Source organism: Molossus molossus, unplaced genomic scaffold (assembly GCF_014108415.1).
Source record: "Molossus molossus isolate mMolMol1 unplaced genomic scaffold, mMolMol1.p scaffold_m16_p_13, whole genome shotgun sequence".
Classification (NCBI taxonomy): domain Eukaryota; kingdom Metazoa; phylum Chordata; class Mammalia; order Chiroptera; family Molossidae; genus Molossus; species Molossus molossus.
This window is the reverse complement of record NW_023425348.1, coordinates 26,981,336-27,269,693: the sequence shown is the minus strand read 5'-3', so window position 1 is coordinate 27,269,693 and position 288,358 is coordinate 26,981,336. Positions and strand designations below refer to the sequence as shown.

General features: G+C 41.8%; 6 protein-coding genes and 3 pseudogenes across 16 annotated transcripts; 6 read left to right on the top strand and 3 right to left on the bottom strand.

The window, feature by feature from the left end:
- The first annotated feature begins 32,282 nt into the window (after positions 1 to 32,282).
- IZUMO1R (IZUMO1 receptor, JUNO) lies at positions 32,283 to 34,419 on the top strand. The gene is made up of 4 exons (XM_036258302.1): positions 32,283 to 32,417; positions 33,178 to 33,366; positions 33,781 to 33,916; positions 34,070 to 34,419. The coding sequence occupies exons 1-4, from the start codon at positions 32,283 to 32,285 to the stop codon at positions 34,417 to 34,419; spliced, it is 810 nt and encodes a 269-aa protein (XP_036114195.1).
- Positions 34,420 to 51,275: 16,856 nt separating this feature from the next.
- Positions 51,276 to 51,687, bottom strand: LOC118627493 (annotated as a pseudogene).
- A 19,876-nt stretch (positions 51,688 to 71,563) lies between these two features.
- On the bottom strand, positions 71,564 to 82,721 carry GPR83 (G protein-coupled receptor 83). Its single transcript, XM_036259748.1, has 4 exons — positions 82,259 to 82,721; positions 79,353 to 79,478; positions 76,501 to 76,634; positions 71,564 to 72,188 (listed from the first exon to the last, which is right to left on the bottom strand). Exons 1-4 carry the CDS (start codon positions 82,637 to 82,639, stop codon positions 71,564 to 71,566), a joined length of 1,266 nt encoding a protein of 421 aa, XP_036115641.1. The 5' UTR covers positions 82,640 to 82,721.
- Positions 82,722 to 86,580: 3,859 nt separating this feature from the next.
- LOC118628514 lies at positions 86,581 to 90,852 on the top strand (annotated as a pseudogene).
- Positions 90,853 to 93,582: 2,730 nt separating this feature from the next.
- Positions 93,583 to 94,045, top strand: LOC118628912 (annotated as a pseudogene).
- An 11,125-nt stretch (positions 94,046 to 105,170) lies between these two features.
- On the bottom strand, positions 105,171 to 169,339 carry MRE11 (MRE11 homolog, double strand break repair nuclease). Of its 2 annotated transcripts, XM_036259434.1 has the most exons (20): positions 169,236 to 169,339; positions 168,381 to 168,491; positions 166,595 to 166,727; positions 162,630 to 162,790; positions 159,316 to 159,403; positions 158,356 to 158,497; positions 154,735 to 154,849; positions 152,218 to 152,403; positions 151,170 to 151,341; positions 149,735 to 149,815; positions 147,502 to 147,628; positions 144,738 to 144,838; positions 142,939 to 143,112; positions 136,360 to 136,422; positions 129,880 to 130,099; positions 128,284 to 128,367; positions 122,525 to 122,583; positions 119,671 to 119,738; positions 108,591 to 108,675; positions 105,171 to 105,509 (listed from the first exon to the last, which is right to left on the bottom strand). In XM_036259434.1, the coding sequence occupies exons 2-20, from the start codon at positions 168,398 to 168,400 to the stop codon at positions 105,453 to 105,455; spliced, it is 2,136 nt and encodes a 711-aa protein (XP_036115327.1). In that variant the 5' UTR covers positions 168,401 to 168,491; positions 169,236 to 169,339; the 3' UTR covers positions 105,171 to 105,452. The 2 variants fall into 2 exon arrangements, with proteins under 2 accessions (XP_036115327.1, XP_036115329.1); XM_036259436.1 differs by lacking the exon at positions 128,284 to 128,367 and having other exon boundaries at positions 105,172 to 105,509.
- A 152-nt stretch (positions 169,340 to 169,491) lies between these two features.
- Positions 169,492 to 212,408, top strand: ANKRD49 (ankyrin repeat domain 49). Of its 5 annotated transcripts, XM_036258872.1 has the most exons (6): positions 169,492 to 169,537; positions 172,920 to 173,271; positions 174,963 to 175,149; positions 196,578 to 196,682; positions 202,218 to 202,266; positions 212,387 to 212,408. In XM_036258872.1, exons 2-5 carry the CDS (start codon positions 173,017 to 173,019, stop codon positions 202,223 to 202,225), a joined length of 555 nt encoding a protein of 184 aa, XP_036114765.1. In that variant the 5' UTR covers positions 169,492 to 169,537; positions 172,920 to 173,016; the 3' UTR covers positions 202,226 to 202,266; positions 212,387 to 212,408. The 5 variants fall into 5 exon arrangements, 4 of the variants coding, with proteins under 4 accessions (XP_036114765.1, XP_036114763.1, XP_036114762.1 ...); XR_004959254.1 differs by lacking the exons at positions 196,578 to 196,682; positions 202,218 to 202,266; positions 212,387 to 212,408 and adding exons at positions 177,688 to 177,841; positions 182,249 to 183,056 and having other exon boundaries at positions 174,963 to 175,362; XM_036258870.1 differs by lacking the exons at positions 196,578 to 196,682; positions 202,218 to 202,266; positions 212,387 to 212,408 and adding an exon at positions 177,688 to 178,675 and having other exon boundaries at positions 174,963 to 175,311.
- On the top strand, positions 211,704 to 223,304 carry FUT4 (fucosyltransferase 4). The gene is given in 3 exon segments (XM_036258301.1): positions 211,704 to 211,852; positions 220,977 to 221,085; positions 221,087 to 223,304. Coding segments are annotated over 3 exon segments (1,716 nt in total). The 3' UTR covers positions 222,545 to 223,304.
- On the top strand, positions 220,665 to 280,460 carry PIWIL4 (piwi like RNA-mediated gene silencing 4). Of its 6 annotated transcripts, none has more exons than XM_036258885.1 (20): positions 220,665 to 220,947; positions 233,482 to 233,560; positions 236,384 to 236,434; positions 240,514 to 240,528; positions 245,418 to 245,539; positions 247,084 to 247,164; positions 248,817 to 249,014; positions 252,297 to 252,408; positions 258,679 to 258,799; positions 260,120 to 260,237; positions 262,961 to 263,072; positions 266,000 to 266,184; positions 268,493 to 268,565; positions 272,634 to 272,834; positions 273,797 to 273,900; positions 275,608 to 275,678; positions 277,032 to 277,185; positions 278,892 to 279,017; positions 279,128 to 279,275; positions 279,930 to 280,460. In XM_036258885.1, the coding sequence occupies exons 5-20, from the start codon at positions 245,463 to 245,465 to the stop codon at positions 280,044 to 280,046; spliced, it is 1,998 nt and encodes a 665-aa protein (XP_036114778.1). In that variant the 5' UTR covers positions 220,665 to 220,947; positions 233,482 to 233,560; positions 236,384 to 236,434; positions 240,514 to 240,528; positions 245,418 to 245,462; the 3' UTR covers positions 280,047 to 280,460. The 6 variants fall into 6 exon arrangements, 5 of the variants coding, with proteins under 5 accessions (XP_036114778.1, XP_036114776.1, XP_036114777.1 ...); XM_036258883.1 differs by having other exon boundaries at positions 236,384 to 236,515; positions 240,314 to 240,528; XM_036258884.1 differs by lacking the exon at positions 275,608 to 275,678 and having other exon boundaries at positions 236,384 to 236,515; positions 240,314 to 240,528; positions 277,003 to 277,185.
- Positions 280,461 to 288,358: the final 7,898 nt, after the last annotated feature.

Genomic DNA, 288,358 nt, shown 5'->3' with positions numbered 1-288,358 from the left:
CTTGTTTGGGACTCTTTGTGCTTCCGGGACTTGTATGTCTGTTTCTTTCACCAAGTTAGGGAAGTGCTCTGTCATTATTGTTTCAAATAGGTTTTCGATTTCTTGTTCTCTCTCTTCTTCTGGCACCCCCAAGATGCGAATGTTGGCACACTTGAAGTTGTCCCAGAGGCTCCTTACACTATCCTCATTTTTTTGGATTCTTTTTTCTTTTTGCTGTTCTGATTGGGCATTTTTTGCTTCCTTATATTTCAAATCAATGGTTTGCTTCTTGGCTTTACCTACTCTACTATTGAATCTGTGTAAATTATTCTTTATTTCAGTTAGTGTCTCCTTCATTTCAGTTAGTGCCCCCTTCATTTCTGACTGGTCCTTTTTTATGCTCTTGAGGCCCTCACTAAGTTCGCTGAGGTTCTCACTAAGTTCATTGAGCATCCTTATGAGAGATATTGTGAACTCAGCCTCTGTTAGGTTGCTTATCTCCATTTTGCTTAGTTCTTTTCCTGGAGTTTTGTTCTGTTCTTTCATTTGGGACCTGTTTCTTTGTCTCCTCATTTTAGCTGCCCCTGTGTTTGTTTCTATGTATTACTTAACGAGAGGTATAGGGCTAGCTGAGATCAGATGCTGCTTGTTTGAAAGAATTTAGGAAAACCTGAAGCAGGATCCAAGACTGGCCAATCCTATGGTTATGCAACTGGCAACAGCTTGGGTGGGCCTGAAAGTTGGGTGGGCCTGAAAGTTGGGTGGGCGGGGGGCCTCAGGGAGTCACCAGGGCAGGGCAACCAGTGTAAGCTAGGTTGCTGGAGTCCCAGATATGGCGACTGTCTGCTGCCCCAGCAAGATTGCTGTGGCTATTCAGGGTCTCTTCATTCCATATGAAATTTTGAAGTATTTGTTCTAGTTCTGTGAAGTATGTCATTGGTATTTTGATGGGGATTGCATTGAATCTATAGATTGCTTTGGGTAATATGGACATTATAATGATGTTAATTCTTCCAATCCATGAACAAGGTATGTGCTTCCACTTTTATATATCTTCCTCTATTTCTTTTTTCAATGTCCTGTAGTTTTCTGCAAATAGGTCCTTTACTTCTTTGGTTAAGTTTATTCCTAGGTATCTTAATTTTTTTTTGCTGTGATGGTAAATGGGTTTTTTCGGTTTCTCTTTCTGTGAGTTCATCATTGGTGTATAAGAATGTTGTCGATTTCTTGACATTAATTTTGTATCCTGCTACATTGCCAACTTCATTTATTAAGTCTAGGAAATTTTTGATGGAATCTTTAGGGTTTTCTATGTATAATATCATGTCATCTGCAAATAATGACAATTTCACTTCCTCCTTTCTAATTTGGATACCTTTATTTTTTCCTCATGTCTGATTGCTGTGGCTAAGACTTCCAGTACAATGTTAAATAAGAGTGGCAAAAGCGGGCATCCCTGCCTTTTTCCTGTTCTTAAGGGAAATACTTTTAGTTTCTGCCCATTGAGTATGATATTGGCTGTAGGTCTTTCATATATGGCCTTTATTATGTCGAGATATGATCCCTCTATTACCACATTGCTGAGCGTTTTTATCAGAAATGGATGCTGGATTTTGTCGAATGCTCTTTCAGCATCTATTGAGATGATCATGTGGTTTTTATTCTTTATGTTGTTTATGTGGTGTATCACATTTATTGATTTGCACATATTGTACCAGCCTTGCATCCCTGGGATGAATCCCACTTGGTCATGGTGAATAATTTTTCTTATTCACCATTTGCTGGATCTGAATTGCTATTATTTTGTTCAGGATTTTGGCATCTATGTTCATCATGGATACTGGCCTGTAGTTTTCTTTCTTGGTAGTGTCTTTTTCTGGTTTTGGAATGAGAATTAAGCTGGCCTCATAAAACAAGTTTGGAAGTCTTCCTTCTTCTTGAATTTTTTTAAATAGTTTGAGGAGAATGGGTGTTAGTTCTTTTTTGAATGTTTGGTAAAACTCCCTGTGAAGCCATCTGGGCCTGGGCTTTTGTTTGCTGGGAGAGTCTTGATTACCTACTCAATTTCCTTAGTTGTTATTGGTCTGTTCAAGTTTTCTCTCTCTTCCGGGTCCAGTTTTGGAAGACTGTGTGTTTCTAGAAATTTGTCCATTTCACTTAGATTGTCGAATTTGTTGCCATATAATTGTTCATAGTAGCTGTTAATGATCTTTTGTATTTCTGTGGTGTCAGTTGTTACTTCTCCTTTATTTCTGATTTTGTACATTTGGGTTCTCTGTTTCTTGGTGAGTCTAGCGAAGGGTCCATCAATCTTTTTTATCTTTTCGAAAAATCAGCTCTTTGTTTCATTGATCCTTTGAACTGTTTGTTTTTTTTTTTGTTTTTTGTTTTTGGTCTCTATGTCATTTATTTCTGCTCTGATCTTTACTATTTCCTTCCTTCTACTTGCTCTGGGGTTTTCTTTTTGTTTGCTTTCTAATTCTTTAAGTTGTGACGTTAGTCAATTAGAAATTTTTCTTGTTTCTTGAGGTAGCTTGTAGTGCTATGAACTTCCCTCTTAGAACTTCTTTCACTGTATCCCATAGATTTTGTGTTGTTGTTGTGTTAATTTTCATTGGTTTCCAGGATGTTTTAAATTTCTTCCTTGGTCTTCTCAGTAACCCATTCATTGCTTAATAACATGCTATTTAGCCTTCATGTGTTCAAATGTCTTTGCATGTTCTTGTTACAATTGATTTCTAGTTTCATTCCATTGTGATCTGAAAAGATGCTTGATATGAATTCAATTTTCTTGAATTTGCAGAGACTTAGTTTGTGCCCTAACATGTGGTCTATCTTTGAGAATGCCCCATGTGCACTTGAAAAGAATGTGAATTCTGTAGTTTGGGAATGTAATTATCTGTAGATATCTATTAAATCTATTTGGTCTAGTGCTTCCTTTAGAGTCTGTTTCCTTGAAAATTTTTGTTCTAGGTGATCTATCCAGTGATATCAGTGGGGTGTTGCAGTCCCCTGCTATGATTGTATTGCTGTTGATTTCTCCTTTGAAGTCTTCCAGAAGATTTTTAATATATTTTGGTGCTCCTATATTGGGTGCATATATATGTACCAAGGTTATATCTTCCTGTTGGATAGATTCTTTCAATATTATGTAGTGGCCTTCTTTGTCTCTAGTTATTGTCTTCATTTTGAAATCTATTTTATCAGATATGAGTATTGCTACGCCAGCTTTTTTTTTTTCTTTCCATTAGCTTGGAAGATTTTTTTCCCATCCCTTCACTTTCAACCTATGTGAGTCTTTTGTTGTGAGGTGCATCTCTTGTAAACAACATATAGGTGAGTCATGCTTTCTTATCCAATCAGCTACTCTGTGTCTTTTTATCAGATCATTCCATTTACATTTAAGGTGATTATTGATATGTACTTATTTATTTCCATTTTTGTTTAGTGTGGTTATATTTTTCTTCCTATTTCTTCTACTACTTACAGCAGTCCTTTTAACATTTCTTGCAGTGCTGGTTTGGTGCTAATGTATTCCCTTAGCCTTTTTATTTTTATTTTTTATTTTGTCTGGGAAGCTCTTTATTTGACCTTCTATTTTGAATGATAGCCTTGCTGGGTAAAGTAGTCTTGGATTCGGATCCTTGTTCTTCATGACCTTGATTACTTCACACCATTCCCTTCTGGTCTGCATTGTTTCTTATGAGAAGTCAGCTGAGGGCCTTATGGGGGTTCCTTTGTAGATAACCTGATGCTTATCTCTTGCTGCTTTTAGGATTTTCTCTGTCTTTAATTTTTGGCACTTTGATTACTATGTGTCTTGGTGTGGGCCTGTTTGGGTTCTTCTTACTTGGGGCTCTCTGTGCTTCTTGAACTTGAATGCCTTTTTCCTTCACCAAATTAGGGAAGTTTTCTGTCACTATTTCTTTGAAATGTTTGAAATATATATTCTCTAACCCTTGCTCATTTTCTTCTTCTTTGGGTACTCCTACGATGCAAATATTATTACGTTTCCAGTTGTCCCACAGTTCTCTTAAGCTGTCTTTCTGTTTTTTTTAATTGTTTTTTTTCCTTTTGGTTTTCTGATTGGTTGATTTTTCTACCCTGTCTCCTAATTCACTGATCCGGTCCTCAGCTTCCTTTACTCTGCTGTTTAGACCTTCTAATGTGTTCTTTATTTCTGATATGTCATTCTTCATTTCTTCTTGGTGGTTTTTAATTTTTAATTGGTTGATTTTTAACATTTCTGTGTCTTTACTCATGGTGTTGATATCCTTACACATGCTGTTGAGCTTCCTCAAGATCATGGCTCTGAATTCTAGTTCTGTTAACTTGCTTAACTGCTCCACATTTATCTCATCTTCGGTAGAGGTCTCTTGTTCTTTCATTGGCTTTTGTTTCTTTGTTTCACCATTTTGGCTATCACAGTGGGTTTTGAAACCTGCCAAATTTTTCCTGTGGGTGTTGGTGTTCTGCTGTTTGTGGTTCCCTCTCCTGGGTTTGGATGAGTGAGGGAAGACCCACATTAAACACCACTGTCAAGTCTTACTTTCCTGGTTAGAGTTGCTAGCCCAGGAATGGTTCAGTTGTCCTCTAGCTTTTTGCCTGGAGGCTATTAGCAGCGGTTAGTGGAAGAGCCTTGGGTTCTCAGTTGAATGAAAAACTCCCTCAGGTGCTCAGCATAAGGGGATTTCCTGAGGATGGGGCAGATGCTGGTTGTTAATGAGCCTCAATTTGCATTTCCATTTCTTGGGTATGGTTGAATCTTCGAGGTAGGGTTCTGGCGCCTCTCCCCAGAGCCCTGGGTAGGAGTGAGATGGCCACTGTCCTTCGTGGCTGCAAATCAGCAAAAGCTCTGAGCACCCTCCAAATCCCAAGTGTCCCCACACAGTTACAGTCCAATCCACCCTCCCTCTAACAGAGCCCAAGGTGAGTGGCTGTGGCTATTTTAGCGTCTTTCCTGGCTCTGGGCTGTGGAGCTTCTTGGGAGTTTAACCCAAGGGTGCTGCTCACAGCTAAGGCCACTGCTGTCTGTGGACTCCCAGCCCTCCTCTTGCACCTCCACAATCCTACCAGGATCAAGTCAGTGTCCCTGGTTGTTATGATCCCTGCAAACTGCTTTTCTGTTGCTTTTTCCCATTGATTTGTCTTTATTTTAGTTGTAATTTTAGTTTGGTCCTGGAAGACTTTCTGTGTAGCTTCCATTTACCTTGCCACCATTTTGGAATCTTCTCATGACTCTTTTTAATTTTAGTCTACTGTACAGTACTAACTCAACTCTAAGTTAATTTAATTCGCATCTCTGATTAGTGCTATTAAGCATATTTTCATGTATTTTTATTGGACATTCATGTACTTTTTTGGTGCAGTATTTATTTAGATATGTTGCCAATATCTTACTAAGTTGTTTATCTTATCATTGAGTTGTAAGAATTATTTATATAGTCAGGATTCAAGTCCATTGTCAGATATATGTATTATGAATACTTATCATTTTCTTAATAGTATATTTCAAAAAGCAGACGTTTTTATTTTTACAAAGTTCAATGTGTCATTTTTTTCTTTTATGATCTGCCTATCAAGACATTTTTGCTTACCACAAGGTTGTACATATTTTCTCCTCTATTTTCTTCTGGAAGTTTTATAACATGAGATTTTACATTTAGGACTGGGATTCATTTCAGGTAATTTTGTGTATGTAGTGAAACAAGGTTCTGAACTCATTTTTTCCACAGGGACATTCAGCACCATTTGTAGAAAACACTATCCTTCCACCATAAGTTATTTTCACAACTTTGTAAAAAATAATTGACCATATGGGTGAGGTCCATTTTGGACTCCCTTCTGTTCCATTGATCTATATTTGTGACATTGTACCACAGCTACACTGTCTTGGTTACTGTAGCTTTAAACAAGGCTTGAAGCTAGTGTAAGTTCTCTCTTTCAACTTTTTTATCAATTTTTTTACTTTTATAGGTCCTTTGCATTTACAAAGAAATTTTTTAAATATGTTTTTATTATTGATTTGAGAGAGAGAAGGGAGAGGGAGAGAGAAACATGGATGTGAGAGGGTAACATCAAGCGGCTGTCTCCTGCACGCCCCCTACTTGGTATCAAGCCCCTAGCCCAGGCACGTGTCCTAACTGAGCATGGGACTGGCCATCTTTCAGTGCATGGGACAATGCTAAACGAACTGAGCCACACTGGCCAGGGCTACAGAGAAATTTCTGAATCAGCTTATCAAATTCTATGAAAGGTTCTGGAGGGTTTCTCTTGCATTACGTTGATCTATAGACCTATAGATCAATTTGAGGACAATCTATGAACATACTATATCTCTCCATTTGTTTCAGTCTTCTTCAGTTTCTCTCAGCAATCTTCAGAATGAAATGTGTCCTCCAAAACTGAGCAGAATGAGTGAAAACAGATATACCTACAGATATATCAGTGAAAATTTTCACTAAGGATAAGTACTCCGAAGAGCTGCCATAAACATCTAGCACAAATAATGTAGGTCAACTACAAGGGAACAAATATGAGATCAACAGCAGATACTGCATCATCGATATTGGAAACTAGAGACTACAGTCAAGTAATACCCCCAAGGTTCTGGGAAAATGTAACCTGTGACACTATAACCAGTGGCATGGCTGTCCCAAAGGATGGTTGGAGAGAGGCAGCAGACACAAGCAGAGCATTTGAGTCCCTCCATGTAGACAGAAGGTACAACTATGGCCACACAGAGCACAGGCCAGCAGCACAGCCAGTCGGAGTGCAAACTCTGCCTTCGCACCACCTGGCTCAGGTGATCATTCCATCTGAGCAGCTCTATTTGCTGTGGTTTTGTATTGAAACGTCTTCCCCACTCTGGCTTCTTTCTTGCCAGCCTACCAAGGAACAAGTAAGTGACTAGGACTCCAGCATGATCCGGAATGTTTACTGTGAGACAGGGTGACTCCAAGTTCAGTCTTCTAAAGTCAGTCTCCCAGGAGGACCTGCCCTCCAGCAGATCCACATCTGAGGCCTCTTTGAATCCAGTTCCTGCTCTAGTCAGTGACCTGGGGGACTGAATTCACTTCCGCACTGCAGGGAGTTGAAGAGTTCCTCTCTGACGGTCTTTCAGGAGGGGTGGGGGGACTTGGGAAATGACTTGGAAATTGGAAAATGAAGCTAAAAAAGAATTTAAGAAAAAATTTCATAGGGCAGTCTATAAAAAATAGAATTATTCTAAAGCCACAATTAGACGACATGAAATTTATAAAATAATTGTCCCAAATTAGAATTTGAAGTCAAAGAACTCCAAGATGATTATTTCAAAGAATGGATTTCAATCAACAAATAGTATTTACAACCTGGAAATGTCTAGTAATTTAATAAGGAAATCATTTGATTCCCTCAACAAGAAAAAAACAGAATGAAAAATTTGAGGAAAAGCAAACAAACAAAATGTGAGACAATCCCAGGGCAAAGATGGAGCAAACTAAAAGGACCCAACTTTGAGCAATGGGGGCACACATGAGGAAACTGTATTTGGTCCGTGAGCTTGGACATCTCCCTTGAACTACACAAGTTTTGTGACATATGATGTCACGAGGATTTGGTTCAGCAGTAAGTAAAAAATACAAAACTGTAAGATTGGTGGTGACTTTTTTCTTTGGACTTCATCTGTAGCCAAAACATGAGCGACATAAGTATAGGTACAGAACAGAATACAAATGGTGTGTAACCTTGTAAAAATGATACACTGGACCACGCGGCATTGGCTCTGATGTGCCCACTTACCCAGTGATGATGGAGTCAAGTTTACTGAACCACATGTACAGATTTGAGTACACTGTTCAGTTCATTCTACTCTCCACATGCCAGGTGTAGCTCTGGGTCTTGACACATTCTGAGCAGGTCCACAGAGGTCAGTGGTGACCAGCAACTTTCCTGCCCTCGTGGGGGTCGTGGGGTGTAACTGGAGTATAGTGCAAATGAACAAAATTCACTATTATTGACAACAGCGGCAAATAGTGGATGACTCATCGACAATTATGGTAATAACCAAAACAAGAAGTAAAATGAGAAATGGCTAAAAGTGCTTGCTTTTAGGCAGTTAGACTGGTCAGTGAGGCAACAGAGTTTAAGAGATTAGTTTTTCATTTACCTCAATTTGTATTACTTCGAACTTCTCCAAGTAAAAGGGCTATTTTAATAATTTAAAAGAAAAGCCCAATGTTGCTGTTTTTAACCAGCAGGATCTAGGTACTTTGTACTAAGCCTAAATGCTGCATGGAAGACCTGACATCAGGCTTTATGACCCCACATTAAGTGTGAAGTGTGTGCTGGAACCGATTGCCTCAGTATACATATGTTCTCCCTAACTGCACATCCGGATATTGTACTAGTGGTAGGATCTGAAACAAGCTTCCATAAATACATTGTGCTGCACTTTCTGCCTCATTCATTACTACAGTTTAGCTGACTTTTTAAAAACAGTATATGTATATATTTTTAAAAAGCACTATGAAAAACTGTTTAAGAAAGTCCATACTTGTCTATATATGAAAAACAAAATTGTTAAGTAATTGTATCTTTCTTTAGCCCAAACCTGACGGTACGTTGAAATCTACCAAGGGTGTGCAACAAGGATCCTTGCAGAGCTGCAGCCAGAGCTCCGTTTTGCCTGGTTCCTTCCGCCTTGCATCTCTCTCTCCCCAACAGCCTACAGCCAGGCCCTCCACACTTCCAGAACGGTGGGAGCAGGAGCATCACGGAGAGGGGTGGAGGGGTGGAGGGGACAGTTTCAGGATTGGTGGTGCTGAGGGAGAGCTAGGGGCACTGAGATGGCCAGCTCTGGGTGGGGAGGGGACTCTGAGGGCAGCACAGGACAGCCTTGAGGTGAGCCAGGTGGGCGGGGGGTCTGCTCCAAAGGCAGGGAGAAGGCTGGGCTGTGGGTGAGCTGGCGTGGAGTTCAGGGCAGGGAACAAAGTGCCTCCAAAAGGAAGGGCAAGAGGGACAGGAAGGCAGGGGTCTGGTTAAGAAAAAGGGACACAGCCAAAGCCATGTGGTGTGAGTTCAGCTGCTGTCACAGCACAGGCATTGCTCAGCAAAGGGTGGGCGTCAAGGAGCCTGCTGGGGGAGCACAGCCATCTACCTTGGGGTGGCTTCAGCCAGCCACCCAGGAACCAAGCCCACCCAGGGACTAAGTGACATGGAATGGAGATTCTGTTTAGAACTCAGAGCTGCGAAGAATCTGATCACCGAAATGAAACAGACCACTAGAGGACCACACCTGGCCTCAGCCGTGCTCCCCTGTTCATCGTCTGCTGCCTGCTTCCTGGCAACCAGCATCCTGAGAGCTGATGCACTCAGTCGGTCCCTCCTGCCTCCACCCCAGTCCGCCCCTAGACACAGGCTGGATCATAGCTCCTGGGCACTGAAAAACTGGAGGGAAAATGTGTTGTGCCTGAACATCTGAATCAGAACCACAGTGATTCCAGAAAAAGAAGCCACTCGCTCCTACTGACCCACATTTTCAGAGCTTCCCTTCCTAGTGGTGAAGGCTGCCAAGCACTACTAATTCTAGGATTGCGATCACTCTTCTCCCCGGCTTAGCTCAGCAGGAGGAACCACGGACCATTAACTACCTTCTCTCTGCAACGCCAGAAGAGATGCCTGCTCCCTTCTACCCTCAGCTTGGGCGGTGTCGGTAGAAAGGCCATGAGCTTCGGAAACAGACTGACTTAGGCTGAAATTTCAGCCTCACCTTTTTCTAGCTGTGCAGTCTGGAAAAGTTTCTGAATCTCTCTGAGCCTCAACTTTAAAAATTGACAATTTGAGAATGTTAACTACCTCCTTGAGCTGTAGTGAGAATTCAGCGAAACAATGTGCATAATCTGCCTAATTCAGAGTCGGGCTCCTTTGCAGACACTTTGTTATCTTCGTTGTCTAGCACCGAGGCACAGCTAGAGTTGAATGAAAAGATCCTTGCCCTCTGAAAGGGAACAGAATATGGTACCCCGCAATATGCCACTTTGGCATATTATTCTGAATTAAAGTAACCTGAGAAACAGCTAGTGCAAGGAAGACTCTGACCCTCCCTCGTCCCCCTGAAAGCAGGAAACAGATCTGCCAGTGAAAGGTACCCTCCCTGGACCAGGAGGAAGAGAGACATCCTCATCGCCAGAGACAGGAAGCCGAGGGCTGAGAAGGCTGTATGAACAAACCTTGTTGCTTCCTTCCTAATTTACTGCCCCTAGCCCCAACTTCTTTGTTTTGTGAATTCTCCACAAAATGTACTGTTTCTTTGTCTAAAGCTATAAAAGCTGCCTGCTCTGGTCACTTCTTTGACTCTCATATTTTTAAAGGGGTTCCTGTACATACAAAATTAAATTAGTTTTTCTCTTGTTAATCTGTTTTATGTCAATTTGATCATGAAGCCAGCCAGAGAGACTAAAAAGGAAGAAGAGAACATTTCCTCCGCCACCCCCATCTCCCAGGGGAAAACGCTGGGCCTGCAGGATCTCATACCTCCATGGCCCCCAGGCAGCCCCCGGCCTCCCCCCCCCCTCCCCGGGCTGGGGTATGGTTTCCAGGCAGATTCCTCTTCTTTCTGTTTACATGATAAGCATGCTGTGAGCAAGGGGCTGTCTCTGGCTCCAGTCGCACCTGCCTTGAGTTGCCATGCTCCCTGATTCTGTGCAGGGGATGCTGGTTGGCCAATGCCCACTAAGTGAGCTCTGAAGCTGGGTCTCAGTTCAGCCCCTGGACTAGCTCCCTCACCAACCCAGCAGAGCTTCTACATCAATCCTCAACCTCAGCTTCTCCCTCTCTGACGTCACCCCATGTAGGTACCACCTGTCTCTCTCTCTCTTTTTTAAATCTTTACTGTTAAAAGTATTACATATGTCCCCCCTTTTTCTCCCATTGAACCCCTCCTCCCTACTCCCACCCCCATCCTGCTTTCCCCAAACTATTGTCTGTGTCCATTGGTTATGCATATGTGCATATAAATTCTTTGGTTTATCTCCCCAACCCCTCTCCTCTGAGGTTTTTCTGTCTGTACCCTGCTTCTATGTCTCTGGAGCTATTTTGTTATCAGCTTATTTTGTTCATTATATTCCACAAATAAATGAGATCATATGGTATTTGTCTTTCTCTGATGGGCTTATTTTGCTCAGCATACTCTCCAGGGTAAGTCATCTCAAAGGATAAGAGATCTCTCTTTCTTTTTTATTTATTTATTTATTTTTTAGTCCTCACCCGAGGACATTTTTTGATATTTTGTTCAGATAGAGTGGGAGAGGGAGAGAGAGAGAGAGAGAGAGAGATAGAAACATCGACGTGAAAGGGACACATCGAGTGGCTGCCACCCACACGACCCAACCAGGGCCGGGAACAAACTGCAACTGAGGTACATGCCCTTAGCGGGAACTGAACCTGGGTCTCTACGGACCGCAGGCCAACGCTCTAACCACTGAGCCAAACTGGCCAGGGCGAGATCTGTCATACAGCTGCATAGAGTTCCACTGTGTAAATGTACCACAGCTTTTTTTTATCCACTCATCTACTGATGGACACTTGGGCTGTTTCCAGATCTTAGTTATTGTAAATAGTGCTGCTATGAACATAGGGGTACATATATTCTTCCTGATTGGTATTTCAGGATTCTTAGGGTATATTCCTAGAAGTAAAATCACCAGGTCAAATTGCAATTCCAGTTTTAATTTTTTGAGGAAACACCATATTGTTTTTTTTAGTGGCTGCACCAGTCTGCATTCCCACCAGCAGTGTACTAGCGTCCCTTTCCTTCACACCTTCAGCAGCGCTTATTGTTTGAAGATTTGTCAATAGCAGCCATTGTATAGAGTACTCATGCAACTCAACAAAAGGAAGACAAACAATCCAATTAAAAAATGAGCAGAGGACCTGAACAGACACCCCTCCAAACAGGTCATACACATGGCCAGGAGACATATGAAAAATGCTCAGCATCACTAACCATCAGAGAGATGCAAATTAAAATGACTGTGGGATATCACTCCACCTCTCTCTCAGCTACTAGAGAAAATCCCAGATGTGACAGCAAATAAGTCTGCAGACCACTGCAGCCTCCTCCTGGAGCTCAGGCTCCGGATGCAGAAAGGCCTGGGCCCCGGGCACAGCAAAGGCCCTGGGAGGCCTGCCTTTTCTCTTGTCTTCTCTGCTCTTGTGTTATTCTTTCAAGTTCTTGGAGCTGAAAACATACTTTATATTAACAACGCTGACCATTTAACATAGTGTTGTGGTTGAGAAGACAGGTGTTAAATGTGAATAGAACTAGATTTGAATTTAATACTACAATTTACCAGCTGTGTGACCTTGAGCTAGTTACTTTATCTTCTCACCCCAAAAATGAAAATGATAGTTTTCTATAGCACATGGTTTGCATCATTTGTGTGCAAGTAAAGAAACCTGACTCAAGAGGCCTAAACAAAACATATCTACTTTCCCGACTTAATAAGAGTTCGAGAAGTGGCAACTAATTTCTTTGGTTCAGTACCTCAATAATAGCTCCCCGATTCTTCGGGCCCTCCCTCATCTTATAGTCTCATGCTTCCAGAATGACTGCTGCAGCCCCAGACATCACATTTATGCTCAAGGCAGCCACACCTTTTCTTTTTAACAGGAAGCTAGAAGGCTTCCCAGTAGTCTGCACTGGGCTTCCCTTTAGATCTCGTTGGTTGAACAGGAATCTGCGGCCACTCCTACAGCAAGGGAGCTGGGAATCAGGGAAACGCGATGGTTCTTACTTGCTTAGACAAACCAGCATGCACGTCCTGGGCAGGGCGCGTCGCAGCTCGGAAGTAACGTCGGGATTTAGTTATCAGCTGTGATACTGTGATTTATTATAAGAAGTACATGTTTGGTCTTCATCCTGTTCCTGGCACAGAGCTCCCAAAACCTTAGGAGTTTCCTGAAAGTGGATAAAGGTTCTTTTGTTATGTTAATGAGGAAACTTTGGTAAAGCATCTAAACTGGGGTGTGTGTGTGTGTGTGTGTGTGTGTGTGGCTTTTGCCAATGGAGTCAACCTGGTGATTAGAGGATTAGAACTTTTAGTAACCCCCTTCACAGCACCCAACCTCAGGGGAGGGGAGAGGGCGTGGAGGTTCGGTCAGTTGCCAAAGGCCAGTGATTTAATCAGTCGCATCTATGTAATGAAAGCTCTATAAAACCCCAGGAGGACAGGGTTCGGGGAGCTTCCAGGCTGGGGAATGCGGGGAGGTGCTGGGAGACGCTCCTGGAGGGGCACGGATGCTCCTCACCCAGACCCCAGACCTTGCCCTGTGCATCCTCCATCTGGCTATTTCTGAGTCACATTCTTTTACAGTCACCCTGCGGATGGGCTGTGCGCAAGCTGAGTTCCCTGTGAGAACCCCAAGAACTCTTCACACTCACAGGGCCTCTTTCAGAGCACACCCTCATTTTCAGCAGCAGCGAGGTCTTCAGTTGATTAACGGCGGTGTTAGGACCCACAGCAGAAGCTGGTCACAGTACCAGGCCCCATGCTACGTAATTTATACACATTCTCTCATTCAGTCTTCATGAACTGCGAGGTAGGTCATGTTATTTCTAGTTTACAGATGAGAAATCTGAGGCCCAGAAAGGCGAATTGACCTAACCACACAGACTGTTGATGGCAAAGCCACAGCTGGAACCCGAGCCCCCACTTCCAGTCCCAAATACTGTCCCCTGGGCCCCGCAGCCCCTCACAATGTGTACTTTGGGATAAGGTAACTGTGACGAACCTTTTTATGCAGTCTGAGTAAGAGATTTTTAGAGAAAGATACTATCCCTGACGCTATGATTGCGGATTTCAGTTGGCTCTATTTCCTGTCGTTACATTTACAGAAATTACAAAATTGCCTACATGCCTTACTTAGTGCTACAATTATATTTTCTACCCATTCCGTTCCCCCTGCCAAGTGGCGCCTCATCACCATCATCACCACTGTGTGCTTTCTGCCACAGAAAGGAAGCCATTGGATGTGGCATTGAAACAAGCTTGTCAATGGGGGGAAAAAGCGGGGTCATCTGCAATACATTCGACAATAAAGATGAGTTAAAAAAGAAACCAGCCCTGGCCAGTTTGGCCCTCAGACCAATGAATCTCGGTTCAGTTCTGGTCAAGGGCACATAACCTCTGTTGCAGTTCGTCCCGGGCCGTGGTCAGGGTCATGCAGGAGGTAACCAGTCAATGTGTCCCTCTCACATTGATGTTTTTCTCTCCCTTTCTCTCCCTTCCACTCTATCTGAAGATAAAGAGAAAAATATCCTCGGGTGAGGATTACAAAAGAGAAAAAGAAGAAACCAAATATACAACAGATCCAACCATTTGTTCTTTGAAAAGATTAATAAAATTAATTAATCTCAACCAAGACTAAATGAAAAAAAAAAAACAAGCTTGACAAGAGAACTTCACTGAAGTGGTGTGAGCATCGCATCACACACACACACACACACACACACACACACACAGGTGACTGGAAAGCAGTCACCTGGCACCATCTTTGCTCCTTGCCGGGACCTGCTGATAACATCCGCTCTCTCTAGGACACACTGTGGCTTCCTGCTGTTTCTTCCTGGAAAAGGGAAGTGAAGGGGCCAACCTATGGATCACAAAGGACTTTGGGCAGAATCACAAAGGCCAGAAAGCACAGCCACAAGTGAGAATCCTCTTTTTGGGGGGTGTGTGTGGGAGGGAGATGGAGGTGGTGTACAGTGACCAACAATACTCCTCATTTGAAAAAGACTAGAGCACAGTAGACCTCTGTGTTTGGGTGAAGTATAGTAAATTGAGTGTTTACCAAAAAGCTGTGGAAATGAATGTTCATTCCATTACCAATGATGTATTTATTTGTTTATTCACTGATCATGCATTCATTTATTCACTTATTTCTCCATTGATCATTTATTCACTCATTCTACAATCATTTTTTTTTTAACCCTCACCTGAGGACATTTTTGCATTTATCCTCAGATAGAGCCGGAGGGAGAGAGGGGGGAAGAGAGAGAGAGAAACATCGATGTGAAAGAGACACATCAACTGGTTGCCACCCACACGACCCCAACTGGGGCTGGGGACAAACTGCAACCGAGGTACGTGCCCTTAGTGGGAACCAAACCCAGGCCTCTCTGGGCCGTGGGCCGATGCTCTAACCGCTGAGCAAACTGGCCAGGGCTCTACAATCATGACTGTGTACCTACCATATCTACACAGAGAGCAGGGAACGACCCACAGATAAAATGCAATCCCCTCGCTTCACGGTAAGAGCTAAAGCAATCCGTAACGGGTTTATCTTCTACATGTTTCTTCTGCCTTTTTCTCTCTTCCATGCATACCCTGGCAAAGGTTTGACTTCTTATATTGACAAATAAAAATTGTACATATTTAAGATATACAACATGATGTTTTGATATGCATACATGGTGAAATGATTATCACAAACTAACTTATATATCCATCACCTCCCAGAGTCATTGTGTGTGTGTGTGTGTGTGTGTGGTAAGAACAGTTGAGATTTACTCTCTCAGCAAATTTCAAGTATGGAATACATTATTATTAATTACAGTAAGCTCTCATATAATGCTGACAATAGGCTCTTGGAAACTGTGACTTTAAGCAAAATGACATATAATGAACCCAGGTTACCCCAGGCTAATTAATATAAATAAAGGTTAAGCACATTTCAGGTCACGAAAACATCACCAAACTTCTGAACAAAGACCCAAACACTTCTATTATTAAACATTGAAATAAATGTGAACTAGACATACATTTAAGAAAAATAAATGAGCCCTGGGCAGTTTGGCTCAGCAGTTAGAGCGTCGGCCTGTGGTCCAGAGAGACCCGGGTTCGGTTCCCGCTAAGGGCATGTACCTCAGTTGCAGTTTGTCCCTGGCCCTGGTTGGGTCTTGCGGGTGGCAGCCGCTCAATATGTCTCTTTCACGTCGATGTTTCTCTCTCTCTCTCTTCCTCTCTCTCCCTCCCGCTCTATCTGAACAAAAAATGGAAAAATGTCCTCGGGTGAGAGTAAGAAAAATAAATGAAAACAAGTAAGATCCATCTTTTTTAACCTACTTATTCCAGGTTCATGGTGGCCGGAGCCTATCCTAGCAGCTCCGGGTGTTGGACAGGATGCCCTTCCCTCGCAGGGCACACGCACACCAACACTCATGCAGACAGGTGAACCAGCATGTCTAAATTTTCTCCAAACATGCACCTATCAGGGATGTGGGGGGAACCCACATAGACATGGGGAGAACATGCAAACTCCACACAGACAGTAGCCCTGGCCAAGAATTGATTTTTCCCATCAATGTTACAACGAAATGTTGAATGAAGCAATGTTATTCAAGGGCCTGATAATAGAGTCACCATGCTGTACATTAGGTCTCCAGAATTTATTCATGTTACAACTAAAAGTTTGCACCCTTTGATCAATATGTCCCCTCGCCCCCACCCCCAGCCTCTGGTAGCCACCATTCTACTCTCTCCGTAACTATAAGTTTGACTTTTTTTAGACTCTTCATATAGGTGAGACCATATGATATTTGTCTTTCTGTTAATGGCTTATTTCACTCAGCATGATGTCCATCAGGATTCACAGTGGCTTCTAAACACATAGTAAGAAATATCTATTAGTTAAAGTAACATTATCTGCTGAAACAGGAACCCCCCCCCCCCCAAATCCTAGTAGCGTAACATATCAGAAGCTTATTTCTCATTCTCCTAGAGACCCACTGGTAACTGGGGGTGGGGATCCACAGGGACATTTAGGGATTCATACCGACAAGGCCTGCCATCTGCCCCACAGAGCTTCCATGGCCCTCCCGGGCTCGGTGTTCACACTCGAGATGGTGCACAGGGGAAGAGAGGAGGAGGAGAGAGTGGTGGGTGTTTGTGAACCAGCCTAGGACTTCCATCACAGCCACGCCACGCCACTGCAGGTGGGCCCTGAGCACCTGTTGTTTGCTCCCTACCTCTGCAGAGCAGCAAATTCTTCAGACCAGAGAGAGAAAAACCCACATGGTTTATACAGTCATCCCTCGTTGACCACGGTTAATCGGTTCCAGACTCTAGTGGTTGCACCTGGCGTTGAAGGATTCCTGGAGTGCTGAAGTACATAGGCCTACAGTCCAGACGTACAGTAATTCTAATTCTAATACAGGGGTATATAATTGACTCAGACAACTGAGCACACGCTGTATCATTTTCACTGTCTCTATAAACTTTTTAATGAATATATTTGAAAAAACCGCTACAGAGCGAAGCCGGGAAGTCGAAGCCAAAGTGATGAGGGCCGACTGTGTTCCGGAAAGTCCTACCTGGGCAGGGGAACAGGCCCCAAGGTCTGCGGCTATGACGCGTTACTCTTTTCAAACCATTTTGCCTGGCTCGGTGTGATGAAAGAGTTTTAAGAAGTGCTGCCGTCTGGGTTTACCCGTAGGGCAGGAAGGCCTGTTCTCGACAGACCTGGATTCAAACGGAGGCCGGGTCAGGGTCAGCTCACAGGGCCTGGATGCAGACCGAGCATCAGTGACTGAGTCCCACCCCTCTCCCACGCCGCCACCCACCCCGGCGGTTCTCTTTGGCTGCTTGGCTCCTGGGACATTTTTATTCAGATCAGAATGATGGATAATAAGAATAACCAGAAAAGCTGAATGGGCCTAACGCCTTTACCTCTGAACTCAGAGAGATATAGGGAAGAGAGAACATTACAGGGTGGGAAAGAAGTAAGCAAAGCATGAGTTTATGAGTTTGGGAGACCCCAGGATGATGGGAGAGAGAGAGTGAGAGGAACTGCCCCACAGGAAGGAGACCAAGAGGGAAGAAGGACGGGAAAGACAGAGAAGTTTAATTTTTCCCCCTGAACATTTTGTTTCATCAAGACACTGAATCAAGCTTAAGCTATTTTAATTAATTTTGGGTTTAGAGGCTCCAAGCCAAGGGGAGGCAGTTGAGCTACAAAATTACTAAATCCTGAGAGGGAGGATGGTAATTCAGTCCAGGATGGAGGATGTGGTACAGTTGTTAATAAGTAATTGCTAAATGAAATCTTTCTTTAGCAAGAAACATGTTGCGTGCCCATGACATCCATCTCTTTCTCTTCAGCTCAGCCTTCCTGATCCCTTAGCTCGAGAGATAAAAGACTGCCGACAGCCGTCTCACCTCTAAGTGACCCTCAAGCTGGGCCACTTATGCTACCACTTAAATCGATTTCCGTTCTTCTCTCACTAGTGGTAGCTTGTACTCCAAGTCTCATGAAAGTAGGCAATCACACTACCCGCATGGAAGGAAAGAGAAAATGTGTGTGCCAGGAACCCTCTTCGTGCAAATGGCAGGACTCTAACTTGAATGAGAGAGTTAGGAAAGGCATGGTGTGCTGCAGGGTCTGGATGATACCACTGGCATTCGCTAGTTATTAATAACAGGAAAGGAACAAAAGGGGAGGCCAGACATTACAGGATGGTCATCTGGGCAACTCACCAGGAAGCTCCAATTTCACTCTCCCCAGGGAGCCACCAGCCCATTCCCTGTGACCCCTGGGGGAGGGATCCAACAAAGGGGAGGTAGACGCACGCACAGTGAACTTGGGGTCACTAGGGAAGGTGCCTGTCAGTCACATCTGGGTACAGAGATCATTGGCCAGAATGGGCGTGGCCATTGCCAGCCTGTGAAAATTTGGGGATAGATAATCCCCTAAAAAACGGAATTCTCTTTTTGGGCTCTTGGCTTGTGAGGCTCTCTGGTTCCTGCTTTCTTGCATTGGCCCGTGTTCCCTCCGGAGCGGTGTGGCCATGTGGACCCCACATGCAGTGAGCTGATGGGCTGCAGGGGGAAAACAAGCTACGCTGGCCTGATGCTGGGCTGGACTCTGCTCCAACATGGGATGGGAACTCTAGACATGGCTTTGATTTGAGCCCAATTAAAGCCACAGCTACACTTCTTCCTTGGTGTGACAAGGGGAAATGGGACCTTGGAAACTCAGGGATGTAATTCCATATCTGAGACTCCCATGCGAGTCTCAGAAAGTTCTTTTTCTCAGGATATTGCAAGAATTCCACTCTCACAAGCAGCAGGTGGGGACAAACACCTCTCACCACCGGTAACATTGGGAGCAACTGAAACCAGGAACAAAATGCTGTCAGGACCTTTTGTTCCCACCTCATACTTAAGCTGTGCTCTGTACACCCGCTCATTGAAAATAAATTTTTCTACCTGACTGATGGGAACTTTTTAAAGTTAGTTTATTTATTTTATTAGTTTTAGCTATGGCAGAGAGATTAACCTGATAGATTTGACCTCATGTCTAAAAACTTAGGGAAGGGTCTCATTTGCCCAACTTAGGTCAGGTCCCATCCCTGTGAACCAAGCAGCTCCAGCAAGGAGGGGGTCCTGAAAGAACAGAGCAGCTCCTCCACAGTAAGGGGGAGCAGGGAGGAGCAGTCTCCCGAGGAAGGGGATGACCACACTCAATCCACAAGCAGCGTGTATGTAAGTAGGTGGAGCAACAGGTGTTGATCGCGGGGTAAGGACAGAAAGGGTCAAGGTCAGGAAAAGAGGGTCTAGTGTTAGTCTACTCCCTTGCTTCACAAACTGGAAAACCAAGGCCCATGGAGGTTGATTAGAAAGAGGAAACATCTGGCTTTTCAGCAAGGAAGTATGTGTATTAATAAACAATATCAGCCCTGGCTGGTGGTGCTCAGTGGTTAGAGCATCAGCCCATGCACCAGAGAGCTGCTTGGTTTACAGGGATGGGACCGGACCTAAGTTGGGTTTGATTCCCAATCAAGGGCACGTACCTGGGTTGCAAGTTCAATCACCAGCCCTGATCACAGCAACCAATTGATGCATCTCTCTCATAATGTTGTGTGTTTCTCTCTCTCCTTCCTCCCTCCCTCCCACTCTCTCTAAAAAAATCAATGGAAAAAATATCCGCAGGTAAAGATTAACAATCAAAACACACCAATATCAGAATATTAAAGAATTTCATTCAAACACTCACCAATAATAACAGCATTCATTGGGAGAGAGAAGATAAAGGACCACGAGAGTAAGGAGAATGTCATCCCTAACTCATGTCTGTTATCGGATGGTTCCCTAAACCTCCATGAGCCTCAGAATCACCTGGTGGAGCTTGTTTTTTTTTTTAAAAAGAAGCCTCCTGGACCCTTCCCCAGGCCTGCTGACCCAGACAGAGGAACAGAGTCCAGGAACCTGCATTTAGCAGCTGTCCAGAAGAATTCTGACGCAGGGCTTCCTCACACAAACTCGAGAATCACTGCTCCCGAAAGAGTTCTCCCCTCCTGAGGTTGGCTGGCTTTTTCATTTAGTGGCAGAATTTGATAAACAGATACCTTTATCTGTTTATGACCAAGAGGCATTAAAATGTGCCTGGCTGGTGTGGCTCAGTGGTTGAGCATCAGCCCACGCACCGAGAGGTCACCGGTTTGATTCCCTGTCAGGGCACACGCCCAGGTGTGGGCCTGATCCTCAGTAGGGGGTGTGCAGGAGGCGGCCAATCGATGTTCTCTCTCATCAATGTTTCTCTCTCTCTCTCCCTTTCCCTTCTTCTCTCTCTAAAAAAAATATATCAATAAAGGGAAAAAAATTTTTTTAATGTAATAAAATTTCTGAGAATGGACAAATAGATTGATGATAAATAGATAGATAATATGTAAATAGGTCAAAGAAACCTATAGAAGAGCAATTTAAAAAATAAGCAAAAGACATGAACAATTTACAAATTAACAACAAAAATAACGAGAGATAATATAATGTTTATGAGGTCCAGGTGCTAGTCTGAGTACTTCTCCTATATTAACTCTTTTAATCTCAAAACAACATTATGAGGTAGGTACTAGAAAGAACTACTAATTCAAAAAAATTTAAGCTCACTACATTTTCAAAATTGTATCAGCATAGGTTTAAAAATGTTAACACTGTTAGGAAGGGTTTGATAATCATTCAAACAGTGATGATAGGAATATAAATTGTTTTAAAATGTGTCAAAAACTTTTAAAAAGTTTACCTGACAATTTCACTTCTAGGATATCTCGAAAATCTAGACAAAAACTTGCATTAAGAACTGCTTATGATGCTTTTATTTATAGTAGAAAAACGAAAAGAACGAAATGGTCAACACTTGGGAAATTATTGACTAAATTATGGTATATTTATATTTTAGAATACAATGTAGCATTAAAAATGACATGGATAAATACTACCAAAAAAGGATAAAAAATATATACATGGTCTAAAATCATGGTCCTCCAAATCTCCCTGTGAACCCCAAGGTTTTAGTGATTCATGAAGTCAAAGAATCTAAGTTCAAAAAGAATTTGGAGGACCAGTGTCAACAAAAACAGTGACGTAAGGAGCTCCACCTATCCACCCTTCCACTGAAGAAAACATTATTAAACTGTCAAAAACTGTCAGAATTGAGAATGTAATTTTTAAAAACTTAAAACAACCAGGGGAATACTTAATAAAGAAGAGGCTGCTAAGTTTTGATGAGAGTGTCTGGTGTTTTGCTGGCCCAGTGGCCACGGCCACTCGTGTTTCTGGCTCTGGCGGTGCAGCTTGCTGGTGCCAGAGGGAGCAATTCAGACACTGTTAGCAAAGAACTGTGGTTGTGCTTTGTAGCTGTCTGGTGGCTTCCTGAGGGATTGGCTCAGAGGCTTGCCTTTGTTTTGCCCCCTTTTCTCAGGACTGGAATGGCCTTCGGGGCAGCATTTGTCAAAAGTGTTTACAGGCATTCTATTACTAACTGCCACCTGCGGCAGGGGATGGCGGATAGGACAAGCAGCAGACAGAGCAAAAATCCTGGGAAGGAGGAGTCTGAGGAGGAAGAAACATAAATAAAGGCTTTGAAGAGTTTCCAGGTATCCCAGGGAAGCCGGAGGGCTACGCACATGCCCAAGTCTGAGAGCACACTCAGAAGAGGCCTCAGGTGATCCTATGCTTGACCCGCTGTCTGACCTTTAGGCTCCTCGGAACAGGAAGGGGGGAGGAAGACAGAGTTGTAGGTAGTCTGGCAAGCACCGAAGTGTTCCAGCTCAGGAACAATCTGCAGACTGATAATACTGCAAATTAGTTTCCATTTTGTTTTCTTTTTGGCTCCAGGCATTTAAGAAACTATTTCTCAAGTCACTGGCTGACTGCTGAGATGATGGAAAAGAGACATGCATGACCACACATGACAAGAAATATAGTCTCTGCAAAGTCATTTAGAGAAGTCACTAAACAAATGGGTAACTGCAGCCCTTAGGTAATAGAAAGTCATGGGGGTGGGGAGGAGAATTTCCAGATTCTTTGAGTTGTCACATTACAGTATTCAAAATGGTAAGTTTTAGCAGAAAAAATATAAACATGTAAAGAAAGTATGGCCCATTCAAGAAAAAAGAAAATAAATAGATGGAAAATGTCTCTGAGGAAGCCCAGACATTGGCCTTCCCAGACAAAAACTTTATTTAAAGCATTTTTTTTCTTTATTGATTTGAGAGAGGAAATGAGAGGGAGAGAGAGATAGAAACATCAATGAGAGAGAACATCAACTCCTGCATACCCACCACTGGCAATTAGGCCTACAACCTGGGCATGTGCCCTGACAGGGAATTGAACTGGCAACTTCTTGGCACATGGGTCAACACAACCACTTAACCACACCGGCCGGGCTCAGACAAAATCTTTAAATCAACTGTCTTATATATAGTTAAAGAACTAAAGTACACTATGGATAAACAACATAAAAAAATCAGGAGAATAATTTCTTAACAAACAGAGAATATTAATAAACAGAAAGTATAAAAAGAAATCAAATAGAACTTCTGAAGCTCAAAAATACAATAGCTAAAATAAAGAAATCACTAGAGGGGTTCAGTCGCAGATTTTACAGGCAGAAGAAAGATAGGGTCATTAAAAAGTATTCAGTCTGGCCATGGCCAATTTTGCTCAGTGGTTAGAGCATCAGCCCATGGACCAAAGAGTCATGGGTTTGATTTCGGTCAAGGACATGTACCTCCATTGTGGTTCATCCCCAGCCCTGGTCGGGGTCGTACAGGAGGCAACCAGTCGATGTGTCTCTTTCACATCCATGTTTCTCTCTCTCTCCCTCTCTATCTGAAGATAAAAATGGAAGAATGTCCTCATGTGAGGATTTAAAAAAAATATATTTAGTCTGAGGAGCAGAATGAAGAAAGAAAAAGGAACAGAGCTGAAGGGACCTGCAAGACACCATTAAGTGTACCAATATACACATTATGAGAATCCCAGAAGGAGAGAAGAGAAACACAGAGGTAGAAAAAATAATGTTTCAGAAGTCCCCCATTTAATGAAGTATATGAATCTATACATCCAAGAAGTTCCATGAACTCTAAGATAAATTTAAAGACATCCACACTGAGAAACACTATAATTAAACTGTCGAACCCTTGCCAGGTGGCTCAGTTGGTTGTAGTGTCATCCCACACACCAAAAGATTGCAGGTTCAATTCCTGGTCAAGGCACATACCTAGGTTGTGGGTTCAATCTGGTCAGGATGCATATGGGAAACAACTGATCAATGTTTCTCCCTCACGTCTCTCTCCATCTCTCTCTCCATCTCTCTCTCCATCTCTCTCTCTCTCTCTCCCTCCCTCTCCCTCTCCCTTCCACTCTCTCTGAAAAATAAAAAAAATCAATAAAAACATATCCTTGGGTGAGGATTAAATAAGAAAACTGTTGAACAACAATCTTGAAAACAGCAACTGAAAAGCAACTAGTCATGTACAATGGATTCTCAATAAAATTAACACCTGATTTCTCATCAGAAACCATGAAGACCAAAAGGCAACAGGGTGACAGATTTTAAATGTTTAAAGAGAAAAAAAAAACACCTATTAACCAAGAATTACGTATCTGGCAAAAATATCCTTCAAAAATGAAAGAGAAATAAAGACATTTTCAGATAAACACAACTGAAGGAGTTTATTGCTAGTAGACCTGCCCTACAAGAAATAATAAAGGGAGTCTTTCAGGATGAAATAAAAGGACACTAAATAGTAACTCAAAACCATATGAATCAGTAAAGAACACCAGTAAAGGTAACTATATAGTAAATATGAAAAACAGTATTATTATATTTTTGGTTTGCAATTCCCCTTTCTTTTTTAATATGATTTAAAATGCAAATACAGGCCTGGCTGGTTTGCACAGTGGTTAGAGCATTGGCCCATGGACCAACAAGTCACAGGTTTGATTCCAGTCAAGGGCATGTAACTTGGTTGCAGTTTATCTCTGGCCCTAGTTGGGTCATGCGGGAGGCAACTAGTTGATGTGTCTCTCTCACATCGATGTTTCTCTCTCTCTCTCTCCCCCCTTCCCTCTCCCTCCCTCCCATTCACTCTGATGATAAAGAGAAAAATATTCTCGGGTGAGGATTAAAATAAAAAGACCAAAAAAATGCAAATACATAAAAAAAATCATCATAAATGTGTGTTAATAGGCATACTATGTATAAAGATGTAATCTGTGGCGATAACAACGTAAAGGGGGCTTGGTGCTGTACAGGAGCAGAGTTTCTGTATGTTATTAAAGTTACATCTGTATCAATTCAAAGTAGATTGTTAGAAATTTAGAATGTTAATTGTAATCCCCAGAATAACCACTAATAACTAAAAAATATACAAAAAATAAATGAGAAGGGAATCAAAATGATATACCAGGGGGAAAAAATGGAAAAAGAATTTAGAGTTTCACTGGCTCATTCTGCCAAAAGATGCAAGAATCGCCTTTCATTGGAACCTGACATGTAGCCTATCGGTAACATGAGCCACCTCTGAACAGAAATTCAGCCCAAATAAGACCTTTAGCAAAAATGTAATATAAATAAATGTGCAGCATTATCTAAATAACATGCATGAACGAGGAGTTTGATGTGTTCTGAGCACCTTTCCCACTGTTGCTGTGTGAAACCGATGCCTAGCGCCAGGCGGCAGGCCAGCAAGTTCCTAAGCGTGATCGGCAACACTCATGCCATGACGCTAACGGGCGTAACACACACAAGGGCTGCTGCGGTCAGACATGTTTGGAAATGCTGGGTCAAGTGGAGTTGAAGCAATGTCTTTACTGCAGGGCTCCTCAGAGTCTGTAACGCCCTGTGCATGTATACTGAGTCCTCAGGCGGTGGTAATAGCATGAATATTCCCCAAACTTCTTGGTCATGGGAAGAATCTGTCATTTTGAAGACAGGAACTTTAGAAGAAACCCTTTAGGGAATGGCATGGAAAAGAGTCAGGCAGAATGTGGAAGTTTTCTATCCCCCCTTTGCCATGACCATCATTGAGGTGATAGCGTTGAAGGTTGCCATGTGATTACTTGAGTGACATACTTGGCTCAGTGAGGGGCAGGCACCCAGTACATTCCAGATTTTATTATAAGATATAAGTGCCAAGGAATAATTCAATAGACCCTTTTTACCTGTTCAACAGGGGAACATAGACTTTGAAGCTAGATGGACCTAGATTTAAATCCTTGTTCATTTCTCACAGCTGATTATGGACTTGAATATGCTCTAAAAAATAAGTTCATAGCAACATCCAGATTAGTGTTTGATATAATAATGGGAGACAGTACCTAGAAAAGATGACATATAAAACTGACCATCACAGTCTACTCTTGTCAACTTGGTACCCATACACACCTTAAACCATACTTAATCTTCAAGAAAACAAAGTCATACCTCCACATGATAATCTATCCTGTATACAACCAAAAATATGCTAATCCGTTCCCCAGAAGAGGATATCCTACAACTTAAATACAGTGATATGAAGTTAACTATTACTAATATATCTTATGTTAGGTGATAAGGAGATAGGACTTGAGCAACTTATTTAACCTCCCTGGGGTCATCTGTAAAATGGGTTTATAATATCTATGCAGGGTTATTTGCTCATTCATTCAGCAATTACTTGTATCAATCAATATAAACTATGTGGTGTACAGTATTGAACTGGACACAACCTTTGCCGTTGACTAGTAGACAAGACAGTGACACGAGGTCTATCAAGAGTTTGGTACTGGGTTTGTAAAAGAGTAATGCCTGAGAAAGCTTAGTTGATTTCCCCTTCCCCTTCTTCCTAGAATGAGAGAAAGGTATAGCTCTAAGAAAAACTGTTGTCATAGCCAGTGTCTCTTTACTCCACCTAACGGCACCATTCATCCTGCAGTAGAAACAGCCCCAGGAAACTGCTTCCAGATCCAAAGAAACCACCATGCCAGGGAATTGGGAGTAGATACTGTCTACATTTCTGCAGATGGCGCAGTGCTTTGTCTTTAAAGACTCAGCAGCTCTTCTAAAGCCCCTGTACCCATGGTAACCAGACATTCCACAGGCTTGGATCAAAAAAACAATCATCAACTCACATGTGAGGAGATATTCACCGAGTTAAACTCTAGTTTTGTAAGCTGGAGGCACTGAATATTCACAACCATTAACCTTTTCTAGAGAATTAAATCTTAAGTAAACACAAAACATTCAAGAGCTTTGCATAATGTTCTATCATATTGGTTTATAACAGAGGTCACTGAAGAATCACTAGATTCACTTTTCTAGGAATGGTTACTGCTTAATCATTGCATTAACAGATGACAATTTATCCACAAACTCTTGGAAAATAGATTCCCCCCCTCTCTATCTTTTCATTTGCAAGGCACAAGGGTATAAGGAGTCAAATATTTGCCACCTTAAGGCTATTTACTTTCCACCATTTTCTTTTTTTAAAAAATATTTTTTCTTTATTGATTTTAGAGAGAGAGGAAGGGAGAAGGAGAGAGAGATAGAAACATCGATTAGAGAGATTGTCGATTGGCTGCCTCCTGCATGCCCCACACTGGGATCGGGCCCACAATCTGGGCATGTGCTCTGACCGGGAATCGAACCTGCGACCTCTTGGTGCATGGGTTGATGCTCAACCACTGAGCCACACCTGCTGGGCTCCACCACTTTCTATAAACTGCAAAAGGTTATGAGCCTTCCAACCCTTCTGTGCCTTTTCTCAGACATTTTCAATGTAAGACAAAGACAGAAAGACTACAACAAATCTAGGAAGATGTATAATTATTTTCTTGAGTGTATAAAATATGAACTGATCCAATTCCACTCTTTAGACCTGAAATGGTGTATGTGCCTAAGAAACAATTCACCACCCACACTTGCCGGCTCCTGGTTAACAGAGCTGTGCCGAGTCAATAAGATGAGCAAAATAAGCCCCTCGGGGCACAGGTCCTCATCTAGCAATACATGCGGCAAACAAAGGACAGAAAAACAATTTTTTTCAAAGGTGGAAATCCACAAGACTGTACATCACATAATATAACACTTGCAAGTGTGACCACACAAAACTCTGAGGTTTCCCAGAATTTTTCCTGGTGTGCTTCTTAGTAAAAATGAATCACAGGAGAGAATCTTTCTTACATTTAAAAAAAAAAAAAAAAAAAAAAATCACTTGCTCACTTCAGTACCCACCAGGAGTCTGCCATGTACCAGGAGCTGCAGGGACAGCTGTGAATCAGACAGCAGGTCCCCGCTGGTCTGGGAGCTCTCGGTAGGCAGGCCATTCCAGAACAATGTGGTGTCATGACAGAGGCAACCCAAGGGCTGGGAGAGCACCAGGAGGGACACTTAATCTAGACTTGAGCTTCTTGGCATGTGGACTGCTCCTAAATAAGACCTAAAAAAACAAGGGGCGCCCAGCCGGTGTGGCTCAGTGGTTGAGCGTCGACCCATGCACCAAGAGGTTGCCCGTTTGATTCCCGGTCAGGGCACATGCCCAGGCTGAGGGCCCGATCCCCAGTGGGGGGCATGCAGGAGGCGGCCAATCAATATTCTCTCTCATTGATGTTTCTATCTCTCTCTCCCTCAACCTTTCTCTCTCTCTAAAAAAAAAAAAAAAAAATCAATAAAGAAAAAAAAATACAAAGCATCAGCTAAGGGAAGGTACTAAGAGTGCTAGAAGCAACGGGAAGGTCCCAGTTGAAAGGGAAAAGCATGTGCAAAGGCCTGGAGCAAGCGTGATCACAGAATGTTGAAAGTATCAAAGAAGGTTCAGGTTAGCCGGAGTTCAGAACCCTGTCTCTCTCTCACCAAGAAGGACAGCATTATGGTTACAATGCTGAGGCGGGCATGAGCCTGTAGGTGTGCATTCACACAACAGGTGGTAAGTGCCAGCACAGCAGCACATAAGACCCCAAGAGACCATCTCACCAATCCTTGGGGGACAAGGAAACGTCCCTGAGAAGCCATTCATTCTTTGAGCTGAGAGACAAGTAGGAGTTCCCCGCCATGCAGGGGGAGAGAACAGCCCCGAGGAGGAGCCTGCCATGGGAATGAGAGAAAGGACAAGAGATTGGGTTGGAAAGGTACATGGGGACCAGATGAAACAGGGTCTATGTGCCATGTTAAGGATTTGGGAGTTATCATAAGCCTAGAAGGGTCTTAAACCTGGGAGTATCATAACCATCTTTACCTTTTAAAAAGATCATTCTGAAAGAGAAAATTCCACAAATGCTGAACTCTGGTTAATGAAATGCATGCTTGGATGATTTAGGAGAAGTTATGCTGATGTCTGCAATCTCCTTTGAAATGTGTGAAAAAGATGATGATTGACGGATGACTAGAGGGCTGGAGGGTTGGCTGGAGGGGGCACAGAAGACAAAGTGAAATGGAAATGGTCAAATCTCAGTGAAAGACATGTGCAGGTCCTTTGTAAAGTTCTCTCAACTCTCCTTGTGTTTGACATTTTGCATAATAAAATACTGTTCCCAGTATTAAATCATGCTGGCTGCTGTTCGGATAAAGCTTTACAAAGGGGCAAGGCAACCAGTTAGGAGGTTGTTCCACTAACTGAGGCAAGAGATGATTATGGCCCAGGCAGTAGGGGGAGAGACAGGAATAAAAGAATTCGAATTCAAGAGGTATTTAGACAGTTAAATCAACCACTTTGGTGATGGGATGGATATGGAGTGAAGGAACAGGTGGGGATAAGCAATACTCCTGTTTTACCTGCTCTCAATCCAAACCAATTATGAGTTGAGACACAGGTGGTTAATAGAATTGGGAATGAGGATGCATATGACTCACTAAGAACCCTGAATCACCGTGTCCCCTCCAGCTGAGCTCTGACTTTGGCTTCTTACCAGGAGATTCCTGGGACTCATTCTTTGCTTTTCAAGTCTGTCTTCAAATCCAGGGGCTTCAGCATTGTGGGCCACCTCCTGTGGAGGGGGCCAGGGGGCGAGTCATGGGCTGTGGTCCCAAACCAGGGAGGCTGCGCTGCCTCTGCGGCCGCTCTGCCTGCCTCCCCTCCCCCAGAGCCCTCTGGATGCGGCTGTAGCTCTGCTCTTGGCAACTGAAGTGTTCTGTTTTGTTTCATTTTTTTTTTTTTAGAACAAAATTGTTTGGGATCAGCAGGTTTATCCACAGCCAGCCTTGATCTATCAGCTTTCAGTCAGAAAACTGATTTCTCTTCAAGACTCAATCACAGTAAGGTACAGATGAGTTTTCTTCAAGGGCTGCACTCGGCCTCTCTAAGGACATGTCACCCTGATGACACCAGAGAGGCAGCCTCCATAGTCCCTCCCTCCCCGTCAAGTGTACTGGCTGCAATTTTGTTCATTTTCTGTAGCCTTGGCCGAGGTTGTCAGCAAATCCCTCCTCGTCCTTCTCCCCTCCATGTGAAGGACGTTAACCAGAGGACAAGTTTTCCATTTCAGTAATTACTTCCACGCTGCTTTCTGGATTCTCCTCCCTGCCACGTCCACAGCCACCTGAACCTCAACGTTAACCCAAACTTCTTCCTCGCCAAGCCTTGGCAAGTTCTGAGAACAGCTGGCCCTGTGACAGCATAGGGTGGACTGCCCAGGTCCCCGTGTACCCGGCTTTTATTCTCTAAATACAGTCAGCCCTTCCTATCCTGGGCTTGGCATCCACAGATTCAACCAACCACGGATCACAAACGGTATTTTCATATCTCCAACTGCAGATTCCCAAACACCCGTGGAAAAAACGGTTTCCCATGCATGATTGGTTACATCTGAGGCTGCGAAGGGCTGACTGTAGTTAAATTTGAGGGGAGTCTAAGTTATATGTAGATTTTCGACTGGGGGTGTGTGGGGACAGCTCCCGTAGCCACCCCATAAGCGTGAGGACCTGAACAGGGCGTGCACACCTGCTCTTGCCCTGCGGCGGGAACGCTCGTGGGAAGACAGCTGCTACCTTCGCCTAGTGCAAGGGCACCGGAGCCGGGCCTGGTACCGTCACTGTCCCCAAATGAAGCCAACACATGCTTCCCAACACACAATCTGGTTATGGCATTTGACTTTTTAAATTATTTTAACAGACTTCACCTGAGACGGCATCGTCCTCTCTGATCTAGAGCTCTGCCCTAGGACACGGCTGAGCGTCAGCCATGGAGCCGTGTCCCTGCGCGGCTCCGCTCTGCTGCTCCTCAGCTGAGACTCAGCCCCCACCGTTAAAATAGGGGGCACACACTTTAGGGGTGGTCGAAAGGAGTAAGCCAGGCCATATATAATAACTGCATCCATAGGTCCTTGGAAACTGCAACTTCAGCAAAACGACATATAAAGAAACCAATTAACCACAGGCTAATGAATATGAACCAGATGACACAGCATCTCATCAATGTTATAACAAAACAACGTCGAATGAAACATGACTCGACAGCCTGCTGTTCTTCACAGGGCAATGGTTCCTGCTCACCGAGGGGGACCATTTGCAAGGGTTGTGGAGGGACTTTTTGGTTTTGTTTGTTTTGGCTTTGGTCATACATTTAAATTCTTGGCTTCCCCAAAGCCCCACGTCATCTCTGCATCTCCGTGCTGCCGGGTCTGCTCTCCAACAGGAACCTTAGCTCCTGGCGACCGAGAGAGGTGACTGTCCCTGTTACAACCCAGGTGGTCCATCCCAGGTAACTGTGCAGGTAGAGCTGTGGGACCGGGCCAAGAACAAGACAAGAGGACAAGAGGTAGGGATGAAGGTCATTAAGACTTACTCTGTGCCGAGCGTGATGCCAAGTCATTTTCCTGCACTCTCTCTTTCATTTCTTCTTCCCAGCAGTCCTGTTATAACTGCCCCCTTTACGGACATGGAAACTAACACTTAGACAGTTAAGTCATTTTCTCAAAGGCGTCCAGCTAGCAAGTAGCAAAGCTGCAAGCAGAAGTCAGTCTCTGACTAAAGAGCCCAGGATCTCACCCTGTGGGGTCTCAGTTTCTCTGAGAAAACAAAACCCTTTCTCCAACCTCAGGAGGCTCCGACACGTGGGGAAGGCAGATGCCGTTGAACTGGAGCCACCTGGGGCGCGCCTGCACCTGGGCCCAGTGGGAACTGGGTGGGTAATAAATGGGCGGGTCCTCGACGTCTCCTCAGCCTCACTGTCTCTGCAGGTGGGAGGGGGCAGTTCCTGCTTTGAAAGTAAGTATGAAAGAAAAATACCAGAAGGGGCAGTCTCTTTCCTCTTTTAACACAACATAACTGGTTCTTTAAAAATACTCTGCACTTAAGACAAGTACCATATGATTTGCTCATAATTTAATGAACACACTGAACTACCAAGCAAAAGAGAGACAGACTGGCAGATAGAAAGCAGGCAGACAACTGGAGGGAGAGTGATTTGGTGAAGAGGGGGTTAGGGTTGAGCAAAAAAGAAAAAAGAGAGTGAGACACCAGCGTGGTGATTGCAGAGGTGAAGGGGGATGGGTGGAGGTGGAAGAGGACATAGAGGGGAAAATGGTGATGGAAAAAATAAAATAAAAATTACTTTTAAAGTAGAGAAAAATAAAAATGAAAATACTCAGCGATTGAAACTGGTGCTGAGGAGAGACACCAGCCTTAGATGTGGGCCCGGGAGGTGGGGTGGGGTCTCCACCACCCATGTTTGAGGTTCTAAACTCGGGCCAGGCCAGAGACTTTCCGTTTCCCTGTGATGGGTCCACAGCCAGTTCCTGCACTCTGAGGCTGGTCTCTTCCCCTCGCTGGGCTTCAGCTTCCTCATCTGTACAGTCACTGGGGGGTGGGTGTCAGACCTCCAAGGTTTATTCCCCCTGCCCTGACGTTTTATGACGCTGCCTGAGATAGAGGTCCTAGGCACGGCCAGAGCATCATGGTCTCTTGAGAGAGCCTTGAAGCTCATCAGCACTCCTGGGACAGTGGAGAGAATGCAGCAGGTGTCCTCTCCATCACCTGAGCAGGTGGGTCTCCTCTCTGCAGTCGCCATGGAGGGGTGGCAGCTCTTGTTAGCGCTGTGGACCGTCCCACCCATCTGGGCTGGGGACAAGCTGCTCAATGTCTGCATGAAGGCCAAGCACCACAAGCAAGAGCCCGGCCCGGAAGACCAGCTCTACGAGGAGGTGCAGAGGCCAGACCTGGTCCGGGGGTGGAAGGCGGGCTCCTTTGGCAAATCAGGGAAGGGACACAAGGTGGTTTCTGAACCCTCATCAATCCTGATTCATTTGGTTTCTTAGCTTGGGATTTGGACAAAGCCCACTGGAGGGACACGATGACCTTTTGAGATCATAATTGCTGAGCGATTCAAGGTCCCCATCCCTGAGCTACCCGTTCACTAGGGGAGCAGGGACAGAGGGTGATCCCAGAGGCCTGTCACTGGTTCAGCATAGATTCAAACAGAGTCCTCTTTCTCTAGCCTTCCTACCAATAGACCCTGTGGAAACATGACTTACGTGACCCCTCCCCAAGCTCCTAGAGGCAACTGGCAGGGGTGTGGGAGGAGGAGCAGAGCTGGCACCTACCTGGCTTACTGAGCCCTTCTCAGCCATAGTGCCCTCCCACTCAGTGCAGCCCCGCCTTCCCCGGGGTCTCATGGGGCTCCTCTGCTGCCCCTCAGGAGCTGAGACCCTGGGACCCTAAAAGTCATGTTTCTAGGGAACTGTGACAGCTTGTGGCAGGGAGCTCAGTGTGCAGGTGCCCTTGGATAGCAGTACTGACAGATGATCAGCATCCCTTCTATACAGGAGGTGCTGGCCTAGAGGCATCGCACTGGCCCAGGTCCTTCTGGCCCAGGACATTTTTCTTTCTACCCTAGAAACCCATCAACTCCCTGCCCCTTAGTCCTTACCACCCCCGATACCAGTTTCCTTCCTCCGCCTTCAGTGCGTGCCCTGGAAGGACAATGCCTGCTGCACGGCCAACACGAGCTGGGCGGCCCACCTGGATGTGGCCCTGCTCTACAACTTCAGCCTGGCTCACTGCGGCTTGATGATGCCGGCCTGCCAGAGGCACTTCATCCAGGCCGTCTGCTTCCGCGAGTGCTCCCCAAACCTGGGGCCTTGGATCCAGCAGGTGGGAAGACTGGCTGGGGCGGCGCAGGCACAGCTGTGCAATGCCCTGGTACTAGAGCCCGGTTCCAGGGTGCCAGCAGGGTCAGGAAACGCTGTCCCCCGAGGGCAAGAGCAGAGTCAGAGGCCGCTGTTGGGGAAGGGATGGAGAGGAAGCTGCCTCTGGAGAAAGGCCCTGGAGGGAGAAGGGTCAGAGGAGAACAGTAGGATGGGGGACTATCTGGATCCCATCTTCCGTTTATAGGAACAGAAGCTGTATAGCCGGGGACAAACGAATCTCTCGGCCTCATTGTTCTCATTGATAAAATAATCCTTAGAGACTTCATCACAGCACATGTTCACATGGTACCTGGCCCAATAGTACTGATGGTCTTCAAATTTCACTTTTGTTTCTTGTCTCTGGCTGTGCGCGCACCAGGTGGCCCCCGGTGGGCCGGGAGAGCGCATTTCGGACGCACCCCTCTGCCGGGAGGACTGCGAGCAGTGGTGGGCAGACTGCCAGACATCCTACACTTGCAAGTCCAACTGGCATGGCGGCTGGGACTGGAGTCGAGGTGAAGGGTGCTTGACACAGCCGGGGGGAGGGGGGCAGGGCCTGGGAGACCCCAACCTGGGGGGCAGGTGCCAGCCTCCTCTGCTCCTCCAAAGCAACGGATGGGGCTGCGAGGACGGGAGGGTGGGAGGTAAGTGGCCTTAATCCCCCACAGGGAAGAGCCGCTGTCCTGCAAGGGCCGCCTGCCATCCTTTCCCGCATTACTTCCCCACGCCAGCCGACCTGTGTGAGAAGGTTTGGAGCAACTCCTTCAAGGCGAGCCCTGAGCATAGGAACAGTGGGCAGTGTCTGCAGAAGTGGTTCGAGCCGTCGCAGGGCAACCCCAATGTGCCGGTGGTCCGCCTCTTTGCCAGCCCCGCCGCACCCTGGGCCCTCCCCTATACTCTGGCGGCCTTCTCTCTGCTCCTGTTGCTTCTTTCCCGAGATCTCCCAGCCACGCTCCTGCGCTGCCCCGGCTGTGGGCCAGGCCGAGCCCCGCAGCCTCCTTCCTGGGGCCCTTCCTGAGGCGAGCAGCACAGGCCAGGAGTTTGGGGGGCTCTGAGGCTGCAGGCGCTGCTGCCTGCGCCTCGCTCACTAGTTCCAGATCCCTCCGCACCTCTGCTCTGCCTTTCTGGGCAGCCAGGGGTGGGGAGTGACCAGGTCACTCATCCCATCCTGCTTTAAGGCTGGGGCTGGGCCTCTGATGTGCCTTCTCATGCAGCGAACACGCAGTCTTTCCCGGCAGAGCTGGTGGCGGCAGCCCTGGGCTCCCCTCCCCGATGGTGCCTCCACTGAAACACCAACTGGGCTTTCCGCTGGGACACCCGCTCTGTGACCCGCCTGGCCGAGCCCTGTGGTCAGGGAGCCGAGCTGCACAAAGCCCGGGCGAGTTGGTTGCTACTTACTTACCTAATCACGATTAACTTCCTTACGCACACCAGGCCTCTCATTGCACCCTCACGCTACTCTGGTGGGAGTCCTGCCAGCGCCCCCTTTTGTTCGGTAAGTGTCCAGGGGGAGGGTGCCCGCCCTGGCCGGTGGCTCCGTTCTGGACCCCAAGAGCGAAGCAGCTGCCCCCACGCTCTCAGCTTCCCCAGCGCAGCCGGAATCCTGCCCGCCTGAGTTCCAACCCAGCGGCACCCGCTTTCTGTGACTTGGACGAGTCCCCTGATCTTCACTGGGGACTGTCTGGCCCTCCTCTCTGCTGAGAAGACTCAGGTCGTGGGACCAGATGATCTTAACTAAAAAAAGGAAATGGAAAAGCCGGTGCCTGAACCCCGGAGCTTCCCAGCATGGATGGCGCCTCCCCTCAGCCTTCTCCTTGACAAAGAGGCTGCTAATGTTTCTGCACCTGCGTTCCTTGGCTGTTCTAACAATTACTCCTCTTGCCAGACACCAGCAAGCCCTGCTCATCAGGTCAACTCCACCCCAGCCCCTCCCACGCTCACCTTGATCATGCTCCTTCCTGGAGCAAATCCTGTTGCAGAGAAAGGCAGGAAAACCAACCAGAGAGTGACCTTTCCAAGTGAGGTGCACAGTGTGGAGTAGGGGACACAGGAGCAGTGGCGACAAAGCAATTCCCAGAAGTCTGCAAGAATGAGGGTGGGTGTCCTGGGAAGGCCTCACCAAGAGGGCGAGGCTTAAGCCCCGCTGAAGAGGAGTCACTTCCTGAGAACAGAAAGAAAATCTTAGACCCAGCTGCATGCCCAAGGAATGGACTGTATGAAGCACGACCTTTCGTTGTTCTTAATCAATAAATTGTGGCTTCAAAAACACATACAGGTAAACTTTCTTAAGAATTGAGGACTGTATGAAGTGTCTGAGCATGTGTGCTTGGTAATAAAGCTGAGACTTTAATCACTTTTTTTGGTATTCTTAGGTATAAATATAAAAAATAGTCAAAGGATGGTTAAAATCAAGACAAACAAAACAAGACTAGTTCTGGGAGCCCTAATAACTGTTACTGTTTATTGATCACTTTCTCTATGCCTGGGGCTCTGCTGAGCTCCTAACATGCATTAGCTCATTTGAGCCTCACCAATGCCTTGAAGTACACATGTATCCCCATTTTCCAAATTAGGACAGAAGCATGTGTCAGTTTGAAATCGAGTAAGTCTGACACCGCCGTCCCAGCTCATGAGGCTTACACCAAACACCCTGGTTGTCACTGAGTTGGGCTGGCGCAAACGTGGGTCATAGAGGGAGAGGAGGCTGGTCATGGTCCACAAAGAGAGAATGAGCTCACTTATGTGGTTGGGAGGAGTGATGGATTTTAAGTAAACTGTCAGATTTGCAGTTACGTTATTTTTTAAATCAGTGATCCATGCACATGACTGAAATGCTTATGTTAAAGGATTTCTAACAGCAAGAGAGCCCCGGCCATCCAGCCCCTCAGTCCCAGGGCCCCTACCCAGGGGCACCCACTTTTAACCCACTCTGGGCTTAGCTATGCAAGAGCTGCAAAAGATGGGTAATCTTTTCTGCCACCCATTCAGACCCCCCCTCACCCCCCGTTCTATTAGCTTCACAACTTAATCTTCCAATCTTTTTAATTTTGGCAATCCACTTTTAATTTCCAGGAGACTTTGTATTTTTTATCCCCTTATTGTTCTTCACAACCTGTTGTTTTCAGTTTTATGGATGCAGTATCTTCTCAAAACTCACTGAAGATCTAATTAGATATTTTTATAAAAGCTTGTTTCTAGTGTCTGAATGACCTGTTTCCTCCGAGGTCAATCTGTTCTGTTTATCTTGATCTTCTGTGTGCTGCTGGTTTTCTCTGTGTCTGGTGACCTTGGCCATGGGTCCATATTTATGAGTGAGGTTTGGGTTGGTTTTCTGTTTAGCTGCTGTGGGGGTCCTCTCCCCTGAGTAGCAAAGCTGATGAGCTGTGTGTGTGTGTGTGTGGAGGGCTTGTTCACTAGAAGACTGCCTTAGAGTGCAGAAATAAATGAAGAGCAACCAAATGAGGACAAGCAAAGGCTGTTTATTCAGAGCTTCCCTAACAAGGGAGTCAGCCACCATTACGTGTATTTTGGCAGAGACTCAAAGACAGGCAGAGTTGGGGGAAGCTTTTTTCGTGAGGCTGTTTGCACTGAGAAGCTGTGGGTGAGCTAACCAGAAGCGGGGCATCCTATGTGTTTGGTTAGAGGTGCATTTTTTTTATTTTTTATTTTTCTGGTTGGTCCTCAGCTGGAAGCAAGGATTAAAAATTAGGGAAGCTTAATCAAGTCTTGGCTGTTCGGGGCTAATTGTTAGAGGGATTATTGTTTGGCTTCTGGGCTGGTTGCTAGAGATAGCGGCCTACCTTCCTGTTAGTGTGACTTTTAGATAGCAGGCTAGCTTGGGGCTGATTGCTGGAGATTATGGGTTAGAATGCTATTTTTGTATCTCTCTGACCATTGTCCACTTGTACTCTAGTCTCTCCAGACTGAGTTGGCAGGAGCTGTATTGGAGTGCAGAGCCCTCAATGCTGGACTTAGTATGATTCTTTCTGGGGTGTCAACACTGTGCATTTCACACCATGTGAAACCTCAGCACTCTCCAGAATTTAGAGAAGACCTCTTCCAAGTTCCCCCTTCCCAGGGGTTCAAGTTGGGCTGCCTGAGCTGTAGATGTGGGCAGAGGACGTGGGGCAAGCACGGGTGGACGTTCTCTCTGTCCTGCCTGCTGACTCTGAGTCTTCCACGGCAGCGCCCCCCACCTCTGGCCACCTCTGTTCCTTTGGCTGTGCTATTATATGATTCCATTTTCTAAATACTTGTTGAAATCTCTAGCTCACTGGTGTTTTCCTTAACAATCTTTTAGCAAAGGATCACTTAGAAATAAACATTGTAATGAGATCCCAGGTATTCATTCCACCTTCTATAAGGAGCAGCTGCAGATATTTGAAAAGATGTCATTGTTTTGCAAAGAGCAGATTGAAAGAGAGCCAAACTGAAGACACAGAGGCTGAGGACAATGTGTAGCATTAATTTGCAGAAGGAGAATGAAATAGAAATGCAGGTGATACCAATCAAATTGTGAGACACTCTCTAGGAGGGACAAAGGCAGGCTACAAGGGAGACAGTAGACCCAAAGGGGCAGATTTGGGAACTACTAGGAAGATAGAGCCCATAGGCCTGGCCTGTTTGGCTCAGTGGTGGGAGCGTCGGCCTGCAGACTGAAGGGTCGTGGATTCGATTCCAGTCAAGGGTGTGTACCTGGGTTGCAGGTGCCTGCCTTCCCTGGCCCTGGTCTGGGTCATTTGTGGGGGAAACCAATTAATGTGTCTCTCTCACATCAATGTCTCTCTCTCCCTCCCTCCCTCTCTTCCACTCTCTCTAAAAAATTTTCAGTAAGGATACCTCCCCCCAAAAAAAAGATAGGGCTCATAGAAATTTGGACCGTAGCTTTGTATACAGTGCCATAAAATACAGTAAGTCCTTGCTTAACGTCGTCGATGGGTTCTTGGAAACTGTGACTTTATAGCAAAAGGAATTTTCCCTAGGCTAATGGATATAAACAAGAGTTAAGTTCCTACGGCATACTTCTGGTCACAAAAACACCACCAAAATTCTCAATAAAGACCTAAAACATTTCTAATATTAAACATTGAAGTAAATGTAAGCTATGCATACGTTTAAGCTAAGAAAGATTTATAAAAACAAGATCATTATTTTCTGAACCTGCTTATTCCCCTTCGGGCTCGAGGGGGACCGGAGCTATATGGCGTTCGGGGTGCCAGGTGGGAATCCACCCTGAACGGGACGCCCTTCCATCACAGGGCACACCCACACCCACGGACACTCACTCAGACTGGGCTGATTTAAACATGCTGAGTCACCTAGTGGGCACATGTTTGGGACGTGGAAGGAAATCAGAGTTCTCAGAGAAACCCATGCAGGCAGTGGCCTTGATGTGAATCTTTTTTTTTTTTTTAATCATCAACATTATAACAAAATGTTGAACAAAGCAACATTATCTGAAGACCTGCTGTAAACATAAGATAAAATGTGGAGGAGAGAACTATCACAAAGGAAACAATGACCTTGGATATCTCAACTCAGAAGCTCTCATTGGGAAGAGGACTTTCTCCAGCCTACACTGTACAGGTCTAGGCTGGGAGGGGGGATGGCAAAGGGCATTCCATCTCCTGGATGCAACCCAGTCACTTTTCCACTATGGAAACAGCAAACCCTGTTCAAGTCCTTCCTCAGAGACTGCTGGGAAGTTCTGGGTAGCAGGTGAAAAAGAAAAACAAAATGACCCTCTTTTGCATGCATCCCTTGCTTTATGACCCCTTTCTAGGTCACGTTCCTAAGTAAGACCCCTTACCTGAGGGCAGAAGCTTCTACCGCCTGACAGCGGTGCACAGGGTTCTTGTTCCCAGACCACCTCTGCTGCCTGAAAAAGGAGTGCTGAGCACCCCTCCCACCCTCCTTCACCATGTCCCACCCCTCCTTTCCCTACTGCCCCCCGCAATTCCCTCCCTCCACAAAAATAACTGCTTCCTTTGGTACTTCCCTCTGTCCCATTGCTTTTGCTGTGTGTGTGTGTGGGGGGGGGGCAGTTTGGAGATTATTTTGGTGTCCAGGGCTGGTGCCTTTTACACTGAATCATATTCTCCGACTTCAGCCCTTGGCAAGCTTGACTGTCCAGTCTCTTCTTGCATCCCAAGGGGGCAGTATTCCTGCCAACACAACTAAACAAAACATCCATTTTTAATTTTCAGTCCTTCCCTCTGTTCCGCTCATATTGATCCTCAGATTTACCCTCTGACAGAATCATAAATCACTTTTAGTAGTGCTTTTGCCACAAATTGAACAGAAGAATCTGGAGGAAGAGGGAGGACCTCTGTTATAACCCAGTAATTCTCCATCTGCTAGAAGAAGGAACCTCTCCTGGGTTCCTTGAATCCGAGTTGTTTTTGCAAAAATTCTTGAAGAGGAAGGTATGCATCAGCCATGACCACAAGGGTATTGACCATGAGCTTAACTAATCAGAAGATACCAGATGGGGCAATGAGACATTCAAGGCTAGGGTCTAGTAAATGTTAAGAAATATAAAATAAACAACTTGTACAGCTACTAACTGCTGATATCTGCTTCTGTACACGTAGCTTGCTTGCTTGCTCTGCTAAACTCTTGAGTAACCCCTGTCCTATATAAGCAACCCTCCCCCTGAGCTCGGGGCTGCAGTTCTCCTCTGTGTAGGTTGGCTGCAGTCCCCGCGCAGGTAATAAAGCTCCTAATATTCAAAATTACTTGATGTCTGAGTGAGGATGACTCTCCTGGGTTACAACATTTGGAGGCCCCAGCAAGATCAACCGCGAGGTCCCCCTTTTCTGTGGGGTCGACCTCCTCAGACTACGCGGAGGGCTGCCTCCTCGCCCTCCGCACCTACATTCGTTCTGGCTTTCGATTCGGCTAATTCGGACTAAGACTTCAGCCTCGAGGATCTGGGTAAGGGATTTCCCCTTCCATCTGTTTTCTGTTTCGGTAGCTCTGGAGCGTTCTGGGATTGTTGCAGGAGGGACGCGGCTCAACCGCACTTCCCCCTCAGGGTCGGGACGCAGACTCCTGACCTGGGAAACCAGTGGGTTTCAATCTGGCACTTTCGGGTGCGTCTGTTCTGAAATTGGTATTTTGTGTCTTGACCGCGATTGTCTATTTGTGTTCCGTGTTCTCTGCTGCTTTGTTTTGCTTTTGGTAGGATGGGACAAGGACCGTCAACACCCCGTACCTCCCTTGAATGCATTCTTGCTAATTTTTCTGACTTTTCTAAGAGATCCCGAGGCTATGGAACACCAGCCGATCCTGGGGTGCTCCAGACACTCTGAATCGGAGTGGCCAACATGCCGAGTTGATTAGCCATCCGAAGGGTCTTCTGACTTGAGTCTTTTGTTTGCTCTCTGGTCTGTTGTGTACGGGGTTCCCCACCCTGATCAAAGTGTATACATTGATATTTAGATTGACATAACTACTGACAAACCCAATTATAGTAAGAAATGTCAGTATCCAGAGGTTCAAATGAAAGAAAAAACAGTTTTGTTAACAATGACTCACCCTGCCCTGAAGGAGAGTTAACTCCTCCCAGCCCCCAAGGAAATTCTATCTTGTCCTTCAGGACCCCTCTTGAGGATGTTAACCTGAGTTTACATGTTACTAAAATGTCAATTAACCTGAGTTTGCCTATTTTGGGTTCTTATTACAGAAAAGCTAGAAGATAAATTTGAATCTGTTAATGATCTAACCCAATGTCTAAATAGATATAGATGTATTCGGATGTACTGGCTTCTTTGTAGTGAGGTCTCAATGCCTCTCTACAAGGCTTATTAACATTCTCACAGGCAAAATGTTTAACCATTGAAGTGCCAGCCCGGTCCAGCTGCAGAAAGGGGCATATTCTTTCCATACCAGCCTGGGCTGCTCCTCCACAGCAGGTTCGGTAGCAACTAGTTTCCAACAGGCTTCTCTGAACTTTAGGGAGTTAAATATAGGGATCCCAGGCACGGGTACAAAGTGCTCTTAGAGAGTTAGAAAACACTCTGCCCCTCCCACATAAACATATGTGTTAGGATGTTGCTCCCCTTTCCTGCATCCTTTTGTAAACCTGGGGTCAGAGGAAATGTTCCCATTCCTCTGCCCACAGTAGGACCCAAATACTGTCGGGAGAAGGGCTTCCTTAGACACTTTTCACCATGTTCTCCTGTTAGGCCTATTGGCCCAATTGGCTGAATTAGCAAAGGTAGTAGTAGCAGACTTAAGGAAAACAGGGCACACGGAATAAGGTCACCCTAGGAAGGGAAACATAAGGAAGAGTCAGGACAACAGGCCTAGGTCCCGATTAGGAATAGAAAAGACAAGGGCAAAGTCAGGTGTAGAGGAACAAAATGAAAAGCAGTCCTTAATTTAGGAAAATGACAGAGCTAGGGCTCCTTCAGCTGAGCCCTCTGGAGCCCAGAATAATACTAGACAATAGGGGACAAACTAGTTAGTTTCCTGGTAGATACTGGTGCAGCAGACTCAGTCCTGACCGAGCCAATGGGACCCTAACCTACCCCTAGACTTCAAAGAGGACTATAGACCTTGGGAAAAATACTGTGACTCATTTGTTTCTGTTCCTGCCAGAATGCCCATATCCCCTACTCGGACATGATCTCCTCCAGAGATCATTCAATTGCTGGCCACTGCCACTCCAGGCCAGCCCTCGCATCAAGTTCCCCAGGATATTGCCATCAATCCTGCCAGCCTGCCTCCAGATGATGACCTGGAGAAACCTCTGCAGGATGGCCTGGGGGAAATCGGCACTGCAGACGGCCGCCCAGACCTCAAGGATGACCCACTGCCATCATCAGATGAGGTATTGTTCACGGACGGGAACAGCTATGTCCAGGAAGAAATCAGGTATGCTGCGACAGCAGTAGTAACTCTGGACCGTATCATTTGGTCTCAGTCATTAAGCAGAGGAACTTCAGCCCAAGGGGCTGAACTCATAGCCCTAATCCAGGCTCTCTGATGAGACAAGGGGAAACCGTGGTGCAAATAAGGAAGCTTGACAGATGGCCCTAAAACCAGTGGAGACCTATCCAGATATCAGTCACCTTGCCAAACACAAGTTTGCCTCTGACTCCTACTTACACTAGGTCAGAAAATGACTTAGCCAAGCAGAAAACAAGCCATGAAGAAAAGCAACGGATAGTAGACACTGCCTGATGGGAGGTTATTAATCCCAGAGGCTCTAGTCGGACTTTGGTCAACCAGCTGCACCAGACTACCCACTTAGGTTACACCAAGCCTACTGAACTCCTGAGAGGCGGGCGATGTCCAATAAGGTCACAGGGAAAAGGAGAAGGCAGAAGGAAGCAGGGATGTGTAGGGCTAAGTAGGGAAAGGAGAAGAAAAGCTAGGGGATGTGCAGACAGTAGATAGATTAAGCAAGCTCTCAGGTTCACATCAGAGGGACTAAGAAAGTCGCGGAGGGTCTGTGTAAGTTGAAAAAGAATTGTATAAGTCGCAGAGGGTCTGTATAAGTTATAGACAGGAAAGAAATAAAAAGAGAAGGATTATTCAGAGAAAATAAAAAGATAAAAAAGAATAAGAGAAAGGGACATACATATTACAGGAAGACAGGACAGTGGAAGAATACTCAAGAAGAAAAAAAGATAAGACACTGAGAGGGGAGAGCTTGCCCCTAGTAATAGAATAACAGTCTAGGATATAATAAAAAGAGTAACTGGTTTAGGCTACTTCTGACTCTTAGATCAGACAACGGCTCCGTCTTAATAGCACATAAACAGGACCTTAAAGGAAACCTTAACCAAATTTACCTTAGAAACCGGTGAAAACTGGACCACTCTGCTCCCCCTCACCCTCTTACAATTCTTTCAGGCTCTGCAGTCTTCCCAGAAGGCCATCCATAAACACATCTGCGATGCCCTGCCTGTGCCTACCTTGAACCCTGTGCACCCTTTCCAGCCTGGGGACTGAATATAGGTAAAGAAATTCACCACCCAGAGACTAACTCTGGCCTGGAAGGGACCATACACTCTCATCCTGCCTGCACCAACGGCTGTCAAGGTCAATGGCATCCTGGTCTGGCTGCACCATTCCTGGCTGAAGGCGGAAAAAGCGGAATGGACAGTGCAGGCCTCTCCAGACCCTTAAAAATGAGACTCTTGCATTTATCAGGACTCTAATTTTTCTGATTATAACTGTACAGGGGAATCTTTATAGATCTGTACTCCAGTAGAAATGGGAACTTCTAAATAGGATATTGGAAAAAATCTTAAAAGATGTCACCACAAAGGGGATATAATAACTCCATTCTGACCCTCAGTCACTACACGTACACACCCTAGCAGACTTTCTTTGTAAACATAAGGGCCTTGAGAAACCCAAAGAAATATAGAAAGATAAGGGGTTAATAATGGCCTTGGGGAACTCAGAGGAGCCATGAGAAAAAAAAAAAAAAAAAGATTAATAGCTGCCCTGACAAAACAAGCTCCTCTCTCCCCCTTCTCTGTATCACCCCCCTTAATGGTGCCAAAAGTGATGCCAAGAAAATGTAGTGTTTTATTTTTTTTTTCCAGTAGTTTGTGCCTTTAAAAACAGACAACAAAAAAGACAGGTTGCTGAGGATTTGGGGAATGCCCCCCCACCAGCCCGCCCAAATAACAAAATGCACCATTACAATTCAGCTGTACATGTCTAGTTATCTCACTGACACCTTACAGCATTTAGAGCACTAAGGGAAGCTTGCTGTTTTTATGCCAATAGATAGGAGTCATCAGAGGGAATATTCAGGTTCTTAGGAAGCACCTCGCAGAACAGGCCAGAAGCGAAGGGGCCTCTAGTAGCTAGTTCAAAGGCCTTTATAACTGGTCCCCCTGGCTCCCTACTCTTCTCTCTGCTCTAACAAGCCCCCTCATACTCCTGTTTCTAGGACTATTTCTGTGGACTTATAATAATAAACAAATTATAACTTTCATAAGAGAGAGGGTCCAATCTGTCAAATTATTAGTCCTGGCCTCTCATTACCAAAGGTTGCGATTAGATCAAAGATTTGATCTGTCCATAAAACCAGTGGGGAATGTTATAACCCAGTAATTCTCCATCTGCTAGAAGAAGGAACCTCTCCTGGGTTCCTTGAATCCGAGTTGTTTTCGCAAAAATTCTTGAAGAGGAAGGTATGCATCAGCCATGACCACAAGGGTATTGACCATGAGCTTAACTAATCAGGAGATACCAGACGGGGCAATGAGGCATTCAAGGCTAGGGTCTAGTAAATGTTAAGAAATATAAAATAAACAACTTGTACAGCTACTCACTGCTGATATCTGCTTCTGTACACGTAGCTTGCTTGCTCTGCTAAACTCTTGAGTAACCCATGTCCTATATAAGCAACCTTCCCCCTGAGCTCAGGGCTGCAGTTCTCCTCTGTGTAGGTTGGCTGCAGTCCCTGCGCAGGTAATAAAGCTCCTAATATTCAAAATTACTTGATGTCTAAGTGAGGATGACTCTCCTGGGTTACAACACCTCCTGGGAGGGGGTGCTGATGATGGGCTTTGAGATGCTGCTGGATGTCAGCGTGGGACTGTCCATCAAACAAAAGACTCGGGGTATGTGAGAGGGGTCACGGCTAAGATAACAACTTTGAAATCACTTTCCTGGAAGTGTTAGTTGGAGCTGTGGAAGTAGAAAATTTTTCTAAGAAAAATGTAGAGAAGAAAATGGAAAACTTGTGGAGATTCTCTACCTTACCTATGGAAGAATATATACTTTTCAAATAGACACAGAATATTTACCATATAGACCATATTCTGGGCACAAGTCATCTCAATACATTTCGAAGGATTCATATCATACCCAGTGTATTCTTAGACCACAAAAGAATTAAATTGGTAATCAATAACAAAAAGCTCTCTGGAATATTCCCAAATATTTGGCAACTAAATAATGTACTTTTAAATAATAGATCAAAGAAGAAATCAAAAAGGAAATTAGACATTGTTTTAAATTGCATGAAAATAAAACACAGTATATCAAAAGTTCATTAGATGCTGCTAAATCACTACCTAGGGGGATATTTGTAACATCATATGTCTATATTAGAAAAGAAGAAGTCTCCAATCAGTGACTTCAGCCTCCACTTGAAGAAATCTTTTTTAGGCCTTACAGACCCACCTCCCTGGAGCTGCCCATGCCCAGCCTGGTGAACCCCACTGTATCCTTCGAGCTGTTTGCAGACATTTCCAAAGATAGCAGAAAACTCAAACTCTGAGCACTGGAGAGAAAGAATTTGGTTATAAAGGTTCCTGCTTTCACAGAGTTACTCCGGGATTCATGTGCCAGGGTGGTGACTTCACACCCCATAATGGCACAGGTGGCAAGTCGATCCGTGGGGAGAAACTTGATGATGAGAATTTCATCCTGAAGCACACGGGTCCTGGCATCTTGTCCATGGCAAATGCTGGACCCAACACACACGGTTCCCAGTTTTCCATCTGCACTGCCAGCCCGAGTGGTTGGATGGCGAGCGCGTGGCCTTCGGCCAGGGGAAGGGCGGCAGGGGTGTGGTGTAGCCATGGACCGCTATGGGCCCAGGAGTGGCAAGACCAGCGAGAAGGGAAGGTCGCCATTGCTGACTGTGGACGACTCTCATACAGTTGACTTGTGTTTTATTTTAAAATATCAATAAATAAAAAGAAAGGAAACTTTTTAAAAAGAAATCAAATTGAACCCAGAGTAAGCAGAAGAAAGGAAATAATAAAGATCAACGCAGAGAGCAACAACATAGAAAACATAAACAATGAAGAAAATCAGTGGAATTAAAAGCAGGCTCTTTCAGATGATCAATAAAGTTGATAACTCTCTAGTCAGACTGATCAGGAAAAAACAATTAAGAAGATACAAATTAACAATATCAGACATGAAAGATATAACATCACTCTAGATTCTATAAATATTAAAAGTATATTAAGGAAATCTTATAAACACCCTTATGCCAATAAATTCAATAACTTAGATGAAAGAGACAAATTCCTTGAAAGACACAAACTACCAAAATTCAAGGAGACATAAATTATCTGAATAGCCCTGTATGTATTAAAGAAATAAATGTGTAGTTAAAAAAACATTGCCACAAAGAAAACTTGAGGTCCAAATGGTTTCATTGATGAGTTCTACCAAACATTTAAAGAAGAAATAACATCAACTCTATACAAACACTTTCAGCAACTTGAAAACGCAGGGACATCTAGAACACCTTGGCCTCACAGACGTCCAGAAGGAGGCAGCGAAACACATGCCAAGGGGAGTAAGAGAGAGCTATGAAAATAAATGAAGACCAACCAAATAAGAAAAACAGACCATTTAGAGCTTGCTGTAACAAAGGAATCAGCCACTATCACTTACCATTTGGCAGAGACTCAAAGGCAAGCAGGGAGTAGACAAGCTCTGTAATTTCTTAAAAATGAAAGAAAGAAAAAGTGTAGGGATAGCCTCAGGCATGCTCTGATTGTAGTTTGTTGGCCGAGGAAGCTGGAAGCCAGTTAATTGAAACAGAACATCTTAGGTAATTGATTTGGTTTGGCTAGTTATTCTTGGTTCTGAGTTGAAAGTAGGCGCAAACAATAAAGAAGCTGGCAGTCATAGTCCAAGTCCTGACCATTCTGGGACAATTGCCGCAGAGATTGCATTTAGCTTGCTGGACAGGTCACTGCAGAGTTCTACGGTAATATACGGTCTGGCCATTGTGTGTGTAGTCAGTCCCTCTGTGCTTGACCAGCTCGCTTGGTCTGTCCTTCCTGCGCTACTCCCCCACAGGAGCCAGAATTTGTGTCCCCAAGTCCTAGACCTTCAGGGAGGACTCCCATCATCAACTCTATTAGTTATCTATTGCTGTGTAATAAATTACCCTCAAAATTTAGTGACTTAAGACCACACTTATGTCAGTTTCTGTGGGTCGGGTCAAATTCAACACTGTCACTTCCGCCCCGTCCCTCCCTCCTTCCAGCTTGGGGTGCTTCCACGGGGCCAGCTGCCTTTGCCGGACCCTGTGCTCCAGTTCCTCACTCATTTCGGATCGCCTCAGGCAGGACGAGGAGGAACAGGGGAAAGGAAAGGAAAGACAAGAAGAGAAAACACTTTTTTTTTTTTAATCCTCACTGGAGGATATGTTTTTGCATTTATCTTCAAATAGAGCGGGAGGGAGAAGAGGGAGGAAGAGAGAGAGAGAAACATCGACACGAGAGAGACACATTTATTGGTTGCCACCTGCACAACCCCAGCCGGGGCCAGGACTCCCCGGTCCGCGGGCCAACGCTGTAACCGCTGAGACAACCCGACCAGGCGAGAAAACACTTACTGAGCACTTTATATGTCCAGAGTGTCCTAAATGTTTTATCCATGTTAGTTCTTAAAGTTTCTCTTTAGCCTGCGGCTGCTTCCACAACATTCCACCTCCATTCCACCCTGGCACACACACCAGGCCAGTAAACTCACGTTGCCCCCACCTACTCGGGAGCCGCATAGGGGGTCCTTTGGAGTCTTATGGGGCCTGCACAGTGCACATTTTTGCTAGTGCGTTACCATTCCATAGCAAACCCAAGGGGACAGCAGGGAGACTTCTGATAGCTTGGCTGCTTGATAGTTTTTTGTCTCCTTCCCACAGCATTCAGATAAATGCTTTGCTTCTACAACTATCCCAACTTCCTGGCATCTACCATAGTGTTTTAAATTCAACCTATCCAACACTGGAAACAATTTCCTATCAGGAAGGTCATAAAACACTGCAAATGAGAGGAATTAGAGAATGTAACAAAGGAAGGTAATTACATAAACAACTTGAAGAGCTGTTTGGCCTTGGGGAAAATGTGACTCACCCAATCAACAAAATCACTTGTTATAATACAGAACACAAGCAGAGAGTATAATTATTTTAAATCTTTTTTTTTTTTTTTTTAGGACCATATAAACCTGCTGTGTTGGGAAATAAGTTTTTGTAAAGATTAATTTGGATTGACGTCAGAGGAATGGCAGCGTGAGAAATCCCCTTGGTCTCTCCCCTTGAAGTTTCAACAATTTGAGCAGCTGTAATTCAACAAAGGAGTCCAGGCATTGAAACATCTAAAGGTGGGCAAGTGAGAGCAAACCAGGGAGGCAAGAAGGGAGAAGAGCTCAAAGGAGCCACAGATGCAGCCCTACATCCTAGAGAGGGTTGGAATCAGGTGGTGAATGTCACTCCCTTCAGCCAAAATGAGCCAAGATATTTAGTAAGCATTCCTGCAGGAATGGGCAATACAAGCAGCTGAGCCCAGTGACCTGGACCGGGACAGAGCACAGAGGTGCGCCACGGTTGTCTGGCAACTGGAATTCCAGACAGAGAAACAAAGCCCCCGGAGCCTCGGCACCTTCCCTTAACCTCCCAGAGCTCGCCTCCCCTCACCCTTCATGTAGGGTTGCATAGCATATTATAATCTGCACACCCAAGAACTGGTACAGAAACTCTTCTTCCCTAAGTGAAGGGCGCACTCTGTGACTAATTCCAGGGTTGGGTGGAGGCACAGGGAGAACTCCATGGAAGTCCACTGGTACCATTGCTTGGAGGGTAAAGCAACAGAGGAGATGGCTGGACATCCCCACACATCGAGGCTGCACTGCCAGTAGCATCTGGCTGTAGGGGACAGCACTGAGATTTCACAGATTTGGAGCCCCATCACCCACTACATTTCCCTGTGGGGTTGATCCCCTGGACCAGAATGACTGGATTGCAGGGGAGGCGCCCACCTTCCCAGAGAACACAGGCCAATTTCCACCACCCCGCAGAGATCTGAAAAGCCAGAGAAGTGCAAGAGAGCTAAAAACCTTATAATTCAGTGCTACCTACTGGAAAACAATCTAAAGACTTCTTAACAATCTGTTAGTACCATTCATGCATAGATGCCTAGACAGACAAAAAATCCATCAAAAACCATGAATAATCAAGATAAGGAGGCAGCTCAGAAAAAAAAAATCTTAAAGACATGGAAATATGTGATTTAAATGACAGAGAATTGAAGATTACAGTCCCCAAAAAACTCAAGTTTCAAGAAACTTGAACTCGTTTAATGAACTCAAAACCAAATCAGTGAATAAAATGAGTACGTTACTAAAGATTGAAACTTTTAAAAAGAAGCAAACTGAAATTCTGGAGATGAAGAACTCAATAAAAGGGATCAAGAATAAACTAATGAGCACAGGAAATAGAGCTGACCAGATGGAGGAAGGAATTTGTGATATTGAAGATAGAAATCTGAAATGATACAGAGGGAAGAAGAGAGAGACTTGAGCATAAAAAAAAAATTAAAGAACTCGACAAGAACTATCTGACTCCATCAAAAAGAGAAATATAAGAGTAATAGGCATACTAGAAGGAGATAGGAAAAAAGGAATGGAGAGCCTAGTCTAACAAATAATTGACAAGAACTTCCCAAATTGATAGAAGAGCTAGATCCTCAAATCCAAGAAGCAAATGGAACACCTAATTACCTCAGTCCAAAATGGCCTTCTCCAAGGCACATAGTATTAAAACAGTCAAAGATTAATGACAAAGAAAGAATTATCAAGGCAGCCAGGGAAAAGAAAGTAGCTTATAAAAGAAAATCCACTAGGTTATCATCAAACTTCTCAGCAGAAACTCTACAAGCTAGAAGAGAATTGAACTAGATATTCAAACTACTAAAAGAGAGAAATTACCATCTAAGAATAATATATCCAGCAAAGTTATCCTTTAGATATGAAGGAGAAATAAAGACTTTTCCAGACATACAGAAGCTGAGGCAATTTATCACCAGAAGACCTCCATTACAGGAAATACTGAAGGGGGTTATTTTACCTGAAATAAAGGAAAAAAGGTTGCAAAACTACAAGTTAGGTCACCAACAAACTCACAGCATAAACAGGCATAATTTGTGACAACAAAACCATAAAAGCAGATGGGGTAAAGGTCTGAATTTGCAAACAAGGGTGGAGATCAGATGCATTCAAAAGAAAAAGGACTACGATATATATGAAACTTTTTTTTACATAAACCTAATAATAACCACACACAACACTAATTTCTGGTATCTTTCTTCTCCCCTAGTTCTCCCAAGGAAAACTTAAATTGAATCTTCAGCAGAATAATCCTTAAATATACTTCTTAAGCCCTGGCCGGTTTGGCTCAGCGGTTGAAGCTACGGCCTGCGGACCAGAGTCCCAGGTTCTGTTCTCACTAGGGGCATGTACAAAAAAAAAATATATATATATATATACACTTCTTAAGCAAAATGAGAGCTTTTGTTAACATAGTTTTGGATTTTGCTGTTCCTAATTTTATTCTGAAACTCAATTTTACCCTAAACCATAATTACCATATTAACTTTGTAATGCACAGTTGTATGCAATTCAGCAAAGCAGTAATATACCATCAGGCTCTATTCACCCAGAGCTTAGGAAAAACAGAATTGGTCACACCCATTTAAAAACAAATCTCGCCCTGGCCGGTTTGGCTCAGCGGTTAGAGTGTCGGCCTGCGGTCCCGAGAGACCCGGGTTCGGTTCCCACTAAGGGCGTGTACCTCGGTTGCAGTTTGTTCCCGGCCCTGGTCAGTTGTGCAGGTGGCAGCCACTCGATGTGTTCCTTTCACATCGATGTTTCTCTCTCTCTCTCTGTTCCTCTCTCTCCCTCCCACTCTACCTGAACAAAAAATGGAAAAATGTCCTCGGGTGAGGATAAAAAAAATTAAAAAATAAAAAAATAAAAACAAATCTCATGCTATTTGCCAATGCATGGTTTCAGTCTGAGTTCTGACAGTGAAATATATGGATATATATATCTGTAAGTCTCATTTGATTCTCAAAGGTAGGCACAGGAAGTTCTTCACAGTTTATCTTTGCTTGGCTGGAGTTGAAGGTTTTGTAACTTCATAGCCAGACCCATGTTGCCAGTGATTTTCAGTTTGCCTTGAAATAACGCTGACTGAGGATTCATTTTACCAGTCATTGAAGCCATCAAGTCCGAGTCAGCCATTATAATTGATTGTGCAGTCAACCTTCTTATCTGAGTTAGGAAGCACTGATCCTTTGCCATTCTTCACAATCACCACCCAGGTGGCTTCTTGACCCCCGGTGCCATCCTTCACCTTGAAGGCAAAAATACCACCAATTTTCTTCACAAAATCTTCGCCTTCCTTTTCAAGCTTCTTCTGAATCTCCTAAAAGTCAAGATTTGCCTTAAATCCTTCAACTGCAGCCTCAATTTGATGAGTTCTGGCAGTCTCGGGAAGACCCATCTTGTAGATTGTCCAATTATATTTTTTTAAAGAAATAGAACCCCCCCAAAATGATTGATTTGTATGGACCCACAAAAGATCCTATATTGCCAAAGCAATCCTCAGAAAAAAAGAACGAAGCTGGAGATATCACACTACCTACTTCAAATTATACTGCAGAGCAAAGATCATCAAAACAGCATGGTACTGCCAAAAAAAAAAAACAGACACATTAACCAATGGAACAGAATTGAGAGCCCAGAAATAAAGCCACATATATATGAGCAAATAATTTTTTACAACAAAGCCAAAAACATACAATGGAGGAAAAAAGGCTTTTTAATAAATAGTGCTGAGAAAATTGAAAAGCCATATGCAAAAGAATGAAATTAGACTGCAATGTGTCCCCATGTACAAAAATTAATTCAAAATTGATCAGAGACCTTAATATAAAATTTGAAACAATAAATTACACAAGAGAAAACATAGATACTAAACTTATACACCTTGGTCTTAGAGAAGATTTTATGAATTTGACCCCAAAGGCATTGAAATTAAAGGGAAAAGTAAGTGAATGAGACTATATCAAACTAAAAAGTGCCTGCACAGCAGAAGAAACCAACAACAAAACAAAAAGGCAACCAACTAAATGAGAGATGATATTTGCAAACAACAGCTCCAACAAGGGGTTAATATCCAAAATATATATGTATATTAAAAAAACTCATACACCCAACACCAAACAAACAATTCCACTAAAAAAAGGGCAGAGGACCTAAATAGACACTTCTCCCAAGAAGATATACAAATGGCCAATGGATATATGAAAAGATGCTCAACTTCACTAGCTAGTAAGGAAATGCAAATCGAAACCACAATGAGATACCACCTCACACCTGTTGGAATGGCTATTATCAATAAGACAAGTAATAACAAGTGTTGAAGAGGTTGTGGAAAAAAGGGAACCCCCATTCACTGATAGTGAGAATATAAATTGGTACAGCCACTATAGAAAACAGTATGGAGGTTCCTCAAAAGGTTAAGAATAGAGTTACTGTACGGCCAGTGTGGCTCAGTGGTTGAGCATCGACCCATACACTCAGAGGTCGCCAGTTCGATTCCCGGTCAGGGCACATGCCCAGGTTGTGGACCCGATCCCCAGTTGGGGGCATGCAGGAGGTGGCCAGGCAATGTTCCCTCTCATCGATGTTTCTCTCTCTCTCTCCCTTCCTCTCTTTCTAAAAAAGCAATAAAGAAAAAAATAATAATAATGATAATAATAATTAAAAAGAATAGAGCTAGCTACAAAATGACCCAGCAATCCCTCTTCTGGGTATTTACCCCTCAAATTTGAAAACACTCATTTGCAAAGATATATGCACCCCTATGTTTATTGCATTATTATTCCTGGCGACCAAGATGTGGAAACAACTAAAGTATCTTTTGATAGATGATCAGATAAAGATGTGGTACATACATAAAATGGAATACTACTCAGCCATAAGAAAAGATGAAATATTACCATTTGCAACAACATGGATGGACCTTGAAAGTTATGCTAAGAGAAATAAGTCAGTCAGAAAAATCAAAGAACCATATGATTTAACTCATACGTGGAATATAAAACCGAGACTCATAGACACAGACAACAGTATGGTGGTTACCAGAAGGAAGGGGGGGGTAGTAAAAGGTAAAGGGGGCCAAATCTATGATGACAGAGATGATTTAACTTTGAGTGGTGGGCACACAATGCAATATACATATCGTGTATCATAAAAATGTATACTAGAAACCTGTATAATCTTATTATCCAATGTCACCCTAATACATTTAATATAAAAAATAAAACAAAAAGATTAGGTCTCACCTTCCACACATCAGTCCACAATTAGAAATGCATTATTCTCCCCGTTTTGTTAATGAGATTACAAAGTTTAGGAGCTCACTCAAGGCTACAGGGGCGTAAGTGGCAGAGCCTGGATTCAAACCACTGACTTCAAAGAGCATACAACGTGCCCACTCACTTCTCCTCCCAGTGCCGTGCATTCCTGGAAGACCGACTATATTTAACAGTTATTTGTGCACCTCACACTGGGCTTTATATATTACCAGTCTTCAATAAGTATTTAGAATTTTAGACCTGTAGAAACCTCATATCAGTTAGGAATGATTCCTAATGCCTCTAACAGAAGATTCAACTAACAAGCGTTCAGAGAACGGGGGCTTGTTTTGTTCACATGCCAGTGTAGGTGGAGGAGTGAGTGGAAATGATTCAGAAGCCAGGGTTGGCAGTGGTCCCTCTGTCATACAGAAAATTGGTGACTCACTTGAAATGTCTATCTACTGAACTTCTAGTCAATCTTCCAGCCCCAGCTGTGCTATAATAAAGTCTGCGTCTCTTCTTTGTCCAGGGTATGGAGCTCCCAAAGGCCTTGGAATTGCCTGCGTGGTGTCTGTTACGCTAAGGAGGTGATTCCCAGTGGGCCCCTCCGATAGGGCTGATCAACAGAAAGTCCAACTACATGATTAGAGGGGTGAAATGTTGGGCCAATCCTACCTGGGTGGGGGCTTGGGGGGCTGGAGATTGAGTCTGGTCACACGACCAATGATATACTTAATCATGTCTATATAATGAAACCTAAATAAAAACCCTGGACACCAAAGCTCAGCGGAGCTCCATGGTTGGTGAACACATCAATGTGCTGGAAGAGTGGTCTGCCCTGACTTCATGGGGAAAGCACGGAAGCCCTGCACCCCTCCCATCCCTCATCCCATGTGTACCCTTGATAATAAAACTGTAAGCATAAGTATAATGCCTTCTTGAGTTCTGGGAGTTTTCTAGTGGATTATCCCACCTGAGGGAGTTGTGGGAAGTTCTGAATGTATAGCCAGACAGAATGCAGATGGCCTGGGGGCCCCAGGAACTTGTGGCTGACATCTGAATTGAGGGCAGTTTTGTGGAGGAGTGTGCCCTGAACCCATGGGGGGCTGTGGTAACTTTGGGTAGCTACTGTCGGAATGAACTGCAGTATACCAGTCGGTGTTGGGCAAGCTGTAGTAGAAATGGAGCAACAGCTCAGATTCACCCTCTTGGATGCCTGTCTCTCCACAGACAGAACAACCCCTCCCTCTTCTGTGCTACGTTAAAATATACTGTATACATTACACTGCAGAGTGATATATTTATATACTTTTTAACCTCCTCTAACTAGATTATTAGCTCCTAGAAGAAAAAGATTTCTACCTTATCGATTTTACACATGTTCCTACAGTGCTTGGCAAGTATAGGTGCTCAGCCCATATGTAACGAGCTAAGGGATAAACGGGTGAGTGTGTGACTCCTTTATTCCGTGCTCCCATCCCCCTGCCCTTGCTTCCTACCTCACGCCTTCCTTGTGCTTGGCCCTTTCTTGTGCAGACCAGGGTGACTGCTCCACACAAGTGCTGCTCTGCCATAGCTACTCTCTGCTTTCTGCTCAAAAACGCAGGCTGCCTGCTGAACAGGAGTCTAATTTGTCTGTGTCTCTGAGCCTCGTACTCTCACGAGACATGACTGGTGGGACGTGACTAGCTGAAGAGCAGGAGTTCCCAGGTTCTGAGCATCTCTCAGGCATTGTTCCAAGCGCAATTCTTCCTGATGCTCCCCCACCCCCCATAAATTGGAATGACACTGTTTATAATAAAATCAGGTACCATAAAAAGTAAATGCCACCACCAAGACATCTGGGGCACAAGAAGAAATAATTACTTCCTAATGATGCAGAGATCCTGCACTCCATCGTTGCTGCCCTTCGGCTGACTTGCCGTGTTTGATCTGGTACCTGCCTTTCCATGAAGCTCAGGGTCTCCTCCATCCATGCCAACAGAAAGCACAGCTGCAGCCTGGGTATTCCTAAGTACCCTCCCAACCCTGTCTGGATATGTCTACCTTCAGCCCCTTCAAGGTTTGGGGAGAGAAGCGTGGGTTTCCCTCCCTCCCTCCCTCTATCTTCCCAGCACCATAGGGGTTTTCTTCTTCCCTTTTCTGGGTGGAAGAAGCTCCTTTTATGTCGTATTTTCCTTCTTCATTCCTCTGTGGGCTTCGTCTAGGTGGTGTTTACAATCCCTTTCTCTGAGGCAGTGAATCTCATGGCCTAACTGTAATGTCTTAAGAGCTGTTGGGGATGGGGGAGGGGGGGAGGCAGGGAAGATTCTAGGTGGAAACACAGCACTGTTTGTAAAATTCTATCTTGTTACATAGACATTTCACCAACACCTATTCCCAATTACCCATGCCAGGCACTCAAGAGAAGTATGCATAACAAAAAGGTAAGGCATGAGTTCTTCCTTCAGGCAGCAAACAGGTCAATGGGAGAGACAGACAAGCAAAGAAATAATTTCACTCCAGAGAGCTGGAGGAAGATCAAGTTTCTGTGCTTTCACAGAAGAGAGGCTCCTGTCCCAGGCTTGGGGTTCAGGATTGCAAGATGTGATTCTGAGCTGATATTCGACAGACAGGAGTTAAAGAAGAAACCCTTGGCAAATAAGGGGTAGAAGGACCCGCGGGCAGGAGGATCTGTCCATGCAAAGGTCAGAACACTCAAGTGACTTTAAGTCGGTAAGTAAGCTTAGAGGGAGCCGAGGCAGAAATGGAGGGACAGGTGAGGCTACGTGGGCAGGTAGGTTTTAATTAGTCCTGCTGGTGTGGCTCAGTGGATTGAGCATCCTCCCACGGACTGAGAGGTCCTGGCTCCATTCTCAGTCAAGGCACATGCCTGGGTTTCAGGCTCAATCCCCAGTAGGGGGTGTGCAGGAGGCAGCCAGTCAATGCTTCTCTCTCATATCGATGTTTCTATCTCTCTCAAAAAAAAATCAATAAAACATATTTTTTTTAAAAAAGGTTTTAATCAGTAGATGACAGGCTTGGCTTTGGGTCACTTTAACTGATGGCAAGAAGAATTCGCTGGAGGAAGCAAGACTAGCAGTTGGAAGCCACTTTGGAGAGCGCTGAGTTACGAAGGGTAAGAAAGGGGACACAGAGGGAGTGAAGTTTAAGAAGGCTCACTCTCGGGGTTGAGAATGCCTCCTTACACTCTAGGGGCTCGGCACCTCACTGGCTTCACCCTGGTCCGAGCTCTGGTTGAGGTTCTGAGCCCTCACGTTGATAACCAGTTACACATTCGCCGGGGCATTTGCTTTTGTAAAAAGAACCCTTAAGCTGGAGGTATAACTACTAAAACTGAGACTCTGTGAAGTTCTAGTGTACCCAGCACATAACAGCACACACAGACACGCCTGTGAGTGTGACGAGAACTCCATCCCTTTCTCCTGTGGCCAACCAGGTGGATTTGACTGCTCAGGATGAGGCTGTCATTCATGGGAGGGTAATAACAACAGAGAAGAGAAGATGGTTTTTCTTCTGATGTGGGAGCAAGTTTATCAAACAAGGGGTGGTAGTTCCTCAGGGTGGGGGTAGCTTAGTTTTAGAGCCAAGACAATGCTGAGGAGGGCAGTGTCCATTTAAGTCCAAGGCAGCCTCAAACGGAGTCGAAGCCCCTGTGACCCACAGTGTGCTCCAAGGCAATGACCTTCCAATGCGTTTACTCGGAGGCCCCCCTTAAACCAAAACAAAAGCCTCACGAATGGGAACAAATGGGGGTAAAGAACGCAAAGAACCAAGGCTGGCAGGGTAGTTGTAATAACTGAGTGAATGAAAAGACGAGGTAGCAGCCCCAGCCACGATCTTTGGTCCATTGACGTTAATTCGTTTCCTCCTTCCTTCTGAGCTGTGGGGAATCTCACAGGAAACAGCAAGCGCTGCCGTTTACTGAACAATTACCAGAGTGTGAGCACATTACATGCACTATTTAATCATTACAATCAGCTCATTTGACAGGTAATGAAATTGAGGCTCAGGGTTCATCCGGTTGCCCAAGAGCACGCATGACTGAAATGGATCTATGCCCCGTCTGTCTAGTCCTAATAGAGCCATGACATTAACCACTATACCCTCCTGCCCCATCTGGCTTCAAAGTCACAGGATGAGAGAACCCAGCAAAGGACTCCTCACTGAGCCCTCCTCCCCAGAGGAGCACCTCCTGGAAGAGAAATGTCTCAGCCTCCCTGAGGAAACAATTCCTTTTTTTTTTTTAATAATAAATTCTTATTTATTGAAAGACATCCAATTGATAAATATAAGGCACATGATTATGATTATGTTCCATTAATTCATACTTCTAAATTAACTTTCTGCTAATCCCAGAGCATTGTATTCATGCAGCAGTGGTAGGAGGCATTATTATTATTGTCATTATTATTTTTTTATGCCCATCCTCTTGATAAAGCAAGTAACATTGGAACTTTTAGTACACTGTCATTTTCTATCACTTGAGTATGTGATACTCTAATGTTATGAAATCAGGTCTAAGTCAAGGATATTTAGACTGATTATTTGTGACATACAAAATTTAGTTATATAAATCCAGTAGTCCCTGGCTTTCGCCTGTCTGTGTTGAAGTTTTCCATCATTCATGGCGTTGTCCCAAGCACAGAACCCTGAGCGATCCGTTCCCTCTGTAAAGCCTCACGCAGGGACTGCTCTGGGAGCCTCTCTCTCCTGTCAAAATCTAATTGCTTCTTGTTGTCATTTCAACAAGTTGCTTCTGATTTAGTTTATTCAGAAAGATGTAGAATAATTTGAAATTGAAGTGTTATTTCAAAATACTTATGTCACCACCTTTCATCTAAAACAGCTCCACGTTTCTTTGGACTCATCAGCTGCAGTGACTCATTTCTTTCTTCCAAGATCACGCCCTGGCTGGTAACAATAAAATGGGAAGGGGGCGAGCAAGACAGAGACTATTCATTGCCAAGGGACTGAGTCTCAAAACTCATTTTTCCTTAAATAGAATAGAGAAAGGAAAAAGATCTAGCGTGCTTTCTAAGATGCTGCTGGTTCACCCTTTGTATTTTTTTTTAACTGCTGTACTTTTTTTCTCATGCTGAAATTTGAGGGCAACCTTAAATCCTACAATCCTCAGACCTGTCGGTTTCTGGCACCGTTTGGTTCCAATGACAGATATCATCAACAATATATACTAAACTTTCATTATTTTACCTTCACAAGAAGATAAGAACAAGCTATTCAGGTCCCACTGACACAGGACAGCGGATCCGTGACATTCTCAAGGGCATTCCCAAGACATGGACAATCTCTCAGAAGGGCATATGGGAAGATATTTATACTGGCACCTAACTGCTTCCCAAATTACATTTAGTCAAAACTCACGTGTTTCCTATATATAATCTCACAATATAAGTCAATTAAGTTTCCATTTTTCACTCAAGTTTTATCTGCTGCTTAATAAACAAATTAGAACTGACGAGATACTCACTGAAAGTGCTTAAAATCCCCTTTAATCTGTTTTCTGTATGAATTGGTCCTGTTCACGTTAAAAACTTGAGTCCTTCCTAATATGCCCCTCTTTAACATAACCTGAACTTCTAATCTCTGGGCAATCACAATGACTGCCTCTTAGAACTAAGTGTAGAAAGCTACTTCGGTCATTTTTCATAGTGAGCAATACAATTAAGTGGTATAAATATAATAGAACAAGGAAAGGAATTTTCAGCAAATTATGTATAATACTTGTTATGGATTGAATTGTCCTCCCAAATTCATATGCTGAAGCCCCAACACCCAATGGCGCTGAATTTGGAGATAGGTCCTTAGAGAGGCAAATTAAGTCAAATGAGGTCATAAGAGTTGGGCCCTAATCCAATAAGACTGACATCCTCAAGGAAGAAATTAAAAACTTCCTGGAAACCAATGAAAATGAACACACAACAACACAAAATCTATGGGATGCAGCGAAAGCAGTTCTGAGAGGGAAGTTCATAGCACTACAGGCCTACCTCAAAAAACAAGAAAAATTTCTAATTGACTGTCTAACCTCACAACTTAAAGAATTAGAAAGCAAACAAAAAGAAAACCCCAGAGCAAGTAGAAGGAAGGAAATAGTAAAGATCAGAGCAGAAATAAATGACATAGAGACCAAAAAAACAATTCAAAGGATCAATGAAACAAAGAGCTGGTTTTTCTAAAAGATAAACAAGATTGATGGACCCTTAGCTAGACTCACCAAGAAACAAAGAGAGAGAACCCAAATATACAAAATCAGAAATGAAAGAGGAGAAGTAACAACCAACACCACGGAAATACAAAAGATCATTAACAACTACTATGAACAACTATATGGCAACAAATTCGACAATCTAAGCGAAATGGACAAATTTCTAGAAACACACAGTCTCCCAAAACTATTCTCGGAAGAGATGGAAAACTTGAACAGACCAATAACAACTAAGGAAATTGAAGAGGTAATCAAGACTCTCCCGGCAAACAAAAGCCCAGGCCCAGATGGCTTCACGGGGGAGTTTTACCGAACATTCAAAAAAGAACTAACACCCATTCTCCTCAAACTATTTCAAAAAATTCAAGAAGAAGGAAGACTTCCAAACACGTTCTATGAGGCCAGCATAATTCTAATTCCAAAACCAGAAAAAGACACTATGAAGAAAGAAAACTACAGGCCAATATCCCTGATGAACATAGACGCCAAACTCCTGAACAAAATATTAGCAAATCAGATCCAGAAATACATCAAAAAAATGATTCACCATGACCAAGTGGGATTCATTCCAGGGATGCAAGGCTGGTACAATATTCGCAAATCAATAAACGTGATACACCACATAAACAAAATGAAGAATAAAAACCACATGATCATATCAATAGATGCTGAAAAAGCATTCGACAAAATCCAGCATCCATTTCTGATAAAAACGCTCATCAATGTAGGAATAGAGGGATCATATCTCGCCATTATAAAGGTCATATATGAAAGACCTACAGCCAACATCATACTCAATGGACAGAAACTAAAAACATTTCCATTACAAACAGGAACAAGACAGGGATGTCCACTTTCGCCACTCTTATTTAACATTGTACTGGAAGTCTTAGCCACAGCAATCAGACATGAAGAAAAAATAAAAGGGATCCAAATTGGAAAGGAGGAAGTGAAACTGTCATTATTTGCAGATGACATGATATTATACATAGAAAACCCTAAAGACTCCATCAAAAATGTACTAGACTTAATAAATGAATTTGGCAAAGTAGCAGGATACAAAATTAACGTCAAGAAATCGACGGCATTCTTGTACACCAATGATGAACTCACAGAAAGAGAAACTGAAAAAACAATCCCATTTACCATCGCGCCAAAAAAATTAACATACCTAGGAATAAACTTAACCAAAGAAGTAAAGGACCTATTTGCAGAAAACTACAGGTCATTGAAAAAAGAAATAGAGGAAGATATAAAAAAGTGGAAGCACATACCTTGTTCATGGATTGGAAGAATTAACATCATTAAAATGTCCATACTACCCAAAGCAATCTATAGATTCAATGCAATCCCCATCAAAATACCAACAACATATTTCATAGAACTAGAACTAATACTTCAAAAGTTCACATGGAACCAAAAAAGACCCCGAATAGCCACAGCAATCTTGAAAAAAAAGAACAAAGTAGGTGGGATCACAATACCAGATATCAGGTTATTCTACAAAGCGACTGTAACCAAAACAGCCTGGTACTGGCACAAGAACAGGCATATAGACCAGTGGAACAGAACTGAAAACCCAGAAATGGACCCAAGGCAATACGCTCAATTAATATTTGACAAAGGTGGCAAGAGCATACAGTGGAGTAAAGACAGCCTCTTTAATAAATGGTGTTGGGGAAATTGGACAGCTACATGCAAAAAAATGAAACTAGACCATCAACTTACACCATACACAAAAATAAACTCAAAATGGATAAAAGACTTAAATGTGACCCGTGAATCCATAAAAATTCTAGAAGAAAATGTAGGCAACAAAATGTCGGACATCATATGGAGCAGAATTTTCAGTGATACATCACCTAAGGCAACAGAAATAAAGGAGAAAATGAACACATGGGACTACATCAAACTAAAAAGCTTCTGCACAGCAAAAGAAACAATCATCAAAATGGAAAGGCAACCCACTGTATGGGAGAACATCATTGCCAATGATGTATCAGATAAGGGGTTAATTTCCAATATATATAGAGTGCTCCTACAACTCAACAAAAGGAAGACAAAGAACCCAATTAAAAAATGGGCAGAGGAGCTGAATAGACACCTCTCCAAACAGGACATACAAATGGCCAAGAGACATATGAAGAAATGCTCAACATCACTAATCATCAGAGAGATGCAAATTAAAACAACAATGAGGTATCACCTCACACCTGTCAGAATGGCCGCCATCAACAAATCATCAAACAACAAGTGTTGGCGAGGGTGTGGAGAAAAGGGGACTCTAATACACTGCTGGTGGGAATGCAGACTGCTGCAGCCGCTATGGAAAACAATATGGTGTTACCTCAAAAAATTAAAAATTGAACTTCCATTTGACCCAGTGATCCCACTGCTGGGAATATACCCTAAGAAGCCTGAAACACCAATCAGGAAGAATATATGTACCCCCATGTTCATAGCAGCACTATTTACAATAGCTAAGATCTGGAAACAACCCAAGTGTCCACCAGTAGATGAATGGATAAAAAAGCTGTGGTACATATACACAATGGAGTACTATGCAGCGGTAAGAAAGAAAGATCTCTTATCCTTTGAGACGACATGGAGGGACCTGGAAAGTATTATCCTAAGTGAAAGAAGCCAAGCAAAAAAAGACAAATACCACATGATCTCACTTATATACGGAATATAATGAACATAACAGTCTGAGGAATACAGTAGACCCAGAAACATGGAAGTAGGGCACAGACTGACATCCCTCAGAAGAGGGGGTGGGGGTGGGGTGGGAAGAGATAAACCACAGAACTTATATGCATGTATGCATGACCAATGGACATGGACAACTAAGCCGGGGACAGGGCGGAGGTGGGGTGGGGTGGGGGGTGCCAATGGGGTAAAAAGGTAAAATATCTGTAACAAAAAAATAAATAAAAAATTCATAAAAAAAAAAAAGAAAACACTATCATATATATATATATATATATATATATATATATATATATATAAAGACTGATATCCTTATAAGAAGAGGAAGAGACATCAGAGAACTCTCCCTCTCTCCCTCCCTCCCTCCCTCCACCCCTACCTCATACACATAGAATGGCCATGTGCCAGAAACAGAGGCCTCACCAGAACCAAACCTGATGGCACCTTGATCTTGGACTTGTAGCCTCCAGAACTTTCAGAAAATAAATATCTGTGTGTAATCCACCCGGTCTGTATTTCGCTGTGGAAGCCCTCGCACACTAATACTATCCCACCACAGATGGATTTTAAATGATTAGGTAACCAACAAAAGTAGAGGCACCGAGAGTCTGGGACAGAGTCCAGGAGAAGAAAGGAAGTAGGGGATTGTGAGTTAATTACTCCTGCTTTAAGGCAGGGACTCAATAGATATTGGGGAGAATTGATCATTCCAGAAAGGGAATTTTATTTTTTAAAATAATTTTATATTTTTAAATTAAGAAAGGGCAATTTTAAATATAATATGTAAAATTAGAGAGGTGAACCATTTAGGAATGCTTCAGCTTCAATTAATGAAAAATCTGACTATTATGGGTTGCAGAAATGACCCCTCCCACCGGCCCCCAAAACAAGCAGTGCAGGCTAAGCAGCTGCTGACACTGGTTCTAAAATACCCACTGCTGGAGCCAACATCACCGCAGTTCTCTTGGCCTTTTCTTCATGATCATAGGTTGGATGCTGCAGCTCTTGCCATTCGATCCTCATTCACACAGGAATAAGAAGGAAGGGAGAAGGGATAGATAGCTCCAGCAGCCTAGCTTGTGGTCACCCTTCGCTGCAAGGGAGAGGAGATTAGGAATAGGTATTACATTAACCCTACCTATTGTCCGCCACTCAAATGGTTAAAAGTAGCTGCCTTTCAAATATGGGACAATGGATAAAGGCAGTCAGTCCAGAGACTTTTGTTTTAGTTTTGATATTTTCTATGATCAATAATCTTTAAAAATGTTAAAATATTATTGAAAAACTGAAAAGATGAAAAAAATGTATGCCCCAGAGATTTCTAAATTACTGCATGTCATGGACCTCTGGGGTCCTTAGTGAATTGTTGAAGCCACAAATCACATCAGTGATGTAGGGTTTCCTGGTGTAGCCCAGGGAGGCTCCAAATTCAGTTAGTATCCCCAAGAGTATCATAGCTGGGTATTTAAACCATTCTTAAGTTCGCCTCCTTCTCGAGCTATCTACTTGAGGCCTTAAAGATGGCTGCTAGATCATTCTTGGCAAGACCCAGAGCTGCATAGAATAGTGGTCAAAACTTGACCACTGGGACTAGAAAGACTTGTGTCTGACATTAGCACAGACTTCTTACCAATTGTGTGAACTTGGAAAAGTCACGTCAGCCTCACTTTTCTGAGACTGTTTCCTCAGTTACAAAAGAGATAGTAACACTTCACAGTACAGTGTTTGCAGTGAGAATTCACTACTATATTTAAAATGCCTGGATCACTTAAAATGCTTGGATCAATACATATTTATTGAATATTCTCTGAATGTTTTCATTTGTCTATAAAATGCCAATTTTCTTTGGAGTATGCATAATGTCTGAAATGTACACAGCATTTTTGGTGTCTGGTGACTCTTAAGTAAACTGTTAATTTTAAATGGACTAAATTGCATACCAAAGCTCAAGTGGTTAATGCATAATAGAAGCTAGGTTTTAAATTTTTAAGGAATCCTTATTTAAAGTGAATTATTGGACTTTGCTTCAAAATGCATGACCGGGGTGATGCAGGATGCTCTGTGACTACAAACACAGAGAAATGTTCAATATTGAGAAATGGAAAAGGGAAATTCCACAAACAGGGAGTAAATGAGCAGTTAAACGAGTGGGTAGGAGTCAGTATCAGAACAGCCCATGAGGATATCAGGATTGAATATACAGTTCTGAAGCTGAGGTCACACTGCCTCTGTGAACGTGAAGCCCACATTCATGGGAGGGGCTGGAGGAGGAGGCAGGCTGGAACTGCCTGCCCAGCTCTGGAAGCTGCTAGTGGCTGTGCTATCAGGTGGAGTGGTGGGAATGGAACACTGACCGACCAGGAAAGTGATACGGAAGCCTCCCACTCATCCTGGACCATGGGTGGACCCCCCGGAAATCTTAGCCAGCTCTATACTTGGATGTGGGGTCAAATTCACACTTCTAATGGGGTCTGGAAAGTCTAAGCTAAGAAACTACCTTAAAAACTCATTCAGGCCCTGGCCGGTTTGGCTCAGCGGTTAGAGCGTCTGCCTGCGGTCCGGAGAGGCCTGGGTTCGGTTCCTGCTAAGGGCATGTACCTCGGTTGCAGTTTGTCCCCGGCTCTGGTTGGTCGTGCGGGTGGCAGCCACTCGATGTGTCCCTTTCACATCGATGTTTCCCTCTCTCTCTCTTCCTCTCTCTCCCTCCCACTCTGTACAAAAAAATGGAAAAATGTCCTCAGATGAGGATTAAAAAAATAATAATAAAACTAACCTTTAAAAAAAAAAAAAAAAAAACTCATTCAGAGTGGTCAGATGAATTTTTACTAATAGCGTGGTCAGATAAATTTTTACTAATAATTAAAAATCTGGGAAAAGATCTTACAGCAACTATATGAAGGCACTAGAAAGGGACAAAAAGTACGTGGAAACTAGATAAGAGTCCACGCTGAAAATGCAGCACTACAATTTGTGTGATTTGAGAGCTTGAGGCTTTTTGTCTGCAGATACTCCCCAATATGCACGAAGCTCAAGGTGACCAAAAGCCAAGGCTCGCGAAGCGCTTGGAAAGTCAGGAGAGAAACTGTGGAGAAGATAAAGCTGCAGAAGGGGTGAGCCACAGAGTCTTAATTTAAACCGAGCCCACATCCTTACCAGCCCACTGAACTGTACAAGTATTCTGAAAGCCCCAGAGGGCCCCGCTGACAAAGAGCAAGTGGAATTTGAGGACATTGAAAGAGATTTCAGCTGCCCACCACCACAGGCGATATCAAGGTTAACTGTCTCCTAGACCAAAACAAACAAACAAACAAACAAACAAACCCTTCATCAGAGAAACATAAAATCCAGAGTCTCTTCAATATACCATCATAATATCCAGTATACAGTCAATGAAAAAATCACTAGACAGGCAAAGAAACAGAAAAATGTGACCCATACCCCTGAGAAAAACCAAGCAATAGAAACCAATTCTAAAATGACCTAGATGTTGCAGTAGGCACACAAGGGACTTTAAAGCAGCCACTAATATAATTATTCAAATATTTTACAGGAAAATATTCATATAGTGAATGAATGGATTGATAATCTCAGTCAAGAAACAGAAACTATAAAAAAATAATAATCAAAAAGGGAAGGATAGGATGTCCAAGGTAGCAAAGAAAGTTCAGGTAATCGCTCTTAAAGATAAAAATAAGACAGAATCACTTAAAACAACTTTGACTCTCTGAAAGATAATGTCCAGAGAATGAAAAGGCAAACCACAAACTGAAAGATAATGTTTGTAAAAGACACATCTTAATAAAGGACTTAGAATGGACTCCTAAAGCTCAACACTAAGAAAACAAACAACCTGATTTAAAAATGGGCCAAAGACTTGAACAGACACCTCACCAAAGAAGATACACAGATGGCAAATAAGCACATGAATAGATGCTCCATATAACTTGTCATCACAAAAATGCAAATTCAAATGAGTTACCACTACAAACCTATTCGAATGGCCAAAATATGGAACCCATTGAAAATCTTCAAACTAAAAATTACAACCTCTGAAATCCATGCTCACCACTGCTCTTTACTGCTGTACATGAACATGCAGCTAGTACAATAGGCAAGGAAAAGATATGTATGTTATATACATGAGGAAGAAGAAAAACTGTGTTTATTTGCAGATGACATGATCCTGTGCATAGAAAATCCTAAGGAATCTACCAAAAGAAAATCTACTAGAACAAATTACTGGTTTAGTATGAGTGCAGAATAAGATATATGTGTGTATATATATATACACACACACACACACGCACACACACATACATATATGATGTATCTTGGATCTACAAGAAGACGTAAGTCCCAGAGTGATGGCCTAACAAACACCCTTAGGATCTGATACCTCTGTAAGGAACTTGAATGAAACAGAAATTTAGGGAGAAAAGCACGTGAGCACAACTTCACATAATAAGGACGAGTAGAGAGATCCCAGCCTTCCCCAGAGGCAAATAAACCCTCTGCCGGACAAACTTCTTCCTGAAGCACAGACTAGACAGCTCTTCCTTTGAAGTGACTGTGGGTTGACGGCGTGTACTCTGTCAAGGACAGAGCCTCTGACCCCCAGAGTCTAGGAATGTTACATAAGAGGTTAAAGTTGGACTTTTGGTTTCAGCTTCACTGAGGGACCAAGTCTTTGGCTAGCAGATAGACACCACAGTATGACACCGACCCCAAAGCATACCTTCTTTTCTTGAACCCCCCAGCTAATCAAGGCTATAGAAAGGGCTTGGATTTGGAGAAGGGGAGAAACATATGAAGAGAGCTGTTGCCTATTGGCACCTCCCCCACCCCCCTTAGATGGGAGGTGTAAGGGTCTATATTCTTCATCTCAAACCTAACAAAAGAGCTTCCTTGAGATCTTGACATGTGTGCCCTGGAGCCTGGGGACACTGTGGACAGGTCTGATTAGGTGTAGAGGAGCCTAAGAAGGCACAATGACCAAATGTGCTGTGGTATCCTGGGTGGGATTCTGTTACTATCAAGCACTTTGCTGCCATGTAACAGCAGATAGCTTGTTCTCAGCAAGAGAGGCTGCAAAACCTCAGGAAGGGCTTTGTCACATTACACACAACTGTGGTTTGATTTTGTTTTTCAAAGTGCATCCGGCATTGCATGCACCTTATTTGTTCCTTCCCTAGCTCCTCCTTGAAATGAGAGAGAATAGTAGGCCAGGGGTGGGGAGACGGATCCATGGAGATGCCAAAGCAAGATGTTGACAACCTGGTCACACAGCAGTGGGAGCATCTTCTACCATCTTAAAGTGATGCAAGACAGGCACGCTTCCCCAGTGGATGCTCAAGCCCTGGTCTTCCCAGACTCCCCCGAGGCCCACACCCTCTGGCCGGCTCCCACCAGCCTAGAGCCCGAGTGTGCACAGCGCTCAGAGGCCCTGGAGGCACATTGCAACCAGCCTGGAGCACTGAGGATGTGCTAGTCTGAGGACCCTGAGGCCTGGGCTGGCTGAGATGGCTGTTCGGTTTGCAACTTGCCACGGGCCATCAAGCAGGGCACCAGCAATCCGGGAGTCACTTAGGGCTCGTTGGAAGTTGCTTCTCACCAGAACTGAGCTCACAAGGCAGCAAGAGGTCCTGCCTGTACCAGGACCACGGAGCTGCAAGGGCACTTGGGACCCATCTAGTCAAACATTCCCCAGAGCGTGTAACTCAAGCACTGGTTCTTAGGACAGTTAACAGGTTTTGCCCAAAATGTGTCTCAAAATCAAGGAAATTTGTAAAATACTGGATTCAAAAGACATTAAGGTTCCTTTCTACATGTCTTCTTAGAACCTAATCTCCAAGAAGGTAGCATCTCCCCATTCTGCTGTGTGATTGTTAGCTAAACCTGTTTCCCCATCTGCAATGCAGAAATAATAACGCCCACCTTGGAGAATTATTACAAAGGTGAACGAGGTCATGAGCTCACACATGTTCAGTCTTATTATATCTCACACAGTAGGTGTTCACAAATCTTAGTTCCCTTCTCCTTTTCCTTTCAAATTTTCTCTTAGGCTCCGTAAATAACCCCTATGGACAACCTCCTGTGAAACGACTTGAAACTGATGTCCTGGGCTCTGGGTGGCACCAGGGTAATTATGTATGCACTGCAGCTCACCTGTGAGACAGGAGACCCAGACCCAATGGGGCCAATATCCTGGTAAACACAGGAATGCGGTACCCACCCACACTACAGGTGGGAGATCTGCTCTCCGGGCTTGAGGGGCAGCCTCACCTCCTCCTGAATCACCAAGGACAGATGGAACCCCAAGTTAAAATACACCGAGAGAGGAGCTGTGGCCGCCGGCTCAGTGGAAGAAGCACCGGACTAAGAGTCAGAGGTTTTCAACGGGCTATTACCAGCTCAGTGTCTGCCCTTCCTCAGCTGTAAGATGCAGGGGTGTAGCAGGGGATCTCCACGCCCTCATTATCTAACCCATGTGGATCCCCATTTTAAAGGTTACCCACTGTGGCCTGGCCAGTGTGGCTCAGTGGTTAAGCATCAAACTATGCACCGGGAGGTCGCTGGTTTGATTCCTGGTCAGGGCACATGCCCTGGTTGTGGGCCCGATCCCCAGTGGGGGCATGCAGGAGGCAGCCAATTCATGTTCTCTCTCATTGATGTTTCTATTTCTCTCCCTCTCCCTTTCTTTATCTCTTAAAAACAATCAATAAAGAAAAGAACATTTTAGCCCTGGACAGTTAGAGCATCAGTCTGCAGACCAAAGAGTTGTGGGTTCGATTCTAACCAAGGGCACATACCTCAATTGTGGTTCAAAGTTGAGGTTGTACAGGAGGCAACCAGTCGATGTGTTCCTCTCATGTCAATGTTTCTCTCTCTCTCCCTCTCTCTCCCCACCTCTCCCTCCCTTTAACTCTAAGCATAAATGGAAAAAAAATCCTTGGGTGAGGATTTAAAAAGAAAAGAAAAGTTTAAAGGTCACCCACTGTGGCTTAATCACAAGTCTGAGAAGCACAGTCCACGCACCCAAAATTATTTTATTGAGACTGGAGCAATTTACATAAAGTACCCATCACAGCACATTGGAAAGACTCAAGTTTTACAAATTTTGCATTCACAAATACAAATCACGTTTTGCTCTGAGGCATGTAGGGAACACAAGGAGGGGGCGAGACGAGGTACAGGCAGGAGACACAGACCTAATGGGCCAACAGTGAGTCCTTCCCCAGAAAAGGGCTTCCCTGTGGCTCGGCTGTATTTCTAGATGGTCTGAGGGGGAGAGAGGCAAAGTTCAGTGATACTGTGGCCCCATTGCCCGTTCTCTTTCTGGTTCATAGAACTTCTATAGTGGCTTTAAGATGAGACCAGCAGCTACTTCTCAACACTACAGAGGCAACAGGCACAGACATGGGAGCCATTTGGCCAAAACAAGCCATCTGAGATCCCCACGGGCTCAGAACGTTCTCTGCTTCACGAAAGCCACTTTTTTACGTCTGTTCATAAGACGATTTTCCAAGACTTTACATCCTGAAAAGTTTCAAAGATGCTTATAAACAGAATAGTATAACAGAGCCCCGTGGTTCATTATAGGGAAGCAAGTGGCATGGCCAGGTTCAGTTTCAACGAACAGCCATGAGATCTAAGTGAACTTTGAACAAACCCCTTCTCCCCAAACCAGTTTCCCACTCAGCTCCACATCCACGCTTTGCTTTTGGATCTTTCCGGTGCTAGAAAGAAAGCTAAGACCAGTGAGAGAGGCAATGACATAGGGCTGGCGAATTAAGCTTCATTCTGCCTGACATGTCTCTCGGACGGAAGGTGATAAAACACTCAGTCTCTGGAGTGAGATGTGTTGAGTCTTTAAGGACCATCACGATGCCACAAGTTTTTGTAAGTGACACACGAGGTGCCAGGGTGATGTTGACCATAAAGAAAACGAAGAAGCCGTATAATTTAGACAACACAGAGAAGTGAATGGCCCATCCAGACAGGTTGGGGGCGAAGTGCCCAAACGCAGTGGTTTCCAGCATGTCGGGAAGCCTGCTCCCTCATCTCCTGTGACAGTGGGACGCTGTTCTCCACCCCTTGTCCTGTGCGACTGCAGGAGACAAGGAACCGGCCCCTTGGGTGAGCTCCGTTCCCAGCTCATCGCAGCAACCGCCATCTGAGAGGGTGCTTGGGCCGGGCCCCTCTGCCCACCGCCTGCAAGGCGAGGGCAGTTGTGTGCTCCGTGGCAGTCTTCCCCTTGGGTTCCCCTCCCACGTCTTCCTCCGACTCTTGCGGACACTCTTCCTGGGACACAGGCGCAGGGTTTTCTTCTATGCCCCCAGGTCTTGCTTATCTCTACGTGGAAAAGTGCAACTCAAAATAAAATGCACACACACAAGAAAATAAATAAATCCACAGCTAACAACAAGTTGGTGGGAGAAGGGGGTGACTTTTACTTTCTTTTTCGTGTTTTTCTGAATTTCCCAAAGTCTTAGTAATAATTTCCCTTGTTTTAAGGAAGTGAATTGTCCTTTCCTGTCCTATATTGGGCCAGGCCACCACAGAACTGTGACTCATCATGGTCCAGTGACTTCAGAGCAGAGGCATAGAAACCTCCGTGGCAGCACTGCTCGCTAACCTCGCACCGGTCAATGAGCCTCCTTCCAGCACAGCTCCGTGCATCTGGGTCAGTCACACCCGAAGTATGACCCAGCTGTCCTTTATGGATGCTCAGCGGCAGGGAGGGCGGTGAGGCAGGGGCCTGACAGTTGGCAGTTGACTGACTCAGCCTCCATCTGGGCTGCAGTTGTCCTGTCTCAGCTCAGGAAACCAGGGTGATGTGCCTCACAGCGTTTCTTAGACAGGAATTCACAAACGTCTGGTTGGTGGGTGCCTTTTAGTTTTCACGTCAAATGAGGCTAGGCAGCTTCCTAGGAACTCAAAAGCCCACGGCTTCTGCAGGAACGTGTTTCCAGCACGGTGAAGCTCTGTACGAGAGGGCAGGCTCTTTCCCGCCCATCCTCAGGCCCTTCCCCATCTCGGCTGGGGGCAGAGCCTCCCCCTGCCTCTTCCCACCCCCTCTAACTCACCGCCACAATGGGCTCCACGGACAACAGGTCTGTCTTCCCGGACTGGAGCTGAGGGGAGGGCAGGAGGTTGTTGGCTAGTGGGGCCCTCCGACCATTGCTCTTCTCTGTCCACGCCACCCTGAAGGAAGGGACGGGGGAGGGTGGCTGCTCCTCCTGAGGCTTGGGCGGCCTCTGGAACATGCTCAGTAACGCCTTCAGCTCCACCCTGAAGTTCTCGTTAAGCCAGCAGTAGATGAAGGGGTTGTAGCAGGTGCTGCTCATGGCAAACCAATGGAAGGCGAAGTAAAGGGCATTGTTGGTATGGATGACCTTGCTGGAAAGGAGGAGGACGTAACAGTTGAGGGGGAACCAGCAGAGGGCAAAGAGGACCACCACCAGCATCAGCATCTTGATGGTCTTCTTCTTCTTGCGCCGCAGGGCCAGGTATTGCTCCGTGGTCACATCGCCGATTGTGTTGCCCAACCACAGCTTTTTGGCCACACGAGCATAGGCCACAGAGATGATGAGGAGGGGCAGGATGTAAAGCAGGATGAAGGTGGCCAAGTCCAGGTACTTCCAGAAGAGGTCGGCTGGCTCAGGAAAGTCTGGCAGGCACAGGGAGCGAACAATGTCCTCACTGAGGACAAAGGCGAAGAGAGACACAGAAAGACAGAGAGAGGAGAGAGTGCAGTTAGTCTACAAGGGCCTCAGCCCAAGGAGCACTGGCCTGCCCTCCACTGGGCTCCTGGTACATCCATCTGGTACAGCACTGTAGAGGTTGCACCCTAATTATCTGATTACATTTCTGGCATTCCCCCTAGGCTGGGCGTTCCAGAAAGATAAGAAATATAGCTGGTCTCTCTGTGTCCTCTTAACTTTGTAATACTCCTAGCTCATAACAGACACCCAATAAATACCTGTCAGTGGATGAATGCAACACCGATGTTCCTCGTCTTAGAACTAACTCATCCTGGGAGCACAATGTATTCAGGAATTCCCCTTTGTTACCTATTGTCATTCCAGAGGAGAACTAAGTATGTTTAAAATAGATGAAATATGTGTGTTATGGAGCAAGAGCTCTTCTACTACATATGAAATAAAACTAGAAATTTGCAAAATAATACATAAAATGTAATTCCACTTATAAAAAAAAATAAATGGGGCAAAGGCATGATGGGTCTTGATAATGTGAGTAGCAATCCCAGAAAAAGATACTTTTCTATGCAATGTACTCAATATTCTTCAAGCTTTTAGTGATATCCATGTACATTGAAAAACCCAGAGCTGGTGTGTAAAGTTAAAAAAAGGGGGGGAAGGGGGAGAGATAAATCAAAGAACTAACATGCATATATGCATAACCAATGGACATAGAAAACAGTGTGGTGAAGGGTGGAGGAGGGGTTCAGTGGGGAGGAAAAGGAGGGACATCTGTAATATTTTCAACAATAAAGATAAATTTTTTAAAAAGTACCCATGTGTGACAATATGGGTACTCTGGTATATTGTTATTACCCATTTAAATGGATACAACCTTTTGGAGAACAGTATCTATTAGAATTTTAAATGTGTAATCCTTTCAATCTATAAATTCCTCTCCTATGTATCTATTCTAGAGTAATATTTATACATGTGCACCAAAAGGCAAGTATATGGGAGTTTATTTTATTTTATTTTTGTGTGTGTGTTTTTTTTCCTTACCCTAGGACATTTTTGCATTTATCTTCAGATAGAGCAGGAGGAAGAGAGGGAAGAAGAGAGAGAGAGAGAGAAACATCAATGTGAGAGAGACACATTGACTGGTCACCACCCACACGACCCCAACTGAGGCTGGGGACAAACTGCAACTGAGTTACATGCCCTTAGTGGGAACCGAACCTGGGACTCTCTGGTCCATGTACCGATACTCTAACCACTGAGCCAAACCGGCCAGGGCTATGGGAGTTTATTAGAGCATTAATATTGCTAAATATGAAAAAGCTATAAAGGTAACATATTATGTAGTTATTTATCACATTGAATCTAATATATTAATTGTAAGAACCATCATTATTTTGGGTATCGATTTAAAAAAATAGCCTTGGCAGCGTAACTCAGTTGGTTAGATGGTTGCCCAATATGCCAAGGTTGCAGGTTCGATCCCCTGTCAGGGCACACACGACAAGAGGGACATCTGTAATACTTTCAACAGTAAAGATTAAAAAAAAAAAAAAAAAAAGAATCAACCAATGAATGCATGGATAAGTGGAACAACAAATTGATCTCTCTCTCTCTCTCCCCCTCTCCCTTCCTTTTTCTCTCTCAAATAAATAAATAAAATAATAATGCTGACAATCAAACCAGGACACAATACTTTCTTATTATATAAAGTTTGTATTTTATATTTAGCAAAAGAGATCTATTAGACTTATTTGACCCTACATTTGCAAATTATATATTACTTTCAGTCACTCATAAAAAATAAAATGTAAAAGAAATCAACAGGGTAAACAATTCTTAAAACAACTCCACACTGAGAGTCTGACTCTCTGCATCACTTCTGATTCAGAGTTGTCAGCGATGTTCTTTTCCTCACCAGGTTGTCTTGTGTGTCATCCAAAGCGTGGTGACACAGCCCTTACTTCAAAAGTATCCCTCTATTATACTTTCTGGGATTTTCCATGAAGCCCCTGACACCCATTCTCAAGTTTTGATGCACACAGAAAGTCAGCTGTAAGGGGTGTTCACATTAAAATGTGAAAAACAGCTCTGGTCAGTGTGATTCCGTGGTTAGAGCATTGGCCTGTGCACTAAAGGGTCTCGGGTTTGATTCCTAGTCAAGGGCACATACCTGGGTTGCAGGTTCAATCCCCACCCAGCCGGGGTGTGTGCAGGAGGCAACCAATCAATATTTCTCTTTCTTTCCTCCTCCCTCCCTTCCACTCTATCTAAAAATCAATGGAAAAAATAGCCTCAGGTAAGGATGAGCAACAAAAGAAGTGAAAAATAGTATGTTTAAATTGATGAAATATGTGTGTTATGCAGCAAGAGCTCTTCTAGTACATATTAAATGAAAACATTTTGCAAAAAAATACATAAAATGTAATTCCACTTAGAAAAAAAGTAATGTTTCTCTGTCAGACACTATTAAAAAGAAGAATCTATAGATTGTGACCTGCTGAATGAGGATGCACGAGCCACCCACACGGGGGCAGCAGGCATCTCCCTGGGTATCCAAGCTCCCACTTTGGGAAAGAGAAGACCCTGGGGCCATTTTGAAGGCACCATTTCAATACATTCACACAAAGGAAGTCAAGTCACAGGATTTATTACTTACAAATCCCAGAACAGAGGTGCAGTGAGCTGGGGGAAGAGGTGCGGTGAGCTGGGGAAAGGGCAATCCTCCACCCAGGTCACGAGGGAGCAGGGTAGAAGCACCTGTTACTTACAGTGTGGCTGAGGCAGCCGTCACTAACTGTTTTGCAGGCTCAGCTCTGAGGAGTCATTTGAAAGGTGCCCTGAGAAAGACAAGGCAGGAACTTCTGGTGGGATCCTAAGCTCAGGTCCTTATCTAAACGTCCAGGCTCAGTGTGAGCAAGGTTGTTAGACTGTAAAATGCACAGGCAGCAACTCACAGCGGCTGCGTTCTCATCACACCCTGTGGCTTGTTGCTCTTGTTCTATGTGCCCGTGGTCATCGCTAGTGAAAGAGAGAAAACTCTTTGCTTTCGTTCGCAGAAGAAAACAGCCCTCCTCATGTGGAGGCCGATGGGGGTCTGAGTGCGGGGAGTTTGGGTGTGTGACTCATTCCAGTCGCCTAGAACTTGGGAGGGAGCCTTTAAGTCGGCGGAACTTGCCTTCAGCCTTCATTCTCTTGACCCTGCTCACGTCACAGGAGTGCGTGTGTTTGTTTCAGGTGGCGCAGGATGTGACTACTATAGGACCCACCAGCACTGCACCCCCTTAGTCCCCTCAGATCCCCTGTACCTGTCTAGAGTGCCAGGTCCCCAGCTCTTGCCTACCCCCAAGAAATAGGTGGCACAGGTGACCTTCTCAGGTGCCTAGGACTCCCCAGGACTGCTGCCCCTCCCACAGATCCACTAAGAGCCAGACAGGCTGCAAGTTTCCTATCCCCCAGGAGGCCAGGGATAGGAAAGCCAGCTCCAGCTGCCGCAGGCTGGCAAGCTCTGTGCCCCACCCCCTCCCCAGCTCCCAGTGTGACAGCCTCCCCCAAGCACACCCTTCCTTCAGCCCTCCCACTCGCTACCCTGCCTGCCTACTCCCTCACTCCTGGAAGCACTTCCTTTAGAATCACAGGCACAGTGGCCTTCTTTTATCTCGGGGGCTGTTTCTAAGAAGCCTCATCTAAAACAACTATGAACTGACTCCAAGCTCATTCATTCATTCATTGAGTCAGTCAGTAAATATGGGTAGAGGGCTTGCTATGTGGAGACAGTAAGTGTGGGGGGGTCACCTTTATAAACTAGCAGCACAGTCGAGTGCTTACATTAAAAATAGTGTTTTGAAAAACATTCTCATTCTGTGAGAGCATATGACAAAGAACCCTGAATGGGAGAGGAGGGAGGCACAGCATCCTGCCTGAGACACACAGATATATGATTTGCTTGTAGGTTGTACAAGAGAATTTAACCACCACCATTTCAACAAGGCCTGGGTGGTCTCAAAGCTTGTGAGAGTACACACTCCCAGGGACAGAAGCTAATCAATACCGCTTCGGCCTTGCAGACAAACTGCACAGAGAATAAGGAGGAAGCTAAAGTGCTTGAGAAGGAGACATCAGGGAAAGCAGAAAAAATGCAGAGGATAGGCACAGGCCCGGGAGCAACAGGATGTGAGAGAGGCAGCGAGACCGGGTCCATGAGGCAGGTTCTGGTCTCTGAGATGCAGAGAGGGCCCACACTCCCCTCTGTCCAGTGCTCTGAGTCCTGGCTGCTCCCTGCTGGTGAATCTCACCTGTACTTGAAGGTAAATAATTTCTGGCAGATGGCGTGTGGGAGTGAAAAGAACGTAGCCATGGTCCATATGACTGCGATGTGGATGAGCCCTTTTGTGATGGAGATCCGGGGTTTTAAGGGATGCATAATGACCTGGAAGACAAGCACACTGCATCACTGGCTGAGGAAGTTTTGAAGCAAGTGAGAAATCCAGATAACATGGCTCACCCACCACAGTCAAGCAGGGAGGTCCTATTTATAAAGTAAAACACCCATTAGTTCATTATTAGGCCCCTGAGCTACACCACCCCACAGCCCACCTCCAGGGGCAGAAGAAAGGTGTCACCTGGACTCAGAGGCTCCTCTTGAAGGTCATCCGCAGCGGGACCAGGTGTAGTGAGAGGATGGGGAGGGGTGAAGGACAGGGGTGAAGGACACCCACAGTCCCCCAGCAAGGCTGGCGGAGAAACAAGCCAGGGCCAGCCTGCACCTCGGCATCTGATCTCTTCCCCGGGATTGTAGAGCCCTTGGGGTACAAAGGGCTCGGAGCGGGTGTGAGGGTGGCAGTCACGGAGAGAAGACTCTCAGCACCTATCACAGGAAGCTGCACTGACATTTATTTGGGGATTCAGAGCACTGTTTATGAAAGTCATTACTAAAAGTGCAGGGGCCCCAGCTTTCCCAGGCCTATAATAAAGCCAGTATTACAGGCTGCAGGCTGAAAAGCATCTTGAAATTGCTACTGTAGGCCGGTTGATTCTCCTAATAGGTTTAAATAAACTCTCAGGTATTTAGCAGCATCCCCATTGTAAGATTAGAATCATTATGTCTTGAAAAAAGCAGTCTGGGATAGGTGAGTCCAAGGTCAAGGGGAGAGGTCATAAAGAGCTGACGCCACCTCAGGACCCCATCCCAAGACACACTGAACATTCTGGCCGTGTCCTCCCAAATTTTCCCTCCATTTTTTCAAGATTTTGTAGGAGGAAGTGACAAGGCTTTAGAAACGGCCCAGCACATGTCCACTCTGGACTTTGCCACCTTTGCCCCCACACTCCTTCACTGTGCAGGTTGCCGAGGGACTGGCAGCCTGGGTCAGAGACCCAGACACTGCTCAAAGCTGCTGGCTGTGGGACAGGGCCCCATGTCCGGGTACATGCCGTAGCAACGTGGTCAGCGTGAGCAAGACTTCCCCTCTGTTCCTCCAACCTGCCTTGAGCCCAAGGGTCAGCTCTCAGTTAGCTGTGTTAAATGGGGTGAGCTGAGGCCCAGCAAAGGTAATCCAGAGTCGTTCCTGTTGAATTAGGGGAGAAGGTTAAGAAAAGGCAGGAAACATTTCTGTGCAACCTTTTTACACTTTGCACCAAAGCATCTGCAACATAAATGTCAAAGTGACTGCACTGCAGGGATGAAGAGATCTCCAAGTCTGCAAGTCCAATGCCCTGTCAGACTCATGGATGTCCTCTAAAACATCCCTAGCAGACCTTGCTTAAATATGAGTCTAGCAGGTGTGACTCAGTGGACTGAGCATTGTCCCATAGACTGAGAGGTCCTGGTTCGACTCCAGGTCAGGACACATACCTGGGTTGCGGGCTCAATCCCCAGGAGGGGGCGTGCAGGAGGCAGTTGATCCATGTTTCTCTCTCATATCGATGTTTCTATCTCTCTCTCCCTTTTCTCTCTCTAAAAAATCAATAAAAATATTTTTAAAAAAAATAATGCAATAAATATGGCTGGTGACATGAAACTCATTACCTCACCAGACAGATTTTTTATTTATTTATTTTTGTTAATCTTCTCCCAAGGATATTTTTTCCATTGATTTTTAGATAGAGTGGATAGGAGGGAGAGAGCGTAAGAGAGAAACATCAATATGAGAGAGACACATTGATTGGTTGCCTCCCACACAACCCTGAGGCCAGGGATTGAACCTGCAACCCAAGTGCGTGGCCTTGACCAGGAATAGGACCCAAGACCCATCAGACCATGTGCCAGTGCTCTGACCGCTGAGCCACACCGGCCAGGGCCCCAGGCAGCTGTAAACTGAACCTTTAAGCACTCTATCAGAAAACCCTTCCTCATATTAAGCTCCATCTTTGCATTTGCATCTTGAAGCCTCCTGCCTCTTGGTCCTGTGGCACCTCTGGGAGCTACTCGGAATAAATTCTCTCTCTTTGTCCTGGTGGCCCTTATGATATTGGCCTTGTAGGTGCCCTTGAGTCTTCTAGAGCAGGGTGGACTAGTGATCAGAGCAAGGGCTTGGAGCCCGACAGACCTGTCCTAACCCTAGCTAGCATTGTCATGTGATCTTGGAAAAGTACACATGCACTTTTCTGGGTCTCCATGCCTTGATTCAGCCCAGACCAAGTGTACAACATGGGTTCACTAAGTGAGTTAGTGTGAGATGCCTGCCATGGAGCCGTCCTCCTCAGTTCCCTTCACCACATGTGTGTCTGATGGGGCAGGACAGTGAGCAGGACCTTCCTGTCCCACCCTGTGCCTGCTCCTGCCGCCTGGACGCCCCAGCTTGTTTCCTCTTCCACAGCCTGGAGCCCTGTCTCCCACCTGTCATTATTTGCCACTCTCTTTCCATCTGTGATTTTCCAGGTTTGCTTTCTTCCCACTAAGTAAGTTCGTTAATTTCTGAGCCACGGACGGCTCGCAGCGCATCTTCACTGGAACAGCGGGCTGGGAGTGGCCTTTGCAGCACCTGGCACAGAGGGACTGACGCACCTGATCTAAGCGCTCATGCTGGTCAAGGAGACGGATGCATTCATTGAAAAATGGGCTAAAATACTATCTGAAGGGCCCCACGCCGCCTCTGGAAAAGAAAGGCGGAGAGCGGAGGACAGGGCGCTGGGGCAGGTGCCTCACCTGGTGGCGGTTCACAGCAATGGCTGTCAGCGTCAGTACTGAGACGTGCAGGGAGCAGTACTGGGCGAAGCGGCTGACGTGGCACATGCCTTTCCCGAACACCCACGTGCTGTTCACAAAGCGGACCTGGAAACAAGCCCCCAGAGGTCAGGGGACAGACAGGCTTGACCCTGACCCCACCCCCACCCCCGGGGTCTCTGAGGAGCATCCTTCGGGAGGCCTCTTCAGCTCCTCCTTGCACTCTTCACAGTGAACTGGGGCTCGCACGTGATTTTCTCTAGCTTTACTCATTGTCACTCATTCAATTAAACCAGCTCTGATCACGCTGTCGGGCCAGGCCCTGTCAGGTGCCAGGAGAGCATGGGAAGGACGTGGGTTTGGGGCTTCAGTTCCAAGGTCATGGCCCAAGTGAAGTCTGACATAATCTCTCACCTGGACCATTACAGCCTCATCCCAGCTTCCCTTGTCCCCCAGTCTTGTCCCCTTGTAACTCAGCCTTCCTGCCTCTGCTAGTTTCTAGCTGTGTGACCTTGGGCAAGATATGTAATCTCTCTGAACCTCAGTTTCCTCATTTGTAAAAAAATAAAGGCTTAGACATTTCTACCTTGTAGGCTTACGTAAGATTAAATGTTTTAAAAGTCTGTAAAGGGTGCAACACGATCTGGCACACTGCTAGAAAGACATTATTAGAAATAATTAGTAGCTATTTTTATGGTAAAAGTAAAAGTAATTCTTGGCCCATATGAGTTCAGAATAATGGGGAAGACACAACTGAAAAGTCACAACAGTGTGTGGGCTGTGTTCTCAAATGATGGCTAAGGAGGCCTCCCATCATCCGGAAGGAGAGCCAGGGACCTGACGAGGTGTGGAGGGGGCAGGGGGGGAAGACAAGCTCCCAGGCAGCATCAGGCTCTAGGGGCAGCCCGAGGCCTCCCCCCACACCACCCAGGGCTGTTCGTCCCTCAGTCAGCACTGGAGCAGCTCCTGTGAGTCAAGTCCAATGCCCGAGAGAGGTCAAGCATTGATTCTGATAAAGAAGCTTCCAGTTGAGCAAAGGAGGACTCAGGTATTTTGCATGAAAAACATAAAGTATTAAACGCCCTACAGAAGGCTCAGGCAAAGGGCACTGGGGCCACCAGGCAGGGTGGGAGAGAGCAGAGGCAGAGAGATGATAGAGAAAAATAGAGCAAGGCAGCCCAACAGAAAGAATACCTGTTTACAGCAGAGTATTTGCCATTTACCTGTCACCTTGGGCCCTATGAGTCTCCTCCAGTGGCCAGGAATCCTCTGACATAAGCTTGAAGGAGAACAGGAAAAGCCCATGCTTTGGAGTAGTGGTAGCTTAACATGGTCCAGGAGTGCCCCTTGCCCCCACTCCTGGGTGGGTAGCTTAGTGGACAGACCTCTGGACTTGAATCAGGGAAGTAATTCTCACCTTGGCTCTGCCAATCACTAGCCAAGTGACCTTGGACAAGGGATTAAATATCTCTGGGCTTTAGTTTCCTGATCTGCAAAATGTGAGAAATGCTCTCATAAGTGAGAACAAGAGAATGTAGTTTTAATATGTGACAAAGACAGAGAGATATTGTTATTGGTGGATTTGGGAACAGATACTGCTTTGGTGATAACAAATTCTACAATTTGTTACTCTACAAATTGAAAAAAAAAATGTAACTCATGCTACAAAACGTAAGATTTAGCTGCCATTATGCTTGCTCGGTTAAAGCTCATAGTCTTAAATCATCCATGAGCACCACACTCTCAAGTCACAGAGGGACAGAAATTATACCGCTAATGCTGAGCCGCTGGCTTGGGGAGGAGGCTCACCTGCCACCCATGTGCAGATGCCCCCAACCTGTCCCAGGGGCCCAATCTCTTCCCCAATGCAGACTTCATGCACAGCCTCACTGTCAAAGCACAGAGGACAAATGCAATTTAAATAAGTGGTCTAGGAAAATGCACTTAAGTTTCCATTAACAATTAGCAACCATTGGAAATGTCAGCTGTGGCACAAAACAGCATTCCAGAGGGGGACATATTTAATGGGCGGTACTTGGTGTGTGTGTGGGGGGGGGGGGCAGGTAACCTAACAATCTCTGTTGACATTTCACGGGACTTTGATTTACTGCTCAATTATCAAACAGGTTCATCTCAGTGACATTAAAATTAAATAGGAAATGGTCATTCATTCACAACTGGCTGCAGACACTAAAATCATCATCCCAAGGCCACCAGCTGCAGAAGCTCTGGCTCAGGAGGTGGGAGAGAGAGAGAGAAACACCACCCAACAAGAAGAGTCAGAGAGGCAAGGAGAGAGAGAGACAGGCAAACAGGCGCAGAGAGGAAAAATGATGATGACACAGACAGATAGACAAAGAGAGAAGGGAAGACTTCTGAGACAGACACAGACAGAAAGACAGAGACTGACAAAAAGACTAAGAGGCAGTAACACAGGAGAGAGTTGAGGAATTAGAGATGGGAGGGCAAGAGAGAAAAGAGACGAAGACAGGAAGACGCCCTGGCTCACTGGGTAGAGCATCCACCTGTGGACGGAAGGGTTTCAGGCTCAACTCCTGGCCAAGGGCATCCACCTGGGTTGCTGGTTCCATTGCCAGCCCCAGTCCGGGTCAATGGAGGTCTTTGGGGAGGCAATCGATGTGCCTCTCTTACCTCGATGTTTCCCTCCCTCCCTTCTACTCTATCTAAAAATCAATGGGAAAATATACTCCGGTGAGGATTAACAACAACAAAGACAGGAAGACCTGCAGAAGAGGGAGAGGCAGAGAAATACGAAGAGAAACAGTGGTGGGGGTGGAGGGGGGGCAAATGGGACAGAAGGACTGAGCGAGGAGAGAGAATGAGAGCCCAGGGCCTGCGAAGGCGCCAGAGCCGCCCAGCCCCCTTACCAAGGTGAAGGGGGTGTTCAGGAGCGTGATCATTAGGTCGGCCACGGCCAGGTTGACGATGAAGAGGCTGGTGGCCGAGTGCATTCGCTGGTTCTTGAAGATGACATGACAGACCAGGACGTTGCCAAAGAGCGAGAAGATGATGATGAAGGAGTACGCCACGATGAGCAGGGCTTTCACCGTGGGGTTCTGGGACTCGGCCCCGTAGCGCCGCCCGCCCACAAAGTTTTGCCAGTCGGAGAAGGTGTAGTTGTTCCAGAAGAAGTGCGAGGCGTTGGGCGCGGCCAGGGCCGCCGCCAGGCCCGGATCGCCCTCCCGGCCCTCGGGGCGCTCGGTGGCTCCCGCCAAGGGCAGGAGGAGCAGCGCCCAGAGAAGGACCATTTTGCAGTAACCACGGCGCCCGGGACCTCGCCGTCCGGATGTCCCCGCCGGGCTGCCGGCGGCCGGGCGCGGGGCGGGCGCGCGGGGCTGTCCGGGGAGGGACCCGGGACTCCCAGAGCCGGGCGGGCGCCCGCTCGCCGCCGGTGTCCAGCCCTCGATCCACGCGCTCGGGGCTGGGGCCTCACTTTTATGTCCCTGCGCCCCGAGACTGCGACCCAGCGCCTCCGCCGATTGGGCAGCGCAGCGTCTCTGGCGGCGACGGTGACGCGCTCCGGCTCGGCCAGCTCCGCGCCGCTCCCCCACCCAGCGCGCCCCACTCGGGACTCAAACTCCGGCAGGGCACCCCAGCCTGGTTCCGTGAGGCGCGTTCGTCTGCTCGGGTTCTGCTTAAGCCTCGTTCTTAAAGGGAGGCGAAGGCGCCCTGGGGGCGAGTCCGGATAGTGTGGGGCACACTGCAAAGACGGGGTGTGCCCGCTTCAGGGCCTCCCTGTTCGGCGACAAGGATACATTCCACTGCTTTGCGTCTGAGCTTCAGCCCTGACGAGGTTCCAATACTCAGGTGGATCCCTCAGTCCTGATGGCTCTGGGATCAAGGCTAACAATGCAACGAGGTTAGGCTTCCTCCAGGACCCTTAGTGACCAGACTTCAGCGGTTCTGGGGGTTACGTTTTCCTTCCACTTACTCAGACTTCATGTGGGAGGCTTGGTTTCCCAAGGAAACTCTTCTAACAGGATCAAAGAATCCAAAGACATAAGTGGCCATGTGCCCACTTCTTGGCTAGTGGTGAGTTTGAAGATTGGAAGCTGTAGTCAGGAATATTATACACATCACTTTGATGCTCCCCACCTACTGTTCCAGGAATCTTGGCTCTCTTGCTCACCTGCTTCCACTCCCAGTGTGAGCTCTCTCCCACTCACCCCTGCCCGCCACTCACCCACCTGATCCTGTGGGATCAGGCTCAAACCCCAGCTCTGTCACTGAGCTGTAAAATCCTGGGGAAGTCGTTTACCTTTTCTGGTTTTGGTGAATAGCTTTTCTTTTTCTCTATGTGGGGTGTTCAGAGACCCCTGTATGGATCTTCCACCTCATTACACTCTGGTACTAGGATGCCATAATTGGCTATTTGTAAATGCCTCTTCACCCCTATCGTAATGGTAAATCCCAGGTAGACTCTTTCTGTTGTTAATCTCACCACACTGAGCAGTGCTGTCGGGCGGGGACTCCATCCAATGACTCAAGCTTAGGTGTCCGCTTGGCCAGGGGAAAGCCTGCGCCTCTGTCCCACTTAAACCCTGGGGAACAGGCCCCTCCCACCAAAGTCCTGTCTTCCCACTGGGCCATGAGGGGAAGCCCAGCTACTCCGGAACTTTTCCAGGAGTTAAATATCAGCTTTTGTACGCTCTCAAACTCCAGAGACACAGGTCAAGCTCCTCTATTACCGAGTCATTAGAAAATGGTTTGATTGTAACCGTAATAAAATACAAGGTGTATTTATCCAGGTATGAGGGAGTCAGGAAAGTCTTTCCAGAGGAAGTGCCACTTCAGTTCAGTCCTGGGAGACCAGCAAGAGGCAGCTGGGTCAGGGAGGAGGAGGCAGAGGGAGGAACATGGAGTGCTCTGTAAGGAAGGAAGCACAGTCCATGCAAAGTCACGGAGTGAGAGCAGGGCGCACTCGCCGATTGCAGGAGTATAAAGAATAGAGCATGTTCTGCAAGGAGATGAGTGCAGAGGCCTGGGAGGTGGGCAGGAGCCTGAATAAGAAGGACCTCACCAGTCTGGAAATCCTCATAAGGATTTGAACGATTTGTAGAGAGCAATGGGAAGTCACAGAAGGGCTGTAAGTAGAGACTGATAAGACGGGTTTGCATTTTAGAAAAAACACGCTAGCAACTTAATGGAAGATAGAGGAGCCGGGCTTGAGGTAGGAGGTTTGAAGGCTAAATAATCCAGAGGAGGAGGTGAGACCTAAGACAAGGTGCTGGCAAGGGGAGGAGCAAGGTTGACAGGGACTGGAAGGAGGAATCAAGATGATTGCTGAGTTTTCAGTTTGAAATCAAACACAAAAAACACCAAAGATCCTCCTTTGACCTCAACCCCTCTCCATTATTTTATTTACAAGTTCAAAGAAGTCTACTCTTGTCTCATTTTTCACCTCGAATTCACTCTTTTAAGCAATTATGTCTGGGGCAACTGATGGTGAGCAGAAGTCCTTCATTTCTGCTGATGGTCCTGGCAGGGCTCCGAGAATTATGTGGTTGGAAAAGGAGATTAAGTGATGTTCCTAGGAGAGGGGACAGGGTTGCCAGGCAGATGAAATAATAGGTACTTATCTACAGGAAATAAACCAAGAGATGCTGTAAACATGTAACTCAAGAGCTTGGGTACATTTGATGCTTTATCAAGTTGACTTGGCACCATCTGGGGTAGGCAAGGATGGTGATTTAGAAAATGGAATTCGGGTTACTCAAATGGTGCCCAGTATTGTAAAAGAATGTATTGGCAGAAGAGGGCTAGTCAGCAACAAGCACAAAGAAGGAAACCAAAGGTAGGTCAGCATAATATGGACCACTTCACTAAGATTGGCTTGAGTCCTTGCTCACCATGCCCATCTGGTAGGTGTGAGGGCCAGGGGCCTGAAACTTTCTCTCTGAAAGATGAGGTAACACATTTTCCTTCATAGCCTTTTGCAGATGCAAATCCTGAGACAAAGATTCTGGTGTAAGGGTTTCTTTGGAGGTGAAGGCAAACACTAGCAGGAAATTGGAAAGTGAGACAAGGAAGGGAAGTTACTGTGAGGCCAGCTGCCACTGTGGTGACTGGAGTGTGACCCTGCTGGCAAAGCCAGTGCAAAGCAAACACATCAGCTGTGCAAGCCAACGAGGGAGGGAGCTGGGATCCCTACACACCGACTCCGGCCAGTGACCGGTTGAAGGCTGCTCCCGTGGTGTGGCATCTCTCCTACACTTTGCTTGCCCAGTCGGCAGCTTAAATGGGCCCCAGAGGGAGGAGAAGGACCTCAGGCACACAAATACTGGTGCTGACAGCTGGAGGTTGGACTGGAGTTCTGAAGGGTTAGAGCACTGACAATATCCAAGAATCTAGAATCACATCCTCGTCCTCTCCCCAGGCGTTCAGCTCTCTGCTCAGCCCAGGCCTCCCGAGGTCCCGGCCCAGCCCACTGTGCCCAGCTTACCCTGACCCGCTGAAACAACCCAGCACATCATGAAACAAGAACATTCCCCCCACCATCAACCCCGCACTAAGACTAAGTTACTAAAAGACATTCCTTCCTCTCAGGCTTCACTGGTCCTGTAACGTTACTGCTGCTATTACTAAGGAGACCTGGGAAGACACAAAGCTGCTCTACAGAAGGAAGCACTGCCTTCTTTTGTGCCTTCTGAATAAAACCAAGGACACTGTGTGCAGTCAGTATGTGCCGAATTGTAATTACACAGAGGTGGGCAAGAGATGAAGAACTGTAGAATAATGAATGATACAACACAGAGGCCTTAGGAAGTGTTTCTGAGGGCCTCGCCATATCCACATGCCTGCCACCACGGAAAATTGCTACTTTGACACGTGTTGTTCCCTGAAAAGTTAAAAACTCATGTCACTCACAGTTCTTCTCTGTTGTCAATCACAGTGGCAGACAGAGGGCAAGAAAGAGCAATTAGCACCATGCCGGACACACAGCAGTCACTCGAAGTTTGTATTCATGGCAAACGTATGTCATCCTACTTGACTTACAAATGAACCAAGGAGGCCTGAAATAGCAAGCATGGCTGCACATATTCCCAGATGCAATCAAAACGCAAAGTGTGTGGGCAGGTTATGCAAGGAACTGGTTTCCCAATTCCAGTACACTGGAGCCCTAGGGTACAGATATAGTTAGGAAGAAAAGAGGAGCGAAGAGGGGGGGCGTGGTGGTGCGGCGCTGACAATGAGTTTTCTTGGCGGTTTTTTGGGTCCCATTTGTGAGATCGATGTTGTCCTTAATGATGGGGAAACCAGGAAAATGGCGGAAATGAAAACTGAAGATGGCAAAGTAGAAAAACACCATCTTTTGTGTGATGGGGAATCTGTTTCAGGAAAGGTAAACCTAGCCTTTAAGCAACCTGGAAAGAGGCTAGAACACTGAGGAATTAGAATTGAACTTGTAGGTCAAATTGAACTTTTCAATTGCAAGAGCAATACTCATAAATTTGTAAACCTAGTCAAAGAACTTGCCTTACCTGGAGAACTGACGCAGAGCAGAAGTTATGATTTTGAATTTATGCAAGTTAAAAAGCCATATGAATCTTACATCGGTGCCAATGTCTGCTTGAGGTATTTTCTTAAAGTGGCAATAGTAAGAAGACCGACAGACTTGGTAAAAGGATATGATCTCATTGTTCACCAGCTTGCTACCTATCCTGATATTAACAACTCTATTAAGATGGAAGTGGGCATTGAAGATTGTCTACACATAGAATTTGAATATAATAAATCAAAGTATCATCTAAAGCAGCGGTTCTCAACCTGTAGGTTGTGACCTCTTTGGGGGTCGAATGACCTTTTTACAGGGGTCACCTAAAATCATCAGAAAACATTTCTGATGGTCTTAGGAACCGAGACACCGCTCCTCTATCCATCTCCAGGCGGGTCCGCCCACACACAGATACGCCCACATACGAGTACCCAGCATGATGACATCATTGCACCAACCCCATCACATACACCCTGTACAAATACAGATGTATGTGATGGGGTTCTGTGGTGTACTTATGTGGACCAGTCACACATGTGTAGAGAGCAGCTACTGTGTAGAAAGCAGCTACTCTGTTAAAAGCAGCTACTGTGTTGAAAGCAGCAGAATTGGAGGTAAAACGATACTTCATGAATTATAATTACTGGGTAAATGTAAAATCATGTACTGTAAAATCATCAACTACTCAAATATATATATATCTATATATATATCTCTATATATATCTATATATATATATCTGTACCATGGGAACTTAATCTTTTTTTTTTGGTACGTGCCCCTAGTGGGAACTGAACCTGGGACTCTGGTCCACAGGCTGATGCTCCAACCACTGAGCCAAACCGGCCAGGTTGGGAACTTAATCTTGATGCTGATCAGTCATTTTATATTCAGCTGTGGTTGATGTGAATACTGTTCCCTTGTGATAGTAACATGTATGTAAAAAAAAAAACAACAAAAAAACAAAAAACCCCACAGAGAATGGTAATTAATAGGAAACTTTAATGAACTATATTGACTAAACTATGCCATGTATCATCTTTTGTATTATTAAAACTATTGTTACATATTATTCTCATTAGCAAACCATCCCACGACAATAAATCATGTAGAGAAGAACATTAAGAAAAGAAAATATAGTGAGGATTTTTTACAGTAAGGGTTTAGAAACCGCAATGTGTTATTTGTTATGAAGTTCTATCGGCTGACTCTATGAAGCCAAACTAACTAAAATGCCATTTTGATAGCAAGCATCTGAGCTTTGTGGGCAAAGATACCAACTATTTTAGAAGCAAAGCTGATGGACTCAAGAAAGCCAGACTTTGCACTGGTGGCAAGTACCACAAACAAAACATAGCAGCTGTTGAAGCTCCATATTTGGTGGCACTCAGAATTGCCAGAGCTATGAAACCTCACACCATCACTGAGGATTTACTGTTGCCAGTGGCCAAAGACATTGTTTGAGTTATGATCGGAGATGAATTTGTTATGAAATTGAGTGCAATTTCTTTATCTAACGACACTGTCCACAGAATAGATGACATGTCTGCTGATATTCTTGATCAGGTAATCTAGGAAATGAAATCTGCTCTACTTCCAATATTTAGTATCCAGTTTGATGAATCTATAGACATTGCAAACTGTTCACAGTTACTGGTTTACGTGAGGTATATTAATGATGGCGACTTTAAAGATGAGTTTCTTTTTTTGCAAACCTCTTGAAATGACATCTACTGCACGTGATGTAGTTGACACACTTGGTTCATTTCTGAAAGAGTATAAGATCTCCTGGGAGAAGGTTTGTGGTGTTTGCACAGATGCTGCTCCAGCTATGCTAGGATGTCGATCTGGATTTCAACGTTTGGTACTGAATGAGTCACCAAAAGTTGTCAGAACTCACTGTATAATTCATCGGCAAGTATTAGCAACAAAGCCTCTGCCACAAGAGTTACACCACAAACCTTCTCCCAAGAGATCTTATGCTCTTTCAGAAATGAACAAGTGTGTCAACTACATCACGTGCAGTAGCTGTTATTTCAAGAGGTTTGCAAAAAAGAAACTCATCTTTAAGTAGTGAAAAGCATCATAAGTTCTGTCACTTTTGTAAAGGCGAGCACTTTAAACAGTCGACTGTTTCCGCAACTGTGCAACGAGTTAGATGCACCGAACAATGCTCTGCTATTTCACACTGAAGTGAGATGGTTGTCGACTGGACTGGAAAAGTTTTAAAACGTGTTTTTGAGCTTCATGATGAACTCAAAATGTTTTTTAATCAGAAAGCAAGACCACAGTTCGAAGCACTTTTCAGCGATAAAAGTGAACTGCAGAAAATAGCTTACTTGGTTGACATCTTTGCCATTTTGAATGAGTTAAATTTATCACTGCAAGGACCAAATGCAACATGCCTCGATTTGTCTGAAAAGATCGATCATTCCAAATGAAACTTCAGCTTTGGCAAAAAAAAAAAAATTGGATGAAATAAAATTTACATATCGCCTACGTTATCTGCTTTCTTTGAGGAACATGACATTGAACCAGACAAAAGGATTACGATGATAATTTCTGTGACAGAACACTTGCACATGCTTGCAGACAAAATTTCATTGTGCTTTCCAAATCTACCTGACACCCCATTTGCACTTGCTAGAAGTCCATTGTCAGTCAAAGTTGAAGATGTTCCTGACACGGCACAAGAGGAGTTCATTGAACTTATTAACAGCAATGCAGCGAGAACTGATTTCTCTACAATGCCAGTTACAAAACTCTGGATCAAGTGTTTGCAGTCATATCCTATTCTGTCTGAGACTGTGTTGTGCCTTCTTTGTCCATTTTCAACAACATATCTTTGTGAAACAGAGTTTTCTAGTTTGTTGGTTATCAAGTCTAAATACAGAAGTAGACTTGTTGTGGAAGATGATCTTCGTTGTGCTCTTGCAAAGACTGCCCCGAGAATTTCTGCTCTGGTGAGAAAGAAGCAATCTCAACCTTCGCACTGACATTGGCTTTTTACACATATTGTTGCAAAATGTAGCAATGTAGTTTACTGTTGTTATATTAAGGCTGTTACCCATGCTACACCATGCTTCAAGACAAAATTTCATTTATTTGTAATTAGAAATAAATATTTTACAATATATAATTACATATTATTTTTGTGATTAATCACTATGCTTTAATTCTGTTCAATTTGTAACAATGAAAATACATCCTGCATATCAGATATTTACATTACGATTCATAACAGTAGAAAAATTACAGTTATGAAGTAGCAACAAAAATAATTTTATGGTTGGGGGTCACCACAACATGAGGAACTATATTAAAGGGTCACAGCATTAGGAAGGTTGAGAACCACTGATTTATGTGATTGTTGGAAAAAATTACTTCTTTTTTTTTCTTTTTATCCTCACCCGAGGACATTTGTCCATTTTTTGTTCAGATAAAGTGGGAGGGAGAGAGAGGAAGAGAGAGAGAGAGAGAGAAACATCGACATGAAGGGACACATCGAGTGGCTGCCACCCGCACGAGCAACCAGGGCTGGGGACAAACTGCAACTGAGGTACGCGCCCTTAGCTGGAACTGAACCCGGGTCTCTCTGGACTGCAGGCTGGCGCTCTAACTGCTGAGCCAAACCGGCCAGGGCTGAAAAATGTACTTCTTATTAGTAAGAATAAAAATCCAACATATGGAGTTACAACCGATAAAAAAAGAGATCACAGGAATTGGACCCAGTACCACAACTAAGATGAAAACAATTGCTAAATGTGAAATAATGGATGGTGCACCATTCAGAGGTGAATCAATTCCAATAAGACTATTTTTAGCGGGATATGACCCAACTCTAACAATGAGAGATGTGAACAAAAGATGTACAGTAAGATACTTTCTGAATCTAGTCCTTGATGATGAGGAAGACAGAAGGTACTTCAAGCAGCAGGAGATCATTTTATGAAGAAAAGCTCCTGAAAAACTGAGGAAATGGAGAACAAACTTTCACTAGCGATTTGAATCACCAGAATCACAGGCAGATTTGAATCACCAGAATCACAGGCATCTGCTGAACAGCCTGAAATGCGATCTGAGTAGGAGAAAAAGAGAAAAACAAACTCTTAAAACCGATGAGATTAAGTTCAGCTGGTTGAAGATGGTTGCAGCATGTAGGCGGGAAAAGGCCGAAAGTCCATGTATAAATAGTCTCCCTTCATTTTATAGTGCTGCATTTATTTTATGATATAACTAAATATTCTTCATGTACTGCATTTAAAAAGTGCTTCCTTTGAAACACTGGAACTTTCTTAAGCTGCCATGTTTTTGTTTTTGTTTTTTATTGCACACTTGGATACTAAGCACTCATGTATGCATCAGTATAAACCTTAAAGATTTCCATATGAGTAGGCTGGTATTTGCAATTTTGCTTTCATTCTGCATAATGTTGATCATAAATCCATTTCTTTTTCATGCTAATGATTACCTTTTATTCTCTATGTGCAAAATTAAATATTTTGCATTCAATTTTTTTAAAAAAATAAAAGATATAGTTAGGATAAGTTAAGGAAAGTATGCCCACCCTCCAATTTACAGTTTGTGCCTGCAGAGTTGTTTGTAAGTTGCTTGAACTTACTCTGCACTTTTACATAGAAAGTTTTATAAATGGTGGCATGATTCTTGGGCCAACTCATAACAGCCCATTTAATACATAATGTAGATAAATGGTAGCACTAGTTGTACCACAGGGCTGCTAGTTAAGCATTGGTGCTCTGGGGTGCTAGTCCCCATTATCTGCTCCTCCACTGGCTGAACCATCACTCACCAATGACTCCCAACATCTGTATCTCTACTTATCACCTCTGTTGAAAGCTCCGATCAATATTATTTATTCAATCGTAGATAGGACATTTTCACCTGGAATACCCCCATATACTCAAAATTCAACACTCTCCCAACTAAACTCACTCTATCCCACTCTTCCCTCACTTTCTTCTACTTGCTCCTTTTTTGTTCACTTGTTCACCATAGTTAAAATCTTGAGATCAGTGCACAACCCATCAATTTTGTGATGCTCCTATGTATTTGAAGATGCTATTTCTCTGTCTAGAACCATCCTCTCCCATCCCAGGGCCATAAAAACTTTTCACTCTATAAGACCCAGCTGAAGTGCTGTCCCTCCTGTGAAGACTTCGCAGACCCTTGACTGCCACAGTCTCAGAACAGTCAGTGTCCTCAAATCTACTCATGTAAAAGTTCTCCCGTAACACGAGACCCGTTCCCTGATGTACCTCCCTCGAGTACCCTATTTTTTACTTATCCTCAGTCTTTCCCACTAAACTGCCTGCTCTTCTAGGCCAGAGGTGATCTTATTCCTAATGCTACGTCCCAGCGCCCAGCACAGTACGCACGCCGGGGACATGTCGCACCGCAGCAGGCACAGCGCACCTGGATCTGGACAACCCAGGACGCAAGTCTCAATTCAGAATACTCCCTTTTCTACCTAGTAGGATCCTGGGACATATCTAAATTTTAATCATTCAAAAATATATAAACCTCCGTCTTCTGAACTCTATGTAAACCTACCTTCTGTGAAAACTGCATTTTCTAGTTCTGTTGCCGGTTAAGCACTTAAAATAAGGATTTTTTTCATTAGATCTCTGAGGGGGCAAAGAGAAAATGATACAGTTCCTCTAGTAAGTAGAACCATGAAATTAATGTTTCAAAAAGATGTTCTGCAATCCTACAGGTTGAGTCACATTTCTTAGCACCAGCTCTAATTCTACATTAATTGCTATTGAGCTATTCTTTCTGCTTCTTTTATTTTTGCTGCGTGCTTTGCTTCAAATCAGATCCCCAGAAAGAGGATAATTAAGCGTGATATTTAAGCTACTTGATTAATACTGCATCTTATTGAGGAGGGAATGGTTAGTGGTGGTTGTTTTTTTTCATTATTGATTTTTTTAGAGAGATAGAAACATCAATGAGAGAGCACACCGACTGGCCGCCTCCTGCATGCCCCCCACTAGGGATCAGGCCCACAACCTGGGCATGTGCCCTGACCAGGAATCGAACCAGCGACCTCTTGGTGCCTGGGTCGACACTCAACCACTGAGCCACACTGCCAGGGCAGTGGTGGTGGTTTTTTAACAATACCAAGTGGAAATTTTGTTAAAAGATATTTCTAGAAAGTATCACTGGATCTGCAACTCATTCTTACAGGATGTAACCAATAGCTATCATCTATCTTACACTGTTTTGAAAAATGCTTTAATAAGATTTTTTAAAATTAGCACTTGAGGCCATTAATTTTGAGCACCAAAAAAAATAAAAAATAAAGTTGTCTTTTCTCACTAATTTTATCCTGACTTCTATTTTATAAAGTTCATGCTCTGATAATAAAGACAAATCCTGGCAATTACAGTTGAAATTTCAGCTTGCAGGCAAGGGAACAGGGGAAGTGTGTGGTGTTTGAAATATAGTGATCATCTCTCTCTGAGGGAAAAAAACGAGTGAAGTAAACAAGTAGGATCTGAATGTAAAAGTCAGATCTCGACCAACCAGACTATTTTTAAAAACACCATTCAGGAGTCGCCGTGAAGACACTGTGACAGAAGTGGCTGCGGAGACCGGGCGGGGGGGCACCGGGACCCCACCCGGGACCCCACCCGGGACTCCTGGAGCGCGTCTGTGGGGGGCGTAGGTCCCCTCATGACACAGCCTGGAAGGGAGACTGCGGCTACAGTACTAGTGCAGCTGGGAGAACATACCAGAAGTATACATTTATGGAACTCGACTTTCCCAAAAGGAGGCTAAAAGGTCAGATTCCAGAAAAGCAGACTCCAGAAATTCTACAGTACATGCAGAAGAAGAGCCCACCAGCTCATGGAGACCCGATTCTTACAGGCAGATGCCCTGTGTTGCAAAACTCAGCTCCTCCTATGGAGAGTGTGCCCGTGGCTGGGGCTGATGTCATGCTTGAATATGATCTTGATGAAGCTCAAGCATTGTTGGAAAATAATGTTCGACTGCCACAAAGAACCTTGATTCTCTTGAGGAAGACCTTGACTTTCTTCGAGATCAATATACTACCACAGAAGTCCATATGGCCAAGGTTTATAACTGGAACATGAAAAGAAGAAATCAAGCTGATTCTGCCAAGAACAAGGCATAATGCTGGCAGATAAAAATGTGGCTCAGTTTTCCAAACATGTTCTTTTAAATACTCCAAAGTTTATCCTTAAAGGCTGACGTAACTTTGAATGATTTTTTAACAGTAAGAATAATTAAAACTTAAAAAAAGATAAACATCATTTTATTTACTTATAAAAACAAAATCCACTTTGAATATTTTATGGAATTGGCAATATTTATTTATTTATTTATTTATTTATTTATTTATTTATTTATTTGTATTTCCAACAAAGTAAATGCTGCTTTCATCATTTTTTGTTTGTTTGTCATAAGAAAAGTCTTAGCTGAAATGGCTGAAAATTGATGCATGCTCTGGAGGCTGAATTCTGGACACTTGAGCAGTTTACTTCTTTATTGGCTGATGGTCCTCTCACTTGATATGGTTAAACCAGTTTAGAGGAAGGAAAAAGTCAGTTTCAATATTTGCAAACTTGTTTTTCTTTAGCACATGTGGGGCTTTATGGTCCTCAGCTGGCAATATTAGTCTTGTATAAATGGAGTTTTATGAATTACTGCTTAGCCAGTAACTATTTAATATAATATTCTGTACTTTTCAGGAAATGGTCATTTGCCTTCCTAAAGTTTAAGGGGGTTATTGAGACAAGACTTTTTCTTACTATCTATATGTGTACAGTGTCTCTGCAATGTCCATACAAGGGAGCTTTCAGCCAACACAAAAGAGCAAAATTACTCAAAACCCAAAACTCTTCACTCAGGTGATTTTGTATTTCTTCATAGTTCTCTAAAGCAGCTGAACAGTAATATTAAGATACATATAAATCTGCAATGATTGAAAAGACTTGTGAGCTTTTTTTTTTAATCCTCACCCGAGAATATTTTTACATTTATCTTCAGACAGAGAGGGAGGGACAGAGAAAGAGAGAGAGAAATATTGATGTGAGAGAAACACGTTGATTGGTTGCCACCTACATGACCCCAACTGGGGCCGGGGAGGGACCGCAACCAAAGTACGGGCCGTTGTCCGGGATTGAACCCGGGACTCTTTGGTCCACAGGCCAATGCTCTAACCGCTGAGCCAAACCTGCCAGGGCTTGTGAGCTTTTTTATTCAAGATAAAACCTATGAGAAAATCCCCATGAAAAGCCATTGATACAATGGCTAGTTGTGGGTGATACTGATTCTGGTAAAAACACAAATGTACTATTTCATCTCCATGTAGTAAAAAGTATACTTATACAATGTTTTACACTTGTATTTCAGGATAAAAAAAAAATACCATGAAGGATATCATAAATGCCTGAAATTAAGGGCACAGTCATAAAATCTAAACTGTGTGAGGAAAATGACCGCGCCATTTATTGTATACCTAGAAAGGTAATTGCTAAATAAAAGACCTTAGCAACAAGTAACTTCTGGCAAGGCCGTGGCCCCCCAGCCTGGGTCTGATGGCTCATCCTGAGCTTACCTCCACCATAGCTTTTATTTTTACACCGTTTAACAACTCTTCACATCAGTCTCTCCCAGTAGACTGAGCTCCCTGGAGTGCAAACACTCAGCTCTTTTCATCTTTTAAGCCAAGCCTGGCATGGTGCCTGGCACAGAGCAGGCTCCTACTGAATATTTAATGCATGAAAACTTAATTATTGAAGGTTTTTTAAAGACAAAAATTCCAAAGCACTCAGAGCTAAAGCGGAGCTGTTAGTCTCATCATCGCTCCTTGACAGTGGAAATGCCTCTGATGACCGCAAACGGCCATGTCCTGTGGGAGAAGTCTAGGTATACATTCACAAAGCCAGCAGTTCGATTTCCTCTCTGCTAATGATCTCTTCACACATAATCAAAAATTGTCATCTGGTTTACATCAGCTCAGTTGGTGGATCAGAACAGTGACCCATTCTGACAGTGACAATAACAAGGGACCTGTAATAGGTAAAGATGGACTACTTTCCTCTGTAAACTCTTTTTTTCCCCTAAGTATAAGTGGTATTTGTAAAATAACACAAAATCACATGAGAAGATAAAAATCACCACAACACTGCTATTAACATTTCAGTGCGTTTCCTTTAAATCTTTTCACATAATTAAGATGTTATTGGTTTTGTGTCTTGCTTACATTATTCTGAGAGCATTTTCCATGTTACTAAATTTTTCTCAGAAACATCCCTTTTAATGGCTGCATATTTTTGATTCATGAAATGCCACAGCATAGTGTTATTTCCCCACTATAATAAATGCTTGATGAAATCATATTTTTACAAAAATAATTTTAGACTTTATATAGAAATGTGGCATAATAGACTCACATGTATTCATCCTCCAGCTCCAGTCTATTTCCCCTTCCTGGCCCAGGTTATTTTGAAGTAAATTTCAGACATTGTATAATTAGATCACTTAACCTGATATTAATATAAAGAGTATATTATATATTAATATAGAGTATATTATGTATACTTTTTTTTTTAATCAAATATTCAGTCAGTTGTACATAAGTCTTTGAATACATTTCTGATTTTCTCCTTAGGGTAGAGTCTAAAAAACAGAATCCCAGGTAAACAGGATGAAGTTTTAGGGCTCATGGTGATTGTGCAGAACGGATATGCCCACTTACATTCCCACGAGCAAGGCGAAGGCACCTTTCACGGCGCTCACCACCTCGTCATTGCTTTGACTTTTGAAGTGCACTGTAAAAAGTTTTTTCCAAAGAGTTTTAGGGTTTAAAAATCTTCACCCAGAAGCTATTGATTGGTGAGATCTTTGGAGTCAGTCAGAGCTGGGCTTCTGTCCTCAGCCCATACAGCAGTGTGACTTGTGCCATACAGCCGTTGTCTCTGAACATCTGCTTCCTAATTCAGGAGATAAAAATACTTACCTCCTAGGATTTGGTGGTGATTAAGAAATGTTTATGAAGTGCTTAGCACAGTCCTGGCATGCAAATTAGAGTTCCCTAAAGGGTGTATTTCTTTTAGACTAAAAGTTCCACTGTGTCTGCTGTGGGCTTCTTTTGGTATTTGCTTAGTGCCTGACACAGAGCTGGCAACCAGTATTGAGTGAATGAAACAATTCTGTTTTGATAGTTAAAAGTGATGTCACTTAATTACTAATAAAGTCTTAGGCTTATTAGCTATTTATGTTTCCAGTCTGTAATTTAGCCATACAAGGCAACTGTCAGTTTTTACCAAATCTTTAAATATGACCACATTCTTTGTCCAAAAAGTTCACATGTAATCGTTTATCTTAAAGGAACAAAGAAGCTATATTCACAAATATACATATGCATGTATATGTGTGTGTATACACACATATATATGTATGTTACATATATTTATATATTATATGTAACATATATTTTTCCTTTATGCTGTTCGGTATTTTGGGGGTTTCCTAGACTTTTTTAAAAAGTATAATCAGGACTTCCGGTCAAGATGGCGGGTAGGTAAACGCGGTATCGCGTCCTCCCACAACCACATCAAAGTTACAACTAAACTACAGAACAACCATCATTCAAAACTGCCTGAAATCAAGCCGAACGGAAGTCCTACAACTACGGAATTAAAGCAGCAGCCACATCCAGACTGGTAGGAGGGGCGGAGTCGGGCGGGCTGGTCCCACACCCACGTGTGGCGGATAAAAATCAGGAGGACACCTCGGCTGGGAAGGTCCTTCCTGAGGACTGAGGGGTCCCCATCCCACACCAGGTGCCCCACTCAGGGTTCCAGTGCCAGGAAGAGAAGTCCCCATAACATCTGGCTGGAAAAACCAGCGGGAACTGAGGCTCAGGGAGGCTGAGGCGGCTGGAGCCCCAGGCAGCTCCTTAAAGGGCCCGCGCATGGACTTAGCAGACTCATTTCCTTTAAGCTTGGAGGGGAGGCAGCTCGAGGGGCGCCAGAGACATACAGGGAAGAACTGAGCTGTTTGGCACTGGAGCGAGGGCTGGAGAGGGGGCTTTCTCTGAGACAGGCTTGCTGTCAGAGGCCTTTGTTCCTTTGGTGAGCCCTTCCCTGCGGCGGCAGACAGTCGCCATATCTGGGACTCCAGCAACCTGGCTCACACTGGATGTCCCGCCCTGGTGATTCCCTGAGGCCCCGCCCCACCCAACTTTCAAGCCCACCCAAGCTGTTGCCACTTGCTTAACCATAGGATTGGCTTGTCTTGGATCCTGCTTCAGGTTTTTCCTAAATTCTTTCAAACGAGCAGCATCTGGTCTCAGCTAGCCCCATACCTCTCATTTAGTAATACATAGAAACAAACACAGGAAGGCAGGCAAAATGAGGAGACAAAGAAACAGGTCCCAAATGAAAGAACAGAACAAAACCCCAAGAAAAGAACTAAGCGAAATGGAGATAAGCAACCTTACAGATGCTGAGTTCAAAATACTGCTTATAAGGATACTCAATGAACTCAGTGAGAACCTCAGTGAACTTAGTGATGGCCTCAAGAGAATAAAAAAGGACCAGTCAGAATTGAAGGAGGCATTAACTGAAATAAAGAATAATTTACACAGCTTCAATACTAGAGTACGTAAATCCAAGAAGCAAACCATCAATTTAGAATATAAGGAAGCAAAAAACGCCCAATCAGAACAGCAAAAAGAAAAAAGAATCCCCAAAACTAAGGATAGTGTAAGGAGCCTCTGGGACAACTTCAAGGGTGCCAACATTCACATCTTGGGGGTGCCAGAAGGAGAAGAGAGAGAACAAGAAATCGAAAACCTGTTTGAAACAATAATGGCAGAAAACTTTCCAAACTTGGTGAAGGAAGCAGACATACAAGTCCAGGAAGCACAGAGAGTCCCAAACAAGATGAACCCCAAGAGGCCCACACCAAGACACATCATCATCAAAATGCACAATGTTCAAGACAAAGAGAGAATCCTAAAAGCAGCTAGTTACCCACAAGGGAGTACCCATAAGGCTGTCAGCGGATTTCTCAAAAGAAACTTTGCAGGCCAGAAGGGAGTGGCAAGAAATATTCAGAGTGATGAAAAGCAAGAACCTACAACCAAGATTACTCTGTCCTGCAAGCTGTCATTTAGAATCGATGGACATATAAAGAGTTTCCCAGAGAAGAAAAAGTTAAAGAAGTTCATCAACACCAAACCGTTATTATATGAAATGATGAAGGGTCTTTTTGAAGAAAAAGATAAAATATATGAACAAACAAAATGGCAATGAATACATATCTATCAACAATGGAATCTACAAACAAAATGAACAGGTAGATCAGAAACATTCTCATAGATACAGAGAACATTTTGTTGGTTGCCAGATGCGAGGGGGTTGGGAGAATGGGTGAAAAAGGTGAAGGGATTAAGAAGTACAAATTCATTGCTAGACTGACAAACCTCAAAGGGAAAGGGGTTGGGGTGGTGGTAAGAAATAAACCAAAGAACTTATATGCATAACCAATGGACACAGACAATAGTGTGGGAAAAGGCGGGAGGGGGGCGGGAGTGGGGAGGAGGGGGGTCAATGGGGGAAAAATGTGGAACATCTGTAATACATTCTACATTGAACAATAAAGATTTAAAAATATATATAATCAGGAAAAATGTGACTGGGGGGGGTGGATAGAAACACTTTCTGTGGGAAACCACTATTAAATAGATTTTTGGTTGATGGACACATTAAATGTACTAAATCAATCCTGAGAATCCCAGGGGACACCCATCCTCAGTCTATCATCTATTATAGATTCTAACTAAAGCAACTGGAAGCCATTTACAATTTCAGTATTCTCTAGTACTTGGTCAACGGGCCACCCATCTTTACCACTCATTGTTTAATATGAACCCTATCAGCCTCTGAAATGTTTCTCTCCAAAAAATAAATAAATAAAAGCCTTCCTCCTGGGTTTACTGCCTGAGCGCCACCAACTTTAGACCCAACTCACACTCTGCCTGGGACTCGGCCCTCCTTTTCTGTGTGGTCTCTGTCCAAAGAGGCACTAGGATTTGAAGCTAACGTTTAGTTGCAAGTCAGAACATGTCTCAGTTGTGGGAGACAGTGTGGTGATGAGGAAAGAATGAGATTTGGATTCAGATGGAATTTGATTTTCCATCGCAGCTCTACCATTGGTTAGCTGTTTATGCTTAAGCCCTGCCTATACAAAAACAATAGCAGCAATGCCTACTCTACAGTGTTGTCCTGACAATTACATCATGGTTATATATATACCTTAGCCTGCAACGGAATAGCAATTCAATAAACAGTTCTCTCCTTCACTTGCCTCCATTCCTCATTCCCTTCACAGCATCAGTTGCATTTGATGGGAAGGGACACCCGCCCCTGCGGAATACAGAGATGGCTATGTCAGGAGCTGGACGTGAGGACAGAAGGAAAGGAGTGGGTGAGGCACAGAGGGCTGGGTAGTGAGAATCAGAACTGGAAGGAAACTTGGACTGGGTGTACTGTAGGCAGTATCTCAACAGAGGAGGGAAAAAGAGCATACACTTAAAATAGGTTGGAGAAAGGGAAGGTGGGTGTGAGGTGGGGGCACAAGAAACAGTACTACCCTCCTTGACTGGGCTACGTCACAAATGGGCAAAAGAACATTAAGCCAAGTAAAGGAGGCAGATAACATTTCAGGTACAAAATTGAATTTTTTAAATGACAAAATGTTAAAAATTGCTAAATTCCAGTAAAAGGCAAACACTTCTCTATTATTCTTGCAAATTTTCCATAAATTCAATAGTATTTAAAAGTTTAGAAAACAAGATCTTGTCTTAAAGCACTACTATAAAACTTGGAGATCAAAAATGGGATGATAAGCCCTGTAGTCTTTCAGATATGTCTGTGATGGATGCATAAATGGACTGATTTCAATGTTTATGGAAAGACATTAAAAAATTTTTTTTTCTTTATTGATTTTAGAGAGAGAAGGGGTGAGGGAGAAAAACATCAATGAGAGAGAACACTGATTGGCCGTCTCCTGCATGTCCCCCACTGGGGACTGGGCCCACAACCTGGACATGTGTCCTGACTGGGAATTGAACTGGTGACCTCTTGGTCGACGCTCAACCACAGAGCAACACCGGCCAGGCTATGTAAGACATTTTAAGGAACGTAATTGGATGCCTTCACTTCATGACCCCATTTCCAGACTACATAGGACCAACAGAAAGGCAGCTGAGAACGGTTTTTTTGCCTCTAGCAATTTGGTCCAAGTCCAAACACTCCTCCACAATCAGTTCGAATGCAGACTGGAGTTACACGTTATCAGCTTCTCGTAGAGAAAAAGCTGATTTTTATTTATTTATTTATTTTTTATCCTCACCCGAGGACATTTTTCCATTTTTTGTACAGATAGAGTGGGAGGGAGAGAGAGGAAGAGAGAGAGAGAAACATCGACGTGAAAGGGACACATCGAGTGGCTGCCACCCACACAACCAACCAGGGCCGGGGACAAACTGCAACCGAGGTACGTGCCCTTAGCGGGAACCGAAACCGGGTCTCTCCGGACCGCAGGCTGATGCTCTAACTGCTGAGCCAAACCGGCTAGGGCAAAAAGCTGATTTTTAAAAATATCATGAACAAAACTCTTGCGACAGGCCAGTGTGACAAGGGTACTCCCTGCTTGGTGCTGGGCACCAGCACATAACCCCCAGGGTGCGGTGGCTCTGGGAGCAGAAGAGTGGGGCCTGGGCCGACCCGCCTAACAGCCACTGCACCTGTCTCCGCCCATCAATGGTTACATGCAGTCAAGGGCTACGAGCCCTTTGAAATCACTCACCACTTCTGACGTCAAGGCCCACAGATGGAATATTCTATTTGACCCAAATTGAGAGATAACATTGACATTACATTCCGGAAAGCAGTGCAGTTACCCCTTAACACAGACAGTGATGATTTAATTCAAAACAGATGTGGAAAAATCAGAATGTCAAGATAAGTATCAAGGTGAACGTAAATGGCTTGATATGGGGGCTAAAATATCTGACTATACAATTTGGGATTCTAATTCAACAATTTCTGTTAATAGTCATGCCAAAAGTAATTGGAGAATTATGTACCTAATTGTGGAGAGGTTATGTCTGGGGAGAGAGGATTACAGGGAAATATCCACGTCTCGATACATGTTTCAATGTCTGGGTAGTGAAGACTATGTATCTCCCTTACAATTTAAAAGCAACTAAAGTCAGATTCAGTGATCAGTCATGGTCAAGACACACAACGTGCATGGCAACAGCAAGTTGTGAACTGGCTTTCAGAGATCAGATTAAAATTCTAGCATTTTCAGATCAAGCTAATAAACATTAACTTCAAAAATATTAAAAGGGCCCTGGTCAGTTTGGCTCAGCAGTTAGAACATCAGCCTGTGGACCAAAGAGTCTTGGGTTCAATTCCTGTCAAGGGCACATACCTTGGTTGAAGTTCAATCCCCGGCCCTGGTCGGGGTCGTGTGGAAGGCAACCAATCAATGTGTCTCTCTCACATCGATGTTTCTCTCCCTCCCTCCCTTCCTCCCACTCTGTCTGAAAATCAGTGGAAAAATATCCTCAGGTGAGGATTAAAAAAAAAAAAAGTTTATACATCTTAAAAGGGAATGAGATACACAAATGATGAAATTTAGACATTTTTCATTCAAGAACTCAGAAGCTCTCTGGACTCAAAAAAACACATCTTTATTATATAAAACTTTAAAAGAATCTTAATGGTATAGTTAGCTTTAAAAAATATCACAAAATGCCATGAATTAAATATATGCTAGATACAAAAAAAAGATATTTTAAAATATAGCACATTTCAACAGAAAAAAATTTACAATGAGATTTTTTTCATTCAACTTTTCTCATAAAGGGTTTTTCTCTTTGTTTATTAAAACAAAACATTTTCATCTTGAACCTATTTGATATGTAAAACTTCTCCAACAGGCAATTCCCTTAGTAACAGGCTGAGCCAGGTGAAATGGGTAAAGCGATGTACATACAGGAATAGAAGGCTGATTCTGGTATTACTGCATAGGAAGAGTATTATTACAAATTTCAAATTTACTGCAAAACTACACTAACTTCTTAGTTTCAGATTTGCAACTGCATTGTCCTAGTTGCCATCTAATGGTGGAAGCACCACCTTGTGGCAAAATGAGCTTCCGAATTACAGCAGTTACGGTGGTTCCTCGCTTAACTGAGGAGAACTCACTTAGCATGTTTCCTGAGCTGGAGTGCTCACTTCATAGGTATGTTAAACCACATGACTTTCCTGGTATTGTATTTTGCAATTTTAAAAGTTTAGAAAATGTGCACTTACCTGAATGAAAAGTTACATACCTACGTGCTTAAATTTTCTAAGCACCAGTTATATTTCCTAAAACTACAATGCATCCATACCCTTGTAAATGCACTAGTATATTTGTATGATAGGGAACACAACACTAGAAAGATACGTTCGCTGCCGAATGATGGGAGGACTTCTTCCCTCAGCCTCCAAGAGCAATCGCAGGGGCTCCACGATCAGGTGAGTCACCTCCACACACCTGCACGGACATGTCTGAACTGACCCTGAGCCCCTAGCTTGTACTGTAGCGATACAGAACACCACGGACATGTGGCATATTTAGCTATGCAACAATATTCAATCAAAATAGTTTTCCTTTCATGTTTTATTTACTGTATTTCCAGAAAGTGACACACTAGTGACAAAATGACGAGTTCAAGGGAATTGCAACCCTCAGCGGTGGGATCTCTTCCTCGGAGCTAACTGCATCGCATGCGGTACCTCTCATGCTGGGAGCGCATTTTTAGAAGGGGGAAGCCTCTTCCCCCAGGGCCCTGGCAGGAGGCTGCGGTGGCCACCTCCCCTCCGGCCCTCACCCCAGCACCGTCTCAGTGGCGGGTGAGAGGAGCGGTAGCAGGTGCCACCCTGTGCAGGGGTCTGCAGTGCCCCATTCCACCTCGGCTTCATTCAAACACTGCGAACATTAAGGATGTGGGCAGAGTGCCTGAGACGCTCACAGGACAATGCCTTCCATTGACCTAATGCTGCCTGCTAAAATAATCCTCGTGCTCAGGTTAGGTATAAAAAATATTTTTCAAGAAACTCATTAGAATGTTACATCACAATTCTTGATTTAGGTCATTTCAGAGGCGTAACAGAAAGGCAGTCACTATGAAAATGTTCTTTTATAATCTGACACGTGCAGGTTTGACTATGCCAATAAACGTGAACATGCTGTAAGTGCTGGTTGCTGCCTGGGAAGAAGTGCAGGCTGGGGTGCTGCCGGGACCTACACCTTCCACAGAGTCTTTAACTAGCGCTGCCTCACAGGTGAGCAGAAGGCTACTCTCAGGGGCCTTTTCACAGTTTCTTTCCTCCCAGAAACAGATCAGAGAACTACAGAAAGAGGAAGAACCATGAAGAATGGAGAATAGTGGAGAAAATGACTACCACTCAATGGGAACATAATCTTCTGAAATCTTTACTACAACTAAAATAAAAAAGGCAATAACTGTGAAGGTACATCTTTTTAAAAAAATTTTATTAAAACTGAGACCCTTTGATTTGTGTGACCTTTCTACTATCTTTTCCAGTTTCAAGAACACCCCCATTTATTCATTTATTTATTTTATCCTTATCCGAGAACACTTTTGCATTTATCTCCGGATAGAGCGGTCGGGAGAGAGGGAGGAAGAAAGAGAGAGAGACATAGATGTGAGAGAGACTCATCGACTCACACAACCCCAACCAGGGCCGGGGACAAACTGCAACTGAGGTACGTGCCCTCGGCGGGAACCGAACCCGGGTCTCTCTGGTCCGCAGGCCGATGCTCAAACCGTTGAGCCAAACTGGCCAGGGCATAAGGTACATCTTAATCATTCAAAGTCTCCGTGGCCAATACCATCACAAGCATGACAAGAGAACAAACATTCTCAGTAACAAACAGCAAGCTCAGGCACAGTTTCATATAGATTGTTTTACCTTCACGAAATTGAGAATCTCTAGAAATTACTCAAGTTTAAAGAGGTTAAATTTTATAAGCTCTTTTTCTCAACTGTGGCTAAATGTAACTGCATTAAAATACTGACATAGTCTTTGTGAAGCAGAAATATATACTTGCATATTTATTTTAATCCTTATTCAAGATAAATATTTAAGCAAAGCTCTCACTAAGAAATATACTAATATATGTCAGGAAAATAACAGTCTAAATTGTATAGAGCATCCCTCGGTAATGTTAACAACCGGGTTAAAAAATGAGGGAAACCAAGGCTATGTTCTATGTCCTTGAGCTGGGAAGTTCCTCAAGTAATAGAGCCATGTTCAGGAAATGATACTAAAAATTGAAATTCTCATACATTAGTTTCTCTGTTAAGTCTCTTTCAGATTCTTCAGTTAACAGCAATAGTTTAAAAATCTTCAACTGTAAACTCTTAGCTTGCAACGTTTTGACTTTTCCTGAATCTTGAAAACTCCAAAGTGCCATTAAATATTTTATCTTCTGTTTCTTCTTAAAGTACTCATGTTCAGAAAAGGATCATCATCGTCGTCCTGAAATGACATACACATGTTACTTTAGAGATGGTTCCACACTTCACTGCGACAAGACAGACGTTCTTAGGGGCGAAACAATACCAGTAAGAGTAATTTCTCCTTTCACAAGAGGCAGACTTTCATTTTTCTGTTTCCTTTATAAATATGAAGTTTGCCAATTTATGTTTTCTCTTCCTCCCTTCCTTACTAGCTGTTTCACTGCTGAAATAAATACGTCCAATTAAATTCTTAGCAAGCATTAAGAATAAAAATTTATGCTGGTATATGTGCATACAATATTGACCATATACATTTTTCTTAGCCATTGACCTTAATAAAGGCAAATAAAGTGTGAGCAAGCCAGAAAAATAAATACTCTTAAAGTCATTTTCATTTGGATTTTGAATAGGTATTATTCATTTACATTTTATTATTGGAGTAACCAATGTTCTGAAAATTCAGCCAAAAATATAATGAAACCACATCACCTAATCAGGAATAGCTGTAATTCTCATTTCTCATTACTCATTTTTAGTGCTAGAAATAAACAGCTACTCTTGGACTGATGCAAGAAAAAAAACCTAGCAAAGCAATCATTCAAGTATTTTTTTGGAAAAAGAAATAGATGGAATATTTCACTTTCAAAGAGTTCCCATACTACTGGGCCGTAGATTACATGCCTTATAAGAACACATAGGAATATCAGAGATTAACTCAGAATTCAATTAAAGAGAATGAAAACTAATGAACCTCAGACATGAAAAACAACATAATTTGATGAAGGATAACACTGATTCTTACTATTCTACAACTAAATATTCAGAAGAAAAAGTGTGTTTTTTGCAAATATTTTGTTTCTTTTAAGGCATAAAGAAAAAGGAATAATTATTTGACGTTAGGTTTTGTTGGTGGTATTAACATATTCCAATGTTAGCTAAGTTAGCTATCTCTGGTGAGAACCAGATGCCTTGAGAAATAAAAACTCACTTTCATTTACTGATTCATTTCCTGTTAGTATCAGACATAGAACTTATTAATAAATCAGAGATAAAGTCAAACAGAAGTTCAACAGAGTATTTACTTATAATTTTCCTTTGCAGCTAACATGAACTGGAAACTAGAAACATTTGAAAACTGTAACATATAACCACAGGTACCTCTAGACCAGCGGTCCTCAACCTGTAGGTTGCGACCCCTTTGGGGGTCGAACGACCCTTTCATCGGGTTTGCCTAAGACGTAACAGTAGAGCCCTGGCCGGTTTGGCTCAGCGGTTAAAGCACTGGCCTGTGGTCAGAGAGACCTGGGTTCGGTCTCCACTAAGGGCATGTACCTCAGTTGCAGTTTGTCCCCGGCCCTGATTGGGTTGTGCAGGTGGCAGCCACTCGATGTGTCCCTTTCATGCCGATGTTTCTCTCTCTCTCCCTCCCACTCTATCTGAACAAAAAATGGAAAAATGTCGAGTGAGGATAAAAAAAAAAAAAAAAAAAGACATAACAGTAGCAAAATTACAGTTATGAAGTAGCAACAAAAATAATTTTACGGTTGGGGGTCACCACAACATGAGGAAACGTATTAAAGGGTGATGGCATTAGGAAGGTTGAGAACCACTGCTCTAGATGCTTTGAAATGAACAAGCCAGTCAACAACCTCTCACTTGCCTCCTGGGGCAACATGTTAGGATTTAATTGGCAGACTGAGTTCAAGCTGCAATTATTCTCTGCAGCCTGAATTTGGTGAGTCTTCTCCTCCAATAGGTTCTAAACCACGGCCAGGATACAGGGAATATGATAGCAGCAGCTGAAGCTCGAAATAAAAGGAGTGAGTCACGTGCTACAACAGCACTGAACCTGGAGGACAGTATGCTCAAATGAGCCAGTCACAAAGATGACAAATCCTGTGTGGTTCCACTCATCGAAGCATCTACAGAGTAGTCAAAGTCACAGAGACTGAAAGTAGAGTGCTGGGGGGAGAGGAACCAGGAGTTTTGCCATGGGCAGAGATTTTCAGTTTCAGAAGATCACCAAGTTCTGGAGATCTGTCACACAACAATGTGAATGTACTTAACACTAGTGAGCTGTACTCTTAAAAATGGTTAAGATGGTAAAGCTTTAGTTAAAAGTGTTTTTACCACAATTAAAAAAATTTTTAATTAAAATAAATAACTGAGCCCAGCCGGTGTGGCTCAGTGGATTGAGCATCATCCCGTGGACTGAGAGGTCCCGGTTCAATTCCAGGTCAGGGCACACGCCCAGGGCTCGATCCCAGTAGGGGGCGTGCAGGAGGCAGCCAATGGATGTTTCTCTCACATGATGTTTCTCTCTCTCTCTCTCCCTTCTGTCTCTTTAAAAAAATTAATAAAAACATATTTAATAAATAAATAAACAAAAGAAAGGAGTCTTGGCTTAAGAGAAGCACCTTCAAACAAGTCAACAGAAACCAGCAAAGCCCACTCCTGGCAGCCGTGGAGGAGAGGGAAAGGCCAGCCTCCTTCTGCGATGCAGCTTCGATTCTACTCGGCTGAAACTAATGAATAAAGGCAAGAAACAAGTCCTGATTCTGCCTCTTCCTATTCTTCCTCATTTCAATTAGGTGAGATTTTATATTTTTCTGGTCCAGATAACTGTCTTGAAGTGGAGTTTCTTTCATGACATCTTGCATTTCAGTCACTATCTGAACACCTGTGACAAGAAAATCACTACCATGCACCATCTCTTATGTAAAATGTGTGCAGCATACAGTGGGTACTTAATATATATTCTATTAAAGTAACATTAAAAGCTTTCAGGATATCATCGCCATTATTTCTCTAAACATAGACGACAGGAGCAAAAAAATACCTATTCTGACCCATTGTTAACTGGGCACACTAAGAAAGAGTTGAGTGAATATGGTATTTTTAAAATATGCAGGACTTCACATCTGACACAGTTACACTGATGAGCTCTCAAAAGATGCTACTCATTGACTCAGCTAACTATACTTCAAAGAAAGGTTATCAATGAAACTATTTTAAAAATAATTTCCAGCAACTACCAGCAGTCCCTGTTTAAATTTTATAAGCAGTTAAAAATTAAGATTTAACAATATTACTTTATTACCTCATCTGAATAAAAATCGACCCCTTTAGCTATCTGGCTCTGGGACGTGGGTCTGCTTGATGACGATGATGACATGTTCGACCACCTGAGGAAAAACATGGGCGAAACAAAGAAGATGAACCAGAAAATTCAGCAAAGGAGACATTGTAAGTTTTTCATTCTAGTAGTAGCTATAAATAAACACAGGAACAACACAATGCCTTCAATCTACATTAGAGGGACTAAAAACTTAACGGCTCACCACTCCCCAGGGTTGCCTGTTTATATTATCATGTTCAATCCAAACCAAATAGCAAGTATTTACGGAGCGCTTGCACCTTGCCAGGTACTATGTTAGGTCCTGGGAAACACCAGTGAACAATAAAATCATGATTCTTACCCTTATGAAGCTTAACGTATGGTAGTAGAATTCATATCCCTGTGTCTTTTTATTAATAAAAAGTTTAAGTTGACGTATGGTAGTAGAACTCCTATCCCTGTGTCTGTTTATTATTAAAAAGTTTAAGTTGTCTTAGCTCGGGGCCAGCAAACTATGGCTGGCCAAATCCAGCCTGCCTGTGTTTAACTGCCTGTGAGCTAAAAATGTTCATTTTGAAATGGTTAAATTTAAAGTGGTTGTATAAGTACCTACATAATATCCTCGATTTTTGCCTCTTGGTCTGCAAAGACTAAAATATTTACCATCTGGCCCTTTAAGAAAAAGTTTGCTATGCTAATTCAGGCCCATTACCAACCAACATCTGCCCCAACCTCGGGAAATCCTCTTACACTGAGCACCTGAGGGAGTTTTTCAGGCAACTCAGAAACCAAGGGTCTTCAGGAGATCTCTACTAATAGCCTCCAGGCAAAAAGAACTACAGGAAAGTTAAGACTTGACAGCTGTGGTGAAAGTGGGTCCTCCCTGCCTCATCCAAACCCAGGAGAGGGAGCCACAAACAGCAGAACACCAACACCCACAGGGAAAATTTGGCAGACTCCAAAGCTCACTGTGATAGCCAAAATGGTGAAAGACAGAAACAAAAACCAAATGAAAGAACAACAGACCTCTACTGAAGATGAGATAAATGAGGTGCAGTTAAGCAAGTTAACAGAACTAGAATTCAGAGCCATGATCTTGAGGAAGCTCAACAGTATGTGTAAGGACATGAGCACCATGAGTAAAGACATAGAAATGTTGAAAATCAACCAGTTGGAAATGAAAAACGACATATCAGAAATGAAAAACATATTGGAAGGTCTAAAAAGCAGAGTAGAGGAAGCTAAGAACCGGATCAGTGAATTAGAAGACAGGGTAGAAAAAAATCAACCAATCAGAAAACCAAAAGGAAAAAACGATTAAAAAACAGGAAGACAGCTTAAGAGAACTGTGGGACAACAGGAAACGTAATAATATTCGCATCATAGGAATCCCCGAAGAAGTACAAAATGAGCAAGGGTTAGAGAATATATTCAAAGAAATAGTGACAGAAAACTTTCCTAATTTGGTGAAGGAAGAAGGCATTCAAGTTCAAGAAGCACAGAGAGCCCCAAGTAAGAAGAACCCAAACAGGCCTCACACCAAGACACATAGTAATCAAACTGCCAAAAATTAAAGACAAAGAGAGAATCCTAAAAGCAGCAAGAGATAAGCAACAGGTTACCTACAAAGGAAATCCCATAAGGCTCTCAGCTGACTTCTCACCAGAAACACTACAGGCCAGAAGGGAAAGGCATGAAGTAATCAAGGTCATGAAAAGCAAGGATCTGAATCCAAGACTGCTCTACCCAACAAGGCTATCATTCAAAATGGAAGGTCAAATAAAGAGCTTCCCAGACAAAAAATGGCTAAGGGAATACATTAGCACCAAACCAGCACTGCAAGAAATGTTAAAAGGACTGCTATAATTAGCAGGAGAAATGGGAAGAAAAATAGAACCACACTAAACAAAAATGGCAATGAATAAGCACATATCAATAATCACCTTAAAGGTAAATGGATTGAATGCTCCCATAAAAAGACACAGAGTAGCTGATTGGATAAGAAAGCATGACTCATCTATATGTTGTTTACAACAGACCCACCTCACAACAAAAGACTCACATAGATTGAAAGTGAAGGGGCAAACGGAAAGGAAAAAAAAGCTGAGGTAGCAATACTCATATCTGATAAAATAGACTTCAAAATGAAGGCCATAACTAGAGACAAAGAGGCCACTACATAATATTGAAAGGATCTATCCAACAGGAAGATATAACCTTGATAAACATATATGCACCCAATAAAGGAGCACCAAAATACATTAAAAATCTTCTGGAGGACTTCAAAGGAGAAATTGATAGCAATACAATCATAGCAGGGGACTTCAACACCCCGCTGACATCACTGGATAGATCCTCTAGACAAAAGATTAGCAAGGAAACAGAGACTCTAAATGAAGCACTAGACCAAATGGATTTAATAGATATCTACAGAGAATTATACCCCAAAACTACAGAATTCACATTCTTCTCAAGTGCACATGGGACATTCTCAAAGATAGACCACATGTTAGGGCACAAACTAAGTCTCTACAAGTTCAAGAAGACTGAAATCATATCAAGCATCTTCTCAGATCACAATGGCATGAAACTAGTAATCAATTGCAAGAAGAACATACAAAGTCATTTGAACACATGGAGGCTAAATAGCATGTTATTAAACAATGAATGGGTCACCGAGGAGATCAAGGAAGAAATCAAAAACTTCATGGAAACCAATGAAAATGAAGACACAACAATACAAAATCTATGGGATGCAGCGAAAGCAGTTCTGAGAGGGAAATTCAAAGCACTACAGGCCTACCACAAAAAAAAACAAGAAAAATCTCTAATAGACTGTCTAACCTCACAACTTTAAGAACTAGAGAGCAAACAAAAAGAAAACCCCAGAGCAAGTAGAAGGAAGGAAATAGTAAAGATCAGAGCAGAAATAAACGGCATAGAGACCAAAAAAACAATTCAAAGGATCAATGAAACAAAGAGCTGGTTTTTCTAAAAGATAAACAAGATTGATGGACCCTTAGCTAGACTCACCAGGAAACAAAGAGAGAGAACCCAAATACACAAAATCAGAAATGAAAGAGGAGAAGTAACAACCAACATCACGGAAATACAAAAGATCGTTAACAACCTATGAACAATTATATGGCAACAAATTCTACAATCTAAGAGAAATGGACATATTTCTAGAAACACATAGTCTCCCAAAACTGGACCAGGAAGAGATGGAAAACTTGAACAGACCAATATCAACAGAAGAAATTGAAGATATAATCAAGACTCTCCCAGCAAACAAAAGCCCAGGCCCGGATGGCTTCACGGGGGAGTTTTACCAAACATTCAAAGAAGAATTAACACCCATTCTCCTCAAACTATTTCAAAAAATTCAAGAAGAAGGAAGACTTCCAATCTCCTTTTATGAAGCCAGCACAATTCTAATTCCAAAACCAGAAAAAGACACTACAAAGAAAGAAAACTACAGGCCAATATCCCTGATGAACATAGACGCCAAAATCCTGAACAAAATACTAGCACATCGGCTTCAGCAATACACCAAAAAAATTATCCACCATGACCAAGTGGGATTCATCCCAGGGATGCAAGGCTGGTACAATATTCGCAAATCAATAAACGCGATACACCACATAAATAAAATGAAGAATAAAAACCACTGATCGTATCAATAGATGCCGAAAAAGCCTTTGACAAAATCCAGCATCCATTTCTGATAAAAACGCTCAGCAATGTGGGAATAGAAGGATCATATCTAGACATAATAAAGGCCATATATGAAAGACCTACAGCCAACATCATACTCAATGGGCAAAAACTAAAAGTATTTCCCTTAAGAACAGGAACAAGGCAAGGATGCCCACTTTCGCCACTCTTATTTAACATAGTACTGGCAGTCTTAGCCACAGCAATCAGACAGGAAGAAAAAATAAAAGGGATCCAAATTGGTGAAACTGTCATTATTTGCAGATGACATGATACTATACGTAGAAACCCCAAAGACTCCATCAAAAATTTACTAGACTTAATAAATGAATTTGGCAAAGAAGCAAGATACAAAATTAACGTCAAGAAATCGATGGCATTCTTATACACCAAGGATGAACTCAAAGAAAGAAAAACTAAGAAAACAATCCCATTTACCATTGCCACAAAAAAATTAAGATACCTAGGAATAAACTTAACCAAAGAAATAAAGGGCCTATTCGCAGAAAACTACAGGTCATTGAAAAAAGAAATAGAGGAAGATATAAAAAAGTGGAAGCATATACCCTGTTCATGGATTGGAAAAATTAACATCATTAAAATGTCCGTATTACCCAAAGCATTTATAGATTCAATGCAATTCCCATCAAAATACCAACAGCATACTTCACAGAATTAGAACAAGTATTTCAAAAGTTCATATGGAACCGAAAAAGACCTCGAATAGACACAGCAATCTTGAAAAGGAAGAACAAAGTTGGAGGGATCACATTACCAGATTTCAGGTTATACTACAAAGCCACTGTAATCAAAACAGCCTGGTACTGGCACAAGAACAGGCATATAGATCAGTGGAACAGAACAGAGAACCCAGAAATGGACCCAAGGCAATATGCTCAATTAATATTTGACAAAGGTGGCAACAGCATACAGTGGAGTAAGGACAGCCCCTTTAATAAATGGTGCTGGGAAAATTGGACAGCTACATGCAGAAAAATGAAACTAGACCATCAACTTACACCCTGCACAAGAATAAACTCAAAATGGATAAAAGACTTAAATGTGACTCATGAATCCATAAAAATCCTAGAAAAAACTGTAGGCAACAAAATTTCAGACATCATATGCAGCAGAATTTCACTGATACATCATCTAAGGCAACAGAAATAAAGGAGAAAATGAACACATGGGACTACATCAAACTCAAAAGCTTCTGCACAGCGAAAGATACAATCATCAAAATGGAAAGGTTACCCACTGTATGGGAGAGCATAATTGCCAATGATATATCAGATAAGGGGTTAATTTCCAATACATATAAATGCTCATACAACTCCACAAAAGGAAGACAGAGAACCCAATTAAAAAATGGGCAGAGGATCTAAATAGACACCTCTCCAAACAGGACATACAAATGGCTAAGAGACATAAGAAGAAATGCTCATCATCACTAATGATCAGAGAGATGCAAATTAAAACAACAATGAGGTATCACCTCACACCTGTGAGAATGGCCACCATCAACAAATCATCAAACAACAAGTGTTGGTGAGGGTGTGGAGAAGAGGGGACTCTAGTACACTGCTGGTGGGAATGCAGACTGGTGCAGCCGCTATGGAAAACAATATGGTGTTACCTCAAAAAATTAAAAATTGAACTTCCATTTGACCCAGTGATCCCACTTCTAGGAACATACCCTAAGAAGCCTGAAACACCAAACAGAAAGAATATATGTACCCCCATATTTGTAGCAGCACTATTTACAATAGCTAAGATCTGGAAACAGCCCAAGTGTCCATCAGTAGACGAATGGATAAAAAAGCAGTGGTACATATACACAATGGAGTACTACGCAGCTGTAAGAAAGAAAGATCTCTTGTCCTTTGAGATTACATGGAGGAACCTGGAGAGTATCGTCCTGAGTGAGGCAAGCCAAACAGAGAAGGACAAGTATCATATGATCTCACTTATTTGTGGAATATAATGAACATAACAGTCTGAGGAATGAGGTAGTCCCAGAGACGTGGAGGTGGGGTACAGACTGACAATCCCCAGAAGAGGGGATGGTGGGGGAGAGATAAATCACAGAACTTATATGCATGTATGCATGAACAGTGGACACGGACAACAAACTGGGGACAGGGCAGGGGGGGGGAGTTAGTGGGGGGAAAAAGAGAAACATCTGTAACAAAAATTAATTAAAAAAAAAAAAAAATGTTTGCTGCCTTTGCCGGTCTGGCTCAATGGTTAGAGCACTGACCACAGACCGAAAGGTCTCAGGTTCAATTCCGGGTCAAGGGCATGTACCTGGATTGCAGATTCGATCCCTGGCCCTGCTGAGGGTCATGCGGGAGACAACCAATCAATGTGTCTCTCTCACAGCGATGTTTCTCTCTCTTTTCTTCTTTCCCTTCCACTTTCTAAAAATTAATGGAGAAATAACCCAAGAGAGGATTAAAAAAAAAAAAGTTTGCTGACTCCTATCTTAAATGAAAACAGTATTTGTGAATTATTACCTAATTTTGGGGTGCTTTGGGATGTTATTATAGCAAGATAAATAGGTCTGAAGGTCTTGTCTGAACAAATGGGTTGAGAATCAAGAAGTCTTATGTCAGAAGAAAGCAAGAAATATCTGCAGGTTCTAATGCACAAAGTAAGGGACTGGAGGATTTGTCAAGCAGCATAGCTTTAGAGGTAGAGGATCAAGAAATTTGCCAACTGATCCATCTGGGGAGTCTCCATCTCTGTACTTGACCTAAGCAGAAAATGGTTAATTACAATGACTATCCACCTGTGCCAGGAACGAGCAGATCACCAAAAGCATAAAGCCACAGTGCTCAGGTGACTGGATCCTGTTGGGGGTTTGGGGAAAGGTGGAGGGTTATGGAAAGAAACACCCATGGAGACCAGATGCTTTCTGATTTCTCTCTAGTCAAATAACCAACAGGGCCCAGAAATAAGCTAACGTTGACTCATTTGATCATAGCAAGATCCTAGTTCTGCATCAGAGGACCCCATAGACCTAGAGACCTCATCTGTGACAGATCCCATATCCCTAGAAATCAGTGGTGAGATGGGAAAGAAATGGTTATACTGTTTTGATTGCAGGGTTGAATAAATGGGCTTTTGTCCAGGATGTCAAATAGTGTTTGATTTGATTAGCCTCACAAGTGGCTCAAAAATAATGGGAGGGAAGTATGTCAAATTGAGAGCCGGGGTATAAGTTTCCTCCATTTTTGTTCAGATATCATTTGGAGTCATAAATCAGAATTCCTGCCTAGAGATGTCAGCCAGTAAATCAGGTGCAGCAGTGCTATAAGCATAATGTGGAACTGACCTTGGGCAGGGCCTGGCACATCAACAGTATGCCAAAAATGTTAGTTCTCCCCACGGCAAGCTCTAACAGAATCCCCCCATCTCTCCTCCTCCACCAGCCCGGCGGAGCTGGGTCTTCTCTCGCTTGCTTCTTTAAGGGGAAGGTGGTGAGTATCTGCCAGATGGATGAAATCTGAAAGTGTCCTCTTAGTGCCAGCACAACAATGGCAGAGCTGGGAACAATTTTTCCCGGGAAAAACGGGCTTTCCATTGCCCATCTGGCAGAAGGGACTGGAAGTGATCTCCTTTCTAAACTTAACTGCCAGAAACATGAGTGCTCGTCCTGCTTACTACTGTCCCTCTCACTCTTGTTCTATTTCCCCAGCCTGTTCTTTAATAAGCACTTCTACAGCTGTTACTATGTGCCAGGTCCTACACCTAGTATTTTACCAATATCAACTCATTTAAGCCTCATAACAACCCTTTGAGGTAAATATTATCTTTATTCTATGATGAAGGACGCTGAGCCACAGAGAAGTAAAAAAACTTGCACTAGGCCCAACCCAGTAAGTGGCAGAGTTTTAAATTATAAGTGAAACCATGCCATTACTAAGTAAGTCTTCAAAACATCCTAAGTGTATGTCATTCAGCTGCTGTCATCAGAAACATAACTCTGCCAAGGTTAAGCTCAGATTTCTTGCCAGAATATTAATTTCTAAATTTCCTCTCATCAACTGATCCGTACTGCTTGCACAGTGATCTGAGAGCTCAATCTCAGGTTAGGTTAAGAAGCAACAGCAGAGACAAGTTCTGAGCAGACCGCCCGGCTGTGTGGTTGGGTGACCTTAGGTAAGATACTTAGCCTACCCTCCTGTCTCCAAAGGAAAAACACGGGTAATACAGCTGTAGCTGCAGCTACCTCCTGGGTGCTTGTGAGCACCAAACAAGCTGATCCATATGCAAGGGCTCAGAGCAGTGCCCGACACACAGGAAGTGCTGAATAATCCAGTTATAACCCCTCATAAGCAAGTAAGAAGTCAACAAACATTTAGTCAACTGAAAAGTAGACAACCAAAAATGCTAACAAAATAAAGATATTTTCTTTAATCCTCTTAAATATATGTCAAACATACTAAAACTGTATTTTCATTAGTTCCAGTAATAAAAAATAAGGACCCCATACAAGTTGAACTATACAGTATTCTTCTAAACTATATTCACTACTGAAAAAAAAACCCACAAAAAAACAGAAAGCTAGACCTGTTTGTGTGTGTTTTAATTTACAAAAACAAGAACAATCAAGTAAGTACTCAGAAAGGAACGCTCTTCCTTCGATGGACTGAGATACGCGCATCTTCTTCCAATAAATCTCCTTCCTCCTAAGCGAGTCTGAGTTAGATTCTGTCAGCTGGAACCAAAGGGGTCCTGTTTAATGCAAGTAACTCAACCCTGAGAAATTCAAGCCAGTCTTCGTATGAGTGAACTATCTCCATTGTCCTCAACTACTTACCTCAAATGTACAAACTGACCTGCATCTGAGCCTGACTCGGCATTTTTCACTCCTACAAAGGCCAGCATTGGCTTCAGCCACTCTGTACCCTCCTGGGTCTTTCTCATGTCTCTCTCACCTCTTCTACTTGACCTAAGCTAAATGTTGAAACCCCAGGATCAGAACACAAGCCCTCTTTTCTCTACCTTCTCTTTCAGGGTGGTCGATCCATTTCAGTGACCGTACATATCAAGTTATAAGCTGCTGAGAAGTAAATATAGGTACCATTCAAACCTCTTATCTGAGTTCTGGAGTCATCTATCCAATCACCTATAATCTTTCATATAAATTTCACAAGCATCTCAAAGTTTCCAAGTCTGAGGTAGACCTGATTATCTGCCTATCGTCCCTACAGAATCTGTCTCTCCTTTCGTGTCTTTCTCAGCTTATGGCACCATCAAAGTGCTCGCTCAAACAGGAAACCTGGACACCAACCATGACTCCTCCTTCTCCCCTACTCCAAATATTCAACCCATCCTCAACTTCCGGCATGTCCACCTGGAACCACCTATTCTCTCCATTTCCCCTGCTACCACGCTGCTGCAAGCCTCCACCCCCCGACCCCAGAGCCCCACAGGGCCCTCCTCCCAGGTCAGCCGGCTCACACTCCTGTTCTGGCACCACCGCGTCCACGTCCACGTCGGCAGACAAGTGCCACGACTGTCTCAAAACCCTCCCCTGACTTCCCCTGCATTTATAATCAAGTCTAAATCCATTACCCTGCTCACGGGTTCCTGCTGAATGACGTTCTCCTGCCTCTTTCCTGTTGTCTCTCCAACCACCTCCTTTTCCACGAGGCTTTAGTTGCCAGCTCCCAAATTCCAGTAACCTTGTTCCTTCTTCTAGAGACTGTGCACATGCATTTCCCTCCACTTTTTGCAAGGCTAAGTCTCGTTTAGTAAAATTGCAGCATAAACATAACCTCCACAGAGGCTTTCTCTGATCACCCTTACAAAGCAGGTGTTTGTGGCCTGTGACGTTACTCTGCTGCTGCACCCTAATTTCCTTCAAGCACTCTTACACAGCTCAACTGTCACCTACCTTCTTTGTAAGACCTTCAGTGACCTATCCTCGGAAGACACCAGCACTGCCCTTAGACTTCACTACACTCGAATAAAACATTTACCTTGGCGGGCTATTAGGGCCCGTGCTTAGCATACCACGGAAGTACATTCCTGGAAGGAAGGAGACATTCTTTCATATTTCTATCCTTAGCTCCTAGCATAAGGTTTAACTGAATAAAAAGTGGAACTATACCTACCAATTTTCCAACAAAGACCCTCAATTCACATACACCATACATTCTCACATCCACAGAACAAAAATGATTCCCAGGACTGAAGTAGGTAAAACATCTTAAGATTTTACAATGGTTTTTGGCCCTCTCAAGCTCAATTCTATCCAACAAAATGTTGCCCTTTAGTATTTAATTTCTAAATTAAATTTGTAATTTTAATTAAATTTCACTTTTATCCTTAGGTAATGAAAAAAAGTTTGAGAAATGAGGTAGAGCTTTCCCTCCAGCTCCCCTATTTCTCTAACTCCTCAATGCTCATGTCATTGCGCTGGGTGGTCATTCTCTACCCCACGAATCCAAGTAATTGCTACCTTTAAAATCTCAGCTAAACTATACTCCTTCAACAGAGCCTTTCTTTCTATGCGAGTCCACACTTCTAGCTCCCCTTCCTGCTCCCCTTTTCTGAGAGCCTATATGAACTCATACCTAGTTTGTATAATAAAATTCCAAACATAATTATGTGGGGACTCAATCATCCCTTAATGGATTAAATGTGTTCATCTCTCTTTTCCACTACAATTTATGTTGCCTGAAGGCAGTAAGCTTATTAAAACACGTATTATGTTCCCCATCAGACTGAATATAATGCTTGCACAGAAAACAAGCATTAAAAAAAAACTGTTACATTCTTAACCAAAATTTTTCATTTGCTGAGTTTTAGTTGAGCTGTATTCAACTAAAATGTGAACACACAGAAGAAAATGGTGACATGAACCAAGCCGAGCCTTGCAACAGGCCAGGTCCAGAAGGACAGAAAGAGCATTTAGTGCTCTGAAGGCAGAGAAAGGCAACGTGATCCCCTCTCCAGTGTTTAGCACCAGCACCCTAAAGAACTCAGTATAAAAATATGATGATGAAGAGAAGCTGAAATCAAGCATTAACAAAATACAAAACTATTTTCTGTCCATTGGAGAGAACATAGTACTCCATTAAGTAAAGCAGTAGGTAATAAAGACAGAAGGAAACAAATAACGGGTTACATAAACTTTCAATGAAAATACTTGGATGATCCTGCACTGATTCTATGATAAAGTCCTTAGGTCCATTTTTCACTTCTCTCCGTACCTGACTAGCTGAAAGTAAGTCTGTTAAATGTCTGGGGCATAGAAATATGTATAAGTAAAATTCTGGATAAGGTTTTATTTTTTCAGGTGTTTCTTTTTGCAGGAAGTCACTGCACCTACTTTTGATCTGTTTTTGAAGTGGTAGGAAAAGTGTCTTCTTCCACATCTGACTCATCCACCTCAATCACCTAAGGGGAGAAAACAAAATAGCAAATAGTTTTTGTGGAAACAACTGTTCAGTGAAAAATGAGTTAAATAACTGAAGCTCAAGTTTTTTATTTTTGTTTTTAATATATAAAAAAAGCCACAATTAAAGAAGTAGAAATCATATAATCAGCAATGATCACAACTAAAGCTCAGCCTGGCCTCCTCCAATGCCACCCTTCATTCTCGAGTAGTATTTTATACAACATGTGCGACTTCGCTCCTCTTGGCCACCAGGGCAGCCTGGGTACCTGAGGGAACATGCAGGTAGCCTGGTGAGTGACTCACAGGGAGTCATGTCCAGATAACGCCCTGTGATTTTCTTAGGTTCTAATGAGGAGATAAAGATATCTGTGAATCTTCTGTGATTCTTGATTCTAGCATCCAAAATGCTACCCATTCATCTACATTTTGTGTTATCTTGACACGCGATACACACATTTGCTACGTCTTCATCTAAGATAAAGCCCAGGACAAAATACTGGAAAGACAGCACCTAACATCTCCCCCTGCAGGTTGACAGTAAACTATTTATTAATCAAAAGTCATTAAACGCAGTTGTACAAGTGGCTATGAATCTAGTCAATATTCCTGCATTTTGTTCATAAAACTATAAGAAGATTATCTCATGTGCTTTGAAGGAATTAAATGCATTCAACATTCACCTAATCTGTGTAATCTCAATCAAAAAAATGAAAAACATCCCTGGCTGGTTAGGCTCAGCAGTTAGAGCATCAGCCCAGAAACCAAAGGGCTTCAGGTTCTATTCCCGTTCAAGGGCACATACCTGGGTTGCCGGTTCGTTCCCTAGCCCTGGCTGGGGTTGTATGGGAGGCAACCAGTCAATGTATCTCTTTCACAGTGATATTTCACTCTCTCCCCCTCTCCCTCTCCCTCCCTTCCACTCTTAAAAAAAAAAAAAAAAAATTAATGGAAAAGTATCCTCGGGTGAGGATTAACAAAAGAAAAAATAGAAAGAAAAGCTAGTTTGGATGACTTGTCCTTCTTGAATTCATGTTCCTGCCTGATAACAGAAAAATCAAGAAGGGAAGACACCTTGCAAACATGATAATAATTTTGTTTTTGATATGATTTTGAAGCACTAGCAGGCAATAGTTGATTATAAAGAATGAAATAAACCTCAGGATAAAAGTTAGCAGTGGTACACCCACATATATGTAAGTAACAGAAAGAAGAGGAAATAAAAAAAGAAAGATGAAGTTAAGAGAGAGAAAAGAACAAGATTAGGCCTGGCTGGTATGGCTCAGTGGTTCAGCGTTGACCCACGCACCAAGAGGTTGCCAGTTCGATTCCTGATCAGGGCAGATGCCAGGTTGTAGGCCTGATCCCCAGTGGGGGCATGCAGGAGACGGCCAGTCAATGTTTTCTCTCATCGATGTCTCTCTCTCCCTCTCCCTCTAAAATTCAAGAAAGAAAAATTATATATATAAAAAAGAACAAGATTAGAATCAGGACAGAGGCGTTTTCTGCAAATGGTGGTAGTCAATTGTGTCATGTACTTGAGAGATCAAGATTAAAATTTGAGAAAAAGCTGTGAGGCAGTATGAGAAAGAACAATGATTCTCAACAGGTGGTGATTTTTAAGCCACACTCCTATCCCAGAAACATTGAGAGATGTCTGGAGAAATTTCTAATGGATAGAAATAGGGGGTACTACTGGAATCTAGTAGGTAGAGGCCAGGATGTTGCTAAACATCCCACAATACACAGGACAATCCCTCAAATCAGACTTCTCTGGGTCCAAAATGTTGGTGGTGCCCTGACTGGGTTAGTCAGTTGGTTAGAGTGTCATTCTGATGCACCAAGGTTACTAGTTTGATCCCCAATCAGTGCACATACAAGAATCAACCAACGAATGCAAAAATAAGTAGAACAACAAATTGATGTTTCTCTCTCTCTCCTTTCTTCTCTCTAAAATCAATACATAATTTTTTTTTTAAATGTCAATAGCATTGGTGCTGAGAAACCTGGGAAGACTACTGGCTTGGGAGTGAACACACATGGGTTCTGAAAGTGACGTAACAGGACACTCAAGCACATATTAGACTCTTCTTGAATACAGAGGAAGAGCAGAGGCCTATGTTATATCTACAGCTGAACACAGAGGTCCGTAGTCTTAAATCTTTCAGTTTCTTGAGTCTAGCTTCAGCCATTAAGACACAGGCCAAAGTTATGAGACTATATGCAGCAAAAGGAAGCCATGCCTAAACAAAACCTCTGTATGCACCGAACTCCTATCTTCTGTTATCAGTAGTCCATGCATGGGCCCTTTGGTCCAAAACTGTTATCTTTAAAAAAGTACTGGAGCCTGGCCAATGTGGCTCTGTTCATTGGGCACTTTCCCACGCACCAAGAGGTCACCAGTTTGATTTCCAGTCAGGGTACATGGCCAGGTTGTGGGCTCAATCCCCAGTAGGGGGTGTGCAGATGGCACCAGTTGGTGTTTCTCTCTCATCAATGTTTCTCTCTCCTTTCCTCTCTGAAATCAATAAAAAAAACCTTTTAATAAATACTTTACTAAAAAAATTACTAGATACACACATTTATGGATTTCTAATCCATTATTTTAAGAAAGAGAGAAAAACAACAAAACAAAAAAATCCTAGAAGCCCTGCCTAGATCAAGTTCTCTCCAGCTTTAATGTTTCACACTTTTTCTCCTTTTATTTACTTTGTTGATTAAAGAATAGACAATTTGTAATTCAGAATACATAAATTATTAAAACACAACTATAAAACTTTTTTCTTACCTCTGAATAATTCTTAGCAGCAACATTTCGTGAGGGCTGCTGTCTTGTAGATTTAAAGGCTACAATGAAAAAGATGAAATATCCATTATGTTGTTCTTAAAATAACTGAAAATTTTGTACATTTCTTTAGCTAAAGATTCTCTAAGTCCTATTTGCAAAAACCCTTGATGACTAATTAGAAAACCATTTACATTTTTTAAAATCTGAAGGGAGGTATAACTAATTATATGTTCAAATAAATAAATGTCTAGCTGCCAGTTTCATATAATTTCATGGCTTATTCAAATACAGTAACAAGCTGTGTTCATAAAGATACCTACACTAAAAAATTTTATAGATGAATACCTGAAGGATAAAATCTGATCACCTAACAGACTAAACCCCAAATACATCAGAGGAACCCTCCTAACATCTCCCTTCTCTTACAGTTGGCAATACCCTTCCCTGTGGCTATGTTAGGAGCTATGGTTCCAGGAAGAACTCTTATTCCCCTCTGCTTTGGTAACCATCTCCAGTACTTAAGAAATAGTCCAGCTCAGGCAGGTGTGGCTCGGTCAAGCATCATCCTGTGCACTGAGGTCCCTGGTTTGATTTCCGGTCAGGACGCATGCCTGGGTTTTGGGCTCGATCCCCTCTCCCTTCCCTCTTTCTAAAAATCAATAAAAACATTTTAAAAAAAGAAAGAAAGAGACTAGAGGAGAATTATAGAAAACAGCATATCTTTTATTCCACGATAAAACCTTCTTCTGAATGCTTTAATTTTATAAACTTGGTTAGAAACATGAAGCTTAATTAACCATTGATTATTTCCAAGCCCCAAACTGTGCTATTATGATTTTACAATAAGAAATATACAGGGGAGGGCAAAAGTAAGTTAATAATAATAATAACAATAAATATAATAAATACAAGAATAAACTGCTTCGCATACTCATAACTGCAAACCTTTTGCCCATCCCTCTATATTTGGTTTTGTCTGGTACAGAGTTCCTAAAACTCTCTGAATGTCCTAAGTGATGACAGCCATAGAGGTATCAGTTATTATGTTAATTTGGTAACTTGGGGACTGCATCTAAAGTTGGAGGGTGGTTGCCAGGGAAACTAACCAAGAATGGAGAATTAGAACTACAGTCCCATTCCCTGATTTCTGGGGAGGGAAGATGGGCTGAAGTTACATTCATCACCTACAGCCAATGATTTAATCAATTGTGCCTATGTAATGAAGCCTCTATGAAACCCAAAGGAAGTGGTTGGAGGGCTTCCAGGTGGGGAACCAGACCATTTCCATGTGCCACGATGCCAGGCTCAAGCTCCCTTAGGACATAAGCTCCTTCTCTATGCATCTCTTCATCTGGCTGTTGACTGGTACCCTTACAGGTAATCTGGTGAGGAAAATAGTTCCCTGAGTTCTGTGAGCCGCCCGGGCAAATTAATCAAAACCAAGGGGTGGGGGTGGGGGGGTCATGAGAACCTCGCATTGATAACCAGTTGGTCAAAAGCACAGGTAACAACCTGGGTTCAGACTGGCATCTGAAGTGGAGGGGGACAGCCTTGTGGAACTCAGCCCTTAACCTGTGGAATCTGAGGCTATCTACATGTCAGAATTTAGTTGAAATGTAGAACTCCCAGCTGGTGTCTCCCCCAAATCCACCACATACACTCACACACTGAAATTGGGATAAATTTCAAATGGTCAATTAGGGGTTTATTTTCTCCTAAGCCTTACTTGTTTCCTAATTTTAAAAAAACTCCCCCAAACAACCCCTAAACCAAATGGCAAGAGGAGGAAAAAAAAGAGAGAAAGCTTGAAAAGTTAAAATCTCAAAGAATCCCATAAAGCCCCGAATTCTCCCTGTCAGGAAGCTCAGAATCTTTCCACTTGGCCCAAATATCTGATTTGTTCATTTTTCCTATTCCAGGTCCTATCCCTGCTTTGGGATGACTACCTGGGAGAGGAGACAAGGGCAGGAGCAGAGTTCTTATCTGCCCTACCCTATGTGTGGCCTGACATCCTACTCTACTCAGAAGGCTGGAGGGCAACTGACTGAAAAAGCCCATCATCATGACTCTTTCCAAGAGTATTTCTGCTCATTATTTACTAATTGACTCCTCAAACTCAGACCCTTGAAATCACGAGCCCACCTTTCTTTTTATTACCAGTGAATAGCCAAAGATGAATAAATGTTTGTGAGGTAATTAGTATTATCAGAAACTAAATGACGAGTTTGGTCAGGAAGGCGATCCAGCCCAGTGGTGAAGAGCTGGTTACAGTCAGACTTACTTTGACTTACTAGCTGGGTGACTATGGCCAAGCTCTTTGGCTTAAGTCTCAGTTTCCCCATCTTGTAATATACTGTTAATAATACTTCATGCAGAAATTAAAGGATAAAAAAAGTAGTTAATGCTAATTGCTTTGGCAAGTGTCCCAAAGTAGAAGGTATTCAAAGAATGTAGCTAGTAACAGCAGTAGTAAACACATTGGCAGCAGTGGTAGCCAGGGTGGTAAAATCAATGCAAGGGCAGAGGCATCAGAAGTATCTTTTATTAGTTTTAGTCATTATCCTCTACAAACAAACATCAACGGAAAATTATGAGCTGTCAACTTTTATTTATAACTACTGTTGACTTTAAAAGTAATATCTGCCTTTTCCCATAAAATTCCTGTACAACAAATCTCTATACTCCATAGAGCTTGTCCTAACAGAATCTGACCTCTATTTATCTCTTCATTTCTTTATGTATAGTAGAGACCCAGAAGTTACAGTTTTATAGTTGCTTTTGTCCCAAAGTTATGGCAATTCTAGTTAATACACTGTGGTTATTTTGTCAGAGACTTAAATACCAAATGTAATCTGATAAAAATGTTCTACACATATATATTAAAAAGTCAATTTCATTTATTCAAAAAAGGTGCAGTGTCGGAGGTGATCAGTTAAACTGCAAAACCATCACACCAAATTAATTATACAAAAGATAAATTTAGACTAATTTATGAACCATCCATGTTCATAAGTTTATTGTAAACACTGCCACTAATACTAACAGTAGCAGTCTCATTTGATTCTTATTAAGTTCTGCACTTAGCAATGCATATGCGCAAGTTCATTTAGTACTTAGAACTACTTTGTGTAGTAAATACAACACTGCCAATTTTATAGCTAAGGAATATGAAGCTTAGAGAATAATAATAGTTCACACTTACTGGGGCATAATTTGCATAGACACTATTCCAGGTATTTCACTTGCATTTTCTCATTAATCCTCAAAATAACCCAAGGAGGTCAGTGCAATCATCACCCATCTTACAGATGAGGACACTGAAGCTTAGACATGAAAAGTTTGATCCACTGGAGGACATACAACTAGTAAATCAAGAAGTCAGAATTCAAAACAAGGTCTTTCTGAATTCAGAAGCATGATCTTAACCTTTGTGCTACACAATCTCTAAGTAATTTTTATTCAGCTATTTTGAAGTACTTAATGCACACCTACTATATGCCAGGCACTGTAAATACAATGAGGAATAAAATAATGCAACCCCTGTTCTCCAGGTGCTTATAGTGCAAGGACACAGAGCCGGCAGGTGAATAGCTGGCTGACCACACCAGGTCTGACTCTAGCGCATGGGTTCTAAACCACAACCATCAGACTCTTAAAGACTCCATAACTCAACATAGATTTAAAACCACTACCTCTGGCACTATACACATCAAATCTATTCAATCTTTCATAAGACAGGACTTAATTTATATAAAGACTTGAATTTTTCCCAGGTCAGATATTCCAAATCCTTTCTACCATTTCAAAAAAAAATTTTTTTCTTTATTGATTTTCAGAGAGAGAGGAAGGGAGAGGGAGAAATAGAAACATCAATGAGAGAGAAGAACATCAATTGGCCACCTCCTGCATGCCCCCCACTGGGGATCAGGCCCACAACCTGGGCATGTGCCCTGACCAGGAGTTGAACTGGTGACCTCTTGATGCATGCATCGATGCTCAACCATTGAGCCACACCAACCAGGCTCTACCATTTAAAAAAAATATTACATGGTTTCTCTTCTCAATGATTATATATAGCTGACATCCCTCTTAAAATAGTTGAGCACTGTATTCTTAGCATGATGCATGCAATTCCATACAGAGGAAGAACTTCCTTGCTATAGAGATGTACAACTTCTATTAATAATGTTTAAGACACCACTAGACTTGGACAGTTAGGTCAACCTGCACTGCTCTTATTGACCTAAGTCTTTTTGACTTGGGTTGTTGTTAATGTCACATACCTCTCAGAACACTTGTGTGCTGACCTTTTGAACATAAATGCGTTTTATACTTACCTTTGATAAATTTCATCTTGTGACAACTCTTCAATTGTCAAAACTTAATCCTCTGCTCTGGCTGGTTTGGCTCAGCAGTTAGAACATCAGCCTGCAGTCCAGAGAGACCTGGGTTCGATTCCCAATAAGGGCACGTACCTCAGTTGTAGTTTGTCCTTGGCCCTGGTTGGGTCGTGCAGAAGACAGCCACTCAATGTGTCCCCTTCACGGCGATGTTCTTTTTTTTTTCTCTCTCTCTCCCCCTCCCACTCTATCTGAACTAAAAATGGAAAAATGTCCTCGGGTGATAAAAAAATGAAACCTACCCTATAAAAGTTACCTCAAATAAGAAGATAAAGTAAATAAAATACATATATATGGATATACTCTCTGAATACTAGATAGGGAAAAAATATCACCAGCTATTTTAACATATATTTTTATATATCTAACAACTTCAGCTGATCTCATAAACCATACTATTTAACATAATTTATTAAGTTTTTATATTAAATTATTTAATTTCTAAAAATAGGTCCCTTTAGTCTGAGGATACAAAATTAATTATTTACATTTTTGTTAATCCTCCCTCGAGGATATATTTTTCCATTGATTTTTAGAGAGTGAAAGGGAGAGGAGGAGTGGGGGGGGCACTGATGTGAGAGAGAGACATTAACTGGTTGCCTTCCACACAACCCCAACTGGGGCCAGGGATAGAACCTGCAACCCTAGTACATGCCTTTGACCTGAATTAAACCCGCAACATTTTGGTCCATGGGCTGATGCTCTGACTGCTGAGCCAATTTTGTGCCAGCCAGGACACAAAATTCATTCAAAGAACCTCAACCATAATTTCCCTTAAATATAGCTCACACGACTCTATGTTAACAGTAGACAAAAGCAGCACGAGGGACGAAGGTAAACAATGCATCAGAAAGCAGTTCCACCCTGGCAGGGTGGCTCGATGAGTTGGAATGTCGTCCTGTACACCAAAAAGGTGGTGGATTTGATTCCCAGTCAGGGCACACACCTGGGTTATACAGGATGGGGTGCTTGCAGGAGGCAGCCAACTGATGTTTCTCTCTCTCTCCCTAAACACATCCACATATCCTCAGGTGAGGATTAAAAAAAAAAAAGAAGAAGCACTTCCTTCTCTCTTGACTAGTATTGATATACTGACCAATTACCTTTTCTTTGCCTTAGAAATCCTTCTATAAAAGGAAAATATAAAAATTACTTTTTACAGCTCACTCTCTCCAAAAGCTCCAACCAGTGGCGAAGATCTTTTAAATTAGCAAAGTTTATCCTGTGATTCTAATAACCCTTGTGACACCCCAGTGATGGCAACACAAACAAATGAGATTTACTAACAAGGTTTCCTAGTTCTTCCTGTATTGGAATTTACAAATAACTGCTAGATAATCATTTGCAGTCTATACTCACCATCTACAATAGACATATTTCTAGATGTTGATATAGTGGCCCTTGAACTTCTGCTTTGAGTAGAAGTCTCTAGACCAGTGCCTGCTGTTAGAACAATGAACAGTCAATAAACAATCACATCAGCAGTCAAGGTATTTTTGAAATAACACCAAAATAAAATCTAAATAAAGTTATGTCAAAACATAGTTCACATATAAAAAGCCAAAGATATATACAAGAAACATCTAGAGTCTGAACAGTCAATTTTCAGAGACTATACTTCTATTACATTTGGCTAATACTGCTCCAATTAAAATTTAAGGAAAAATATTCTAAATATAAAAAAAAAAGATAATTATCACTAGAAGATGAGGATTTCTCTCCCTGGGTATTTTTAATCAAAATGCTATCCATTTTACCAGCTTAAAATTCCTATGAAAAAATATGTACTAAAAATAATTTAAATATTTCTAGGGATGGATTTGTATAATGCATCATGAGGTCACTGGATGACTATTTTGTTTGGACTATTCAGTGACAACAGTGTCACATTAAACACAATGATGGCAACTAATGCTAATAATTGCTTTAAGAAATCAAATTGGCGCTGGCCAGTTTGGCTCAGCGGTTAGAGCGCCGGCCTGTGGTTCAGAGAGACCTGGGTTTAGTTCACACTAAGGGCACATATCTTGGGTGCAGTTTGCCCCCGGCCCTGGTTGGGTCATGCGGGTGGCAGCCACTCGATGTGTCCCTTTCACGTCGATGTTTCTCTCTCTCTCTCTCTCTCTCTTCCTCTTTCTCCCTCCCACTCTTTCTGAACAAAAAATAAAAAAATGTTCTCAGGTGAGGATAAAAAAAAAAACTAAAAAAAAAAAAAAGAAATCAAATTGTGCCCTGGCTGGTTTAGCTCAACAGCTAGAGCTTAGCCTGCAGACCAGAGTCCCAGGTTCGGTTCCCACTAAGGGCACGTACCTTGATTGCAGTTTGCCCTGGCGCTGGTTAGGGTCATGTGGGTGGCAACCACTCAATGTGTCTCTCACACATCGATGTTTCTCTCTCTCTCTCTTCCTCCCTCTCTCTCTCCCGTTCTATCTGAAGATAAATGCAGGTGATTATAAAAAAAATAAATTGTATTTTAGGGTGGTTTTTCTTTTCAAACAAATATCATGAAGCCACATTATGTGAATGTGGGCATCTGTATCTTATGACAGTAACAAAAATAACAATTTCTATGCTCTGGAGTTTTCTTCCTGCTGCCAATGCCACTAGCTAGCCATTTTCCTCAACAGTGTGTATCTGCTTCACTATTACTTTGTACATGTAAGAGGAAATAAAACATTAAATGTACCCAAAGGTACTGTGTAAAAGACAGTGTTCTTAAAAAAAAAAAAAAAGTGCTAAGAGCAACTAAAACCCTTTCTGCATATAGCCATTCAAAATGTATTTAAATAAAATGTACATGTCAGAACTACATTAAAGACTGACTTTATGCATAAGCAAAATAAATTTTTAGAAGACTGTGTAACTCAATTCTAACAAGAGGAATACATTTCTGTATTTCCCACTCCATGGCCAAATCTAAATGTGTGCAAACACTGGAATGTCCTCAGTGCTAACCTCTTCTTCTCTGAGACCCTCCTCTTGATGCTGAATTCTGCCCTCTTCCTCCTCTTCGGCCTCTTCCTCGTCCTCTTCCTTTGATGGCTGCTGCTGTGATGCTGTCATCAGAGTCATCAGCTGTCTGTTCTGGCAAATCCACACTCATAAAGTCATCAGCACTAAAGGCAGAAGCGGAGTTCTCTGACTGAGATCTGAGTGCTCTGGCCCTAGTCATGGCCTGAGAAAAAAACAAGGAGAAAGGAGTCATTAGTAGATGATGCTGCATCCTAAAAGTCAGTCTGGTCATTCAGAGGAACATTTCATAGTAAAAAAACTGTCTGTACTATTATTTTTCACTAACCGTGCTATAAAAGTATAAAACAAGAGAACCTCCTTCCCCCGTCCATCAAATTCAAAACCTGTAATTTGTCAGATCACTTTATAATACCACCTTGTAAAATGAGACCTTTTGAAAGGTTTACCAAAAAAGATGAAGCTTCACAGAATCTAAACTTACAGAACAGGGAGGCATATTGGCAATTGCCCCTAATTCTACGCCACCATTCGTAAGAGACTTTCACCATTTGAGCTACTTTGTACAATGAGCTCAATAAATAACAAGGAAAAAAATCACAAACAATACCCATTATTTCTGGGTGACAAAATTTTAAGATGCTTTTGTTTTCTTCTTTATTCTTAAATGTTACAGATAGTCTACAATATACTTTTTCTAAAATATTACTTTTGCAATCAGAAAAACACGAGCGATAATCTCATAAATATACAATAATAAGAATTAAGTAAAATATAGCAACTGAAAGCCTGGAAAAAGAATAAAAGCCAAGAATATGCCACAAATTTTAATTTGAAAGGAAACTGTCAACAGACTGACAGCTGTCAGAGGGGAGACGGGTAAAAAGGTGAAGGAATTAAGCAAAAAAAAAAAAAACTTTAGATAAGACAAGTTTGAGACTTAAAAAATGTTCTAATTAACTCTGAAATTAATACAGATTTTCTTATTAAATACAGAATAAAAGAAAACAATGTCCTCCCTTAAACTAAACAAGAAGAATAAAAATAAATACATTTTCACTAAAATTAGAAAATAGCTCTAACCCCAAACCAAATCATCTATGAAGACGGGTATGTGACTATCCGACCAGTTACGGGAGACGGGAGACAGGCAGTGCAGAGCTCTACAAAACGGATCCACTCGTAGAGAGGCCGAGACAACAGTCTTTCTTGCTTGGAATGATACATTCGGGGTCTAAGAAGAGGTAGCTAGAGCATTTCCAAGCTCTCCGTGATGCCATGAAGTAAGGAGAGACAGAGCTAAACGAGGAGACGAGAACAAAGCAGGCGGGGTAGAAACAAGAGCCAAGTGGTGGGAGGGGGAAGTAATCCAGTTTCATACTGATGATCTCAGGGGAAGTGAAATAACAGCTGAATCACTACATAAAGGGCTCAATACGTCATCCCAAAACTTTAGGAAATACAGCAAAAAATATTTTTAAATAGTAGAGAAAGATTTTAATTCGTCTTTCTTGTCCCAGATGAGATACAGGCAATCTTCATTCTTGGATTCCGTATTTGCAATTCACCTACTTACCAAAATTTATTTGTAAGCCCCAAAACAACACCCCTGATACTTTTTTGGTCACTCATGGACAAGTGCAAAGTGGTAAAAATTCTAAATAATCTGACACACATGTGCACAGATGAGGTCAAACAAAGTGACAGTCTGCCCTCTTGTTTCAGCTTGTGTACTTATTAAACAAGTATCTTTTTGTAGTATATTCAATGTCACTTTTCTTACAAATTCATGCTTTTGGTTGATTTTACAATAAAAAAGCTCCCTTGCCCCCATGTATAAACTGCTGAAGCACCGTATTATGTTCCTAAGTGCAAGGAGGCTGTGACGTGTCCTACAGAGGAAACACGAGCATTACATAAGCTTCATTCAGGCCTGAGTTACAGAGCTGTTGGTCATGAGTTCAATATTAAAAAATCAAAAATGTATATTGAATATGATGTCTTTATACAGTACCATTCATGAAAAAGGCTATATATTGTTCAGCTGACAAAAATGTTGTAACCAGTGGCTGGCAGGAAATTAATCCTATATTTCCCCTCGAAACAATGGTTCACTAATTAATGTTTACAGTGACTTTCTACAACATAACTTTTACCACAAATAATAAGAACCAGCTGTACATTAAAATTAGATTTAAAAGAAAAAAAAAGATTCAATTACATAATTAGTAAGCTAGAGCTAATGGATACATGTTGAACTATAGATTATGAAAATAACATAACTTCTTTTCAAGACCCCATGAAATGTTTTAACTGATTTATAATGGGATGCTAAAAAATATCAATAAATTCTAAATAGTAAAAAAAGAGTATCATACTGTCTAATTATCAAGCACTAAAATTAGAAAATAATAGTAAAACAAAACCTCTGACTCCAAACTGCAAAGCAAAACTAAAATTCTATAATATCTAGGAAATAATGGCAATAAAATACTGCATATCAGAACAAATTAAAACAATGAATTAAATTAAAGCGAAGAAATGAGAATGGAGGGAAAAAGATCCAAGAAAAATTAAAAGAATCATGATAAAATATTCTGCTCAACTCTAAGTAATTTAGAAAATAAATGACCCAAACTGCGCCAAGAAAAGACAGACAGTCTCAACAGACTAATCATCAAAGAGAATTTTGAGAAAATTGCTAAAAGAACTACATTCCTTAAAGGACAACAACCAGAAAATTTCACAGGTAAATTCTACTAAATCTTCAAAGAACAGGTAATTCCACTGCTGTTTCAATAGTACAAAAGCATAGAGAAAGTGAAAGGTTAAAGTCAGTTGTGTGGTATACAGGTATGCTAAATAGCAACCACAGATGGTGAATATAAAAAAATTGGATTTATAATGCCCGGCCAGTGTGGCTCAGTGGACTGAGTGTCGTCCCACGGACTGAGAGGTCCGGGTTCAATTCTCAGTCAGGACACATGCCTGGGTAGTGGGCTCCATCCCCAGTAGGGGGTGTGCAGGAGGCAGCCAATTGATGCTTCTCTCACATTGATGCTTCTCTCTCCCTTCCTCTCTCTCTCAAAAAACCAATAAAACATTTTTTAAATATTGGATTTATTTAAAGAAAAGGGACAGGGGGTGAGGATATCCAAAGGGAAGGGCTACACAGCACTGAGCCATGGGGTATTGGGTCGATGATGGCAGCACCTAGGAGCTGGAGTTTCGTCCTTATATGTGTCCACTGGCGGGAAGCTTTTGTCATCAGTGGGTTTGGGGTCTTGGCTGGTGGGCTTGGGCAAGGGGCTGGGTCTACAGGAATGTGGATGTGTGATCAGGGGCTTCTTTGGTAGTTTTAGTTCCTTATATGGTTTGATTCCTGGTGTCCTGGCATTTCTTGTCCTGCCAGTTCTGTGGCAGGAAGTTTGGTCTTTGTTCTCCTGTGGCAGGAAGCTTACAACATGGCTGTTAGCAATTATATTGCCATGTAAGTCCTAACAGAAAGTTTCCAATTTCTTTTTATAAAGCCAGCAGAACATGGTACTGAAAACTGACAAAGGACTGCATGCACAAAAAGAAAATTATAGTATCTTACTTATGAATATTAAAGCAAACAGAGAATCCAGGAGCTTGTGGACAGACCAGTACACCCATTCCCAGGAGATTCCAAAGTGATACTGAGAATGGGTCAATAACTAAATGTGTATCAATGTAATAATTCACCATATTAACAGAACACAGGAGGAACCCCCTCTCCCCACATAAGCCAAAAAGACATTTAATTCATCATCCATTCTGGATTTAAATAAACAGGACACCCTCAGGAATAGGTGGATACTCTTTTACACCACAAAACCTCTATACCACATACACACGCAGTGTGCACACATTTTCACATGGGTACTCTTACAAACCAATTAGAGAGAGACCAATGGCCTAGCCACACCCCCAAAGAAATTTCTAGGCAAAGAACATGACCAGCTGTTTCAGATAAATATGATTTATAAAAATTATTCAGATTCACTAGTAATAAAAGTAGTATGAATTAAAAACAACAGCAAGAAATAATTTCTCACCCCTTAGATTTGTAAAGATCATGATAGGATGTAGGGAAATAAGCAGTCCCAAATACTCCTAGTTGGAATGTAAACTGGTGTTAACACCTTTGGAACAATTTGGCAGTCTAGTAAAATTGTAAATGCACATGCCTTTTTATTACTTCTTATTACTGGAATGAATTATTACCATCATTTTCAAATTTTGTACTTTCCCTCTGTCTAAATACTATATCTGCACTTTATAACATCTCAAACATTACATTCAAATAGTATTTGAACTCTGCCTTTTCTGTGCAACAGACTTTGGCATTTACTGTCATGTATTAAGCACATCCAAGAATTTACCAATGAGTGTAGCTCCATTGCCAGTGGCAAGATGATGTTTCCATTTTTGTGAGATGTGAAAACATACTATCCTAATTATGTTAAGCGAAATAAGCCAGTCAGAGAAAGACAAGTATCACATGAGCCCACTTATACGTGGAATCCAATGAACAAAATTAACTGACAAACAAAATAGGTCCAGAAGCATAAAAACATGGAATAGACTGACGGATCTCATAGAGAGCCTGGGGTGGGCAGAGAATAACCAAAAAACTTATACGCATGTATGCATAATCCGTGAACACAGACAAAAGTGTGGTGAAGGCGTTGGGGTGGGGCAGGAATCGGTGGAGGGGGACAATGGGGGAAAAATGGGGAACATCTGTAACACTCTCAACAATAAAGATAAGTAATTTTTTGAAATTGAAAAAAAGAAAACATTATCTTAAAAAGCATTACACTTCTAAAAATTGTGATAAAATACACACAACATAAAAATTTACCATCTTAACTACTATTAAGTGTACAGTTTAGTGGCATTAAGTACATTGCTGTGCAACCACTGACATCATCCAGCTCCTTTTTCATCGTCCCAAACTGAAACTCCATAGTCACTAAACAATGACTTTCCATGCCCTAGCCCCCCAGCCCCCTGGTAATCACTATTCTACTTTCTGTATGAATTTAACTACTCTAGGTATTTCACATACATGAACTCATACATTTGTCCTTTTGTGTCTGGCTTACTTCATTTCATATGTTTTCAAGGCTCATCCATGCTGTTAGTATATATCAGACTTTCACTCCTTTTAAGGCTAGATAATATTCCACATGTATATACCACATGTGTATACCACATTTTGTTTCTCCATTCATCTTTTTTTTTTTTTTTTTAATTGATTTTAGAGAGGAAGGGAGAGGGAGAGATAAAAACATTGATGAGAGCCCTGGCCGGTTTGGCTCAGCGGTTAGAGCGTCCGCCTGCGGTCCGGAGAGACCCGGGTTCGGTTCCCGCTAAGGGCATGTACCTCGGTTGCAGTTTGTCCCCGGCCCTGGTTGGTCGTGCGGGTGGCAGCCACTCGATGTGGCCCTTTCACATCGATGTTTCCCTCTCTCTCTCTCTTCCTCTCTCTCCCTCCCACTCTGTCTGTACAAAAAAAATGGAAAAATGTCCTCGGATGAGGATAAAAAAAAAAAAAAAACATTGATGAGAGAGAACAATGACTGGCCGCCTCCTGCATGCCCCCTACTGGGGATTTGGCCCACCACCTGGGCATGCGTCCTGATGGGGAATTGAACAGGTGACCTCTTGGGGCATGGGTCGATGCTCAATTACTGAGCCACACGGGCCAGGCTATCCATTCATCTTTTGATGAACATATAGATCATCACTACCTGCTTGCTGTTGTGAATACTGCTTTGAACATTGGTCTATCTGCTGGAGTCCCTACTTTCAATTATTTGGGGTGAATTCATAGAAATGGAATTGCTGGATCATATAGTGATCCTATGTTTAATTTTTGAGGAACCAGCATACTGTTTTCCATAGCAGCCTTTTATTCCCACCAGCAATGCACAATGGTTGCTAACCTCAAGCTCCCAAACTCCAGAGACAAAGAAGACAGTGATCATGGTGATCAAGCCAATTTCAACATTTTAGAGGGGCCACTGGACACTACATTACCCTATAATAAGGCTAACCAAAACAACAAGCTTCTTCCTTTTTCCCCAAAATATCAACTCAGTAGGGCAAGGTTTTATCTTTTACTGGTAAGATGCCCTGATAACAATTAGGTATTATTTTGATTAACAGCTCTTGTTGTATATATGAGCCCCACTCCCAAACACACACAGTTAAATAAACTTTAGACAAGAGCAAAAGGGAAAAAGAGAGTATTAACAAGCAGAATGTTTATAGCCTGAACTGAACTAAGTCAAAGGTACCTGTCCTCAGCCACCCCTGCTCAGTCCTATCCACCAAACCTAGGTCCCATGGACTGACTGCTTCAATTAAACCTACTAGTTGCTCTAATTTAACAAATTCACATGTAAGCGTAGGAATTCACAGCAGAAAACTTACCTCTCGAACTTCATCATCTTCTTCATTAGTATTTTTTTGTCTGCTTTCTCGGAAACGACGTACCTGGGTTATAACAGAGTCAAAACAAGCATGTTGCTTATTCCTGCTACTATAAAATAAAGATGCTTTCCATTATAACACACAACTTGGAAATTTTAGTTTTGTCTCACAAAAGATTGAATAGAGAAATCATATTTTCCCAGTGACTTACATTAAAATTTCAGAGATGTACTCTAAAAAAATAAAAAATTGGCTCTAATCAAAATGTTCCATGTCACTGAAAAACAGTCTGTCAGACTGCAGAGGAAAAATTTCTAATATCCCGTGGGTGTTATACTTCAGCAATATAGTTAAAGAACTCGCTTTTAAGAAGTCTGAATTATTTATTACAACGCTCAAATCATTCTTGAACATCTAGCTACGTCTCAGGAGCCTTTCTGAAATGGTATCTGAAGTGGGTGGGCCCCTGAAGGTCCATTTTATCAATAGACTACTGCATGTTTGCTGACCATGGTCCTGATATCAAGAAGGATATTAGAGAATCTTTTTATATTGGTTCAGTAGAGTCTCATAATAGTTACATAGTTAAAGAGAAGTTCCATTTATTTAATAATTTACTCAGTTCATATTTATTATGCATCTACTATGCACCAAGCACAATTGTAGAAATTGAGACTACAACAATTAACAAAAAGGAAAAAAATTCTGTCCTCACCCAGACAGTGTGGCTCAGTGCATTGAGCGCCATCCCATGGACTGAGAGGTCCCAGTTCGATTCCCAGTCAGGGCACATGACCAGGTTGCAGGCTTGATCCCCAGTAGGGGACATGCAGGAGGCAGCCAAACAATGTTTCTCTCTTACATGGATGTTTCTCTCTCTCTCCCTTCCTCTATTTCCAAAAAAAAAAAAAAAAATCAATAAAAACAATTTTAAAAAAATTCTGTCCTCATGGAACTGACAGTATGTGTGTGAGGAAGGTTCATCAATAAACAAAAAAAGAAGTTTTATTATATTTTAGAATGCATGTAGGATCAAGGTAATTTAAAGCTAGACTGAGAGAGGTCTATTTTTATCTCTGAGGATCCTCTGGAATTCCCAAGGCCATTTTATTCACTGATGGTTTTCAATCTGAATAATCAGTTGAACAGCATTACTTGATTCTGTGACCATAGGGGCATTAAAAAAAACCCGAGAAGCCCAGCTGGTAGAGCTCAGTGGACTGAGTGTTGTCCCATGGATTGAGAGGTCCTGGTTTGATTTCTGATCAGGACACATGCCCAGGTTGTGGGCTCAATCCCCATAGGGGGCGTGCCGGAGGCAACTGATCTATGTTTCTCTCTCACATTGATGTTTCTATCTCTCTCCCCCTTCCTCTCTCTCTCTAAAAAAAATAAATAAAAACCTATTAAAAAAAAACAAAAAAAAAAAAACTGGGAAATTCCACAGATTTTGGTGTTCAAGCCAGGGCCCACAGTATCCTTAATACCTCCCTATACACATTTTTCTTCCTGTACCATATCATTTGCCTTTAATAAAAACCTTAAGTGAGCATGCTCAGTGGAATCTTGTGAGTCTTCTCAAATACCTGAACCTGAGAAATCTCTGCAAGGCAGTAACTGCTCCAAGAAAAATAAAGAAGGAAGAGGAGTTGGGGTAAAATCTGAATAGGATGATCATGAAGGGCCTCACCAGGAAAGTAATATATAACCAAAGATTTTAAAAGGCAGGGAATGAATTTTGCAAATAACTGAAGAAAACTACTCCATTCAAAAGAAAGAATATGTGCAAAGACACTGGGGCAGAAGCATGCCTGGTATGTTTAACAGCAAGAAGGTTGCTGTGGCTGGAGCAGAGATGAAGGTAAAGAAGTGACAAAGTCAGACTGAAAAAGGCCTTGTAAGAACTTTTTTAAAGGCAGGAGTGACTTCATCTGAAACATGTTAGGATCACCCACAGCTGAATTGAGACAGAATAGGGGGTGGAGACAGGATGAGGGTAGAAACAAGGAGACCAGTTTGGGGGCTACTAGAATAATCTAGCCAAGAACAGCAATGCTTTGGCCCACAGGTAGTGATGAAGGTAAGTAGTAGTCATATTCTGTATATTAGTCTGAAGGTAGAGCCGAAAGGATTTACAGACAGGAGACAAGTACAGAAAGAGAGGAGTCGAGGATGATGTCAAGGATTTTGGTCTGAGCAAATGAAAGAATGGTTGCTTCCATTAGAACACTACAGATAGAGCAGGGGCTGAGAAGTGGCAATTATGATGGGAATGTTAAAAGTATGAGATGTCTATCAAACATCCAAGTGGAGATATGTAGCAGGCTGCTGGCTACAGAAAAGGTGAGAAGAGAGGTTCTGGCAAGACTTTTGAAAGTCTTGCCAAAGAGTTGACATTTAAAGCCAGGATGCTAGATGAAATTACAAAAGGGAATGTGTAGATGAACAAGGGGTCCAAGCTGGGCACTCCAACTTAAGAGGTTGGAGATGAGAGAAATCAACAACATAAACTGAGAATACACAGACAAAGAGACAGAAAGAAACCTAGGAGAATGTGGAGTCCCAAACACCAATGAAAAAAAAAGGTTTAAGAAGAGGTCAAATGAAATTTAAGATGGAGTTGCCAGGAGGTCACTAGTGACTGTGACAAGAGCCGTCTCACTGGAACAATGAGGTAAAAACCCCTGAATAGATGGGTTTAATAAGGAGGGAGAATAATCAAGGCAGCAAACATAGAAAACTCCTTGAAGCAATTCTGCTATAAAAGGAGGACCCAGAAAAGAGAGCAGTAAAGGGAAACAAGATCCAGATTTGTTTGCTGAAAGAAATAGCAGCATGTTTGTTATGATTCAGTAGCAGGGGGGAATACAGAATAATAATCTCTTTTAAAAAGATGACACAGCATGTGAAAGTGCTCTGGGTGACATACCAAAGGTGCTGAGTCATTCACAGACGAGACACGAGAGGCAGAGTAAAAGTACTGAGCAGGCACTGTTTGCCAACAGTGTTCTGAGTACTTTCCATGTATTAATTCACTTACTCCCTACAACCACCTCGAAGGAGGTTCTATTATTATCCTCATGTCAGAGATGAGAAACTGAGGCACAGAGCAGTTAAATAACTCACTGGTGATTACACAGCTAGTAAGGGCTTTGGTTTTGAACATGGGTGGTGTGATCCAGAGTCCTTGCTCTTAGCCACCATACAGGCTCTCAGGAGTCATGATATCACCCCAGGTGAGGATGGTTATTTTAGGGGAAATTTTTTGGTTATTATTATTTTTAGAGCAGCTTGGGTTCACAGCAAAATTGAAAGGAAGGTACAGAGATTTCCCATAAACCCTCACCGGACACGTGCATAGCCTCCCCTATTATCCACGTTCCCCATCAGATTTGGTATATTTGTTGTAACTGATGAACCTACATGACATATCATCATCGCCCAAACTCCACAGTTTACCTTAGGGTTCACTTGGTGTTACACATTCTATGGGTTTGAACAAGTGTATAATGACATGCACCCACCATTATTATACATAAGAGTAGATTCACTGCCCTAAAAATCCTGTGCTCCACTGATTCATCCACTCACTCCACCCCTGCAAACTCCTCGCAACCACTAATCTTTTTGTCTTCAGTTTTGACTTGTCCAGAATATTACATAGTTGAAATCATATATTATGCTGTTTTTTCAGATTGGCTTCTTTCACTTTAGCATGCATTTAAAAAATAATAATTGCATTTAATAGTATCACATTGATATTAATATGCATTTAATTAATTAATATTAAGTAGTATATATTTTCACAGCTTGACAGTTCACTTATTTTCAGTGCTGAATAATATTCTACTGTCTGGACGTTTCACAGTTTACTTATTCATTCACCTACTGAAGGACATCTTGGTTGCTTCCAAGTTTTGGCAATTATGAATAAAGCTGCTATAAACACCATGTGCAGGTTTTTGTTTAGACATAAGTTTTCAAATCCTTTGGGCAGACACCAAGGAACAGTATATTTACTTTTATAAGAAACTGCCAAGCCGTCTTCCACAAAACTGCCAAAATGACTACCGTTTTGCTTTCCCACCAGTGATGAATGAGTGCCTGTTGCTCCACATCCCCAGCAACATTTGGGTTGTCAAGAGCGCTGGACTTTGACCATTCTAATAAGTCTGTAGTGGTACATCTCATGGTCGTTTTAATTTGCATTTCCCTAATGACATGATGTGGAACATCTGTTTATATGCTTACTTGTCACCATATGTCTTCGATGGGGTGTCTAGTAAGGTCTTTGGCCCATTTTTTCATTGGTTGTTTGTTTCCTTGACTTTTAAAGGGTTCTTTGTATATTTTGGATAACAGTCCTCCTCAGATGTGTCTTTTGCAACTATTTTGTACCAGTCTGTGACTGTCTTCTCATTCTCTTTACATTGTTTTATTCAGGGCAGGTTTTAAATTTTAATTAGGTCCAGCTTATCAATCATTTCTTTCATAGATTGTATATTTGGTGTTGTATCTAAAAAGTCATCACCATACACAAGGTCATCTAGGTTTTCTCCCATGTTATCTCCTAGGAGCGTCACAGTTTTGTGCTTTACTTTCAGATGGGATGGTCATGTTTCATTTCTGGTATGTAACTGAGAAATCCACCCAGGCTAAAAATGTATGAACCCAACACACCCAGAGTCACAGAGCGCGTGGTTTTAGAATGTGGATGATTTGCTCTAAGTGCCTTGGTATTGATTAATACTAGGTTTTCCTTGACAACACAAGACTTTAAGAGAATCATGTCAACTAACTGAAAAGCACTAAAATTAAAGTAAAAGGAAATGAGTTTTACTAATCTTTTGTTCTTCTGCTTAGAGGGAATTTGAAAACTAATGAAAATGATGCCCCATAATCCCACTTCCTGAACATAACCACTGATAACGTCTGGAATATTTTCTTCCATTTTCTTTGCATACACACACACTCACATATAAAATAAAAACAATTGAGATCATGTTGTGTATAGTTCTACATGTTTGAAATTCTTTTCTCACTAACAGTGAAAATATGTTCTTTACCAGTCTGATTTTTAATGGCTGCATGGTATTCTACAGAGTGTGTGTGTGTCAACATTTATTTTTTATTTTTTTGGTTAATCCTTACCGAGGATATTTTTCCATTGATTTTTAGACAGAGTGGAAGGGAGGAAGTGTGTCTGTGAGACACATTGATTGATTGCTTCCTGCATGACCCGAACTGGGGCCAGGGATTGAACCTGCAACCCAGGTACATGCCCTTGATTGGGAATCAAACCCATGACCCTTCAGTCCACAGACCAACACCCTACCCGCTGAGCCAAACTGTCCAGGACAACGTTTATTTTAATAAAACATTTCCAATTTTTCCCTACTGCAGATAACACTAAGATAAGTTACTCAATTTACAAGTCTCTAGCTCACTATTATCTTAGAAAAATTTCCCAGAGCTGAGTGAAAGGATAAATCACTGCCAAACTGCTCCTCAGCACACTGTTCAAACTCGCTTCTCCCATCAGCAGCATACTAAATAGTGTTCTCAAATTGTTGCCACTTTGACCAGTAAAAAACACAGTCGACCCTTGGACAACTCAGTTTAAACTACGCAGGTCCACTTACATATGTGGATTTTTTTCAATAAATATAAAGTCGGCCCTCCATATCCTCAGGTTTCACATCTGTGGATTCAACAAGTAAAAGAGGGGCAGCTATGTGCAATGTTCTACATCGTCTTAAATAAGAAATTTGAGCATCTGCAAATGTCAGTATTTCGGGGTGGCACCTGAGGGTGGACCAATCCTCAACAGATACTGAGGGACTACTGTAGTTTTTAGGTCAAAAGTTATACATGAAATTTTGGCCATGTGGGGGTCAGCACTCCTAACCCCATGTTGTTCAGGGGTCAACGGTATATTTACTTTGAGATTCTTCCATTGTCCAAGGCTAAACACCATTTTATTTTGTGAACCATCTATTCATGTCCTTTGTTCATTATTCTATTGAAATGTTTAATATTTTTCTTAGGATTATAAGAGCACTTTAACATTATAGAAGAATATTAAGACTTTTTCCGACTATATTCAAATATTTTCTCCATGTCAATACATTCTAATAGTTTTTTGACAATTTGACATGCATTTAAAATTTTTATGTAGTCAAATCTAATGAGTTTTTCCAGTGATTATTCCAATGCTTTTATGTTTAGAATAATGAATTTCTAGATGAAATTCAATATTTCAAACTACTTAAAAATTGAAATGAGCAGAAATTTGCATTCTACAAAGTTCAATTTAAAGCATTTCCTATTCTTCAAAAGAAGATACTGTCTATAGGGAGTAAAACTAACATGTATGGGGTATTAGTCATATTTAAGACTGTTCTAGACACTCATTAGACATTTTCTGATTTTAATCTCATTTTTTATCTCAATTTTATAGATGAGAAAACTAATAAGTCAGAGTAAATAATCAGTGGTTTACCAGAATGAAACTCAGGCTACTCTTAAGGAGAGTCTTTCTAAATAGACTTATCCACACCCGCCATATTAGTTACTCACCTCTTCATCAATTTTATCTTCTAGGGCATCAATATGACGTTCTTTAAGAAATCGCTGTGTTTTTTCCAACTGGTATTTCACTAATTCCTCTATGGCATCTTTCTCTTCCTTGTCCACAAATTCTTGTACTGCTTCACCCATTCCCCTTTCTGTTAGAAGTGAGAGCTGCAGGTTCTGTAAGAGAGATATAAATCACTGAATGCAGAAAATAGTATCTATTCCTTACAAAATAATTCTATATAAGCAAGGAAAGTTACAGAATATTAAGGGCCAGAAAAAGCACAGTGAAACAAGAAACGGGAGTAGAGTACAGGACAGGTGAAAATGCAGAGGCCTGAGTGGCTGGGATACAAGACCAGAAGGGCAGCTGATGATAAGAGAAATTAGGTTAACCAGTGTGGTAGGCAGAATAACGGCCCCCTAAAGATGTCCACACCCTAATCTCTGGGACCTGTGGATATGTTGCATGGCAAAGAAGAGAACTAAGACTACAAATGAAACTAAGGTTGCTAATCAGCTGGCTATAAAATCAGATTATCAGAGAGGATCCAGGTGAGCCCAGTGTAATTATGAATATCCTTAAAAGTGGAAGGGGAGCAAAAGAAGGGAGTCAGAGAGAGATGTAAATGGGGAGAATGGCCAGAGAGATACAACATTGTTGGCTTTGAAGATGATAGACGCAACCCATGAGCCACAAAATGTGTGCACTTCTAGAAGATGGAAAAGATAAGGAAATGGATTCCAACCTAGAGCATCCAAAAAGAGCACAGCCGTCCTGACACCTCAATTTTAGTCCAGGAAGACCGGTGTCAGATTTCTGACCTACAGAACTGTAAGAAATAAATCTCTGTTATGCCCTGGCTGGTTTGGCTCAGCGGTTAGAGCCTCAGCCCAAGGACCAGAGACACAGGTTCGGTTCCCGATAAGGGCATGTACCTCGGTTACAGTTTGTCCCTGACCCTGGTTGGGGTCGTGTGTGTGGCAACCACTCAATGTGTCTCTCTCTTGTTGATGTTTCTCTCTCTCTTCCTCCTTCTCACTCTCCTACTCTATCTGAAGATAAATGCGGAAAAATGTTCTCGAGTAAGAATTAAAAAAAAAAAAAATCTCTGTTGTTTTAAACCATTAGGTTTGTGAAATTTTGTTTTGGCAGCAACAGGAAACTAACACAACCAGCGGATCTTAAAGTGGCAGACACGAATGACTATAATAGTAGCTCTGAGGATCTCTCTATAGAACACGCCTGCGCCTTTCTCCACCCCTCCCCCCAGGCCTGTTTCCCTTGCCTCCCCAGCTAAGCAACAAGGGCCCTTTTGCCTCAACTTGTTTACTGAGCCCATTTCTTCTACCTCTATAACTTCCTAAATAAACTTTCTCTTATAGTTTGAGTCTTGACTCTGAATTCTTTCTTAGCCAGAACTTAAGTACCGAGGTAAAAAAAAGGGTAGTTTCACAATCCTATGGCTATGCTAATAATGTAATTCCGAAATTACATCCAGATGCAAGAAAAGTAAATCTTGGATTCAGCCTTATGCAGTAGTGATAAAAAGAAAGTAAGAGGATAACAACATCAACAATAATAGTCACAATAATAATAGTATTAACAACATTAATTAAGCATGGAATTTCTTGGTGTACAGTAGCTATAAGTGAATGCAATTAATTGCCACCCTACTTACTTCTTGAAAACATTCTGAGGATTCCTTTTATTTAAACTATCAATTATATATATCCCAAATAAAAATATTTTATTATAAGATAGCCATTATTCAAATTATAAACTATAATTAAGAAATTACCTTCTCTGCAGTTTGAAAATACTGTTTTACAAGGTCTTCTACCCTTAAAGTTGTTCCTTCTGAAGGTTTGGTAATGAACTTCCCCAAGTTGATCTCCTCTCCTAGAAAAAAGAAGTCCATAAAAAAAAAAAAAGCAGCTTCTATTATAATGGAAAGTGCCCAAACTCACTGTAGGTTGCTGTCAGTAGAGGGGGTATGGCCAAACTTTATCAACTGTCAGCTTGCTCAAAGTGGTAAATTTTGAGGCAAAAAAACATGGCATTTTTGCTAATAGCCACGGTATTTTCCCTAAAGTCTGTATTTGTTTTCCATAGCTCAAAATAGTATATCTCTTGCAACTATTCTCACATGGTAGTCCACAGTCCCCAAACCATTTCAGGGGAGCTCAAGGTGAAAACTATTTTAATAATAATACTAAGACGTTATTTATTTTTTTCACTATAGTGACATCTTCACTGACAACACAAAAGCAGTCGTGGGTAAAACTGCCAGTGTTTTGGGATGAGTCAAAGTAGCTCAGAACTCTACTAACAGTTACAACTACATACAGTTCAAAACAAAACAAAAACAGCCAATTTCACTTTAGAATGTCCTTGACGAAACTCAAAATTATTAATTTAATTAAATCTCAGCTCTGAAGTACATATCTTTTTAATATTCTGTGACATAAATAGGATGTATGTTTAAAGCACTTCACTTCTGCTGCATCTCAAGCAGGATGGCTGTCCCAAAAACTGCAGGTGAAGAATGAAAGGGGTACTAGGTAGGACATCAGGAAGCACAGGGCCCAGTACCTACTCTGCTGATAAGCTTTGTCAGGGAAACAAATAACTATATAGCAAGTGTTGGACCTGGTGTTGAAAGCGCAATAATAAAAAGATAGGATCCCTGGCCAGAAGAACAAATCGACACAAGGTGGTAAGTACTACAACAGAGGTAAGAACAGAGGATATGACATAGAGAGAAGAAACAAACTAATTCTGCTTAAAGAAGGTTAAGAACAATGTGCAGCTACCCAATGCAGCTATTATTTGAGTCAAGCCTTGCAGAATGAGTAAGATTCACTAAGGGAAAAAAAAGAAAAAGAAAATCTATTTTAGGCAGAGGAAAAAGTACATGTAACAACCTAGAGGATAAAGAAGCACAAATTCAGTATGCCTCTCGCAAAATGATAAGAACAAATAAACAGAAATCTTTTTTGAACATCAAGATGGCAGAATTAATATAACTTCATAAATATGATTACTACATTTTATTATACCTGACACTATGTTCAGATTGTTTACATAGAGTATATCAACTAAGCCTTGCAACAGTCCTATGAGGCAGACACAGTTATTATCCTGATTTTATAGACATCAGACAGGTAAAGTAATTTACAAAATGTAGCACATGTATTTTAGTAGAGCTAGTCAAAACAACAAAAATGCATTTAATAAAACATTCAATGGGGTTGTTGTTTCAATTGAGCAATTTATGGTTAAACAAAAAAGCAATCATTAGAACAAAACTGACTATAAATGAAACTCAAGCAATATAAGGTATTAGTTCTATATTCCATTCTTATAAATGCTACACCCATAAAATTTCAAGGAATTGATAAAGATGGACAATTGAAGTAAAGCACTATCAATAACTAATTAAAATTCATGGCACGAAAATATAATTCTTTGATACAAATTTTCTCCCTAAAATAGTATCCTATGAGCTCCATTTAAATATCTAAATGACTATTTCAGGTTGAATTAACAGCACACACAATTTTGATCACAATCTGACACTGAAAATAGAAGCCCATTAAAACTGAGTTAATAAGAACCTAGGTAGCTTACTTATAAACAAGGGCCATATTTTCCCATGAAAATTTTGACTCAATTTCTCTAAGGAAAATAGCTTCTCTATTTAACATGATAATATTTATTATGAAGAAACACTACCTTTGACCATGAATAACTTGGGGGGAAGGGGAGCTGACCCAACGCACAGTTGAAAATCTGTGTACAGTTTTTAACTCCCCAAAAACTTTACTAATTGCCTACTGTGGACTGGAAATCTTACCAGTAACATAAATATGTATTATATACGGTACTCTTACAATAAAGCAAACTACTGAAAATATAATGCTACTAAGAAAAGCAGAAGAGAAAGTACATATACAGTATTGTAAATATTAGTTGAAAAAAACTCCACAAATGAATGAACCTGTGCAGTTCAAACCCATGTTGTTCAAGGGTCAACTATTTCGGTCAGATGACCTGCTTTAATAAATGCTAAAATATGGGCAATTCGTTTTTACAAAATTATTAATGGAAACTAATTACCTTATCATCAGAACTATCAAACTGTGGGCCACCTCCTATTTCAAAAGACCAGTGTCCTTCTAAATCACTGAGCACCCTAAAGCTGAAGTACTTAATACAAAATCTGAGAATATGTTCTCTGAACATGAATAATATATAATAATATTTATTTTGAGCAGTAAATCTGTAAGGTCTGTGTGTTGGTACTCAGCAGCACTGTTTAAAAAAACAACGTCTGCAGAGAAAGCCTTCCTTTTCTTTTGGTTATCCACACAAGTTTAAAAATGACTGGTATCTAATTTTTAGAAGACAAGAAAGGTAATTTTCAACTATCAGTTTATTTGTCTAAGAAATCAGAAAGAATCACACTAAAACATTTTCCATTATTATTCTTCTTTTCTTAAAGACTGATTTACATAAGCTCTGAAAGAGCATTTTTTAATTTGTAAAATTAACCAGCTTACCTGTGTTTTCCTTTTGTTCTCTACGCCTGAAAAAATGAATAACATCTTTTGGATTAGCTACTCGATCCACAAATTTCTGGCTAAAGCGAAGAACATTGAAAGGTTCAAAACCTCCACTATAGTCCACCTGGAAATACAGAATAAGATATTTCGGTATTTAGGTTTATGCTCACACTTTTAACTTAATAAACTAATGTTTTACAGTTCATTTTAAAGATCCTGATGGTGTTATGCCATTTATTCTACTGCAAAAATAAAGCTTCAAAAGTTTATAAGCTTATGCAAAACACTTTGTTCAATGGAATCAAGATACAGCAAGAATTCTCATAATGTTGGGATAATTACATCTCCCCATGAAAACACTAGCAGTGACTGCTGTGGCTGGATGGCTCAGTTGGTTGGAGTGTCATCCCTTACACCAAAAGGTTTCGGGTTAGATGACCAGCCAGGGTGCTTATGGGAGGCAACCAATCGATGTTTCTCTCTCACACTGATGTTTCTCTCTCTCTCTTTAAAATCAATAAAAACATATCCTTAGGTTAAGATAATGAGAAAAAAAAAAAAACCACTAGTAGTCTAGGCACCAGGAGTAACATCTGAAAAGGAGGTGGAATTTTTAAACAGATTTTTAAACTTCCAAAACAGAAAGAAAATTCTCCACCAAAATATAATGCTGGCCCTAGATGCATTAGTTAATTGGGTCTATCTTCTTAGGTATATCCTCTTACTCTAGACAATAAAAAATGCTAAGAAAATCCACATAGAAAAATAATCAAATCTGTGAGCTTTGAGAAATGATTACCCTTCAAAATACAGAATCTATTTAGAACTAACAATTGCTCCCAAAGTAGTCTCTTTTTAAAGAAGTCCAGAGTGGTACAAAGAAAAATACTACATTTCTTTCTAAGAGATAGCTGACATTTGAACAAAGTGGAGGTTAGGGTCACCAACCATCCACGCAGTTGAAAATTCCACATATAACTGTTAACTCCCCCTCAAATTATAGCCTACTGTTGACCAGAAGACTTACTGATAACATACACAATTGATTAATACATATTTTTATGTTATATGCATTATATACTATAGTCTTACAATAAAGCTAGAGAAAATAAAATATTAGAAAAATCATAAGAAAAAAATATATCTACAGTATTTAATGAAAAATCCACATATAAGTGGACCCATGCAGTTCAAACCCATTGTTCAAGGGTCAACTGTAAATAATTTTTTTAAACTAGCTGTTCTTAATGTAATGCTCTGGGAACCAGCATTATACCGCAGCACCAGCCTATCCAGACTACTCCCTAACCTCCGTCCAGTCACACTCTTCATCACACTCAGCTCGAGCTGACTTCAGTTCATACACTTGCTATCTAATGTGTCTCACAGTTCCACCTCCCATAAGCTCCACAGTTCAACACTTCGTGTGTATTATCATCCCTGTGTCCCCAGCACAAAGGACAGAAAGTCTTCAATGAATATTGGTCCACTGAATCAATGAATTAATGAAGGGCCTCTGGTTGATATAATATATACTTACATGGAAATATCTATTCATTTGTTTCACAAATAAATTAATAATTTACTGTTAGGAAAAGGAATGCCAATTTTCTATTTAAGTCCATTGGTTCTAATGATATCAGGCAGACATAGATAAGAAACATGGGATCTTCTGCCCTGATAAAGAGAACTATGTGGTTCTTCCCAAGCAACTATGTTTGTGGTACACAGACCATCTCCACAGCTGCCATGTTATTAAACAAAAAGTGAAATGCTCAAGCTACTGGATCTCCCCAAACTCTTCAGACATACTTTATTAAGTGTTCACAATGTGCTAGGCACCCTGCTAAGGGCCAGGGATACAGACATGAATAAAGCATGGTTTTGGTTGTCAAGAAATTCACAAGCTGAGTGGGAAGAGAAACACGTAAACAATCACTACAAGCAGAATGAAGTGTTGCTGTAGTAAGTATGTATAGAGTAAACTGAGGACACAAAGGAAGAAGTAATGACTCTGAATGGAGGTCAAGAAAGGCTTCTTTGAAGAGGGGAAGCTTTAGTGGGTGTTGAAGGAGATATTATGGAAGGAGAGAAGCACATTCCACGCAGTCGGATCATGTGGGCAAAGGGGGGAAAGAGTGAAATAAACTCTGTAATGCTATCCTCTGAAAATCAAGTTCAATTTATCTAAAATAGGACTTACTCAAAAATAAAATAAAATAGGACTTACTCGCAGTCGTATAAGAGGCTTATCTGGCTGTCGAGAATTTCCTAGACGTTCCCGTTCAGCATTTTCAAGCATTTCTTCAATCTCAACATAAAAATAGACATGACTCAGGGGAGGAATATTACTGGCATCCAGTGGATAGAGGTCAGAGAGGATACTGTTAAAATCCTACAATGTACAGAACAAGTTCCTACAACAAAAAATTACCCAGACTAAAATGTTAGTTGTGCTGATGTTGAGAGACCCTGGGTTCCCTGACCCAGGCCAGACCAAGTAATTCATTTTCCATCTCCCAGTCTTCTGAGATTGGGTTCAGGGACAAGTACGTGACTTCATTCAATTGTAACTCTATGCTAGGGTTTATCTGGAGCTACAGGTAAAAAATGATTCTTTCCAGCTGTAAGGATAATGTAAGTCTGTGGGCCACTCTGTGAAAACACCTTCCTTATAGCAAAGTAAGACAGTAACCATCAGAATCCTGGCACAGGGCTGGAAACAGAGAAACCCATCATCTTAATTTGAGTTGCTGAATCTAATCATCTTGAAACCAGCATACCTTTAACCTTTTCAGTTATGTGTTACATGTTGTTGGTAAAGCTGTGACACTGGGCAAATTACTTGATCTAAGGTTCAGTTCCTCTTTTTATAAAACGTGGATGGTAGAATCTACCTGTCCACAGCATCCTTGAGTGGATTAAATATAAAATGTTGTCGATGGTGCCCAGAATATATAAGCAGGCAATGAATATCAGTGATCATTATTATTATCATTATTACTACCTCATGTTTATGAAAATAAAATGCAAAGCAGAAGAGTTAGCACAGAATAAGAACTGAGTTATCAGCACTTAACGTTATTAAGCTGTTAACTTATATATTATTAAGTGCATTCACCCAACTTCAGTAGTGCCTCTAGAACTTCTGCAGAGGTTTAGGAGTAGCAATTGCATGAAAGGGGAGGTACGGGACTTACACTGAAGTTACAAGGTACAAAGCAAGCACATTTTAAGATTTTATTTGGGATAGCTTTTAGGGAGAAAGGGATGCCTAATGGAGATTATTACAGAGGTTAAGGCTCTCCTCATCTATCATAATATCCTTCCATTCGCCAAAGTGGCTGCCTGCTTTCATAAATAAAATATACTTATCAAATCAGAATAAAAAGAGAAAAAAGATTACGTCTATGTTTTTGAGAAGAAGAAAAGGAAATGGGAGAGGGGCTTAGTTAAGATTTCTTCTATGTATAACATTCCTCCATCTGGAAGACTCAAAACAAAATATTTTTGATACAACTAAACTCATTTATTGAACAACAGTGTTTCCTTACAGTCTTCATGAGACTAACAAATATAGCAACTTCCCTCTACTGAAGTATTTAATTCAGTAAATGATCTCTTAATTAAAGCAGATCTCATTGACCTTTATCTTGAAGAATTACCTTCTCCGAACAGAAGCTTTGTATAGCTTGGGTTACTTTAGGATTATCTGGGTTAAAAATGTCTGGATGATTAGCCAGAATAATATCCTCCATAAAAAACTGCCGCACTGTGTGAAGAGGGATTTTCTGCATATTCATCTTCCTCCCTTTAATACGCAGCAAACCGACGTGTCTGAAATGAGGAGGGAAGGGAATGCCTAGTCACCGTGTAAATTTCCTCAGGAAAATGCGCACATCAAAACTAACATACTTCTAAGTTTCTACAAAATCTTTAGAAAATCATACCCTTAAAAAATACTTTCAGTAATTTAATGTTATCATGCAGGAAAAATGTTAAATATTCTTCTTCCTCAGAACAAAATCTACTCTTCCATCATTTTTCCTGCCTGAACAAATATACAACTTCAGTAGAAGACAAACATAACAGTAAGTATAAGATGTTATTAGGACTATAATAGTAGTATATATACTATTACATATATGTGTATTATGTGTGTATATATGTGCACATGCATACATAAAATAAATGAGAACTATGAAGAAAAAAATAGCAAACTTACATTCTACTCCATATTCCTTAAACCTATTATTATCATCTTAATCATCAGAATGTGAGTGGATTAAAGGGTAAAACCACTGTTAGTTAATCACTATTAACTATATTATTGTATAACTCCCCCCCTCAAAGAAATAAAATATGCTATTCTGTTACATTTATAACCAGAAAAATCTCATAAATGGGTTTAGGTGAATTTATTAATGGACATTGTGAAACTAGTAATTATCGATAGCATTCTAACTTGAAATTTAATAAGTAAAAATGTTAGTCTTGAATTTGTCTAGTGAACAGCAAAATCATTAACACCATTGGGATGCTGTCATATTGAAAACACCTTACAATCTGGGAAAATAGCAAGATATCAATGATCTATCTTCATAAATAAATCTATCATACAAATAGCAATAGTACCTTGAAACTATGGGATGATTAGAATATTATAGCAGGAATTTTTTTTTAATTGATTTGGAAAAGATAACAATTACTCACTTCTTCACAGCTTCTCCTGGGGAAAGAGAAGTAACCACTGAACTTCCAGGCTGTGATATGTAAAAGAGTTGTTGTTCATTTCTGATTGGAGCTATTTTACACTCATGTTCATGGCCCCAGATAATAAGATCAAGGAAGCCATCCAAAAATTGTTCTGGAATGAAGTTAGTGTTTCCATGTTTACTCCTATACCAAGATTTTAAAAAATAAATATTATAAATGTTCAGAGATATTTAAAAATTCGTATTAAGTATTCTATACAGATTCTATTTTCTTCTTTCATTAAAGAATTATTACATTCCTTCTATGTGCCCACACTGTGCAAGGGATTGAGAATACAAAGATATTACGTAATTTCTCAAAAAGCTTACAAATTTTCAGAACTCAGACAAGTAGGAAACCCCAAAGAGAACGCAGTCAATCCTACATTTAGATGCAGATCACAAAAGGTTTAGAGAGGAATAACCCTGTCAGAAAAGCATGAGCTCTATCAATAGTAAAACCTGTAGGTTAATCTAATTACACAGAAAAAAAAATCCAGAAAATAAAAGTGAGTTAAGCCTAAACTTTGCAGAATAAAAACAATTCTCTAAATATGCCCAGTCATTTCTTAACATCATCTGTTTTATTCCTTATTATAAAAATGAGAGTAAGAATGTCAATCTTACATAAGAGATAAGAGTTTTCCATATTAAATAAAGTATCATGTGAATAAGTGATTTGCAAACTCTGGTTTCATCTCTAGATTGGTTGTTGTTATTAAAAGATATGTAAAAACCCAAGGTGAGTAAAGGCAAGGAGGAAAAGTTTATCCTAACACTGACTTATATTGTTGGGAATTTAAGTAAAAGTGTTCAAATACTTTGACCTAGCATTCATTTAATGCAAACCAATATTCATTCAACAAACATTTTGATACTAAAGGCACAGCAGTGAACAAAGTCCTTGTTCCAGTGAGGGAAACAAGGAACAATACAAGATATATATGTATATGCATATGGTATACACACACACACACACAATTTTCCAGGTAGTGATAGATGCGACAAAAATAAAAGTGACACGGAAGGGAAATGTCACATTATACATAGTGTGGTCAGGAAAGGCCTCTCTGACAGGTGACAAATGAGCAGAGCACTGAGGTGAGGGATTAGCAGGCAATGGAAGAAAGACCTAGGCAAAGGGACGAGCAGATGGCAAAGGTGCAGAGGTGGGAATGTGCTCAGTGATTTCAAAACAGCAAGGTCAGTGTGGCTGAGCAGAATGAATGCAGGTAAGAGCAAGAAGTGAAATCAGAGCTAGACCATGTACCCAGGAATATTTTTATGTACAAAACATATATCTAGGGTCTAAAACTAAAACCCTAATCCCTTTAGATTCTACCTTAATAACTTCTCAGCTTTGTCCCTTACTTATCAATCTTAATGACATCACTGGTACCATCTCACATGTTTTTATTAAAATGATCACATGGTAAATCTTGCTTCTTCAAATCTCCATTCCTTTCAATCAATCCTGCACCCATCAATAAGATTAAACTTCTTAAAACTACTAACAAAAGAAAACTGACCTAGCTATATGTAATATTCTGGAAAAATACCTGCACACATGCACCAGGGGATGTGTATAAGAATGTTCACAACAAGAAGGTTTTATAAAGCAAAACTCTGGCCCTGGCAGCTTTCGCTCAGTGGTTAGTGTCGGCCCGTGGAGCAAATAAGTCACAAGTTTGATTCCGGGTACCTTGGTTGTGTTTTGTCCCCAGCAGGAGGCAACCAGTTGATGTATCCCACTCACATCAATGTTTCTCTCTCTCTCTCTCTCTCTCTCTCTCTCTCTCTCTCTCTCTCTCTCTCCCGCCCTCCCTCCCTCCCACCCACTCTATCTGAAGATAAATAGAAAAGTATCCTCAGGTGAGGATTAAAAAAAAAAGCAAAAATCTGGAAATAACACAAAACATTCACTAACAGGAGAAAAGTATAACTGTTTACATCAGCAAAGATGAATTACACTTTTAAGTATCAAAATGGTTAAACCTTAGTAATGTAATATTGAACATAATAAGTCAGCTGCAAAATTTACAGCATTACTCCAGTTATACCAAAACAAAATAACTCATTAGAGATGAATATGTAATTAAACAATAAAGAAAACCAATGGGCTGAGTAAATAGAAATGGAAGATTGTGCTTCTCTCTGGGGTATGCAGAAAGAAATGGGGTCAGGAAAGGGCACAGGATAATGTACTGGTAATGCTCTACTTCTTTGCTGAATTTAGGCATATTCATTTTATGGTTATCATTATATCTTATCCATATACCCTAAATATTATTTTATAGGTATGACTATAGATTGAAAACTTTCAAAATGAAGTCACACAAAGCATATCTAAGTTTCACCTGACCCTGCACTGACATCTTTCAAAGAATGAGGAGCACTGTACTCCAACAGGTAAGCCAGGGAACAGATTTGGGGAACCTCAATCCTTGACTCAACAATCTCCACACAATACTTTTACCTGTTCTGATGAATCACAAATAAATTAAACCAGGAGTTCTCATCTTCTTTTGGTCTCAACATTGTTACTTTTTCGTTAAGGAACATTCGATATAGCCTTTCATCTGGAATGGATCCTGAAATGGATGTGACATTTTAAAACTAGTTTTTTACTTGTTTTAAAAAATGAATATGTTTTGATTCTAAATTATGTGCTTCTTTAAGCACTTCATTCTCCTATTAGTGATATATTCAAAATCTTGAATCAGTATTGGCAAATTAGTATGTTCCAGGATCTTGCATGACAAATGCTGAGCAGTTAAATGCATTCAAAGAATGTTTTCCTATCAAACATACATACCTTCAAAATCAGAAAACTGAAATAAAAATCTGAGTTTTCTGTTTAAATTGTTATTTTTTTTAATTAATTTATTTTTGTTATAGATGGTTCTCCTTTTCCCCCATTGACACCCTCCTCCTGATCCCTGCCGCCCCACCCCATCCCCAGCATAATTGTCTATGTACATTAGTTAGGCATACATGCATATAAGTTCTGTGGTAACTCTTCCCTCCCCTAACCCCACTCTTCTTAGGTTTGTCAGTCTCTACCCCACATCCATGTCTCTGGGTCCATTCTGTTCATCAGTTTGTTTTGGTCATTATATTCCACAAATAAGTGAGATCATATGATATCTGTCTTTCTCTGATTGGTTTATTTCACTTTGCATAATATTCTCCAGGTCCCTCCATGTCGTCTTAAAGGATAAGAGATCTTTTTTTCTTACAGCTGCATATAGTATTCCATTGTGTATATGTACACAGCTTTTTTTATCCACTCATCTACTGATGGACACTTGGGCTGTTTCCAGTCTTAACGACTGTAAATAGTGCTGCTATGAACATAGGGGTACATATATTTTTTCTGATTGATATGTCAGGCTTCTTAGAATATATTCCTAGGAGTGGGATCACTGGGTCAAATGGCAGTTCAATTCTTAATTTTTTAAGGAAACACCATATTGTTTTCCACAGTGACTGTACCAGTCTGCATTCCCACCAGCAGTGTACTAGAGTCCTCTTTTCTCTACAACCTCGCCAGCACTTGTTTGATGATTTGTTAATGGCGCCATTCTGGCATTAAAATTTCTATTTAAAGTACTGTTTTTCATTATCCCTCTATCACAAGTACATAGCACTTTTGATCTAACATATACAATATGAAATACACAGAAAAAGGGATGCAATAAAAATAAATATATTTACCACTAATGGTCATATATATTGTGGGTTTTTTTTGTTTTTTTTTTTAATACTATGCCTTTTAATAATTTTTTTTTTTATCCTCACCCGAGGACATTTTCCATTTTTTGTTCAGATAGAGTGGGAGGAACAGAGAGAGAGAGAGAGAAACATCGACATGAAAGGGACACATCGAGTGGCCGCCAACCACACAACCCAACCAGGGCCAGGGACAAACTGCAACCGAGGTACATGCCCTTAGCGGGAACCGAACCCGGGTCTCTCTGGACCACAGGCCGACGCTCTAACCGCTGAGCCAAACCGGCCAGGGCTAATGATTTAATGAATTTTAAATCCTCTGCCCCAAAGAATTAGCTTAGTCTAGTGGAGGAGGTCAACACAAACAAGTAAACATACAAATTACAGTTTTTAAGTATTATGAAAGGAGGAAAAGTCAGGATGCTAAGATGGGGAACATCAGTGAGGGGACGTGGTTGCTACTTTATACAGAGATTAGGGAAGGCCTTGGAGAAAAGCCAACAATGCAGAATTCTAAGAGCTAGAAGAGGCCTAGCTTTTGAAGAGAATTCTGTGGCCAACAGAATACAAGGAGAAACAGAACATACAACTAGAGAGGAAAAGTCAACGCATACAAAGTCCAAAGAAGGTGGATCTATTTACGTCTTGAAGCACTGAGAACACTCACAAAATTTGTAGGTAGGGAAAAATTTGAGGGACAGGAAGGCAGTTTAGCCAGTTGGCAATCAGCTCCAAGACAGCAGGGAGTCTGCAGGCAGAAAAAAAGTGGCAGCAGGGCAGCAGGAGAACAGTGATGGCCCTGCCCACCCCCTTGCCCTGAGGCCCGCAATAGGCTGTGAGAAATCGTGGGACACAGTGACCTCAGGGCATCAGAGAGTAGATGTACCACTCAGAGAAGAGCCTAATGACATGAGGAAATTTGCTAACTATAAAGAGAGTTCTAGAGTATACAGAGAAGGGATGGGGTGAGAGGAGGGGTGAAGGGTAGACAAGAGTCCAATTAAGGAAAACAGAACAGGATGAGATGAAAGTTTGAGAGAAAATGAATGACTGAAAATAATGGGAGGCCTTTAGGCTGAAAGTGAGAGGATCAACCATATTTCTGCAGTTATGAACCCTAACACTGTAGTGATTAAAATACCAGTCGGTGGAGTTTAAGAATATTTCACTTTCTGTTCAATCACTTGCAGAATCAGACATATACCTCAACCTCATTTTTCATATCTCTAGAATATTATTGATGCTTTTCTACTTGTTAGAGAAATTATGAAATGGACAAAGACTATAAGCTCCCTAGAAAAAGTGTTTAAATAAACCATCCATCATAATTTATTACTGTAAAAACATATTCAAAGACAACTGAAGTAAAATAAGATCTTCAAAGGCTTCTATTATACAAAAATCATTCAAAAATCATAAAACCTGTGTTGAGGCAACTGTGTGAAATTTTCCCCCAGTTTCTCTCAGGGTAATTTAAGGCTGATTTAACATGGAATATAATTTTTTAATACTCTACACACAGTAAGCACAAAAAGCTATTGTATCCATAAAACAAATAAAATCTCAAGCTGAACTTAATCCAAGGAAGATACAATAAATAGACTTTACACTCTAAAAATGTCTTTGATCTTTCATTCATATGGAACAAAGCCTAACTTTTATCTGCTGGACACTGAATAAATTCAAGATAGTAAAGTGATAAGGCAAATTTTAAGAGCATTAGAGATGACAGCTCTAGACTAGCACTGTCTAATAAAAATATAATGTGAGTCACTGATGCAGGTCAAATATAGAATTTAAAATTTTCTAGTGGCCACATTAAGTAAAACAAGTAAAAAGAAACAGGTAAAAATAATTTTAATATATTTTATTTAACCCAATATATTAACAAGGTATTTTACATTTTTTCTAAGTCTGAATCTGGTGTGTATTTTACACGTCTAGCATATCTCAGTTCAGACGAGCCACAGTTCAAGTGCTCAGCTTCTATGTGAGGCTAGTGATTACTACACTGGGCAGTGACGCCAGACCTCTCAAAGACTTCCAAGACACCTAGTCTCTAAGTGTAATGTGCAGGATTCTCTAAGTCTAGAAGAAAGAAAAAATGAACAATAAATAGATGTTAAAGAAAAAAGTTTTTTTTCACCAAAACTGCTATTAAAAAACAAGTATCAGGTCTATTGACCCTTATTAAATATTAAAAAATTTCTACCAAAAACCTCCTATGATTTTTACAGTAACTCATAAAGAATATAGATTTGCCTCATTTTCCCCCCAGACAGCAACAAAGTTAACTCCAGAATTTGACTTCCCAGTTGCTTAAACAATTACATATTTATTGACATAAATAATAAAACCATCTTACCTAAGCCATATAGAGCAATTTTTGTGCTTCCTTTTTGAAGCAAAACCGGACTAATGTCTATCTTCTCCACAGACATTGAACGTCCAAAGTGATTTACAAATCCAGCACAACTTAAAATATCCAGGGCACAGAGCGCATCAGCCTACATAACAATATTTTCAAAGAACATTCATGTGTATTTAAAAACAAGTAATCTGCACATCACATTACCTATTAAAGTATATTCTATACACTAGTTACAAAAACAGATTCTATATACCAGTTACAAAAACAGATTAACAGTGTCTTCTCAAAACAAAATTACAATGCTAAAAGTTTTTGCTAACCATATTTTTTTCTGTTAGAAATGACCTGCAATTGGAATCACATGCTAAATGCAAAGTGAACATTTCATCAAAACTTGTGCTGTCTTGGCCACTGGAAAATAAAAACAGGCCATGAAATAAGTGCTCTGTAATATTAAACAGGCCTCTTAAGATTGGGGGTGGGAGGAGGAGGCTAGATAACTAGTGATTTATAATATTCATTACCAGATAAAACAAAAAAGTATTTTCAGTTTAGAACCTCTATTATTATTTCAATATAAACAGGTCATAAGATGACCTAATTTACATTTAAAACTGTTTATGAAACAATTATTTCCCACAGGTGAGATTCTATGAGATAAGAGATATAAGAGCACTTGGTAAACTGTAAAGCATTACACAAATGATAGGTTTGCTTATTCTTACTCCTGGTGATTTATTGTTAATCTCAGCACTAATGAAATAAAAGCATACCTCACACACCAATTATTCCAGATTTTAAAAAATTATCCAAAAAGCAGTATAAAAGCTTGTGTGAATGATAAAGTCTATTTGACTTTTTGACTCTATTTATTTTAGTAAGAACTGCTTTCCACAGACAAACTAAATTGACCATTTCTAAAATTTCAAAAACCTGTAAGAACCCAATAATTACCCCTGTGGGATCATCATGATTGCCATGAACACTAAACACTGGAATCGAAATGTTGAGATTGTCATCTTGGTAGTTCACCCAAGGAAACCTTAAAAAAATTAAAAAAATAAATTTTTAAAGGGAATTGAAGGTTCTGTAAGAGACAGAGGCTGTTTCCCCCAGTATCCTCCTCCAAAAAATAATGCAGTTATAGGCAAACTGGATGATCTAAGTTGGCAAACAACCACAAGTTTGGAGCCTTAAAAAAAAAACAAAAAAAAAAACCATAGGCAACAATTTATTTCAATTCAAGTATATGTCAAAGTACTATTATTTATTAAAGAAAACACTACCATAAATGATGCTTGTGAATTGCATAAAACAGTGGGTTTTCAAAAATTTAAAAGCTACTATTTAAGGTTTTTATTATAAAAAGGGGAGAGCAAGAAACACATCCACTTTTTTTTTTAATCCTCACCTGAGGACATTTTTCCATTTTTTTGTTCAGATAGAGTGGGGGGGGGGGGGGGGAGGAAACATCAACGTGAAAGGGACACATCTAGTGGATGCTCTGCCACCCGCACAACCCAATCAGGGCTGGGGACAAACTGCAACAAAGGTACATACCCTTAGCGGAAACCGAACCCAGGTCTCTCTGGACTGCAGGCTGACGCTCTAACCACTGAGCAAAACCGGGCAGGGACACATCCACTTTTAAATCCAAAAGACCTAAACTAAAAATTCCAGCTCTATCACTTACCACTTATGCATCTTAAAGTCTCCCATCCACTCCTGTTCCTAGTCATCTAGATCCTCTTCTGAGGCAAATGACATTAACAATTCCTAGTGCACCTTTGCAAAATTACATTATACCTGTATAAGCACATAAATATATCTTCTTCCTTCTTACACAAATGACAGCACAATATAGATTACTGCACCTTGCTTTTATCATTTAACATATTTTAGAAATCATTCTGTATCATACTTAAGGAGTTTCCTTGTGCTTTTGTGGCTGGACAGTACTCCGCGTATTGATTACAATGTGTTTAAGTAGCTACCTACCAATGGACATTTAGACCATTTCCAATCTTCTGTTTTACAAATAATACTAGAGTCAGTAATCTTGTACAAAGATGCTCTTATAAGAAGACAGGAAATTATCTAGAAAGAAAAGTTGCTGGGTCAAAGAATACGTGTGAATTTATAAATTTGATAGCTACTGCCAATTTCACTCCATAGAGACTGTACAAATTTAAACCTAATACAATGGCAATGCATGAGAGAGACAGTTTCCCCTTACTCCATAACATAATACTTTATTATCAAGCTTTTAATCTATGCCAGTGGTTCTAAATGCTAGCTGCACATTAGAGTTATCTAGGAAATCTTTTAAGAAATGCCCATGCCCATGACACACTCAATGAGATTAACTGGCCTGAAGACTGGACATTAAGTATTTTTCAAGATTCCTAAGTAACTATAATGTGCACCAGATTGCATATCACTGCTAATCTAATAAGAGAACAATATTTCAGTATACTTCATTTTGTATCTTTCTTATGAATGAGCTTCATTTTATATCTTTCATATTCTTTTAATATGTTTAAATGACAGTTTATTTCCTTTTCTGTGAACTAAGTCCATATTCTTTACCAATATTTTTTATTAACTCATGAATTTTTTATTGACTTGAAAGGACTATTTATCTATTGGGAAAAGTATATCTTAATTTAAAATTAGCTGCAAATATTCTTCCTGGGCAGTTTTTGCCACACAGAAATTTACTTTTACAAAGACAAAAGTACCAATCTTTTCTTTTAAGGCTCCTAGGTTTGTGTCATACTTAGAATAGCCTTTTCCACATCAAGATTTTCAAAAAATGTATAACAATTTCTTCTAGTACTTTTATTAAATAATCCATATTTTTCATGGAGATATGATGCCACCTTTATCAAATACTAAATTCCTCCATATATGGAGGCTGCTTCTATGTCAAAAGGACATAGGCAATCTGAAAGAACACCCAATGGCTAAAGCTGGTACAATTTACTTGAACAACAAAACAGATTACAACCATATTAAATTATAACCTAAAGGAGGGAAAAATAAGTTCATACTAATAAACAATTGAATTAGTACCTAATGACATAGACAACTGAATAAGTAAATAAATAAATGGGAGCCAAGGGACAATCTTCCTTACTAAAGAATACCACTCAATAAATATAGAAAGAATGTAGAAAATCGAAAATCACCATTAGAACACCACAATCATAACTGCTATAGGCAAGAGCCACTAATACATGCTAAAACCAGTGGACAAACTTTAAAGAGAAACAAAATGGTTATATAGCCTCAAAATATCTCTCCCAAAATATTTACAAGTTACAGTGGTGGTTTTAACCATGGCCATAAATTCTTTGACACCCCTCTCTCCTGGAAGTGGAACTTAATTTCCTCTCTGAGTGCAGACTGGACTTAGCGACTCCATTCAAACAGTGCACGGAAATGGAAAAAAGGAACTGGACAGCAGAGAAACCTGGCCGACACCACCTTTACCAGGTGGGTCAGTGTCAACAATATCGTGTATGCCCGACATATATGAGAAAAGCACTTCACCTCTGTGGGGAATATTTTTCCCCAAAAAGCATAATCTTAGTCTAATCACGAGAAAAAGCCAAACTGAGGGACATTCTATAAAATATATGACCAGTACACCTCAAAAGTATCAGAGTAATAAAAGACAAGGAAATACTGAGAAACTGGCATAGGCCGAAGAAGACTAACAGAACGTTTCAGCTAAATGCAAGGCGGTATTTTAACACAATGTTTAAGAAAAAGCATGAGTACCTTTATGGACATGGGTTCTTGGTGGATATCATAAATAAGTCCCTAAAGCACAAATCTTTTAAAAAAATGTATTTGACTACATCAAAATTAAATATTTCAGTCAAAAAAAGGCACCATAAACAAAGTCAAAAGATAATGCACTGTTAGGGGGGCAAACCCATGCCTAACAAAAGCTAAGTATCTAGAATACCTAAATAACTTCTGCAAAGTCACGAGTAATAGGCAAAAATTCCAATTTTTAAAATGGGCAAAGGATATGAACAGAAGAGGATACTATAGAAATTGAAGAAAATACTCAGATCCACAATTAATTGAGGAATTACAAATTAATATAATGATGCACAGAATAGTCAAAGAGCTACATTTACTATGAAAATAGGTTATAATAAAGGTGAAATGGCTCATTGTTAATGTGTTTATGTATCTTATACAGAAAATACTCTACATAAGACAACTTCATGTAAGCATGTAAATATACTTACTTACTAAAACCAAAGTTGACTGACTGATCGCTGATAATTTCAAACTGTACAGGACGATCACCCATGCAATATTTTCTTAATAACTCGAGGCACGAATGTAATGTTTTTCTTGAGGGCTTATTTTCATGAAAGAGATCACCACCTAACAAAATAAAGTCCACCTAATCGGCAGAAAAGTGTTAACATTAGTAAGTTTTATAGATAAACACTTTCTAAAGATAAAACAGGTAGAAAAAAAATATCATACAAAATACTATCATGGATGGAAATTTAAAATTTTATATTTTACCCATTCAAAAGACCTTCCAATCTGGTGATTAATCTGACTCCAATTTATGTTCCTAGGCCATCTTCCAAAAAAAAAAAAAGCTATCTTCAGATTATAACACCAAGTCTCTTGCTATGAAACCCTAAGTGATCACATTTTTTTCATTACTCTAATCAAGGATAAATGTAGCACTTTAACAGAACCTATGAAAGAGATAGCCAATTCAATTCAAATTATTCATTCCACAATTATTCAGTTCCTCCAGGCACTGGCAGCTAAGGAAATAGCAATCTACAAAACAGATAATGTCCCTACCCTCATTAAATACTGACTGTGCAATAACCTGTACTAGGCCCAAAATATAATCCTTATCCTAAAAATGTTCAAAATCTAATGGAAGAGATAAACTGTTATGCATCTGGAGATAAGTCAGACTGACATGCACTAGAATGGATATGTAAATGAACCAGGAGCAGAGATGACATTACAATGTCATCTGAGGAAAGGAAATTCCTGAGAACATGGTGGCATTATGAAGAATAAATGAGATTCTGAGGAATGGCATTCTAGGAACAACCAAAGAAAAGGAGAAATCATACCAAAAAAAAAGTCCAACACACTGATGCTTTCAAGAAGTGTATAATCTATCCGAAGAAATTTGATGAAGTTCTTAATCATGCAAAAGATCCCAGTAGTACAGATCACTGCTGGAGACTATGGGGGGGGGGGATATGCCACCCCAAAAAGTGCCACTTTAGCATGGGGATTGTTTTGAGCTGAAGGCAATTAAGACCCAGCTGAGGCAGGACAAACATTTTTATCTTTCCCTTAACTGCCAGAAGTTTATATAGAGAGCCCATACCAGGAAGAGGGCTATTTAGAGATGACTTTTTATATCAGAAAGACTTATCTGCATTACCAAACATCTGCTCTTCCCATCTTCCTGTGAACTGCCTTCCTTCCCTTTGAAGCTCTAGCTCCTTCTTCTTTTGCTCAGGACAGTATGTAAGCTCGATTACCTGACTACCAGGGAGTCTCATACTTTTATGTACAAAATCTGTTTTTCTTCTCTTAATCTGTCAATATAATGATCAGACCAGCCAAAGAACCTAGACTGAAAGGGAAAAGTTTTCCATCCCTTCAGTAGTCAAAGAAGCTTTAACAAAAATGTGGGATTTAAGCTAGGTCTTCAAAAATGAACATGATTTGAATAAAGGAAGAAAATGGTCATCATCAAAGGCACAGAAGAAAACAAAACAAGTAAAAAACAAATTTAGGGGGAAGGCAAAAGGGGAGCAGTTTAAATGACACAGTTTCACTTTGCAAGATGAAAAGCCATTTGGAGGTTGGTTACACAACAGTGTGAATGTGCTGAACGCTGCTGCAGTGTACACTTAAAAATGGTTAAGATGGTAACTGTTACTATGTTTATTTTACTAGAAGAAAAAACTTTTAAAAAATGTTTTTAGAAACTGGTTTGTGACTCTAGGGAACCCCAAAAAGGACAGAACTGGCTTCTGTGGTTTTCTAGCCAGAAGTGAATCTAATCATGAGGAAGTGTCAGACATAGCCAATTGAGGACTCAGCTAGAAAAAAACTTGCCTGCACTCTTCAACGTCAGTCATGAATGACAGACAGACTACAAAAGACTAAAGAAATATGACAACTAACACGAAATGCAATCCTGGAGCAGGACTTAAATTCCACCTACCTGCCCCCAGATTGGCATACCAGACATTACTGAGGCAACTGGTAACATAATTTATTGAATCAATATTAATTTCCTGGTTTGGTAAGTGCACTGTTGTTATACATGCAATTTACTCTGAAATAATTCAGAAAATTGTGTGTGTAAGCAGAGAGAATAAAGCAAATGTGGTAAAATGTAGGAAAATCTGAGTGAAGAGTGAGGAATTCTTTGTACTACTATTGCAACATTTCTGTAAGACATATTATTTCAAAATTAAAGGTTAAAAAAAAGACTCCAAGGAACTAGGGAGTAGAAATAAGGCTGTAGATAGCAAAGGCCCTACCAAATAAGAGGACTTCAGAGTCAGGAAGAACAAAGGCAAAAAGTAAATGCACATGGAAGTACCAGCATGGGGCTGTGAGGGGAGGGGGCAGTTAAACTTAAGGAACACAGGGAAGGGAAACGAGAAAATATAAGAGAAGGAAAGGACAAAGTGGGGGCGGGGGGAAAGCTAATGCTTAAGGAAAGAAATATTTCAACACTTAAAAGAGTTAGTAAATAAAGGAAACAGGATCCTCTCTTAGGCCCTAGACTGGTATTTCAACTGCCTGCCAGAACATTGCCTTGAATTTCCTACCGGAATCTCCCAATTCAAATGGTCTAAATCAGAATTCATCACCTTCCCACATAAAGCAGTACCTCTTCCTCATTTAAAACCTGTTTCTGTTATTGGCACCACCATTCTCGGCCTTTTCCCTCATCCCCACCTACTACAACTAACCAATGAAGTATGCAAATCCTATCTTTGGAATCTTCTTGCATTCACTTCCTCTTTTCCATCCCAGGCTACCACTTTAAAAAGGCCTCAAACTGGTCTCCAATTCATGCTAAACCCTGTTGCCAGAAGACTTGCTACTAAATTGAGGGTACAAACTCCTCAATCCGGCATTTGAAGCTCTCCTTAATGCAGTTCAAATCACGTTTCTGGTCTCTCAAGATGTTTTCTAACAAACACATGAGTGAGCTGCCCAGAGCTGCTGTTCCCCTGACATACCTCATATTGTCTCACCTGTGTGCCCTCCCTCCTGCTTTCTGTGAAATGGACTTTCTCTATGCTCTTTACCCATCAAAAGCCTACACATCCTTTAAAGCCTAAGTTAAATGCCACCTTCTTCATTAAAACGCATCTTGCCTGATCTAAATATCATCTCTTCTACCTCTAAAACCCCAGAAAACACTCTTGATTTTTTTATGGCTCTTATCATCACATATGACCTTGCATCTGAGCATTTTGGACATTTGTATTATCTCGAATTTGTCTGCTACATATTCTTTTAAAGTATTGTAAAAGACAAACCCATGCTATGTGAACGTACAGTAAAATTTTTCCCATTAGTCAGACCTTACCCCCTGGACTTTAAGAGAATAGCAAGAACTAGCTGCTAGAGTTAATAGATAACCACTGCACTGTATAGATAACTACTGCTTTGTGTACACCAAACTGCTTGCACCTTCAGGCATAACAGCTAACCACAAATATCTGCTTCTGTACGTACGTGCTTGCTTGCTCGTGCTTGCTTGCTTGCAAACCCTTAGCCCTAATTCCTTAACAGGGGCTAAGACAACTATATAAGCAACCCTCTCCCTGAGCTCGGGGCTGCTCTCTCCTCTGGGTAGGATGGAACAGTCGCCGAGCGGCTAATAAAACTCTCTTAATTTGAACCCAGTTTGGAGTCTGAGTCTGGTCTATCTTTTTGGTCTACAACAGTATAAACTATGACATTTCTGCAGTCAGAATATACCCCATCAACATTTGTAAATCTTTAAACTATTTTCAAAAGTAGCTCCTATTTGAATTAAAGGCACAAAGCACACAAAACCTGCTTTGGGATTTTAGTATATTGATATTTAAACAGACAATGTGAGCACATAAACAAACCTCTAATTTTAAGGAGGGAAAAGAGCTTGCTGAATAAGGGAATACTGCAAAACATTAACCAAACTTACTTCATTTTCCTGGGCAAGTCTTAAAATTTCATCAAGTGTAACAAATGTATCATTTCCTCTGACTGCATCTTTCTCCATAAATCCCAGATGAATATCAGTTGCAACTAAAATTTTAAATGTATTTTCATCATCACTGTATTGAAAAAAATGTTTCAACATAATTCATTAAAAGAATGTTCAAGTAAATTGAAACCTAAATTTATAAAACAAATAAACAGCAGTTATGGAGTAAAATTACTTTTCTAGTCTTAAACTAAGCCTGAAAATTTGAAGTATTCAAAAGATCTTTCACATCACATGGTTTGCCTGTGACTAATTCAGTACGGAACAAGTGTACACAAATTTTTAAAAGGTCTGTGACTGCTTCAAAAAATTAACTTCGTCACAACTAGTTTTATACACTCAATTGTACCCTGGACCTGAAAGCTTTGTTTTCCTATTCTGATCCATAGCAAAAACCCAAGAGAATGTGACACCATATCTAAACTTGCTATTTATCCATTTTGCACTCCTCCAGGTAAAATTAGAGTTAACTGGTTAATTTAAAAAGCCCTTCCTCTTACTTTATAAGTAGATTTTATGCTAATAAATTAGTAACTTACATCCAGGCCCCTGAAGTTGACCCTTTGACTCTAATCTCTATACAAAGTTAGTGTTTCATTAACAAATACAGCCAAAAGACAAAACAAAATTATTTACAATTCCATTCAAATCATAGTATTCAAAGTTACTTTCATATGAAGCAGTAGTGCAATAGTTATTAATACCCTCTTTATGTTCCTTTTAATGTTCTTTAAAACATTTTTGTATCTATCTTTTCTCAACTCACACATGCAGTTAGATATTGCTGTCTCTGAAACATAAGAAGGCTAAAGACAGAGAAATTAACTGATTTATTGCACAACTAAGTGTTAGAAATGGGACTAAAACCCAGTTTTAAAATTCAGGCTATTTTTCACTAAACCATAATAAACTTTAAATATATATATAATTTTATTTATATATATATATAAATCTTATTTATATATATATATATATAAAATTCAAATCTGTATATGCAAGATTCTTCCAAAAAAGATCTCTCCAGAAACTTTAAGTGACACGTGCAGTTCAGACTGCCACGTACACAAGTAGTCTGAAAAATTTGAGATCACTACCCTATGCTTTCACAGCAACTTATGAAGTATTTTCATGATTCTCTCATTTAACATCAAAATTAATCTGAGAACGGCACTTTTATTCTAATTATACAAATGAAGAAACTAAGGCAAAGTTTAGAAAACTGCTCACTTGCTCAAGGTCACACAGTATTAACCAAGGAACTAAAACTAGGGAGAACGACTCTAAGTCTAAAGCTTTTTCTACATAATTGTTTCTTGTCCTTTTACTTATTTTCATTTTACTCAAAATAATTTCCAATTTATTCCTCTAAAAATGTGCTTCACCAGACTCGCCTTGACTAGTAAAACTTTATCATAAAAACTAAAGAATATTTATACCTGCGATACTTTAAGACAAAACCTAAGACATAAACTTGCATACTATAGCACCATAATCAAATTACTGCAAGACTCAATCTATAGCTATATATTGTCTTTTAGTTAGTAAATATATAGTAGGAATTTTTAAACATTTCAAATATTCTTTTTGACCACTATTACTTCTGTTTATTGTCAAGCTACCTACTGCTAATTTATTAAATATGTTTGGGGTGGAGGGTTGATCATAGTTGATGGGCTTTAGGAACAAAAAGCAACAAACAAGATTACAGAAGACAGGTGCTTACAGGGCATCTGTATGACTCATTTCTAGTCCAGCTCCTCTAGGACCAGTTTTCTCTCCCAAGTAATGTCCGGTCTTGAGCTCAAAAGTAATAAAACTCACTCGATTCCAAATTCTAAAAACAAAATTATATTATTATAAAACACGCATTTTTTAAAAACAGACTGGCAACAGTGGAAGTCTCATTTTCATCTAAGCACCTACTGTACTTTTAAGAGTCAAGAGTAGAAAATAGCACATCTTTAGTGCCATTCTAGTTTCACCGTTATGATTAAGCTCATTTCTTGTTTCCCTTTTCCATGCCCTATGGGAAACTGTTAAAATAATGGGCAAAAAGGGTCACACACAGTGGTTCTGGTTTAGCACACAAACACCTCTGAATGTGCAGAAATGTTTGAGTTGCTTGCACTGGCTACTCTGGAGCATAGAGGGGACCCCGTATTTCCTGCTCAAACACAAGATTTTCTAAAGGAACGGGCTAGTTTTGGAAAGAGGGTGGTCCCACGTTTAAAACTAGTGCAAGTAAAACTGAAACACGTTATCTGCGGAGAAACACCTTCAGCCGCCTGCAGAACAAATGGCCAGCATATTTGGGGAGGAACAGCTGCTATCTCCAAACTTCTGCCACGTCCAAATTCCCAGTGCCGTGGGGATTCAAGCCTCAACATGCCTCCACCACCGGCCTCTCGGAAGCAGAACGCGGCACCCCCAGGGCTCTTCCCCAGCCCACTCGGCCCCTTCTTCTCAGAGGGTCCATCCACTCTGGGCTTCCACTGGGGATCCTGCACAGAGAGGAGGCGGGTACGACTCCAGAATTCCCCATTTAAGACTCTCCAAAGCCACACCGAGGCTGTCTTACCCGGGAAGAGGGAGTGAGATTCGTGAGCAGAAAAGCAACAGCTCGGCCTGAGCCCGTCTCTGAGAACCGCTTGGACCTAAACCTGAATTAGGCGGGAGAGAAAAGCCAGCTGTCTCTCTCGCGATGCATCATTGATGACGTACGCGCTTCCAGTCCTCTGCGGCTTTCATTGGCTGTCGAATGCCGTGAGGGCGATGGGAAAGTAGCCGCAAGGCCCCGCCCCCGTGTATGAGCCAATCCTGAGCCGCCGAGAGGACGAACCCCGGAAGCGAGGTTTGCCGCGGCGAAGTCCCCTCTCTAAGGTGGGTGTCTCTTTCTTGCCCAGTACCACGCTTCCTGGTTGCTTTGTGCCACCTGGGAACTCCCGGGCCCGTAGGGGCGGGTCACTTGTCGACCCCGGCCTTGCCACAGGTACTAGATGGGGCTGGAGCCGTTACTCTGCTCTTGCTTGTTCCGAAGGCCGCAGGAGTGACTCCGGGCCTGTGAAGTGAACAGCGGGCGCCGGAGGGCCGGGACTGGTGGCCTTCTCCCTTATTCCCACTCCCAGAGGTAGAGCATTCAGACCCTCAGTTTCTCACGCCTTTCCCGGCTTCCCCTTAGCCCTTATCTCGGATTTAGCACATATGGATTGTTTTGTACTGACAACAGTAGAATCTAGTACAGTAAAAAAATTTAAAAATGAAGTGAAACTTTTTAGAAAATGTGGGCTTTTTCACTTCCATTGAAATTCCTTAATCTAGGGGAAGTTGTTTTAATCTATTCCAGCCCCCCCCCCCCTTCACCTGTAAAATGGGTTTAGGGCCCCACCTCTCACTTTGTGAATGTGACCTTTATGTTAAGAAACACCCTGTTTCTTCCAAGTATGGAATATCACCAACTAAAAATCCTGATTGCTTTTTTAATAATTGAACCAGGGAGATGCACCTGGGTTTAACTTTTTACATTAAATCCACCAATAAAATTGTATGTGTAATTTATTGTATCTGGAGCAATACATTCAAAATTTATAAAAAGAGGGGCTTTATAAAAAATAGAGTTGGCCCATGAGATCTGTAACAAGTGAATTTTTTGTTATTTACTGGTATTTATTGTTTCATGAATTAATGTGTGGTCATTTTCGTGTTGCAAAGTTCAGAGGATAGTTTGAGAATAAAGAAAAAAGTGAGAACCATTAAAACATAAAGCAATTCTGATAGTTTTTCTCATAGACTGAAAAGCTGGACAGGGCTTGGAACTTCTTTAGTGAAAAAAATCCTTACAATTTAAAATGAAGTGACAGGCCCAGAGAAGGTACTAGTCATGAATGATAGATTTAATGCTCTTGGCACTAGTAGTACCATTTAATGCTGCATTAGGAGTGTATACTATTAAACTTGTAAAATTAGATGGAAGTAAGTATCTTAGGGGTATGACTAAATCTCCAACTTTTCAGAATCCATTTCAGTCCAAATCAAGTGGTAGGAATTTAATTAAATTTAATTCTACAATATTTCTTAATGCCTCCTGTATGTGAGTGGGACATAAATATGTTAAATATAGTTTTTATACATTTTTTTTGGTCCTCACCCGAGGACATCCTTTCATTTTTCTTTTTGTTCAGATAGAGTGGGAGGGAGAGAGAGAGAGAGAAATCGACGTACGACCAACCAGTGCCAGGGACAAACTGCAACCTAGGTACATGCCCTTAGCGGGAACCGAACCTGGGTCTCTCCAGACCACAGGCCGACGATCCAACCACTGAGCCAAACCGGCCAGGGCTAGTTCCTATACTTAACTATTATCTTTTAAGAGAGCAAAACAGCCCTGGCCAGTTTGGGTCAGCGGTTAGAGCATCAGCCTGCGGTCCGGAGAGACCCGGGTTCCCTTCCCGCTAAGGGCATGTACCTCGGTTGCAGTTTGTCCCCGGCCCTGGTTGGTCCATGTTTCTCTCTCTCTCTCCCTCCCACTCTATCTGTACAAAAAATGGAAAAATGTCCTCGGGTGAGGATGAAAAAAAAAAAAAAGGTCAAAACAAAATTAGTGGTGAAATAAGATGATAAATAACACACACACACAAAGTAGAATTTGAGAGAGATCTAATTTGGAGGATTAAGAAAGACTTAATGGAAGAAGTAACATCTGGGAAGAGCCTTGAATTCAAACAAATATAGGAGAGGCTGAAAAATTGTATTTTAAAATACAGTTTCAATTACAATTGACATACAATACAATTTATATTAGTTTCACAATATAGTGACTAGACATTTATATACCTTGCATAGTAATCACTTCAATAAGTAGAAATGGTATTTTTAAAATATCTATTCTCCTCCTTTTCTTTGACTGATTAAAGTTTAATATGCTATGTAACTCTTTAAGCTGGTTTTGGTTTATAAATTCATATGGCAGCCTAGCAACATAAGCATCACTTCCTTTGGGAAGCCCTCTCTAATCCCTTAGGACCCGGTTAATGATGACCACTCCCCACCCCCAGAATATTTATTATATCTGGACATGGTCCTGTCATAGCACTTATCCTGCTGTCTTTTCCAGTCACTCCAACTTGACAGTAAGCTTCTTGAGGTTAAGATGTGGATCTTGTTCATTATTGAATCCCAGTACCCAAACACAGGCACATAACAGGTATTCTATTCATATTTGTTAAATGAAGGAGTGAATGATGGCCAAAATTCAGTTTCAAAACGAAAAGCTAATTAAGAACTATAGTTGTCAATCAATGAATAAGACTACTTTTAAAGCAGTGAATTTTCCCAAGCCTGAAATTATTAAAGAAAAAATAGAATAACTATTACAGATGTCATGATCAAGATATCTGCACTGATAATAGACTGGAACACATCTTTTTTATTCTATCTCTAGGGATCCCTGATTCTTTCAAGTAGTTTTTTGTTTAGAAGTCTTTGTTTCTGCTCTATAGTATCTATGTGTCTAGTTTATAAAATATGTGCCTGTCTTGCCCTGGCTGGTGTTGCTCAGTGGTTGGAGCATCATCCTATATACCAAAAGGTTGCAGGTTTCATTCCTGCTCAGGGTACATACCTAGGTTGTGAGTTCCATCCCCAGTCAGGATACATGCCTGAGGCAACCAACTGAGGTTTTCTCTCACATCACTGTCTGTCTCTCTCTCTTCTCCCTTCTCCCTTTCTCCCTCTCCCGACCTCTCTCTAAAAGCAGTAAGTATTTCCTCGGGTGAGGATTTTTTAAAAATGTGCCTGTCTTTATTAGTTATAATTTTAAAACTTCAAGCATTTATCACTCTTAGCGTAATATAATAGTATCTAAACCAATAGGTTCAAAATAAATACAGGCATACCTCAGAGATAGTATGGCTTTGGTTCCAGACCACTGCAATGAAGCGAAAGGTAATCTTTTTGCTGGTGGACGGTCTTGCCTTCAGTTTGTAAAAAAAAAAACAAAAAACACACATCTGTAATAAAATGAGATATGCCTCTACAGTTATAACCACTGACTTAGTAGAAGAAAACAACAACAAAAGAAATATTAGGTTATTCAAGATATAGATAACTGAAAGGTATCAGTTCTAATATTTAGTGAATATAAAGGCTATCAATAAACCAAAGAGTTTAGACAGGGTTTATTTTTGTATGTTTGTAAGACTCATCTATGCTGTTGATAAAGCCTCAATTAACTGTTTTGCTAATAATTTTTTGTTTGTGTTTTCAGATCTTGATGAATAAAATAAAGCAGATATAATTCACCTCTAAAAATATTATTTGTTCTCTGGTATTTGAAATGCATTGTGTTTAGAATAGTAGTAAAAATGGAGAAAGAGAAAGTAAATGATGGACAACCAGATCCAGAGAATTCCTTGGACTTTTCTGAACAGTTTAACCAACTTGAGTTGTTGGAAACACATGGACACCTTATCCCCACTGGTACCGAAAGCCTCTGGGTAGGGAATTCTGATGAAGATGAGGAACAAGATGAAAAGCCTGAAGAGTGGTATCAATTGCAAGAAAAAAAAATGGAAAAAGATCCAAGCAAATTGCTTCTTTGGGCTGCTGAAAAAAATCGGGTAAAAAAAAAAAAAAAATTGAGGAAGAAACCATAATATAAGAGGAAAAGTGTTCAATTTAGAGCTAGAAGACCTGTCCTTAAACCTCTATTTAGTCTGTAACTCTGGGAAAATCTTACTATTTCTGACTGCTATTTTCTAATCAGTAAAAATGGCCATGTCAGAGTTGGTATGGCTCAGTTGGTTGGTGTTCTATTCCTGGTCAAGGCACATGCAGTTTCTGTCTCCATCCCCAGTAGGGGGCATGCAGGAGGCAGCCAATCAATGTTCCACATCCATGTTTCTCTCTCTCTCTCTCCCTCTCCCTTCCTCTCTATCAATTTTTAAATCTCTTTTTAAATGGCTGCTTTAATACCTCTTTTATATGGGGTTTTGAGGATCAAATGAGGCAGTGTACATGAAAGCACATGGTAAGCTACAAAGAGTCAAATTAAATATTTAGAGGGCTTTAAGGATAATTAACTATAAAGATCACAAGCAGTCATCTGTATTTTTTAATCATTTCTATTAAGTCATTAGGATCATCCTAGAAACAAGTATTTAGGAAAGGGAAGGTGGGAACTAACATTTATTGGCTACCAACTATATATACCATGTGCCTTTACTATATTAGTTGATTGAAGCCTTGTATATCCCTAAAGATAGATAATATTATTCCTTTTTACAGATTAAGAAATTGAGATTTGGGAATATTGTTTTGCCCAGGATCATCCAAGTACGGTGATCCTACTTAACATCAACAGTCTATTCTTCCCATGCAGCTACTTCTACCTCATTTTATTGAGTTCCCTCATGCCTCTGTTAGTACACTAATAACTAAAATGACTTGCATTTTTTGGATAACTCTTTATCCCAAGAGCAACTGTATCCCACCACAGGCCTATCCAAACTGAAAATCTCTTCCTGAAAATGTGTCTAAGGTTGTTTTAGTTAGAAGGAATTGGGCTCTTTAATCTCTAGATTTCTTTATTACCATTACGTTCTGATAAAGAAGTTCTTTTTTTATTTTTTATTTTCTCTTCACCTGAGGACATTTTTGCATTTATTTTCAGATAGAGCAGGAGGGAGAGTGGGAGGAAGAGAGAGAAAGAAACATCGATGTGAGAGAGACACATCGAGTGGTTGCCACCCACACAACCCCAACTGAGACCGGGGACAAACTGCAACCGAGGTACATGCCCTTAGTGGGAACCAAACCCGGGTCTCTCTGGACTGCAGGCCAATACTCTAACCACTGAGCCAAACCGGCCAGGGCAAGTTTATTTTTTAAAGTTTTATACATTATGTACATTGGTGTGTTACTCCTACAGGACAATTCATCTATTACTATGAATTCTTTACATATGACATCTAAAATATCCAATACAATTATAGCCTGTATTGTTTTTCTAGGACTAAAGCTCTTGTGTGATAAGAGCTTTAATTGAACAGGGAATAAATATATGGGTTGATATTAAGAGAATGACATTCTTAAAAGCAATACTTTATGGTTAACACTAACGTGTTCATTCTTAAATCAGTTGCCCTTTCCCCTCCAAAAATGAAATCGTATTTTTATTTTAAAGTCATCTGCTAATAAGTAAATTTTTATTTAACTTAATCAAATCTGACACCACTAGGCAGTCTAATTTTCTTGATTTACTGTTTAGTTTTGAGTTGGGTTTTTTAAAGATCTCTATTTTTCTTTTCAGCTTACTACAGTACAGAGACTACTTTCTGAAAAGGCCACTCAGGTGAACACTAGAGATGAAGATGAGTATACCCCTCTTCATCGAGCAGCCTACGGTGGACACTTAGATGTTGTCCGTGAGCTAATTGCACAAGGAGCAGACGTTCACGCGGTGACTGTGGATGGCTGGACACCCCTGCACAGTGCTTGTAAGTGGAATAATACTAGAGTAGCTTCTTTCTTGCTTCAGCATGATGCAGATATCAATGCCCAAACAAAAGGCCTGTTGACCCCCTTACATCTTGCTGCTGGGAACAGAGACAGCAAAGATACCCTAGAACTTCTCCTGATGAACCGCTACATCAAACCAGGTCTGAAAAACAACTTGGAAGAAACTGCATTTGATATCGCCAGGAGGACAAGTATCTATCACTACCTCTTTGAAATTGTGGAAGGCTGCACAAATTCTTCACCTCAGTCTTAATGGTTCTAATCGTTCTCTTAAGTTTCTAAGTACTGGTGCCTCCTTTCTGTCAAAACTTCCCATAATACAAAGTTGACATCAAGTCTTACTACAAAAATTCAGTGGTAGTCGGTATCCTTCCAAGTGAATTGCCTGACCTTGATGTCAAAATGTATTTGAAAGTTGTTTGGATGTATCTTTAATGATTTCTGTGGAGTGTGGTTTTTATCAGAAAAAACTTTAACTTACCTATACTTAAAAATTTGTCATGGGTTGTACAGAAAACTAATGATATTTTTGGTGCTGATCCAAGAAAAATATATTTTTAAATATCCCCCATTCTGAATTTTTGTTCAGTATTTAGAATATTGGCATGTATTTTTATAAGGTAAGGTAACTCAGAATTCAATTTAAAAGTCTTAAATATACTGGTGCAGTTCAACTGTCATCTCTGTTACCACAGCCATTTACTTTCATTTTAAACTGTAAGAATTAACATAGTATAGTGACTTGAATCTTCATACGTTAAGAAAATTAAGAACCTAGATCTTTGTCCTTTAGAACCTAGACCATTTTCAGGAAACTAGTTAGCTGGGTGTTTAATCCATGGATGTTATATACTGCCTCCCCTACCACAATTCACATAGTCCTGAGGACAGTCCTACCTCACCCTGGTCCACCTACAGAATTCCTATTCTAGTGCTGAGTCAGCATGACTTTTAGACATGCCCACAATTATAGCTTGGTCTAAGAGATCATAATATATCTGCTACCTGGCTGGTTTTACCTGCCTAATCCTGCTGATTTGAGCACTGCTCATATAGCCTCTCAAGTTCACAGGAAGTATTGATTTTCCAGGGTCCTAATTTTATGCAAACAATATAAAGGCCAAGTGACAAATGAGTAAGGGGTTAATTATTATATTGGGGCTAGAACCATACAGTGGCTCAGGTTTTTTAAAAAAGCCAGTGTGGATAGTGACAAAAGCATAAATATAAATATTCAAAAAAAGAAAAGTTTTGAATAACAAAATAAGGCATGAATTCTTCCATGGGATGATGATGCTCACTCCACTGAGCCACACCAGCCAGGCTGTTTTTTGAGGGTTCTTTTTAATCTTAAATACGATTCTCTAGAGAGCTTTCTGGCCCACAACCTACTATAGTGATGGAATTTAGAGTCTTTATTTTATGGATGTGAAAGCATTCATTTATTTCTATTCATTGGCATCTATTACTGCATCCACCACTGTGCTAGAACATCGTGATAAAAAGAGGCCCAAAGAAGTAACACTTGCTCTGATTCTGTCCCTATCAAAATGAAACCTCTATATCAGTTCTTAATGAACACATACCATCATCACTCTGCCTGAAATGGCCCTAGGAATGGATGACACTGGGAGGTATAAGATATGATCACAAAGTCACTGATTATGCCTTTACTATAATTAGTTTATCATGGGATGCTCTAGTCCCTCTGTAAGATCACTAGGTGACCATTCAACTGTGCAATATCAAGTGCTTTCTCTAAAGGGAATTTAAGATCTCTGTTTATTAAGTTTAGAAAACAGTAAATTAAGAAAGATTGAGTAACTGTTGATTATGTAAATTCCTGAAAGTTTCCCTTTGAAATCCTAAAATTTTACTTCTGGGAACCTAAGTAGAAATGATCTAAGTCAGAGTTATCACAAAGATAAAAACCACACATAAAATTTTTAGTGTTTGTCTAGTAGCTGCATTAAAACAAAAACAGGTGAAATTAATTTTAATAATACATATTATTTAATAAATCCAAACTATTCATTTCAACATGAGATACATATTTTAAAATTGTTGAGATATTTTACTGTTTTGGTAGTATAAGTCTTCAAAATACAGTGAGTGTTTTATGGCACATCTCAGTTCAGACTAACCACATTTGACTAGTGGCTACTCTATTGAACTGAGCAGGTCCAGACTCCTGAAACATTGCCTGAGGCATAGCTGAATAATTAGGAGGAATATTAAACTCTGAGCCAGATAGATCTGTCACCGTCTGTGACTTTTGGCAAATAAACTCTGTTTTCTCATATGTAAAATGGAGATACTATTCTATCTTGTTACAGTTTTATAAGGAGTAAATGAGCTATAATGTGGATAATGCACCTATTAAATGGTAGGTTCACACACACACACACACACACACACAAATGGTATTGAGCATTTCAAGGAGAAATGCCCTTCCTACCTTAGGTATTTGGATCCTTGAATATCCTAAAGCTCTCCCTTTATATTCCTGTATGTAGTTCCTCTCACGACTTTCCAGTAAAATGTGCAGCACAGAGCGTCTTTTAAGAATCCAAACACCTCTACACCTAGGAAAAATGCCTACCTCATCTTCCAAGGTCCCTACCCGATGTCAGAGGTATCCAACAGAAGAAGGAAAAAAAACCTCAGGAAGTAAGCAATATAAAGTAAAAGAATTTGAGCAAATAATTACAAGGACTTAAAGGATATGAGATTCTGAGAGAAGGTGTATTTCCAGAATAGATCCAGGGCCTGGAATCTGAGAATGGCTTATTGCTCATTCTATATGCAGCTCCTCGATGTCTAGCAAATGGGTTACTCTTTAAATTCATACTAATTGTTTCCCTTTTCAGGATGGGTCTTGTTAACACTGAGCACATGGAATAAAAACACAAAAGAGCATTCATTTTTTTTTTATTTATTGCTTTAATTATCCAATCGAAACTCAGGTAAATCTAATAGTTCTCACTAGGAGTTTAATGACATTGCCATGACCAACAGAGGGTCTCAGAGTAGCAGGACATGTAGGCCAGAAAAATCTGCTTCATGAAATGTATAGCTTATAAAAATCTAAGAGCAAGTTGCTACCTAATTTTTCTTCTTTCTCTTTCTGTTGTAATAGGTTCAGCATTTCATCTCTACTAGACATAAATACTTGAAAATTAGGAAAACATCATTGGAGAATTAATGTGGATTCATAAGGAGCACCGTCTCCTGAGGGGGCATTAGAGTTTCGTTTTCAGATACAGCTGCCTTCAACAGAGGCAATTTTTAGCAATCAAAAAAAATGAGAAATGATCCTGCCATTATTTTAAAAATCAGGTGCCTGTCAGATTTTCCCACACTCCAATAACTCAAAGAGAAAGCATATCCTGATTGAAGGGATCGGCTCTGGGGCCAAGACATAGCTGTGCTTTGAGAATCACACTGAGACCTGATACAAGAAACAGGTCCTTCAGGGCACCTTCCAGAAAAAAAAAAAAAAAAGGCACTGGAATTCATATTTGCTTTCATGTGCTTTTGCATATTTCTTATTTGAAGATAGGCAAAGCTTAGAAGAAGAATCAAAAGGAAATGTATATTAGGGTCCTTTTCTCTATTCCTTTGATTTTGGTCTACACATTTAGACAATGAGGAGGTTTTTGAGTCCATCTAGAAAGGTAGTCTTATGTCAGGGTTTCTCACACTGTTGATTTGGGAGCCAAATAGTTCTTTGTTGTGGGGGCATCCTGGGCATTGCCCAATCTTTAGCAGCCTTCTTGGCCTCTACTCACTCATGCCAGTAGCACTTCTCACTCCTTTTCCCCACTTATGACAACCAAGCATGTCTCCAGACATTGCCAAATGTTCCCAGCTCTGTACCATCCAAAGTCTCTGAGGCAGGAGTTTCATTATTTGGCTAGCCTCAAAGTTGTTTTATTAGCATGCAATATAATTTTATTTAAAGCACTTTTTCCGTAAAGTCCAAATATCCATCAGCACACACTCAAAAATTAGATAATCATTGATTCTATTTTAAATATTTAGTATTTTATTAGTGAGGTCATTTAAACACATTTCAAAATTGGCTAAAACATACAATTAGAAAAAGAAAACTTCAGTATTGAGTGTCATTTGTAAGAAAAATTCACTTCCTACTTCCAGGTTTTGCCTTAGGTTAGATTAGTTAATTTTTAGAGAAATTCTAACTTCTAAGTATTAATGGAGATGATAATCAAATCCTGATTTTTAATACATTGCCCCATTACAAATGTAAATTTTTGTATTGCAATGTTGAATAAAATGCTATTAAGTTGATACACAAGCTTTTTACTTTTAGAAGAGAATGGGTAAGCAAAGACAATAGTGTTTGTCAGAGAAGAATGACATGGGGAGGGAGCTAGCAGGTTCTGGGGATAAAACCACTAGAGAAATAGACACAACTCTCTTAATGTCATTATAGATGTAAAATTCTTTTAATTCGTTATTTAAATAAAATAATAAATGGTATAATTTATTTTGGCAGTTACTTTCACTTTAAAAATTAATTCAAGAAGAAATACATCAAAATTATAGTGTAAAATATATTCTACATTTGTTTATCAGCCTTCCCCATCATCATTTATATAATGCATAAATAATACAGTCTCATCTGATCTTATGAAAGTTCATATATATCCAAAATGTGATACACTGAACCACTGTGATATTAGTAGCTAACAGTGAGTGCTTACATGTGTATCAACTGTGCTTTATAAGTGCTCACATACATTATCTCATGTGAGCCTTACAGTAACCCCATGAGGTAGATGCTATGCTAGAAATGGGGAAATTGGGCTTATTGCAGGTTAAGTCAGTTGCCTGTTGTCATGAACTAAGTTTCCAGAAAGCTCACATTTAAATATTGTAGCCTTTATCTATGGTGTTCTTTTTTTTTTTTTTTGGTACATGCCCCTAGCGGAAACCGAACCTGGAACTCTCTGGTCCGCAGGCCAACGCTCCAACTCCTGAGCCAAACCGGCCAGGGCTCTATGGTATTCTTGAATGTTAATATCTGTGTATCAAATAATAATTTAAAAAATTCAATTTTCCTTAATATTATTATTTTTTAAATAACACATGATTTAAAAAAAATTTTTTTTAGAGAAGAGAGAGAGAGAGAAACATCGATGTGCGAGGGAAACATTGGCTGCCTCCCACATGCCCCCCACTGAGGATCAAGCCCTGACCGGGAATCGAACCGGGACCTTTTAGTCCATGGGACAATGTTCAGTCCACTCAGCCACTACAGCCAGGCTCATTAATACTATTTTTATGTAGTTTATTTATGGTAGAATTTGAGAACATAAAAATTACCACTAGTAGGAACAAATTGCATTTTATAGCATAAAACATAAATAAAAGTTTTATTAACTCATAAGCACCAAAGCAGTTTTTTAAAAAAAAAAATAAAGGGTATTTATACAACCTGATTTCAAAACTAACTGAAACAATAGTTTTAAGACAGTGTGGTAATAGACATAGTGACGACATAAATCAATAGAGCAGAGTCTAGAAATAGATCCAGATGTAAATGATAAATTAATGTTTGACAAAGAGTCTTAAAGATTTCAATGAGAAATTCCCTTAAAGAAATAGTACTGGAACAACTGGATATCTTTTGGAGGATAAATAAATTCATTTATAGACAGCAGAGCAGTAGTTGTCTGGTGACAGGGACAAAAGTTGGACTGGAAAAGGGCAGAAAGAATTTTCTGGAAGTGGTGGAAATGTTCTGTAGCTTCGTTGTAGTGGTAGTTTCGCAGGTGTATACAACTGCCCAAATCATTAAATTCTGTACATTAAATGGGTTAAGTTTTTGTACGTATTATTTTTTCATAGCAAGTAAGGACATACAAGGATCTCTTCATCAAACTTTAGGGGTATATCTTTCTTGGGACTGTAGAGTCCTGTTAATTATCCAAGAGGGAAAAAAAAAAAAGATTTTACCAAGTTAGTGGAATTTTAAAATCCAAGCAAAAAGCCCTTTGTTATTGGAAGGAGCAGTTTCTCCATTAAATGGTAGCATAGAAAACAAAATAATGGCCTCAAAATAGTTTATTTGACAATATTCAACAGATTTGAAAAGATGGCTTAGTTATTATAAGAAGGATTTTATTTGCTTTTAAAGTAATTTAGATCGGGAATTATAGAATCTTGGATACCAAAGTGATTATAGCACCTACTCTGGAGGAAAAAACAATAGCATTAAACATTCATTGTTATTCAGTTGCCCTGTTACTAAGCAGAAGAAAAGACTAAAATGACTTCTGGAGATGTGTTCAAAATCTATAGAATTAAACACAAAATGTAAAAATCCACTAGTTTTTACTAATACAAAATAATAATAGTACCAATACATTTTATAAATTTTACAAGAAAAATTTAGTCTTGAGTTTTTAATTAAAATGAAACTAGGGCCCAGCCAGTATGGCTCAGTGGTTGAGCATCGGCCCATGTACCAAGAGGTCACCAGTTCAGTTCCTGGCCAGGGCACATGCCCAGTGTGGGGCAAGCAGGAGGCGGCCAATCGATGTTTTCTCTCATCGATGTTTCTATCTCTCCCTCTCCCTTCCTGTCTCTAAAATCAATAAAGAAAAGAAATTTTTGGAAAAAAAAAAAAAAAAAAACTAGGATAAGCCATCCTGATGTTTTTGTTGTTCATTTTTTTAATAAAAAAGTAAAGAAAATGGTAACTGCATTTTCAGATAAAACAGTACATTTTATAGTTATTTTTATCAGTAATTTATTCCCAAAAAGATTTCAGGTTGTGTATAATTGAAAACACATTTAATAATTAGAAATAGAAAATCAAAAGCCATTTAGAAGGAGAAAGAAGGAAATAAACCACCTAAATAACTAGAGTTACTACAGTTGACAAATTATCTCTAAGCTTTTTGATATTAGATACAAAAAGAGAAAAACAATAATTGTATAATTCCTTTTTATTTGATCAAAGTAAACCACACTTTTTTAATGAGTAAAATTTTCAGGCATATTTTTTCTAACTAAAATGTGCTTAATTTTTATATAATTTTGTAGAGGTATAGAAAACAGTAAAGTTCAGAAATCTTGATGAATTCTACAAAGTGAATACACCCGTGTAACTACAACCCAGATCTAGATACAGAACACAGCACCCCAAAGTCTACTTTGTGCTCCCTCTCAGTGTTCCTTCAAAGGTAACTGCTGTTCTAATTTCTATCACCATTGTTTCATTTTGCCTGTGTAAATGGAATCACTTATTATGTATACTTTTGTGTTTGTTTCTGTCACTAAATATTACATCCATGAGATTCATCCATATTTTTGCATGTAGTGGAGGTTTGTTTTCTTATTGCTATAGAGTATTCCGTGATATGAGCATACAATACTTTATAAATATATTTTGTTGATTTTTGAAAGGCCATTGAATTCTTTTCAGTTTGGGGCTTTTATGAATAGTGCTGGCGTGAACATTCTAGAGTATGGTTTTGGTGTACAGGTCATACACTTTTGTATATATCTAGTGTTAGGGCTGTTAGTCCATAGGAAATATTTATATTCAGATTTAGTAAAAATTGTCAAAACAGTTCTCCAAAGTGGTTATACCAATTTATACTCTTAGCAGCAATGAATGAGAGTTCCCGTTGCTCTATATCCTCCCAACCTTTCTTATTGCCATCTTGTGTTTTGTTTTGTTTTTAATGACAATTCTAATAGGCATGTAGTAATATCTCATTGTACATATGACTAGTGATATGGAAAAAGTTTTTAGATGCTGATTTGCCATCTGGACCTCCTCTTTTGTGAAGTACTTGTTTATCTTTCTCCATTTTTTTATTGGACTATAGGCCCTTATTGATTTGTAGGAGTTCTTTATATAGTCTAGATACTAGTTATTTATTGGATATATGGATTGCAAAAATGTTCTCCCAGTCTGTGGCTTGCCTTTTCACTCTTAATGGTGATTTTAATGAAGATAATATCCTAATTTTAATGACCTATAATTTATCAATTTTTATTATGGTTAGTGTTTGTTTTTTATTTCCTATTTAAGGAATGCTTGCCTACCCCAAGATCATGAACATATTTTTTTATTATTCTAGCTTTAGAGTTTTACCTTTAATGTGATAATCCATTTTGAGTTGATATTTGTGTTTGATATGTGGTAGGAGTCAAGGTTCATTTTTTTCCCATAGTAATATCCAGCTTATCCAATTCCACCTATTAAAAAGACCACACACACACACACACACACACACACACACACACACAGCATTGTAGTGACACCTTTGTCATATATCTGGTGATCTTATATGGTTTGGTCTGTTTATAGATTTTCTCTTTTGTTCTATTGACCTGCCTTTCTTCAGTACCACAGTTTTAGTACTGTAGCTTGACAGTAAATCTTACTATCTGGTAGTGTAAATATTTCAACTTAGTTTTTATTCCTCAAGGTTGTTTTGCCATTCTTGGCCCTTTGAATTTACTTTTCAGTGTTAGAATCCTTGTCAATTTCTATTTTTAAAACAACCCTGCTGAGATTTAGATTAGAGGACAATTAACATCATTATAATATTGTATTACAATTCTTGAAAATAATATATTCCTCCGTTTATTTAGAGGTATTCATTAATTTTTCTTGATAATATTTTTGAGTGTTTAGGTGCAGTTCTTTTTGTTCTTAGATTTATTCTTATGTATTTGGTGACTTTTGATACTATTATGTTTTCTATTTATTTGTAACTTTTTTGTTGTTGACTATGTGTCCAGTGACCTTAATAAACATATTCTAATAGTTTGTCTGTACGTTCGTTTGAATTTTCTATGTGCACAACCACGTTGACTGATAATAAAAACAGGTTAATTTCTTCCTTTTAAAAAAATGTCCTTAATGCAATAAATTACATTGTTCGATTTTCAGATGTTAAACAAGCTGCATTTCTAAAACAATCACAACTTTATTATGATGTGTTATCCTTTTTTAAACATGCTGGGTTATATTTGCTAATATTTTTTTAGTATTTGAATCAGTCTTCATGAGGGAGATTGACCTATTTCCTTTTTTTGTAGTGTTCTTTCAGATTTTTAATAAAGATGAGTTGAGAAGTGTTAACTTTTTTCTAACTACAAGAATTATTTGGATAGGATTGGTGTTATATTATTTTTAAATGTTTGGAAGAATTCAACAGTGAGACTAGGTTTTCTTTGTGAGATAGGTTTTAATTTTGAATTCAATATCTTTAATAGTTATATTTCTAGAACTACTTTTAAGGTTATATTTCTTTTTGTATCCATTTTTTAAAGTTGTGGGGTATTTTTGTTTTTATTTCTTAACATATATTTTTATTGGTTTTAGAGAAAGAGGAAAGGAGAGGAAGAAATAGAAAGATCCATTACTGCCCTCTACACACCCCCCCCAAGGCATGTGCCCTGACTGGGGATTGAACCAGTGACCTCTTGGTGTACAGGATGATACCCAACCAACTGAGCCACACCAGCTGGACAGAAAGTTGAGTTTTTTAAGTGAATTGTCCACTTCATCTAAATTGTCAAATTTACTAGCATTAATTATTCATAACATTATTATCTTTTAAATGTCTATAAGACGTTAAAGAGTCATTCAATGAAGACATACTAAATGAACAAACAATGCAAAAAAAAGTGGAGCTGCTTGAGATAAAGACCCACCTGTTCCGTCTCCAGGAAATCCCTTGGGTACTGTGGAGCAGTTTGGAATTTGTTGAGCAAAGTGATCTCTAGGCTTCTCATGGCTCCAAAGTATTATGACTGTGATGTTCAACCAGCAGATAGAACCATAGGATTGGAGCCAGGGTAAAGATTGAATATGGAGATATTTAAAAGGCATAGCACCTTAAGGTGATAATAAAAGTGTTGTAATTGAATGAATTAGCAAAAGGAGAAAAAAAGAGCAAAGAGGGAACTTGAAGGAATGGCTACAGTGATGAGTTTGGAATTCTGGAAAGAATGACAGTAAGGGGGACATTACCACTAGAGAGGTAGCTGGAATGTCAGGAAAATGCACAGTTTTGGAAACCAATAGGACGCTTTCAAGAAAAATGGGGTATAAATCACTGTCAAATGCTATTAGAGAGGCCAAGAGACATGAGAGAGCATAGCTTGATTTGGAGATTAATAGGTACTGGTGACCTTTAAAAGGCTAAATTCAATAACATGGAGAGAATGGAAACAGACTGTGGGAAATTAAAAAGTGAATTGGGTGAGAGCAACTGGAGACCAAATGTAAATAATCTTGTTAAGAAAATAGGCCACAAAGGAAAAGAAGTAGAGTAATACAAACTTGGATATTTAGCATGGCAAAGGGAAGGACTTTATATATATTTTTACTAAGAAATAAAAGTCAATATGCAGAAGATAAATAATAGAAATCTGGAGGAGATTCAAGTAGAAAGTGAACATACAGAATGGAACAAAATAATTACAAATCATATATCTGATAAGGGGTTAACATCCAAAACATATAGAGAGATTTGCTCACCCACATTCATTACAGCATTATTCAGAGTGGCCAAGAGGTGGAAGCAACCCAAATGTCCAAAAACACATGAATGAATAAAGAATATGTAGTATATACATAAAACAGAATAGTAAGCCTTTAAAAAGAAGGAAATTCTGTCACATGCTAGAAAAGGCATGATTCTTGAGGACACTGTGCTAAATGAAGTAAGCCAATCACAACAAGATAAATACTATATGACTTAAACTCCTGTGAGATCTAAAGTATTCAGACTCATAGACACAGAAAGTAGAATGGGTTGTTGCCAGGGGCTGGGGGAAAAGGGGAAATAGGGAGTTGGTCTTCAGTGATTATAAAGTTTCTGTTTTGCAAGACAAAAATGTTCTAGAGAGCTGTTGTACAACAATGTGAATATACTTAATACTTTAAACTGGTTAAGATGATTAAAAAATAACTCTTAGTCATATAAAAATGATACTTTCAAATTTGTGATTCTCAAAAGGCCCTAAATGGTCTTATAGATTAATTTTACAAGTAAATGTTATAAGCCAGATTTATAAAATAAGTATATAAAAAGATAATTGAATGTTTAAACAAAAAGATTAATTTTTTTAGAGTTTATAACATATCTAAAAGTAAGACATATACAAGCAATTATATAGTGGCTGGAAGGGGAGAAATAGAATGTTTTTAAAAGGCAACCAGACTGGAAGAGAAGTAAAAGTACATCTATTTGCAGACGATAAGATCTTGTATATAGAAATCATAAGGAATCCATTGAACAAATTACCAGAACTAATAAATGCATTCAGCAATGCTCTAGGATGCAAGATCAATGTACAGAAATTGTGTTTCTAAACATTATCATTGAGCAAACAAAATTAAATTAAGAGGACAATTTTATTTACAATACCATCGAAAAGAATAAAATACTTCAGCCCTGGCCGGTTTGGCTCAGTGGTTGGAGCGGTGGCCTGCAGACCAGAGAGTCCTGGGTTTGGTTCACGTACCAGAAAAAAGAAAAGAATAAAATACTTCGGAGTAACTTTAACAAAAGAAATGCAAAACTTTTGTTCTGAGAACTACAGAACATGATGAAAGCAATTAAAGAAGGACTAAATGTTGTTACAGAGCCCCACAGTTGGAGACCTCACACTTTTATATATATATATAAAAAATACTAGAAAATGATGTCATGACATTCTGGTACTGGCATTGAGGATAGACACACAGATCAATGGAATAGAATTGAGAGTCCAGAAATAAACCTTCACATGTATGGACCATTGAATTTTGACAAGGGTATCAAGACAATTCAATGGAGGGGGGGGGGGGGCCTTTCCAAAAAATGGTGCTGGGAATACTGGATATCCACATGCAAAAGAATGAAATTGGACTCCTACATCACACTATAATGTTAATACAAAAATTAACACTAAATCATCAAAGAACTAAATACAGGTTGGGGCAAAAGTAGGTTTACAGTGGTGAATACACAAAACAACTTATTCTTGTATTATTATTGTATTCTTTTCCATTTGAACAACTGTAAACCTATTTTTGACCCACCCTGTATGAGTCAAAACTATAGAACTCTTAGAAGAAAGTATGGGGGGGAGGGGGTCTTCATGATATTGAATTTAACAATGATTTCTTAGATATGATACCAAAAGCATAGGTATCAAATGAGAAAAAGACATAAATGGTACTGCATCAAAATTAAAATGTTTTAAAATCAAGGACACTAACAACAAAGTGAAAAGACAACCCATGGAATGGGAGAAAATATTTACTAACCATACATATTATAAGAGATTAATATCCAAAATATATAAAGAACTCCTACAATAACAACAAAGAACAATTCAAAATGGGCAAAATAGTCCATCCGGTGTGGCTCAGTAGTTGAGCATTAACCCCTGCACTAAATAGTTGCCAGTTTGATTTCTAGTCAGGGCACATGCCCAGGTTGTGGGCCCAATCCCCAGTGGGGGGCATGCAGGAAGCAGCCAATCAATGTTCTCTCTCATCGATGTTTCTCTCTCTCTCTCCCTCTCCCTTCCTTCCTCTTTAAAATCAATAAAGGAAAAAAAATTTTTTTTAAAAAATGGGCAAAATACCTGAGTAGACATTTCTCTAACAGAAATGTACAAATAGTTTATGAGCACATGAAAAAATGCTCGAGATCACTAGTCATTAAAGGAATGTAAATCAAAACAACAAAGAGATGCCACTTCACACTACTTAGGATAACTAGCTATTACGAGAGAGAGAGAAAGAGAAAGAGAGAGAAAACAAATGTTGGCAAGGATATGGAGAAATTGGAACCCTTGCTCATTGCTAGTAGGAACATAAAATTATACACTTGAAAAAGTTTGACAGTTCTTCAAAAAGTTAAACATGGCATTACCATATCATCCAGGAATTCAATTTCTAGATACTACTCAAGAATTGAAAGCAGGAACTCAGATTATTTTTATACTAATGTTCATTGCAGCATTATTGGCAATTGGCAAAAGGTGGAAACAATGCAAATGTCCATCAACAGATGAAGAGAGAGACTAAATATAGTATATACATACAATGGAATATTATTCATTCTTAAAAAAATGCAATTCTGACATAGGCTTAGCATGGATGAACTTTAAAAACATGATGCTAAGTGAAAGAAACTAAACACAGAAGGAAAAATACCGTATGATTCCACTTATAAGTGGTAACTAAAGTTGTAAAATTTATAGGGACAGAAAGAATAGAGGTGACCATGGGCTGGAGGAGGGAGAAATTGGGAATTTGGGTTTAATGGGTACAGAGTTGCTGTTTGGGATAATGAAAAGTTCTGGAAATGGACAGCAGTGATGGCTGCACAACATTGTGGATGTACTTAATGTCACTGAACTTATACTTAGAAATGGCTAAACAGCCCTGGCCGGTTTGGCTCAGCTGTTACAGCATCAGCCTGCGGACCAGAGAGACCTGGGTTCGGTTCCCGCTAAGGGCACGTACCTTGGTTGCTGGTTGGGGTTGTGTGGATGGCAACCAGTCGATGTAAGAGACACATCAATGTTTCTTTCTCTCTTTCTCCCTCTCTCCCTCCAAATGTCCTCGGGTGAGGATTAAAAAAAAAAAGATTAAACAGTAAACTTTATATTATCTGTATTTGAGCACAGAAAAACTAGAGCAGTCAGACCTCCAGTTCCCTCATTCTGAGCACCCAGATGGATGACCCCAGATGATGACTGGAGGCAGTTCTCTGGAGGACGTCAAGTCAAACAGGCTCTCTACACTAGAAGGTACAAGTTGGGGGCAGACCACCATATTCAAACAGGGTAATTTCATATTGCGTCTTCAGTTCTCTTCTCCCACTCAATTCCCAGGATGTTGGCGTCAGACTGAAGATACCCTCCAACCGGGAGAATCAGAGCAGTTCAAGAGAGAGATCTTAAAATTCTGACCTCAGGGGTTCCCCAGCTAAACAGCCCAGACAGATCACCCCCCCAGTGAAACCTCCAGTCAATAAGCCCCACCTGTGTGCACAGATTCACATTCTGCTCTGCTAGGTAGGGCAAGACTGTAAAGGGTCACCTGAAGACAGAGGAAAGTTACTAAGACAGAAACCAAAACAAACAGTACCAGGTAACTTGTCAGAAGCAGCAATTATAGAAGAAAAAGTTGGAAAATCAGTATATTATTAATATCCTCAGAGATATAAAGCCAAGGTGTTATATTAAAAAAAAAATTCAAAGAGCTCTGAGAAATTGAAAGCATGATAGCAGAAATGAAAAATATAATTATTTAGAATATAATGAGGAAATCTCCCAGAATATAATGCAAACATACAGATAGAAAATAGGTCAGAAAATTAAAGGGCAAATCAAGAAGTCAAACATACAAATAACGGGGTTCCAGAGAAAACAAAGACATTGCAATAAAATGACTGAAGAAAAAGTCTTTGAAATGAAGGGCATGAGTTTCTAGGTTGAAAAGATCTGCTGAGTGCCCAGAAAAATGGTTGAAAATTTGACCGCGATCATCATGAAGTTTCAAAACAATGAAGACGAACAGAAGATTCTCCAAGTTTCCAGAAAGAAAAAACAGGTCCTATACAAGGGATCAGGAATAGAAGGGTAACAGAATTCTACGGCAACAGTGGATGCCAGAAGGCAATGATACAATGACTTTAAAATTCTGAGGGCATATGATTTCCAATCTGGAATTCTTTATCCAGCTGGACTGCTACTTCAATAGAGGTAAAATAAAGACACTTGTAAACTTACAAGAACTTGGACATTTTCTCTCCCATAAACCAGTTCTCAAATGGCTACCGGGGAGATATGCTCCAGAATATAAATGAGTAAACCAAGAAAGAGAAAAGGATGGGATTCACAAACGAGGGATCCAACACAGGAGAGAGGTGTGATGGTGAGGGGAAATTTTTAGACAACAGCTGTGCAAATAGCTCTAGAGAGCAACCAACCTGTCCAGACTCTCTAAAGGGGACTTTTTAGAAAAGATGAAATAGAATTCCTCATGTGTTTGAACATATTAAAAGATTTACAGCCCTGGCCGGTTTGGCTCAGCAGTTAGAGTGTCCTCGGGTGAGGGTAAAAAAAAAAATAAAAAAAAAGATTTATACAAGGATGAAGAATCTGGGAATTAATTAGTGATAAGGACATTAAAAATCAAGCAAATTAAAGACCAAGGCAATGATTAACTCCAGAAAGGAAGTGCCCAAGGATGCTACATGGCTCAGCAGTCACTGGAGTTTACAGTCATGGTCATGTAAAATGCTCCAGCCAAAATTTCAGCTTCTCTGTATTAGGAGTTGGAGGGGGCAATAAGTATATGTGAGATGGTGAGAATGAATGCGAGCTAAATTCTCATCTTCCATAGTAGAAAATCAGCCTATGAGACCTAAAATTGAAAAATAAAAAGCAAAAAAAAAAAGCATTTGGTTATATGATTGTAAAGAGTAAATTATCAGTCAAAAGAGGTGAAAGTAACTGCCTCTAGGGAGAAATGGAGGCAGATGGGGTCCCCTGTATTTGGTTACAAGCCTTGTAGAACTATTAAACTCTGTAAAATAATGCACATTTAGCTTTCATAAAATTAATACAACATCATTCCTTTTTTATATGGCTGCAAAAACAAAAGCAGCCTCATGTTCCAAATAAAACTCATTATCTGCCCTGGCCCGTTTGGCTTAGCGGTTAGAGCGTCGGCCTGCGGTCCTGAGAGACCCGGTTTCGGTTCCCGCTAAGGGCACGTACCTCGGTTGCAGTTTGTCCCCGGCCCTGGTCGCAGCCACTCGATGTGTTCCTTTCACATCGATGTTTCTCTCTTTCTCCCTCCCACTCTACCTGAACAAAAAATGGAAAAATGTCCTCGGATGAGGATAAAAAAACAAAACAAAAAAACTCATTTTCCCATTTGCTATCAAATCAAACTTTTCTGATTTTGATGGACTCATCTATAGAATTGGTTATTATATAGATCTAAATAGATTGTAAATACAAAAGTACTGGAAACTACAAAAGTTGTTTAATAACAGCAACAATAAAAACTTAGAATCCAAAAGTTGGGAATCCTCAACCTTCATTTATTCCATCACGGGTGTGTAGCAGGGAGCGAGACACCATAAGCATAACAGCGCGAAACCAGCGACCTTACTTTCAACTCCCCTGTCCAGTACCTGCTGTAGCCCCTATCTGTTCCAGACGATGATCTGTTCTTTGGGCTTTGGTGCTAGACTTTTCTGAATTCTGATTCCCGCTGGGTCACTTAGCATGGCCTCAAGACAATTTCCTAAGCAGTTTCAGAACGTTTCCCTGCGGGCCAATGAATAGTAAAGTCTCTCTTGCAAAACTGATATGAGGAACACAGTAGAGACTAGTGGCAAATCCTTTGCTTTGGTCAGTAACTAATCGCAGCTGTCTAACTTCAGCACCTTCTTGGGTGCGCGGGACACCTGGGGCGCAACAGAAGCTGGCTGAGAGCTACTGGGGGCGGGGATGTTCCGCAATCACTATGGCAACGGGAGACGCTTCGCGTTCTCTGGCCACCCGCGGTGGAGCTGAGAAGCCCAGCCACGAAGATCCCCGCGTCAGGTGGGTGGAGGAGGCGATGGTAGTGACTACAGTGGCGGCGTCCGAGGCGGGCATCGACCCGGAGCAGCCTCGGCAGCCCGAGGGGCTGGGGTGCGGGGCGCGCGGGGAGCCCAGCTTCGGCGACCCCCAGGAGTCCCGCAAACAGTGTGAGTTCCCCTGCAGCCGTGGACCCTGCGCGGAGGGAAGGAAACGGGGGGGAGGGAGGGACAACCAGAGTGAGACTGGCTGAAGCTGAGAAGGTTGGGGGGGGGGGGGGGCTGCAGTTCTGTGAAAGGGAGAGGTGATGGCACCATGGCAGAAAGCATCCAGTCTTTCCCCAGGTAGCCTTCGACCTAATTGGTAGCGTCATTGGCCTGGAAGGTATTTTTTTAAAAAAGTATATATAACATTTTTTTAAATATAAAATTACTAAAATGTTATGTATAATATAAATTTAAAGTATATAAATCTTATACACGGAAACATGTAGATCATGTTTGCCAATTCCTTCATTTTAGAGACCAGGAAACTGAGGTCTAGACTAGAGGAAAGGAAGTGACTTGACCATGGTCACTCGGTCAGTTCTGGAGTAATACTTCAAACACTTAAACGCATCTCTTGGACTTTCAGTCCATAATTTATTACCTAATCCTTTGAGAATCTCACAGTTATAGGCCACCTTTTAACACGCTGCTGTCTCCTCCCTGCCCTGCCAAACGCATAATTTTCAAATAAGAAAGGCAGTTCTGGTCCACAGTGTCAACAGACCTTGTTGTAACTTGAGTCCGTGCCAGCTCTCCGCGTGTCTCCATATTGTTCCGTGAATTTACACATATTTCACAGCCCCTGGCGCCCCACAGGTTTTCAGTAGGCGCTAAGGAATGATGATGGTGAAAATAATAAGCCAAGGGGGAACCCCAGCGGTTTCTACAGCCCTTCTGCAGCATCTTCTTGTTGCCTCTCTAGAGAGCTGCCTGGGTTCCTGCAGCTAGCTCCCTCCGTGCCCCGCGGTCCCCAGGAGACAGTGTTGGGCTGAAGAGGCTCAGGGGATGACCTGCCCTCCTGAAAGACCTCATCAAGAAGCCACAAAACCCCTGCCTCCTAGTGAAAGGACCTCTTCCCTCAGCATCAGCCCCAATATGACTGATTATGATACATCACTTCTTTTATTATTATTATTATTTTTTTATCCTCACGGAGGACATTTTTGCATGTATCTTCAGGTAAAGCGGGAGGAAGAGAAAGAGAGAAACATCGATGTGAGAGAGAAACATCGAGTGGTTGCCACCCTCACAACCCCAACGGGGTGGGGAACAAACTGCAACTGAGGTACGTGCCCTTGGCAGGAACCGAACCTGGGACTCTCCGGTCCACTGACCAACGCTCTAACTGCTCAGCCAAACCGGCCAGGGCCATTTCTTTTATTATTATCAACAGCATGCAGAGGACACAGACTAGAGCAACTAACTTCAGTATATTATTTAGTATATTTAAGTAATTCCTTGTTTTGACAAAATTCTATCTGTGAATTTTCTCATTAAAGATGCTAGAATTGAAAGACTCTTTACTCTTGTGGCTGTAGGTATACAAGGTAGAACTAACCGTTCAATCATCAACTCAACAATTATTGAGTTCTTACTGCATGCCAGGTATTGGGCGAGTTGCAGGGAAGCGAGTCATGAATTGAGGCAGGAGACTCAACTTTCTGGAGCACACGAAGCCAGGGTCTTCAGTGTCTCTGCAGCTTCAGTGCCCTAATCACAGATCTGCTCTCAAATATACACAGATAGAGTGTGGTCCTTTCCCACTGAAATTATATAATTTCACCATTCAATTATATAAAGGTTAATTTGAGCACCCAACAAATCTTTCATAGACTTCACTGTTACCTTTCCAATATTTTGTAGCCCAATCACCATAATGACCGGCCTCTTGTAATGTTCTCCGTTTTATGAAATCACTGAATCCGGTATTCTAGGTATGATCAGATTAGAATACGGTGGTGGGACTATAACCTCCTTTGATCTGAACATTATACTTCTATTAAATGGATCCAAAATTACATTAGCTGTTTTGACAGATTCTTTGTATTATTAACACATTTAACAAATGCAGTCTGTGACATCCTACTTGGTTCATTTGAAAATACTTGAGACAGGCCTTTTCTGTCCTACACTTATGCAGTTTATATGTTCAGTCCTAAATACAAGTTATTATATGTATTCCTATCAGTACCGTTCTATGGGTTTTAGCCCTTTTTAGGTATAAAAGTAGCCCTGTGAGTCCTGAGTTTGCCCTTCACCAAGTTTGTGCCATTCTCCTAAATCCAAATTATCAAATTAGATGGTGATCTCAACAATTCCAAGAAGAGTCTCTAGAAACCCCTGACCTTGTCAGTCAGCACCTTGACAATGGACATTCTGTTTCCTACAAACACACTTTATCAAATGCCCTGCTGCAATGAAGATGTGCTGTGGCTGCATTTCTCTAACCTAGCTTGTTACTGACTGGGTTTGGGAGAGTCAGATGGCCAAGGCTTTTAATCTTTTGATGAGTTTCGTGACTTCTGGGAGTTACCTCTTTACCTATAAAATAAGAATAATTATACCTACTCCTAAGAAAAAGAATTCATGTAAGATGCTTAGAGCATAGTAGCATTAAATAAATTGTAGCAATTGTTATTAGCTCCCAACAAAAGAAGACAATTTGGTCTGGAATAATGCTGTTTTCAGCAGTCTAACACAGCAATCACAGCTCCTCACTGTACTCACAGTCAATCTGTTGATCAGTTCATTCAGAATGTTGGTGAAGATCAACATTAAGCTGCTGCTTTTATTTATTTATTTTTAATTTTCTCTCCCTCCCTCCCTTCCTTCCTTTTCTTTCTTTTTTGGAGCAGGAAATATTTGCCTATATTAGCTCATTTCTCTTTCTCATTTTTCACAGTTCCTTAGAAACTTTAGTGATTTCCTCTGTAAATTTTTTTTTTAATATGTTTTTATTGATTTTTTTAGAGAGAGAGAAACATCAATGTCAGCGAGATACTTCAATTGGCTGCCTCCTGCATGTCCCCTACTGGGGATTGAGCCTGCAACCCAGGCATGTGCCCTGATCAGGAATCGAACTGGGACATCTCAGCCCATGGGACGATGCTCAATCCACTGAGCCACACCAGCCTGACTCCTCTGTAAATTCTTGTAGCAGCAGGGCTGAAATTTGTCAAGAAACTTAGGGCAGGTGATCTCTTCCTCTTTACTGATCTGTTTGAGGCTTTTTTCTTTCTTAGACACACTTCTTAAAAACTTTTCTGCTGAAACTTTAACCAAAAATGTTTAAACTAAAGTCAAGCTGGAGTAATGTTGATCTCATCTCTCATTCATAGGATCCTTACTTTGGGCAAACAAGAATCACACGCAGAAAGCATCGCTACCTTGTCCATGTGTGTCTACGGATGTGTGTGGTTCTTCATGACCAGGAATGACCCAGGGCCATGGCCAGAAACAGCAGGTCTCTTGCCCCATTTGGGCCAGTCTGCACATAAGCCAAATGTATTCACTTGTGTTCTCTATTAATTGGTCTGAAGAAGATGAGACACCTGCCATGTATTTGTTAGTTTAAAGTCAAATATTGGTTGTTTAGGTTTTCCAGGGTTCTTTGGATTGAGCTTTTGAGTACCGAGACTAGAACTACTACTTCCCTGACATTCACAAGGCTGCATTGGCAGAGAAGCACATAGAATAGTCTTGAGCTCTATCTAGTTTAACAATGCTTGGTTCTATTTGAACACACGTTTGCTGAGCATCTATTATTGTGCTAAGCTCTGGTCTAGGACTCTTCTGACTGAACAGACATCCCTGCCCTTAGGGTATTTATGGTCTGGTAAGGAAGACATTACTAGTTACACAAGTAATTGTATATAAAGTAAATGAAACCATATATAAGTTGCAATGAATGAAATGTAAGAGAAGAGGAGAGTGCTATCAGGAGAAGTAATCAGGTGCATTTTGAGATTGTGGAGTCAGGGAAGGTTTTCCTGAAGAAGTGAAATTTCGGTCTACACCTGAAATTTGAGTAGAAGTTACCCAAGCAAAAAAACTAGGAGGAAGGCAGCTTAGGCAGAGAAAATTGAATGTGGGAATGGGCTGAAGGGCTACATTGGAATTCAGAGAACAAAAGAGAAAGGCTGGTGGGAGAGAAAGATGGGGTCAGATAGCACAGACCAGACAAAATACAGCTGAGGTGCTTAGAACAGATAATATAGTTCTCCACTATGCAGTGATGGGCTACAGGGCCAGGTTTAGAGGCCAGGACAAAGTCATATGGCCATAAGTGATTCACTACTACAATTCAGATTCAATCTCTAAAAATGATGATTAAATAGTGCTGAGGCTGTTCTGTTACATATCTGGATGCAGACTCCATGCACATCTGAATTATTCATTGCTATGTCCTTTGCCCCCAGCCAAATGCCTGGCACAGAGTAGGTCTCTAATAAGAATTTTTTTGAATAAATGAAAATTTTCTTGAAGCTAATGAAGAAAATTCCATATATTTCTTCATAATACCTAAAAGAGGTATCTTAAACTACTCAAAAAGTTCAGGAATTATACAAAAGTGTGAAGTCCCAGAAAGAAACAGGAGCGAGAATGGAAGAGATCTTCCCAAAGTAGTCTGCAGGGTAAATTGTCTGCATTTGTATAGAAGGACATATCTTTTTTTAAAAAAAAAATATTTATGTAGGTGTAACGGCTAGAAGGTTGGCAAGAATGATGATACATAACCAATTTTGTTAATGTCTTTCTAGGGAAGAAATTTTTATACTGTGAGCCACATAAGAGAATTAAGGAAGTCCTGGAAGAAGAACTGTATATTAAGAGAGATGAATGCCACATTAAAAATCCACCTGCAGGTAATCTCAGTGACAAGTGAAGTATGTTTGTGAAATGGATATGAAATTGCCTATTTAATGGCAGAATGATTATTTATTATAAAACTATGACTATCAAAAGAAAATTGATCATTTGGGAAATTATTTAGTGAATTTTATAATGATTTGCCTAGATTCAAATAAGCTGTTATATTTAGAAAATAATGAGCTAGGTATCAGTATCTACATTGCTGTACATTTTTTAAAGTTATTTCTATTTAATGACAAGCAAGATTTTTTCCCCAAGTGCCTGAAAAGCACAATAGCATCTTCAATCTTTATCAATATAGGTATGACCAATAACAGTGGTTCCCAAATGTTTAGACTTCACTAGAATTGTCTAGGAGCCTGTTAAAAGCAGATTGCTGGGAAACTGGCTTAGTAGGTCTCTGGTGGAGTTCAAGAATTTACATTTCTATCAAGTTCCCAGTGCAGGGGCCCCACTTAGCAAATCACTGGCCCAGAAGACTCTAAGTCATTCAAGTAGGTCAACTCATCCAAGGATTTTATTGCGCATACACATCGTGTATGAATTATGTGGTATTGATAGCTTTCACTGATGGTTCGTGTGGGAAAAGATATGGTCTAGAATCCTCAGGACGCCTCACAGATCTTATTTTGAAACTGCTGGAGCCCTCATCTTCACAGTTCTTTCTCAGTGATTACTAGGTGCATAATTCATGCTCTTCAAATCACCAGGTCTTTACTGCAACTCTCTTGGGTCCCAGCACTGCTAGAAGAAATAAAAGAATTGTAAAACATGACTCCTAACTCAGAGAACTTGACATTTTCTGAGGAGGATTGTTGAACATCTGGCAAGTAAGGCCCAGGTTTTCTAAAAATCCCTAAGAGCGGATGCTGCAGGCTCTGAGGTGCATCATTTTAAACTCCATGATATATTTTCCCTCTTTATATTTCAAAACCAGCCATAGAAACACTTTTTAGGTCTTCTGTATCACCGATTCTAACAGGAGAGACTGGCAAAATGGGCAATTTTGTTCATATGGTGTCCGGAAGAAGAATTTACAGTCTAGTTTGAATTCTATGAATGGATGGAGAATGACTATTGAACTGTTTCTCTGAAATCCAGCCTACATGTACCATTCTTCTGGTGGTTAAAAAAACATCCTTTTAAGTCTATATTATTATATTTTGGGTTTACTTTCATTTATACAATTATAAATTTATATACTATTTGAATGTTGTATTATTATTGCATATATTTGAGTATAAGACCGGCTAAGTGAATAGGAAATATCATTGGATTTATAAAAATTTATTTTTCTAAGCAATCTTTTCTAATTACGTTCATGTAAAAGAAAGAATGCTTGGGCTGCATTTTTATAACATCCACTAGAGGTCGCACAGATGTGCTATTTTAGCCTAGAAAAGTCTCTAAAAGATGAGAATAGATTCTTGAAGGTTAAGTTTTAAAGGGACTCTTTAAGTTTTAAAGGAAAACAGAAACTGGTATTTTTTTAAAAAAATTTTTTTATTTTTATAAATGGCTGGAAGCCCCATGTCCTTGGCCACAACAGGGAACCAGCACCTAGAGAAGTTGTCACCCTCTTCCAGCTTAGTCTCAGAGTGTTGGCAGCTCTGGGCCAGCCACTGGACCTTCTAGTGCAGGGTTACAGTGACACAGTCCTTTAAACACCTGATGGAAGACATGGCTTCTCTGGAAAACACAGCTTGTTACGTATGCCCAGAATTCTGCATAAAACTTCCAGGGGTTGTATGGCTCCTATACATGTTAAGAGTTAGTTCCCTTGACCCATGGTCTTCACTTCTTTACTTATCCTTTGCTCCTATACCCATTCCAGTTAGGCTTTTGCTTCCATGAGTCCAGGGAAGCTGTTTTTTTCCAGTTTGCAAATGGCTTTCCTCTTGAAGGTCAAGTCCAATGATGTCGAAGTTCGAATACAATCTACAAAGTCATCAAATTCAACTTCTCTGTAGCATCTGAAGCAATTGTTTACCCCTTCCCTGTTAAAAACACTTTCTCAATTTAGTCTCCAGGTCAACATGCTCCATTCTCCTGGTTTTGCTCATACCACTTTGGAGAATTTTTGCTCTAAACTTTGGAGAATTCAGTCACAGGCCCTTTTCTTTATCCGCACTCACTCCCTAAGTGGTCCTATCCAGCCACACTGTACTCCAAGATTGCTCTCTCTAGCCTCTGCTTTCCCTCCAAATCCCCAGAGCCTGCTGACTTTCCACTTGGATGTCTAACAGGTCTCTCAGACTTAACATGTCCAGAGCAGAACTCGTGTTCTTGCTCCAGCTTTTGAAATCCCACTCTTCAAGAAGCCTGACCTTCACGGGAAACGGTACCACCATTCACTCAGTCGATTAGGTCAAGACCTAGAAGTCAAGTCCTCAAACTTCACACCCAGTCCATCAGCTGATTCTGTTGAATCTACATTTGAAATATAGCCGAAATTTCCCGAACTTCAGCCATGCACAAGCCTCCAGCACCTCTTGCAGGCTCAGCAGTAACATCCTGTAACAGCTTCTGCTGTCATTTGTTGTCTGCACAGACGCCAGAGGGACCTCTGGCATGCAAGTCATTAGCACGCCATCTCTCCAATGGCTCTGTATTATTCCTAATCTACATTTTCACTTTATACAGCCAGCTCGCCTCTCTGAGCTCATCTCCTATAATCCACGTCAGCCATACAGGCTTTCTTGGTATTTTGGGACAGGCCAAACTTATTCCCACCCCTGGACCTTTACACTAGACCACCAAATGTCCTCCTCTCTCTTCATTCAAATTTCAGCTCAAATGTCATTTTCTCATAGGTAACCTCTCTACCAGGTTAAAGTAGAGACTACCCACCCTCCCAAATTACTCTCTAGTCCTTTATTTTTTTTTTTTTAATTCTCACCCAAGGATATTTTTCTACTTATCATCAGATAGAGTGAGAGGGAGGGAGAGAGGGGAAGAGAGAGAGAGAACTATCAATGTGAGAGAGAAACATCGACTGGCTGCCTCCTGCATAACCTGACCAGGACTGGGGATGAACCGCAACCAAGGTACGTGCCCTCGATTGGAATCAAACCCGTGACTCATTGGTCCAGGGGCCGACGCTCTAACTGCTGAGCCAAACTGACCAGGGCGCTCTCTAGTCCTTTGTACTACTTTCTTTTTTCTATCACTCCCTGATATTATATATTAACTTATATACTTCTTTATTGACTCTTTCCCACTAGAACATAAGCTACCTGAGCCTAGAGGCTTCATGTTGCTTACCACAAATTCTCACAAAAGCCATGTGACATAGGTATTATGATCCCCATTTTATGGATGAGTAAACTGATATTTTTGAGAGGTGTTTTACTGTCCAAGGTTATACGTTAAGTAAGTGACAAAACTGAATTCTAAATTTAGGTCTGACCCCAAATGTCATTGACTTTCTTTCTTTCTTTTTTTTTAATTGATTTCAGAGAGAGATTTGTTGTTGCACTTACTTATGCATTATTCATTGGTTGAATTTTGTATGTGCCCTGACTTGGGATCGAACCGCAACCTTTGCATATAGGGATGAGACTCTAACCAGCTGAGCCACCCCGCCGGGGCACCACTGACTTTCTATTCACTCTACTACCTCCCGTGACACATATGGCTAAATCTAGTAGATACTGTTCCACCCTTGGTTGGCTTGAGATTTCTGCAACATTTGACCTAGTTGATGGCTCTCTCGTTAGTCACTGCAGTACCTCTGAAACCTTTGTCTCCAGGTGAAATCTCTCTCCCCAGATGTCCCATAAGTACTTCAGATCCACATCCAAAACAAAACTCAGACCTCTCCCGCACCTGCTCCTTCCCATGTATCACCCACCCCAATGAATGACATGGCCTGATGTCCAAGTCTCTCACCAGAGAGCCACCCTCCATACCTACTCCAGACCACCATACCCCACATCTCATTAGACTGTCAGGGGTATCTTAGTTTGGCTCAGGATCCAAACTGTTGACTCATCTGCCAGCTTCCTCTGGCAAACAGATAGACGTCTTTTTTTGTTCTGCATTGTCCCTTTTAAATATATGAACCAGCCCTGGCCAGTTTGGCTCAGTGGTTAGAGCGTCAGCTCACAGTCCAGAGAGACTCGGGTTCGGTTCCCACTAAGGGCACGTACCTTGGCTGCAGTTTGTCCCTGGCCCCAGTTGGGGTCATGTGGGTGGCATCCAATGGATGTGTCTCTCTCATGTTGATGTTTCTTTTTCTCTCTTCCTCCCTCTCTCCCTCCCACTCTGTCTGAAGATGAATGCAAAATTAATAATAATAATAATAATAATAATAATAAATATATGAACCAGTTGTCAACATTTTAAAAATCAGGACCTTTGATATATAAATCTAGATGTCTAGGTTATCTTGGGTGAAGAGGGAGGAAAACGGGACAACAGAGTGACATTCACACTTGACAGCAGTGGCTGGAGTTGGGTTACACCATCCCTGCTGGCCTTGCCTTCTCACTGGCTCCCCACGTTCCCCAGACAAGTGGGGCATGTCACACACTGCACAGTGTGCACACATTCACTGCGGACCTCCTCTTCTCGAGGTAGAAATAGGGAAAAAGTATTTCTCTGGCATCAATGCCTCCTGCAAAAGTGGAAAGAAAACAAAACAGTGGGAGAGCCAATTATTTCTTACCTCTGGCTTTGCTTACTTATGTTTACCTGCCAGAGAGAGAGTAAACAATATATACTGTTTCTTAGATATACCCAAGTCTATCTAAATTCTAGGGACTCCAAGGTATATGCATATATCCAAGCATGTTTGTGTAGCTAGGTATGCATTGGTTGAGTTTGTTTGGATTTTTTAAACAGCCAATGTCACATACTCTCCCAATAATACGATTGGTGAAGGTGAAATTTCAAAAAGTATCCAGACTTGACTTGCCCTCAACCATTAATAAAGCACCAAAACATGACCACAGAACAAAGTGCATGTAGGTAAACTTACTTCAGGGCTTATACCATGTGTTAAGAGGGGGATTTGTCCTGAAATTAAGCAACTTAAATGATCACCTGTTTTATTTATGACTGAGCTAATGACAATTATGAAAGTGTCCAGAGGCAATAGACAAATTATTTCTGTGCTTTTTCTCGTTTCTTTTGGTTGAATGAAGCTGATCAAAAGTTTCCTCTCCTTGGGTTGAATGAAATTGGTTTAAAAAGAAGGAAAGAAAAGATCCAGAAGTGGGGTGATCGGGACATCTGGCAGAGCGAACACTGCATTTCTTCTGGAATGTGGTTGTTTGGGTAGCAACAGGGGACTCGGGATAGAGCTATTCAGTCTTCCAGGGCCCGCAGAGGAACGAGCTGTCCCATCTGTGCTGTGCTTGTGCTGTGACGACAGTTAAGAGCTGTGAAGACGCTGCAAGGGCCAACATGTCCGAGGTGGTGGTGACTGCGACCCATGCTCTCAGGGGATGGCATCGGTGACCCCAGAGAAAGTGGGCTGCCAGGCCTCTAAGCCCTCTCTTCTCTGGGCTATTGGTTTTTTCTAGGCTCGTGATGCAGAGACATGTGGCTCAGTAAGGAACGTCGGCTGCTGGGGTAGGTGAAGGGTGTCTACATATATAAAGTGACGATGGCTATGATGGGCGTGATAGTTATTATCATAATGACTATCATTCACAGTGTGTCTTCTGGACATGAGACTTTGCAGATTATCTCCCTTGATTCCCACAACAACCCTGCGCTCTAATTATGCCCATTTTGCAGATCTGGAAGCTGAGGCTCAGGGAGGTGCAGTGACTTGCCCGTTGTCTTGCACTAAATTTTGAATGCAGGCTTCTCAGAAATCATTGTCCTTGCTCAAAGCCACTTGGTATCCTGTCTCTTTAAAACACAGAACTATGTTTTCTGAGAGGAAAAAGATTTGACATTATATTGATAGAAAATAGTGCTCTCCTCAGTAAAAACAAAAAAGTTGACATAATTTTCTCCAGTTTCAGTCTCCGTTTAGGTTCCAACTTGAGGCAGAACAGAGGCTTCAGCAGCATCACACACATTCCTGTCCGATGAGAACAGGGCCAGGACTTCCATGAAAGGTTCTCATCAACCAAGAAATGCAATTTTCTGATCAGATCTTCTGTCCGGTGAAAATGGAATGTGGGACAACTTATGGGACTCTCCAGATAAATAAGAATTTAGCAAAGATCATCATTCACATATTCTTTGTGACTCCCTGAAGATTTCCCCTCTTTACAACTTTTTTAAAAGAAGAGGTAGTATGATGAGGCGTGCATTATCAAATGACTTCTCTTAAAATGGCTTCTACGTTTCTGAGAATGTCTACAAAGGACTTTGCAGAAATAAACTAATGTTCTAATTCAACGTTTTCACGTTGCAAGGGCTTTTGTATTTTTCTGGCTAAAACCTGCAAAACTTTAGTAGTCGTGATAAGTTTGATCAATGAAGCTTACTAGTTTTCTCTTCAACATCACTTCCTTTGCCAATGAATTTCAGGAGGGTCCTGCCAAATTCATTCATTTGTGTCTGTATGTGCCTCAATGCACGGAAACGTAACTTTGAGTCTGATTTGTTTGTCATGTTTAGTACCAACTCAGAAAATGTGAAGTGCTGCTCAGTGAGAGTGGATATGTTTGTTATTCATTAATTCGTTCAACAAAGATGTTTTGCATACTTACACTATGCGAGGAATTTAGTAGACACCAAAGGCATGTTAAGATAATTACAGAGCCTAGAAGCCAGCAAACATAAATTTAAATCACTTAAATTTTTCTTCCTCTGGTCAAACCTGACCACGTTTACACAAAGGAGGCATAGATGATGTGCCTTGTCCGATGTTCATTATGCAGTCCAGTGACAGCTGAAGGGAACACAAATATTTTTAAAGGGCGAGCTTACCTTCCCTGAAAGACCAGGCCAGGTCCTATTGGTTGCACCTTCCAGGGTAAAGGCATGGTTTAGTAACTTTAAAATTTAGAATTAAAAACACACTTTAAAAGGTCTCTGAACAGAAAGGGCTGGGGGCATGAGAAGGGGAAGAAAGAAGAATTTCTGGAAGATTGTGAGTTTCAAGAAGAAATCTGACTCCTTTCTCTTAGCTTCTGTCTGGGGCTTGCTGCCCTTTCCCGCTCAGGTTCAGGTTCGCTGCCAGCACGGGGCCTCTCTGGCACGACTCTCCCCTTTGTCTTCCTCCCTCCTCCTGGAATGCGCGCGGCTGGAGCCCAGGGGGTTGGATTTCTCTTTAAAGAAGCAGTTTCTTCAAAGGATATTTGGACTCCCTTCCAGACCTTGTTTTCTCCAGTTGAATATGTCATCTTTTGTAACTTCTCCACCCAAACATCCTATCAGATCAAAGTAGTGCTATTTTGTCCAGCAGCCTCTGCTCTTGATTGCAGTGAATACTTATGCATGACTCTGTTATCCTTTCGGGCTTTCCCGTGCATTTCTGAGCATCTGCATTTACATCGCAGGTATTTTTCCTGTTAGGTTGTAAACCTCCAGCTATGCCTGTGATCGTATCTGAGAAGTCACAACTAAATTAGACTAGTACAGTTCTTCTGTCTAATTGGCCATGGTTTTACTACATAGTTCTGCCTCCTGGTTTTAAACTGCTTTCCATTTACCAGACCTCCCCATAACACAACACAAATCTAAATCTGCTCCCTTGGTCTCTTACAGGGTGCTTGCCTGGAGGCATATTTAGTAAACGTCTGTGGACTCCTAAATCTGAGGGCCTATTACCCAGAGGCTGGGGAGCAGCCTTTTTCTATCTCTACACGGGATAGAAGAGGAACCTGGTTTGAATGGCGGGGGAGATTTAGGTTAGATATAAGGAACAGCTCAAACCTTGTAAGTCTTGACAGAAGGAAATTGTGGCGTTTTCCTTCAAGGTCTTTGAAGAAGAAGGAAGAAACTGATCTTGACAGATAGTTCCGGCTGCTCTATTCAGGAGAGGGAAGGAGAAGCAAGTATTGACATTCAGCTCAATGAGTCAGCTCAGTGACTGTGCCTCTGGAAGTGGAACCGAAGTCCATGCTGGGACAGGAAAAGCGTCGTCCCTTTCCAAATATTCGCTTCTATTTATTAAGTCCATTTCATCCAAAACCTATAATAATCCTTCAAGGCAGATTTTATCATCCCCATTTCATAGATGAGGAAACTGAGACATACTGAGTTAAATAACTTGCCCAAAGTCATACAACTGATAGGGGATAGAGCAGAGACTGAAACCCAGATCTCCTCCAAACTTAAAGGCGTGCCCCTAACCATGACATGGTTCGAAATCCTTCAGGGAGAGGTCGGATGTCAGTTGGATGCCAGTGGGCAACCTTGGATCTGTGGAAAATATTTGTCAACGAAATGTGCAGCTTCCAAATTGGGAAAAACAACTGAACGGCACTAACCTGAATTCACTACCTTGACTTGACTTGTGTCACAGATTTCCACACAGTAGATTTTCACCAAATTTGTATTGACTGACTCTGAAAACTAGTTGAATTTAGGATATGGAGGAAAACCTAGTGTGAATAATACTTCCAATACTTATGAATGTTATCAGGATTTAAGCTTATAATTTGCCTTGTGCCAATGTGTAGACATCACATTCCAAATATTGTGCTATAGCGTTTTCTAGAGTTTATTTTTCTTTGAAGGGGAGATTAAACAGCATCTAGTTTATGGCACTTAGAAGATTGTTGAAGCTATTGGATGAATTAAGATGGTAACTTTGGGTTATATTATTTTTAGAAATATTTGCACTTTGAGGAATTAAATCAGAAGTAGACAAGATTGACTGAATGAAATCTATATATCAGCTGTTATTTATTCTTAATCTTTCTGTGTTTTGTTATTTATATTTCTATATTGGCTTTTCATCTATTTCTTAAGGGTCAAATTAAGTTATTTAATTAAGCACTATAGAGGTTTAATTGCATAGGGAATACTTGAATGAATGAACTGGAATAAAAGATTAAACAAATAATAAAGACCTTGGGTGGTTGGATTAGTCAAACCAAATAAACTACCACCCAAATGACTGAAAAAATAATCACTAAATAAATACTTTAAAAATATTTTGTGCTACAAGGAGAATAAGCTAATAATAATCATCTGCTTTTGAAAATATTAACAGTGGCCCTGGAAGGCATTTGGAGCATTAAAAGGAATCTCCCCGTGGGAGGCTTAAAGCCAGGACTGTCCAGCAGAAACACGTTACTGCAACAAGCCAAGTACTATTCAAGGCACGGAGGGCTGAGAAGTAAGACCCCCGAAACCCCTGACCTCCCCCAAAGCCTTGAGGGTACGGAAGAGTTTACAAAACAGTGGTGTATGCTTTAGTCAAAGTTCTCAATCAAAATTCAATCTTCTTTTGCTTTGCTTCTCTCAGGTTGCTTTTAGTTTAGCCACATTGCCTCATTGTGGAATTTAGAACAGTAACAGTTCAGCTAACTAATTTATCCCATGTATGCAATAGAAGTTCATGCTCGGAGTTACACCCCTGACCCTTTCCTTTGCTTTCTATAGCCTGTGAGACTTTCTCGTGTACAGTCGGCCTCAGTAGGAGGAAGCACGCGCTGTCCTTCCTTCTGGGTGGACGGCTTTGCTCACCGGGGAGACGGGGAAAGAGGCATGAAGGAAGTAGTGAAGAACAAGGCAACCACTTTGCTTGGCTCCCTTGGTTTCACCCTATTTTACATCAGAGGCCACCAGGCAGGTGGCAGCGTACTCACAGACAGCAAGTTTGGAACAAAATATTGCTCATTCCTCACTGTCACAGCCAGGAACATTTGGGGCAGGATGCGGAGAAGGCAGAGGTCTTGACATGGAAACACAACCAATGTCCAGATAGTCTAGGGACATGAAATTGGGTATACAAATCCTAAAAATAACTCTCCAATTAGGAAGTTACCCCAGGGGAAGAAGAGAAGTGGGTAAGAGCCAAGCTTGGGATACTCAAGGTGTGACTCATAATAGCAAATGCTGTATAGCACTTCTTGTTCTAGAGCAGCGGTTCTCAACCTGTGGGTCGCGACCCCTTTGGGGGTCGAATGACCCTTTCACAGGGGTCGCCTAAGACATAACAGTAGCAAAATTACAGTTATGAAGTAGCAACAAAAATAATTTTATGGTTGGGGGTCACCACAACATGAGGAACTGTATTAAAGGGTCACGGCATTAGGAAGGTTGAGAACCACTGTTCTAGAGTCTTTACATATATCAATCTTTTTCATCTTTACCACAATCATAAAGTAGGTACAATTCACTTCACAGATGAGGAAACCAAGGCACAGAAAGGTTGAATAACTTACTCAGAGTCACTCAGCTAGTATGTGGACGTCCTGAGATTTGAACCCGGATAGCCAGTCTCCAGTGGCTTTTAACCACTAGGCAGTACTGCCTCTTTGAGACAGACAGTGGCCATGTCGTGGTGTCTGTTGAACCTGGAGTAAAGTGAGAGGTCAGCAAAAGTGCCACAAAGGGGAAAGTTCTGGAATATGACTTGAACAGGGAGAAGATAGAGCCACTAAGATACTGAGACACAAGGTGATACAAACAAACAGAAACACTCGTTACTAAAGGCAATTCATGTAGCAGAAAGGAACCAGTATGGAGACCTGGGTTCAGTAAGTGGTAATAGCCACCATTTACCGTGTGCCAGGCATGGCAGTCAGTGTCTTGTATAGTTCTGTAGCTCACATGATCACATGAGATGAGATGTTTAATCTCCATTTCCAGGTGAGGAAACTGAGGCATAGAGGCATTACATTACCCAAGATCCCATGTCCAGGAGGTAGTGAGTGAGGTCAGAATGACAAACTTTGTGTCCACCTGACTTCCAAGACCGTACTCTTAACCACTGGGCCATCATGGCAGAGAATGCAGTCACTGGAAAACAAGGGGGGACCAGTCACGGTGATTAAATGGGCACAAATGCCAGGGCTATGGGACCTCAGGGCTAGGAACTTAGGAGGCAACTAGATTCAAAATCTACAAAGATATCTGTGTCCTGAAGTAATGGAACCCATGTCTGGGCCACTTGCCCATTTGGGGGGCTGTTTATTTCAACTTTCCACCCAATTTGTCAGGTCCCACTTATAGTAAGTAAATCCATCATTCCAAGCCAACTTGCAAAGCAATTTATTTGGAAGGTGAATAATGATCTAAATGCCGTATTATAAGATTGGTTTGAAGAATAAGTTACCTTCATTTGAAGACATAAAATAGACTACCCAATTCCTCAGTTGGAGACATATGATTTTAAAGTGTGTTTCATTTTTACCATAATTGCATTACTCCCACCCATACTATTTAGGAGAGACTTGCTTATGGCCCCTGCTCATTGTTACTCACCCACACTGCCCTCCTCGGAGCCCCCAGCCCTCTGTCTCCTGCCCATGTCGAGCCTTATAGTGATCATGTTACCACATACAACTGTCCTTGCTATCTATCTTAACTTCACATCAGTAAGTTGCCAACTGCATTTTGCCATATGAACTGCTACTACTGCTACACAAATCACAACTGGTCTACGTGAATCAGACCAATAACTTAGAATTAGACATTTCTCATTATCAGTGACAAAAGGTAAGATGCTAGGCACAGAAATACCACGGATGAACAACATCTACAGATAATTTTCAAAAGATGATCAGTAGTGAGTCATACACTATCAGAAGCTCCATGAAGGCAGGAACAGTGTCTCTTCACTCTCCGCTGTTTATCTAGAACTCAGCACTGGGCCTGGCAGAGTAAGTGCTCAACCACTTTTTGTCACAAGAATGACCAGTGAATGATGAACCAGTACGTATGTGATGAATGCATACTACATGTTCAGCATACTCCTGCTGCTAACTCACATGCCTCCCTCTCCACAAAAGTAGATGGTTTTCTACCCTTGAGACCTCTGAATTAAACAGAATGCAAATGCAGTGGGAAGAGCGAGGGAACCTTACGTGTGTGAATCATGAAAAGTTTCACGTATCTTATATACACCTTGGAACTGACGCTTTCAAAGAGAGCTTTTCCATGGACTGCAGTATTTCCAGGAACTCCCCCTGCAAAGCGTACTTCATCAGCTGGTCAATCTTCACTGATACTCCTTTCTCCTTTCCTCTTTCCCATGAACACCATGGTCACTGCAGCTGTGACTTTTCCAACATTTAATTCACAGCATTTAACATTTAAATTTTGAATTATGGTCATCCAGTTGTAGTTCTAAAACCCATTTCTTTTAGAGACTGCAAACAGAAGTCTAACTTTCATCGTCCTAACGAGTTTCATTCATTTTCTTTGAGCAGTTGCCTTCTTGTTCTGTGGCATGTACAAACAACAACAAAAAGTGGTCTAGCCCAGGACTTCTCAAGCTCTGATGTGCCTACAGACCACATGGGTCTCTTATTAGAATTCAGATTCAGACATAGAAGGTCTGGCCTGGGGTCTGACGGTCTGATGCCAACGCAGCCTGTGAGGACACGGTACACGGAGTAATGAGGGTCTAGAAGGCTGAGGGGTGTTTTCTCAGTTACTTGGGCTTTTACATTGTGCTTGATGAAAGGAAGTACTGCTGGGAACAAATCAAATTTAGATTAAAGTGGGGTTGGGATTACAGAGCATTTCCCCAGAGTAAAAACTTACTTGCTCATTCACATATTTCTTTACTCTAGGATAAGAAGACTACATATTTTTCATTGAGAAGAAACCTCTTTCTCCTAATGCCTGAAAAACAGAGAAAAAAATCCAAGCTTGTTTCACAGTTTAAAATGTGTAAAAAAACAAAAAGTACATTAGTCTCTAATTTCTATTATTGGTATTAATTTCTATAAGTTTTCTATAAATTAATCCAAAGTAATGGCAGACTATGGGTAAAGCTTGCCAAGCACCTGAAAACAATGAAGTAAAATATACCTATTTTTAGTTGTTGCAGTTAGAAGATATTGGGCTTCTAATGCAGATTATTTAATAAAAATGTAAAACAAAGACATATTTATTGTCTTTACTTCAAGGTACACATTATAAACCTTAAACTTTCACTAGGTATCACTATGTTCATCCATTAAAAAAACACAACAAAACAAACATCAATCCAAATGTAGGTACAGGTTAGTCAATGAATGAGAGATGAAAAGTCTTTAATTCAGCCCTAGCCAGTTTGGCTCAGCGGTTAGAGCGTTGGTCCTTGGACTAAAGGGTGATGGGTTTGATTCCCAGTCAAGGGTAGGGACCTGGGTTGCAGGTTCGAACCCCCCACCCCAGTCAGGTTGGGGTCGTGGTCTTGGTTATGCGGGAGGCAACTAACTGATGTGTCTCTCTCACATTGATGTTTTCCCTCCCCCCACTCTGCCTTAAAAATAATCAATTGAAAAATATCCTCAGATGAAGATAAAAAAAAAAGTCTCTGACTCAGACACAACTGTTTTAATACTGGACTTGGTAGAACTCATCATTTTTGTAGAATTTGTCCACTAAATAGTAAGCAGCCAGGAAGTTTATGGAGAGATCTAATATAAAGGGGAAAAAAAAGAATTGTACTTATACTACTGGATTAAAAAGAGGTTTACAGAAGGAGAAAGATCTGACCTGCCCCCCCACCCCCACTGCACCTTCATTTGTCAAAAGTAATATATATATATATATAATACAGAAAATAAAGAAAAATAAAGAAATAAAACCTGTAATTCACTTTCCAGAAACAACCACTGATAACATTTTGATACATTTTTTTCCAGTATGTAGTTCATTGACTAGTCTATGACATAATGTACAATCAATACATTTGTAAGAGCTACTAGCAAACTCTGTCTGGCACAGTTTAGTTTTAGTGGTTCAATTAGCTTCAAATTCTGTAACACCTGTAGTGAGGTGCTTAAAACTCTTAAATAAATTTATACAGGATTTTGGCAAACTGTTTTTAGCACAGACTATAACTACCTAATGCATTACAATGTGATGACTGTACTATGTCCCACGGTATGTGGCATTATTGTTGATACATTTTTATTCTTTTTCCCTATGCATATGTTTTAGTTTACATGTTTGAAATTACATTGTATAGTACCTATATTTATTGTCCCTTTTAAAAAAGTTTTATTTATTGATTTTAGAAAGACAGACAAACAGATAGGAAGACAGAGAGACAGAGAACAGAGAGAAACACTGATCCGTTGTTCCACACATCCGCGCACTCACTGGTTGACTCTTGTATGTGCCCTGATTAGGGATTGAACCCCAAACTTAGGAACATTGGGAAGGATACTCTAACCAACTGAGCTACCCAGCTGGAGCTATTATACCTTTTAACATAACATCATATAATGTCTCATTCATTAACATTTAACTTTAAATAATCACATCAAGTCCGGCCAGTGTGGCTCAGTGGTTGAGCATTGACCCATGCACCAAGAGGTCACCGATTCAATTCCCAGTCAGAGCACATGCCCAGGTTGTGGGCTCAATCCCCAGTGGGGGTCATGCAGGAGGCGGTGAATTGATGTTCTCGCTCATCTATGTTTCTCTCTCTCTCTCCCTCTCCCTTCCTCTTCTCTCAAAAACCAATAAAGGAAAAAAAATTTTTAATAATTATATCCAAAATCTTTATAGATTTGTACTAAATTTTTGCACTTATTAATCTATTTTTTGGACATTAATAAATATATATGTATATATGTATATTTATATATATAACACATGTATATATAACTGTTGTAATTTACTTACCAGCACCACCACCCTTAAAAAGTTTTTTCCCTGGTATTCTGGTTACAACACACCTTTCATTCTCCTTCTCTAGGCTAAGATCATCCTAAACTTTCTCCAGTTTACAGTTCTCAAGTTTATTTCTCAGTTTTAATGTAATAAATCAAGTCAGATAAACAAAGATTTGTTGACTGGTTATGTCCCTTCTCTACTTAAAAATATTTACACTGTAACAGAGTCAATAATCTCTTGAGTCAAGCTCCAAAATTCTCCAGAATTAATAAAAAAATTTCCATTTAGCTAATACACACTAGAAGAGATCCTACATGCAAGCCAGTTCCAGCCACCACTGTGTTTATGGAACTCTCATCGTTAGCTTCCTCAATAACAGCGTTTGGGGCCAGTGGCTAAAATTGGAGAGATTACACCTTAAGTTAGTCAAGAAATATAACACCAAAAACGACCTGGAGTTGGGGTAAAACATTTACTCATCTAAAATCTTAACCTTCTAAAACTTCTTACCATCAACCTTTTTGCATGTGTGTTCGGATGACACAGAAAAAGGGCAGTGGGCGGGGAGTATTATTCATCCATCAGAAACGACGTCCTGTTTGCACTTGAACCCCCAGTGTGGCTTTACAAACTTGCCCAGAGAGTTCCTTCCTCACTTCCCTTTACTCCGCCCCCCATCACCTCCCAAAGCCCGTTTATTCTCAGGCTTGTGGCATGGGCTGGGTGCTCCACTGAGGACTGCTTTCCCTTTCCCTGCCAGGGTGTCTGTTCTCACTCCACTCTGGGGCCCGGCTCCTCCCGGGGTAAAATTCTGTTCTTCGTTGCCCCATTGGACGTCTTCCTAACTGGATTCACGCACAGGGTTTTTCATGCCAGGATTATTCATAATAACGAATAAACTGAAACATCTAAACACCAAACGTAGAGGATGATTTTTAAAATTACTGTATAATATAATGCATCTTTTTGGTTTTTAATTTAATATGTGTTTTTTTAGATTAAAACTCTTTGGAAACTGGGATGACAAGGACACTTCTTGATAAAAATCGACAGCAATTTTAAATCAACAGCCATTTTCATACTTGATGATATACAATGGAAGCATTCTTTCTGAGTTGAGGAATAAAACAAAAATGCTTTTTTGCCCCTAAAGATGTTTGCAACAGCCCTGGCCGGTTTGGCTCAGCGGTTAGAGCATTGGCCCGTGGATCAAAGATGTTTGCAACTTGTTCACTTTCATTCTTCACCCTGTGCCCCAGGCCCCAGTAGCCCTTGAATGTCCTCAGGGTGCGGCAGAGACAGCAGCGACTGTGTACTGGACAACTCGGTGTCACAGGCTTGCCCCACCTCTTAATTTGGTCAAAGAGGCATGGCAAAAGTATCTGTGAGCCACACAGATTACAAGATTAGAAGTAGAAAATAAAAAGCCAAAATGATTGAGAAGACTATTTAGCAGCATAAAATGAGACACAGTTTTACTGAAAAGGTAACTTTTTAGTCTTTTAAAGAAATCCATCCCTTGGTTTATCTTATAAACATATCCTTGCTCTTACAACTAATATATTTATAGAGATAGAAATCATACAATGAGGAAGTTATTCAAAATAAAAATACCATCACATTACACATACTTTATAGGTTGCATTTTTCACTGGGTCATACATTATGACCATTTTCCTATGTAATATATGTTGTCTAGATCATGATTTTATAGGCTACATAGTATGTCTTAGCATGACAGTATGAACATTTTCTTAATCTTGTCCCTATTGATGGCCATTAATTTTAAATCCAATTTTTCTAAATTTGATATTTCAAGAGATATTTCCTCCTCCTCCTCCCTATGCAACAAATAGAAAACCCCTTAATTTTTCTCATAGTCCAGATGACTCTCTCCTTAATTCCGAAAGATGTCTGCAGGTTTCTACTCCAGAAAGAATAAACCAGAAGAACTCTGAGTGAAAACAGGGTGGTCAAGATGGGAGTCAACATTGTCCATTCCCCTGAATTCCCAGAATGTTTCAGCCAGATTTACACACCTGACTACACGCATACACACACACACACACACACACACACACACGGCAGGAAATTAAAGGTTAATGTGGATGGACCTGGATAACATTATACTAAGTGAAAATAAGCCAGTCACAGGACGACAAATACTGTACGATTCCACCTGTATGAGGTATCTAAAATAGTCAAACTCATAGAAACAAAGAATAGGATGGTGGTTGCCAGGGGCTGGGGTAAGAGGGAATGGGGGAGGTGCTAATCAATGGGTATTAAATTTCAATTATGAAAGATGAGTAAACTCTAGAGATCTACTGTTCAACATTGCACGTATAGTCAATGATACGGTATATGCACTTAAGAATATGTTAAGAGGGTAGATCTCATGTTAAGTGTTCTAACTACACTAAAATAAAGTTTAAAAAAATAAGAGACTAAAATGCATACTAAAACTGTGTGTGAGCCCTGGCCGGTGTGGCTCAGCTGGCTGGGTGGCATCCTGTGCACTGAAAGGTTGCCTGTTTGATTGCCTGTTGGGGCACACGCCAGGGTTGCAGGCTCGATCCCGGTAGGAGGTGTTCGGGAGGCAGCTGATTGATGTTCTGCCCTGTTTCTCTCTCTCTCTCTCTCTCTCTCTCTCTCTCTCTCTCTCTCTCTCTCTCCCCTTCTCCCTTCCTTTCTCCTTTCTCTCTAAAAGTCAGTTTTGAAAAATCTTAATAAATAAAAAAATAAAAATAAAACTGCATGAACAGAGCTTGTTGACTGGTGGTTTTCCTTATACAGGTATGGTCCAGGATGTGGCTACTTTTAGAGAGAATTCTAACCAGCAGCAACTACAGATTTGTGTATGTGTGTATGTGATATGATGAAACCATGATAAAGTCATGTTTTCCATGTGCATTTAAGGCATGGGACAAAGCCTAGCTTAAAGGGGGAAACCTGAATACAAATCATATTACAATATGATCATTTACATATACTCTATACTCATCAAATACCGAAATATAAACAGTGGTTATCTGAGGTGGGGCGGGAGAAGGAGCATTATTTTCTTTATTGTCTTCTTTATACTTTTCTATATTTACAATTTTCATATAATAAATATGTGTTATATACATGACACAAACACAATAAAATGCTATGAAAACATCTTCCCTGACTACTACATCAAAGTACTTCTATATTTTTTATTTCTTACCATGTCTCAGTTACTTTTAGTCTTTATTTTCTTACCTTTCAGATGTCTTTTTGATGGCAAATAGTAATGACATCTGTTAAGTAATGAGCCTTTATTTTTTTCTGGTGTCTATACAGAAGATGCCACTTAAAATGGTAGTGAATTTTGCCCCCCTCCACCCTGTTTTTTGTCTAAAGCTGCCTCCAGTAAGTCACTATAATTACAACCCAAAGAATTCTTACTAATACAACGAACAGCCTTTAGTTTTATATGACTTAATGATAGTGCTTGCTGGGAGCATGTGTGTGGGCTAAATGGCTTCCTTCTGGTATATAATTCCACGTCCCTGTAACTAAAAGAGAGACAGTGGGAACTAAGGGGTGGAGAGACTCCAGTCTATTCTCCCACCCCACCCCCCTTTTACAGAAACTCCTTTCCTTTTAACTTGAAAAATGTCACTGACAATCTGACATTGCCTGACTAATGGTAAACAGACATGAGGAAGGTACAAAGACAGAGGCCTAACTTTCTACTCTGACAGTGACTTGATCAATACAGATGTGACAAAGAACAAAGTGACAAGACAATCAAAGAAATGGTGCTTCTAGAGACAAGTGTGCTGGTCTAACACGTCACAGCGCCTCATGTCACCCTCTGGATGCTTGAGGACTGGAATTGATCTAAAGCTATAATTTAGCCCTGGCCGGTTTGGCTCAGTGGTTAGAGCGTTGGCCTGCGGTCTGGAGAGACCCGGGTTCGGTTCCCGCTAAGGGCACGTACCTCGGTTGCAGTTTGTCCCCGGCCCTGGTTGGGTCGTGTGGGTGACATCCACTCGATGTGTTCCTTTCACGTCGATGTTTCTCTCTCTCTCTCTCTCCCTCCCACTCTATCTGAACAAAATATCGAAAAATGTCCTTGGGTGAGGATAAAAAAAATAAAATAAAAATAAAGCTATAATTTATATGAGTGGGCAGAGCATGGCAGCTAGCTGTCCTACAACGGCAGAAATATTGGTCTGTTTGTTCAGCTGTGCCTTGTGTCTGGCAAGTGATTGGCATTCAATAAATCTTATTGCTCGAAGTTATACTTTTGCCAGTTTATACTCTCAGGCAAGCTCTGACTCTAATGTAGCCCTGCAAATGGCATTACAGGACAATTTTCAGTCCATAATATATCAAAGTAAAGGAAAAAAAAGAAGTATTTTACTTTCCAAAGGAACACAGTAAATCCTGGGTCATCATATCAAAATCTAACAACAATTCTCTTTCTTCTTTTATTGATTTTAGAGAGAGAGAAAGTGAGAGGGAGAGAGAGAGAGAAACATCCATGAGAGAACATCAACTGGCCACCTCCTGCATGCCCCCCACTGGGGATTTAGTCCACAACCTGGGCATGTGCCCTGACAGGGAATCGAACCAGCGACCTCTTGGTGCATGGGTCAAAGCTCAACCACTGAGACACACCAGCTGGACTAACAACAATTCTCACTGCTTTTTTTTTTATCCTCATCTGAGGACATTTTTCCTTTTTTGTTCAGGTAGAGTGGGAGGGAGAGACAGGAACAGAGAGAGAGAGAGAGAGAAACATCGATGTGAAAGGGACACATCGAGTGGCTGCCACCCGCACGACCAACCAGGGCTGGGGACAAACTGCAACCGAGGTACGTGCCCTTAGCGGGAACCGAACCCGGGTCTCTTGGGACCGCAGGCCGACGCTCTAACCACTGAGCCAAACTGGCCAGGGCTGCTCTTTCTTAAACTGTGGCTGGGACATGTGCCCAGGGGAGCTTTCAGGGAACCAAAGAGCCAAAAAATCTGTTCAGTGGTAGAAGTGACAAACTGGGCTCTGTGAGTGGGTGATTAGACAATATCTTTCTCTGTCATTACATCGAATTTCTATGACTTTAGGAGTTGCTGCCATTTCCCTGCTGTCTTGGATGACCCAAGACATTAAGTCTTTGAACAGTGAGCTCACTCAAGAAAATTGGACAGGTATATGCAAAAAAAATGAAACTAGACCATCCATTTACACCATACATGGGAATAAAGTCATAATGGATAAAAAACTTAAATGTAACTCTGGAACCATAAAAATCCTCGAAGAAAATGTAAGCAACAAAATCTCAGACTTCACATGTAGCAGAATTTTCACCGATATATCGCCTAGGGCAAGAGAAACAAAGGAAAAAAATTAGCCCTGGCAGGTATGGCTCAGCGGTTAGAGCATCGGCCTGCAGTCCAGAGAGACCCAGGTTCAGTTCCCACTAAGGGCATGTACCTGGGTTGCAGTTTGCCCCCGACCCTGGTCGGGTTGTGCGGGTGGCAATCACTTGATGTGTCCCTTTCATGTCGATGTTTCTCTCGCTCTCTCTCTTTCCCTCCCACTCTATCTGAACAACAACAACAACAAAAAAAAAGGAAAAATGTCCTCGGGCGAGGATTAAAAAAAAATTAATAAATAAGACTACATCAAACTAAAAAGCTTTTGCACAGCAAAAGAAACCAGCATCAAAATGAAAAGAGAACCCACTGTATGAGAGGATATATTTGCCAAAGATACATTGGATAGGGGGTTAATTTCCAAAATATATAAAGCACTAATACAACTCAACAAAAGGAAGACAAACAATCCAATTAAAAAAGGGGAAAGGGCTTGAATAAACACTTCTTCAAAGAAGACATGCAAATGGCCAAGAAACATATTTAAAAAATGCTTAACATCACTAATTATCAGAGAGATTAAAATTAAAATGACTACAAGGTATATTATCTCACACGTGCCAGCTACCATCAACAATTCATCAAACAACAAGTGTTGGCGAGGGTGTGGAGAAAACGGGACTCTAGTACGCTGCTGGTGGGAATGCAGACTGGTGCAGTCACTATGGAAAACAATATTGTATTTCCTCAAAAAATTAAAAGTGAAATTGCCATTTGACTCAGTGATCCCACTTCTAGGACTATATCCAGTCAATGTGTCTCTCTCACGTCGATGTTTCTCTTTCTCTCCCTCTCTCTCCCTCCCTTCTACTCTATCAGAAGATAAACAGAAAAGTATCCTCTGGTGAGGATTTACAAAACAAAATGAAGTAATGGGGCAGGGAATAATAAAATTAGAAAAAGAATATTAATATTAGAAATGCTAGTGATAGGGCCACTACTGACAAGTCCAAAGGTCTTTGCAATCAGCTAGAATGATAAAAGCAACCTTGATACTCAATGGTAGTACCAGTTTAAAAAAAAAGAGGGGTTTCCTCTTTATGCAGAGCCCCGAGGTGCTGCCTGGATAGAAGTAGCTCTTGCAATGCAGTTAAACCAGGGCAGTGTTTATTCACTTGTCTTTCTCTTTCTCCCAAGTCTGAATGGTTGCTGAATTGCACTAAACATTACTAAGGGTAAATATAGACCAAAGGTTCTTTTTGGAGCAATTGAACATAATCCTATTATACCCAGCATTTTCAATGTGATTTCACCTTCACACATCATGTAGGATTTCTGGCTGTGGCATATTTGTCTACAATAAGCTTAACTTGCAACTATAAAATGTGGCTGTCCTAGTTTTTCAGGAATGTTGTCTTCCTTGCCATATGAGCAACATACATTTACCCTACTATTTCCACACTTTCCCCAAATCACTTTTAGGTCACTAATTTTGTTTACTTTAATCCAACAAGCATTTCCTAATATTTCAAGTGCCTCAGACTCTTCTTTGAGGAAGAATCACAGTAATGAGTGGGATGGAACCCAGTCCCACCACCGTTGTGGTCTAATCGGCTGCTTGGGAGCATTTGCTAGTTGAGGCAGAATTGCCTGACCTCTGGGGAAAATGCATCTATCTTCCCTCCATTTTTTTTGTGTGCATGTGAGTTGTGCCCCGGGTCTGTGTGAGAATTGGGTCAGGACAGGGGAAAGAGGAGAGCAGTCAAGGTCCTGTTCTCCATCTATAGAGAGTTGGGCTGCCTCCTTGAGTTTGGATCTGGTTGTCTTAAATGTGGCCACACAAAAGCACTGATACAGAGCAGGTGCCATAGTGAGCCCAGATCAGATAAGTTGAAGTTCCTGAAACTGCAGGACTTGTGCTAACTCACTTGACTGAGGACCAAGTGGGATTGGGGTGGGTGAGAGGATAGTACTGGTGAACCTGAAGAAGATTTGGGAAGGCCAGTATGATACCATTTTTACCCTACAGTTAGGTGCTATTTTATTAATGGAATTATTTCAGAAGTACCTCATGAAATGTGTAATTAATAGTGGTGTTCATTCATTCACTCATTCATTCATTCACTCATTCATGTATTTATTTAACACATTTATTAAACACCTTGTATGTACAAGGCATTGCACTGCAAGATATTAACATGTTTATTTTACTCTCAAAATAATTTTTTTGTGTGAGTCTTGTATTCCATAATTTTTAAACCTGAATGAAAATAGTCTGTATTTTAAAAAAGAGTAGTTTAATAAGAAGACTACAAAGGTAAACCCTCTACATATTTAAAATACAAAGATTTCTGAATTTAGTCAAAATTTCACTACATACATTTTTCTGAACATCCGAAAGTCTTGCATTACCTGTTCAGTGAAGTGTACAGGAAAAACAAAAGACTAACACCCTAAAACAAATACAGTAAACTCACAGATTGACTATTCATAACAATTTCTTTTACGGAAATAAGTTTTTGCACTTGGATATAAAGAAAAGACCTTATAAGTTAGTGTTAGGTTTACTTTTCTATCAAGGATTTAACAGTGCAATAACAATAAATTGTGGACTGTTTTTGAACTCACACAAGTCAATAATTTTTAATAACCATGTTCATACTCATCTGCCACAGGAAACAATCTCCACCTATCTGTATAGGAATTGACCTTTCCAACCACACCTGCTCACTGGTTGTTTCCATTTCCCAGTAAGTACATAATACTGGGAGGGGCTCTGAATTGCTTTCTTTCCTCAAGGAAAAAAAAGAAAGTATACTTAGCAGGTCAATATTAAGTCACAGAAATCTCAGATACAATTAAAAAAAGCAACCATTGGCCGGCAGCCTCATGGAGCTCCGGGGGGCAGCTTGGTGCTAGGGGAGGACCTAAGGCACTCGGACCGCCTTCCGCTCAGGGGCTTCTTAGAAACTACCAAACGTCCCTGGTGAGGAGCACCAGGACAAGCTTAAAATGAACTATGTCCCCAGGAGGAACAAAGAATGAGTTAGACTTTTAGGAACCACAGTTGGCCTGGTTCTTGCTCCCAGAGAATTGTGTCTTATATTAATTTTGGAACTGAATAGGTCATTCTTGGACACGTGTGAGGCACAGCTGTGATCTACTAAGTTTTCTCAAAACTGTCTGCTTTCCTTAAGTCAGCAGCCTAACCATAGTCTATTTAAAATTCTGCTGAATAAACGTTTAATAACATAAAAGAAGGCCAAAACCCAGAAATTCAAATTCAAACCATAGGGGAAAAAAATTCCTCAAGTGACTTTGAAATAGATGCCTAGAATGTTGCCTCATTGATAAACCTGGTCAGGCCAGTGTGATACTTACCCTTTATATCCTGCACTTGGGTGCTATATTTCACTTAGTCATCAGTTTATAGCTCACAGTGTTGTGCATAATCTCAAGTGCAGAAATTGTTTCTTTAGTGCTTAGTAAAATGAATGGTGACAGTTCATTCATTTACCTTACTGAATAGGCTGAAGCCCCCTGACGACAAAGGCCTCAAGAGTCTTATCTTTATCTTTGGTTTAAGAGTCCTTCTAGCCCTAGTTCAAATAATGCTGTGAGCTGGCGCAGTCAGGGGTTTTCTGTGTGGGTGTGTGTTTGGGGGTGGGGGGAGAGCAAAGGAAAAGAACGCATTTCAATTGTTCAGAAAACGTTTTATTCTTCTCTATCCTCTTCTGAGGCTATGTATTTATGACAGTAAGGTTTAACTTTAAAAGTTGGTTTCACAAGATGCAAAACCTCTGCAGTCCGGGGCGCGCTGACTGCACAACTGATCTGTCTTAGTAGGTCACAAGGTCAAGGTCACCGACTACTCCGGGGATCGCTCTCTCCAGCAAGCGTCGCTGGCCTTAACAGCGTCGCGAGGAAGGAAGTGGATTCTGATCTTGGGTTCAGCCAGGAAGCTCGGCACTCCGGCTCGCTGTCCCTCGGTACCTGCGCGGGCTTTCGCGCCGCAGCTGCTTTTGGAGCGTCTCGCGTCTCCTGCGCTCACTGAGGCGTGAGCCGAGTCCTCACTCGAAGGCGTGGGTTCGAGCCACCGAGATTCCGTGCTGGGGCGGATCTGGGGGGAGCTCCGGGCGGGCCCGGGCGCTCGGCTAGAGCGCGGCGCTGGCGCGTAAAGGCCTGGATCCCCTGAGGATAGGATCCGAGGTAACGGGTGATGAGCCTGTGGGGCGCAGCTGGGAGTCCGGGGGCAATGGAGAGGGAGGGGAATGGGCAGAGGTGCAGCAGGAATCTCCCGGGGCCTGGCCGGGCCGGTCGGGCTGGGGATGCCGTGGAGGGGAGGGATGGGGCGGCGCCCGACTGGGCTTCCAGGCTCCCTCACCTCGCCCTGGCGGCGCGCCCCGCGGGGAGTTGCGGGGAGGGGAGCAGGATCCGCAGGCCTTGGGACTCAGGAACCGCCCTCTCTGGGTCGAGGGTCGGCGGCGAGCGGCTACGACGGCTGGAACCGCAGTGGCACTATGAGAGCGGCCGCCGCTGCTCCACGCCTGCGGACGCGTGGCCGGCGGCGGCGGCTGTGTCTGCGCGCGCCATGGGGGCGCCGTGGGGCCCGGCGGCCGGCCAGCGGCGCATGCGGCGCGGAGCGAGGGGGCTGCCACGGACCGCCTCGGCGCTGGCGGCCGCCGGCCTGGTGTGCACGGCTCTGGTCGCCTACTCCTGCTGGGGGCAGCTGCCGCCGCTGCCCTGGACCTCCAACGCCCCGCCGCGGCCGGTGGGCGTGCTGCTGTGGTGGGAGCCCTTCGCCGGGCGCGATAGCGCCAGGAGGCCGCCCCCGGACTGCTGGCTGCGCTTCAACATCCCCGGCTGCCGCCTGCTCACCGACCGTACAGCCTACGCGGAAGCCCAGGCAGTGCTTTTCCACCACCGAGACCTCGTGAAGGGACCTCTGGACTGGCCCCCGCCCTGGGGCGCCCGGATGCGCACCGCCCAAGAGCTGGAGCTGCGCGTATTGGACCACAAGGAGGAAGCGGCGGCGGTAGCTGCGGAAGCCCACGGGGTCTCGGGCCACAGACCCCCGGGCCAGCGCTGGGTGTGGATGAACTTCGAGTCGCCCTCCCACTCCCCGGGGCTGCGAAGCCTGGCAGGTAACCTTTTCAACTGGACGCTTTCCTACCGGGCTGACTCAGATGTCTTTGTGCCTTACGGCTACCTCTACCCCAGGACGCATCCCAGCGACCAGCCACCAGGCCTGGTGCCCCCGCTGGCTCGGAAACGGGGGCTGGTGGCCTGGGTGGTAAGCAATTGGGATGAGCGCCAGGCCCGGGTCCGCTACTACCACCAGCTGAGCCAGCACGTGTCTGTGGACGTGTTCGGCAAGGGTGGAACCCGGCGTCCAGTGCCTGACATTGGGCTTTTGCACACGGTTGCCCGCTACAAGTTCTACCTGGCCTTTGAAAACTCGCAGCATCTGGACTATATCACGGAGAAGCTCTGGCGCAACTCGTTGTTGGCTGGGACTGTACCTGTGGTGCTGGGCCCCAACCGTGCCAATTATGAACGCTTTGTGCCCCGCGGTGCCTTCATTCATGTGGACGACTTCCCTAGTGCCTCTTCCCTGGCCGCCTACCTGCACTTCCTCGACCGAAATCCAGCTGCCTATCGCCGTTACTTCAGTTGGCGCCGGAGCTATGCGGTGCACATCACCTCCTTCTGGGACGAGCCCTGGTGCCTGGCCTGCCAGGCCGTGCAGAGGGCTGGGGACCGGCCCCAAAGCATGCGCAACTTGGCTCGTTGGTTTGAGCGGTGAAGCTACTCTCCCCTGGTATAACCCAGGGAGGTCAAGTCATCTGCTTTTTGATCCTCTGCTGTGCATTTCCTTGAATGCCCAATCATGGGACTAAGGTTTTACTTATGGGAAAAAAGGTGATTTGCAATGTTATTCAGCACAAAGGCTGGTCCCGGTTCCGTTTTTTGTTTATTGTTTTTAATGCTTTTGTTTTTGTTTTTTGCAAAAGTAGGAGTTAGGCTCTCTGCTGTTGATGGGCATCAGTGTTCAGGAGTGAAGAGGGCCCTTCCTCACCTTGTAACTAACCAGTGTAGAGGTGAAGAAATAGTTTAACTACAAGAAGCCATTGAGTCAGTTGCTCTGAATTTCCTTATCTGCCATGGGCCATATTTGTGGCCTGTGCTGAGTCCAGACTTCTTACACAGTGCTCCTCATTTCACATGCCACTGGACCAGTGTAGGATAGTAGGACTGTGGCCACAAGGAGGGCTTTTTCTTTGTTGGTTGAATTCCTCAAGGCCTAAGAAAGGTGAGGGTCGTCCAAGAATCTGATGACTGTTTCTTAACAAGTACTGTTTGTTCCCCTGCCCATAAATGGAAACAAGATTCTCAATTGTCCTTGGAGAAGAGTTAAGGGGAATATATACGTGTTCCTCTCTTTACACAAATGTATTCCTGAAGAGCTGCTTTTCTTTCTTATTTTAAATACTAATCTGAGGATATGTTTTTTTTTGTTGTTGTTGTTGTTGTTTGGTTTTTTTTAGAGAGGAAGGGAGAGAGAAATATCCATTGGTTGCCTCCCATATACACCCTGACCTGGAATCAAACCTGCAATCCTTTGGTGTATGGATAACTCTCCAACCAAATGAGCCACCTGCCAGGGCCCGAAAAGCTGCTTTTCAATCACGTCCCAATGTACTGCCCTAGGGGAGTTCAGTATTTAATAAAACCTTATGGAGAATCCCTTTACAATGTGAATAATAATCCCCTAACTAATTTCTCCTGTGTCCATGTTTTCCTGTAACCTGGATTTTTTTTTAAAAAGCATATTAAAATTACAGATGTGAAAATAAAGCAGAAGCAACCTTCTTCCCCCTGCTTCCCAGAAAACCAAACTGTGTTTGTAGACGGAAGAGAAGGAAGCCACAGTGTCACTTTCCACAAAATTACTTATTTTGTGTCTTTGCTGGACCTGAAATTCAAACTGGAATATCACTCCTCCAGGGATGCTGGCATTACCTGTGCGCAGAACAATGAAAGAGATTGTACTACATCATGGAATCATGCAAAAGGAAAAAAGTTTCATGGTGTCTGTTAGTAGCAGCATTTGTTTCTATTTGTCAGTTTTTCGTTAAATGTTTAGTTGCATTGAATGGATCTAAATCAGAGTCTGTGATGAACTTTGTCCTTTTTTAAAGGCTAAATCTGCTGTTCTCCTTGGGACCAGAGGTTTCCCTCCTAATCTGCATAGTGGTATATATAGCCTCACATTTCTAATGTCCTTGAGACTGTGCCATGGGACTAACTTTGGAAATATATGTATTGACTTTAAAAGTTGTTTGAGCAGCATATTCAGTCGGTGTTACCGTATGCCTACTTTGTGCCAAACACTGGGCTTGGGTGCCACAGGAAAGGAAAATACGTAAGACAAGGTCCTTCTCTGTAAGGCTCTTACAATTTACCACTGCCAACAAGTAATCAGTGAACTTGGATAAATCCACTGTCAAAACCTATTTGTTTAAAGTGACACAGACCATAAATGAATTATTAGAAAGCCAGTTGATTTACAACCTGAAATAATAGTTTCTATTCCTCCTCCGTTTATTATAATAAGGAGCCTGAGTGACTAATTATTGCCAGTAGGGCCCAATATTAATTATGTTTACACAGGGTTCTGCTGTAAATAGTAATTTTGTACTTGACTACTACAATTAGCTGAATCATAAAGTTTTATCTCTGTATTTGCTGGAGACACACTTAAAAAGCTCACTAAAATCTAAAATGTGCTTCCGTTCTCTTTATCCTTAGAAAGGGAAATTAAAACCCATGGATAAAATGTACTTATTAAAATATTATAGCATAGGCAGAATTATTGCATTGAATACATTTCAAGTCATTCTTGGATGTGTCTCAGGGACTTTTATTCTACACATTCTTATAACAAATCAATCATTTATGTGTACATGTTCAAGTTATTAAAACAAAACAATTAAAGTGATGAGATGGAAAATGACTTCTTGTTTATAATATGAATTTCCCAGGCACTAATGTGTTTAACGGCACATGGGGTTTTCTTGGTCAGAGGGTTTCTGTTAGTTCATTGGTTCTAAATTGGTAGGTGAAATGACATGGCTTTGCCTCCTCTGAGTTGCACCAGGTTCTGTTTGGCTCGTCCTCCTGTCTTTCTTGCTGGTGCCTCATCTCCAAGGGCTTCTCTTCTAATTGAGTTACTCAGTGCTCTGATGCCCTCTCTGCTGTCTCTGGTTCTGGCTCACTGAATTTGAAAATGCCGCGTTTTAAAGAGGTAGAATAGAATCTGGGAACATGATAGTTGGCAGAGGCATCTTTCTTAACAGCTGGTGCTCCAATTGAAAGGGGAAAATATGAAACTGAAAAAGCACTGAATATTTTCTCAGCTTTCCCTCCAACACACACGCCCACTGACATGCTCATTTCACTGCAGATTTTGAAAAATGATGAGGGCCTGCTGAGTGTAGGAGAGGAGTGGCAGGTAAAGCGGACTCCGTAGTGAATGAGTAAGAACAAAGGGGCAGCCCTGGCCGGTTTGGCTCAGCGGTTAGAGCGTTGGCTCGCAGACCAGAGTCCCGGGTTGATTCCAGCCAAGGGCACGAACCTCGGCTGCGGTTCATCCCCAGCCCGGGTTGGGGTCGTGCAGGAGGCAACCGGTAAATGTGTCTCTCTCACATCAATGTTTCTCTCTCTCTCTTCCTTCCTCCATCTCTCCCACTCTATCTGAAGATAGATGGAGACATATCTTTAGGTGAGGATTAAAAAAAAACACAAAACCAAAAGAGCACTATGAAGTAGACAGGTGGTGAATGTAGCTGAGGCGTGAAGAGGAAAGAGGAAACACTGGGTAAATGAGGAAAGTGTTTAAAGGTAGAAGGAGAGGGAAGAGAAGATAGGAGCTCAAGGACAATGAAGGAGGTAGGACAGAGGCGGAATGCATGCACAGAGAATGAGGAAGTGGTATAACAGCCACCCCCTCCACTCAATGCCGCTATTCTAAAGAGAACCCGTGTTCCAGCTTGAGATGCAGCATACGGTGGCAGGTGGAGAATGAAATCAAGAAGTCTGAACTCACAGGGAAAGCCAGGAACTTAGCAAGGAATAAACTAGCTTTCAGCAGAAATATAAAGCTGTTTCTTGAATCATCACAACAGAGTCTTGAACCCCTATGAATGCTTCTTTTTCATCTTGGAAAAATCACATTCATTGCAGTTTTTAAAAAATTCCCAGTCAAGCCCTGGCCAGTTTGGCTCAGCGGTTAGAGCGTCGGCCTGCGGTCCCGAGAGACCTGGGTTCAGTTCCCGCTAAGGGCATGTACCTCGGTTGCAGTTTGTCCCCGGCCCTGGTTGGTCGTGCGGGTGGCAGCCACTTGATGTGTCCCTTCACGTCGATGTTTCTCTCTCTCTCTCTCTCTTCCTCTCTCTCCCTCCCATTCTATCTGTAAAAAAAAATGGAAAAATATCCTCGGGTGAGGATAAAAAAAAAAAAAAAAATTCCCAGTCAACATACTTCAACTGTACTCATTACCCACCCTTAGAGAAATTTATTATTTTTTTACCTAGCCCTAATCACGTTGACTCCTTAAACAGGAGTCCAAGGGCTCAGTGCATTTGGTACATTTAGTAGTTTCGAGTGGAACCCTATTATAAAAATGATTTCAAGTGGTAAAGAATTGGATTTTTGAGATCTTCAAATTAATTTTTTTAAATTACTGAATCTTACCTAAATATGCTTTAAAAAATAATGCCCTATTTGAACATGAGTGCTAAAAATCTTAATCTGAATTATTTTTGAAAGGGGGAGAAATGGGCTGTTCAACAACACAAACACTGCTTCAGTGCCCGGGACTTGGGATATAAATGATACTCAAAAAGTGCAGTGGGAAAAACAGACACGGTGACAGGTAATCCTAACACAAACGTGTTGTGATAAAGGTATGTCATATAAAGTTGTATTAGATCATGTACAGAATCACAGAATTTAAGGGGAAAACAAAGCAAACTCAGTGGAAGCCTCGGAGGGGTCAGAGGGTTACATGTCGGGACTGAAAGTCCTTCATCACAAACTTAAGTCTTAATGTTCTTTCCGGAAAATACAAGTGTGACAGCCTCTGGTCTCAACACTTACCTACCTGATTATTTTCACTAATACTACCGTTAAAAATAAACAACATTATTAGCATCACCTTCAAAGTGACTAATCTCCAGAGGGATTTTTCTCTCCTTAGCAACTAAGAACACCTGCTCTTACCTTATGATTTTCTCGTTCTCATACTGTTAGGTAAACATTTCAGAAATCTCTGTTCCACTACCTGAAATACAATTAAGCACAACCATTTTAGTGATCAAACAGAAATACTGTTAGATAAAAATGAGGCTTATCTAATGATTTATCAAGTCTCCTTTGGGAGGTATACATTTGTGGCTTTTAAACGAGGATTCTTTGCCAGAGGTTGTAGTTCATTAACATTTTGTTATTTATTAAGCTTCTACTATATGAAGGGTGCTTTACATATTTTTTCTATATATATATTTTTTTTACCATTTATATTAAAGACATGGTAGTTGGCAGCTTCTAAAATGACCCAGAGTACTTTTCACATACTTATTTTATAGCTTTTATCTATCCATCATTCCTCTATCTACATCCATCCAAGAATCCAATCAGTCACGTAATCAATATATATTTGCCTATAATAGGTATGCACAGAGGTGAAAAACATGGCCCTTGTCCTCAAGAAGATCACAAACCTGAAACAGACATACACATGAGGCAACAATTTTCAAGTGGCTTGATTAGTCATGGCAGATGGATGTCTGGAGTGGAAGGGGGGCATAGACGAGGGGTGTCTAATTCACCTAGGTGTCAAGAGTGTGTGGAGATTAGGGAAGGTGTCCTGATCTAGAGGAGATGTTTGTGTGGATCTCGAGTCTTTAAATATGAAGAGAAGTTACAAGTACACTTCAGAGATGAGTACAAGAGATACGTAAATGGGAAGAACTAGCACAGACAAAAGCCCATACACGTGAGAGAATGACAGGCTGGTGGAACTGGACTAGAAGACAAGGGTGTGCTGGGGACAGGAATGGGGCGTGAGGAAGGGTAAGAGGTGATTCTGGGGAGGAGAGCAGAGTCTGATCAGGAAGAGCCTTGAAAACGAGGCTCAGAATTTAGGATTGTTTCCAGTCAGTGAGAGGAACCATTAAAGGAGACAGTTTAATTTGCCAAGAATAAATCCCAAAGAGGAGACATGGCCTTTGCCAGTGCTGCTTCTTTCTACAGACTTTTGAGTAAATAGAAATCTGGTGTCCAGTCCACCACATTCCATTTGCGCACCTGAAGCCTAATGAAATTTAGTTCGTTTAATTAATTGACTTCAGTGATTCTGGTTGTGCAGCACTGTGCCATTTCAGGATCTCGGACCCAGGTCTTGTGGTCCAGTGTGCAGCTGATCACCAAAGCGATGGCTGGAGACAAAAGGGGGGCCGAAGAACATGTGAAGGGTGTCACAAGACAAGAGTGCTCTAGGATCAGCAACATCATGAGCCCGTGTGTGCACATGAAGTGATGTGACACAAGTTCGAAAATACAAAATATGGCAAAAGTTGTATTAAATTTATTTTGTAAAATCTGCCCATTATATGTTCTTTGGTTATAATTCATTATCCATTTTTTGTTACATGCCAAACACTGCACAAAGCATCATTATTGTTACTTCTTTTTTCCTCTATCTTTTTCTTTCCTGTATTGATTTTAGAAAGAGAGGAAGTGAGAGAGAGAGAGATAGGAACATCAATGAGAGAGAATATTGTTTGTTCCCCTCCTTCATGCCCCCCACTGGGGTTTTGGCCCACATCCTACGCATGTGCTTTGACCGGGAATCGAACCGGAGACCTCTTGGTTCATGGATCAACTCTCAACCACTGAGTCACACCGGCAGACACTGTTACTTCTTTTAATGCTCAAAACAACCTTGGAAGGTAGCCATATCTCAGTGGTTCTCAGTCTGGGCCGTTGCCCTCCAGCTGACACCTGGCAGGGTCTAGAGACAGTGTCAGTTCTCACATTTACAAGAGGCGCTGTGGCATCTGTGTGCACAGGCCAGGGGTGCTGGTAAACACCCTGGAATGCATTGGACAGCCCCTCACAATGCGAGTTATCCAGTCCAAAATGTGAATAGTGCTGAGGTTAAGAAATCCTGGCATATCTTAATCCCCATTTTATAAGTGCAGACACTGAGGACAAAGGAGATTAAGTATGTTTTCCTGGGTCAGAAAGCTAGTAAGTGATGGAGTTGGGATGTCAGCTCTGGCTGCCTGACTCTAAAGCCCATTGATGCTTGTAACTGTGCTGTACTGCTTCCTGCTACAGGAAAGATATAAGTGCCTTTAGAAATTGTATGTGGAGAGCACAATGTGACTGATTTGCATGTCATCATAGTAATCATAATAGAGAACTGAAAAGGCAGGTAAAGACTAGAAATAATTGATACCTCTGATTTTATAATGAGCCAGTATTTGGAAAACTGAAAGGTTTTAACTGTTTAGGGTCACTTATATACATTCTCAACCTTTCTGTCACTCTGTTGTGCTGTCTCATCAACGCAAGTCAAATTTACCAGGAGGTGGTAAATTTGGAAAACATGGGGATAAAGATTCTTCTACTCAGAAACAAAGCACAGATTTTGAAAAGTGGCTGTCTTATCTAGATTGTTTTCCGTTGACCCCTCCTTTTTGACAGCAGTTTGATCACTCCCCAACTCTCTGATTTATTTATTTTTGAAAAAATGTATTATTCATTTGAGTGGTTTCACTTAGCCAAGTCCAAGACTAGGTATCTCTGCCTAAGGCCATCATTACTTCTTGCATTTTCAATCTTCAGGGTCAATGGTTTCCCAGGAGATCCTGATGAAAGAATATTCTGATGGGGAATGAACAAAAGGCAGAGCAAGCCACTTTACACAGGACTCGGCAATATCTAAAGTATAAGGCAGATCACCTTCTTGGAGGGAGACAGCGGATACGGTGCAGGCTTTACAGGTGGACAGAACTGAGTTGGAATTCCAGCTCTACCACACAAGCTGTAACTTAAGAATTTTAAGTTTTAGTTTCCTCATCTATAAAATGGGGACAATAATGCTTGCCTCAGAATGAGGCATATGATAGGTATTCAATAAACATTAAAATTTGTTTAAGTCTAGGGCCTAAGGACAGGAAGTTGAATGAATCACATTCAACTTCAGTTCATTGTACATGATTCTCATGGGTCTATGCAAGTTCTATACTGTATTATGCTTTGCTTTCTCTTTCACTTCCCCATTCCCACTCTTATTCTTCTTCCTTCTACTGGTACTCAATTTATTTGTCTGCTGGATATCCTTGCATATATATGTTTACTTGAAAAACATTAGTATATACCTAGGTACATGAGTTACTAATATTTTAAAATTAACATGATATTTTGCCATAGGATAGATATCAATTTTTTCTTGCTTTTTCTTCATCCAATGCAATGTATTGAAGATCTGTTCTTGTTGCTAAATGTATCTCTAGGTCATTGTTTATGACTGTTGGCCTTGTATTCCACTCTGTGTATCTACCACATTTTACCCATTTATTGCCCCTTCTTATGGAACCCAAATAACTCATCACCTGTATGAACTGTGCCTTTACAACCTCAGCACAAACTTTTTGATAGACCCACAGTAGTATTTAATAAAATTCTACACATATTTATGATTACAATCATCTTTGAAAACTAGGAATAGAAGGGAGTGTCCTTAAAACGATAAACACTATAAACCAGGTATTCATAGTAAACACCAAATAAAATAAAGCTATTTCCCTTAAGATCAGGAAGAAGACGAGAATGTCAGCTATCATAGTGACTTTTAACATTGTACAGCAAAATTTGACTAACATGATAAGAAAAAAATAAAAATAAGAAGGGATGAGATAAAATCATTTGTAGATGATCTGATCACCTATATTCAAACTCAATGAAATAAAAAGACAAGCTATAAGAACTAAGTTCAGCAAACTTGACAAATAATATCAACTTACAAAAATAAATATATGTCTATGCAAATAGCAAATGAGAAAATATAAAAACAAGATACTGTTCACAATAGTAACTAAAACTATAAAATTACCAAAAATTAAACAAGACACAAGACTTTTATGAAAAACTAGAGGACATAAAGAGAACTTGAATAAATGGAGAAATTGTAAGAATGACAGTTCTTTCCAAATCAATGTATATATTCCATACAGTGCCAATTAAAAATTAAGCAAGATTTTAAAAGAAACTGACAAATATTAAAAAAATTAATATGGAGGAATGTAGTTTATGAATAAATAACTGAAAAAAATCAAAGAGTAAAGACTTGCTCCACCAGATTTTATGAATACTATAAAGAAATAATAATAAAAAGTAGTAAAGTACTGGTGCGGAGCAGAAATATGTAAGTAGAATAGAAATGGAAGGCACAGACCGGATCTAGGCATTTGGGGAGTTTCTCATTTGCTGGAGGTAGTTCCACAAGCCATTAGAAAAGCATGCACTGCGTAACAGATGACTTAGGAGGAAACTGGCTCACTGTATGGAGGTCAAGTTAGATCCCTCCTCACACCATATGCTATGTTTGTGTGTTTGTTCCTGAAGGATACAAGACATTCAATATCATTTAATGACTTGGTAAACTTTAGGGCAGGGAAACTTTTCTTTCAAAAAGACCCCAAAAGCACAAGTCATGAAATTAAAAATTGCTACATTTGACTACATCAAAATAAAGGATTTGGGTTCGATAAAGGACTTCATGGTCAAAATCAACAAGCGATAGACTGGGAGTAAATATTTGCAACGTTAAAAAGAAAAAAAAAAGTTTTGCCAAGTCACAAAGGAAACCGTGAGCGGCCCAATTTTAAAAACATCTATGTAGGTAAACAAACGAGTCACAGAAAGGAAAACGCCATGGTTTTCACGAGGATGAACAGGTGCTTACCCACACCAGCGAGCAGAAAATACAAACTGAAAACAGTAAGAGTGTGAGGCAACCTTACACACATAAGATGGGCAAAAACTAGAGCTAATGCCACATTTGGGGGGGGTGTCTGATAAAAAAAAAGGGCAGTCTGAGCCCCTGGCCACGCCCCCCTCACTGGCCACCCCTCCCCCGTGTTGTCCCTCCCCTACTGTGCGCCTCCCCCCATGTGCGGCTCCACCCCCACTGTGCGTTCTCCCAGGGCCCAGCCCCGCGTTTTGTGCGTGCTCCCCCACCCACGCACGAGACTCCGGAGCTTTGAGCCTAGGAGTCAGAGACCCACCGCCTCACCGCCTGTGGTCGCGGCCCTGCCATTTGGATGTCAAGAAAAAAATGCCCTAATTGATACTTCGTTGCCTTGGAAGTCACTCTGAGTTCGTCGGGAACATGAGTGGACGTGCGCGTGTTAGGGCGCGAGGCATCGCCCGCTGCCCCACGGCCTCGGAAGTGGGGTGCCCCCAGGGCCGCCTGGAGGTGTGTACCACGCTTCGCGGGCATTGTCTTGCTCTCTTAATGTCTCCTTCATGGACGTGGCCTTCCTCTGTATCTCTCTTCCTCCCTCCTAGGAAGCAGTAGGTTATCTTCTCTCTCAACTTTGAGCCTTTCCAGGGCTTCTCATACTGTTTCCTGTGGGAATCTTATCTGAGTAAGATGTTAATGTCGATATTTTGGCCAGTGAAGAGGACTAAAAATTGGAGGCAAGCATGCCGTGCTCTTCTGCTTTCTGAATTTTAATTGATTTAGGTTTAATGCTCTTGGTAAAAAAGTTGCTGTGCCTTCAGTAGTACCATTATATGGCATATAAGGTAATACGGTTCCTCTTGTTCATTCATGTATAAAAGTAAATAATCTCAGACACAGACAGAGTTTTGATTCAACCACTGTTTCTTGAGCAGCCACTGCGGGCAGGGCTCCTTGCTACACTTAGGCAACCAGAGTGAACTGACCAGCAAATCAGAAACTTGAGTGATGTCAGTACATGCTCTTAGTATTTGGAGTAATCTCTTAGATTGTACTCAAAAGTATTCAAGTGAGTAGTCTGGTCATTATGCCTTCACTCTCACGAAAAGTTCTCTTGACCCCATATAGATTTTTTAATAGGCCAAGATACATTTCTCTTGAACAAAGAGAGGTAGTTCCTGAAAAAAAAGAAAGAAAGAAAATATTTTTAAAAACACAGTATTAATGGTTCCCTTCACCTATTTTATGACCTAATTTGGAATAGTTTATTCAGGACAGTCATCATCTGAGCTGGTGACCCAGATCCTCTGGGCTCAGCTTATTTTCTTGCTTCAGACATGTTCACATTGGAGGCCCATGTCAGGGAAGCATGAGGTCCTGCTCATCTGTACGTCTTCCCTGTGATGAGCTCCCTGACTCAAGGACCTCATCTCTGCCTCCTTACACCTCCAAGATCTAATGGCTGTATCTGGCTCACAGTTGGTAGTAAAATCAAAGTTTGATGAACGGGGAACATTGTAGCTCATCCTTAGCCTCTTTTTCTAGAATGGGCAACTTCTTACCATCTCTCAAGCGTTTCACCTGTTAACATGAGGTCATGGCAGTCTAATGACTTAGGGCACGATAGGATTCTTATTTTGTAATATCCTTTTGGTTTATGAATTGACAACTCAAATCTGACCAAAAATTTTTTTTGCCCATTTTAGCCTATCTCTGCTGATCTCAGTGACAGTGAAGCATCGTCCAACAATGGCTTGGTGGAAACAAGCAGGATTTCAGAGCAATGTGAGTGCAGTAGTCTGTTCTGTTCAATCCCATCCCATCTGAATGGAACAGGAACGACTCTGTAGTGCCTTACAGCAGCGGGGTCCCTTCCTGAGCACCCGTTTATCTTTTCTTAAAGCTCCCCTGTGCTCGTGCTTCTTTGGGGCTCCCAAACACAGAGTCTGATGCACAGAGTCTGATGCTGAATTTGCTGACAGTGCTTGGTAGTTGGGAATCCACAGACATCAGGAAGCTAGTTTTCAGATTCTTTCCACTGAATAATTTTTAACAAAATATGTAAAAATTCTTTATGGCATGTAAATGTCAGTGCCATCGGCTTGCAGGGATAGGGGAACCTGGACCACCTGCTGCCACTGCTGTCTTCTGCCTTCCGCGCCCGTCCTAGACGGCACCACATGGCGGTAGCTCTCTGCCCTGCAAATCCAGCTTCGGCCTCAGGATACTTGTCAACATGCTATTACAGTAGCCGCTGTCACACTGTGTGAACTGGCATGATCAAAGTACTCATTTGCTGGGGTTGCCATGACAAAGTACTACAAACTGGGGGGGCTAAACAATAGAAATGTACTGTCTCATAATTCTGGAGGCAGGAAGTCCAAGATCAAGGTTTCTGCAGGGCTGATTTTTCCTGAGGCCTCTCTCCTCGGCTAGATGGCTGGGCTGTCTTCTCCCAGTGTTTTCACGTAGTCTTCTCTCTGTACTTGCTTGTGCCTTCATCTCTTCTTATAAGGACACCATTTTAACTTAACTACCTCTTTAAAGACTCTCTCTCCAAACACAGTTGCATTCTTAGACATTAGGGGTTAGGAATTCAACATAGGAATTTGAAGGATACACAATTCAGCCCATAACCACCACTAACTGAAATCTGTTTGCCATCCCCCTTGCTCTGACCATGAAGTTAAGTGATTAATTGCTAACAACCATGTAAGCGCTAAGCACTTAGGTCAGCGGTTCTCAACCTGGGGGCCGCGACCCCTTTGGGGGTCGAGTGACCCTTTCACAGGGGTCCCCTAAGACCATCAGAAAACACATATTTCCGATGGTCTTAGGAACCGAGATACCGCTGCTCTATCCGTCTCCAGGCGGGTCTGCCCACGTGCAGATACACCCACACACAACATGAAGAACTGTATTAAAGAGTCGCGGCCTTAGAAAGGTTCAGAACCACTGACTTAGGTTCTTCTGGACTCTTAGGATCATCAGTCCTTCCATCCATCTTGTGCCTCGTTCTCTGCTGGGTTTTGTAGTCCTGCTCACTTCCCCTTTGTGATCTGAACTCACAGAAGTACATGTGGTCCCTCAGAAGACCTGCTGTCAGGCAGTGCTGCAGCCACTATTCAAACCCTATCCCAGATTCTCTTTGGGACTTCCTGTCCGTGTCTGCTATACATTTTTGTGGCCACCAAGTGATGGAAACCCGTCACCTTTTGAGGGTAGATTGCTTTTTTTTTTTTTTTATCCTCACCCGAGGACATTTTTTGTTCAGATAGAGTAGGAGGGAGAGAGAGAGAGAGAGAAACATCGATGTGAAAGGGACACATCGAGTGGCTGCCACCCGCATGATCAACCAGGGCTGGGGACAAACTGCAACCAAGGTACATGCCCTTAGCGGGAACCGAACCCGGGTCTCTCGGGACCGCAGGCTGATGCTCTAACCGCTGAGCCAAACCGGCCAGGGCGGTAGATTGCATTTTTATTTATTTATTAAATTGTAGTAAAATATACATTGTGCAAAATTAACCATTTTTTATTGTACAGTCCAGTGACAACCATCGCTGCCATCCATCTCTGGGACTTTTTATATCTTGCAAAACTGAAACTCTACTCATTAAACACTAACTCTCCATTCACTCCTCCTCTTGTCCCTGACAACTCATAGTCTGTGGTAGATGGAGTTTTTAGAAACCACCCAACATCTTTCGAAACCATGAGCAATGAATGTGATGGATAAGCTAGCAGGGATAATCTAAACATTAAATACATTTTGAGATTTTCCAGGGAGACTCAGACTGGAAAGGGTATGGACAGCAGCTTGGAGCAAGTGATGTTGCCGTTTGGGGTCGTTGCATTCAGTGACTCTGTCAAAGAAGGGTGGTCAAGTCAGAGTTCTAGAGATTGGGCATACTATGTCATCACTTTGTCATAATAGTCTGTATTTCTGTATTTCCATGTTATCTTCCGAGAGTTCAGGTTGTATCCAAAAATCAACATCTCTTTGTACTTATTTGCACAGAAAATAGTCATTGGATTTTAATTTCATATTTTTCTAGAATCTGTGAGGAATATGCCCCAAGGGGAAACGTTGGCTTTCATTCTTAAGGGCGTGCTCCAGCATAAAAACTGAAGTTGGTGTTTGGGGCACTTCCTTTCTTGTGAACGCTGAGAGCTTCAGCCCCAGTCTGAGTAGAAGTTAGTGAGGACGACCTTGGTCTCCTGGGTGTTACACAAGAACTGAGGAGGCAGAGCTACCCTCCATGAGTGGGTGTGGAGTGGGACCTAGGAAGATAGGGCTTCGGCTTAGCCAAACAGAGAATCAGATCAGACCACAATAGTGTGAGGTAGGACTAACTCAGGGTCTGTTATTTCTAACAAAACATGCCATGTGTCCTTGACGGTTTTTAATTTTTAGGCTGAAGACTTCTGTGTAGTCATGATTGTTTTGAGCCATGTGGGCCAGTTTTATGAAAAACCACAAAATTTGGAGTTTGGGTTGTAGATGCATTTTTTATATATTTTATATACTTATATATATTTTATATATTTTAAATAATATCACTAGAATAAAATATGAGCTATTATGGCATTCTCTCCATATTTTAGGTAAAGATGGCGTATCTTCTGGTAATGCTGAATGTACCCTCATGAGAAGAGGTGGGAAAATCGTACGGGATGTCATGGATTTGGGTGTCTGTACCAGAGAGAAACTGGCCCATGTTAGAGTTTGCAAAACAGGTACTCAGTCTTCATGTTACTTACTTTTTTAATGTCACCAAATCTTGCTTAAGGAGTTTTAATTTATAGATCTAAATAAATGAGTTCATATGCTGACATTTAAAAGATATTTATTGAATATCTGCTATATTCAAGGCATTATCTAGATACCAGTTGTTTTAGCCTTCATTCTCTTTATTATTAATAGAAATAGTAACACTTTCCCCAAAGTGACATTTTACTTGTTGAAAGATTTTCTCCTGGCAATTGGGATAGGAGTTAAAAAGATGTTTTGTCTCTTTCCCAACCCTTTTTCTATATGGGAATAATAATGTTCTGGACGTCAGCCGAAAAAGAAAGATGCTGCCTTTTTCTGGAATTCTTAACCCAGATTCCAGGCTCACCCCTGCAATTGCTCCCAGAAGTGTGGGCATATGCATTTCCAGGGAAGTAGGTCTGTTGTTTTCACTGGATTCTCCAAAGGCTTTGTGACTCCTTCCCAAAAGTCAAGACTCCCTGATGTAAGTCGGTCTTTTTCAGACTTTTTCAAACTGTGCAGCAAAATAAGAAATAGATATATTGTCATCCAGCAATACACACACGCAACTGAAACAAGGTATCATGAAACAGTGTTTGCCCCACCTGTGCGCAAAGCACTCTGGCTCACTTCTGTTGTGTTCTAGTCTTTTCATGAGACACCTGGTGCTTTCATAACTGTAGCACTAATGGGTCGTGATTAGTTTGCCAATACTGGTGTAAATGACCCCAGCTCAGCCGTTCTAGAATGACTTCTCTTTGTCCATTAATATGAGCAGCTAAAATACGCTGTCATTTCCTCAGGATCTGGAAGAACAAAAGAAAGTTTTTGTTTCATTAAAATAGCACAATAATCCTAACAGATTTATACCACAAACAGAAGCTGAGGAAATACTCAGGCACACGTGATACTTTTTCTTTCTTACTACCCTAGGGGCTCATGTTTCCACTTCCTCCATGAGAAAAACAAAATAGTGCCTATTTGATACAATTCATCTTCCCCGAATCTCAGGGATTGGTAGAGCCATCTAGCCACTGATGGAACTGTTTCTGAATTATTTTTTATTTTATTTTACTTTTTTATCCTCACCCAAGGACATTTTTTGATATTTTTGTTGAGATAGAGTGGGTGGGAGGGAGAAAGAAAAAGAGAGAAACATCGATGTGAAAGGGACACATTGAGTGGTTGCCACCCACATGACCCAACCAGGGCCAGGGACAAACTGCAACCAAGGCACGTGCCCTTAGTGGGAACTGAATCCAGGTCTCTCCAAACCGCAGGCCAACATTCTAACCACTGAGCCAAACAGGCCAGGGCTGTTTCTGAATTATTAGAAGTATGGTTAACTTGATTATCTGGATTTCCAAGAGATTAGGGGTTGTATTCACAGTAAGAACTGGACATTTTCTTTATAATCTGAGAGCAGTATCATTTCAGAGCAGTGTCCTAAAATATTTGTTGACTTCATTTGAATTGCACAGAATCAGAGCTTTGGAAGGGTCCTAGGGTAGCTGCTTCTGTTCTCCCAGGGACAAGAATGTCAGGTCTGCTCTTATGTTCTTGTTTTACACAGAATCCCTTTTTATTTATTTATTTATTTATTTATTTGTTTGTTTGTTTGTTTGTTTGTTTGTTTGTTTGTTTTTGTTACAGATGTTTCTCATTTTTCCCCCATTGACATCTTCCTCCCCTTCCCTACCACCCCATCCCCAGCTTTGTTGTCTATGTTTATTGGTCATGCATACATGCCTGTAAGTTCTGTGGTTTATCTCTTCTTCCCCCAAAACCCCCTCCTCTGAAGCTTGTCAGTCTGTACCCCACCTCTCTGTCTCTGGGTTAATTTCGTTCAACAGTTTGTTTAGTTCATTATATTCCACAAATAAGTGAGATCATGTGATATTTGTCTTTCTCTGGTTGGCTTGTTTCGCTTAGCATAATACTCTCCAGGTCCTTCCATGCCATCTCAAAGGATAAGAGATCTTTCTTTCTTACAGCTGCATAGTACTCCATTGTGTACATGTACCACAGCTTTTTAATCCACTCATCTACTGATGGACACTTGGGTTGTTTCCAGATCTTAGCTATTGTAAATAGTGCCGCTTTGAACATAGGGGTGCATATATTCTTTCTGATTGGTGCTTCAGGTTTTTAGGGTATATTCCTAGAAGTGGGATCACTGGGTCAAATGTCAGTTCAATTTTTAACTTTTTGAGGTAACACCATAGTGTTTTCCACAGTGGCTGCACAAGTCTGCATTCCCACCAGCAGTGTACTAGAGTCCCCTTTTCTCCACACCCTCACCAACACCTATTTGATGATTTGTTGATGGCAGCCATTCTGACAGGTGTGAGGTGATACCTCATAGTTGTTTTAATTTGCATCTCTCTGATTATTAGTGATGTTGAGCATTTCTTCATATGTCTCTTGGCCATTTGTATGTCCTTTTTGGAGAGGTGTCTATTTAGGTCCTGTGCCCATTTTTTAATTGGGTTCTTTGTCTTCTTTTTGTTGAGTTGTATGAGCACTCTATATATTTTGGAAATTAACCCCTTATCTGATGCATCATTGCCAATTATGGTCTCCCATATGTAGTAGGATCCCTTTCCATTTTGACGGTTGTTTCTTTTGCTGTGCAGAAGCTTTTGAGTTTGATGTAGTCCCATGTGTTCATTTTTTCCTTTGTTTCTCTTGCCTTAGGTGTTGTATCAGTGAAAATTCTGCTGCATATGCTATCTGAGATTTTGTTGCCTACATTTTCTTCTAGAATTTTTATGGATTCACAAGTTACATTTAAGTCTTTTATCCATTTTGAGTTTATTGTCGTGTAGGGTGTAAGCTTGTGTTCTAGCTTCATTTTTTTTGCAAGTAGCTATCCAATTTTCCCAACACCACTTATTTAAGAGACTGTCTTGACTCTTGCCACCTTTGTCAAATATTAATTGAGCATATTGTCTTCGGTCCATTTCTGGGTTCTCTATTCTGTTCCATTGATCTATCTTATCTGCCTGTTCTTGTGCCAGTACCAGGCTCTTTTGACTATAGTGGCTTTGTAGTATATCCTGAAATCTGATCATGTGATGCCTCCTACTTTGTTCTTGTTTTTCAAGATTGCTGTGGCTATTCAGGGTCTTTTTTGGTTCCATATAAACTTTTGGAGTGTTTGTTCTAGTTCTGTGAAGTATGTCATTGGTATTTTGATGGGGATTGCATTGAATCTGTAGATTGCTTTGGGTAGTATGGACATTTTAATGATGTTAATTCTTCCAATTCATGAACAAGGTATATGCTTCCACTTTTTTATATCTTCCTTTATTTCTTTTTTCAATGACCTATAGCTTTCTGTGAAGCGATCCTTTACTTCTTTGGTTAAGTTTATTCCTAAGTATCTTAATTTTTTTGCTGCAATGATAAATGGGATTGTTTTTTAGTTTCTGTCTCTCTGATTTCATCATTGGTGTATAAGAATGCCATTGATTTCTTGACATTAATTTTGTATCCTGCTACTTTGCCAAATTCATTTATTAGGTCTGGTAGATTTTTGATGGAGTCTTTAGGGTTTTCTACAGAATCCCTTTTTAATTCCCAGATGTATATTTATAGGACTTTGTAAATGCTATCAGGCTACAGGTTATTAGAGTTCCTCTTGTGTCACTGAACAAGAATCCTGGCTTTACAGCAACAACTATGCATATGGAAATACTTTTTAAAAAAATGATGTGATTAATATTAACATGGTGTGATATTTTTGTTAAAAAAAAGTTTTTTTATCTGTTTTCCCTCAGGTTCCAGTGGAATACCTGTGAAGCTGGTCACAAATCTCTTCAGTTTAGATCTGCCCCAGGACTGGAAGCTATACCAGTATCATGTGGCGTACATGCCCGATTTGGAATCTAGAAGCATGAGAATTGCTTTGCTTTACAGTCATAAGGAATTTTCCAACAAAGCAAAAGCATTTGATGGTGTCATCCTTTTTCTCTCACAGAAGCTGGAAGAAAAGGTACAGTACGGTTGCCTTATCATCCATGCGCGTGCGCATACAGTTATGCTCATTCATATATATTTATGAGGTTAGCTGATTCTCATCATAGTTGAAAGGTGTGTTTCACTCCTTTCCTCTTTCCTATTCCATGTCTGAGAACAAAAAGATTTCCTAATTAAGACCTCTTAAGTAATTGATTTCTTAATTAAGAAGCTAATGGTCTGGTATTTTAAAAATAACAGCTGCTTTTTCAACAATTTTTTTTTTTTTTTTAGGTCCTTGAAATAGGCATCCTTTTAAAACTTTTCCCAAAATAGGCAACACCTTAAGAAACACCTATAGCTTTATGGCTTTGAATTTACTCTTTCCTTTTTGTTAATCCTCACCTGAAGATATTTTTTCCATTGATTTTTAGAGAGAGTAGAAGGGAGAGAGGGAGAGACAGAGAGAAACATTGATGTGTGCACATCAGTTGGTTGCCTCCTGCACACAGGGGCAGAGACGAATCGAAACCCAGGTATGTGCCCTTGGCTGGAAATTGAACCCATGACCCTTCAGTTCAGGGGCCTGAGCTCTAACCACTGAGCACACTGGCCAGCACGAGTGAATTTATTTTTGGGGTTTTTTTTGCTCCTGCACAGTTGTGCCCAGGTATATATCAATCTCTGATTCTAAGACTGTCATTTATTTCATGACTTGTCCTATCTTACGAAATATGAGTTATTGATATCAATGTTGAAGATATGTTTTATTTTTTATTTATTTTATTTTATTTTGGTACGTGCCCCTAGTGGGAATCAAACCTGGGTCTCTCTGGTCCGCAGGCCAACGCTCCAACCTCTGAGCCAAACCAGCCAGGGCCTGAAGATATGTTTTAATTGTGTGACCATTGCATGATCCATTTTTTTATACTGTCAACATTTTCAGTCCTAAACAAACTTATTGGTATTGAAGCTTTTATCAGATGCTTTATTCTAAAGCAATATTAAAATCACTACAGGGGAAAAAAAACAATTTCTGTATGAAAAATTAAAACGGAGCATTGGATTAAAATTTTATACTTTTATCCCTTGGAAAGCTTAATCCTTTAGTTCAGAGTTTTGAACAGAATGGTATCAATAGCATACATTTCTAGAGTCCATGTAAATCTTAGTGAATTTCCTCAAGGAACACGTGTCTGAGCACTCCTGGGGCCTTGATCATTTTGTGAGATCCTGAGATGTGTGGGCGCTGCTTGAGTGCTTATTTCATCTGGATGTAGACCTTTATAATTATATCATATGATTAAATTCAAGGGCTTGAAAAACCTGTACATTTAGAAACATTTTTGTTCATCTTCAGTTCTTACTGATCCCTCAGTATTTTGTCTTATGACCGGGTGTTGATAGCATGCTAATATGGCCTCTCATATTTGAATGACATATTTCAAGTGTATTGTTACCATTTAAGATCATTTTGCCTATAGATACATTTGTAGTAATAATTTGGAAATTTAGATATATTAAAATTATTATATACCTCTCACCCCCTGAATGATTGAGCTTACTTAATGTACCTAACCAAAGTGGAGAAATTTTACTATGCAGATGCTAGGAATAAGTTAATATTATTCACTTCTCATTCACAATGAGCATGTGGTATGGGCCACACACCTTCTTATTGTCGGGGATGGAATCTAATGAAGAGGCGGGTGAGTGAATAGATAGTAAAAACATGGTGCGACAAATCAGGCCTGTTGATGTCATTTCTCAGACTCAGGTGATACTAGGTTTAGACAAAAGTGTGTTGTCTTATTCCTTATCAACATGTGACCTGCCACCCAATGACAGCGAAAACACAGTAAAAATAAAGTGTCCTAATGAAGATATTACTATTCTCACCCTTTGATTCTGGTCTTAATTGACTCAGGCTAAATTCCGCACTCCCATCCATCCCTTACACACTCCACAGGATGACGAGAGTAGTCGAAAGAGCTCCTCCACTAATTCATTCTTCGTGCTCCCAAATAGTGCAGTTCTAGAAGTCCCTTTCTGCTACCTCCTGGCCTTCTCTGTCTCTCAGATCCCATCGGCGCATCTGTGGCCGTGATCAAGGTTCCTGTCACTGGTCACAGCCGTTTGCCACTCTCATGCATTCACTCCACACTTAGAAAGAGCCTACTGTGTACCTGGAAGGGTGCTGCTCACCCTGGAGGAAACAAGGATCGATAAGGAAAGGCTCTTGTTGTCGAAAGGTTTTCCATTTAGTACCGAAGTTCTTTACAAACAAATTCAGTGCAAGGTAGAATGAAATAAATGCCATGATAACAATGAGCAGTTTTATTGTGCTAACATTCACGGAGCCCTTCCTAGGTGTTAGGTACTGTGCTTGGTTGTCCTCAGATTAGCCCAGCTCATCTCCCTGGGGTTGAGCAGATCTGTACCTGGTGTCACACCCACCAGGTTACATTTGTTGAGCATTGAGTCTGCTCCTTCCGTGCTTGATTTCATTTAATCTTCTCCTCATCCCTGGAGCCTCAGAGAGGCTAGGCGTTCTGCCTGCGGTCTTCGGTCTTCGTACGGAGCTGGAGGAGAGGAAGGGTCGTTCCCGCAGGACACTTCAGAGGGAGTGCAGATTAATTCATTGTTTGGGTAGGACTTGGATCGGTGTGGGAGGGTGGTGATGGTGGTGGTGAATTCTTAGACAGAAGGACCAGAAGGAGGAAGGGCACAATTTGGGGAAGTGAGGAGCCTGTTTCAGGAACTTCTGACAGTTCGGGGTTAGCCAGGAAGGACTGGAAGTTGTGATTCAGAAGGCAGGGAGAGCTGGAGTGTCCTGTTGAGGAATAGAGACTGTCCTCCATGGCCACTGAGGCCACTGAGAGGGAGTTTTTATGGGAACTGTGTTCAGTTAGTTACTCTGATCACATCTACTGAATCATTGACCAGAGAAAGTGGGGAAATTATTGATAAAGTATCACTGGAACCCTGGCCGGTTTGGCTTAGCAGTTAGAGCATCGGTCCGTGGTCCAGAGAGACCCGGGTTCGGTTCTGGCTAAGGGCATGTGCCTCGGCTGTGGTTTGTCCCTGGCCCTGATTGGGGTCGTGTGGGAGGCGGCCGCTCAGTGTGTCCCTTTCACGTCGATGTTTCTCCCCCCCCCCACACACACTCTATCTGAACAAAAATGGAAAAATGTCCTTGGTGAGGATTTAAAAAAAAGGTGTCACTGGAAATATTTGGGTGGGACATCAGAAAGGCTTGGAAAAAGGTACCAAGCGCTGCTACATAAGGATAAGATCCATGAATGGTCTCATTTAATCGGCACAGCCATGGACTCATTTCCACTTTAAAGTGGGGAAGGTCATAAAGAGTTGGAGGAATTTGCTCCATATCACACAGGCTGCAAGAGGCAGAGGACCAGGGTCTGTCCAGTTCCAAATTGAGGCTCATAAGCTCTGTGGTAAATGAATGGTACTGGAACAGCTGAAGCAGATTAGAGACCTTGCTGGTGTAGAAGTGCTGAGACTTGCCAACCCACGAGATGGCTGATGGCGGAAGGGAGTGAAAACTCTCTCGGATGCTGGCAGCCAGGGACAGGAGGGTGCGGGGTCCAGCAACAAAGGAAGCAAGGAGGAGTTGGAGTGTGGTAGCGGAGATGCAGGAGGTGCTGTTGAGTTTGCTCCTAGTGCTGTTAGGAATGCAGTTCCTAGATTGAGGTCTCTCTGGGGACCATCTGCTGCTCCCACCCCAGCCACTCACTCCAACATCCTTTGTTGTCTTAATTCTTTGTCCCGAAATCTCTGCGGCAGTGTGAGAGCCCCTCATCTCTCCTGGCTGCTGGACTTCTCCCAGATGTTGATGAACTCTTTCTGCCTCTCTCCACCTCTGCTTTCTCTACAATTTTACCTGAAGCAGGACGTCATCTCAGTGACATATTTCAGCTTCTGGGGAAGGACCTGCTCCACTTTGTTTCCATACATTGAGCCATTCCTACCTTACATTGTTGGTTCAACCTAAAAGTGGTTAAAACTACACTTTAACCATAGAAAACCAGGGTAAAATACATAAATGCTTGCTAATGAACTGATCTCTTCTAATTCCATACGCTTCTGAAAAATCCTTGATCATTGATTTTTATTGGCTGATTTGTTCATTCTTTTGTTCCTAAAAGCTGTACAGAGCTCTGTCTGGTCTAAGGAGCTTTAAATTTAGTTGGCGTAGAAACCTATTCATGCATTCATTTTATTGTTAGAATGTTGCTCCAGATTCTAAGAACCCTAGAGATTTCTCTAGGCCTTTCAAAATCAATAAAGTCAGATGTCCTATCTGTTTAAATGTCCACCACCTTCTTCTCTTTCCCCACATTTACTTCCCTTCTTGTCTATCCCCTGTCCTTTGCTTTCTTACTCTCTTCTTCTCTGCTCTGCTCTTTTATGAATAAACTTGAGGGGCTGTACTCTGAAATTCATGAACCCAGGGTGGACAGGATAGGCTTCTGGAGATCCAAGAACCCCCTGAAAATGGGCACATTATGTACATCATAGTAGTCTATACATATGTGACCTTTTCTTGGGAGAATGTCTGTAACTTTTAACAGACTCTCAAAGTAATCTTTCTCATCTCCCCCTCCCCAAATCAAGAACTACTACCCTTGAATTCTCTTTAGATTGAATCTTTGAACCCTCTGTCTGCTTTTGATACTCCATTAAGAAGTTACAGAGTGGAGATGTGTTGCTTTCTAGAATTAGCAAGATACAGAGTCAATAACCCTTCCAAACATAATGCGCTGATTACATTATTACTCACGTGGTTAACACCTGCAGCTTTGTTGTGGTTGATGTGTATTAGATTGTGATGGCTTCATCACACCCACGTTCTGCACCCGTGGGGGTAGTCTGTAGCGTGCATACCAAGTACTCCTTTCCCAGGTCACAGAGTTGTCAAGTGAAACTCGAAGAGGCGAGACTGTGAAGATGACTGTCACTCTGACGGCCGAGCTGCCAGCAAGCTCCCCTGTGTGCATCCAGGTCTTCAGCATCATTTTCAAAAAGTAAGGGGCCATAAATGAGAATTTAATTCAGGCTAAGGATGCCTTTCAACATAGAGCCTGGGTACTACGATTATCAACCGTTTTGTAGGCAATATGCCAGCAACAGTGCCATCCCCAGGGCACTTGTTCACGTCCTTTCACTTCCTTGTGCAGGAATGGGCACCGAGGTGCATCGCAGTCTCCACCTGGCATTACTCGTTATCATCAGGTTCTATCTGAGTTCAGACCAAGGACTCAAGGGTTGTGATGTCTCTGTGGTAGCGAGAGAGTGCCTTTTTCTCTCCTCCTTTTCTGTACCCTGTACCTCCTCCTCTCCTCTGAAAAGCTGGGTATGTCTGGGCTAGTACCAAAGGATTTGTTTTTCTCCTAGTTGATTGCTTTTAGTGTAAAAGGCCATCATCATCTGCTGTCTGCTGTCACTCGGGGCGGAGGGAGGTGGTGACTGAGCTTTTCAGTGTTCTCCGAAGGGATGCGGATCATGTACTTCAGAGTCAACTTGGGGGTTGGGTCGGACATGATCAAATGCAGAATTCCTACTCCTCAGTGAACCCAGGGAAGAGAATTTCATGGGTGGGATCCGAAAATCCACATTTTTAGCAAGCTCAGCAGGGGGCACGTGGGCACACAAAAGCATGCAAAGCCCTGTTCATGCTGCGGGTGTGGGTCAGTAAGGTGGTCGGAACTCCGGGCAGGGTGATGGTGGGAGTTTGGGTTTAGCTGAGTAGGGCACATGAAGGGACTTCCCGGCGTAGATACATTATTTTCTCAGCTCATCAGACTTCTGGCCCATTATATTTAGATCTTGCCTGGGCTTCGGTTCAGTGCTGCGTATCGCCCCCCAGAAGCCAGTCTTGCGTGTCTTCCTGAGAGGGGACTGTTTTAAGCCAGCTAACATTTCAGAGGTGCTTTGCAGTTAGAAAGCTTGTGTTCGCTCCTCACTGGAGTGCCCTGAAGCAGGTACTGTGAAAACCCCCATTTCACAGATGAGGAGGCTGAGGCTCAGTGACCTTTGGAGCTAAAATCACGCAGTTGGAGCCCCTGTTTTCTGACTTCAAACCCTTACGACCCCGCATGTGCTGGGCAGCCTCGGAGCAGTGATGTGTCAGATCCCAAAGGCGACCAGGATTAGTGGCCGAAGAGGCACCCGTGTTATTTGGTAGCACCTGGACAGCTAAGCAGCCTTTTTAGAAACATCCTCTTCATCCCCAAATAGGGGAGAGGCCAGAGAGCCTTCAGATGTGGTTTGCCTCCCTCCACCCACGCTAACCAGGCCACTCCACCATCGTAATTGTTTAAGTGACCGCACACCTACTACAGTGAAACCCAGACACATAAAAATAACTTGTCACTCTCAAATACCAAGTGATCGTTCTTGTATATACACTCATATGTGTAGTTAGTATCTGAACCTCCCAGTGATATAAGAATAAGAGATCTGTATTTTTACATACTTTTATTGTTATGTTCAGGATGGGTACAAACTTAGAATTACACTGAGATTCACTGGTGTTTACCAAAAAGTAAAAAAACATATATACTTGCAGGATCTTAAAAAAATTGTCCATGTACCAAATTGGACGGAACTTCTACAAGCCTTCAGAGCCCGTGGAAATTCCCCAGCACAAGTAGGTTTGTTTATGTTTTCTGTTTCTCTGAAATTGTTGTAATGTGAGCACCATGACTTATGATGCAATATTACACTGTTATGCCGCCTATGAGAGATTCTGCGGTATGAAAAGTAACAGATTTTTTAAAATTTTCAGTTTTTTTATGGAATAGGGAGTGTCAATGTGAAACAGCAGCCAGTTTTCCTCGATTAGTGTGCTGGCTCATTATCATAAATCTTAGAAGGGATTCAGAAACTGAGTTTTCTGTGTGTGACAAGTAATAACGAAAGCAGAATAAGCTATACTATCTCATACCACTTAATTGGTGTTCCGTTTTCTTGCTGGCAGGAAGTTAGCACAGCCAGGGAGGTTGATAGGAAAATATTGGGTAGGCAGAGGTCAGGAAGCCAAGTAAACTACCTAGTGAAAGATAGACTGTGAAGAACACGTGCGGAATTTTCACCCTAAACTGGGAAGTGGATGCTGCAGAGAAAGTGCTCAGTTGTGTCTCAAACTGGTTGCCACTCAGCTGTCCAAAATATTCGGCCAAGCTAAAGACAGGCAACCAGCAGCCCAAAGACAGGAATGCAAACAGAGGGGGAGGTGCATAAAGGTGGGAAATGAGGGCAGGGGGTTGGGCCTTCTGGCCGCTGGAGGAGAAGCTGGGGCTTTGCAATATGTTAACTCCACGTGTCCCAGTGGTCTACGTAGAGCGTGCTGTTCGTCCCTGTCACTTATCATTCCACCTGGAATAGAAATTCACAGGTCCGGCGTGTCCTGCGCTGGAGTGGGGGAAGGCTGGCTTAGCATCACAATGAATGAAGTAGGCAAGATATAAACTGAAATGATTAAAAAAAAAAAATTGTCTATTATTTCATGCCATTTTTGCACCTTTTCTTATTCAAGACTCCGGTATAACATGCCTACGTGTGGAAAGGAGCTGTAGCCTCTGCTGGATTCTTTTGGGTGTCTGTACAGACCACATTTATTTCTTAATCTCACTGTGAAGGCCTCCCTGGCTTCACCGCTGGGTCCGCGTGCTTTTCTGAGCACAGACGTTTGCACGCTGTGGTTCTCCATAACATTTCAGTCCTTCCTTCGGCTCAACCAGGGGCAGTTCTGTCCCCCAGGGGACATTTGAGAATCCAGTCCAAACGTCAGCAGTGTCAAGACTGAGAAGCCCTGCTCTGCAGGAATATATTTCATCTTAAATGCATAGTTAAAGGCACTCCAGCTGGAAATATCGAAAGTTTTTAGTCAGGAACTGGAAGAAATTAGACTAAAGAAGAAATTATTTTATAAAATCTATAGAATGAGAATGTCAGATCACTATTTAAAAATGTTTATTGTACTCTGGCTGGTTTGGTTCAGCGGTTAGAGCGTTCGCCTGCGGTCCAGAGAGACCCGGGTTCGGTTCCCGCTAAGGGCACGTACCTCGGTTGCAGTTTGTCCCCGGCCCTGGTTGGGTCATGCGGGTGGCGGCCACTCGATGTGTCCCTTTCACGTCGATGTTTCTCTCTCTCTCTCTCTCTCTCTTTCTTTCTCTCCCTCCTACTCTATCTGAACAAAAAATGGAAGAGTGTCCTTGGGTGAGGATAAAAAAATAAATAAGTAAAATAAAAATGTTTACTGTGTTTCTAATATAACTTGTTAATGTTTATTTTTTTAAGGTTGTCCCTTTGGCCTGGGTTTGCCATTTCTGTGTCATACTTTGAAAACAAGCTCCTGTTCAGTGCTAATGTGAGTTATAAAATCCTCCGGAATGAGACTGTTCTGGAATTCATGACTGGCCTCTGCTACCAAACTGGCATGTCCGGCTTTACCCAGATGTGTGAAAAAGAGCTGATTGGGCTCATTGTCCTTACAAGGTAAACACCTGCTTTTAGATAAACTTTCCCCAGAGAAAGAATGGTTTATGGTATTCAGGAACTGGAGTGCATCAAGGTGTTCCCGGGCAGGGAGCTGGGCAGCCTGTAATGGGTGGGTTCTTGACTACGTGCAGGAAAGATTTCAAAACACAAGCCCAGGTGATTTTCGAGAGGATGTTTATTAAAGCTGAGGACAGTGAAACAAGGAAGGGCCTCTGGTGGAAGAAGCAACAGGAGAGCCAGGGCGGGGCTGCTTTGGCTCACTGGGAGTCAGAGCAAAGGGGGCCTTGGGGACAGGCTCAGGCGGGTAACCCAGGACAAGCTGCCACTCACTGCCCATTGCTCCCTGGGTCTCAAATCTCATGGGGTCCCTTAGAGTTTAGGAGGTGCATGCCTGAGAGGGAAGAAGGGGGGTAGGGGGAGGGTTGGGCTTGCTTCTGGGAGGGAGAGCACACCCTGGGTCTTTTCTGAGGGTTTTAAAGGCTGGGAGTTTAGGGGAGGATCTCAATAGAATATTCACCAGCTTTATGCTGATGGACCAAAATGAGATTTAGTCTCTCAACTTCATCTGTCCTTGGGTATGGTTGGCAAGCGCCACTAAATGACAGTCTGCTCTCTGTCTCTCTGAGTAGAGTTGTTATTGGGGAAGTTGGGGTATCATCTTCCCCACTGAATGCTGGGGGTGGTATACTTCTGATATCTCTAGAAAAACAATTTCCTGAGACTTGCATGGGAGAATGAGTGATTTTTATTTACATGGAATTACATCCTTTGGTTTCCAAAGTCCCATTTCCTTTAGACCAGTCCTAGAAGAAGTGTAGCTGGGGTTTCAGTAGAGCTAGAAGCAAAGTCAGTGCCCAGAGTTTCCTTACCATGTTGCAGCCTGGTCCAGTTCAGCATCAGGCTAGTTAATTCATTGTGTAGGGGGTCTACATGGCCATAGGCCATTTGGGCCAATGCAGGGGAACAGGAGTATGAGAGACCCGAAAGTCAGGAACCAAGAGAGACCAAGAGAGCAAACTTCTTTGTTCAGGGAATTAAGTATCCCAGATCTTCCCATGCTTGCAATGGCCACGTGCATTCTGGCCAGTGACCTCTGTTCCCAGGTGTGACCGACAGCAAGCACCTTTGCTAATGCCCCCAAGTGTACTGGGCATGAGTCTATCTGCCGCCCTGTCCAGTCCCTTCCCCCAGCGACCTCCCTGGGGAGTGTAAATCTTTAGCTTCCTGGTGAAACTGCCCAAACAACATGCCTGTGTTTGGCCTTCCCTTTGCTCCTTTCCTGTTATTAACAGCGAGGTAAGTTAGTGTCATCAGGGTGCTTTAAGCTATTTACCCTCTAGTTGGGAAGGAACGTGTAAATCATTTACTCTTTAGTGTCCTTGGTTGGGGAAAATGGGATTTTGAGGCTTACCAGATGGCTGTAAATGACTTGGCTGTTAACTATCTGTCTAGTTTCCCTGTTCCATTTGTCTTGGCTCACTAGCCTGTCTCAGCGGTATTGACCTGACCACGGATCTGATCACTTTGCTCCCCGGTTCAGAGGACCTAGCTGTTCTCAGTTGTCCAGAGTTCAGACTTCTCGAGTGGTGTTCTGGACTGTCCCCGGTCTGACGTGGGCCCGGGTTACCTCTTGCTGCACCCCCACCCCAGTAGTCTGCAGTTTGCTGCCTCTGTGCCTCTGCCTGGATTTCCTACCCCTAGTTCTGCCTGTTAAACTCCCACTTCCACGAAGCCCAGCTCAGACACCCTGCTTCTCTGAAGCCTGCACCTGTCCACTCAGTCACAAGTACCCAGTGCTTTCCCCGTGCGGCTCACAGAGCACGTGGCTTACAGCTGTCTCTACTGTCATTTATTTCATTTAATGGCCGTATGGGATAGGACATCAAGCCCGAGTCATCTTCTCTATGAGGATGAGGTCTTTAAGGCGAGACCTTTCAAGCCTCCAGGTTGGTCTATGTATAATTTGCCCTCAGGCACATTGAACTGAATTGCACACGGCAGGTGAGGTGGCTTCCTGAGCACCGAGAGGTCACCACGTGCTGCTCGTCCCCAGCGCTTCTTGTAGAGGACCTGCTGGCCTTCTCCAGGCCTGGCTTCGGATTTCCACTGAACGTCGTTTCTCTGGTTCAGAGCACAGAGGTGCGCTGGTTAGTTCCACACCGCCTGGTGTGGGAAGGCTGCCTTCTTTTCCTACCTTGATCCTCACCTGGTTTGTTACACTGATTTAAAGTCACCAACAAGGTACCAAGAGCCCTGGAGAAAGAAACCTGAAGAGGATGTTTCTGTCCGAAGGCTGGGGCGGCACCGTGAGCCACACAGCCTGAAAGGGACAAAGAGCTTAGAACAGCGGTTCTCAACCTGGGGGTTGCGTCCCCTTTGGGGGTCGAACGACCCTTTCACAGGGGTCACCTAAGACCATCAGAAAACACATGTTTCCAATGGCGATTCGTAACAGTAGCAAAATTACAGTTTATGAAGTAGCAACGAAAATAATTTTATGTTGGGGGTCACCACAACATGAGGAGCTGTATTAAAGGGTCGCGGCATTAGGAAGGGTGAGGACCACTGGCTTAGAGTGATCTTAGAGGATCCGATTTGCATTTTTGCCCGGGGCCCGTGCTAGGGGGAGATAGAGCAGCACACCGAACCAGGTGGTTGACCAGCCCTCTTTCTGTGTGTGTGTTTTTAATCTTTTATCAGAAAAGCTACCTGGGGGCTCAGAAAAGTCTGAGGGACACAAGAAGCTGATGGGAAAGTTCTGAACAACGGTTTGTTCCAACATTTAAGAATGATTCACCCAAAATCAGAGGGTCTGTCAGTGAGAAAAACAGTTTGTGGTCTAATCACTTTCCTACCAGTTTTGTTGAGATACAGAGGTCTTCCTATAGACTGAAGAGTTGATTATTACTCTTCTCAGATAAGAGTTGATAATTAAAAATTTTTTTAATTGATTTTTTAGAGAGAGAGAGAGAAACATCGATGAGAGAGGGGTACAGTGATCAGCTGCCTCCTGCCCGCTCCCTCCTGGGGATCAAGCCCACAACCCGGGCATGTGCCCTGATCCAGAATTGAACCCCGACCTCGCAGTCCATGGGAAGAGACTCAAGCCACTGAGCCACACCAGCTGGGCTAAATTTTTTAAAAGTGACTATTCATGTGTTACTCTTTTTCATCATTTCTGAAATTTTGGAGTCTAATGCTTTGAATTAAAAATGTAGTGAAATTGCTGCTTATCTTGTATGATTAGGAAAAAAAATCAAGGTTTCTTGCCTTCACCAGATACAATAACAGAACCTACCGCATCGATGATATTGACTGGTCGGTGAAGCCCACGCACTCCTTCCAGAAGCGGGACGGCACTGAGATCCGCTATGTGGATTACTACCAGCAGGTAGGGCTTCCCCTTCTTCCTCATCCCCCTTCCTCTGAGCTCAGAGACGGCTCCCTGTTCCTGTCCAAGTCCGACAGGTTCCTCCAATTGTCAGGCTGAGTCTGCCTCCAGGAGAATTGTCTGACTTGTCCCTTCGCCTCCATCCCTGCATCCTTAGCTTGGCCCAGACCCTCATCCTGTCTCCTGTTGTCCTTCCTGTAGGCTGAGTAATCTCCCTTAGAAGCATATGTATCTGAAAATGTCATTTCCCTGCTTAAAATGGCTCCCTAATGCCTGAGGAGCCAGATCTAAGCTCCTGGGCATAGTTTCCTAAGCCCTTCATAATAAGACCCCTCCCTGCCTCTTGAGCCTCTTTTCTTACCACTCCGGTTTCCTTCACGTGTTCTGTGGCCACTTCCCGGTGCTTTTCCACACACGTTGCTGCCTCTTCCTGGTCACCCCTTCACAGCCAGTAAATATCCTTCAGTATTCAGCTCAGCTGTCCACTCATAGGGGAGCCTCGTGAACCTCCCCCAGGACCCCTCCCTGCACTTAGCTGCAGCACATTATTATGGGCAGGCTGTGAATGGTCTGACTCCCCTTCTGGGCTTGAGCTCCTTGTTTCTGGACACCCAGGGCTAGCACAGTGACTTGCATGTCGCAGATGCTTAAACATTTGCTGATGGGATCTCCTGCTGCGTTTGGAAGCTTGATTCGCAATGACCATAATTACTCCTGCCCCACCTCCACAGGCTTCTTCTCTTTAACGTACAGTCATATTCCAGAGAGCTTGAAAAATCTCACAAATGTTTTTTTAAAAAAACAAAAAAGGCAAAGCAAACACCCTTCCTTGTCTTTCCTGCGCCTTCAAGAAAAAGTTATCTACTTTGCCTCCTTAGCTGACTTCTTTAGAAAGTCATCGACATTAGCTCCAAGCACTTCTTCAGTTCTTCCTTCCTGAAGCCTGCGCAGTCTGGGGTCTGGTTTGGTTGTTATGGAAATGTTACTGGACAGGGACTGGGCCCCCTGAGTGGTCTGCCCAGGGCCAGCCGGTAGCGTGTGGACTCTTGACGTTTCGCAGGAAAGATTTCACAGTGCGAGTCCAGGTGATTTGGAGAGTATGTTTATTAGGGCTGAGGTCGTGGAATGAAGGAAGGGCGAGGATGGAAGGAGCAACGGGAGAGCCTAGCTGGAGCTGTTTGGCGTCTCGGAAATGTTCAGGGAAGGAGTGCGCCTGGCGCTTCCGTTGGCGGCAGGGAGAACGGCACCGGGGGCAGTACTGCCGGGGCCGACTGGACCTGGGTCAGCAACCTCCGTACTTGAGTTCTGGCTAAGAAGGAATTCAGAGCCAAGACTCATGCTAGACGAAAACATTTATTTATAAAGTCACAGAGGTAGAAGAAGTAATTTGTAGAAGAAATGGGCTTAGGAAACAAGTTAGAGAGGCAAAGGAAGGGGCCTTAGAGCTTAAGAGTGAGGAAGGTCGCCTGGCTGGTGTGGCTCAGTGGATTGAGCATCATCCCATGGACTGAGAGGTTCTGTTCCAATTCCTGGTCAGGGCACACGCCCGAGTTTTGGGCTCGATCCCCAGTAGGGGGAGTGCAAGAGGCATCCAATCGATGTTTCTCTCACATCGATGTTTCTATCTCTCTCTCCCTTCCTCTCTCTCTTAAAAAAAAAATCAATGAAAACATATTAAAAAAAAAAAAAAAGAAGTGGGGAAAATCAAGGTGACATACCTCGAGGAACGGGGAGGGGTTGGAGGAAGGAGAAGGTTCAGACATGTTCCCAGGAGCGAGAGTGTACTGGGTCCTTGGTCCTAAGGGTTTTAAGGGTGGAGATTTTAGGGGAGGCCCCAGGGGAAGATCTCAGTAGAACACTCAGCAACTTTCCAGGTGTGTCCTTTCGGGGTCCTGGTCAGCACTGATTGATTGGTCCACACCAGGACAAGGGGTCATTGTTCAGTAGGGCTGGTCCCGAGGTCAGCGTGGCATCGCTTCATCTGGTTTTGCTGCCTTTCTGGGCCTGGAGCTGAGGTACAACTGAGGCCTAGGTGTTATCCCCAGGGAGGAAAGGTCAGGGGTCTAAACTGCATGACCAGCAATATGAAAGGTTGGGGGTCCACACCACATGACCAGCGAGATGCTAGGGGAGGAGAAGTCACCGTGGGGATGAGGTCCCACCTACAGTTGTCCTTTGCTAGGCCCCTGGGGCTTTACAGCCTGTGACCTTCTGTACCCGGCCCATTGTCCTTGCTCTGCTCATGTCTGTCTAACTGCCTGACACACTTTGGCTCACTGAGAAATAAGTCGGTGAAAGAAGTGAGCTTTAGCTGGAAAGTCAGAGGAAAGAGGGCCTCGCACGTTGGGGGGATAAGCCTGGCCTGAGCTGCTGCTGCCTGCTGCTCCCTGGTTGCCAGTCCCCGGGGACCCACAGACGGGAGAGCAGAGCTGGGGGTGCTCTAGCAAGAGTGGGCCGTGGCTCCTTTATTCGGAGCTTTTCATCGTTCTTTGGTTGGCAGGGATCCTCGGGGAGGCCTCAGGAGGGTCTCAACAGGATATGCACTAGCTTTCCAGGTTTGTCCCTTGATGTATTGATTCATCAAAATATTCGTATAGAGAGGTCAGGGTTATTTTCTGATTTATTTTCAAAGACTCATTGAAGAGGGACTGGGGCCGAGGCCCGTCTGACCCGGACGGTCTGGAATGTATAAACCATTTGATCTTAAGCGTCCTTCGTTAGAAAGACAAAACCTTGTGATTCATCGGCTGGCTGTACATTGCTGAAATTGTTTGGCCTTGTTTAATGATTTTGTGTCAATTTCCGTTATTCTGCTTGTCAAGGAGTTTCCCTAGCTTCTTACTAACCAGCCTCAGCAATAGCTCTTTAAAGGGCAAGTTCACTTACTGTTCTCATCCTACTGGGCCTTTGGTGGCATTCGACACTGGTGACCACTCCCACCTGGCTGACCTGGCAGCCTGGACTCGGGGGGCACATCCCTGGTGGTTCTCCGTGAGGGTTCAGATTGCTTTTTTTCTCAGCCTCTTTTGACGTTTTACCCCATTTTTCCCGCAAACCTTAAATGCTATTCACCGCGGTTCCCTCATAGAGGACTTTTTCTTCATATTTTGACACCTCTCAAATACAGTATTTTTTGCGTTGCCCTCATTTCTAAATTACATACTCATCTCTATTTTCAGACCATATTTGCATGAGTATCCTGCAGGCATCTCAGACTAACATAATTCATCCTAAACTCATGGTCTCTCTCCCTTCTGTTTCTCCCGGGGACTTCTGCCCCTCAGGAAACCATTTCGTTCCCTTGCTCGCTTCACCCTCGCCTCCTCCTTGGGTTGTCACCAAGATGGGTGCTGCCTTTTCTATATTGAACCCCCGCCCCTCCCCAGCCCTCTTCACTCCCTCAATGCAGACCCTCTCACGGATTCCCGTCCGGGGGATCTTGGTCACCCTCACTGCGGTCCGTCATCCTCCCTGCCACCAGAGCTTCCTGAAACACTGCCCAGAACTGGGGTCGAGAGATAGCTCTGGAAGAAGGTGGTCCTGGCAGAGCTGTGCAGCCTTGGGCAAGCCAGGGGCGTGTCGTCTGTAAGAGGGAGGCATCTGCCTGCCTTCATGGTGCAGTGTGAACTCTGAGCAAGATGATAGCACACGGAGCACTTGGCCCGGTGCCTGCACACGGCGAGCACTGGGTACATGGTGCAGACCCCGCCCCCTGTCCCCCGCCTCCCCGCTTCATCTCTAGCATCACCCAGTTTGGTCCGCTCAGCTTTAGCCTCATCCCCACACCCCACCACACGCCCCACGCGCTCTCGCCCAGCCCACCTGCGTCAGTGCTCCTCAGCTCTTGCCCGTGTTCACCAGACATGTGCCTGAAGCCACACTGTACCTTTCTCCTTCACCACCGGGGAAGGCCTAGCTTCAGGAGCAGTGCGCCTCGCTGGAGTCCTCTCCCACGCGGCCTCCTGTTAGTCACAGTCTGTAAGCTCGTGTGTCACACCTCGTACTGGTGCCTGGAGGTGCATCTTGGGCATGGAATGTGCGCCAAAGTGCTTGTTAGACACAAAGTGTGTGCCACATTTGGGTTTCGTCTCTGTGTAGTTACGTTGATCTTCTTTGAGCAGATGATTTCAGGACCTGTGACATTCTGAAAAGGGAATACTTGTAAAATCCCACTCACGTTCTTTGAAGTGAGCTATGTTCGCTACGTGTATGTTGTAATTAGGGAGAAGCAGAAACAAAATTGTGCCTCTTCCTAGAATGTCCTCCTCTCTGTCCCGGAAAGGAACACTGAATTGTTATGTAGTCCACTTTCAAAGTGGAAGACATGTTGATATTGACCTGTATATTTCTCCACTTTATTTTATCATGAAAAATATTTTCAAATGCTAAGAAAATCGGGGCACCCTGGCTGGTTTGGCTCAGCGGTTGGAGCATCAGCCTGAAGACCAAAGAGTTGCGGGTTCAATTTTGGTCAAGGGCACGTACCTCGGTTGTGGTTCATCCCTGGCCCTGGTTGAGGTTGTGCGGGAGGCAACCAATCAGTGTGTCTCTCACATCGATGTTTCTCTCGCTTTCTCCCACCCTCCCTTCCACTCTATCTAAAGATAAATGGAAAAAATAGCCTCAGGTGAGGATTAAAAGAAATTTGGAGCAAGGAAGAGGGTAAAGTTCACCTTATGACATAGCATGGCTGGGAGAATTCCTGGCCATGCTCCGGGTAAACAGAACACTTCCTCTCCCCCCCCCCCCAAAAAAAATGAGAAGATTAAAACAACAACAACAACAACAAAAAACAGAACAAACAACACACACACAGAGGAAATACTCTCTTCCTGGAACATGCCCCAGCTTCGCTCGACTTGTTACTCAGGAGTCCTTATACCCTCCATACATTCTTCAGGGTGCTCTCTGGACTCTGCCTCCTTCACGAAGCCTTCCTTGGTTTAAGAGCCATAAACTCTTTCCCTGCCACCCTCAGCCCCAGTACTCAGGGGTGTAACAAGCAGAGGTCCCCAAGTTTTCAGCAATAAGTCCTGGCTGTTCTAATGTCCTGTTATGGGGCCTTGGGAAAGTTGTTTCATTTCTTACGGTGTTTCCTCATCCATGAAGGGGATGATGATAATATCTGCCTCGTAGGTTTGTTAAGGTTAAATGAGGAAAAATAGAATTGCTCAGTATATCATTCTTTGTGCTTCTCATTTACCTTGCTTTATAGATGACTACCCACTGCAGGTCCTGGAACATAGCAGGCACAAGATGTGTCCTAAGTTAATGAAATCACAGGAGAACTCTTCCTTCTGCAAAGCATCTCCAAGCTTTGTAGCTGTAACACGAGTTGCAATCACCCCTTTGAATTGCACTTTTCCAAATTGTTTTTTATTTTAATGACCAAACGTACTTATTGAAATGGAGAAACTCTTGCTTAATTATGATATTATGTCAGCATCACATAGCCCAGGCATTTTGTAATTTATAATCCCAATTCTGTCATTAGCATGGGGTAAATTATACTGGAAATGAATGTTAATTGGAACCTTTGCCTTTGGAAGAAAATGTTGAAATTCAAGTCTAGGAGGGGAAAGGGGGTGAGGTAGGCCCTTATTAAAAACCAGGCACAATGCTCATGGTTTACTTGGGCTACTTCTGAGCTGCTATTCTCCACGTTTCATAGATGGGGAAAGGTAGGTAACTTCCCCAGCCTCCCAGTCCAATAAGTAGAAGGGCCAGGGGTCAGATTCACATTTGTCAGACTGCACAACGCTTCCCTATCTTGCAGTCCTGGAAGGTGAGGCCAGTCATGGTCTTTTAGGGAAGCTGAGGTTGACTTAATATAACCCTTGCCTCCAACTTCTGTATAGATATTTCAAAATGAACGTAGGTGCTTCGGGCCAGTCAGTAATGCGTGGGGCAGCCTGTCTCAGTCATCATGGTGGAAATGCTGGCCTGGAGTCGGCTCCACTGGGGTCATTGCACTCTGTGTGGAGCCAGCGGGGGGCTGTTCTGACTCTGGATGAAACGCAGGAGAGAGCAGGGAAATGATTAAAACCAAAGCAAAATGAAGTCATCCTAGTTAAAAACTGGCCCTGTGATATGAAAGGTAGAACCTGAGGAGAAGGAAGTAGAAATGACCAGGTAACCATAGGCTATTTTTTTCTTCGTTGAAAAAATGTGCTTATCTATTTTGCAATTACCTTGTTGCCTATAAGCAAAGATGCTCATTTTACAGTGTTTCCATGTTAACGTTTCCCTCATTAATCTTGCATTCTATAGCAATATGATATTACTTTATCTGACCTACATCAGCCAATGCTTGTTAGTCTGTTGAAAAGCAAGAGAAATAACGTTGAGGCTCGGCTGGTCCACCTGATACCCGAGCTCTGCTTTCTAACAGGTAATGTTTATGTTTTATACTCTAGTAGGTTCTTGGTCGCAGGCTTCTGATACTTAGCAGTGGGCACGGCCTCTTCAGTTAGCTGAGTGCTGGGGCATTCATTCAACCCGTGGAGGACGGACCCTGAAGTAATTTATTTGATAGCAGAGAAGGCGGGAGGAGGGAGTGCCCTTTGGAAATTGCTTGGCCCAGTAAAGGTCACCTGTTTCCTTTATCTTGTGTATTCCATTTGTTATTTTGATGTAAAATAGACCTCAGGTGTTTTCCAAAAACTAAGCTGCTGCTCTTCATTTTTTGAACTTCACTAGTTTAGGAAGTGATATGACCGTCTCTTCCGGCAGACTGAGTGTGCCAGAATGCACCTACTTTTCTTTTTTTTCAAAAGCTTCTTTTTATTTATTTATTTATTTATTTATTTATTTTTAAAGGTTTTTTTCCCCTTGTTTATTGATTTTAGAGAGGAAGTTAGGGGGAGAGAGAGATAGAAACATATGAGAGAGAACATCGATTGGCCGCCTCCTGCATGCCCCCCCCGGGGGTCAGACCCACAACCTGGGCATGTGTCCTGACCGGGAATTGAACCCGTGACTTCTTGGTGCGTGGGTTGACACTCAGCCACTGAGCCACGCCAGCCGACCTTCTTTTCTTTTTGCATGTGCTTCCAGAAGGCAGTCTTCACCTGATAGTAGAATCTGAGTAACTGTCTCAAGTACTTTTGATCGTGTTCATTTGATTAACAGGATGGGACTAAGAAGGGAGGACTCTCTTCTTTATACATTTCTGTATTGCTCAAATCAGGCGTGGTGTGTATGTGTTTACTTTGCGATTGTAAATCTCATAAGGATATATTCCTTGAAGGAGGGATGCTCGTTCTTAGTGAAAGGCTGATATGCTCGATCTGCACAGCCCCACGGGGTGGCCAGTAGCCACCTGCGCTTACTGAGGGCTGGAGATGTGGCTGGAGGAGTGAGGGCATGGGGGGGGATGTGCTGTGACTGTGACGTGCACAGGTTCCTAGACACTATGAAAAGAGGGAAAATAACTCAGTTTTTTATATTGATTACATATTGGAATGATATTTTGGATAGAGTTAGATAATATATACTATTTAAAATCATTTCATCTGTTTCTTTTTTGTTTTTAAACACGGCCACTAGAAAAGTTAAAATGGCACACGTGGCTTGCATTTCTGTGGAGATGCTGTCAAGATGCTGAATCTGATTCCGTCTCAGTGAAAAGCTTGCACGGTGCCTGAGATGGGCCGGGGTTACATTGCAGACTGTTCACCTTTTCCAGTTTATTTTTGTTTACATTCAATAGGACTGTCCAGCCAGGTGACCTCTGATTTCCAACTGATGAAGGCTGTGGCTGAGAAAACGTGGCTCAGTCCCATAGGAAGGCAGCAGCGCCTGGCCAGGCTTGCTGATGACATCCAGAGGTACGGGCGTGCCTCGCGGGGACCGGACTGTGCCCACCTGAGGCCTAGTTCATACACTTGGGTGACCTGTGGAATGTTTTATTTCCTGATGAAAATGTCTCATTCCCATTGACTCAGAGAAAGGCACCTTAGAACTGTGTTGTCCAGGACCAGAGGTTCACCCAGGATACCCCAGGACTGCAGGTTGAGGGGAGGCGGTGAGGGCTGTGCTGGCAGAAGTACCCCCCCCAAGCTGCTTCAAGTAGATGGCTCTGCTCTCATCCATTCCCTACAGGGAGGTTCTGGATAGAAGTCTGAATGAAGGAAGGGCTGTCATTTAAAAAACAAGATCCTCAGGAGGGGTAGGCAGGGGTGGGTGGATGTGGACAAAGGAGGGGAGAAAGGGGAACCCCTACAACAAAGTCAACATTAAAAATATTTAATAAAAATAGATAAATAAAATAAAAATTTTAAAAATTACTAAGAAATAAGGACCCCCGCTATAACTCCCCCCCAAATCCTCCAAAACAGCCACTCCAGGCCCCCGGTATTCAGACTGTAGGAGTGGCCTCAGCACCCTGATCACGAGGAAAACCCCCCTCTTCCTCAGGAACACCTTCGGGCCCTGCAGCTCAGCCTGCCCGTTCCCAGACAGCCTCCTGCCCTCCTCGTGGACAATTAGCTGTAACTCGTGGTGGGAGGATCGAGCTTCTCCCTGGTTCTCCCTTCTGACCGAACGCTTCACTGGCTAGAACTGTAGCCGCCTGCGGCTCTCGGGCCCTTAAAATGTGGTTAATGCCACATCTTGGAATGGTTACATTTTGGGTAAATTGGGTTAAATAATGTATATCTAAAAAATAATTTTACTTTTTAATTTTTACTGCAGCTACTGGAAAATTTTGCATTACATGTGTGGCTTGCTTTATATTGCAACTGGGTAACATTGTTGTACGATGATCTTTTTTTTTAAAGATGAAAAAATTTGGAGGAGGAATTTAGAAATTTACATAAAAAAGAAAGAGGTGTGTGTATATCTATAAAGTTTGTTTAAGAAATGAATGAATCACAGTTAAAGGAAGGGTGTACATTCTTTCAGATATTTTCAAATGCATATAATCATGTTTTGTTTTTAGGAAAACGGCTGAGCTCTGTACATCATGTTTTGTAACTTGCTTTTTTTTAACGTTTTCATATGATGAATGTGCATCTCTGTTATCATGCTCGTGGTTTCATACATTCTTATTTTATGGCGACACTTTATGTCATTTATCCTGGACACCCCCCAAACTTATTCCTGCTTGAGAGTAAGTTATTCCTACTTGTCCCTGGTTCTCTCCCCTTAGACCAGCTACGGATTAGTCCTCCTGACACATCTGTCTTCCACCATCCAGTGATCTCATTTATTTCAACCCCATGTCCTGACCAGTGATCACCTCACCTTCTCACCTTGGACAGATAGTATCTGAAGCAAAACAATTAATTTAAAGTATTCAGCGTGACCAGACTAGACACAACATGAGTAGATGGAATTAAGGAGCTGTTGGGGAGAGTCAGTGGTAAAAAGGTTTGAGCTCCCCTAAAGAGAGGGAAGCTTTGATAGGTAAATCAAAGCAGGAATTGCATCGGTCCCCTTTGTGAGTCTGGCTTACCATGTAGGGGCTACTGTATAACAGGTGCCAGGACCCAGAGTCAGTGAGATTGCTCTCCTCAAGGAGCTTACAGCTTGATAGAGGTGACCATATATCATCATCCGAGATAAAACATAAACTGTGATTTTTTATTAAGTTATAAATTTAAAGCACTGTGCAAATATAAAGTGGTTATTATTACTAATACTACTATTCTCCACTTAGTCTTCCCTGTCTATCCTGTGAATCTTCTGAAGCATTAGGTCCTTATGTTCCCTTCCTGTACATCCTCCATTTACTCCCGAGCCACACATTCAGATATTCCCAGAAGACATCTCCACATGCCCAGGCTCCACAATAGCTCTGTATTAAGTTCATTATCAGGAATACTATGTCACGTTTATTGAGCACGTAGCATGTGCCCGGCTCTAGGGTAGCCCTTTCTGTGTATTGTTGTATTTAATCTTTATATCCACCTTATGAAGCGCTAGCTTAATTATCCCTACATTTTGCCAGTAAGGAAACCACAGATTAAAAATTTTAAGAGTTTACTCAAGGTCACGTATTATTAAATGTCAGCACTAGGTGTGAAACCCTGGGCTGTCTGGCTCTGAGGCCCATTCTGCCCCACTGTGTTGCACTGGAAGCCTTTCTGCCCCCCAGTCCCAGGTGGGCACAGCCCCGTAATTCTTTTGAGCAGGAATAAAAAACATGAGTGAGAAGTCAGGATCCTAAAACAAACATCAATCTCTGAATAATTCAGTAAGTTATCAATCTGTCTCTAATGATTAAAATTCTTTTTTTTTATCCTCACCCGAGGACATTTTTTTGTTTTTGTTGTTGTTGTTCAGATAGAGTGGGAGGGAGAGAGAGGAAGAAAGAGAGAGAGAGACATCGACGTGAAAGGGACACATCGAGTGGTTGCCACCCGCATGATTGAACCAGGGCCGGGGACAAACTGCAACCGAGTTACATGCCCTTAACAGGAACCGAACCTGGGTCTCTCCGGACCGCAGGCTGATGCTCTACCTGCTGAGCCAAACCAGCCAGGGCTAATGATTAAAATTCTTTAGAAAATAAGCACGTTAATGACTTAAAACTCACCTCTATCAACAGAAACAAGGATGCTCGTCTTGAGCTGGAGACCTGGGGGCTGCATTTTGGATGCCAGATGTCACTGACTGGCCGGGTTGAACCTTCAGAAAAAATATTAATGCAAGACCACATAGTAAGTGCTGTGATTTTATTTTCATTCAACAGTATTTCTTGCACATGTGTAAGTTCTGTCATATGCCAGAGTGGCTAAGTGGGCTTGTAATAGTCCTTAGGTTTCTCTGTGGCCATGCTCATGTGTTCCCTTTGCCCCAAACCTTGGGTCCCCTCTGTTTTCCTTTTCAGTTTCAATGTCCTTGCGTGGGCTCAGCGCCACCCAGAGGGCATGGTTTATGTCAGGCAGTGTGAAGTGGTGTCACATTTAAAGACGCATTTAAAAAATGGCATTTCAACACTGGCTGGTTTGGCTCAGCGGTTAAAGCATCGGCCCGCAGACCAGAGAGTCCTGGGTTCGGTTCCTGCTAAGGGCACGTACCTTGGTTGCAGTTTGTCCCTGGCCCCGGTTGGGGTTGTGTGGGTGGCAGCCACTCAGTGTCTCTCTCACATCGATGTTTCTCTCTCTCTCCCTCCCTCTCTCCCTCCCGCTCTATCTGAAGACAAATGCAAAAATGTCCTCGGGTGAGGATAAAAAAAAAGGCATTTCAAGCCATTGTAATTAAATCATGCCTGCCTATTATTGGGTATTGTAGTACTCTAAGTCACTAAAAAAGAAAAAAAAAAAAAAAAGTTCATAGTACCTGGGAAAATTCTACTAACTGGTGAAGGTTACTTTCAATAAATTATGTTCCTTGATACCAGAGTTGTTTTTATCCCAAAATTAAATGCTGCTCGGTTGGCATAAACATGAAGAAATTCGCACAGAACTCATCCCCAGCTACAGCATTTAGGGAGAAAACATTCTGAAACTTCAAGAGACCAGTCATTGCTTCTTTAGGACTTCAGTTGAAGAAATGCGTTTATTTTATGCAAAATTGTGCATCATCTTTCTACTTTTCTCCTCATTTTAAAATACGGTTATATTTTATTTTATTTTAAAGGCTCTCTTCTTGCCTTCTTTGATACAATAAACTGAAATTTATTTTTTTTTATCCTCATCCGAGGACATTTTTCAATTTTTTGTTCAGATAGAGTGGGAGGGAAGGAGAGAGAGAAACATCGATGTGAAAGGGACACATCGAGTGGCTGCCACCTGCACGACCCAAGCAGAGCCGGGGACAAACTGCAACCGAGGTACATGCCCTTAGCGAGAACCGAACCCGGGTCTCTTGGGACCGCAGACCGACGCTCTAACAGCTGAGTCAAACCGGCCAGGGCTAAACTGACATTTTTAAACTCGTGTCAAAACTAATGTCTAAACGAATGTTTGTGTTAGCAGAATGGGGATTTTCTTCATCATTTCTTTTTGATAATTTTTTTCTAAACTGCCAAATCCTTATTGGAGAAGCTGAGGAAAAGCTACTTTTAAAAACAGAACATAATTTTGTAAAGGACTAAAATGTAGGCCCCGTTAGGACCTTGGTCAGGAGTCAGTAAAGAGAAACTCAATTTTAGCTGCACATATAAAGCAGGATTTCAGTATTTCAAATGATCTGTTTCCTCATCTCCACAGGTAAAGTCCTGTTTGTCAGAGCTTCTCTTGCATTTTGGGGGCATGGAAACAGGTCTCCATAGAAGGAGCACTAAAATGGAAGAGGCTGCCCCCTAGAGGTGGGGGGGGGGATGGCTAGAGATGACTGGGTCGTGGACTTCTTGACAAGTTCGGCTTTTCTGAATTTGGGTTCTGGGAAATGAGTAAACTAAAGGTTCATGGACCTCAGAGTGGGCGTTCGGCATTTGCCCTGGGTCCTGCCAGCCCTTAACAGATGGGAGTGTAGCTGTGAGGGCCACGGCTCTCCTCACACTGACTGTAATGGGGAGGAAGAAACCTTGTCTTTGGATAGAACATTCATGGGGGCGGGGGGCGGGTGCGCCTAACCCTTCCCCTGCATTCCCAGGCTGAGGTCTCCTCCTGGAGCTGAGTCCCGGCCTAGCCCTAACGGCAAGGCATGTGAGGGTGGCTGGTGGTTGGACATCAGAGCTTGTGGTGGAAAGTGCCCTGGCTGCAGGGTCAGAAGACCAGCATTCTGCACCTGTCACTGCCACCGCTGGGCTCCACAGCCTTTCTCAGCCACAGCTTTGGAGTCTGTAAAACAAGGGGACGCTAATGCTTCTTAAACACTAATGTGCAGACGAATCACCTGGGAACTTACTGAAATGCAGAGCCTGACTCATGGGTCTGGGATGGGGCCCAGAACTCTGCATTTCTAACAGGCTCTCAGGAGATAGCAATGCTGCTACAAGACAGCACTTTGAGGAGCAGTGGATCAGATCACAGTGTGGTTCTTCCAAATCTAACAGTGGCTCTTCCCGACCCACCACACCAAAGACATTTCTGTTCAATTCCAGCCCACGGATATAAGCAGAAGATTAGTGACCAGTCTCAAGTCTCCCCTCTTCAGTGCAAGGAGCTTGTTTTTCCTGGCCATCTGGGGAACCTCCTTTGCTCTTAGATGTAGCTACTCCTTGCATAAATATAATCAAACCCTGTAGGGTTTGCTGGTTTTAGTATGAGGACCTGGAGTATCGTGATCAGCATTTTCTGTTTGAGCTACCAAATGCCTAGAGCTGAGACCAAATTGGACAGCCCGCTGGCCTGAGCCGTTCTTAATCAGGGTCAGAGATTCTTAGAGCTGCAAGGGGACCTAGAAATCTTTGAACCAGATCCCTTTTTTTGCACACAGAGGAGGCCTGTGAAGTAAAGGCACTAGTTTAAGGCTCTGTAGCCAGGGAGAGGCTGACCAGGGATGATGCTCAAGTGCCTCCACTCCCAGGAAACACATGCTTTCTGCTCGATGCACACAGCTTATCTCACGGTTTCAAGTCTGAGTAGCAGACTGTCCCAAATAGCCCTCTTATGACAAATGTGGACCTCTTCACACTGTCTTTATTGAATGGCTTTCTGAATAAAATGTTCAACGCTATCATGATCATTATTTTTCCCAGTGTCAACCTGTGTCTGCTGCTGATTGGTCCAAGGATATTCGAACTTGCAAGATTTTAAGTGCACAGTCTCTGAATAAATGGTTGATTATATGTAGCAACAGAGATGAAAACGTGACTGAGAACTTTCTGAGCTGCTTGAGAAGAGTTGGAAGTTCCATGGGGTTTAATGTGGACTACCCCAAAATGTGAGAATGGACGGAAAGTCATCCCAACCCTCTTTGTATATTAGTTTGGTTTGGTTAGAAGATAGGAAATAAGGGCTGACGTAGCTATAAAAGCTTCTTTATCTCGGTCAAGTTTCCTAATATAAGTGCCAAGAAAATGGTTATAAGTAAATAGATTTTTGCAAAGATTAAAATTTTTTATACAGTTAAAATATATTTTATGTTGGTCTTTGTAAAACTTTGTTTGCCAGTACTTTAGGCAATTATCTCATTACCTCAAAGTCTTTTTAGTACTAATTCAGGTATAAATCCATATATTGCCTTCTCAACTTTTTTCTTTAATTCTTTCATATTAGTTATTTATAAAACTTAATAGCAAACAGGATATTTTAAAAAGTGTCATTTTCTGACTTGATACATTTTATGCTTTATAATTGAATGTAAAAATAGATCTGAGCCCTGGCCGATTTGGCTCAGCAGTTAGAGTGTAGGCCTGTGGACTGAAGAGTCTCAGGTTTGATTTCCGGTCAAGGGCACATCATACCTCGGTTTTGGGTTTGATCCCAGCCCTGGTCGGGGTCATGTGGGAGGCAACCAATAGATGTGGCTCTTCACATGGATGTTTCTCTCTCCCCTCCCATTCTATCTGAAAAAACAAAAAAATCAATGGAAAAATATCGGGTGAGGATTAAAACAAACAAACACAAAGAAGATTTGAAATAAGCTTTTCTGATTCTGTTACTATAGCATAAAATTAGTCATTTAGATAGTTTTCTGATGAAACTAGGTCATTCATTTAGTTTTTGAACACTTATTATCTGTTAGATACTATGACAGTTGGGGGAATGAGAAAGATAAATAAGTTGCTTTCAGTTTACTAAGGGATCCATATGTAACAAGTACACTCCAAACTGAATATTGTTTTGCTTTAGAAAAGTCAGAAAGTTGGTCATGCCTCGTTTTATTGAGCTTGATATGCTTAGTAAGGAGCAACAGACACTTCTTTTTCTTTGTCATGATGGAGATGCAGATATCCTCATTGGCAGGGTGGGAAATTACTCTTTAAACCCATGGTTGCTGATTAATTATATCAGCAGTACAAGCATTGTTGAAAACCACAGATACTCCCAAAGTCTCATTTTACACCGCAGTTTAGAATTCTCTTATCAAATCTGTTGACAGGTTGCCTGGTTTTGAGTTTCACCTGCTCTAGTTTCTCTCAAACCATGAGCTAGTTAATAAGGCAGGGAAAGATTAATGCTGGAAGTCACAGTCAGCAGACCTTGGGCCGTTATCTTTCTCACACCAATTCCATGAGCAAGCTCGTGTCCATGTTCTCTTCCTGGCCTGTTTTATTTGAAAGCCCGTTTTTTATTACATCCTTTCTTCTCCCATGAAGTATCCGTTTACCCATTAGATTTCTATGCATAGTTTCTGCCGTTGGAAACATTTGCCAGATGACTTTAGGACTGGACAGTAAGATAGCAGTTGAGTCTGCATTCAAGAGATTGAATTGGAAAAATCAGAAGCATGTGGTGGTTTTAACAGAGCTGTAAGCTTTCCTACAGCTCAGTTGGAATCAGCAAGCAGGAGACAATGGTCCTGCCCCCTGCTGGGCAAGTTTTAAATGGCCACTGGGCATTGACTAGGACAGTCCAATCATCTACACTCAACAGAGGCTGATTCTACATAAAGGAAGTGGATTTAGAAATGCCTCTGTGTGGGAATTATTTCTGAAACCTCTGGCCCCTAACTTAATGTAAGCGTACAACAGATAATTGATAAGTAATTGCTGACTGATTGAGTAAGGCTAAGTATTCCAGGTTCCAAAGGAATTGTCACAGAGGAGAAAAAAAATCTTTTAGTCTGAACCATACAGGTTCAAGATTAGCTGAATATTTGGCTTCAAACCTGATGACTTTTGAAACATTCATTTTAAAGTTCTTATGGAGATTGGATACTAGAGAAATCTTAATTCAGTTTAATTTGAACCCTGTTTCAGACACCTGATATTGAGACTTGTGATTTCAAAAGTTCACTTTCAACCTCATTTTGAGCAACAGCATTATTAATTGTAGGGATTCCATACAATTCAGAAAATTTTACTTTCCACAAGACTATTTATTAAGTTAATAAAAATGGTTATTAGATATTTCTGGCATATCTTGGAGTAGGAGAAATAATTTTAGACTTAAAAAAGTTGTCACTTTTCTATAATTTTTTAAATTGCCAATCTGTTATAAAAAACCCACTTGTATTATTTTAACTCCATATGATTATGTGCTAGAAATAAGGGGATTTTATATCTTCAAAATTAATCTTTTTATAGCATAAAAGTCCAGGAAAGTCCAGCTGCATTTCTTGGTGCTATACAGAAACACGTTGATCCTTATGTTCAGCTGGTGAGTACAAGATCATTTTTGTGTTTTGATGTATAATTTTTATTTTTTGTTATATCTAACAGTTTTGAAAGAAGGAATTTGACTATGATCTCCCATGAGATGTTTACATGCATTTCCCCAAGCACCCAAGAAAGTATTCATCTTAATCAACATTTTATTTTTCTTTCATATTTCTAACATTAATTTAAAGATACCTGTTGTTACCCCTATATCAGCCTCTTGGGTGTCTACATATATTTCCACTTGTTGGGGGAGTTCATCCTTCACTTAAGATTTAAGATAGTGCCCGGCCAGTGTGGGTCAGTGGTTGAGCGTCTACCCATGTACCAGGAGGTCACCGGTTCGATTCCCAGTCAGGTTGTGGGCCTGATCCCCAGAGGGGGGCATGCAGGAGGTGGCCAGTTGATGTTCTCAGCAATGTTTCTACCTCTTTCTCCCTCTCCCTTCCTTTCTCTCTCTCTAAAATCAATAAAGAAAAATAAATAAATAAAGTAAAAAAGATTTAAGATACTGACACTCATTCTTCCCAGTGGTTCAGGGATTCTTGCAGGGTTTGGGTTTTTCCACGTCACTTGTGGCCCCATGTTCCTGCTTCCTCTAAATTCTCGCCTTCCTGTGTATGTTTCATCTTTTGTGAATGCCATTTCCTCCTGCAGTGCATCACCCTGTGGGATTTCCACTGTGTGTGTGTGTGGTGTGAGGCTGACCTTGCACAGGATTTGGGCCAGGGCATGATGACATCACATTCTAACATTGCAGCCAAGTTAAAATTGACAGCCCTGTTCTTAAAGACCTCTCATCCATTCCTGTTTCTTGGAAGTGTGTGCTCTTCTCCGAGGCCTCGGCCGCCACAGAGCTGCAGCGCATTTCCTGTCCCATCTCCTGGTTCCCTCCCCAGCTCATTCGCCCCAGCTCCCGATGCCTGTTCACATCGCATGCAAATCAGGTTAGCTCTTTTTAGGCACCCAAAAATGGTCCATAAGGATGTTGTATTAAACAAAGGAAATTCTCACCCTGAGAACATTTTTTTTTTTTTTTTTACTTAACAAAGTAAGATCATGCCCTGGCTAGTTTGGCTCAGCCGTTAGAGCGTTGACCCGCAGGCCAATGAGTCTTGGGTTTGATTCCGGTCAAGAGCATGTACCTTGGTTACAGTTCGTCCCCAGCCCTGGTCAGGGTCATGCCGGAGGCAACTAGTTGATGAGTGCCTCTCACGTCGATGTTTCTCTATCTTCCTCTCTCTCCCTTCCTCCTACTCTATCTGAAGATAAATAGAAAAATATCCTCAGGTGAGAATTACAAAAAAAAAGATCAGCCCTGGCCAGTGTGGCTCATTTGGTTGGAGTATTGGCCCGTGCACCACAGGGTTGCAGATTTGACTCCCGGTCGAGGCACATACCCAAGCTTTAGTACCCCTGGACAGGGTGCATAGAGGAGGCAATCGATTGATGTTTCTCTTTCACGTCCATGCCTCTCCCTCTCTCTCCCCCTTCCCTCTCTCTCTAAAGTCAATTTAAAAACCAAATAATGCAGTAAAATAAAACTTACAGAAAAGTTGCTAGTATCCAAAACTCCCATACACCCTTCACCCAGATTCCCCAATTGTTGACATTTTGTCATATTTGCTTTATTACTGTCATCTGTCTGTCTGTCTATCTGTTTTTTCCAAAATCATTTGAATTAAGTTACAGACTCGACATTCCATTAACCCTTGAGTACTTTAGTTTATACTCCATACAAACAAGTCACTGTCCTGCGGAACCAAAGGACAACCATGAACATTTCTCCACTTATCTCCAAAATGCCCTCTCTAGTGAAAGGCTATAACGTGTTGTCCTGTCTCTTCAGTCTCGCGTGCACTCTGAAACAGTTCTGTAGTTTTTCCTTGCCTTTGATGACCTTCTAATTTTGAAGAGCATAGATCAGTATTTTATATAATGTCCCTCAGTCTGGGTTTGTCTGATGTTTCCTTACGATTAAATTCAGGTTATGCACTTCGGGCAGAAGTAGGATTCTGTGTTCCTACTGCATCCTGCCAGGGTACCCCATTGATTAAGGTGGTGTACCTGTCGAGTTTCTCCACTGTAAAGTTACTCTTTTTCTCTTTGTAATTAATTAGGTTTGTTTGCTTTTCTTGTTTTTGTTTTTTTGGTAGGGAGATATTTTGAGACTATGTAAATATCTGTTCCTCATCAAAGTCTGACCCACTAGTTTTAGAATCCATTGGTAATTCTTGTCTGAATCCACTGTTACTCTGAAGGTTGCCAGATGGTGGCCCTTCTGCTTCCACACTGACTGGGGGGCACTATGTCATAAAGAAAAGCTTTCTTTTCTCTCCATTTCTCTGTTCTTCTACTATATCAGTATGGGTTCCTATTTTATTTACTAACTTATAGTTTGTTACTACTGTTTACTTTGATGCCCAAATTGTCCCTGCTTTTCCAGTGAGAGCCCCATTCCAGCTGGCCTCTGTGTTTCTTTGACACATCCATTGTTTTTGGAACACGTCCTTACTGTCGGACACAATGAGATATTCCAGGTTAACCCTGAAGTTTTGCTGCTCGGCTCTGGAATCAGCCATTTCTCAAATAAGCCCTGATTCCTCTGGATAGAGAACAGTATTTGGAAACCAGGATCTGGGCATTGGATGTGCTCATTTGCTACTGGATTGTCCCTGTCCTAGGCTTTTTCAGTGGGCAAAGCTAGGGCAGATACATGTATGTATGTGTCTACATATACATATATTACACACAACTACATCTACCTTATTATTATATGCATCTATGTATATATTAAAAAAATGTTCAAACCTCCAGTTCCAATTCAATATCACGAAGAAAGCATTCTCTGTTTCCAAATATGTACCCCTTCTTCTCTGATAGTGAGAGCATGGCTGCTATTATTTTCTAAATATTTGCTTCCTTCTCTATCTCTGGTGTGTAACGTATCTCTCTTGGCTCCCACCTGCTTTTGGCCCTGGTTCCCTTGGGCCACTTCCTTTTCCGCCACTTGCCTTGCTTGGCCTCAGACTCACGGCGTGGAAGGAAGGAAGGCTCCTAAGAGAATTTTGCTGACAGTTTAAAAATACCTTTTCCTACTTGATATGTGTAAATACTGTCAGCCCTTATCATTACAATTTTGAACAGGTGAAAATATCACTTTGTTTTATTTTTTTAAAATATGTTTTTATTGATTTTTTTAGAAAGAGGGAGGGAGAGAGAAACATCGATGTGAGAGGAAACATCTATCGGCTGCCTCCTGCACGCCCCCTACTGGGGATCGAGCCCACAGCCTGGGCTCCCTGACTGGGAATCGAACCGGGACCTCTCAGTCCATGGGACAGCGTTCAGTCCACTGGGCCACCCTGGCTGGGCTTATGTGTTTTCTTTTGCTAATCATGACAGTGCTTATCTTTTGCGCAATTTTGGGGTTCTGAAGGCAGAGAGTAGAAGATAGAAAGGAGAGAGAGGTAGTCAAGGGGAGATCCTCTGTGAGGGAAGTGCCTGCTGAGTAGGGGCCGAGACAGATGGGTGGCATTAGAAATAGTGGGGCCTGAATTTCTTGCTTCTTATTCTTTCTCCTCCCATATCCCTGGTTTCAAGTACCAGTAAACAAAAAATATACTATTTCTGTTTCTTTTATTTTGGTTGTTCCGTACCCAATGGGGAAAAGGCCACAGTGTACGCCAATTCTTCTCTGTGGGTGAAGGGGGGGCAGAGGGAGGAGAGCTGGAGAGCCATAGAGGGGGTCATGGCAAAGAGGGGGGGCGGCTGGAGGAAGAGCTCCGTCAGAAGGGCGCTGCAGAATCAAACCAGGAGAGAAGGGAAGGGAAGGGGAAGCCAGGGGAGATGGGTAAGGCTGGACTGGGGCTTGGTGGAGCGGATGGCTGACGGGAAGCATTTCAAATGGCCTTGATTAATTGTCAAAGTTTCAAGGCCTGTAGGCATGGTCATATTTGCTTCTTGAGAACTTAAAGGCAAAAGATGTTTAGAGAATCCATGTATTCATTTAAAAAACACCTATTTCTAAGCATAAGAAGTAAATTGACTTATTTTTCTTTCCTTCCAGGTAATGTGTATTCTGCCTTCCACTCAGCAGAGCTATTATGAGTCCATCAAAAAGTACCTAAGCTCCGACTGCCCAGTCCCGAGCCAGTGCGTGCTTGCTCGGACCCTGAGTAAACAGGGAATGATGATGAGTATCGCCACCAGGATCGCCATGCAGATGACCTGTAAACTGGGAGGCGAGCTGTGGGCTGTCGAGATCCCTGTGAGGAATCTGTCACTCTTTTCCTTTTAGTCCTCAGTCCATTGATTAATTCATTTTTATAATGAAATCCAAGTAGGAGATGTTTTTACAGGATCCCAGAGGGACTCGTTTTGCTTGTTGCCCTCTGTGGTGGGTTGGCATTGCACAAGCCACCGTGGGGTGTGCAGAGCTGAGGCATGGCCCTGTTCTCAAGTTAGGCTGATAACAACAGTTCATGGAAGCGGCTCTAGTTTGGCATAGACTTGGAGGGACTTGATGTGGAGCTTCCTGGCAGCTGTTTAAACCTGTGTTCCACGGCCTCTGCCTGTGCCTGCTTCCATAAGGTGCTCTCAGAGTAGCCTTGCACCCTGGATGTGCCTCCGGAAACCTTGGAGAGCTGGCAGGGCCTATGGCTGTACCTCCAAACTGTGTGGGGAACTGAGAAAGTCCTCTTCTCTTTCCTGAACTGTGGCCACTGTGGGAGGAAGTGAGGGGATGAAAAATGAGGGAATGTTGCTCATTCCCTTCCGTTTCCACGAGCAGGGTGTGTGGGGTGACCTCCAGTTGCCCCTCCTGCAGGTGCATAGCCAGGTGAGCATTCCTTAGAGACCCGCAGAAAGGGGACTGGGATTCCTCTTCAGATTCCTTCAGCCCCGGGGCAAGGGATAAAAGGACTAAGCACTTTCCCAGAATCCTTTGAACCACTGATGATCCACAAAGGATCATCTCCACAAAGGGTCGTTGCTATTTTGGACTGTAGTGAGTCTCTTAGGCAAAGTATGTAGCACACTCTTCCCTTCATCTTGAAGTCTCTTTGGTTTCTGCTTTAATAATCTGCTTCACCTGGACCTTGATCTTCCTGGCACAGAGCTTAACTTGAATAGTTAAGTAACTAGGGATACTTTTAAAAATTTTGATCTTAGGTCATTATTTGGGGAAATAATACCTCATCCCATTAAATCATGAAAAATTTAATTTTACAGTTGAAGTCGCTGATGGTAGTTGGCATTGATGTCTGTAAAGATGCATTCAACAAGGGGATGGTGGTGATTGGATTTGTGGCCAGTATTAACCTCAGAATCACCAGGTACTTTTATAGTTACCCTAATATTTTTCCATTATCTAGACTATTCATTGTGGTTTAAGTGAAGACTATACAGCAAGGAATAGTTTGTATTCTTGACTCATTTTAAAAATATGGACACTAATGGTCATAAATTATACTTACATATATAAATGTGATTGATAATATTGGGGTAATACATAGCCTTATTAAAAAACTATTTGTGTACATACGTTAGGACAAGCTATTGTTCATATGCCAGTCATATTCCCAAAGGTGGCCATGTACAAATTCGTGTGCATTATTTTTCTGAACATCTGCACTGTATTAGGCATTGTACTAGGAACTTTACATACATTGTGTCAAGCAGTTGAGAATCAAAATGCCTGGATTCAGGCTTGTTATTATTTTATTATTCTTAATGCTCGCAGACACTTGATATGGTGGCCGTTCACACAGCTATTAAAAACATAGGCAGGATTAGGGATGACACATTAAACATGAGCTCATAGTTCTTATTTAGTTGTAGTTCTTAGAACTGTTTCAGTATTTTAAACAATGCTTTGAGGCTGTAGGAGCTGTTGGCAAAATGTCTTCTTTCTAGACTTTAGCTGTTTGATTGACTCCATTAAATTGGTGGTCGGATATGTATCTGGGATTGTGGGAAACAGGAAAAACAACAGCATGCCTCCAACTTCATCCCGGGTTGAAAGAGGTTCCTATTACATGTGTGACTTCCCTGATAAGCAGATGAAGGGTGGGCAGCAAGTCAGCAGCATCCTGCTTGCGTCATTGTTGCTTATATTTAGAGAACTTTAATAATGTCGACAGCACACTTGTTACTGTAGGATCTTCATTTTCTAAGTGCTTTAAATTATTGGATGACTTCAGCAAGAAAACTTGTTTCTGAAATTCAAGTTAATCAGGTTAAGATTTTAAGTCCAAAAAGCTTACCAATAGAAGTGGAAGTTTATGCTTGAGAAATCTCTGACTTTTGAAAATAAAAGATCTACTCTGCTTAACTGATGCATTTCTTTTTTTTTTTTTTTTTATCCTCACCCAAGGACATTTTTCCATTTTTTTGTACAGATAGAGTGGGAGGGAGAGAGAGGAAGAGATAGAGAGAGAGAAACATCGACGTGAAAGGGACACATCGAGTGGCTGCCACCGCACGACCAACCAGGGTCGGGGACAAACTGCAACTGAAGTACGTGCCCTTAGCGGGAACCGAACCCGGGTCTCTCCGGACCGCAGGCCGACGCTCTAACCACTGAGCAAACCGGCCAGGGCCATTTCTTTATAATAATAACACAAAGGCCTCTGTTAGTGCTCATTATGTGTCCAGTGCTGTACTAGGCACTTTACATATATTATCTAATTTAATTTTTACAGTAACCCTATGAGGTAGTAACCATCATACCATCTTGTGAATTTCCTTGTTACAGGTGAGGAAGCGGGAGCGTAGGTTCACGTAGCAAAGTCACATAATTGATGAGGACGCCAGCCAGGATTTGAACCCAGATGTGTCTGATGTCAGCACAATGCTTTAGTTTCTCTTTTCGATACATTTTATTTGGGGGGGAGGGTGGGTTTTTCATATAATTGTGACCCTATAGCATATATAAAATTATGAACAATGTTGACTTTTACGCATAATGTTGATTTCTTAATTTAACCCTAATACATGATTATTGTAGACGTTTTTGAACTTTTGTTCTTCGCTTACATTAGGTGGTTTTCCCGCTGTATCCTTCAGAGAACCACCACGGAGGTTGCAGACTGCTTAAAAGTTTTCATGATAGGTACTAAAACCACAGTGGCGGGGGTGGGCTCCAAGGACTATTCCTTCAGACCCGAAGTCCACGTGCCCACAGGAGACCCGATAGGAGGAAGCAAGCTCCCAAGCCTGCCTGAGTCAGTGGGCAGCCAGTTGCAGGTCCCCAGACCTGTGTCCTGACTCAGGCTAGCAGTCAGACTGTAGAATTCCCATTGCTGTCTGCGTGTGATAAACGAAAGCCAGGAGGAGTTTGTGGCTGCTGGTGGCTCTGGCAAGTCGTTTGAAGGCCAGAAAAGTGTTCCCTAGAGGAACAGGGATTATGACAGAACACTGTTAGGTCTAGGAATAGGAGAGATGTCTTTGGGGGTGTTAGCAGGTACAGTGTGGCACAGAGGAGAAGATGGGAAGACGGAGCAGGCGGGGAGGGTGTGGTGTGGGGGAAAGAGGGACCCGGGGTTCCCACCCCTCGCCAGCCTGGCCCGGATCCAGATCTGGCGTTGTCACTCCTGAGGCGTGTGCCTGGGCACCTCCCTCCCTCCCGTGACCTGCGTTTTCCCATCCATGAACTTTGGAGGATTGTCAAGATTTTTTTTTTCCTAAAAAAGTGAATTTGGTGGTGTGTGTTTGTAATGGATTTACATATGTGATCCTGTTCTATCAAATTAAAATTAATTTCCTGGACGATTAATACAGTTATATATACACAAAAAGAATAATTGCATCTTTATTGTATTATTCTGTCATTTTCCTCTCACTTCAAACCTGGTCATTTTTTTAGTAGTTATGGAAGTTTCTGCTGGTTGGTTTTTACTCTCTGGTCTCTGCTGTTTAGATGATTTCTAGTTAGAGTGGGTGGGGATGTTTCTAAAGTTCATATTGCCAGTGAGACTTGGCTTCTAGTTGGGTGAGTCTGTGTGGAAAGATGCTTTCAAAGGAGCAGCCAAGTTCTTTCCTATGTTTTCATATTTATGCTCTTTAGAGAAGAAAATGACCTAAATGTATCCAGTCTGTTTATTGAGAGGATTTAAAAACTTGAAGAAACTAAATGTGTTTGTTCATTTGGTTTGGGGAATTTGCATGTCTATTGCAGGAATTAAATCTTAATTTATTGCTTAAATATTAACATTTTACTGAAGCAATGTGCTAAGTTTAAGAATCTATTTTTCCATAGAAACCATTATGATTCCTCAAATAGTGAAGAGGCAGGAATGTTCCCTAAAGTTACTGTTTTTATGTTATGGCAAATACAACCTAAATTAGGTATACTCTCTTTCACAAGAGAGAAATAGCAAATTTATGTAAACATTGAAACTTAATGGGAATTTTATTCTTTGTTGGCGTTGGACAAGTCATCCTTCCCTTACACCAACCTCTGCAGGAGCCCTCAACAAATGGTACGAGTGCAACCGAGGTCTCCCCGCACGGATTATTGTGTACCGCGATGGTGTGGGCAACGGTCAGCTAAAAACGCTCATTGAATACGAAGTTCCACAGCTGCTGAGCAGCCTGACAGAAGCGAGTTCAGATACCAGGTATTAAATTGTTCTTTCTCCACACTCCCAATGATAGCGCATTTGTCGTAGCTGTTAGAATTATGATACGTGGGCACATCATGTTCTGTGCAGTTACGTTTTGCTCTATTTCTGCATGTGGGTGGATTGATTGCCCCTAGATTGGAGAGTAGTCGGGTTGGTCTCACTGTAAATAGCCTGGGTGGTGTGAGCTTTGGGGGCCTGGGGCGGTGGCACCTGGAGGAAGGCGGTGTCATGCTCCAGGTGAAGATGCCTCGTGCCTATCAACATGCCGTGGGAGAAAACAAGCTGTGGCTTCTAATTCAAGGCTCAGATCCACACACAGGCTGACCCTGTGAGGTGCAGGCAGTGAGTGCAGCAGGTACAAGGAGTGAGCTCTGTGACTGCTGAGCTGCACGGGGAATCAGACCCTCTAGAACACCAGGCACCTCGCTGCATTGCCGCGTGTCTAGAGCCCATGTTCCACCACTATGTCAAGTGCAAGAAAAATACTAGAACTGGAAAAGGAGAGGATGATAATCTTAAAATATGCAGAAAGCATCTTCTTCCAAGCAGTGCACAGCACTCCACCTGTAGGGCTACCCCACCATCGCCACCATCAGCCAAGAGCCTGAACGGAGCTGTCGTGACCCCCTCAGTGACTGTAGGAGGGAGAGCAGGAGAGCTCAGGGCAAGATCACCTTCAGCTGCATCCAGAGGGTCAGAGCCCAAATCTCTGGCTCCTCACTGAGCTCAGCTGATTGTTTCTATTCAGAGTCACAAGTATGCAATTTAGGGATCACTGAGGGTGCTCAGGAGTTCATTTTCTTACACGAGGACATCAACTTTTAAGTCTCAGTATTGGAAACATTAAAAATATATTTTTCTTCCCAATATGTTTTTGTTGATTTTTAGAAGGGGGTGGGGGGAGAAAAATCAATGTGAGAGAAAAGTCAATCAGTTGCCTCCTGTACGCACCCTGACTGGGAATCAAACCTGAAACCTGGGCTTGTGCCTGACTGGGAATTAAACCATCAACCTTTCGGTGGACGGGATGATGCTCAACCAACTGAGCCACACCTGCCAGGGCAATGATATATATTTTAAATAATTAAAATGCTTAACGTGAAATTTCACGGTGACCTTTACATCTCAGAAGTTCCTTTCACGGTGGCCTTGGGTTTACCAAATGCTGACTTTAGCACTTGGTCATTCAGCATGTGACCCAAATGTATATTTGGTTCGTCCACCCATCCCCTCAGGAGTGTTTTGCTTGGTTCAGAAGCGGTGATTTGAGGAGGAAGAGGGACTTCTGTTCAGAAATTGAGAGGAAGGCTGAAGGTGAAAATGGGGGTACAGTTGCTAATGGGGAAAAAAAATCTTGTGTCCACAGATAATTCTGGAAAATCTTCTTTTAGAAGTACTAATTGAAATTCATTGTCCTATCGACCATTCCTCCCTGTCCCCTTTAAATGATAAGAACCAGCTGAATGACTGGACCTACCACACTTTCACAGCAAATGAAAACAATCCCTAATTTAAAAACTTCCGTGTGTCTCTGGGGGAGGAGAGACTGGGGGTGATTTTTATTTTCTTTGTTTTTGCAGTGTTTTTCTAATGAATTTATCCATTCATATATTCCATCAAAAATGACCAACTAAGAGAAATAGAAAGCTGCATGGCTTAGTTTTAGTTCTGTCTTATTTTTTTGTGTTTCTGGTTCCAAGCTCCAAGCTGTCGGTGATTGTGGTCAGGAAGAGGTGCATGCCACGGTTCTTCATGGAAATGGGCCACACCTTACAGAACCCGCCACTTGGCACCGTGGTGGATTCAGAAGCCACCCGTCCTGAATGGCAAGTGCTGTTAGGAAACCGACTTTTGACGAAACGTTCTCTGCATGCTGTTCAGGTTCGGCCTCATCTTGTTTGCCTTCTTTCTCACGTGCACTCCATTTCCCCCCCAGGTATGACTTCTACTTGGTCAGCCAGACCGCCTGTCGGGGCACTGTGAATCCCACCTACTATAATGTCATCTATGATGACAACGGCTTGAAGCCCGACCACATGCAGAGACTGACGTTCAAACTGTGCCATTTGTACTACAACTGGCCGGTGAGTGACATCTGTTTACTGATCCCTGAGTCCTGATACTCATGGTTCCCACCCAGGATTTGTTACTCAGTTAACCTTTGTATCTCTACAGCTAGCACAGTGCCTGACTTCACAAAGGAGGAATGAATGAATGAATAAATGAACGAACGACTCCTTAAGTCCATAGTGGGAGAAACAGAGTCTGTCTTAGAAATGAAATAGCAATAACTATTAATAGAATGTAATTATTATACTTTCCAGAGGACTTTATGATATACACTCATTATCTTACGCAAACCTGGGAGGAGATCAGGGTATTGTTATTTCCATGCCACAGCTGAGGTAGAAGCCAGCTCAGACGCCTGGTGGGAAAGGAGGGCGGCCCTGTTCTGTGTGCCCGTGCATGAGGCCAAGGTTTGTTCTGAGCCCCTTGGAACATTAAGTCGAAGGGAACATAAATTACCCGTAACTGTGGTAGCTCCCAGCTCCCAGCACCAGGATGACAGACTGGCCTTCTCCTCATTCTGCCCAGAGAGCATTCGCTCCCAGTGAGCAGGATGCCCTTGTTGGTTGAGTCTAGTGATTGTTGACTCACAAACATGTCCTATTGTGTATGTGACGAGTAGATGAAGAACCGGCTATCCTCTTAGTTACCACCCTACTTCTCCCTCTCAGGGCTTGATCAGTATCCCAGCACCGTGTCAGTATGCACACAAGCTGACCTTCCTCGTGGCACAGAGCATCCACAAAGAACCAAGTTTGGAATTAGCCAACTCCCTCTTCTACCTGTGATGACACGAACCATCGGACCATCGGCATCACCAGAGAGGCACCCCAGGGGGAGCCGGCGTACGCTTTGCAAGTCCGCCGTGAGCTCCAGGCTGTGACTGGGAAAGGAGATTGGGCTTGGCTTTCACTTCTGGGAAAAACAAAATGATTGAATCTAAAATGGTTTTAAAAAATGTATGTTGTTTTATTTTAAAGTTTATATGCTTGGGGTAAATTCTCATCGTGGTGTATTGAATTAAAATGTACCGTCACTTGTTAGTAATTCCTCGAAGCTGAATACTCGCTAAGAAAATAAGTGTTTGCATGATGTTTTGATGGGTAGGTAAACGGGGTCTAAATGTTTCAGAAGTTTTCTTAAACAATGTTATAGAGCATTTTGTAGAGTGGTTTAAATAGTTATTAGAAAATAAAGAAAATATAGAGCATCGTGATTGTGTTTATTGTCATTGTTAGTTGAAGTTACATGTGAACCTCATTATTTGTTTTCAGCAAAGATTCTTACCCACTAGACCTCATCACCATCACTCTATGAGTTACATTTCTAAAACTGAACATATCACTTGCTCTCCTGATGGTACTTTATCTCACTTTGTACAACTACTCTCATCAGTGACCTTGCTTCCTACTTCACTGAGAAAACGCTCCATCCAAGAGGACTTGCACAGACAGGCTCCCCGTGCATCTACCCCCGTAAGGGCACCTGTGCGCACCGCCCCGCCCCTCCCCTTGTTATGAGTAAACTGTGCCTCTGCTCCGTGGAAGGCTCTCACCCGTTTGCTAACTTCCGCTCCCTTGACCCTGAAGGATGCTGCTCTAGCACTTCTTCCCTCTCTCCCCTGAATCACCAGTCTTCCTCACACTGGATCCTCCCCATCAGCATGAGAAATGCTGTGATTTCTTCCATCTTAATAAAGAAACTCCCTCTGGTTACCACCCCACTTCTTTGCTTCCCTTTATAGGAAAACTTCACAAAAGACTAGTCTGTACTTGATGTATCAAATTCCTTACTCCAGTCAGAATTTCACAACCACCATGTCAAAATTGTTTTTGTTTTCTGGCTGATGTGGCTTAGTGGTTGAGCATCGACCCATGCACAAAGAGGTCGCCGGTTTGATTCCCGGTCAGGACACATGCCCAGGTTGTGGGCCCGACCCCCAGTGGGGGGCATGCAGGAGGCAGCCAATCAATGTTCTCTCCCATCCATGTTTTTATCTCACTCTCTCTCACTTCTTCTCTCTCTAAAATCAATAAAGGGGAAAAATTTTTTTTTAATTGCTTTTGTTGCTCTGGCCAGGTGGCTTAGTTGATCAGAGTGTCATTCCGCGCTCTATAGGGTCTAAGGTTCAATAGGCACCCCTCAGGCCTTGGGTTTGAGCCCTGGTTGGCACGTACGGGAGTCAGCTGATTGATATTTCTCTCTCTCTCTCTCATCCTCTATCTCAAAATCAATAAAAAAAAATATCTTTAAAAAATTGCTTTGCCAAGGTTACCAATGACCTCCGCTTTGCAAAATTTGATCGTCAATTCTAGGTTCTCATCTTGCCTAACCTATGACAGCATTTGACCTAATTGATGGTTTCCTTCATCTCGAGACATTTTGGCCCTTAGGATAACACACGCTCCTGGTTTCTCTCCCACCTAATCAGTCACACATTCTCTGTCTCCTATGCTGGTTTCTTCTCATCTTCTTATAATTCTTTTCGCATGAGATCCCCTGGAATGAGGATATGACTACATCCAAAATCTATTTTAATGAAGGAAAGATCAGAGTTCTAGTTTCTTCTCACAGGGAGAGATTATATGAAAGACTGTAGTGGGGGGGGGGGGGATGTGGAGAGACGCAGGTTCTCTCTGGGGGGTGAGGAGAAGCAGATGCCAGCGCAGAGATAGTATACAATGGCACTGAAAACATTCTTGTCCCATTTGAGTGTTTTCCAGGCCTGGAACGTGGTCCATGTCGGTAATGGCAATGATAACCATTGGTGGGTGTGAGGGTGGAGGGGGTTAATGCTGTTGTGAATTAGGCACCGAAATGACCATTTTACAGATGACAAACTGAGGATTAAAGATGTCATTTGGTTCACCCAAGTTTATAAGATTAATAAATTGTGGAGTTAGAATTTGTCGTTAGGTGTGTTTGACTCCAAAACCTGTATGATGAACCACAAGACTCTGCTGCCTTAATCAAAGTTTCAGTAAGATTTTACATTTTTCTCCCTGAGTTTTTAGGTGAGGGAGTTAGAGCCAAGGCACTGAACCAGTCCGGAGTGGTTGTGTTTTTGTGTTGATGATGTTGTTGTTTTCTCTTTGCAAGTATAAGGATGCCATAAAGTGCCATCACCTAGCAGCTTAAATAAATCTACACCCAGCATTTGGATTAATCAATACAGGAGTCTGTAGAGATTTTTATCTTAAGTTTTGCCCAAGGTCGTACTCTTTGCCATTTTAGCCCACCAGAGGGCAGACAAGGACTGTCTGGGAGCAGGGCCCTTCCCCTTTGCAGGGTGGTGAAGCCCATAGTGGAGGACTGACTAGTCAATGTCAAGTAAGCTCCTAGAGGACAGCATGGGATTAGCAAAAACTCTTCATTTGAGTTCTGGTTCCAACACTGTTAGCTGTAGGGTCCCTTCTCTGAGACCCAGTTACCCAATCTGTAATATGAGAAGGGGTTAAAGTAGACTTTGAAAAGCTTTAAAAAATACAGATGCTGCGTCCACCTCCAAGACTAGTGATTTAATTAGTCTAAGATGACGCCTGATCATCTGAAGTTTTTGGACATTTTTGCATTTGTCTTCAGATAGAGCGGGAGGGAAAGAGGGAGGAAGAGAGAGAAAGAAACAGCGACGAGAGAGAAACATCGACATGAGAGAGACACATCAAGTGGCTGCCATCCACACGACCCCAACCAGGGCCGAGGACAAACAGCAACTGAGGTACGTGCCCTTAGCGGGAACCGAACCTGGGACTCTCTGGTCCATGAGCCGACACTCTAACTGCTGAGCCAAACCGGCCAGGGCCATCTGAATATTTTAAAAGTTCTCCAGGTGATTCTGATGGTTAGCCAGTGTTGAGGACTACCAGTCCAGGGCAGCACTTGGTTTGAATCTCAGAAAAACCACTTTCTAAGTAGCTACATATGAACTTGGGCCAGTTACTTCACTTCTCTGAGCCAGTTTACCTGTAAAGACACCTCACAATGTCCACATTGTAGGGGTGTTGTAGGATTAGGACTACCAAATCTAAAACACCTAGCTATAGTAAAGAGTGACATATTAATACACCTCATGAGGGAAAATAACCAAATGACATAATTTAGTCAACAAATACTCAAGGGTGCCTGTAATGTCTAGACACTGTGCTAGGTTCTGAATTCTTCTACAATCCTGCTTCAGGAAAAGCTTAATAATCTCTCTAGATAGGTAGTCTACTACTTGCTGTTTTATGGAGGGTTTCGGTTGGGGTTTATTTGGGGGTAGGACGGAGCCTTGTAGACTGCACCAATCAGCGTCCCCTGAGCTGGCCGGCAGCCCCTCGGTGGGAACAGTAACAGAAGTGAGAGCACTGGAAGGAGGTGAACGTGTCCTCCAGCCCGGATCTTGTTAGGCAGGAGGCTAGGGATGCTAACCTTACATTCCACGAGATGGTGACGTTAAAAGGCGTTTGGGGTGTTTTCTAAAAACAAAAACAAAAAACCATGCATTACTCTGACCTAGCGGAAGGGAAGAAGAGAGGACGAAGAATACGGACAGTTCAGTAGAGGACAAGAAAACAGAAGAGGTGACCAAAGAAAGGAATGTGGTAACTGGAAACACCAAATAAGACAGGACATATACCTTCAACAATATAATTAATCTTAAAGAAAAAAATAAGTTTACTTATTACTGAAGATGGTGAAATTGAATCTAAAAAAAAAACAAATTTAGCACTGGCCTGTTTGTCTCAGTGGTTGGAGCGTCGGCCTGCAGTCCAGAGAGACCCAGGTTAGTTCCCGCTAAGGGCATGTACCTCGGTTGCAGTTTGCCCTTGGCCCTGGTTGGGTCGTGCAGGTGGCAGCCACTCGATGTGTCCCTTTCACGTGGATGTTTCTCTCTCTCTCTCTCTCTCTCTCCCTCCCACTCTATCTGAACAAAAAATGAAAAAATGTCCTCAGGTGAGAATAAAGAAATAAAACAAAGTTAGTTACAGCCCTAGATGGTTTGCTCAGTGGTTAGAGCATTGGCCCAAAGGACCAAAGGCGTGAGAGCTTGGTTCCTGGTCAAGGGTTCAAGGGCCTGGGTTGCAGGTTTGATACCCGGCCCTGATCAAGGTTGTGCAGGAGGCAACAAATCTATGTTTCTCTTGCTCTCTCTTTCTTTCACTCTATTTAAAAATCAGTGGAAAAATATCAAGTAAGTATTAACAACAACAAAAATCTAGTTACATATTGAATATGAGGTATATCTAAAATGAAACAACATAGAAAGTTTTAAAATAAAAAAATAGGAAGAGATATACTTTGAAATGATAGTCAAAATAAAGCGAAATAGCAATATGGATATCAAAACAGAATTCAGGGCTAAAAGTAGGGATATTACATATTTATAAAAGTAGCAAAATGAAAAGTCCAAGAAGATACAATTATGTACGAGTAGGCATGAATAAGTGTAACTGAAATGCAAAAATAAAACTGAAAAAATTACAGAGAATTTCTTTAATTCACAATTAAATGAAGAGACTTTAACATATGTCTCTAAAAGAACTAATCAAAAAGACAAAATAGGAATTACATAGATTATTCGAAAAAACAGCAAATATGATTTAATAATAGGCACAAAGCAAGACTGTACAAATTTCAAATAATTGATATCATCAGTACATTTATGGACACGGCTCTGTTTGTGGCTTTAAAGAAAATCACATTGGAAAATTTTTTAATCAGAAAAGACCACTACATAATAAAAAATGCAGGGTAAAGTTAGACTGACATTTACAAGGACATTTGCAGCTTACACGTGCATAGTAGATACAAGACTGGAAATTATTTAAGGAAGCATTTAACTGAAAGAACCTGAAGAACAGAGAAAAAACCCCCAAAGAATTAGAAAATAAAGGTAAAAGCATATATTAATTTAAAAATAGGGATTCCAAAATGGTGGTGGAGTGAATTGAAGCTACACAGACCGTTTCCCAGGACCAAACTGGAATTACAACTAAAATAAAGACAAATCATCGGGAGAAAGCAACCAAAAAGCAACTTGGGAAGATCATATAACCAGGGACACTGACTTGATCCTGGTAGGATTGCAAAGGCGCAAGAGGGGGGCTGGGAGCCCACAGACAGCAGCGGCCTTAGCTGTGAGCAGCGCCCTCGAGTTAAACTCCCAAGCGGCTCAACAGCGCAGAGCCAGGACAGAGGCTAAAATAGCCACAGCCACTCACCTTGGGCTCCGGCAGAGGGAGGGCAGACTGGACTGGAACTGTGTGGAAACACTTGGGATTTGGAGGGCACTCAGAGCTTTTGCTAAGTTGCAGCCACACAGGGCAGTGGCCATGTTACTCCTTCCCAGGGCTCAGGGGAGAGGCGGTGGCCCCTCCCTCGGAGATTCAACCCCACCCAGGTGGGCCATTGAAATGCAAATTGAGGTTCACTAATAACCAGCATCTGCCCCACCCTCGGGAAATCCCCTTACACTGAGCACCTGAGGAAGTTTTTCATTCAACTAAGAACCCAAGGCTCTTTCAGTAACCGCTACTGATAGCCTCCTGGCAAAAAGCTAGAGGATAACTGAACCATTCCTGGGCTAGTAACTCTAATCAGGAAAGTAAGACTTGACAGTGGTGTTTAACGTGGGTCTTCCCTCACTCATTTAGATCCAGGAGAGGGAGCCACAAACAGCAGAACACCAACACCCACAGGGAAAATTTGAAAGGCTCCAAAGCCCACTGTGATGGCCAAAATGGTAAAATAAAGAAACAAACACCAAATGAAAGAACAAGACACCTCTACTGAAGATGAGATAAATGTGGAGCAGTTAAGCAAGTTAACAGAGCAAGAATTCAGAGCCATGATCTTGAGGAAGCTCAACAGCATGAGTAAGGACATCAACACCATGAGTAAAGACATAGAAATGTTGAAAATCAACCAAATAGAAATTAAAAAACACCAAGAAGAAATGAAGAATGACATATCAGAAATAAAGAACACATTGGAAGGTCTAAACAGCAGAGTAGAGGAAGCTGAGAACCAGATCAGTGAATTAGAAGATAGGGTAGAAAAAAATCAATCAATCTGAAAACAAAAAGGAAAAAAAATTAAAAAACAGGAAGACAGCTTAAGAGAACTGTGGGACAACTAGAAAAGTAATAATATTCACATCATAGAAGTCCCCAAAGAGGAAGAAAATGAGCAAGGATTAGAGAATATATTTGAAGAAATAGTGACAGAAAACTTCCTAATTTGGTGAAGAAAAAAGGCATTCAACTTCCAGAAGCACAGAGAGCCCCAAGTAAGAAGAACCGAAACAAGCCCACACCAAGACACATAGTAATTAAAATGCCAAAAAATTAAACATAAAGAGAGAATCCTAAAAGCAGCAAGAGTTAAGCAACAGGTTACCTACAAAGGAACCCCCATAAGGCTCTCAGCTGACTTCTCAACAGAAACACTACTGGCCACAAGGGAATGGCATCAAGTAATCAAGGTCATGAAAAACAAGGATCTGAATCCAAGACTACTCTAACCAGCAAAGCTATCATTCAAAATAGAAGGTCAAATAAAGAGCTTTCCAGACAACACAAAATCTATGGGATACAGCAAAAGCATTTCTGAGAGGGAAGTTCATAGCACTACAGGCCTACCTCAAGAAAAAAGGCTAAGGGAATACATTAGCACCAAACCAGCACTGCAAGAAATGTTAAAAGGACTGCTGTAATTAGTAGAAGAAATAGGAAGAAAAATATAACCAAACTAAACAAAAATGGCAATAAATAAGTACATATCAATAATCACCTTAAATGTAAATGGACTGAATGCTCCGATAAAAACACACAGAGTAACTGATTGAATAAGATAGCATGACTCATGCATATGTTGTTTACAAGAGAGCCACCTCACAACAAAAGACTCACATAGGTTGAAAGTGAAGGGATGGAAAAAAATCTTCCAAGCAAACAAAAAGAAAAAAAAAGCTGGGGTAGCAATACTCATATCTGATAAAATAGATTTCAAAGTGAAAGCCATAACTAGAGACAAAGAAGGCCACTACATAATATTGAAAGGATCCATCCAACAAGAAGATATAACCTTGATAAACATATATGCACCCAATATAGGAGCATCGAAATGTATTAAAATTCTTCTGGAGGACTTCAAAGGAGAAATCAACAGCAATACAATCACAGCAGGGGACTTCAACACCCTGCTGACATCACTGGATAGATTCTCTAGACAAAAAATTAGCAAGGAAACAGAAACTCTAAATGAAGCACTAGACCAAATGGATTTAATAGATATCTACAGAGAATTATACCCCAAAACTGCAGAATTCACATTCTGCTCAAGTGCACAAGGGACACTCTCAAAGACCACATGATAGGACACAAACTAAATCTCTACAAGTTCAAGAAGACTGAAATCATATCAAGCATCTTCTCAGATCACAATGGCATGAAACTAGAAATCAATTGCAACAAAAACATACAAAGACATTTGAATACATGGAGGCTAAATAGCATGTTATTAAACAATGAATAAGTTACCATGTAGATCAAGGAAGAAATTAAAAGCTTCCTGAAAAACAATGAAAATGAACACACAACAACACAAAATCTATGGGATGCAGCAAAAGCATTTCTGAGAGGGAAGTTCATAGAACTACAGGTCTACCTCAAGAAACAAGAAAAATTGGCCCTGGCCGGTTTGGCTCAGCGGTTGGAGCGTCGACCTGCGGTACAGAGAGACCCAGGTTCGGTTCCCGCTAAGGGCACGTACCTTGGTTGCAGTTTGTCCCTGGCCCTGGTTGGTTGTGCGGGTGGCAGCCACTCGATGTGTCCCTTCACATCGATGTTTCTCTCTCTCTCTCTTCCTCTCTCTCCCTCCTGCTCTATCTGAACAAAAAATGGAAAAATGTCCTTGGGTGAGGATAAAAAAAAAAGAAAGAAAGAAAAATTTCTAATAGACTATCTAACCTCACAACTTAAAGAATTAAAAAGCAAACAAAAAGAAAGAAGAAATAATTCAAAGGATCAATGAAACCAAGAGCTGGTTTTTCGAAAAGATAAACAAGATTGAAGGACCCTTAGCTAGACTCACCAAGAAACACAGAGAGAACCCAAAT

What these genes read in the sequence shown, in the direction of transcription:
- IZUMO1R (XM_036258302.1), top strand. Translation starts at nt 32,283, where the DNA reads ATGGAGGGGTGGCAGCTCTTGTTAGCGCTGTGGACCGTCCCACCCATC. An exon ending in AAGACCAGCTCTACGAGGAG is followed by an intron (nt 32,418 to 33,177) that starts GTGCAGAGGCCA and finishes CTCCGCCTTCAG; the next exon opens with TGCGTGCCCTGGAAGGACAA. An exon ending in TGGGGCCTTGGATCCAGCAG is followed by an intron (nt 33,367 to 33,780) that starts GTGGGAAGACTG and finishes TGCGCGCACCAG; the next exon opens with GTGGCCCCCGGTGGGCCGGG.
- GPR83 (XM_036259748.1), bottom strand. Translation starts at nt 82,639, where the DNA reads ATGGTCCTTCTCTGGGCGCTGCTCCTCCTGCCCTTGGCGGGAGCCACC. An exon ending in TTGCTGTGAACCGCCACCAG is followed by an intron (nt 76,635 to 79,352) that starts GTGAGGCACCTG and finishes CTTGTCTTCCAG; the next exon opens with GTCATTATGCATCCCTTAAA. An exon ending in TTATTTACCTTCAAGTACAG is followed by an intron (nt 72,189 to 76,500) that starts GTGAGATTCACC and finishes CTTTGTCCTCAG; the next exon opens with TGAGGACATTGTTCGCTCCC.
- MRE11 (XM_036259434.1), bottom strand. Translation starts at nt 168,400, where the DNA reads ATGAGTCATACAGATGCCCT. An exon ending in CCAGGAGAAGCTGTGAAGAA is followed by an intron (nt 151,342 to 152,217) that starts GTGAGTAATTGT and finishes TCCTCATTTCAG; the next exon opens with ACACGTCGGTTTGCTGCGTA. An exon ending in AAGATAAAATTGATGAAGAG is followed by an intron (nt 136,423 to 142,938) that starts GTGAGTAACTAA and finishes GTTATAACCCAG; the next exon opens with GTACGTCGTTTCCGAGAAAG.
- ANKRD49 (XM_036258868.1), top strand. Translation starts at nt 173,017, where the DNA reads ATGGAGAAAGAGAAAGTAAATGATGGACAACCAGATCCAGAGAATTCC. An exon ending in GGGCTGCTGAAAAAAATCGG is followed by an intron (nt 173,272 to 174,962) that starts GTAAAAAAAAAA and finishes TTTTCTTTTCAG; the next exon opens with CTTACTACAGTACAGAGACT.
- PIWIL4 (XM_036258883.1), top strand. Translation starts at nt 236,425, where the DNA reads ATGAGAAGAGGTGGGAAAATCGTACGGGATGTCATGGATTTGGGTGTC. An exon ending in TGTTAGAGTTTGCAAAACAG is followed by an intron (nt 236,516 to 240,313) that starts GTACTCAGTCTT and finishes GTTTTCCCTCAG; the next exon opens with GTTCCAGTGGAATACCTGTG. An exon ending in CGAGCTCTGCTTTCTAACAG is followed by an intron (nt 258,800 to 260,119) that starts GTAATGTTTATG and finishes TACATTCAATAG; the next exon opens with GACTGTCCAGCCAGGTGACC.